This window comes from Lathamus discolor, chromosome 10 (genome assembly GCF_037157495.1).
Source record: "Lathamus discolor isolate bLatDis1 chromosome 10, bLatDis1.hap1, whole genome shotgun sequence".
Classification (NCBI taxonomy): Eukaryota; Metazoa; Chordata; class Aves; order Psittaciformes; family Psittacidae; genus Lathamus; species Lathamus discolor.
Window position 1 is genome coordinate 15,124,997 of NC_088893.1, and position 251,796 is coordinate 15,376,792.

Sequence of the window (251,796 nt, forward strand, 5' to 3'; positions counted from 1 at the left end):
CTTCTTTCTTTCCTCCTGGCACAGCTCCTCCAATCCTCTTTGCTTGCAACCATGGGTAATTCTGCAACTCATCTCTTCCTGCAGAAGCAGGAGTTGCCCCTTGGGATAAACATGGCACTTTTCTTCCCAACCCAGCCTGACTTCAAGTTGAGTAGAGAGTCGAGAAGGCAGAGCCAGACGGTTCTCACCAGTCCCAGGCTCTCACCCGCCACTGACAGAGAATTAACAGCTAGACCTCAGGAATTCTGTGCTTCTTTCCCTTCCTGAATCACTGGGCTAGTAATTGATCCCACAAAGGGCCCAAAGAGACTTGGATTCCAGTCTAACACTGCTCTAAGAGCACGTTTGCCTTTGTGTGGAAGGCAAGAGTCCATCTTAGTGTCCTAGCCAACTGTAATCTGAGGATTTTGGGGTCTTTGCTGCATAGCAAGAGGGCCACTCACCCTGATGCTCTGGTTTAATTAGGAAAGGCAACATTTCTTATTAAACCATCTGTACCTTTGGAAAAACAGACAGGATTTTGGACAATCGAGTTGTCTTTCACTTATGTCCCCCAAAAGCCTGTATTTTTTTTCCAGCTACACCTGTTTGGCTAACATGATGTTTCTCTGCTCCATAGCCAGGGTACAGAGTCTTCTCTGAGAGCTGAATCTAAGTTCCCTGCAGCTGACAAGACTGGTAGCATGCTCTGCCACTGCATGGAAAGGAAAATGTGGTGCCACCAACCTGCTGGCAACAAGGTGGAGCTGTCAGTGGCTTTTGCATGGGCATTTGTACGTGTTTTGTAAGGGGACCCCTAAATTGTGCCCAGCCTTTCTGGAAGGGTCTGCCTGATAAATGGCTCTTCCATAAGCAGCAGCTTCCTCAAACAGCATTTCATCAACAAAGTGACTGGAAGAGAGCCTCTGTGCCCACCTGGCAGGGCGATGAGACAGGGCAAAAGGGAGAGCTGTCTTGCGGGTGGCGTGCCAGTCTCCTGCCTTGCTGAAGGTCAGCGATGCCAGTCTTGCTAGCGGAGAGTTCACACCTTGCTGCAATACATAGGACCAGATGAGACAAAGTCCCCAAGTCCAATGTCTCCAGGGTTACCCATCACTCCAGATGGAGACGAAGGGAGAAAGGCACCTGGCCAGCTGTGGAACACAGGGAAATGCTGGTGCTTGTAGCAATCAGCTGATGCCCTGCAGCCAGAGTTTGCTCACTTGTACCTGGGTATGTCTAAGCATAATACAAGTATTGTTCCAAGCCCTGCCTCAGCCCCATTGAAATCCAGCCACCAACACCTGATTTTCTCACCTTTCACTGGGAGATGCAGCTGCATGAAGGAACTTTTCCTTTCATTCCTCCCAAATGCACCTCCCATTGCCATTTCTGACTGATCACCTGGCCTCTTCTCATGAGACATCTTAAAGAGGAGGTGATTTGCAATTTCAAGGTACTATTACCTCTCCTACCGCTTTCGTATTCCTCAGGACTTCACAGCCAGTTCCTCTACAAGTCATCTGACCAAACCAGCTGGAGAAATGGGCAAGCTGCATACGTAAATCCAACTGGATTTATGTTCTCTTCTCATTCAGTTCAAACTATTTCTGAAAGGCCATGATGAGCTTGAAATCAAAGTCCTTTAAGATGATTGCTAAGATGCTGTGAGGAGAGCACCCAGCATGAACATCTGCAGCACAAAAGCCAGCAGATCAATTCCCAACTCAGCACTGTCCCGGGGTGACCCCAGGAAGATCATTCAGTCTCACCTTGCTGTGCAAAATTCCTCTCCCATTCTTGGTACAAACCATGCACTAGATTTAATCTAAAATGCTGAACAGTTTTGATTCAATCAAAACTGTATTTTTTTTGTAAATTTACCAGATTGCTCTCACCTCCGAATTGGCCAATACACCATGGATCGACCTTGGATGTGCACCATGAAATCATATGGATTTTCCCATGGACTGGTGTCCTGCGATTTAATTTGGCAGTGTCTAGTTTGGGACAAGTTCCATTCGAAGCTGTCTGTGTGGCTGAAGGATGCACAGCCTGCTGTCCTGGGGGCTTTGCTGGTGACTACTAAGGTGCAAGTTTGCACCAACCACTCCTTCTCAAAAGGGATGCTAATGGATGTGCTCACTTCCATCATTGTCCCTTGTACAAAAGGAGCAGTTAGACACCTATTCAGACTGTTTAAAGTTATAACTGTCCTATTTCCATATTCTTTACTTGGACCTGTTTTCCCTAAAACTGTACAGAAAGCTTTCTGGCAATTTCCTCCTCCAAAACACACCAGAAGGGTGAAAAACTTCACCTAACCCTGAGCATTCATTTCCCATATTGAGACCTCCCCCTGTATCTGCCCAAATCCCACCACGATCTAAAGGGGTTACATTAGTATTTACTGAGGGTTGGGGGGAAAAAAAAGGAGGGGAGAGGGAAGGTGATTGGGACAAAGAGGACTGAAGGTACCCACAGACTGCCCATGCTCTAGCCGATGTGACAAGGAACACCCACAGAAGGGTCCATGTCCTTCCCCTCTGTCCATCCCTGACCAACACCTGCAGCGCCGGGATGCTCTTACTTTACCAGGAAGAATCCCCCAAAGCCCAGTACAACCTCTGGTCTCTATATGCTGCCATCTCTCCCTGCTGCCTCCCTCTCTTTTCTCTGCCTCCTGCCTTTTCAGGACAGGGACCACTTTTTCATCCTCTGTTCAGCGCCGAGCACCCCGGGGGCTTGTTGGCAGGAGCTGGGGTTTCTGGGGGCTCCCCAATACAAACAACAACAACCTTCAAAGTGCCTCTCCGCATGCAGCTGCTCCGAGGGCAGATTCAGGTTTCCCCCACCCCCTTCTCCCCATCCCTCCTTGCAACACCCACCTGGCAGCTAGTTAAAAACAACCTTTGGGTTCTTCAGGTGTGTTGGAGGGATTTACCTGACATATTCTGCCCTACCTCTCCCCCCCACACACACAGTTGAGTTGGATTCGATGGCAATACGAGTTAATCTAACAGTAAAACGCTCTGCAATTATTTGGCTCTAAGGCTTGGGTCCTTGCCCAGCTCTGACATACACACGCACACAAGTTCACTTCTCCAGCGAGGGAGCGGGCGATGCCTCTCCTCTTCCTCCTCCTCCAGTCCGTCACGGAAGGGCTGGCTCTTCAGCGAGGGAGTTCCACCTCCTGCAACTTTCTCCCTGGCTGCTCTCAACCTGCGCTGCCGGAGTTCCAGCCAGCAAAACCCCTTCCTGCAGGGATTTCTCCGAGCCCGCTCCTCTGATTTACAAGCACCATGGACCCCCGGCAGCCGGCAAGGTGCTGCTGCGGGAGAGGATTTTCAGCCGTGAGAGCGGAGAGGCAGTAAACTTCAGGAGAGGTCTCCCTCCTGTTGCAACAGGTAAGGCACGCTGCTGGCTGGTGTGGGAAGTTGAAATGACTCAGGGAGCAGTCTGTACAGCATGGATGGAGGAAGGCATGGAGGATGCGGAGATCTAGTCATGAAACTGCTTTTGCATGTGAGTAACTTTTGCTGGAAACAGAGTTATCCTGAAGATACGGGTTTGGGGTGCAAAGGGAGAGCCTTTCATCTCTTTCTCCCTTCTGGGAGGTTGTAGAAAGAAACAGGGAAAGCTTCATCTGTATTTGCATCTGGTTTTAGCTGGGAAACTTTATCATGCTGCAGCCAGTTTGCACCACCTGGAGTGGGTGGGCTCCAGGTAGCAAAGGCAAAATCCACACTGTTGAGCAAGGCAGGTGAGGAGGGACTGAATGGAGACACACTCCAGGTGTCTAAATGGGGCCAGGTTTCTGCAGTGATCATGCTTCTGCTGGAATCAATGGATGTGCTGCTGCAGGAGCAGTGATGGCGTCCGGCTGTAGGCTCGATTGTTGGTACAACTGCGCTAACTGGGGTGAGGCGGTGCCGCTCCAAGCTCTGTCTCCATGTTCCCTATTAATCCAGTTGGGGATCCCTGAGTACAGCCAGGGTGTCGGTATTTACCTAGCCCTGCATCCCTGCATTCCCAGGCAAGAGCTCCTTGTCTGCCCTGGTCCCGCTCCACAACACGCAGGAGAGCCAGGGAACTGAAGTGAGAGCCACCATCCTTGCTCTACACAGGAGCATGTATGTAAAGGTGTGTGTACTTGCATCAGTGCAGCTTTGTTCACTCTCTGGTGCCTGATGGCAAAATAAGATGAGATCCCAGAGCAAATCCCATCCCAGTTCAGGGCATGCAGGAATCATCACCAGCATGCATGTGTGGCGATGAAAGACATGAAAATACAGGAGGGAGGGAGGCCTGGGCACTTGGAGCAAGTGGGGCCCTTCCAAACAGCAGTTACCAGCTAATCAGCCTCACGGGGGAATTAGAGGCAGCCCTGGTGGAGTGCAGCACTCCAGAGGGGCAAAGATCAGCTCCCACAGAACAGGGGCTGCCTCGGACTTAACTCTTAGAAGGAGCTGGTGCTCACCTGGGTTTGCTGCTGCGAAGGGCTGAGATTTACCAGGACTCATGGAAGCTCAGGCTGTGCGGTGGCCAGAGCTGGGCAGGCTTTGCTGTGGCAGGCAGGGCTGCGCCAATGGGTTCCTCTTTGCCCAGGGTGCCCCGGATCAGGGCAGGAGGGCATGTAGCCTACTGTGTCCACTGCTCCAGCACTCAGAATGGCAAAGAGTGGGCATGGGATGCATACAGAGCTGCCGCAGCTCTCCAGGCTGTCAGCTAGAGAGATCTGGGAGGTTATCAGAGCCTCGGGACGGAAAGCAAACAGTCTGTATCTGGCTCCTGAGGAAGGCTGGGCTGTCTCGGTATTCGGGGAGGTAAAAATCACTGTGCTCGGTATTGTGCACCCTTATCATCGCCTAATGCTCAGCGCACCTCGCCTTATCGGAACAGTTCAGGGACATCCGCCTGTCTGATAAGAGGTTGGGGTTCCTGAGGGTCTGAGCATGCAAGAGGTTTCTAACCCAGCCATGGGCTTCAGTCTCTCCTTCTCCCCACGTTCTTGTTGTACCCTAATGTGCTCTGTAACGTAGCAAAAGTGAGCTGAACCGCCCTGCCTGCGAAGGGATCTGCTCCTCTCCTGAGCCTTCCCCATAGCTACAGCTTGCAGCACGAATGCATTTCGAATCCTAACTCTCAGAAACCAGTGCGTCTCCCAGCCCTGCAAACAAACAAGCACCATTCATGTACGAAGGGAGAGTTCAAAGGAGGCGTAACACCTGGAATCAAACATCTGTTAGAAACTAATGCATTTTGCATCCTACGCTCCTGCCAACTGCTCCAAGGCAAGTCCTAGAGGATCGTTCCAGCTACCTCCGTGCTACAGAAACGGCATTCCCTGCTCCGCGCGCCTCGCTTTGTGTTTTTGCCACGTGTGGAGTACGCGAGTGCAGCTGCACCTCGAGCAGCAGTGGGCTTTCTTCTCTATCATGCACAAGCATAAGAGAATTAAACACCCTCAGCCTTTTTTTTTCCCTTTTAAACTGGGTTGGCAACACCGATGCTCCATTGTCTATTAGCAAGCTGATGTGCTGAGCAAGCCATTTTTCCTCTCAACCACACTTTTTCCTTGGCAATGGGGCAGGTACTGGTTTATTAGCAAAGAAACTTTCCTAATTCTTGGAAGCAGGAGCTCCAGGGAGGGGCAGGCTGTGCGGGCTGTTAGGAAGGTTTGTAGCTCAGAAATGAGCAAGCAGCAGGTTTGAAACAAACCAAAGGAAGTTTGGTTTTTTCTCCTTTTCCACACAGAGGGCATAATTAAATTCTGGAACACATTGCCACAGGATATTGCAGAGGCCAAAAGTGTACTTGGCTTCAAACAAGGTTTCGATCCACTTGGGATGGATAGCTCCAGCGGAGGTGTTAAACGCAACAGCCCAAGCAAGAACCACCATCTACTTCCAGTGATGCTGGAGAGTGTGAGAAGGAGCGCATTACATGTGCCTTGTTTCTTATGTTCCTCCTAAGCAATCAGAACTGGCCATTTGAGATGGCCAAGTGTAGCTATTTTGATGTATGCTGTGGGACTATTTTGGACTGAGCAGGTTGTACCTTGGATAGATGCTGTGACTCAGGCAGCCTGCGATATGCTGGTAATGCCATGAATAGATGCTCCATATGCTCAGGTTGACAGGGACATTGTGTGCCCTGCCTGGTATCTGGTTGTCTCAGGGGCTGCAAGCAGCACCCATGCACCCCTGCCTGCTCCACAGAGGTGTTGCAGTGGTGAGAGCTTTCAGAAGTGTGTTTTGAGCAGACAGTCCTGAGCGGGAGGTAGCACCTTGTGCTGGGGGTATAATGAGAGCTGACAAGGACACGCTGTGGCAGTGAGGCCAGCCTGGGCAAACATGCCTGTCTCGGGAGTTAATCTTTTCTCTGGTGAAACCTTGAGCTCCCCAGGCCGCGGGCTGGCTTTGCATCAGCGGTGGGTACAGCAGAAGGTGGGCTGCTGTAGGCAGGTTTCCAAAGGGCAGGCAGGTTTGGGAGCTGAAGGTTTTCTATCAGCTTGCAGGTATCCCTTTGATACAGGGGATTTCTGTGTCACAGCTACTAGCATCGCAACCAGCCATCCTTTCACAAGGGAGGATCATGCCCTGAGCACCTCATTCATTCTCTGTCCTCTGTGTCCTTACACTGCCTTTGAACACAGGAGAGGGATGGGAAGGAGCAGCACAAGGCAGACAGATGGCAACAGAGTGAAGGAGGCTGTAGGCAGAGCGGAAACCTGTTCTCCGTGCTCACCTTCAGGCACCAGAAGGGAAAGACCAGCAGGGTACTGGGCATGGGGATGAGAAGATCTTCATATCAGTGCAGGGACGGGTTTGTGGGTGAATGAGAATTGCCTGGTAGGAGAGGAAAAGGTGAGGGAGGAGGCACGGTGGCCAGGGCTGTGCTGCAGGGCAGAGAAGTCAAGAGGTCCACATCCCACTGGGTGCCAGGGCTCCCCACCTGCATCCAGCAGGGCACATGGGCCCTCACCCAGCCCTTCGTGCCAAGATGCTCTTGGACTCCCTCCCAACAAGTCTGACTGATCATAGGATAACATGTATTCTACATGGAAGAGCAGAGGGGAGAGACTGAGTAGCTGTGCGGTACTTAGTTGCTGGCTGGGGTTTAAACCACAACATCCCCACAGGGAAGCACAGAAAGGGCATCGAAGGACTACCAGCACTCAGGTGATGTAGCCGGTGTCCTCATTGTAAACATCCAGGTTGAGTTAAGGTGTGGGTGAGAACTCACAGGGTCAAAGAGCTCAGGCTTAGAGCCCCTTCAAGCACTGGGCAGAGCTGGTCCCCTCGGGTGGGGGCTGAGCCCGGTCTCGGTTCACAGCTCTGGTGGGTCGGGTGGGAGTTTTCTGGGACCCCAGAAAAGATCTTGCAGGCTCTGTAGCACCTAAATAAACAGCTGTTTTGTGAGCAGCAGAACTCATGAAGCTTGGTTGCCTGGGGCACTCTCTCTTGTGTGGATTCTCTGATGTCTAATAATCGGGTTGGGCTCACATTAGAGCCTTTTCTTCCAGCTGGGAGTCCTAATTTGGATTTCTCTCCTCTCTCCTGATGCTTTTCACAAGCTTGTGCAAACCTAACTCCTTTCAAGTCTTCACCTATCTGGTTAAATTTGGCTAAAACTGGCCAGTGAATCCTAAAGGCAGCAGGGAGGACTGATAATGTGATCCCACACACCAGCTTCCCTCAGCAGTCTACAGACAGGGCAATGATTATCAATGCAAGATAATTTGCATCCCAAGCATGAGGAAAATGAGAAAGGCTCAGTATGAGTTTTGGCAGGAGAAGGCAACCAAGAAAGAGCCCAGGATCCCTTGTGGGCTCTCACAGGCTGTGCTGATGGTCACGGCATACCTGCTGGGCCAGCTAGTTTGCAGTGAACAAGGTATGTGGCCTTTGGCACTAACAGCTTCCACGGAAGCTGAATCCCAGGCAGAGAGGTGCACAGTCCCGGCAGCAGCAGAGGTTGGACATGCTCACATGGGTAGTTTGCATGCTGCAGCAGGTTCTTGTGCCAACATGTTTGGGGTCCTAAACTGTGGTACCCAGCCGCTGGATCCCTCACATCCTGCAATGTGAGCAGCTCCCACCGAGACTCCTTACCACCAAGCACTTCCCATCTCCAGCCCCAAGGGCTGTTTCTTCTCACAGGAAGCAGGTACCCCGTTCCCATTAGAGCCATCAGTGGGATATGCTGTTTCCTCCCTGTCTCCTGGTTGCCCTACCTGCTGTGCTTGGCCAACGAGATAACCACCACCCTCCAACACCTCCCTGGTTATCTGTGCAATGGCAGCTTCTGGACCACAGGCAGGGTTTACCCCCTTGCTGCTGATAACTGGGGAGGGTAGGGAGGGAAAAGCAGCTGATCTTTTAGGGGGACAGCAGAGGAAAGAGATTAAGAATAATGCATGAGGATGCTTCCCCCTGCTCTTGGCACAAGGAAGTCAACCTCCCTGACACACTTTTCTCTGTGACAAGAGCCAGCAGCAAGGCAGTGGGGACTGCACTCACCCCCCAGGCCTCCTCCCATAACCCCAGACCCCTACTGAGGGCTCTAAGTTCTGGAGCTGAATGATTAACTCTTGCTCTAGAATGATGTTGCAATGCTAAGGAGATAAAGATCACTGACCCTTATAACTCTATGGGGAATTCAAGCCTGTTCAAGTCCTCCTGTGCCTAACAGACGAGCTCCAGAAGGCTTACAACAGTGACAGAGAAATCTCAGCTATGTGACATACCTGAGCCAGGCTTAGGTGTTGGCAGCAGTACAAAATCAGGCTCACCCTGGGTTTGTCAGATCATTGGACAGAAACGCACATCACGGGTGGAAAGCTGACAAGAGAAAGTCTTTGGCTTCACACACATGAAGCCTTGCTCATGGACAGAGGGTGGCTCAGAGGTACTGATACATAGCGCCTGCTTGCTCCAGTGGAGGAGCAAACCAGGGCAGCAGGTAGAGCAGCTGGAGGAGGCCACCGTAAGATGTCCTGGAGGAAGGTGGATTTAGAGCCTGTCTGGATCTGAGCGTCCAACTTGTGAACAACTGGCACAGTGACAAAGGTGGCTTTCCCCAGCTGTATGGGGAAAGGATGAGTTGGACATCAGAGTAACTAAACTCTTCCCAGTGCCCTTCCCATGGGGAAGATCATCCCACTCTCTCCTCTCGCACTCAACTAAATCACATCTGGCACATCTGCCTTCAACTCTACAGGGACAGTGTCCCACCGTGCTCCTGCTATCATCCCTGAACAGTGGTTCCAGCAGGACCCCTCATAGGTCCACTGGCTGTGGCAGAATAGACCCAGGGAAAGCATTTTTTACCAACGCCTGTAGCAGCACAGCCTGGCTAGAGAAAAAGGGTGTCCCAGCACCATACCAGGTCCAGATTGCCCTACACAAATCAATGACCCACAGGCTTCTCCCAAGCTCCTTCAAGAGAGTCTCTGTTCCTCCAGCACATCTTAGATGCTGCTAGCCCAAGTTCCCCAGGGTTAAAGCTGCCTAGCTGGCATATGATAAGAGAAGCATCTCAGTGGTTCTCACAGGACTGTATCCATTCTGCTCAGAGCCATATATGTGATTCCCCTGCCACACTGAGCAGCCCAAGTAAGAGTCACTGCCCCACTCACCACCATGACACTCATTAACCCCATGGAAATTCACGGGATTAATGGAAATTACTCCCATGAGCAGCTTCTCTGTGGCTGAGAAGCCCCTGGTACAGCCCCCCCCCCGTCACCATGCAGGCACTTTACAACCAGGAATGGAGCCGAACCATGGAATCATTTCACTGCAGGGTCTATGTGCTGCCCACGGGCCACTCGCTGCGTGACAGCAGCAGCGTTTCCCGGGTCACTCGGAGCAAGGGCAGACCTCGGCTGTAAAAGGCACGCGCTCCAGGTTTTACATGATCAGCCACCTTGCTCCAGGCTGTCCAGCAATTTGGAAACAACTTCCAAAGGTCTGTCCAAGCCATTCGGAGATGGGAAAGTGGAGATGGGGAAGGAACAGCCCAACTGCGCCCTGGTGGAATCTGCAAGTCCAGCAAAAAGCTGTACCCGCATTAACACAGCCCCCAAGCAGGCTGGTGCAAAACACAGTTCTGTAACACCAGCCCTAAGAAAACCATCCACAGACACTGGGAAACCCTGAGACGTTGAGAAAGGAAACGTCATCACTTCAGGGGCTCTTTTCATTAGTTTTCTGGCTTTCTGAAGTACCTCCAGGATGTGTTTCTTGTTTTGCTGCAAAACCAATCAGAAACTGCACAACCGAATGCAGGAGGAAGATCTCCAAGGAAAATGCTAGCTGCTAGCCTGGATTCAGTGCCTCATTCAAAGAAACACTGACGAGGTGATGGGAACAGCTTGGTGCCATTGCTTAGGAAGGGATGGCAGAGAGGAGGACAAATATCAGCCAAGCAGCCCAGCCTCCATGCAGGGTGTACATGGGTTATTTCAGTGCTGGGAATCAAAACATCTCACAGACATGGCTCAACACCTGTACAAGGAGTGTACTTTTTAATCTGTGACTTCCTAACATTAGAAACGCGGGCAATGTTTCCTGACTCATCCTATTTGGCAGGCAACTGTAAGGATACTGCCCCAGCTACAGCTGAACCCCTTCTGCTCAACTACCACCTAAGCTAGGAGAAGACAGAGCCCCAACTCCTGTTCACCTTCCCAAAGCTTTGTACTCACCATCTTACATGATTTACTTCCTTTGCTCTCTGTCTATTCCCCAGCGACCATTGAAATTCAGACCTACCATTAAACTTCCCTATCATTGATAATTCAACTAACCAAGTGCATCTCCATTCTCCTCCCCAGCTCTTACTGCAACAAAGACATTGATGAGTTTGGGGGTGGTTTTGATCAGTACCTGTCCTGGGGAGAAACTGTTTCCTGTAGTGAAGGAAAAAAGGAAGAAAAGGGAGGGAGGAGCAAGAGAGAAAGAAAGAGGAAGAAAGAGAGTTTGGGATGTGTGCTGATGAAAGAGCAATAAGGGAAGAGCTGTTCTTATTTTCCCATGAAAATGACTATTTTTATCTCATCTTCTGATCTCAGATCTTTAGGCTAAACCCCTACCACAGCTAGCGAGGGGAATGCTGCTCTTGGTGCACTCAGCTCACTTTGTTTTGTGTTTTGTGTTTTTACTGCTTTTAAATGCTCCTCTTGAAGGGAATCAAAAGGTGGGGCTGGGGCCACACCTGCTTCCTGGCAGGCTGCAGCTCTTTTCTGCCATATTCGTGACAAGCAGAGCAGCAGGCACATCACAGGAGACCCAGAAGAGGACCCTCCAGACGACCCTTCCCCATAGCCATGCCCCAGCTGCACATCCCAGGCGGATGGAGTAGGTACCCTGCACCGATCCCCTCAAATCCCCCATCCTCACCACCTCCCCACGCACACACTTTGAACCTCAATGCTATGTTTGTTCCTTCATTTCAAACCAACAGATTTGGGCATGTCTTTGACAGAGGATCACAATTTGGATGTTAAATTTAGACATGCGCTTGGGCTCCGATTGGAGATAGACAGTGTTTACCCTTTTTGCGGCGAGTTTGCATCTACAGGGCTGAAAGCGAAGCCCCTCAAGGCTTTCTGATCCTCGTCTGGTGATTAGAAGGGGAGGCTGAGTCACCACATAATGATGCTCTGGTATTTCCCTCAGTACCTTCCCCACTCCATGCCACCAATGGCCTTTCTCTAACACATCTGGCAGCCCCGACCTGAAGGGTACGTCCCTTGCCATGGGTCCCATGGATCACGCACTCTTTACTCTCAGCACAAGGACATGGGGTAGCACAGCTCAGAAAAACAGGCAAAATATTTCTCTTAATCTACACAAATAATCCATCACAGATGCAGTTGATTTCACCCAGTTTCAACATGGAGATCCTTGAATTCCATTGCAAGGACCCTTGAGCTTGGCAGCGTTTCCCCTCCTTGGCAGCCATGTTCATCCGGGATTTTAAGCGCTAGTAAATTGATTTTATGCTGATTTCATGTTATACACAGCTTGACGAGTCATAGAAACCCACTCCGTCTCTACTAGTTCGTTGCTGTCACTTTCTGGGGCGGTTCTAATGGGGCTTTCCCTGGAGCTAAGCCAAGGCAGTAGTTGAGCAGATTTCCCCCCTGTTCAGAGCACTGTGCCAAATTTTCCTGTTGAGGTTCACTACAGCCTTTGGAAATGTCCCAGTCCTGCTTCTGGATGGTTTTGCATTGTGAATGCAGTGTGAATGATCCCAGAAGCAGGAGACAGAGTAGAGGCAGTGGAGTTATCTCCTGGGAGATCTATTACTTTTACCTTTACATTAAAGCCATGCTGGAGAAAGAGAAACAAGACATCCAGTGTGTCATAGTCTCCCAGTGTAATCTACTGAAGAGGAAACTCCAGGCTACAAGCAATAGGTGATGGTTTCTAGTCCTGGAGAGAGAATTTGCAGGCTCTCCTCAGGACACTCAACTATCACCAGGAAAACTCTTGAAGGACACTAGTGTCAACAACCCTCTCCATTTCATTCTTTTACCAAAGGATAAAACAAGCGAGCACAGACATGGGCTTGTGTGGAACTGCTCAAACAGCAGTAGGATTTCACAGCAATATTGATATAGAAACTGTCCAAGCAGACGCACATGCAGTAATGAAGTTGATTAAATAACATCTCACAGCACAGGCAGTCTATGTCAGTGGACACAACAAGCTCTCATTGCTAGTGTTAGGGCTTTGGGCATGGGTCCCGCCACAGAGAGAAGCTATTAGACTGTAAAAGCTGACAACGATGCCTTCTAGAAAACTCTCCCTAAGTTTTGACTGTGCCTCTCAAAGTTTCAGACCATTTCCAGAGGAAATGAGGCTTCTGCCCCATGTGCATAGTTACCCTCCATCCCTCATAATAACTGCTGAAGCCATTGATTGCTTTCAGCCCAGCTTGTAATTGAGAGCAAAGCTCTCAGAAATATGAAGTCATGACAGGTTTTGCAAAGTAATTAGCTAGACAGAGGAGTAAAACTCTGCTAATGCCCCCACAGAGGAAAAAACAGCAATGTAAGTAAAGCCTTTCTTAGATGTCAGGAAATCTATAGGCAGGAGTGAGGTTAAGGACATTCCAGGAGAGATTCAGAAGAAAGTTTGCATCTTGTTAAATGCCAGAAAACCTACTCCTTGCTCAAGGTTATCCTCCCATATTGAATTGCTGGTGCCCGAGAAGGTATGTGCTCTAGCTTCAGCTTTTCTTGTGGTTATGAAGTTCATAACGTCTCTGCCTTGTGGGTTTTCTGATGTCTTATAAGAGATGAGTTCACATTGCCATTTCAGTACAATTCAATTAAAAAGTCAATTAGCCCAGATACAAAGCGATCGGCTTCATTAATTCTGCTGTTATGGAACAACACTGGGTTTTGTTGCTGTTTTATTCTGCTGTCTTATTCTGCTCTAAATTGTATGTGACTTTTCCTGCTCCACAGTCTAGTAGACACACGCGCACGCAGCACGCATACATCTTCTTTCCAGGTTCAGCAGTTGAAAATGTTGGAAGGGAGCAGCTCTAGGCAAGTCCCTACATGCTGCAAAGCTCCTAAGCGCTGTTAAGTAACAAGCAGAGCTTTTAAGAACATGGTTTTCAACTTCTCAGAAGGAACCACATGCCTTTCTGGATCACCTAGCCCTGTCCTCCAAGATTTTCTTTCATTTGCTGTGCATTTGAGGTTATGTTGCATTTCCTAGAAGTGAAATTCTGTCATAGAAAAGAACAAGCCTGAATTTTGTCAAGTCCAAATTGAGTTGACTTCTCTGTAAATTCTGGTAGTTTCACTTCAGCTTCTAACCATTTGTTTCCAAAAGTAATGACCACAACAGAGAGATCACAGGATGGTCGGTATCTATGTACCAAGAGAAAAAGGATTTGCAGGAAGAATGAAACGTATTTATTGCTAATTAGATATCTCAGTGAGAGAACATGACACATATTGCTAGATAGACTCCAACAATTTGTCCCTAACATTCAACTTGAGTTATAAATTGAACTAGTTCTGGCTTTTAAAAAGATGAGTCTTGAAAAAGTGTCTGGAAAAACAAGTCTTCCCTGTTTCAATTAGGAATGCGCCAAGTGACTGGCAGGTACTTGATATGTAATTTAAATTCAAAAGAGGAAGAAACAGTTCTAGATAAAAATCTCCTGGGATATCTAGGGGAAATATATGCACCTATATTTAGCTTATCCCTGGTTTCAACCCCTAAATGCACACACAGCAGCACACACTTAGATTTTTAAAAGGACAGGCCTTGATCCTTTAACAAGCTCTGCAGAGCTCACTAATAAAGTTACATCCTTGTTAATCACGTATGTGCTCCCCAGTTCCTTCTTTGATACACCTCGTTCAGAGAGATAAATCATGGAGCCGCAGATGTTCAGGAGTCATCAGAGAAGGAAGCTGATGGCAGGTGGTCACGGATGGCAGATCCTTTGCAGGAATCCTGACCCTGGGGCTTTGCCATGAGAAGGGAGGAACCAAAGAGATTACTCCATGGCTGAGGGTGACATGGTCAAAGTGTCTTTAAGCACAGAGGAGGCAGCTGGGGTCAGATCTGTGAATTAGAAGAACTTTACAGTAACTGGGATATAACTTGACTAGGACCTGAGCTAAAGCTGTCAAAAAGGCCACGCTGTAGAGCTGGCCATTCAGAAGGAATTTGTACAACATAGCACCTCTGCTGGGGAAGAACAGATTGTTGTAGCAGGGGGAGAGGCAAGGGAAAGAAGCCATGGGGAGAGACAACAAATCACAGTTTGTATACTGACTCTTGAAAATACTTTGCAAGAACTTGTGTGGAGAGAGATGTTAAGATGGAGAAGGGAGGATGGAGAAACAAAACAGACATGAGGTTTGGATTGCGGGTGGAGAGTTCAAATATGCTCTTTGACTGGGGAAAAGGCAGAATGAAAGGAGGGAGAGACCGTTTGTCAGCCTGATAGGAGCATTGTGCATGGTTCTTCACATCTTGCTCTCTACAAGGGTAAAAACTGGAGGAGAAAAAGTGAATGGATCTGAGCAAGCATGGAGATGTGAAGGGGTAGATCTCTCACTGGGACAGAGGGAAGAAGAGCTGAGCTAACAACTGTATCAGCAAAGGTCAGGGTAGAGGGAGCAGGGAGGTGATGCTCAGCTCATGGGGCCTTTCTGTCTAACACACCGCCCTTAATAAAAATTACCAATGCTCTTTGATATCTGCAGGACCCAAGGAGACACCACACCATGGAAGTCACTACCAGGAGGTACTTCCTGAGTTTTGCTGTTTTCCTGATGCACTGTGTGGTCCACAAGGCGAGCTGTGAGAAAGGCAAGACTTCCCCTCTGCACTTCACCCACTTCTTCTACAATGCCACCATCTATGAGAATTCAGCCCCCAAGACCTATGTGGAGAGCTACGTCAAAATGGGTATTTACAAGACAGACCCTGAATGGGACATCAGATACAGAATAGCCTCTGGAGATAGCACTGGTCTCTTTAAAACAGAGGAGCACGTGATTGGGGATTTCTGCTTCTTGAGAATAAGAACCAGGAGCAGCAACACAGCACTTTTAAACCGGGAGGTCAAAGACAGTTATATGTTAATAATCAAGGCCACAGAGAGCACCTTTGCGTATGAAGCCTGGGCCAAAGTCTTGATCCACATTCTGGACAGAAATGACTTGAAACCTCTCTTTTCTCCCCCCTCCTACAAAGTGTCCATTAGAGAAGACACTCCTCTGAAAACAGTGATCAGCACGCTCAGTGCCACTGATGCTGATGCTGGCCAGAACGCTGAGTTCTACTATGCCCTCAACACCAAGTCTGACCTATTCACCATCCACCCTACCACAGGAGCAGTTATGACCACAGGTAGGCTGAACAGCACCCATCGTGGCAGGCACCACCTGCAGGTTTTGGCTGTGGACAGAATGAGAAAGATCACAGAGGGGAATGGCTTTGGGAACTTGGCTAGTCTCATGATCCAAGTGGAACCATCTGCCAGGAAACCCCCCTCTATCTCTGCAGTGAAGGTGATACAACCTGACTCAGCTGAAGACTTTGTCTATGCCACTTTGTCTGTAGAAAGTGGTGACTCAGAAGCAGGGATAGATTCAGTTGATTTTGTGGATGGAGATCCGGGAAGACATTTCAAAGCCATCAAATCCTACTTTGGAAGCACTGAATTCATGATTGTGTCAACCAAAGAGATCAACTGGCTGCTTTACCCATTTGGTTTCAACCTCAGTCTGCAAGCCAAGGACAAGAGCAAGCCACCATTGTTCTCTTCTATTAGAATTATCCATATACCTCCCTCCAAGTATGTCTCTGCCAGGTTTGAGAAAGAAGTGTACCGGGTCCAGCTCAGTGAATTTTCCCCAGCTGGAAGCCAAGTTGTTATGGTAAAGATAACACCAGTCTTCCCAAATCTTAAATATATTTTAAGACCTACTGCTGACAGCACAAGCTTTAAAATCAATCCTCACACTGGACTGATAACTACAGTCAGGGCAATGGACTTCCGTGAGCAGTCTCATTTTAAACTTGAAGTTACAACTGTTAATAGTCATGCATCCACAACTGTTCTCATTGACATCACTGACTGCAACAATCATGCTCCAAGTTTTAGTCAGTCTTCGTACCAGGGGGCCTTTGATGAAAATGTTCCTCCTGGTACTAGTGTATTAACAGTAAGGGCTACAGATGAAGATGAAGGAGATAATGGCTTTGTCACCTACACCATAGCCAATCAGAAATCGGTTCCCTTTGTCATTGACCCCTATTCTGGCATCATTTCCACCTCCAAGTCAATGGACTATGAGTTGATGCAGAGATGGTATCATCTGCGAGTGTGGGCATCAGATTGGGGCTCACCCTTCCGCCATGAAACAGAGGTGTATGTATCCCTCATGCTGAGCAATGTCAATGACAATGCTCCAGTGTTTGAGAAGGCAAGCTGCAGTGGCACCATCCCACGGGACTTTCCTATTGGGAACCCCGTGGCCACGGTCTCTGCAATTGACAGTGACGAGCTGCGACATATCAAATATGAAATCAAGTCAGGTAATGAGTTACAGCATTTTGAGCTGAATCCCGTCTCTGGAGTAATATCCCTTAGAATATCTCTGCAAGATCTTCCTTCTGAACAGCCACTTTTCTACTCTTTGAAAATTACTGCAACAGATGGAGAGAACTACGCTTTGCCAACATCTGTAAATATCACTGTGGTCAACCAAGGTCTCCCTGTCAAAATGCAGTGTGAAGAAACAGGAGTCTTGAAACAGCTGACAGAAACTATCATACACTCCATTGAGTCTCAATCTCAAGGCCATGGGCAGGATGATGAAACGTCTCTGAACTTGCACCTTATAAACCATAACGCTCCAAAGTTTGATGATAGCTTTCCAAGATCTATTGATATCATAGAGACTGTTCCCATCAACTCAACCATTGCTGACCTTTCAGCTGCTGATCCTGATACTGGTTTTAATGGTAAACTGGTCTATGTAATCTCAGATGGAAATGATGACAGTTGCTTTACCATTGACCTGGAACTCGGTCTCCTTCAAATCCTTTCTCCTCTAGATCATGAACGAACCAGCTTCTACATTCTTAACATTACTGTATACGACCTTGGCACACCACAAAAATCATCTTGGAAACTTTTGGCTGTGAATGTGTTGGATACCAATGATAACACTCCTAAATTCCCACAAGGTGCCTACTGGGTGGCAATACCAGAACATGTAGCAACAGGGACAACAATAGCTCAACTGAAAGCAGAAGATGCTGATACAGATGACAATGGGAGAGTAAAATATTCTCTCCTAACCCCCACTGATAAGTTTGCCATCAACAGTGTCACTGGGGAAGTGACAGTTACAGGTGCCCTGGACAGAGAATTGTGGCCTTGCTATGTGCTGAAAATAGAAGCTAGGGACCAGCCCAAGACAGGCTACCAGCTGTTCTCTGTTACGGATCTCACTGTGACTCTGGAGGACGTAAATGACAACACCCCACAATGCCTCCCAGCCCTCAACAGTGTGAAAGTCCCAGAGGACCTGCCCGTGGGAACCATTCTCCTGTTTCTGGAGGCTTTTGACCCAGATGCTGGTTCTGGGGGCGAGGTGCGGTACAGCCTCATTAATGATGAGGAGATGATGTTTCATGTGGATAAGCTGACCGGGGCACTCCGGTTGGAGAAGGAGCTGGACTATGAGAAGAAGGACTCTTACAATCTAACCGTGCAGGTCAGTGATGGTGGAAAGCCCTTCTCTCGCTCTTCCCTCTGCCATCTGGAAGTGAACATCATTGATGTCAACGAGAACTTGCACCCACCACGCTTTGCCTCCTTTGTCTTCAAAGGCTGGGTGCAGGAGAACAGCCCTGAGGGCACATCAGTGATGATGGTCACAGCAAAAGATATCGACAAGGGGAAAGATGGAGAAGTTCAATATTTCCTCCGAGAGGGCACTGGCCTGTCTGTCTTCCGCATTGAAAAGGACACAGGTAATGACAACTTCGTTTAATGATGTACCTTAAAGGCTTAAACTACATGTTGTGTTTGGCTTTTTGACCCAACAGGACAAAGTTCTATGCATTCAGATCCTTCTTGCTTGTGCAGGGATGTACAATGTGCATCCCTGTATCTGGGGAGAAGCAAGGAGGGTTTATCTCCCAAAAATAGTGGAAAATCAGTGTCTATCTTCCCACAAAATACCAAGGTCTTCCCTTTCACTTGTTTACCAAATGACCCTCAACACAAGCAAACCCCCTCTCTTTCACAGTCTCACAGCCATACAAGGTTGGTGCCAGAGCTTATATCCGCAACAAAGATGGGGAAACAGACTGGTCTGGCATTAAGGACAAAGTGGTCTGAGTTCCTGAAATCCCTCACGAGCACTTTCTGTCATTTTTCTAGGCACCATCCGGACCATAGGACCACTTGACCGAGAAGGAACATCTCACTACTGGTTGACGGTGCTAGCTCTTGACCTGGGAACAGTTCCTCTGAGTTCTGTGACTGAAATCTATATTGAAATCACTGACACCAATGACAACCCACCTCAGATGTCTAGACCTGTCTTCTATGCGTCTGTAATGGAGAATTCCCCACCAAACACGTCTGTCCTTCAGCTTGATGCCTTAGATCCGGACTCTAGCTCAGAGGGAAAACTGACTTTTCACATTCTAACTGGAAATCCTCAAGGACTCTTCACCATTAACCTCATTACAGGTAAGACTGACACAACTCAGCATCTGTTTTTGAGGTTTCCAAGTGCCCAGAGGATGTTACATATTCAATATGAACAGCCCACACAGCTGCCTTTGTCACACCTTCCTTCAACAGCAAAAGTCCCAGTGTCCAAATACGCTGTCTGGGGAGGCTAAGGATTGAAACCCTCAACCTTAGGGATGCTATTTGCCTCCAGATGGCTTTTAGAATGACATAAATGTGCTCCTTTCAAAGCCCTAAGCAGAACCAAGCAGTCACTTTTAATCTTCTCCTTTATAAACAACTGCCCTATTGCCGAGCCTGAGCCAGGAAACACCCTTCTGGAGGTGACTATCTGTTCCAGAGACAGACCAAGCCAGGATTAATAAAAACGAATCCCACTGCATTTAAAGGCTCCACCCGTTCTCCAGCACTATTAATGTAGTAAGCGTAGTAAGCCTCTTGTGCCATCTTCCTAGACTGTATCTTTCATCTGAGGATTAATTAGCAGATCTTTCAGAGCCATCAAAAACTGGCTGATGTTTTGTGTAAACAGCTTCCTCAAACTATCCCAGCAGAGCTGACATTGGGCCAGTCTGGCAAGGAAAGCTATGCCAAACCCTTCGCACCATCAGCTCCTTGGAGAAGGAAGGGAGGGCACAGAGCCTGAGTATGGGAGAGGATTAATTGCATGACTTTGATCTCCTGTAGATGATAAAAGCAGTTCACCTACTGCAGCGGGATAGAAGCCTGCTCTCAGATGAGAAAGGAGCTGGATGTATTGAAAAAGGCTAGTGCATTCTCAATTATGTGTTACTTGTGGTATAGTGACCCTGGTAGTCTTCTACAGCTGGCTAGGAGGGGGATGTTTAGAAAGACATTATTACTCTGAAACACTGGCATCCTTTTGGTTGCAAGAGATTCATAGGGTGTCTCTACATGGTACCGTATAGATAAATCTGGAGATCTCATCTGTGACCACTGCTACCCCCAGCTGTAGTGATCTACACTATCAGATGCTTTTTAGCCAGGTCAGGGCATTGCTTTGCATACAACATTCCCACATAGTCCAAACAACTACGCACAACTCAGCCCCATGGACAGCTTGCACAAATGTAAGGTCCCATGGAGAGGTGCCTTCAGAGGCCCCATTTTAGAAGATCAATGGGATGAGAATGTCAATGGGATGTGGAGCAGGAAGAGCTATGAGGACACCAGCTAGCTGCTCTCATCTGCTGGGCTCCAGCTTGCACTCATGCACCCTGCAGGAAATTCAGCCCTCTCTATGCTGCAGGCAGCAGGCAAACCTTTCACCCCAATGTGAGTGCAGCCCTACAAAGCCATGCTCCAAAGCTGTCCTTTTTTACTGTAAGAAAAATAATACTGGCAAAATCTGAATGTTTGCTAATGAGACACCTCACCTCTAAGCCAAACCTTTCATTCCCATTTTAGACAAAAAACAGCTCTCTCATGAGTTATCTCCTATCCATCTCTCTTTACAGCAAGCAATTTGCATGTGAAGAGTGATAAGTTTGTCAGTCCCATGAGCTGATCTTATCTCTTGGACAGTTGCTGAAGGTCTCTTTAAACCCTCCGCTTGGAGGTTGTTTAAGGACCTGCTTCCAAGCCTGATGAGGAGTCAGTTATCCGTTGTTTTACTTGCATGTCACCCAAAAGAACGAATAATTACCTGCAAACATTGGCATAAACTGAGCAGTTTATACCCTCATGCTCACAGTATCTTAAGAGAAGTCATCTGCTACTACTGCCAGAAAGAATATCACAGTTTATCTGGATTTCAGGGCTGTAGGCAGCTTGTTGGAAAGCCTGTGATATTTTCAATCTGCAGACAAGGGCATGATAGCTGCTCCATCAAGTAGAACAAAAATATAATCTTTGGTGTCGGCCTGGTACTGCAGCATTGGAAGATGAACTGCGGGACTTTCAGTTCACAGTCATTCACATCAGTGCAGTCTTGTACTCGAAACAGGACTATCGCAGTGCAGTGCAAATCGAATGACTTATATTTGAACAGGAGAAGAGAGAAAACACTGCAAGTATTTGAGCACTGCAGTGCTACTAAATCACTGATCTTTTACTGTATTTTTAGCTGGGATATGACCTTCTTTTTTTGAACACAATAAATGTGTCTCTTCTTTCACTACCTAGAGGAAATGATCACAAAAAGACCCAGAAACATTTCAGTTCTTAAAATGCCAGAGATCTGTATGATCCAGATTGCCAGTACTCCTCCTGTGGTCAATCCCAAATCCTATGACAGCAAAAAGGTTGTGAGTAGGCAGAGCTGCTTATCTGTGATGAAGCTGAATCTCTGTCCCATTATTCAGTGATAAAACTTGAGGTTTCAAGAGGAAACCGCAGAGCAGAGGCTGCTGTCCTTGGTCACACAATGCGAGCAAAGGACAGGATACTCTGCATATGTCAGGAGTTCCTTCAGCACCCAGATCAGAAGGAAGACTCCTAAAGGCAGAAAAGGCTGTGATCAAGACCTCTCCTCTTCTTCTATACCACACCACGATCAAAGGACAAATAAGTCACACTGGCACTCAGATAAGCCAGAGCACAGGAGAGCCAGAGGTCAGTCCAAGTCTTTCCTAGGCAGGGTACTCCTGGCAGAGGGAGAGGAGGAGGAAGCTTGTTCTCATCCTGTGTGCTAATAGGAATTAAGGTCCTGATTTACTGTTACAACAGGCATGTCTACACCCAGAATAACCCCGCAGAATAGCCCTGGATAATTATTCAGGGCACAGTGCCACACTATTGCAAGTAACGTATTTCTGGTCCTGGAGCCAGCTTGTTCTGTGTTTAAGCCAGTATCTCACAACACAGGGGTGAATTGGCCAGTGGAGACATAGCCAGCAAGGCCCCTTGACTTCTCCTCCTGAGACCTTGCAGGGTAGACACGGATGGATGTGATAACTGTCCTTCAGCAGGGCTTGGCTCCTTTGGCATCCCTGAACTACCACAGAAGGGCTCCAAGCTCTTCCAGCTCTCAGTTCCTTAAAGAGGGTGGAGAAAAAGAGGGAAAATAAATGAAAGGATAATAAGAAGAGGGAATAAAACTGCGCAGTGAGATGAAAGCCTTCTGCCATCGGCAATGGAATCTCTCCAGCCCTGCCTGGCAGCTGGTGCAGAGCAGTGTTTGTGGGAGACAGAGAGATAGGTAGATACATGGAGAGATGGGCAGATAGCAGAGTTTAGGGTATTCTTTTGCTTGAAAGGTTTTGAGCTTGTTTTGCACAGGGTTTGCAGTCCCTGATGTGAAGGGGGATTCAAATGGAGACAGGACAGATAGGAATTGTGAGGCTGTGGCAGGAAGAGCCAGGATGAAGCCATTCATCCCTCTGAAAGGCTGCTTGGAGCATCCTTTTACCTTGGACTATTCATCTCCAGCCCTTATCTAGTGCTTGTTCTTCTGCTGCTTCTCTGCTGTGTCAGTGTCCTTGGGGCTCCCCAGGATGCCTGGGGTTCCCCAGGATTCCTGTGGTTCCCTGCATTTCTCTGCATGGAAGGACATCCAGGCACAGCCTGCCCTATAAGTCTGAGGAGTGGTTTCACTGCCAACATACCACAGGCTGTAGCTGATCATGAAGTCGTGCAAAGCAGGCTCAGAACAAGAGGGGAGGTAGTAAGAGAAGAAAAGAGAAGGTGAAATGGAAGCAACAGCGAGACAGCAGACGGAGGCTTTCAGGAGAACAACCTCTTCCCTTCTCAGGCTCCTGTGAGAGCCCCAGTGCCTGCAAACCTGATTCTGGCTATTTTAACTATCTTAGATTTTCCTCCCTGCAGCGAGGGCTGGGGGCCAGCAACCTCCACCCCAGCCCCGCTCTTGCCAGCAGAAGTTATGATTATTTTTTTGTTCCCTGACAACAATGCACTGTTAATTTTGCTGCTCCTGTTCCAACACGACCAGCTTTCCTCTCTCCCCTTTCCAGGCAGCAAGCAGGAGGACTGCAGACAATCCTTTCCCATTGCTGTGTGTAGATAGGCTGCCAGAGCACAGTTTGTGCCTGTCTGTACACAAGCAACAGGTTTCTGGACCTTCAGGTGAATGCAGAGCTTGGCTGATTGGCCAAGTACAATTAGGACCTTTGATGGTTTTGTTCAGTCTCTATAGGATTCAGCAGAAACCTTCAAGGCCATATACAAGAACACAAGTAAAGGACATGCACTTGATCACAGGTCCCATGGGATGGGCTGGCTGGTGTTTTCCAGAGGGGCAGAGGCTGTACTGATCACTCACACACATGTATGTGCAAAACACTAGTTAAAAGCTAATTTTGCTCTTCCCAGGTCCTTGTAAGGGGCACCAGAAAGAACCAAGGAACTGTTTCCCTAGGCCATGAAAGCTGACAGCAGTTGTCCTTTAATAACAGTTTCCCATTCTAGCCCTCTGGCTTCACAGGGTGTATATCCAAGCAGCAACAAACAGAAATGTGCATTAATTCCAGCTGGCTTCTCTCGAGCACCACGTCCGATCCCCGTCTCCCCATCTCGGGGTGCTCGGCTGCCATGTGAACACTGCTGGCAGTTTGTGCATCTTGGCAGCCGCGCAGCACCACGGCTCCGTGCGGGAATTACAGCGATTAACCGTTAACCACAAGAGCTTTCTGGTCTCAAGGCAGAGCGGTAACTGGCTCTGGAGAGGGGAACTGGGAGCCACGATTGGACACAGGGGAAGGGACAGAGGGGGTTTGCCAGGGGTCAGGAGGAGAAGCCAACCCTTTGACTTGTGGCTCAACAGATATGAAGCTAAACCCAGAAATGCCATCTGGAAAGGCTCTTAACTGGGATATGGGATCTATGATAGGGAGTAGAGTCAGCTCATACTCCTCAGGAGATCTGAGCATCTTCAGTGGCACAAACACTGAAGCCAGCCATTAGTGTCCATTCACCTCTTTCACCACAGTCATTCTTCTCCAGCTCTAGAGAGCTCAGCTACCATCCTGTTTTCTTTCATTTTTTATCATTAGGTCATGAAAGAATTTCAAGGTGTGGCCAGGCAAATCCAAATAATCGCTTTAGAGTGGTTTAAGTTACTTTCCATCAGCTGGCAAGCAGAAACCAGGTGCAAACAAGGTCTTAGTCTGTTGCAACTGAATTTTGCAATCCAATAAGACCAGAAATATTCCCCGTGTGCACACAGGTATTGAGTGGCTCTGTTGGGAATACCTAGCTATGTGTCCTATGGGCTTGGTAGGCCAAAATTATGACCCCCCAGAAGGTAGCTGGAATTTTAGGCTTTGCTCCCCTGTCCTGCTCAAGCTATCAGCGATGTGGGCAGGAGCATCAGAGATCTCAGTGAACCACTGCTGCAATTCCTTCTTTGAGAGCATTTCCATGAATATCAAGATGTTTGGTGCTATGGGAGCCCTACAGCCTCCTGTGAGCCCAGGAGAGGTATAAAAGCTCCCCAGCTAGTGTGCTCTCAGGCCATGGCCAAGTCCTCTCCACCTGCCGAGATGTCAGAAGGAAGATAAGGGAGAAGAAAAAAACCCTATGACATACATGCAAACAGAGTCTTTCAAATTATCTTGTCATAACACATTAAAGAGTGTTGATTTATGATTGTAAAGGCATCAAATAAGTGTTTAGTGCAGTGACCAGTGCCAAATATGAATAATCCCAGAGAACAAGTGGAAACGGTTAACAATAGTCTTGTTCCAAGCAGCTGCTCCTTGCTCCCTCCTTTAGCTGCCCAATGTTTCCTGCAGCCCTTTCAAGTTTTCCCCTGCCTGTCATGCTCAGACAGCAGTACGCCAAAGTATGGTACAACTGAAGCAATACTATTAATTTAAACTTTATGGCTTTGGACCAGAAATGAGACTTGAGATGGGTTCATGCTACTCTGATTTACAAGTCCCAGGGTGCATGAGTGCGCATGCTAACAGCACTGCCCCCATGCAAAGGTTTTCCTAGAGCCGCGTAAGCCCCTGTCACTGCTGGTGGTGGTCAGTAAAATTCACGCTGCCTCTTGTTTGTGTGAGGAAGCAGGACTTCCCTTTGTGAGGAATAAACACCATGATAACAGCAACCACTGGGAGCCGGAGATGCAGAGAGCAGATAGAAACACTCGCAGGTGTCGGACTTGACTGTCAGAAAATCATGCATTATATGTAAGATTTCCATCATTTGTAAAGCAGTTGTGAAAATGGTCCAGAGCTGCTTTTCCCCAGAGGGGAAGAGTCAAAGCACTAGATAAGGACTATTATCAAACCAGACATGGAGACAAGCCTCAGCTCCATCCTTTCCACACTTCCATTTACTCAGCTTAGACATTGACAGGCCAAAAAGAGGCAATTACAGTTATTTTGCCTAAACTCTAGCTTATTATAGCCACAGTTCCTGCCTCCTGCATCCAACCTATTCCCCGTGGTTAAACTAATGTGTATTTTTCAGAAATCCCTCACAATCTTGCAGCTGTTAGAGGATTCATCCTGTCTCTCAGCAAGGCTTAGATAATATACCAGCATTATTACTGACTGTGTGCCTTATTTTTAGCCTGAATGCATTTGTTTTAGCAGTAGAATAGAGGGTATTTCCCTAGACAGAAAACAAGCTTTTGTCAAAACACCTTAAACTACAAAGAGCAAGGTTCAGCACAGGGAAAACAGGAGTTGAGACTTGTTAAGAGGCCAAAGTTGTGCCAGTGCCTGCAGAATGTTTCTTACTTAGAGCCATAAGAAAAGGTTTGCTTTCACACTCCTGCAGCCTTTCTCACCAAACGCCTTGACAAGCCTCAACTGATGCAGGCACCTTGTAGGTGTCCGCTGTCCTCTGTGGTGTCTGTAATCAAAGGAGGGCCTCCACATGGGGATTCATGCTTGAAGTGGACAAGCTGCCCTCTGGGGGTATCTGCCTTTCTCCTCTGATCACAAAGTGAGCCTGGAACAGGAAAGGCGGGCAGGCTGATGTGGGGCATGCAGGGATTTGATCAGCCCTGGCTTTCCTCGGACGCTGACTCTTGGAGCTCAAAGGGTTTCTTTGTTGGCAGGTCTGATTTCTACAACTTCACGGCAGCTGGATCGAGAATACAAGGCTGAACATATCCTAGAGGTGGGTAATGATGATTGTAATTAGCTTTATTTACCTACAAGTGTATTAAGTCCTCAAAGAGCTTTCCTTGCAAGTTGGAGCACAGAGAAAGAATCTCATCCCATCAGCTCCCAACTGCTGGGAAACTTAATTAAATGGTGTGTGTTGCCCTAAGAGACAGCTGCAGCAGTACTGCGGGGTTTGTTATTTCCTAACTAAAGACTGGAGCAAAAGGCCTGTTCTGGAAGCTGTGGGAATGCAGGAAGAGGATTGGAATTGTCCTCTAGCAGGACAGATAATAACTTAATGGGGAAAGAGCAAGCCAGAGAAATCCACCCTCATTTATCTCATTGTATCAGATAATGCTGTGCAGCTTTGTGTTACCAACCTCCATCTTTCACTACTTCAAGCTATGCACGTTTACATTAGAGGCATCTTGAGGTGTTTCAGTCTATCAGGGTGATTGAGGATAACACATTTCTCTGTGCAATGCAACAGGCACAGTGAATTAAGGATGGGTGATAACTTGCCAAGCTTTCAGTTATGTGACCCTTAGTGACCAATCTGACCCACTGCCCAGAGCAACTGCAAGCAGGACCCCTGCATTCACATCTCCCTGTGTATGCACAAGACTGGCTACCAGCCACAGCCGTTGGATTTTACCCTATAGAGAGGAGCAATGGCTCTGAAAATGTTGCGGTACAAATGCAGATCCACACAAAACCCCTTAGTTTAGTCATTGCCCATCAAGGTGAAGGCTGCTCTTGTCCTAGGTAACGACAAAGAGCTCTGCCACTTCATTCCTTTCCTTGCTGGCAGGTTGCTGTCTCTGACAATGGAGAGCCAGCCCTGAAGTCCACCAGCAGAGTTGTGATACAAGTCCTGGATGCCAATGACAGCCCTCCCAGTTTCCCCCACAAGCTCTTCATGGTGCAGCTCCCCGAGAGAGATGCCTCAGAGACACCACTGCCAGTGTACAGGCTGATTGCTTCAGACCGCGACCAGGGCCAGAACAGCCAGATCACCTACACCATCGAGGAGGAGGAGGAAGGGATATTCACCATCAACCCCACAACCGGCATGGTGTCCTCCAGGAAAGCTTTCCCTGCCTCTGAATACAACATACTCACGGTGAGAGGAGAGGGAAACACAGAGACACTGAGAAGAGATGGGTGGAGAGGGAAAGAGAGGAAAGGCTGGAGAAACAGAGAATATAAAAGGAAAGAGATGGAGAAAATGCAGCAGTGGGAGGAGAGCTTAGAGACTTGGGTTACAGGGAGAGAAACTAGGAGGGAATTGTGTGAAATATAGAAGGTAAGAAGCTATTAGGAATGGAAGATAAGCTTAAAATTAACTGTCCAGCCTACTCAGAGATGAGCACAATGATCCATGATCCCGTATGAATGTTGACCTAGACCTGAACTGTCTTTGGGTTTCAGTGCTGCCTCCATTTGGCAGCCTGATCAGGCCATGGGGCTTGGATACAGGTTTAAAGCCCTCCCACACTCTGTGGGTCCTTGTAGCAAGACTTGTGATCCAGGTCTGTGCTGTGGATTGAGCTTGGCAGCTCTACTTGATAATCAAGAGGAATTTGGGTTGCATGGCTCTACCTTGGAATCAGCCAGAGCGTGGCCCGCTGGGTCAAGATGTGTTTTGTGGGATGTTGGCCACGCTCAGACCTGAAACTCCTGGTGGGTGGGAGAAGCAGCTTCCTATGGGCTAAATCCTGACTGCATGTGCATTTCCCGGCAGGTCAAGGCAACAGACGGCGGCAGCCCACCACTATCCTCCCATGTGCGGCTTCACATCAGCTGGGTTGCCCGGCCCGGCCCTTCCTCGGAGCCCCTAGCTTTCGATGAACCCCATTTTAACTTTGCCGTGATGGAAACAGATCCTGTAAACCATATGGTGGGAGTGATCAGCATTGAAATGGGCCCCAGCCAAGTGTGGTTTAATATCACAGGTGAGACACAGAAATGAAACAAGGGCAGCGGTGCCTGGCAGGCTTTGCCCCAGCTCCCTTTGGCTTTCAGCACTCACATGCCCGAGCTAATGAAGCTGTTTGCTTTAGGTGCAGGTGAGCTACAGGGAAAGATTTCTCACAGACACTAAAAGGCTTCAACAGCCATAGATAAAGCTGCTCGTGCCAAGGGCGGTTATTTAACACACTCTTTAAATGACATTGTGGGACTTGCCAGTGTTTGAGGTGTTCTCCAGTGTCACACGAAAGGCAAGGCATGCCAGTGCCAGCTCCTCCTGGGAATCAAGTAACACTACTGCTTGTGGTAAAACAGCCTGCGAGGAGCCAGGTGTCTAGCTATTGCAGATATGCCCCATCCCATAGTCTGAGTAGGGAGCCAAAAGGGAAGGACTCCTCAACAATGGTGGGGCTCTCGCTTTCACTTCACAGCATCCCAAGGGATGACTTAGACATGAAACATGAAGCAGCTCTAGGGCCTCCTCTAATACACAGGATGCTGGGGCAGAGGGGACGTGGGCTGTCACCCCAGAGGACTCATCAGGCAGCACATGTGCAGAACTGGTCCTGCGAACGAGGGCCAATTGTGCTCATGTAATTTGGTGTTTTGAAGTGGTGCCCCAATCTGCCTCGCGCAGCCTTTCCCTTACACTGCCTGCAGGGCTTGCCCTGTCAGACAAGGCTGTAATTGGGTGAGTGAACAGTTTTTCCTGTTACTGTGCTGGGGAAGGATAATGGTGTATAAGTACAATTAAGCAAGAGATACAGTGCTACAAGGAGCAGACAACATCAGTGCAAGGCTTATCTGGCATTAGTAGTGTCTGCTTGGGTTTGCGGAGCTAACGGTATATTCCTGTGAACGTTATCCCATCGTTTCCCTGCTGAATGCTTCCCTGTGTGCTCAAACTCATCTTTGCCAATTCCTAGTGCACCAAGCGCTACTCATGGCTGACTTTGTTACTGTACTGGTGGAAGAGAACAGGATTTCATTTTCCCTGACAGAGAAGTGAAGCATCACCAAGAAGGTGATGCAGAGATCCAGCAGCCTTCACACCTCTTTCAAAAGCTCACCTTTCCCAGAGCACAAAGGCTCTGTCACTGAGGTTGATGGTGCATCATCAGCATCTTAATCTCTCTCCTTTGGTACTATGAAAAGGGACCATCTCTCTTTTTTCTCAGGGAAGGGCATCCATGGGTCTTTCTTTTCCTGCTTCTTTCTATCTCCTTCCAAGCAGGCAGATGGTGGTCCAGAAGGCTGGAAACCACTCCAGTATGTGATTTAACAACCATCCAAGATTTTCCCGGCTGGTAAGAGAATAAAACAGAATCCAGAACATCCAATAGCTGGGAAGGGAGAAGTTGAGACCAGAGATAAATACAGAAAACTGCTTCTACTTCTCCATATCTCAGAACACATTTCACATGCAATAGAGAATAACAGGCCATGAGCAAGCGAGGCATGAGAAAGGAGCTTTCATGCCAGAGCTGAACAGCAGTAGTGTGAGGGACAGCCTTCTGCTGCTGAGCTGCTCAGGCCTGTGGTTCCCTGCACTATGCAGCCATCTGGGTTGGAGGCAACAGGCTCTGCTCACCCTGGAAGCACCTTCTGCCTGCCCAACTGTTCCAGTACCGGGCTCCTTCAGGTAGCTCCCAGGCACCCAACTGTGCCAACGAAGACCACCACTGGTATGCCCACAGTGTGACCTTGAATTAGAAGCCAGCAAGAGCCTTGTTCAGCACTGCAGGTCCCTGATCCATGTGATGCTGCATAGCTGGAGACCTTGTGCAAATAAATCAATGATCAAACATGCCTGTTGTAAATCTAGCCAGGACATCATATGCATATGTGCATCCCTGCCCTTCTCCTCCTCATTGTCCCTAATTCACTCACCTTCCCTTTTGTACTCCTTTGTCAACATCTGTGACTGCCCCTTTGTTCAGCTTCTCCATGTCCTCCCTGTCTCCTGTGTTCATCTATCACATTTCATATTGAGTTTCCAGATTTGGGAAAACTTCTATGGCACTGTTCCCGACCTAGCTGTGGCCAAAGAGGTACAGCTAGAGTGAATGCCTACACATCCCCATTCAGAGTGTATTGCCTGGCATGCCACGCATCCGTGTCTGGGCTTGAGCTCCTTGTGTGGTTTGTGTATGGTGTCTGGAGGGGAAATCCTCATCCTTCAGATCTCCAGGCAGCTCCTAGAATCCCTTCCACCTGCAGCTTGCTCCAGACAGAAATGTAACTGTAATTGCCCCCGTTTCCTTTTCTCATTTCTCCCTTATCGCAGGTGGTGACGATGACATGGATTTTGACATTGAAAAGAGTACAGGCAGCATGGTCATTGCAAGACCCCTTGATGCAAGGAAGAAGTCAAGTTATAACCTGACAGTAGAAGTCACCGATGGGTCCACTACCATCAAAACGCAGGTAAAGCTTTTTCTTTAGTAGAGACCCCATTTAGAGTAAGTACATGCCAAAGGGAATCTTTCTTCTGACTCTGCTGAGCTCTGGATCAGATGCCAGGCACAAGGATCTCCTTACACTCTGATCTTATATTACACAGTGACCCAATCTTTCCTTAGTACCAAGCTAAGATTTTGTTTTTATGGTGCTGGAAACACAAATGATCTAGGAAAGCCTGCACCTTTCTTGCTGATCAGAGCCAGCACACAAGGGCACATCCACACCACCAGCCAAGCTGGGGTGGCAATTAACACTCCTAGACCTCAGCTTGCTCTCACTAGCTCAGGTTGATCCATAACATGGTTGGGATAACATGCTGAGATGTAAGGAAAATTCATATGCAGTTAGATCAGGCTTGGGTCCATGGTACCATGTCAAGGGTGTTCCTGAGACTTGCCCACATGTATAAAGCCAGCACAAACACATCTGCAAGAGGTGAGGTCAGGCCCTGCCCTGTGCTGCTCCAAGTGCGTGGAACATTGATAACATATCAGCACCAAGGTCCAGGGGTCAAGTGGTGCTACTGAAGAGATGCTGTTGTGTCCTCTGAGTTGCCATATGAAAAGCAAGCACTGGTGGAAGGCAGCACTTTGCTGCCAGGCATGTCTCTAAGCCCCAGCTAAAATGGCTGCTGAGATGTGCCCATCTTTACCTACCCTCAGGAGGGTTATTCAGGGCTTGATCTTTCACCAACCATCTTCTCCACACACAAGCAGCAGCCAAAGCTCCAGCCCTCACTGCACAGGAAGACACAGAACGTGAATCACCCGTCAGTGACGCTTACCGTGGGAGTTCACTGCGGAGGTTTGCAGGGGATGATGAGTGAGGAACGCTACCATTCCTGTGAAACCCAGTGCTAACGGATGGCTATCTATCTATCTCCACTATCTCCAAGTATTGTTCCAAATAAACAAACAAGGCCCCACCTTGCCCAGTGTGCATTCCCTGCCACCTTGCATTTCATCCCTACATTTATTTTGGCACTCAAGCCTGCTAGCAGATGTCAGAAAACCTGCTTGTACAAAACACCCATGGCATGTTCAGGTTTGCCAAAGGAAGCAAATTATTACAGTTGGTTGGGACTTCCTAAGATGCAGCGAACACACCAACAGGGGGGTCAGGACAGTCAGGGTAGGAGACCAGACAGAAGAAACTAGGTGACTTTGCAGGCAGCATTCAGTCTGGCCATTCACAGGGGTTTGCTGTTAAACACAAAGGGGAAGATTTAGCTATCTAAAAATTATAGACTACAAACTTTGCTTCTGCGTAACTTCTCCATGTGCTGCTCTTAAGACAGGCCAGCCTTTCCTGCCTTTACCAAACACCCCCCCCTCTCTGCCAGCTTTCTGGTGCGTAGTTAATGAAGGCTGGTGTGGAGGCACCAGCCAGCAAAGCTGGCACCACCACTGAGCAACTGCTACTTTTCATGGCAGGCTGTGATGCCAAGTGCAGGCACGTTCAGTCTGAATGGCTTGCCAGACTGGAGAGATTAAAAAATGAGAGGAAGCAAACTGAAACTCACTAAGGGAAGGCACAGCAGGCATTCCATGGGGAGAAGGACAAAAAGGTTCCCAGTCACCATGCATGGCAAAGCCCCAAGAGTTAGAAAGCTGTGATGGTTACAAGAGCACAGCTACACCCAAGAGCAATTGGTAGCTGAGATTTTACGTGGCTGCATAAGTCAGGTTGCTCCTGTGTCTCTGCTGCTCTCATCACACTGTCTCCCCCACAGGCATTTATCCATGTGATCGACATCAACCAGCACCGTCCCCAGTTCCTGGAGAGCCATTACGAAGTAAGGATTCCCGAGGGTACCCCCTCAGGGAGGGAAATCCTTCAAGTCAGTGCAACAGACAAGGATAAAGGCAAGGGGCTCATCTACACCATCCATGGCAGCGTGGACCCCAAAAGCGCAAGACTTTTCCAGTTGGATCCAAGTAGCGGGGTCCTCACAACAGCGGAAGGCTTCAGTTCCCATCCTGTGTCTCAGCACACCCTAACAGTGATGGTGAGTCCTAGGCACACCCTGCTGAGTCCATCAGCTTGGCCGGGATATATGGGTCGCTGGAGAAGTTAGAACTGGTTGTAGTCTTTGAGGGAGGATTTGTCTAGAGCAACGGGGAAGAGGATAGCAGGGTGTTAACCTTTACTACAGAACCATCCTGGATAAATCCATGTAACACCCTGCTTCCTTCTAACTAAGTGCTGAGCTCTTCACCTGCTGATTTCCTCGGAGAGCCACAGCATTCTTCTACAGGAAAGTACAGTGAATAATTGTTAACGTTTGGTTTCAAGTTGAGTGTTTGTGCTGAAACTTACAGGCTCTTTCCCTTCCAAGGGAAAACACCACTCTTTGTAAGAGTCCTGATGAGCGACCTGGAAGCCTGTTCAGGCAAGGCTACTGCTCTGAGTGTGACCGTACCTGCCTTCCTCTGTCCTTCAGGTACGAGACCAGGAGGTCCCCATCAAAAGGAACTTCGTTCGAGTCACCATCCGTGTGGAGAACAGCAACCTCCACCCTCCGCAGTTCAGCAGCGTCCATTACGAAGCAGAAGTCCTGGACTCAGCAGTGGTGGGCACAGAGGTCATACAAGTCAGAGCCCTGGATCAGGACCAAGGAGCCAATGCTGAAATCCACTACTCCCTTCAGGCAGGTGAGAGCCATGCAACAAGACTGTTTAAGCTATGAACATGCCTATGTTTCCATGCCCTACCAGGTGGCCAGAGAGTTGACCAGGTTTCTCTAGCTGTTGCAATGAACAGTAAATGGCTGCACAGTTCTTAATGTGATTTTCTTGCTATCCTAGAGAAAATATAGAGCGAGCATGTAATTTTCATATTATGGAATATTACTAGCATCTTTGTTTGAGAATACAGTTCCATGTTGAGTCACTATTCTAAGAAAAAAAGTGACGAGTTAGAACAACTTAAAATCCTCTCTTCTCATCCATGGGAACTGAGGGAGGGATCCCTATTCAGTTGTTAGACAAAAGCACTCCAATTCCCACAAGAGTCATCATCACTTCCACCATTTCTACCAAGAAATACATTCTTGAGGCATGGTAAGCACCCTCTCGGCATTGGTTGATGGTGGTTTTGGGTCATACAAGCTCAGTGGGCAAGTATTTTATCATTCATTCTAAAGGTTAAGAAAATGTTTATGGCTGTGCCACACTGCCTGTTCAGCAAGCAAATTCTTTACAGGAGACAAACCATCCTTTGCTGCATCTTTCTCACTGCAATTTAGATCAAGGACTGAGGAATTTAATTGCTCCTGAAGTATTGGTAATTATAAGCATGACAGGGCTTGAAAGAACTAGTACAGTCTGTGCTACCATGTTCTGCACACGAGGTAAAAGCTTCAATACATGCTCTGCCACCACTAAATATGCTCAAATTAGAAGGGTATTTATCTCTAATTTACATTTTGATTGAATTGAAAGTTATCGCATAGATCTCAATGGGTTCATTGTTCTTAGAATTAAAATTATTTAGAAATTAATGAAGATCGCTGTCTCCCAGTGAAAGTAGCAGATGTTAATTAGGTCTGAAGGCAGGAGCATTTGTGGAAAAGAAGCACAGAAAAAACAAAGCCAATAGGGTGTCTACATACTTCACTTTATAATTTCTCTTCTTGCAGGTAATGGGGAAGGTTTCTTTAGCATCGACCCATATTCTGGAATTATTACAGTTGCCCAGAAACTGGACCCATCCAGGCAGGAGCGATTTACTCTTATTGCAAAGGCAGAAGATCAGGGGTTCCCCCAGCTTAAAGATTCTGCTACGGTACATGTCCGCATCCGACCCTCTGATCGGACCCCTCCAAAATTTCCAGAGGCCGAATACATCACAGAGATCAGTGAATCTACTGCTGTTGGCTCTCCTCTTATCCAGGTTTCAGCCACAAGCTTGTCACCAGTCAGCTATGAAATAAAAGATGGAAACGGAGATGGAGTGTTCTCCATGAACTATCAGTCTGGCCTTATTTCCACTCAGAAGAGCTTAGATTTTGAGCAGGTATCCTTTTACCAGTTGAAAGTCCGTGGCACCAACATGGCTGGAGCATTTATGGACACAGTGGTACTTATTTATGTCATAGATGAGAATGACAATGTGCCCATCTTCGTTAAACCTTCCTTCATTGGCTGGATCATGGAGAATGCTCCATCACAAAGCATGGTTCTGGATGAAAGCAATGCTCCCCTCGTGACCCATGCAACAGATGCTGATCAAGACTCCAATGCTTTGCTGGTCTATGAAATTTTGGAACCGGAAGCACTGAAATACTTCACAGTAGATCCCAGCACAGGGACACTGACCAGTCGTGCTGACATAGACTATGAGCTCACCCCAGTTTTCCACTTCAGTGTACATGCCCATGACAGTGGAAGTCCCAGCTTATTTGCATCCAAGCCAGCCAAGGTCACAATCCATGTTAAAGATGTGAACGATTCACCTCCAGTCTTTCTCAGAGACACTTACGAGCTTTCTGTCTTGCTACCTGCCCACTCAGGGATGGAACTTTTGTCAGTGCGGGCAACAGATGCGGATTCAGAGGTGACCTACAGCATCGTGGAAGGGAACCTTGATAATGCTTTCTATATTAGCCCACTGACAGGTCTCATCTCCATTCTTAATGCTACTGGCCTGGGAAGCTACCGAGAACTTACAGTCAGAGCTGGTGATGGCTTATATAAAAGTACTGCTCTTGTTAAGCTGAATTTAACTCAAGCACAAGGTACAGGCTTAAAATTTGATCACGAGGTATATACAGCGACTGTGATGGAGAACTCTACCGATGAGAAGACTCTCACCATTCTTGGGGTCAAGGGATATCAGCTAAATGAACCACTTTTCTACTCACTTTTGAATGGGAAGGAAAGATTCAAAATGATCCAGGCATCTGGAGTACTCCAGACCAAGGGTGTCAAGTTTGACCGTGAAACACAAGACATGCATGAGGTGGCTGTGGAAGTGAAGGACAACAGGAAACCACCAAGAGTGTCCCAAGCCACAGTCAAGGTTTATGTAGAGGATGTCAATGACAATCCACCACAGTTTGAGAACGTGCCGTATTACACCTCGGTGCAGGACGGCACAGAGCCAGGTGATGTACTTTTTCAGGTGTCAGCCACAGACAAAGACATAGGGGATAACGGAGCCATTACGTACTCACTTGCAGAGGACTACAAATACTTTTGGATTGACCCCTACCTAGGAGACATCTCACTTAAGAAGCCTCTTGATTATCAAGCTTTAAATAAATACAACCTCAGAGTCATTGCTAAGGACAAAGGCGAGCCTCCCCTTCATGCTGAAGAAGAGGTTGTGATCAGTGTGAGGAACAAATCCAACCCTCTGTTCCAAAGCCTGTATTACCGAGTGAAGGTGCCCGAAAACATCCCCCTGTACACATCCATCCTCCACATGCAGGCTCGCAGCCCTGAGGGCTTGCGCCTCATCTACAACATTGTGGAAGAAGACTCCCTGAAACTGTTTAGCACTGACTTCAAGACTGGTGTCCTCACTGTCACAGGTCAGCTGGACTATGAGCTAGAGAAAAAGCACACATTCACAGTTAGAGCCACAGACACAGCACTAGGATCCTATTCAGAAGCCAGAGTAGAGGTGGAGGTAGAGGACATTAATGACAACCCCCCCATATTTTCGCAGGTCATCTACACAGCGTCTGTCTCAGAGAGCTTGCCAGCACAAACCCCTGTTATCCAGCTCTTTGCTTCTGATAAGGATTCAGGCAGAAACAAAGTGGTTTCCTATCAGATCTTGGATGATGGTTCAGATGCTACCAAGTTCTTCAATATTGATGCCAGCACAGGACAAATAACAACAGCTCAACCACTTGATTATGAAACAAATCAGCAGTTTCGCATGAAAGTAAGAGCTGCAGATCATGGGAATCCTCCACTTAGCAGCGATGCCCTGGTGATCATAGATGTGACAGACATCAATGACAACCCCCCTGAGTTCAGCCAGCTTCAGTATGAAGCCAAGATAAGCGAAATGGCTACATGTGGGCACATTGTGATAAAAGTCCAGGCTCTCGACCCCGACAGTGGAGACACCAACCGACTGGAGTATGTGATACTTTCAGGCAATGACAATAGGCATTTCACTATCAACAGCACTTCGGGAATAATATCCATGTTCAACCGCTGCAAAAAGGACTTGGAATCAGCTTACAACCTCAGAGTTTCTGCTTCAGATGGAGTTTTCAAGAGCACTGTGCCTGTGTACATCAACACCACCAATGCCAACAAATACAGCCCTTCTTTTCGGCAGAACGTGTACGAGGCAGAGCTGGCAGAAAATGCTGAGATAGGTACCAAAGTGATAGAGCTGCTGGCTATTGACCCAGACGGTGGCCCGTATGGCACCATAGACTATACCATCATAAATAAACTTGCCCATGAGAAGTTCTCCATAGACAATAAAGGCTGTATTTCCACCCTGCAAAAACTGGACAGGGAAAATTCAACAGAGAGAGTTATTGCCATTAAAGTCATGGCTAAGGATGGAGGTGGGAAGGTGGCGTTCTGCACAGTCAAAATAATCCTTACAGATGAGAATGACAACCCACCTCGGTTCAAAGCCTCTGAATACACACTGTCCATCCAGTCCAACGTAAGTAAAGGCTCCCCTGTCATCCAGGTACTGGCTTATGATGCTGATGAAGGTGCAAATGCAGATGTCATTTACTCTGTTGACTCTGTGGAGGATGTGGCAGAAGACCTTGTGGAGATCAATGCTGCCACTGGGGTTGTTAAGGTCAAGGAGAGCCTTGTTGGGTTAGAAAACAGAGCTTTTAACTTCAAGGTGAAAGCTGAAGATGGCAGACCCCCTCACTGGAACTCCCTTGTCCCAGTGAATCTTCAGATTGTCCCCAGGGAGGTGACATTGCCGAGGTTTTCTGAGCCCCTTTATACATTCTCTGCATCTGAGGATCTTCCAGAGGGATCAGAAATTGGGTCAGTCAAAGCTTTTGCGGAGGATCCCATCATATACAGCTTGGTGAAGGGAACCACTACAGAAAGCAACAAGGATGAGGTATTCACACTGGATGAACAAACAGGGGCTTTGAAAGTCAAAAAGGCCATGGATCATGAGACCACCAAATGGTACCAGATTGATGTTATGGCTCACTGCTCGCATCAGGAGACGGAGCTGGTCTCTCTGGTCTCTGTGAACATCCAAGTGCAAGACGTCAATGACAACAGACCTGTTTTTGAGGCAGACCCCTACAAAGCCTTTGTCATGGAGAACATGCCATCAGGAACCACAGTGATTCAGGTGACAGCTATCGACCAGGACATGGGAAGTGACGGACAAGTGACCTACAGTCTGGAAGCAGAATCTGGCAACCTCCGAGGACTCTTCACCATTGATGGTGAGAGTGGGTGGATCACCACACTGAAAGAGCTGGACTGCGAAGATCAGGACATCTATCGGTTCTATGTGGTGGCCACTGACCATGGCAGGAAAGTCCAGCTCTCTTCCCAAACCCTGGTGGAGGTCACTGTCTCTGATGACAACGATAATGCTCCACAGTTCACCTCAGACTTCTATAAAGGATCGGTAATCGAGAACGCAGAGCCAGGGCAAGTGGTTGTCACACTGAGTACCATTGATGCAGACATCTCCGAGCACAACCGCAGGGTCACATGCTACATAACTGGTGAGTCTTACCTGGCTTTAAATAGTCAGTGACAAAGAACAGAGTATCAGCTCAGAGCAAGGATTTGATGCCTTGTCTGACGGAAATAGCGTTATACTGACAGTCCTATCAGAAGCAGGAGATGAAGCCCGAGCTCTGTCATGAGTTCATGATAGTTAAATGAGTCCGGGGTATCCAAAACTCTATAGTAATTAACTGCAGTGGGTGGAATTATCATTATAGTAAGTATCTCACCACTGAATCGTCCTATTTAGTTGGAAATAAATGAATATGTGTAAGTAATTACACAGTACTGTAAATACATTTATTTACACTTTCTTAACAGAGGAATAATTAAGATGGTGTAATTGTAATACCTGTTGGAAAGACAGAAGCGGTGGTACAGTAGAAAGTTTTTCTCACATAGATACTGTGATCTGTATTTAAGTTCTTTGACCCAGCTTTTTCTCCTGCAGAAGGTGCAGTCAGTTCACACATCACATATGTACAGCCTGCATTTATTTCTTAATAACTATATATATATATATGTATATGCACATAGGATGCTTATAACTTTCTGGTATTAAATGTCTTTCCTGTGAAGCCACTTTGACACTGACTTAATGAACAAGCAGACCTCAGAAGGCTGAAGTTAACCACTCTGCATACTCATGGATATTTGAAACTGTCATGTCAATCTTAAGAGATGGTTTTGGCTAATGAGAAATACTAAAAGATGACTCTTGCACCCCTGAAACATCAGTCGCGTCAGCTAAAACTAACCACTGCTTCAAAACAACAACAAAGTTACACTGGAATGTTTGTTGTGCATCTGCACAAGTAGAAGCTTGATTTTATGGTACTTTTTGACCCCAAAGGGTCTTTCTCAGACCTGAAACAGATATTTCAAATTAAAATGTTCTTTCAGACTCAAATATGGACCCTTCAGGGTCAACGCATTTAGCCAGATCATGCTGCAACCTGTTATCTATTACTGTAACCATCCAAAACAGAGGAAGAATGCTGGTACTTTCAGTTGGTTTATGGCATGCCTAGCTATTTACAGGCCTTTGGGGGGAAATATTCAATCCATTTATGTATTTGCATTTCTGCCATCTTACAAGTAGTAGTAACTTCCAATTACTTTAAACCTGAGAGAATGCACGCTTATGTTAGTGGTGAATACCATGTGCTCCCTCTACTAGGTACTTACAAGCACAGGTCAGACTCTACCCATAAGCATATAAATACAACTGCAGTATAGCACAGCAGCAAAAGAAAGGACATGGTGAACAAAGAGCCTAGCTCCCTGTTGTTCATATGCATTGATTTCAAATACACAGAAACTAAATCTGAGCATAGGCTGGAGTGTCCCAGCATCAGAAGAAGAGCTAGCAGAGGTCTCATTGTGCCTCCAGTTTCACCACCTCATCACCACAGTGTAAATGAAAGCAGAAAGAGGGTGAATTTAATTTACCCTGATGTACAAGGCCCTCCAGAGTCTAACACAAACAAGCCCTGCAGCCAACTCCCTTTGTTGCCTCCCATCACCTAATGTGCTCCCTCCTTCTGTGCAATGGCATGAGTTCAGCAGAGGACACCAGAGCCTTGCCAGAAGAGAAGGATTCTCCAGAACCAACATCTACCCATTTAAAATCATTTCTGTGTCACATAAGTAGGAGCAGCTTGAATCTGGTGGACCAGAGAGCCTGCCTAAGTCTGGATTTCCCTGTCTCTCATCATTTGGCTGTTACAGAATGAAAAAGTAGCCCCAGAAAGCATAGCTATATATTAAATACATCTGTAGGTTAAAAGGAAGTACAACTATACACAGTACTATAACAGTAAGATTCAACCAAAGTCTGCAGGGTATTTGCAACTCCCAGATCCCTTTAGGAGCATGCACCAAGAAAGACTGACACTCTTTAGGAAGGTGAGACAATGTGGTTTTGAAGCAATGAATATGCAGGTGTGCAGAGCATTACAGAGACATTTTTACATCAGGAGTTGTTTCCTCCTTCCAGTGTAATATGCAGATAGTGAATAACAGAAACAGGCAGGGTATTTCTCAGCTGTGCCACGAGGAAGACCAAATGTTCCTCACCAGCCTGATACAACACCAGTGCCCATGCTGTGTCGCCACTGCAAGCCCTCAGCATCTCCTAAGGGACCGGTAGTGGACACATCTATATCCCCTTTCCTTACCGCTTCTGATTTTCAGCACTTCAAACACCTCTCTTCCTTCCCTCTTGTCTCCTTCTAGACGGAGATGTACTGGGGCAGTTCACAGTTAACCAAATTGAGGGAGAATGGACAATTTCTTCCAAAAAGCCTCTGGACAGAGAAGACACAGAGAAATACCTCCTCAAGGTTATGGCCTCTGATGGGAAATTTCAGGCTACCACTGAAGTAGAAATTTTTGTTCTGGATATCAATGACAACAGCCCTGAGTGTGGCCAGGTAAGACATGTCCTGGGACACTGGGGGCACAGGGGGAGGGTCTGGGAAGGAGAGAACACAGTAGCAAGGAAGAAAGAACAATAAGAGCATGTTAAGAGGGTTTGGCTTGTCATAATTCTTCTCACACGATCCTGTTGCTTTGATTATACTTAGCAATTTTAATTAAGCTGCATGTCAAGTGAGAACATTAAATCTAGCCTCCAAGCATGTTTGCCAGCAGTAAGTGAGCACCCAAGCATTATGAAGGGTAATTTTTTGGAGATAAACAATGCCAGGAAGCCTCCTGGGTAGGGGCATGTAAATTACTGAGTTTTATATCCTGCTTAGCTGAGAGATTCCCATCAGGAGTTTTGTTACTGTAGAGAGCTGATCGCTGGTATGGATGTTACCCATGGTGAGAAAGAACAGATGTGGTTACTTCCCAAAGGAGATTCAAAGGCTTGTGTGAAATGAGCTCACTGGTCCAGGTCCACACCCCAGCAGCCAGCAGTGAGGCACATTGTGTTCCCCTATGAACCACATGGTTCATCCTTCTCTGCAAAGCTGCTGCTAGTCTGTTCCCCCCTATATGGGATGAAGGTGTTTTGGAGATGGCTCAGAAGCCAATGACAGCTTTGTCCTTACCAGATATTCTACACTGGGAAAGTCTCTGAAGATGCTGTGCCGGGTCTTTTCATTTTGAAGATATCAGCAACTGACCCCGACGTCGGCAGCAATGCCCAGATAACGTACAGCCTCCATGGCCCTGGTGCAGAGGAGTTCCGGCTGGGCCCACATACAGGTGAGAGCAGGGCAAAGGGTGCTTTTATCCTCTTCCTCACCCACTCCCAAGACTGGCTCAACACTTACCTCCTCTTGAGCAGACAAAAGGACTGTTCGTTCCAGGTCTCCCAAGCTAGGATGGAATGGCAAACAGGCAGGTTTCTTGCAATATGGTATAGAGGAGAGGGAGCTCTGCATCTTCCTGCTGGCTTTCTTACAAATATTGGCACTGTTAAAATGAAGGGCCGACACTATTGCTAACAGCCAGGTCTCAAGGAGGAGAGATCAGCAAGTATTTGGCTTGAGCCAAAGGCACAAGTTCTGAACTCTAAGAAACATTTTATCAGTTCTTGGACAGTATATTTGCCCAAAGAGACATGATGATCATTCTAGAGATCACTTGGGGTTCATTTCATTGCAGAAAGCTTAGTGCAGTGGGGTTTATAAAGGCATTTAGAAGTACAATTTATATAGGAGCACTTTTATCCCAAGATGACATCTCTCGCATGAAGCTCAGCCCAACTTTCAGGACTCCTCATGCCAAGCTCTGCCAGGGCAGTGGCTGGCAGTGATCCGAGAACAGCCCCAAGCAACGTGGTGTGGACACATCACTGCTATTAGCTGGATTGCAAACGGTGTTCAAACACTGCCTGTTGTCTCCCACGGTTCAGCCAGGGAGGCAGCGTGCTTGAACCTCTCTGAGCTCTCCTAGGCTGCGGCTGCAGTTGCAGGAGACAAGACCATCTCCTATTCTTTCCAACAGGGGAGCTGACCACATCTGCACCTCTCGATCGTGAACAGAAACCTGTGTACCATCTTGTTGCCAAAGCAACTGATGGTGGAGGCCGTTCCTGCCAGGCAGATATAACACTGATTGTAGAGGACACGAACGACAATGCACCAAAATTCTTCCCTAGTCATTGTGCTGTGGCTGTTTTTGACAACACCACAACAAAGACACCCATCGCCGTGGTTGCTGCCAGAGACCTTGATGAAGGTGAGTCAGAATGGGATTTACTTTTTAGGAGAGTTCATCTTTCATCCTGAATAGAAACTTTTGAAACCTAGGGAAGGGCTACAGCGATGGGCATAGATGACTGAATCTTGGCGAAGATGTGCCTGGATCTCACTGCTGACGTGTTCTTGAATAGCAGGCTGGCATCAGCATTTCTGTGACCCTGTAGGTAGTACAGTATCTGTAGAAACATGCAAAGACAGACTGAGCACATACTCAGTGACTGTAACTGATCCACATTGCAAACTGTCACACACAATTTGTCTGGAACCCAAAATGGACAGAAGCTTTAGTAATGATGGAGATTGAGAATGAGCATCATAAGGAAAAAGGAGCTTTAAATCTGAATAATGTAAATGATATGGATGGAGAGGTCCTCGTGAAGATAAAAGGATTCTCAGAATCATAGGTAAGGCTCCTAAAAAAGAAACTTTCAGTAAACCTCTCCAGCAGAGACTGACTTCACAGTGACAGAGAAGCAAGATCCTATTTATCTGCTTTGGAAGCAGATATGAAGGGAAATTATGTTAAAAATCAAGGAAATTATGTTTAAAATCAAGGGAATTAAAAATGGGAAGCACCATGAAATGCAGATGGACGATACTGATGGGTTATGGTCAGGGTGGCTAGATGTCTGAACCTACAAGCGGACAGGGACAAACGTGATGTTCATACAGCCTCCGTTTTCCCTAGGAATTTAAGGCCATTAAGTGCACATAGTCCTAATAGATTAAAAACAAATATATAAACCCATCAGCATTCCTACCCATGCATTAATGCAGCCTGTCCCCTATGCTTCCAGGTCTCAATGCTGAGGTGGTCTATTCTCTGTCTGATTCTGCCAATGGGCACTTTTCAATTGAGGAAACCACGGGGGTGATCCGTCTGGAAAAGCCGCTGAAGGATTCGCAGCACTCAGCGTTTGAGCTGACAGTCTGTGCTACCGACCGGGGCACCCCGGAGCCCCTCTCTGCTCTTGGCACTGTCACTGTCTCCGTTGTGGATCTAAATGAGTATCTGCCTGTTTTCCTGGCCCCTGAATACGTGGCCATGGTAAAAGAAGACGTGGCTGTGGGTACAGAGGTGCTCAATTTGTCAGCCTTGACAAGGGACAATGCAGAAAACACAGAGATCAAGTATGAAATTGTGAATGGCAATGATCATGGGAAGTTCCAGCTCAACTCAAACACAGGTAAGACAATCTCATGCCTAAGCAGGTCCAGGTTGACCCAACATCAAAGGCTGTCTTTGTATGTGTCTTCTCTGGCTCCTCTCCATTTGACTTGCAAGTCTGCTCTTCTCTGCCTCTGCCCACCACAAGGGTAGGGAATACAGTCTTCTACTCTAAATTTTGTCAGCTAAGTCACTTAAGGAGTGATCCAAATCTTACTGAAATTAATGGAAAGAGTCTTGTTATATGTCTGGAACACGAAACAGGTGCGTGGGAATGAGGAATACGTGGAGAACCAGACAGGGAAAATTTTCCACTTCAAAATGTAGGAGAAGGTGATTTCATTTTAAAGCCTCTCCATCTTGGTCCCACAAGGAACCTGTAGCCCGGGTTAACAGGCAGCATTATGAGGTAGTGCTCAATGAATGTGGATAATCCCAACCTGTTAATCACAGGCAGGTGCTGAGCCAGGTTTACTAGCCAAATAAAGCACTGCTCTGTTTGCACAGCAGTCTGACAAGAACTGTTATCTATAGGCCCATGTTAGCTCCCTGAAACAAGTCCTTGGCTGCATCATCAATGGCCCTCTGCCCTTGGCTGCAACATCCTCTTCCATGGCACCTTCCTCAGCTTTTTTGCCCCCAAGGTTCTTGCTAATATTTCCACACCAATCTTCTTATTAGTTTGTACATCTTACAAGACACAGAACAGTATCTTTTCCAGAGAATAGTTTTGTGACAGTTTCAGTGCTGAACCCAGGAAAGCATCAAAACGCACACTAACATTCTGTCACCTGCTTCTTTTTTATCACTTCTGCTTTACATCTTCAGTACATGTTCTTCTTCATTTCAACCTTCTTTCAATGCTGCATCTCTAGCCTCACAAATCACAGCATCTCATTCCACGCCTTTTTCTCCTGTACAACTCTGCATCTACATCGCACAACTTTTCATCCTACCTATGACACAGTAGAGTGATTGTCTACTACTGCCTTGGTCACAGCTTTCAGTAGCACTGTTGGACTGTCTCCCTATCTTGTCCCAGATCTCTTCCAATCCAGATTTTTGTAGACATTCCAGAATTAAAGTTTCTTTCACTTGATACCAGAGTGAGGCAGGTTATGACAGAATCAGTTCAATTAGGGTTTGTATTGTGGGATGCCATGACCGTCAGTATTCTGACTTAACCAGAAGAGGTCAAAGTTAGGCATCACCTTCTCAGCTGGCAGTTTGACATTCATCTCAATATATCTCCAGTATTCCAATTCAATTCCAATTCCAGCTCCTCATTCAAAGTATCTTCTGTCCTTTTCTTTCCATCTGCCCACACAGGTGCCTTATACATAAATGGGAGCTTGGACTTTGAAGCAAGTCATGAGTATTACTTATCCATTGAGGGCACAAGGAAGGGCTCAGCTTCTCTCAGCGATGTGACCATGGTGGTGATCAACATAACCGACATCAATGACCATGCACCAGAGTTCATTCAAGACCCTTACTTTGCTGATATCCGGGAGGACGTTGCAGTTGGAGAAATCATCCTCACAGTATGATCACGAAGCTTTACCTGTTGTTTTACTTGTGCTATGCATTATTTACTCTTCTTTTGCACTTTACTTTTCCTTGTTGTAGCTGAGTTTATTCTTGAAAAAAAACCTAATGAATAACACTTACGTAAACCACCTTCCTTCTTCCTCTTCAATTGAGACAAACTCAAACCAACATCCTTAAATGACAAGGGGGGTCCTACTCCCATCCCTCTGTGGCAAGGACTTATTTGGCCAAGGATCCTAGCTTTTTTTCTCTTAACAGGTGTCAGCTGATGACCTGGATGGAGCAATGAACAATCAGATCACATACTCAATTGTGGAAGGGAACCCCCTGGGACACTTTTCCATTCAACCCAAAAGCGGGCAAATCAGCATCGCCAAGCATCTGGACAGAGAGGAGGTGAGTTCAACAGAATGGGAAGAGGAAGGCTAAAACAGATGTGCCCCAACAGACTGAGGGAGCAAAGTGTATTCAGTTACCTCCTGTTTTCTGAATGATCTATTCGTAATACTGTAAGCAGAAGGCAAGCATTTCATTCGTTCATTTTCTAGACTCATAGATACTGCTGTAGGAAGGCTGGGCTTTGGGGAAGGCAATACAGCCTTCAGTGGTCACAACTCTGGGCTTTGGTTTGCTCCACTGGTACTTCAAGCTGGTTGGGTGAGAGTCAGCCCCAAACTGGAAACCAACATGGTTGGTTTCTACTTCTCTGCATCAGCGCATTACAGAAAACAGGTATGGGTAAGAGATGGAAAGGCCATCTGGACAATCTCTCATTCATAAAACAGTAGCAGTTCAAACCACTATTGACAGATGTTTACCCAGCTTGGTCTCATCCATCTTTGGCAAGTTGTTTCACTTCTCTGCAAAACTACGGTGAGGCTGATTTTCTTTTCCAAAGTGCTTTGAGATTTATGGATACAGAGCCTTAGCCAAGGGCAAAGCTATTGTCATGGTGCAATGCATGGCCTCAAGCATTTCACAAGCTGCAGCAGAGTAAATCAGCATAAAAAAACACCATTCCTCCATTTCTCCAAGTAATCATGCACTACAAATCCTCCAGATCCCCAGTTATTCCCTGACCGTTCGAGCCATGGATAACGGCCACCCTGCCCAGTTCAGCGATGCTGCTGTGCGTGTCCATGTGTCTGATGTCAACGACAACCCTCCCCGGTTCTTCCAGCTCAACTACAGTGTGGTGGTGCAGGTAAGCCAGGAGGTGGTTTGTTTTCCCAGTCCACCTCAGGGCAGTAAGGCACTCCTGCGTGGGCTGCAGAGGGGTGAGACAGTGATAAAGCATGCTGTTGTGTTGTGCTTATTGCCACAAAGAAGTGGTAGCATCTGCAGGGGCAGGTATTCTGCCAACAGATGCCGTTTTCTCTTTCCAGTAGTTTCAGACACTTCCTGTCCTTTCAGTGCAGAGGTTTTCATGCTTTCCAAGCCTGATCTGCAGCCCCTTTCTCCCTTGCAATTGACCATGTCTACACCACAACATAAAGAGCAGGCCCAAGCACATGGTCAAGCACCATCATGTCTGCTAGATGCAGCCCAGTTGTCACTTTAACTCAAAGTAACTATATGTACTCAGAAAGGAAGACAAAACATGCTTTCATCTGTACTTGTGCTGGCATGACTCAAGGGGAAAGAAAGGGCATCAGTTCAACTGTCTATGCTTAGCTGCCACATAGGTAATGCTATGAGAGGCAGTTCCTTGCCAACATCATGTCTCTGCCATTGCTGGCAAGAGTCTCAAGTCTGTGTGTAAGACAGAAATGCACATGGGGCGTAGGATTTGTTTCCATGTGGGTTCTTTTTTCTTTGCTTGCTTTCTTCCACTAGCATCTTTCTCCGTTTCAGGAGAATGCTCCAGTGGGTACCAGCGTCCTGGAGCTGATTATGAGTGACAGAGACTCCCCAGAAAATGGACCACCATACTCCTTCCAGATCACCCAGGGCAATGACGGGAAGGCTTTTGATGTCACCCAAAATGGTCTGCTGGTAACGTCATCTGTCCTGAACAGAAGAATAAAGGAACAGTACCTACTACAAGTCCAGGTAGAGCCTGCTTTGCTGTCCTGGTATCTGGATCCCCTAGCTAGATTAAGTAGTAACAAAATTAGGATCACACAGCTGGATGGAAACATTACTGGCTTTGGAGAAATCCAATCCAGGCACAAATCATGCAGCTTGGAACCAGCCTCAGAGCTCATTTCTCTGCACAGTTTACCCACAAGAAGCAGGGGGCAGCTTCTGCATTGATAAAATCAGATAATGTGATAATGAGAAATACGTTGTCAGTTTTCTTAGATGCTTTTCCCAGCATCATTCTAGCATCTTCCAGTTTAAAGTGAGACCTGGATCTGGTCCTACAAACTTTCTCCAATTATCCCTGTCATTTAAGAAGCTGTTTAAATTCCTCTTCAAAGAGGATTTCTACTGTTGCAGAGGGAATTATTTTTCAGTGTTATCAGTAAGAATAGTAGCAAAACAAAAGGATAACAACATGTAAAATACGTACTTCTTCAGTAATAGTAGTTGTTCTAAAAGGTAGGTACTACTGTGTTATAAATCTCAACCACCAACTGCCTAAGATTAGGGAGAAACTTATTCTATAATCTGATTATTCACATTTTCTATTTTGAGGCTCCTTGACTCATGCTAGACAGACACTGTCACAGGTGGGAGATGGGCTTAAATAGTCCAGAAGGTGACCAAATGTGTTGATGTGCGTAACTGCTTTGTAGCTTTGTACACTCAGTTACGGATGGATCCCCAAAGGTTGGCAATGTCTCTAAAGATGATTAATCCTCAGGAAACCAGAACTGCTCAGGTGTGCCTGAGCTAACGATGAGCACACACGGAAATGTGTGTGACCCCACCACTAACAGGAGGTCTCAATCAGTCTTCATGCTGGAAGGAATTTCCCTGGGGCCATCTCAAGGCAGAGGTCCAAGAATGCTGCCAATATTTCCCATTCCTTCTCCATTCCCAGCCCTCTGCCTGACAGCTTCCACCCACTGCTACCTGCAAGGCACTCTTCCTTCACAAGACCTTATCAGCCCGTTCAGTCAGGTGAGGTGACAGTAAGTCAGCATGTGGCTATAACAGATCCTTCTGTTCTCCTTGACAGGTCTCCGACAGTGGTATCCCTCCCCTGTCCTCATCTGCGTTTATAAACATCCAAGTGACTGAGCAGAGTCAGTATGCCCCCTCAGCCCTTCCCCTGGAAATATTCATCACCACCAACGAGGAAGCTTTCCGAGGTGGTGTTCTGGGCAAGATCCATGCCACGGACCGAGACCCCCATGACACGCTCGTGTACACTTTGGTGGCAGAAGTGCCCCAGAAGGGACTCTTCTCTGTTGGGGCTGCAGATGGGAAGATCATTGCTGGGGACAAGCTTCCCCATGGCCACTATCTTCTGAACGTGACAGTCAGTGATGGTACGTTCACAGCCACCACCAGCGTCAATGTCCACGTGTGGTGCTTCACGCAGGAGGCCTTGGACAAGGCGGTGGTGCTACACTTCCGACATCTCTCCCCTGAGGAGTTTGTGGGCGACCATTGGCGCAACTTGCAGAGATTTCTGGGGAACATCCTTGTCACCCGGCGCCAGAACATCCACATGGCCAGCTTACAGCCTGCAGCTACCTCTGATGGAGTGGACCTGCTCTTGGCTGTTGGAGAGCCACACGGCTCCTTGTATGAGCCTCGGGTCCTCGCTAATAAGATCACTGTGTCAGCTGGGGAGATGGACCAACTTGTTGGTCTTCGGATGAAGAAAGCAATTCATGTGCCGTGCCATGGGTCAGACTGCGCCCACCGTGTCTGCAAGGAAACCATTCAGCTGGATCCAGGCATGATGTCTACTTACAGCACTGCCCGACTCAGCGTTCTCACCCCACGGCACAGCTTGGAGCAAATCTGCTCTTGCAATGGTGAGCAATCCTTCCTGCTGCTGTCCTGCCCTATAAACCTGGGCATATTGTGTTTTCCTTCAGTACACTGTAGAGCACATGGACTTTCCAAGTTGTCCAATGACTAATAACTCTGCCTGCAATTTCAAAGACAAACCTAGACTCTTAGAGCTTGAGAGTTTCATATAGATTTTTGTTTTAAGTTAATCTCCTGTAGCATTTGATAGCAGCAGCATCTATCTCATTGGGAAAAGTCACTCAGACCTAGCAGGTAATGAAGCTCAGTGATCTCTGGGCTCCTGTGTTGTTGTAGGCTCAACAAAGCATGGACTAACAGATTCAAGGAAAGCCAGACAAAGCATATTTGTTATACTCACTCTAGTATAGTTCAAAAAATAAAAGGAGGGAGCAGAAACAGAGGTTAGCATTAGTTAGGCAGGAATGGTAGGGAATACCATAGAATAATGTAAAGACCTATTAAGGATAAGGAAATTCAAGGGTGTTGTAGAACACACTGAGAGTACCTTGAAGGTGCTATAGGACAGAAATAGCCAGGCTGCTATTGCAGGATTGTTTTACAGTTGAGTACATAGATTAAATACAGGGAGCTCCAAATAGGAGCTGTGGAAGATGCAGTGCAGCAGTACATGGGTTGCTGTGGATGGGGCTGTTCGTGGACAGTTACTATGTCATGCTGGGGAAAGAGGCAAGGCTTGATAGAGTGCATAGCATCAAAGCATGACAAAGATGAGACCTTTCACTCATTCTCCTTACAGGAACAGCTGTGAGGTTTGGGGGCCACAGTTACATTTGGTACCAGCACTCGCACATTGGCTCCTGGCACATACATTTTCGCCTGAAGACCCACCAGCTGCACGCTGTCGTGTTCTACGCTAACGGGACTGACCATGCCACTTTGGAGGTATGTACTGCAATGTGCAGTGTAGGAAACCTTACTCTTTCAGAGAAGGGAATCGCAGAACGATGATGCAATAACATGTACCCTTACTAATTCATGTAGCTAAAATATGAGATTTGGGAAGACCAAGTGAGAACCAAGCACAGTTTGGCAATTGCTGCAACTACAACTAGTGAATCTTTTTTACGTCTGTGAATGCGTGTGCTAGTCTCTGGTGTGAAGGCAGCATACACCGATATCATAAATCTACATCATCGTCTTTCCTTACAGTTTGCTTCTCCATCCTTCTTTCTTATCACACCTCTAAGGGCAAAGAATTTACCAGGTGGAATTTTTCCCAGACCAGTCTGCTTTCACTATAGCAAAAGGCAAACTTCCTTCCCAAACCTTAGGAATGGAGTCAAACCCCCACTGAACACACAAACTGTCTGCAAGCCCACAGTATGGTTCAATCCGACACAGAGGAGGCAGCCACATTGGGCTAGAGGCTTAGGGTAACAGGGTAGAGATCAGGAGGGCACAGGTGAATTCTGAGATTGGGAATATCATTACCAGCCTTTACCTGCATCAGAGCATATGCCAGTCAGGTCATGCATCTAATCAAATGGACCTCAAATTAAAGGTCTTTTACAATAATGGACAGAGCAGACAAAACAGGAGCCTGAAATGTCATTTCTCAACGCCCCACTCTTTTCAACCACTTGCTTCAGGTGGTTTTACTGTTTAAGACACCTGCAGAGCCAGGAACATTTCAGTCTGCTCTCCTCCCTCCAGCTGCACACTGAGTCTATCCAGCTTTCAAAGGTCATCTCCCTCTTCCACTTTGGCAGCAGGAGGAAAGAAGCAGATGACTGAAGAATAGGGGTTTTGTATATTCCTCATCAATTAAATTCAGACTAACTGGAGACCACAGTCATAGGACATACTTACCAGCTTACAGGGATTTGTCTCTGAGACTAATCACATTGAGTTATACACACTGTACCCTACCTGGAATTGTTCATACTGGCCCCGAATTCCCTCATCCCTTCTCACAGAAGAATGAAATACTTTTCTTTCTGCTGTTATAAAGGACTCACACAGACAGGGAGCTGCACAGCAGCTGAACCCAGGGACCTGCTCGCAGTACATATTGCAAGCTCCTGCAGACACAGCCATCACTCCTTAAGAGCAAGAGCAGAGAAACATCACCCCTATATCCTGTACCATCCAAGCATGACTTTAAGCTGTATTGTAAAGGGCTGATGAGAAAAACTTCTCAAGAAGGGTCTTTAGCTTCCTATCCCATCTCTGGGAAGGAGAGTCACCAAGCAGTTCAGCAAGAGTCCTGAACTCCACATGGTGCTCAGAAAGGCTGAGATGGGAGCAAGCTCTACTGAGCCAGACCTAGCACAGAGTCAAGGGAGAAAAGACTCATTACTGGTGGAGTTCAGTGTGTCCGTGATCTGTACCCAGATGTCTCCACAAGCTTTTCAATTTGAAAAGTCTCACCAGAAAGTTGCCTGTGAAGTATTTCTTCCCTGTCTTACTTTATTTACAATATATCAGAGTTCAAACCTTTTCTAGACCATCAGGCCTGAAAGATCCTGAAGGAATCCCTCAAGACTTTGTAGGCTGCAGTACTCCAGGCAGGAGCCAAAGCTTTGACAGAATCAGAACGGATGTTTTGTAGATTTGGTGAAGAGGACGAGTTCTGCCAAGGGCATGCATACCATCACCCTCCCCATCACTAAGCTCTCCTGATGTGCAGAAATAAGATTGCAGCAAGAGGATGGCAAACCAGGCAAGCTGGGAAAGACTTGGCAACCTGTCAGTTCTTGCTCCAGGGAATCGAGTTCTCAGCTGTCTCCCAGCCCCAGAAATTGATAAGCCCAATCTACAGACCCATCTGAAGTGAAATCATGTTCCTCCAGATAAAGAGAAGTGACAAAGCTCTCCGGTGTGCTTGCCAATTGTGCAAAGAGATTTACACACATGTTGCCCTGGGGCTCTTCCATGGCATGTGCCAGCTGCACATAATTCTTCCTTCCTTCAATGGTTGCTCTCTTCTCCAAGTGAGATTTATTTATATCATGGTCTTCTTTAAGAGCTAACTGTTGTCCTGCTCTGCTTCTGACTCCTCCAGAGCAGCCCCATCATATCATATGTAGGTTCCCCTAGAGTTCAGTGTAGCACATAACCGCTCCTCCTCTTCTAGCCGCTACCAAGCATCACCACTCCCCGCTGACTCTAATACCCCCAAGGAGAACTTTTGCCTGGGATTAATTGCTTGATGTTACGTAGCAAGCTCTGCAGGTTTTCCATGAATGTTTTATTCCGTCTCTTTTCTCCTTCTCCAAACTCTCTTGGCTTCTATAAGAGAGAGGTTTTATCAACAAAGTAGTGGGGAGAAAAAAGCGAAAGAGAGACTTACCCCTGACTTCACCCTGAAACAAAACCTTTCATAACCTCTCCTTTTTTCTTCCTCCATACGGGTTTTAAAGATTAATCTTGGGCAGCTTATAAGAATTTCTGATGCCCCAGTTTAAGGCAGAAGACAGTGGTGTGGTTCACTTTCAGCAGCTCAACATCTTGTCTCCCTCCTATCTACTGGGGATCAAGGATAAGATTGCAATACCTATCAGCGGCTTTGGCTTGGCTTTCCAGCATGCTGGTCAGGAGCAGGGTACAACAGTAATTCCTTTCTCTGCCTCTCAACTCTTCCTTGCTTCCTCCAGCAACAGCTGCCAGTGCTCCTCCTCAACGATGTCCTTTCAGCACCCTCATCCATGCCAAAGGGGCAACTGCTCCAGGACCTTCCTCACTACTAACAAGGCAGTGAGAACAGAATAAAAACCATGTGGCCCAGAACAAGAGTCCACCTGTGACTGGCGATGAACAGTCTCAATACTGGGGCTCTGATTAGGCTCAGGAAGGGAGGAGAAGGGGTAAGCAGGACTATGATCACGTGGCTTTGCGCCTTGTTACCTGGAAAGATCAGCTTCCCTCCTTGCACACAGGCCAAAGGTTGCATGGAAGGACCATGGGTGAAATTGTGCTGGAGAGATGAAGGTGTTTTGCAATGTAAAGGAGGTTGCAGTCACTTAAACAGGCTTTAATTGACCCACACATAGCTCAATATGAGTGAAGGGGGCTGATTTGGGCAGCTGGTTATTCTTGGAGTCTGAAAGTTGGGATTCATCTTGACTCTCGATGCTTAGGCAGGGAGAGAGGGGAACACAGAAGTGTTGAAAGCCTCTACGAAGACAGGTACTTGTATCACAGCTAACTGTAGCTTTTGGGATGTGTTTTGCAGATGGTTAATGGAGTGCCTCAGCTTGGGTACAGCTGCCAGGGAAACTACACCGGGAACCTCTCCTCCTCACGTTTTGTGAGCGATGGCGAGTGGCACTCGGTGTTCCTGGAGGTGAAGAACACGTCCGTCCGCCTGCTCATTGATGGCCTTGGAAACGCCTCTCTCCAGCTGCCAGCGACCTGCAGTGTGTCCCGGGGCAGACGAGACCTGCTTTTTGGGGGCCTCCGGCACTCGCCCCAGTCCCAGAGAATCATGTGGGGGTTCAGGGGCTGCCTGGACGTGGTTGCAATCAATGGCAGAGAAGTGGTTCTCTTGCCTGGGAAAGGGCAATCGAAGGAAGTCGTGGAGGAGGTGGGGATAAAGCAGTGTTGCTCCCCCACCGGTGCCTGCAGCAGCAACCCGTGCCTCAACAATGGGATGTGCTCCGAAACTCATGGAGGAGGTATGTGAACATCCCACACAGCAGTGGGAGGGCTATAAGTAGTGAGGGTAGGGGAAGATGTAAGCTGTTCATTACAAGGAGAATCAGAGGTGCAGGGGGACCTCAATTGATAGCTGACTCAGAGCAGCAGCAGTTGGGGGATACAGGATCACCATCCTGGCTCTCACCAATGGGACCATGGCCCCGAGGGCAGGAAGGTGTTTCTAAGGCGTGTGCATGACCTAAGAGAGCAGAGCTCTGCCAAAAACTCAGATGCAAATAGAAATTCCACCCACCCCTCTGCATCCTCTTTGCTTAAGGAGCCTTTAGCAAAGCTGGAATCAGGCAAGATGGGATCATGCAGTGATGGTATCTGGGCAGAAGTAAGACAAGATCTTGGTCTATTCCCACTGCAGTCAGTGACTCCCCAGGGCTATGGGAAGGGATATGGGAAAACCATAAGCTCAAATCCAAGAGTCTCAGGCTGACACAGGGTGCATGTGCTCAACAGAGGTTTGATACCAGGCTCTGCCCAAGACAGCCACATCACTGCCCCATTCCTCCCATTAGGGGGGCTCCCTGCAGCCAGCTGCATCAGAGGGTCTATCAGGATGGATACTGTGTGCACCTTGGCCCTTCCTTGGGGCAGAGGGGTGTTTTCCAGGCTGTTGCATGGGGCAAAAGCTCCTCCTGGAGCTCTGTGCTCTTTGGGTCCATTGCCAAATCCCACACCCTGCCTGGCGAGCAAGCGAGGACAGAGGAGGGAGCACACCTCCTCCTGCTCTGCCCGCAGCCTCTGGGAACAAGATTCCCAGCCCTGTCGACTCAGCAGCTGCCTGGTTCAGGTGAACTTGTTTGACATGAGGTACATCTGTACTGAGCAGTTAGCCTGGCTGGCATCACACCTCACCTTAGCCTGCAGACCCTCCTCACTGAAAACCCCTCTGGCTGGGATGGAAGGGGCTCAAAGCCTATGAGGTGAAAACTTTGCTCTAAGTCAAAGCATTGCTTGCTTTGTAGAGAGTGTACAATGGGAGCGAAGAGGAGGAAATCAGTCCCTCAACATTAATCCGATAACCATCCAGTGCTCTTTACATAGTTTCCTTCCAAGTTGATCAACTTCTGCAGATGGCCCAACTGCCCAGGAAAGAGCCCATGGGGCATGGCCCCAGGCAGAAACACGCAGGGCACTGCTGCAGGGAAGGGGATGCTCAAGGGACATTTAGTCTGTGAGGTGCTTGCCTGCCCTGAGCACTGCAGGCTCACTCCTGTGGACCACGGGCGCACAGCACAAGGTTATGCAAAGCTCCGCGCAGGGATCTCAGGCGTGGGATTATCTGCGCAGGCAAAGACACGTCCGTGCAGGAGAGCCCGGGTGCGCCACGTGGCCGCATGAGAACGCATCCGTGCGGGAGGGGTCAAAGCCAGACCAGCACCACATCAACCACAGCGCTCGGGACCACAGGGGCCAACACGTGTGAACCCCTGCACACGGACACACGTGTTTGGGCACAGCAGCCGCAGAGGCGAAGTCCAGCACATCCCTGTTGTACAACCGCTAACGCACGTGGGGGAACAGGTCTGTGTTCACCCTGTTCTCTAAAGCAGGGATGTTTAACCTGTAGATGAATAGGACTTTTCAAGCATGCTGTAAGGTGGAAACCCTGAACTTCCCATGTGGCACCACCAGCAGAGCAATTAGCAGGAGCTCAGCACAGCCAGGGACATTCCCATGCTTAGGGCTACATTAAACAGCAAACAGCAGCAGCCCCCTCTGAGTCCCCGGCTATGCAGGGTTTCTCTCTGGCTGTGAGCAGACACCTCCTGTAGGCAAGAGAAACCTGACATGTTGAGACAGGCTCTTCATACCACGCGAGCTCACAGGACTAAACGTTTCAGAGAACAATAAGGTACAGAGGATTGCATTTAGCAGAGTCAGAAACCATGAATCAGCCAGCCAGACTCCCCTTCCTTTGAGCTGAATCTGTCCCCTAGCTTCTCTATGCATTAAAGCTGTGTCCTGAATGCACCCCTGGTAGGAAAGGGTCTGTCAGGAGAGGACAGGGTTGACTTGTTGCTTAAATAGCTCTCTAGTGCCACTGCATTGCCTCAAAGTGGTAACGCAGCCTCCAGCAACCACTTCAGGTCCTACAAAGTACCCACGACGCTGCCATATGGATGGCTCGGATGCCCCATAGCACCTTCTGCAGCAGCAAGTACCTATGCTTAGGTAGCTGGATTGAGCCCCCTGTGTGTGCCATCAGCACCAGGCACTGCTCCTCCTGTTCCTGCTAGTTTTTCCATCAGGATACAGTCTCTACATGGCACTTTCTCACCCTCTCCAGGTTACACCTGCATCTGCCCTGGGCTCTTTTCCGGTGAGCGCTGTGAGCTCGGGGACAGTCCCTGCGAGTCCAAGCCCTGCCTGCATGGGGGAACCTGCACCCTCTCTGCCACGGGGTACTCCTGCCACTGCCCTGACTGGTACCTGGGCGAAAGGTAAGGTCCAGGAAGGCTCTGGGATGGGTGATCTCCCATGGTGGGTGAAAACATGACCTCTACCAACAACCACTGCACATTTCTGGAGCTCACCGGGTCCAGACGCTGGGATGCAAATTGCATGTACCTGAGCACTGGAGCAGGGAAGTGTCTATAAAGGCAGAGCTGAGCAGAGCGAGACATAAACAGCTCTGCCATCAAGCGGTCACTGCCCGTCTGTGCCCATCTCCTCTGATCAGGACGGGGAAAAAGACGACTTTCCTCACAGAGGCTTTGAGCGCTCCTCCAAGCGCCCTGTCCTGCCTCCAGCCCAGCATGATGAGGGATGCCCAGTACAGGCTCAAACAGCATCACATCCAGCTCATCCCTCTGCCTCATTTACCCACGATGAACACTGGTCCTTTGAATCAGTGCAGAGGCACAAATTATTCGCGCAGCTCTTGAACTAAAAGCGTGTGGTCCCCCAAAACCTGGGCATTAGGTGGCAGTGTGATACCTGGAATCACCGGGTGTTCAGCCTCAGCCTGCGGGGTTGCACCGCAGCTCACACAACCCAAAAACACTTAGAAAGAGGAACCCAAACCTCACAGTTTGTTCAGTAACAAGATAAAAAGGAAGGCAAGCCAACAGAGCATTCATATTTCCCCTAGCAGGGGGAGATCATCGCTGTTGGAAGGAAAGCTTCCCTGTACAATTGAGGAACTTTTAGGTTGTGTGGGGTGCAGCAGGACAGAGTCAGAAATTCAGTCCCAGTTCTGCAGCTCCTTCAGATGCCAAAACCTCTCCAACAAGGGTGCCCATCAGCACTTCTCAGGATAGATTTTCCCCAGCTGTTTGCTGCAACCTGCAAACATTCACTGATCATCCTGAGACCCCAAAGCCTGAAGGACATGAGACATCAGAAGAGGTTAGCACACCTCAGAGTGACCCTGTGCTCCCTAATTTGAAAGGGTAAGAGCATCTCTCTGTGCCATGTTATCCCTAGAATGTCCAAATACGCCTCTGAGGCAGGATACCCCCATTTTAATTTGTTGCATATGACTGAAAAATTGAACCATCTGTCAAACATATTCTCCTGAAAAGCATCATTTTATACTCCAGCATCACAGTCCTCTGCCAGGAGAGGCAGGTAGCACAAACCTAGGGAGGGAGAGCAGACAAGGATGGAGCATCCTTAGCTGGTATAAGTCAGACTCCTGAATAAGATACCACCATTCTACCTGCATCTCCAGGCTGACATTGGTTGTCTCCATCTTCTCCTCCCTACAGGTGCGAGAAGCTGGCTGAGGAATGCCAAGACAACCCATGCCGAAACTCCGGGCGCTGCGTGAGCACCCAGGGCTCGGTGCACTGCATCTGCCCATCGGATTACCAGGGGGACTACTGCACACAGCCCATCATCACCCCGGCCATCGTGCCCACACAATGGGCAGTGGGCCCTGAGGAGATAGCAGAGATTGTGGCCGGTGTGCTGGGGGTGGCCATCCTGGCCGTGGCCTTCGTGCTCATCCGCAAGCGCTATCGCCACCGGGCCAAGGCACACAAGCCCGTGGCAAGGGAGGACCCCGACCTGCTCTCCAAGAGCGAGTTCTCCAAGAGCGTAGGTGTGGGCACCCAAGCAGTGCCACCCATCGAGCTCAACATCCTCAGCGATGCAGCGCACAACAACCTGGACCGGGGCACACCAGAGCAACGCAAACCCACCAGCACCCCTGAATTTGTCACCTTCAACTCGGCCAATGCCCCGAAGCACCGCGGTACCATCGTGTGCAGTGTGGCACCCAACCTGCCCCCCGCTGCACCCCCCTCCAACTCCGACAACGAGTCCTTCATCAAGTGCACTTGGGCCAGGGAGGAGATGGGTCAGTAGCACTCATTCTTGTTGCTCTTACACATCCCTCTTCCCCTTGTGAAGTGGATCTAAGGTTGGCAAGGATGAGGGACCAACAGTGGTGGTTAAAGCCAGGCAAAAGCACAGGCAAACGGTGCCCAAGCCCTGCTGTAGGATCCTCTATTGGCTCCTCCCTCCTGGCTCACCAGTACATCCCAGTTTTCAGCTTTAATCTCCTCAGTCTTATATGCAATAAGAAGGGAAAACATTAATGCATAGCCTGGATTCCCACACATCCTGGGTCAAAAGACCTCATAAAAGAGAACTGTTAAGAAGAAAAAATATAAGATCCTAAAAGTCAGTGTGAGTTTTTGTGGAGGCATTTTTGTTAGTTCCTAGGCAGAGGAATCACACCCTCAAGGAAACACCTTGTGTGGCTCTGGACAGCAAGGTTACTGCTTTCTCTCCATGCTGGAACTCATCACCAATGTACACTGTTAGAAGAGGGGTCACAAGAGTAACTACAGGGAGAGATCCAATGGATCACTTCCTCTGCCCCATCCCTTCATCATGCAAGCTTCTTGCATGCGAATGGCACAATAAGTGTGTCTTTTGGATGCTAGAGTAGTGGGGGCTGAAGGTGGGAACACTGCTTCAGCACAGCAGCCCCCTTGATTCCCAAAGCAGCAATCACAACTCCCCTGTCCCCACATCTCTCTTCCCTGGTTGCCACATCTCCTGCAGGCTCAGTCTACAGGAGTAGCAGGAGGGCAGGAGAGGGAAAACAACAGCTTGAGCTGCAGCTAACACAACTCTCTTTTATTCCAGTCTACCCAGCAGAAACAACCTACTGGCCCCCCCGGTACCTGTCTTCAGACGTGCAGGAGTACTCCCACTACGAGATCATTCAAGGCCCCCCAGCATCCTCCTCCCACCCTCCTCTTCCCCCACCTCCTCCTCCACCAGCAGACACGGAACCGGTCGCTCTTTATGGAGGCTTCCCCTTCCCGCTGGACCAGAGCAACAAGCGGGCTCCCATCCCGCCCCGCTACAGCAACCAGAACCTGGAGGACTTCCTGCCGCTCGGCCCCGTGGACATGGGAGCCTCTCAGTGCCAGAACGAATACACGGCCATCAGCTACTACCCAGCGCAACTGGTGCAGGGCGAGGGTGTCCCGTACCAGCCCGACCCCGGGTACAAGCGGGTGAGCATGCGCCTGAGCGTGGCCCAGCCCTCCTATGCAGACTGCGAGGTGGGCCACCAGCCCAGCATCCGAGCACAGCCCCTTCCACCCCCCAACTACGAGGGCTCTGACATGGTGGAGAGCGACTACGGGAGCTGTGAGGAGGTGATGTTTTAACAGGGGGCTCATGCTCGGGATGAGAAGCGCATCTCCGTGCAGAACAGTGTGCAGGGGGCTGGTCCATGCTGCTCAAAGGGGTTTAATGTGGTCCCACACACACACTTTGCAGCATCTCCCCATGCATGGCTGGGGTGTAATTTGGCTGGATCTTTCCCCACACTGTGCTCCTGCTGCAAATAGAGGGGAAATGCTCCAGCCACTGCCTGGACACAGAGGATGCTCCTGGGATGCCAGTGACTAACCTGCCGCCTTGCCAAGGGAACTTCCTCGGATACCATGCAGGACCACAGCATGCCACCTCCTTCCACCTCAGGCTCCCTGGCCGCAGGGATGATGATGAGGAGGAGGGCAAGCACTGCAGGTATGGCAGCAGTCATGGTGGAGAAGGTGCAAAAGGACTAGTGATGCACAGCCTGGGAATGCCCCACGTGGGGTAGCAGAGCTACCCTGCTCTGGCTCTGAGGGCTTGCATCAAGCCAACAGTTTGTCCAGTGGAACGGATCAGCTGGTGCAAGCCCCTTCCATGTCTGCTCCCTGATGCAGGGAGAGAGATGAGGGAATGCAGCTGGTCCCGTCAGCACGTCCCTCACTCGGCCAATAGAAGTCCAAGAAAAAAGAGAAAGATAAAAAAAAAAAAAGACCATTTCTGTACTAAAAACAAACAAGAAGCTTCAGCACACCAGGGACCACTCACAGACTCAACCCAGTGCGCAGGCGGGCTGTGCTCATGGGTATAAGGGAGACCCTGCCTAGAGGATGCAAGCACAGACATGTCCCATGGCTGTCGTGGTCCCGTGCTGAACACAGCAGAACATGGTCCTGCCGCCCAGCTGCGGCTCCCTGGTGTATCCCAGAAAGACTGAGCAGCACCACATGGCTGAGACAGGGCACCGGGGCTGCTGAGCGCGGGTTTGCCCGTGTGTCCTTGTGCTTGGAAATGCATCGTTGCTTCGTGAGAGGTTTCCTTTGGTCGGTTGTTTGATGTAACTTTTTTTGTCGTTGATTTTTGGAAAGTATTAAAAGAGTTTGGATTTTTTTACTACTGATCTTACCCGATAACTTGGGGATTTCCTTGTGAATAGGACATCCCTGCCCAGCTCCAGGCAAGGGCTGTCCAGGGAATAACAGCTTCTTTTGGACACCAGCAGCCCCTTCAAAGTACCAAGACTTCAAGACAGGGCTCGCTGTCAGCTGGAGAGCATTATCCATCTGTTTCCAAGACTAGTGCCAAACCACCCCATAGGTGACTGGTGAGGGGGGACTGTCCCAGCCCTGGGGACCCCTCAGGGCCAGCCCCATGCCAGGGCAGAAGGGCACGCAGCTATTAAGTGTATCATCCAGGCAGTACAACTAGGAACACCTCAGAGCACTAACACACACAGAGCAGGAGGGGAGATTGCACAATTCCATGCTCATGAGGACCAGAGCATCATCTGGGAGCCCCAAACCACTATTCGGGTGCAGTAGGTGGGTGCACAGAGACCTCTTCTGAGCCAAGAGGAAAACCATGTTCTTGCCCCATGGCAGCCAAGCCAAGAGGATGGGACAGCCTCCATGGTAAACTCATGCAGGCCCAGTTCTCCTGTCCTTCATTAGTTGCTCCCATGAGCAAAACCGTGCAAAACCTCCTCTTTGCTCATTCTTTCCAGACCAGAATAAATCAGAAACCATTCCTTCTTGCATTCCTGCTGAAGCAGCACTAGGACTCACCCCACTCCCTTAAATACCCCAAGGATACCACAACATCCTACCTGCTGGCTTGAAGGGGGGTCATCACACAGAGAGGGTGAGAAGAAAAATGGCAGGACAGCCCCTCTCCTGCCTGAACTACTGCTGCAGGACGAGCATCACCTGCAATGGGCAAACCTCCCACTCCCAGCTCTGTTACCTGACCACAGCTGGGGTTAATCCCACATTAGGACCAGGGCAAGGAGCAATTGGCTGCACTTGCGCAGGTCCCCGCCTCAGCTTCGCTCTGCAGGATGGGCTTGTGAGCTCATGGCTATTTTTTCATGCACTTGACTTGAAGTCCCTCTCCAGGCCCCCATTCCCCATTACCCTGCATGCTTTAAGGAGACTTCTCTGCCACAGCTTCAAGACACTGCCCTTTTTAGCACTGATTTCCCAAACAGCCCCACTAAGGACACACCACAGTGGCATGACTTACTCAGCAGCATGAGGATGAACCACACTTATCTAGAATCACAGAACTGTTAGGGTTGTAAAGGACCTTAAGATCTTCCAGCCCCCGACACTGGATGCTACCACGGCATGCTCCACTCCTGGCCCAGGCTCTGCCAGGTAGTTTTGCACCTGGAAGAGAAGCGCCCACCTCACACCCCAGCATGTTTCCACATAAAAAATAAATCATATTTATTGATTAAAGTAAGATACACGATTCAGGTGCAGCACCAGCTCTTCCACTGGGCAGCTACACACAACTGTACGCTGACAATATCCATAGGCACGAGACATGTACATTGATCATTTCTATATCTACAAGTTCCGTGGTTACAGAGCAGCCTACGATATGCAAGTGTCAAGTTTTCGTGTCCATTGGGTCCTGTGCCAGGTCCTGCTGGCTCAGCAGAGCCCTTCACACCATGTGCCCCACCAGCACATCTGGCCCCATCTCCAAACACCCCCTGAACACCCTCATAAAGTGAAGGATTGCAAAACCCATTTAATGCTGCAGTGATATCCCAGTCTCCTTGGCAGTGAGGCCTTCACCGCTGAGTGCAAAGTGAGTTTGGATGCCAGGATGCCAGCAAACCCACTGATGCCCAGTGCGAGATTGAGAACATGCCCTTGGGCCACAGTCATCCCCCAAGATGCGTCCAGCTTTCTTGAAGGGTCCCAACAGAGCAGGGGGCAAGCATCAAACGTCCCCTGCTTTGCCAAGGGTGACATTTCTGCACCCAAACCCAACCCCAAGGGCCACACCGGGGTCAGGACGCAGTGATGGATGTGAATATTGCACTTCTGTCCGTGGCATGCCTGGAGCCCCCTCCCAGACCTGAGTGTTTGCTCCAGAGGGAGGGTTTGACTTAAAGCTTTGCTCTGCTCATGACCAAGTGATGCCAGAGCATGCTGAAACCTTCACCAACGCAGACCTTGAGGGGACAAAGTGAGCCCTGAGAGATGCAGTGAGCAGGTGAGGGGCTGGAAAAGGAGCAGCAGCATGGCACAGACCTACCCTGACACAGGGCACCCAAAGCAGGACCAGCAAAGGGGACAGTGCAAGACACTGAAACACCACACATTGTGGAGGCAGGCTGCAGGGATGCTGCTCAGCACAGCCTTCTCCTCCCAGAAGTGGGTCAGACACCAAAAATAACCCCGAGCCTCACTCATCCTCCACCAAAGACGAGAATGCAGCCTGGCAGTGCTATATTCACACTCCCAGAAAGACATGGCTGTGGCAGGATGAAGGGATAAAGGCTTTCCAAAGGAAGCCACCACGCTGCCAGTGTTTGAGGATGCTGCGTTGGAAGGGAGGAGTTTGGCCAAGACAAAGGGCTACAGAGGGGTAGCTCAGCCAAAACCTTTTTGCACTGCTAGAAGACATCCCATGGAGGATGCATTTGCTCTCTTGTCTTAGAAACAAAGAAATCCAACAGAAAGGCAATGAAACTCCCTAGGGAGGAAGCTGGGCTCACCGAGGAAGGAAAGCAGCAGCATAATGGGGACCATCCCCCAGGCATGCACCAGCCACAATGCAAGAAGCAACAGGAGCACAGGGAGAAGCACTGGAGAGCTGCATCCTACTGGAAGACAGGAGCTGGGGCAGAGGCAGAGGATGTAGAGCAAGTAACAGTAAAACTAATACGGGGTTTTGAGTGTGATTTGACATTCAGTATCAGCCCGCAGCCACAGCTGATCTGTGCACTGTGAACAAGGCAATGTGTTTTAGTGGTGTGCAGGCAGTTAAGTGGTGACTCCTGAGGACACCCCATCCCACACAGGGAAAGGACTCCCAGCTGAAGGCAGCCAGCTTGGACCTTCCTTATGGCAAAGCCCATTTGCTCCCCACATGTCTTGGCTCTCTAATGCTTCCAAAAGCCTTGCACTTGTGCGTTACGTGAGGAAAAAGAAGTGTTTCTACTGAAAGCATGGGATAGATTCAGCAAACCCTCCCATGCCATGGATGTGCTCAGTGCCCAGCTCCAGGCCCTGAGGCAGCTGGAAACAGAGCAGGAGCCAATGCCCATGTCTGGGGATCCCAGCACAGGAGAGCTGGGGTCCCCAGGATGCTCCACACCTCGGGCTCTGCCCACACTCCCCACAAGGTGAGGAGGCAGCTCCACGCTCTCCAACCTGAGCTGAGGTTTCTCTGTTGCTGTAAAAATAAAGTGCTCAGGGAAAGAAACAAAACAACAATAAACAAACTGGCACAAAACAGAGCGGTCCCCGTTCCGACCCTGACTGAAGGGATGGGGGATATACAGAAAGGGTGGGATTTAAGAATAGAATATATAATCAAAATCCACATCCCCAGGATTGCTCCCCTCTGAAAGCGACTATTTACAGGGGATGAGGGGGCTGTTCTGCTCTGTCACCTGCCCCAGGGAAGGCACTGCCCCAGGCCAGATCCCACCTCCACCGCCACAGCCCAGCCCAGGACCCTCCTGCCGGGGGGTGCAGCCCTGTCCTCTTGCAGACCAACCCCACCGCGAGGAGAGGGGAGACCGTTCCCAGGAGACCAGCATCTCCCGGAGCCCCTGCGCCCCCAGAGTGGTACCCGGGCAGGCAGGGGACCCTCACTGCACCATGGCACTGGTGGCGTTCACCACAGTGGCCGCAGGCGCTGCCAGCTCCACCAGCGCCTCATACGTCCCCACCACGAAGCCCACGAAGCCGAAGAGGCTGATGATGATGTCCTTGGCAATGACAATGGGGTGCATGCCTTCGGAGTAGTAGGTGGCGATCTCCAGCAGTGGGGGGAAGATGAGAGCCAGGGCGCTGCTGCTGATGGAGCCCACCAGCGAGATGACGATGTCCAGGCGCGGGATGAGGATGGCCAGGACGCCTGGAGAAGGAGCAGACGTAGCGTTAGCATTGATGACTCCCAGATGGCCAAGACCCTCCTTCTCTGAGTGAAAGTAAGCAAAACCCTGCAGCAGGGATCTGCTTGAATCCTCCCTCTGCCCTTCTCCCTGACACAAGAGCTTTGAAGACGGGGTTGCATATATTTTCTCCTCCCCAACAAGCAATTAAGCCATTGCATTGAGCTAATGAAGCACAGCATGGAGACCAAACCCTTCCTGTCACCCAGGCACCAGTGAGCTCCAGGGCTGAGCAGGATGGGTGCCCCAGCAAACATACTGCCAGCAGAAGAGCAGCCACAGCATCCTCAGCCCCCTGTTAAAGCCAGGACTCCTGCCCCCCACACCCGGGGAGCTGTAAAGCCTCAAAAACCCCATAAAAGCAGGAGAAGGGAAGAAAAAGCACTCTCCCCCCCACCCTGAATACAGAACACATCGGTGTGGTTTGCATGTGTTTAGAGCTGCTCCAGCAGCAGAGCGCCCACGGCACAGCTCCAGGGAGAACATTTGTTAGGTAAAACCTGCAGCCAAGGAAAATCCCCCGGGAGACTTCTGACAGCTCGGCACTTAGCGGGGCAAACTCTGCTCCCTCTGCTCCTGCTCGGGGCCAGGGGAGGACAGAGGGATGGTGCCTTCTCCTTCCAACCAGCCCATGACCACCACCACAGTACCCCTTAGCACCACACACTGAGAAAGCGCCTCATCCGAGGCACTCTCAGCACTCGAGAGCATCACCGCTGCTTTTGAGTCAAACAAAGCCTGAGGAAAAGACAACCAGAGCTTTGCAGGGCATCCTCTGCAAGCAAAGCAGACTTCAGTATTTAATCAAATACTGGTTTATAGCTTTGAAAGCTCTGCTTATAAATAACAGGCAGCTACTGCCTCGGTAGAGAAGGGACATCTCAGGGCTCCTTACTAGAGGGGTTTGGTTTCACCCTGGCAATCAGCTACAGGATGTTGGAGCCTCCCTGAGCTGAAGATCACCCCCCTGAGCTGAAGATCACCCATAGCACCACAGGAGATGGAAAGCTTGGGAGACTGACAGCAGGCATAGACACAAACAGGAGATGCTCCTGCACAACACCACACTCGAGTCCTGCTGTCATCTGGATAAGCCTAGAGACAAACCTCCCCTCCACTTTGGGGGACAGCAGCAAAGGTCCCCACTAAGCTGACCTAGAGGAAGTTTACCCCAGTGTTCAGCCCTGCACAGGGCCAAAGGAGGGCTCTGCCAGGTCTCTGCAGCATCCCTGCTCCAGCAGCCTGCAGGGAGAGCAGAGCAGCCGGCACCAGCAGCATCCTCAGCCCACCCCACTTTGGACTGGAAGCAAACAAAACTATTAACCCCCCTCTAAATGAGGCATTGCTGAAGCACCAGCTGCAGCCCGCAGCCTCCGGGGCAACGGTCGTGCTTTCCACAGGTATTAATTCAAAGGGGGTTTAAGTGTGCTGGTTTTGAAGTCTAAGCTTGAAAGACACCAAATTGCATCCTCTCTTTGGAAGCCAAAGCCACGATACAGGCTTCTTCTACAGCCACGCATTCAGCTGATGAATATTCATGCAACCCCCCTAATTGCTTTTATCTTCAGCAACAGCCACAGTCATCTCTTACAGGGAAGGGTAAGGGGAGGAGGTACTAAGGAACCTGCATCCCTCCACCGACACCAAGACAGGAGGGTACAGCCACTGAGGGTGCCTGAAGCCATCCCACTGTTCCAAGCCTTCGCTTCCCTGGCCACATAAAACTCCATCACCCTCCAAGAGAGGCTCCAAGCTCAACCACAGCACTAGGGTGGCCAGAGCACATGGTCCAGCACAGCAGGATTTCATCCCTGCACTCTCCCTCCAGCTGCAGGCATTGGGACAGAAGGTGCTTCAGGAACTCAGCACAGAGGAGATGGGGCTTTACCCACCTCTGTCAACACAGAACTTCTGGCCTATCATTAGTGAATGCCCAGAAACCAGCAGCACGCTGCTCTCAGCCAGCTCCAGTGCTCTTTAGTTAGCATCACACTCCTCTCAAACCCAAACCAAAGCCAGCTAAGATGCAGGGAAAGTCCCTGATGCTCAACTTTGGTGCACCAGCAGCATCAAGCCACTGAGAAAAGCTCTTTTTCAGCAGATGACGCCAGGGAGCTCAGTCAAGCATCTCAGCTGTGCTGACAACAGCAAGGATTTAGATTTCAGGAATCAAAGCCAGCTAAAATCAAATACTTCTGCACCTGATTTGCTCTGTGCCTTTTCCAAAGGTCCACCGGGCTCAAGCCCAGCAGCTTGCTCCACCAGAGCCTCACTGCAGGCACCAAATGCTGTGGAAAGCTTAATCCTCCATTGAGAAGACCGGTCCCATATAGAGCAGCAGAGGACCACTGCTGCAACAGCTTGGAGGCCACCCTGGCGCACTGGCTTGCATTAGCAAGGTCCAGGAGACTCCCTGCTGTGAGGGCTTTAGCAGCAAGGCTAGAAGCAGCAAGACAAGGGGTGAAAGCTCTTGGCACCACCAACCCACAGCAGGAAGGAGGTCCCACATCCTCATAGGGGAACTCAGACAAGCGGCTTTGTACTCACAGGTCACGCCAACCAGGGCCACCCTGAGGAGCAGGTTGACCAGCCAGCCCCAGCGCTCCGACACCCGGGCGACGAGGGGGGGAATGATGATCTCGGCAGGCACATAGAACTGCACAGCATAGGTGATGAAAATCCCAAAGGAGAAGAGCAGCTTGACAGCTTGGTACAGCCTGCAAACGAGAAGGAGGAGACCCAGTGAGACACGCTCTGCTCCAGCCCCCGTGGCATCAACAGCAGAAAGCAGAGGGCCAATGCTCATCCAACAAGGACTTTTGTGAGACAATGGTTTTCCCCTCCTGGACAGTCTCCTGGAAAATCTAGGGTGATTCATTCAAGTCCATAGACCCCTTTTGGGGCAAGAGATTTCGAGGAGACGGCACAACCTCCAAGCCACAGCAACACAAGCCCCTATACCTAATCAGAGGCTTTTAGTCTTGGTGTAAGGAATCATCAGGCCAGGAGCTGGGCCTGCAGCCTCTCAAGTGCTGCTTCCCCTTGGGAAAACTCATGGACACAGATATTGAGAGTTCTTTGAAACATAAAGCAAATAAACAACCAACCACGACAAACCACTGTCCTGCTCCTGACTCATTCCAAGGCACAGGGAAAGATGAGGTCTCCTTGGCCAAGGGACCAGGAGCCAAACTTGATCCTCAACAAGTTAAGGCACCAACCTACATTTCTAGATGCTCATACTGCCACGCTGCCCTTGGCTGCACAAAATAAGACCTCCAGGTACCTTGCTCCCTGTGTAGCTGTGCACCATCCTCTCCACTCGAGCAGGCTGCACTCTGCAAGATCTGCAGTGGCACAGGGTGGCCTTCTTCATGATTGCTCCCCACAGACAACACCTAAATACCCACTAGCACTGGTACTGGCAAGAGCCTGCAATCCTGATTTTTGGCCAGTGACCCAGAATGAAGTTGCAGCTATTCCCAGAGGTTCCTCACCTTGACCTCCATCCAGCCTCTGAGCTGAAAGAAGAAAAAAGCTTCCTTTTCTCCTATTTGTAACCAGCTGGATTCTGGTTATAACCGGAATTCTGTTATAACAGGAGATGAAGAATATCTTCAAAGAGGCTTAGCTGCAGCCATGAATATTTCACAGATTTCGATTACTGCTTGGCTTCTGAGGAGGAGGAAGAGGACAGAACCACTGGGATAAGTCTGGGCTTACAGAGCAAATGGGATACAAACGTCACCACCACCACCTGCAACTGAACCTCCTCCATAAAACAGGAAGAGCAGCTATTTCAGGCATGCTGCATGATACATGTCTGGGGGGAAGACAGCTAAAAGAGCAGTCTGGACTGAGCAGAAGGAAGGCAGAGCACAAACAAGCTGCAAACAAGCACCTTAGGCTCACCCTGAGTCTGATCTCACCATGTCCCACATCCTACAGCGATGCAGCAGTGGACAAAGCCTGTCGCAGGTGGCCAAAAAGCCACCTCCCAGCCCAGTCTCCTCCCTCAGCTCCCCAGCAGCTGAAAAAGCCTCTCCAAAAGGAGTGATATCCAGTTACCTCATACATGGCCCTACCCGTTCCCCAACGCAAGACATGCTGACCAAGCAGGAAACACGGGTCCTGCCCATACCACTTGGGTAAATATGAAGTGCATCCAAGCTGAGGAACGCATCTGGCTCCCTTTAACTTCTTTGGGCCCAAGCCAGTGCCCCTCTGTATGTTGGTTCTCAGCATCCAGCTGCTACAACAGCAGCCTCAAAACAGAGAAGTATTCACATGCAAGACAACTCTGAACATTAGTGGCAGAGTCCGGTGCAGTCAAACATTTCCCACAATCACAGTGGATGGAGGTAGGGATCACCTAAGTGAATGGGACCAAATCAGATGTATTCAAGATTGTGCCCAGCATCAGCCTGAAGTCATTTTATCATCTATAAAAGAGCATGGTAATCAGAGAGAGGTCCTGTTACCTGGGAAGAAGAATCATATCCACCTTCAAGACAAATGAGGGAAGCTACAGGCTGATCAGCCTCACCTTGACCTCCAGAAAAGTACGGGCTAAGTCCTTCTAACATCCATTTCCAGGCACATATTGTACAGGGTGAACAGCCACTGGCGATTTGACAAGGGGCAATCATGGATATACCTTCATCAGTGCACCTGGATGAGCTCTCAGCAACCCAGAGTACGCTGTCAGCAAGCTCTTAACAAGACTGAATTGGAGGGAACGACTGACGCACCTTGGAGCAGGACCTAAACATGGGCAAAGTTCAAAAGCAAGCACAAAATCCCACACATAGGAAAGGCAGGGGCCCAGCTTCCCATCTGGCCAGAATAGGACCTGAAGGTCCTGGTGGGCAGCAAACTGACCATGAGCCAGCAGCAGGACCTTGCAGTGATTAAGGTCAATCACATACCAGGCTATGGTAGCAGAAGCATAGCCAGCAGGTTAAGGATTACTCTCATTAGGAGCTTGTGAAGCCGCATCTTGAGTATCATGTCCAGTCTTGAGATTCCTAACGCAGAAAACTGAATGGAGGCTACTAAGATAGCTGTGCCTGGAGCACATGATACACAAGGAGATGCTGCAAGACCTGGGCTCATTCAGCATGAAGAGAATATCACAGGGGATGTTATTGCTGTCTTCAGCTACCTATAAGGAAGGCATGGAGAAGACAGAGACAGGCTCTTTTCAAAGTTGTACAGCAGAAGAACCAGCGGCACAGGACAGAGCTGCATCCCAAAAGGGTACTTAAGCACCAGAACAAGGGCGTGGAGAAGTGGGGAACCTCACTCCTCACTCCTATTGATATCCAATATTTGACTTGGCCCTGCTTTGAGCAGGAGGGTGGACTCATTATCTCTGGTGGACAGTGCCCTCCCTAAGCTAACCCTGTGGTTCCATAGCAAACTAAAGATAAAGCTACCTTGAGAGTCCAGAGTGCGCCCAGACAGCCACGTGACTTGAGTGCACAGCAGCCTTGAGCCACCTCTACCCCACACCTGTGTATCTTCAAGCTGTATTTTCACCAAAGTGATGCTGTAAAACCATAAAGTGTTCCAGGACAATCTACGATTAAGAGGTGTTATTAAAAAAGTTACAGAGGAAGGTTGGCTACCGAACCTACCCATCAGGAACCATGACAAGCTCAAAGGGCATTCTAAATACCAAGAGGAGAAAGAGCTCAAGCCCTAGCTTGAGCTCCATGCAAGGCCCTAGAGAGGCATTGCTCTGCCAACCACAACAACTACTTGCTTAACCCAGATGGCCACACCAAGCCATTCCAACAAGCTGCAAGAAATGGCATACACTCCTTGGACCACAAGCTCTTGTCACTACCTACCTTCAACTGGTTATATGCAACCAAACATCTTCCCCCTCACTAGAGCATTTCTTCACTCTTCAGAAGATGCAGTGAAGCAACGCTTCTGAGGATGCAAGGAGGGCTTTCTGCATAGCAGTGCAGTGTAGTGGAGGCTGTGGTTAGAGCTGGGTACTGGGAACCGACATGCTCCTTATTTGAGGAAGCTGCGGTTATGGAGAAATGAGGCTGGAAAAGCCCTTGGTCACTCGTAACCCAACGATTCCTGACACGCTCTTCAAATCTGCTCTAGAGACCTCCGGGCAATGGTTACAGCCAAGGAAGGATGCAGCATCTGTGCCATGGTCCTCATTTTGTTTCCAACACTGCAGGCAAACCCCAGGACTTCTCAGCCCTTACAACCAGCTTCTGCAGCCCAACACCATTACTGCCAGGAAAAAAACCCACAGGGAAAGCTGATGGGCAAAACACTCCTTCCAAGAGCAAAGTCTTCACCCATCACCTACAGGTGGGTTTTGTTTTGTTTTCCAGAAAAGTCCTTTGACAGAAAGCATGGATGCTCCTAGAAAAATGCATTTGAACTAGGAGCTTCCTGCAGCCTGGCAAGTCACAGAAATCCCATTACCCTCTTTCTAAGGGAACATCATCCTTTAGAGCAAACAAAGCTGAGATTTCTCACAGAAGCCCCCATGCAGCATTACAGGTCAGCAGATGTTAGTCTGTGGCACAGCCTGGTTCCCTGCAGAGCCCAAGGCCTGGGTCTGACCTGCTTTCCACCTTCAGGAGAAGCAGCAGCACTTCATCCCCTTCACACTTCCCTTCAGCTTGCTGAAGGGATGCGATTCACCCCTACTGTGCTGGAACAGTGGGACCCAGATCTCCCTACAACACAGGCAAGTTTTCCCACCAGCCCCATCCCTCCCCACTGACAGGAGGGACCTGGCAGAGCTCCAGCCCCTACAGGGGACAATGCAAGGCTCTTGGCAAGAGCAGGACCTTCAGCCACACCAACACGCAGCAGTGCAGTCACTACACAGACCCAGCATGAATGAGAGTCTGTGCATTCAAATTGAAAGAAACCCTTCTAGCAATAATTAAAGCAAAAACAGGCTCTATTCTTTCAAATGCTTGCTTTCTCCAGAGCTCCAGCTGCACTGCTCTACAAGGTCAGCACATGGAAGCCCAGCAGTGACTCACAATGACAGTCCAGCCCAAATCTATTTCAATAATGGGGAAGAGGCAGCGAGTCACAGTACAAGGTGATGGGCAGATGCCAACAGCAGAGAGGAAAGGCTGGGGAGGGGGACAGGCACCCCCAGCTCCAAATCTCACTCTGGTTTCTTGCAGGATTTCAAGCCAGCAGAGACATCAAAGACAAACTGTTGAACTTCAGATGCTCCCAGGCAAACCCAGCGAAACCCTGTTGCTGCAGGATGGCTTTCCAAGAAACCTCGTGGCATCAAAGCCAACCCGCAGCCCCAGCTCCGCACCACGTGCAGGAGGTGCTGCCATGCAAGAGGAACCTCTGCAGAGCTTCTCTCCAGCTCCTCCTTGCCTGTCAGCACCACATCCTGCCCCACAGACACCCCAAAGCAGGGTGTTGTAAGAAGCAACAGAGATGGGTTTTTCAGGATTTCTTCATACAATCCCAGGAGGAGCAAGCTGGAAAAGGCATTTATTCTCAATACTTGCATGTCCACACTTCTTGACCCAAAGGCAAGAAAACCTGCTTGCATTTCTCCTCTGGGATGAATACGGAGCTGTGACACTGAACAACCACTCAGACCCAGGGACAGACCAGCACTAAGCCCAGCCAGTTGATGCAAGAGCCCCCAGCCCCAGCAAGAGAGGAGAGAACCCCTCCAGGTTATGGCAGGTATAGGTTCAAGCCATGTGTATTTCCAGCATCTCAAGAGGCCTCGCCAGACCCCAGAGAATCACAGACAGGTTTGGGGAGCTGCAGGGCTCGGCACCCACAGGAAGGAAGGGGTATCCTCATGGCACCAGCGCTCATAGGCAAAGTGTTGGCTCCAGATGAGCCGCATCCAGTCACTACGTGGAGCCCAGGAGTGGGAGTTTGAGCCCCAGGGCTGCAAACACAGATCCCAGCCCACACGTGGAGACAACACATCTCGCCCCCTCTGGGAGCTCCCAGCTTTGGGGTAGTTTTCCAAGTTCTCCACTTGGGGAAGAGAAGTGGGTTTCGCACAGATCAACCACCTATTGATACGGCTGCACAGGGGCTGTGTTCAACATCTCCCAGACAGAGCACTGCTTAGCCCCCGAGAAGATGCCACAAGGCTCCAATAAAAAGGCAGGAGCTGCATCTACCCAGACAGGGACCACCAAGGACCAGGGAAGCAGCCTGAGCTGCAGGGCCAAGACCAAGCTCAGATGCCACAGCAATGAGCCTCTCTTCACCCTATACATCAGGACAGCCCTCGTCAAGCTCCTTTGGACAGTTTGAATACAGCACGGTTGATCCTTTCCGAAGCTCATTCAGATCATTTCTCCTAAGGAACGATGTCCCCTGCTGCTCCCTCACCTCCCTCTCTCCTTACCCCTGGCCCCTGCACACCCCATGGGGACTCACCAGCAGTTGGGCAGGTTGAGTGTTATGCTGGCCTGAATGTCCGCCCCGAAACGCAGGTACCCCAGGACGCTCAGGCTGATGTACAGGATGGTGACAATGGTCATCCCCACGTAGAGGATGACTGGGAACTGACGGGGGTTCTTCATCTTGTTTTCCAGAGGCAGCACCTGGGAGAGGAGAAGGAGGAGGAGGATGACAACAAAGCAGCATAGTGCCCCAGGTCCTCTATAGCGCTCAGCCCCGGAAAGCAGGAGGGGCAGCCCCATGGCCAAGCACAGCTCCCCATGCCAGGGGATGGGATGGTCACACATGGAACCCAGCTGAAAAAGCCCATGTAGTGCAGATCTGATTTCTGTGCTCCCATTTGAGACCTTCACACTTGGCATGGCAAGTCTTCAGTGGGATCACTCATGCCCTTGCCTTAAGGAAGGGACCTCCTCCCTCCCTTGTGCCCATTAGTACCTGGCATCTTGGGGCGACACCATCCACCCCATACCTTGCCTGCATTCCACTCTGCACTCCAAAACAGCCCAGCCATGCCCACAGGGACAGGCCCATCATGTTACATTGTCTTACTTTACTCATGGACCTGGAAAGACCAAGACACTTTCTCCTCTTCTATCAAGTCTGGATACATTTCAACCAAACAGGACAATAAAAAAGGAAGGACAGAAGCAAGTCCCTCACCTCTCTACTACTGACACTTGCTTTCAAATATAAGACTTCAGCAAACATTTTTATAGTTGTCCTTGGGTGGCAGGACTTCAAGGACAGACACAGCAGCAGAGCTGGTGAGGAGGCAGGACCAGAAAAGCTTTTATTTGCTTCTCCTCCTCCAAATCACACGAGGAAGAGAGCATTTGTGCCTCACCACCAGCAAGGGCCCTCTGCCCCGGGCACAGCATTCAGTAAACACTCCCCCTGTAACGGATTGGGCCCTCTCCAGCTCTGCATTTACAGTCAGCTTATATTGAGAGATGAAAACATTTTTCCCCCTTTGAAGGGAGCTCCCGGAAACAGCCCACAACAGCTCCGGGAGCCATTAAGCTCCCCGCCCACCCAGCCAGCTTTTTTCCACAGACACAGCAGTCTATTTACAGCATCTTGTATGTATTATGCAAATCCAGCCCCACAGCAGGCTGGGGCCACACGGCTGCTGAAGGATGATCTTGAAGCCTCCACAGCAGGGTGGGAAGGAACCGATCACACTTCTTTGTGTTACGCTTTTTGGCCTCCCACTTAGGGGGCTTTAGGATCCAGCCTGGTAACAGGGCTCAGGATGATCCCTTGTCTGCAGGTCAGCCAGCAGAGCCCAAGGCAGCTGCTGGTGCGATTCCCAGCAAAGCCCTATCTACTGCCAGATACAGCCACCTTCAAAGCAGCAACCAACCTCCTGAGGTTTGGAGCATGTGCTCCTCCAGCAATAGGGTTTGACCCAGGAGACAGCCTGGAGGCTAAAGCTAACAGCATCATCCAGATTTTGGGCTACTGTCAGAGAAGTTCATCTGCAAATACAGCTGCAACGCAGGGGCTGTGGCAAGCCCAAGCATGGGCTGAGCCTCCTGTGCAGGCAGCCCCGTTGCCACACGCCAAGACTTACCACCCCGATGCCTTCGAATGCAAAGATCGCAGTGCCAAAAAACAGAGGGTAAGTCTTCCAGGCTGCTGCTAGAGGCAGGCCACTGGGATCAGGAATGTCCTGGAAAAGAGCCCATGCAGAGTTCAGATACCGGGAGGATGGGGAGGACCTGGCTTGCTCCCATCGCTCCCCAACACAGCCCCATGCCACAGGGAAAACCCTGTGGAGCAGAGGGTAACCACTTTGCCCACGGGAACGAGCATCATCCCACAGTGTGCAAACACCCGCTTGTTGAGTTCCCTTCACCTGCCAAAACACAGGACAGCACAGAAATGACAGAGGGAGCCGAACACACTTACCCTGACAATGTACTGGTAGATCACAACGAGGCTGCCGAGCATGGCCACATTGGCCAGCATGGAGAAGATGGACAGGACCTTGAGATTCTGGATGAACGTGAGCAGCACCACAAAAGGCAGGAGGGACAGCATGTACAGCCGGGAGTCCATGGTGGGGGTCATGGCCACTGTCCTGTTCAAGCTGCAGTCATTGGTGGTCCCATTTGCTGCAGATATGACCTGGGGAAGCACAGGAAGGCCTGATGAAACCCATTGTGCAGGTGTGAAAGGATCTTGGCAGCCCGTCCCAGCGGGTCAGAATGCTACCCCATCAGCTCACTTTCAAGCACAGCTAGTTGATTAAAACCAGAGCAGTGCAGGTTGAAGTAGTTCTGAAGCAAATGCCTGTTACCTCACTAGGATCAGAGGTGGGATTAGCCACAGCATCTGAGCTGAAACAGCAAAACCTGCCTGAGCCCAGGCTCAGTGAGCACGTGAACCTGGCAGCTGAGTGCACCGAGGGCAGAGGTTGGTTTGTGCTGCCCACAAGAGCAGTTGAGAAGAGAGGAAGGAGACATTAAGTGCTGTTTCCTCAAAGATCCTTTTCCTCTTGCTTCACCACGTTGCAAAAACCCCTTCAGTCACTCAGTTCCCCATTCCCACTCAAAGCTATCTGGAAGCTACTGCTGGCCCCAACTTTGCTTTCTTCATAGGAAATCATCCATTCCTTGGGTCTGTCATTCCATAGGCACTCCATGCTATGTGCTCACCTCTAGAAAGAGTTCTGCCCCAGGAACCAGGTGGCTGAGCCATCCCTCCCAAGACCATGGGCACACTGTGGATGACCAATACAACCACAACCAAGCTGGTTTGGGTACAAGGTGCTGGCTGGCCACTGCAGCAAAGGGCTACCTGCAAACTAAGAGGAGAAGCTAAAGAGCTCCTGCACATATCAGCATTCTCCATGGGAGAGGGCAGCACAGAGCCCCAGCCTGCCCTGCCTCTCCACGGCTTGCTCCAAAGCCTTTTTCCAAACCAAAGCTCTGCCCAGCACAGCAGCAATGCTCTCGCCTGAGGTACCACCTGCACCATCGCTCCCATCTCACACACCAGCCCCCACCACAAAAAGAAACAAGCAACACTCCCCACCCAAAAAATTCCAACACTGAAGCCAAGGGGTTTCCCAGCCATGGGAGCAGCAGTGTGGCAGCAACCAGACCCCTGCTGCAGCAGAGCCAGAGCACAAAGAGGAACAACGCTGAGCAGCACTTGCGAGGCACTGAGATGCTGGAGGCTGGGAACAGGGATTCCTCATTCCCAGTTTCTGACAGCACAGGAGCCAAGTGGTTCAGAGTTTCTATTTATCTCCTCTGGCAGAAGGAAACTCTTTCCCTACAGATGTAATTAAGTTCCAGAGCCACGGGATAAGGAAAGAAACTGGAATGCAAACGGGTGCAGGAAAGGGAGAAGAGGGGTTGACAGCAGGTCCTGGTATTCATACGTCACCCACCCACACAGAGTATCAATACAGCAATTAACTGAGGTGGGAAGGACATCACAGGCAGAGTCCCCTGTGTCACCTCTCTCCTGTCTTCCCTCATCAGGAACAGCCCCTTCCCCTCGGGACACGGATGTTTCCAGTGCTTCTGCACACGGAACAAAACCACAGGGCTTCCCAGAAAAACCTGCCCTGTTTGAACAGCAAAACCTCTGATCCTTCAAAACACCCGGGCAATACCTTCCTGAGCAGCATCAGCTATGGCAACCAGACCTTTGGTGGAGAACAGAGCTGTGACACAGGAGCTAAGAATAACCCAAACACCTCCACACACCCTCTCGCCTTCCCCTTGCTCCCAAAGGAAGGAGTAAACCTAACCTGCTTCAGATTGTCAGCCAGAAAGACAAAGTACACGCAGCAGAAGCCCAGCTGAGTGATGATCAGGAAAAGTCCCACCAAGCGCCTAGAAGAGAAAAAAAGACCATTTGTTAACCAGGCCATGCAGAAATGAGAGCACACTTGGGCTGCTTGGGGCTGACGTGAACACTGCAGCAAAGCTGCTCTCTCCAGAGGTTCAGGTGTGCAGGTAATGGCATCAGCTCTCCTCTCTTCGACAATCTGGACTGATCACCATCTAACCTCACAGACCTCAGGCTCTCTGGTCTCCCCCTCCCATCCCCTCCAAAGAGTCAGGATCAGTCTCAAGAAAAAAGTCTCCTCCTTAGGTTTAGCATCTCCAGTCTGCTGCTGAATTGGCATAGCTGGGGACAATGCCCCTCAAACACAGGAAGAGCTGAATGTGTCCAGCATCTGATGTGCCTGTATGATGTGATGTGGGAAACCACAGGGCTGGTGGCAGCCCTAGCAGCAGCTATTGGCCACCCTCAGTGCCAGCAATGCAATACATGTTATTTATTCCTTTATTATGCAGCACTTCTCCCCCTCTTTTAGTATAAGCCACATATGGCTGGGGACAGGACCAGGTCAAAGACCTCAGTGTTACCCCTTGAGGGACACCGAGCATCCAGGGAAGGTGTGACATGAAATGTTATGTGGCTCTTGCGCTCATCTGCCGACACAGCTCAGAGACCAGCGGCTCTTCTGTCCCAGCTGCACTTAAAGACAAGTCCCATGCCTGCAGCAGGGGAGCAGGTACCTTCCCCAGATGGCATGTGTCCGCAGCCACGCGCTGGGAGTCGATTCCAGCCCGTACATCATGGCACCTCCATAGTCCACAAACTGCTTCTGGAACCTGCCCGAAGAACGAGAGATCTCACATCAGCCCTGTCTGCTGGTTCCCAGGGCAAATGATAACATGAATGGGGAAACAGCTCCTGTGAAAAGCCCAGCAGCAATTCCCAACGGAGGTTTCAACACAGGGAACTTGCTGCTGGGAGGCACCACAGGACTTCTTGGGAAGGAAAGAACTGTGGGAGCAGTGGTGCCGAGGAGGGGAGTTGCTCCTTACCTGTAGCAGAAGTGATGGGCGCACTTCACCAGGATGCCCATGCAGTGCACAGCCACGACTCCCATCACCAGCAGGCTCAGAGGACCCAGCTGCAGGGAAAAAGAGGGGCAAGGCTGCACTCTGACGGCCAAAGGCAGAGCTGCACAACACGTTTGACTTCCAGACAAAACTCCACAGGCTCAGTAAGCCAAAACGTCGCTGGAGGCTGAACCATTGCTCAGGTGCTGCTCCCAGGAACCAGGCCCCCAGGACCCAACAGAGAGCCACGAGCTTGGCAGGAATGATGCAAAAGCAGCAAGTTGGGGCAGTCTGCGTGCAGCAAAGTGCTTCCAGGGTTGTTTTTCAAACTATCTTGCACATCCCATTACACAGGTGACAGAGGTCACGGTCCAGACAGAGGAAGGAAGTTTTCCCTTTTAATTACTTGATTTTTCAATCTGAGCAATGGGAATGCTGCACTGCAGGGCAAGGAAACCCGGAGCGGAGCAGAGCAGTGAGGTGCCCCCCGCCTCTCACATGGGGGGCATTTGCTGGGGCATAACACAGACACAGAGGAACCGAGCGCTGGGATGGAAGCCGGAGGGAGATGTGACAGCGGCCAGGGGCTGCTGTTTGACCTCCCAGTGCAACCTGAGCCCACAAGCAGCAAAGCCACATCAGATCCACTGATCTCAACACGGCTCTGAGGCTGGGCCAGCACACATGAAACCCCACAGAAGGAAGCACGGTGCCATCTCCCATCACCAGCCTTAACCACTGAGCGATAGGGCTCCTCACGTGCACGCTGTGCTTGTAGAAGCCTCAGGAGGCACACTGCATGCTCAGCACACACTGACTGAGACAAACCAAGGCTGAGGCTGTGCTGAACCTGCCATGAGCAGGGTGAGGAGATGCCACCCGAGCAGTGTCTGCAGCAAACAAGGCAAACCACAGAGCCCAGGGTGCAAAAGCTCACAAGAAACCGAGCACCAAGAGGCATCTCAGTGAGAGTCAAGTCCTAACAACAGCCATGCAAGCTGCCCAGCGCCCTGAGATCACTGCCCCATGAGCACCCACACAGCAGAGCTGAGTGCTGCCTTACCAGGATGCCGGCATTCTTCACTGCCAGAGGCAGCCCCAGCAGCCCCGTGCCAACATTCCCCTTCAGGAGATGGATCAGGGTTTGGTACCACCTGAGGGAGAGAAGATGCAGAGATGACCATTGGCAGATGCCCACACCCAGACCTCGCACAGACTCAGCCCCCAGTTCGTCCTGCTCAAGGTCCAGCAGCTCTGAGCTGCTGCAGGAAACACACAGAGATCCAGATCCCGTCCCCTGAGCCCAGTGGGACTGAGGAAGGACTGGAGACAAAGACTCAAACAGACAGATTTCGGGTGGGCAGTTGCAAAACCAGCTCCAAGGCAAAACCCATGAGCTTAGCACAAGAGCCTCTGAGTTGAAGGGGTCAGAGACAGTATCCTCTGCCCACCTGGGTGAATAAGGCACAAGAAAGCCCCCAGGGCATGGCTGCAACATGCCCACTTGTCCTCTGAAGCTGGATATGACATTTGCTCAACACAGCTCCCCACTGAACCAACATAGAGCAGGGGAACACTGGGAAAAGCATTGAACTCTGCCCACTGCTGCCAAGCCCAGCTTTACTGGAGGGCAGAGTGACACTGGGGCAGCTGCTCCCTTGGTGCCAGCACTCCATGGAGTCAGGACCACAACTCTGCCCTCGCTATCCCCAGGAGGACTCCCCATAATGCCATCACCCTCCAGCAAAGCCAACAAGGAGCCACCATCACCTCCTCCACCCTCTCCGTGTGCTGGGCAGGAGGGAAGCATCACTCACGTGGTCCCATTGGTCTCCCCGAAGCGCTGGTAGGACTCAGGATGAGCAAACCCATTGATGCCACCAGGGGGGCTCCCCTCCGGTGTCACATCCGTGGAGCTGTAGTCATTGTAGTCCTCGCTGCGGAGGCGCCGGGTGGACATGGTCCCTGTGGAGGGAGCAGCATTAGGGGTGCCCAGCTCAACACCCCCCTTCGCAGGCTCCTTGGGGTCAGCCATGGTGCAGAGACCAGCTCGTGCTGCCGGAGCAAGGTCTCCTCCAGGGCTTTTATAGAGCAGCGCGCTCCCGCCCAGGCAGTCACGGAGCTGGCATGTCCTAAGGTCAAGGGTGCATGGCACATTCCCACCGGCTCTTCCTGCAGGCCTGTGCCCCTGTTCTGGGCACACCCAGGAAAGACAAGCTCAGGATCCTGCAGGAAGGGCATGGATGCAACCTGCTTCATGTCAGGTAAGTGTCCCGGTGTCCCCCTGCTCTAAGGGTGGTGAGTGTGACAACACAGCCACAGGCGGGGGGGACATGCTGGCAGCCCTGAGACTTGGGACTGGAGCTGTCAAGAGGATGGACAGGAAAGAGCCAGGGAAGGGAAAGTTTCCCAACTTTTCTTTTTCTTTGAATTAGAGACTTTTTATTAAAAAGAATAAAAAGATAGATTGTGCTCCATCAGGCAGGAGCGCAGCCCGTGTGCAAACCACCCACTCCCAAGGTTTCACAACCACAGAGGTGCACCATGGGCTTCCCGGGATGAGGCACCTGCGTAACTGTCATGGTTTAAGCTCTTGCTCCAGGGAACACCCCAGCAGAGTCCTGCAAGCCAGGAGCACCCATACCAGCTCCACCAAGGACACTCCAAGGAAGCCTCCTGCCCTCAGCTGGTTTAATTCCCCCACGTGCCCTGAAGAGCTCCTGCTGCTTCTGCACAGCCTCCCATAAGGAGCTTCTGCTTCCTCCAGCCCCCAGCAGCACTCAGCACCCTGAGTGCCAACCAGGAAGGAGCACCAGAGGCAGGGAAATCATCTATCAGGCTCCTACCCCACAGCCCGGTGACTCAGTCCCTGCCCCAGGGCTCCTATGGGGTGTCAAGCCCGAGGCATCACCCCCTGCCCCAGCAGTCCCAGTCCCCCTGTGCTGATGGGGAGCCAGGCTGGGGCCAAGCAGAAGCAGCAGGGAAATATTACCACAAACGGGCTCATTTCCTGCCAGAGGCTCCTCCAGCACCCGCCAGGTCACGCGAGCACCCACAGGACGCTGCTTTGTTTCCTGCAGCAGCAGGCACATGGAGCAGGCAGCAGGGCTGCTCCATCCTGCACAGCACCAGGCTCCCCACAGCGCTGAGCCTGCTCGCGGCTGAGGGCAGCACAGGCAGCACAGGCAGCACTCCTGCCTGCCTCCTCCCTCGCAGCCAGGATGTGCAATCATGTCCTGAACCGGCTCTGCCGCGGGCAGGGTGAGACAGGGACTGGGAAGAGCAGCGGTGTTAGTTTATACAAGGAAAGCGTTAGATGCTATTTGTCATCGGTGACGAGCCAGAGGAGCAGGGGAGAGACTTGGGAGGCTTTGCCAAGCATCAAGGAATGGCAGCAGGCAGAGGGGTGCCAGGGTTGGGTCAGGCATGGATATACCTCCCTGGAGATGGTCTGTGCATTATCTGAAGTACTCAACAGCGATGCTCTCAGATAAAACCCAGTCACATCAATCTGCCTGATTGCTCCTCATGGTTTGTTTTTCTTTTCCCACAAGCTTTTTGCTTTGAAGAGCCAGGGAAACGCATTCATCATGACTTGCCTTGTGTCTGGATTAAAGGTTGCATAGCAGCAGGGCGCGAGCGCTCGGCTCCCCCGCAGTCAAGCTGCAAAACTTGTCTCATCCACACAACAAACGTTTCAAACTGAAGCAAAACCCCACAACATTTTCTCATCATTACCAAGAGCAAAGACAGGAGCAGCCACATTCAGTTTCCACTTGAAACCCAACTCCTTGGCCACTTCCATGTGCATTTTCACTCCCTATGAACATGAGCTGCTTCATTATGGTGAGTGAAGCACCCAGGAAGGCTGGGGCAGGGAGGTGACAGCAACTTGTCCTTCACAGTGACAACCCCACGCCACAAGCCATAAGCAAGATGCAACTTACTGCTGACCCCGACAGCTCTGCCCCGCTGAGCAAGGGCTGCGACACAAAGTCCTCCAGAAGTGAGCTGCAAGACAGAACTCCCTGCTGCTCCCCATCACACGTGCTGAACCCCCAGAGCACTGCTTGTAACCCATCTCGCTGTGACACAAGGGAGCCTGCTTGGCACAAACCTCCTGGTCTCACAGCTCCAGCCCTGCACCCCCATAAAGCAGCATGTCTGCACCCTGCAGAGCGCAGGGCTCCCTGCACCTCACCCTGTCCACAGTGCCACACAGCACCTCACACCCATGCAGGATCTAGGCAGACCCATACACTCACATCAGCTCTGGGCACCCGGAAGCACCCCTGCACGCTGCCAGCAGCCCCTACATCCGCACAGGCTCTGAGCATACACACACACAGTCACATACACGGACTACCAGCACCCATGCAGGCTGCAGCGCACTTCTACACACCTGAGCACCCACACCTGATGCCAGCACCCCAGCGACCCCAGCACACCCATGCACGGTGCCAGCACCCATGCAGGCTCCAAGCACCCCCTTACACACCCCGCGGTGTATAAGGCGACCCCCTGAGCGCTATCAGCGCACCCAACCTGCCCACCTCACTGCTGCACCCCAGAGCACCCCCTCGGGCTGCCCGCACCCCCGGGACCCGGCGCACACGTGCGGGACGCCGGTTCCCCTCCCTGCATCCCTGTGCACGCCGCGGGCTGCCGGCCCCCCTCCGAGCATCCCTGAGCACCCGCACGCTGACAGCGCCCTCCCGCGGGCCGGCAGCCTCCGGTACCGGTACCGGCCCCATGGTCCCGGTCCCGGTCCCGGTCCCGGTCCCGGTCCCGATCCCGATCCCGATCCCGGTCCCGCACCTCGCCTCCGCCCCGCACCGTGCGGCCCCCGCCGGGCCGCTCCGTCGTCACGTGACAAGCGGATCAGCTGACCGCAGCGCCCGCTCCTGCGCACGGAGAGCGGTGAAGGCGAGGGGAGGAGCGAGGGGCACTGCGGCGCCGCCTGGTGGGCGCGTTAGGCGCGCAGCAGCGCCTCCTGGTGGGCGCTGCGGGGATTGCGGGTGCGCGGCTACGAATGGGGGAGCGCTGAATCCCTGCGCTAGTGGGCAACGAAGAGCATCCCGCAGCTTCCAACCCAAACGATGCCGTGAACACACGGTCCTATGGCATGGCAGAGTGCCGCTCACTGCCGGATTTCCATATGCAGCTGCACAGGGTGCTAAATAACCTCACCTAGGATCCCTTTCCCCCCAGAAAGGCCGGACTGAATGCTCTTTCGAGGTCCAATCCATTCTGATTCTAAACCCCACAGAGCAAGGCAGGCTGGGGAGAGGGTCACTGAGGCAAGTAACACCCCAGAGACACCCAGGGGGACAGGGATTGAGTCCTTGTGTCCAAAAGCATCGCCTGCAGATCCCATGTGTCCCTCACACAGGAGCCAGCCTCAGGGCTGCTCACACTCGGTTCTTCAGGCTGCAGCATCCTCTACTGCTGCCGCCACCCCTGACCCAACACTGCTTTTGTTTCCCCCACACGCTCAAAACCACATCCCCACTATTTCAAGGCAAACAAATGTCACCCCCAGGTCACCCCCAGCACTAAAAGGCACCAGTGCCACTTCCTGATAAAAAGATTTATTAAGAACCTCCCCATAAGGAGGATGCGGCCCTGGCACAGGCACTGCATGACAGTGGGGAACGGGGCGAGAGGGTTAGTGCTTCTCCAGGCAAAACAACCCCATTGGACCCAGCAGCAGGATGAAGCAAAGCGAGTTGCGGGCACAGACAGGTGATGGGAGAACATCTGCGTGGCAGAGGACCTCCCGCCGGAGCAGCCCGGCAGTAGTTAAGGCATATAAAGTGCTTGGAGGAAGACCAGCCCTATGGAGAGGCTAAATAATGCGAGCAGGCAGGAACAGCGAGGGATGAGGGCAGCTGGTGAGTCACCTGCGCCTCTGCCCCATGGGACCTGGCGTGGGCAGGCAGGAGCTGCAGGCAAGAAGGATGCTGCCTGCCCATACCTCAGCACCCAGCCACAGCCAGGAGATGAGCTGCAGGGCCCCCAGATAGGAACCAGGCTGCTGGTCTTCATGGTCATCTCAGTCCATCCCATGTGCAGGATCCTGCTCTGTGCTGTGGCGCACTGGAAGGATGGTCCCAGGGCAGTGTCATGCTTCGGCTCAGTCCCAGTGGCAAAATGAGATGAGGGGGACTTGTCCTTCGTCCCCATTCTAGGGACACTTCTGCAGAGCAGCCCTGTTGTGCAGGGACCAAAACAACCCTGGCCAGAGGTGGTGGGGGCAAGCAGGGACACGCTCCACAGCTAATCCTGCATCCCTCCAGCTCTCGCAAACACTCCCTCCTCCCCATGGACTGCTCCAAGAAATATTGCTTTTCCCTGGAATGTTTCTGTCTAAAATAACCCTAAAGGGATTAAGGAAAAGAGAAACCAGGTATAAGACAAGTACCCCCAGGTCATGCTGAAAGGCTGGGGTTAGGCTCCAAGGCCACCCTGTGCGGGGCAGGGGACACCCTGGTGATGGGGCTGGGGACAGCAGGACAGCCAGAGGAGCACCGAGCAGGGGTTAGGAGCTGCCTCCTCCCGGCAGCAGGAAGGATGCACCTCACAGGGCCGGGCTGGGGTGCAACGGGATGGGATGGAAGGGGACAAGATGGTGGGGAGCAGAAGGAGATCCCCTGCCCCTCACTGGGACTGCAGGGAGAAGGCCAGCTTGACACAGCCGAGCTCCTCCCCACCATTGCTGACAACCGCCCGGACGCGGTAGTTGCCGTTGGTCATCCAGGAAGGCAGCTCCATGTCGGGCAGGACGAAGTCACTGGCTGGCAGCGAGTAAGAGCCCTATGGAGAGAGGGGACATGTAGGGAAGACATCAGTTGAGACCCCAGCCCCACACCAAAGGGCACGGTGGTACCCAGCATCACACCAATGGGGGTTCCCGACATACCGCTTTGAAGGGGCAGTGGCAGGGGATGCCATAGGTGAGCAGGGGCTCTGGGCACGTTGTGCCGGGTGGGATGAGCTCGTCCAGGATGGTGCAGACATCGTTGTAGGTGCAGCTGCCCAGCTGGTCAATGCAGGGTAGCTGGATCCAGAGGTCTCCCAGCGCCTTCTCCACCACCAGCACAGCCTGGAGGGAAGGTGTTCAGCACTGGTACAGGCAGCACAGGCACCCATGGCTCCCCCAGCCTGTCCCCTCCCTAGCCATCTCCTTCAGCTGCTGCTCGTGCAGCTCTTTGGGGTGTCCATGGGGCCACCACAAGCCCTCCTGTCTCCCCTCCTGTTTTCAGTTCCTCTCTCCCTGCAGGTTTCTCTTCCTTCAACCTCACCTTGCCCTCTTGAGCAAACACCTCTCAGCACCTCACAGCCCTGCTCCTCCCCACCTCCTCCATGCCCTACCCCAAAACCACAGCACGCTCCCCGCAGCCCCAGCCCCAAATATGCACCGTGGCATTGCTCAAGACAGCTCATGCACCTTGGGCAGAGACATGTCCCGTCTCATTCCAAAAGGTCCCCTAAGAGCACTGCAGGGCACCCAGGGCTCCTACAGCGGGGCCGTGGCATGCCCATGGAGGGAGCAGCTGAGCCTGGCCACCCAAAACCTCGTGCTTCAGTGACCACTGGGAGCACCCAGGGTGTCATTTCCCTCCCTGTGTCATTACTCCCAGGGCATGACACAGCTCAAGTGGTTTCTCCCACTGGGATAAGGTTGGGAGCTTCCCACCGGGCTGTCTGCTCCCACTGCGGGTCTCCATTTGCCCATTGCCCCATTCTGGCTTACAGAGCCTGCTGTGCTCAGCCCCGCACCGTTCCATGCCTCATTCCTTCAAGGGCTGCTCATTCCCATACCCACTGCTGGGCATTCCCAGCTGCCAGTGGTTTTGGGAAGCTCATCCTGCGGCAGCATCTCCATCACGTACCTTCAGAGGGGAGGCCATGGTCTTGCCGCTGTTGACGGCCGCGCTGACACGCAGGCTCCCCGGGATGCTGATGGGGTCGGGAGCCACGGAGAGGCTCTGCAGCACCACAGGGTCCCTCCTGTCACCGCAGTTCTCCCAGGCAAAGCCACCAACCTGCAGCACCGAGGGACAGGGGGAGTTAGAGCCAAGGTGTGGCCTGACCTGGGTTTGCAGGTGTCCCCAGTGCTGGAGTCTTGACCCCCTGAAACATCTACTCACAAACACAGCCAGAAAATGACCTTCAGCCACCCTTCGAATGCCAAATGAGCATTTCCATCTTCATTTCTCACACTCTCACCTCTCTGAGCCTGAGGGCATCGCAGAAACTCTCAGTCCAGCCCTATTGCATGTATTTCACACCTAAATGGGGTTCCCAGGCTGCAATCTCCAAACGTGCCTCAGCTCAGCCTCCAAACACTTTGTACATGAACAAGGCGAGAAGCCAATGGCACGGAGCAAGGTGTGTGAGAGCAAAGGCAACAGAGCAAGGGGGAACAAGAGCGGGGTGGCCAACCAGGGGGATGCTGTGCCTTGGGGTGGCCATGGGGCTGGCACAGCCTCCCAGCTCAGCCCGGTTGTTGCAAGCCCTCATCCACCAGCTCCAGCCACCTAGCTCTATGCAGGAGCAGGAATCACGCTCACATGTTGTGTTTTAAACTTGGCTTAATGTTTCCATCTCCACTCATGCTCAGGGGACAGATGAGCCAGGTTTGTCCCTCCTTGAATGAACCTGATCCTGTGCTGCTTCAGTCTAAATGAGCCAGGGAAGCAGCATTGTCCTGTGGGATAATGAAAACCCACACGCAGGGGATGTAACCCAGAGAGGGAGGACACCACTTGTGTGTTCTGGGTGGAATGGGAGCCATGCTGGGAGATCTCCCCTGTTTCCTCTGAGTCCCGCCTGCCTCTTCAGCCATCACTGACAACATCATCGAAGCCCTCTGCTCCCACAACCCACGCTCCAACGCAGGGGGATGCCAGCACCTCCTGCAACATCCACCCCTGAACCTGCTGCAAGAGACCAGCTCCAACTCCCTCCCGGAGCAGGCTCCAGCCTAATGGCAGCTGCTTTCCTGGCAGGGATGGAGGAGGCATCCCGAGCAGGTTTGGCCGGGGCAGCCCGTGTCCCCATGCCATGGGGCTTTCCCTGCCTGCTCAGCAGCCGCAGAACCGGTGGAGGCTGAATTACCTGGTGCCAGGCGGCAGCCCCAGCGGGCACTGCAGGCAGGAGCTCATCCTGCGTCCTGCTCACCAGCCCCGGGCAGGACGGGGCTGAGGGCAAGCCAGGACAAGGGGCAGGCTGCGCCCTGGCGTTTAGCAAGAGTGGGAGACCCTCACCCACAGATCTACGGGTAAAGAGACTCCATAGGAGCTAATGCAGATTGCTGCGACACAGAGCCCCTCCAGCCTCCCTAACCGGCCCCCTCTGCCCCGGGGCAGCATCAGCTTTCCTGGAAAATAAGTAAAAGAGGTTCCCCTTCGCACCGTGTGAGAGTCATGCGTTTTAATCAGCTGCATCTTAATCTGCGCCCGTTGATGAGCCCGGCCCAGCGCAGCGTGGGAACGAGGAGGCAGCAGCCCGAGCTGGTGAGCCGGAAAATCCTCACGGCGAGGAGGAATGAAACCCGAGGTATCGGGAAGCTCAGCCAAAGGCAGAGGCCGCTGGGCCCGAAACCGTTCTTGTTCCAAACAGCCCTGAAATCCCCTCTGGGGCTCACCCCAAACCTGCAGCCACGGTCCCCCCCACACGGTCAGGTCCATGGGATCCCACCACCCCCAGCCCAGCCGCGCACCCCAAATCGACCTTGCAGAAGGACGACACTCGTCAAAGCGCTGTTGATCCCTTGTAAAACGCACCAGGATGGAGCGCAACAGCATTCCCGCACCGCTGGGGCTGCTCCCCGCATCCCCCCCCCCCCCCCCCCCCCCCAAGGAGCAGGGTCGGGGTCGGGGGTCTCTCACCTTGCCCAGCCTGCGGGACCCGCTCCGCTCCACCAGCAGCTGCGGGTGCGAGCCGCCGAGCGCGGCAGCGCAAAGCTGCACCGCGCACAGCAGCAGCAGCAGCAGCGGTAGCGCCGACATCCGCATCCCGACAACGCAGAGCTGGCCCGGCGGGCGGGGAAGCAAACCGGGGCGGGATGCAGGAGAGAGGCGAGAGCAGAGGCCGGCGGGGGCAGCCGCGGAAGCGGAGCGGTGGGACTGCTCCACCTCCCGTTCCGCGCCCTCCCCCTGTGCACGCTCAGATTTTCCCTTCCTCTTTTCCCTTTTTTTTTCCCCTTCCCTTCCCTGGTTCTGTTCCCAAGCGCAGGACTGGATTCGCCGGGATGCTGGGACGGGAAGCTGCGCTTTCCCAGGCAACCAGGGACATCCAGCGCCAGCCTCGGTGGATGCAAAGGGTCGGTACCACCTCCCACCGCCTCATATTCCCCCAACTCTCGGCACAGATATCGGAGGCCCCAGACCCGATGGTGTGTGCTGCAAGGGCTGGGAGCACCCTGGGATCGAGTGGCCCTTGGCTGGGCAGTTTGCCACAGCACCCACCTCCCATCTATCCAAAATCTCAGATTTAATACTCTTCTCTTCCACCCTCCCCCTTCAGTGCTCATTTTCAAGCCAGAGCTGCCCAAACCCCCCCATCATGCCGGAATGGCCCTGCGGGTACCCCGCCATTACAGACAGCACAGGAGGGTGGCTTTTACCACTTATTCTGGTGAGCAGATGCGGTTTTTTCCCTGTGGAAAGCTGGAATGGACACTGACAATACAGGACATGAGTGTGGAAGGTCTTAGACCTCCCACCACCTCCACCACAGCACGGTTAGAACCCATTTGTGGGACTCTTCCCCACAAGCAGCTCTGCTCCCCCTCGCACACTGACACTGGCTGGCCTCCCCATACCATTCCCAGCCTTGGGAAGGGTTGCCTGGCTTGTCCAAGCCAGCGCTATTTTTAGCCTTTCATCCTTATTTAGCAGCGAGGCCAGCTGGGAGCGTGCAGGCAGGGCAGGGAGCAGCAAGGACCGTGACGGATGCTGCTGCCCACCCTGCACCAGCAGCAACAACTGTGCCGCTGATCCACTGCGGAGGCTTAAGGGTGAGGAATAAATAGCCTGGATCCTCCCACTCGAGAGCAGGGCCAAAAGTTATTCCTTGGGATTAGTTTTCACTTTGAGGCCCCAGAGCAGCCAGGGGACAGGGACAGGGATAAGGGAGAGGCATGAGCATTGCCGGAGCATCATGTTTGGAGCCAGAAGGGGAGAAGAGCCCCTTTCCTCCAGCCCCCAGCATCACATGCTTTCCTTCTTCTCACAACCAGTGTGGGTGAAGGTTTCACTCCCACATTCCCATCCTTCCCTCCTCCATTTTGCTGTGGGGGAAAAAAAGAGAATAAAGAACTGTAAAGACAGGTTAACCCACACCTTAGTGCTTGGAAAAACACAGGCAGGCGCAGGAATGACTTGAAATGGCTGGTCTACCTCAAGGCAGAAGCATGAGTGACCTAGATCCCCACCAGAAGAGTCTGCGATGTCTCTTTTTCCAACACATGCAAGATCCTCTGCAGTTCAAACAGTTCTCTGAGCTCTCTTGCATGCAAAGCCCCAGTCATGAGGTCTCAGCAGATCTGGCTCAACATCTTCAATTTGCATTGAAGGGAAGCAGCAAGCACAGATGGGTTGATGACTTTGTGAGTTCTATTTGACAAAAGCAAACAGATTGCGAGCAATGGGCGGGGTGAAGGATGCAACCACAGACCACCTTCTCTCCACTGCCATGGCTCTGCATCACCACCAGCCAGAGCATCACCCGAAAACCTCCCAGCAAAATCTTCTCCCCCTTTTTTTTTTCCCCAGTTTGGGTTAAATAATAAAAGAAATGAAATTTATAATGAATGGTCCCATTGCACCCATGGGACCACAGAGACCAAGCAGGGTCCCAGTTGGATATCCCATGTGCTGCCTCCCGCACTGCACTTGTACCCACCCTATCCCACCCAGTCCTTACCAGCTGGAACTGGAGAGAGAAAGGAGACACTTTAACAGCTTGCGTAAATACTTCTCTTATCCATAAGCTTTGGCAAACACTTTAAATGACCATTGGTACAAATTAACTCGACGCTTGGCCAGCTGTTATCCCATTTACGGCAATTTGGCTGAGCGTGAGATAAACGCTCCTAAGCTCCCTGCTCCAGACAAAGCCCTTGAGATGTCTCCAGCCGCTGTCTCTCCTTGGAGAGATGGTGATAACACCAACAAAGACATCAGGGCAAACTTCAGAACAAGTCAAAGCTGCCGCAGGTGGGGCTGCCACACGCTGCTTCTGCTTCCTTGTCTTCGAATGGGGAGAAATCCCTCGCTGTCACGGTCCCATCACCTCCAGCCCTCTGCAAGCCTCCTCAGCCCCAGGTGCTCCCCAGGTCCCCGGGCTCTTCTGGTTAGGGAGAAGGGGATGAGTTGTTGCAGCCATGAATCCCACCCCTACAATGCCCTGGAAAGCCCCTGCTCTGCTCCAGAGCAGCTGGACACTAAAGTTTCTGGCTGTTTAAGTGCTGCTCTGATGCAAATTATCAGTGTATTGGGGCAGAAGAAGATGAAGCAGGGCTGAGATGGGAGATCTCAGCAGCAGGGACGCATCCCATGCAGCCTGCATAGAAAATATGGGAGAAACTGTGGAATTGACAAAACCAAGCTAAAATAAGGGAGTTTGGGGGCAGCACAGGCATGGCCTCAGGCAGGCAGCCACATAGATGCTCCTGTGGGCTGAAGGAAGCATTGGTGCGGCCTCTTCTCCAAAAGTTAGTGATTTATATGAATGTAGGGTCGGAGCTGCCATGGTGAGCACAGCAAAACAGAGCCTGCAGGAGCAGCACAGGATACAGCGCACTTAGGGATGAGGGTGTGCTCACTGCACATCCCCAAGCTCCATCTCTGCCTTGCTGCCTTTATGCCTCAGCCTAACGTGACCAGACTCTCTGCTGTTTCTCCACCATCAGCAAGAGAAACCCTACCCAGAGCCCTGCTTTGCGCATTCCAATGCACCCCATTGGTGCCCCGCAGTTTGAACCAGAAATGACCACGCGCACAAGTGCAAGCTGCTGCGCCTTGGTGCACCAGCAGGATGTGATGGCAGCTGGGCAGGCTCCTCAGCTGCCCACACAGTTGCTTCTGTTCGCAGCCATGGCCCCAGCGATGCAGATTCAGCCTGGAATACGCATGTGCTTTGTGCCTGCCCCTGCACGCCTTCAGCTCCCAAGTCTGGACCAGGATTTTTCATCACCCCTGAAGAGGTGGAGACCAGCACCTTGCTGAGCTTTTTATCCCACAAACCGTCTACTCAGCCCAAACAAGTACTCTCAGGCAGGGAAGGAGACTTGCCCCATGTATGAAGTGCTGGGAGAGATAAGAACAGAGACGCTTGTGGTAGTTTTTAGGGGTGGGAGCCGATGCCAGGAAGCTGCTGTGACTCACCAAACTTCACCCAGGTTAAGCAGCACCTACCCAAGAGCATGAAGCCAACTGGTCCCACCAGTCCCCAGGAGGCTTGGGGCCTGCCCCTCGCCTTCCCCACCCTCCTATCCTAAGGGTGAGACATCCCAAGTGATGTTTCACAACTTACCCACTCCAGCCCCAGGGTTACCAGGGCAGAAAGAACACCTCCACATCGCACGTGATGGGGCAGCCACACACCTCGGCTCCCTTGCTGTGTGGGCAGGAGGAGCAGTGGTGAAGCACCAGCCATGCTGGCAGCCCCTGGGCCCGCAGGCTGCTTGGACTAATCCCAGGGGATATGTGGAAAATGTCAGAATAGAAACTTGTTGACAAAAACCAGCAGTGTTTCCATATGGGCACAGCCTCGTGACCGGGGTGAAACACTCCTGTTTCAGCAGTGCTGGGTGGCAGCAGTCTTTATTTCAGGTCAGGATGTGTGCTCATTTAGAAGTGTCTGTTCTTTCACGGTGTTTAACGAATATCATCAGAACCAAAGCATCTGGAGGAGCCTGCCTTTTCTCCTGTTAAGTTCTAGACAGGACACTTGCAAATCCATGTGTTTTCCTGCCTCTCCAGGATCCATTTCCAAAGTGCAAGGTTTCCTCCTGGAAAAGGGCACCCTGGCTCCAGGCGCAGTATGTGGGGTGTTTGGGATGCTCAAGAGGGGGTTAGGCAGGATGCAGCCCTCAAGCAGTATGGACCACAGTGAAAGCCCCCTCCAGCCAGCACAGCTAGCCCCATAGCAAAGCTGCTCCCAGAATAAAGCACCCCAAAGCTACCACTTTTACACAACCACGCCAGGACAAGCTGAAACCTTACGAGGTGATGGCAAAACCCAGGATGGATCCCGACTTTGCTCTTCTCCCAGGTGGCTGGTGTGGGCTCACCAAGAAGCACCATGAGGCTGCCCTGCTCCAGCTGATCCCCAACCCCAGTGCAAGGTCCTGCTCCCCTTTTCCCTTACCCCAGACGGAGCATCCTCAGTGCAGGGGACCTCATGGTACAGACCACCCGCAGGACGGGGGATCCTTCCACCTTGGAACGAAGCACCCCGAGGATTGGAGGGCTCGGAGAGCCGGAGCACCCCGCCGGATGCCCATGGCCAGCCCCGGGGGCGGGCGGGCTGCCTCCGGGGGCCCTGCCCTTGGCTCGGGGGTGCAGAGCACCCTCTCCCGGCGCTGCCTGCGAGCAGCTGCGGAGACTTTTTTATTATTATTAATTATTTATTTATTCTGTATTTTTTTCCTGCCTGCCAGCTGGGGCGGCTCGTCCCGTCCCGTCCCGTCCCGTCCCGTCCGTCCCGTCCGGTCCCGCCGGGCAGCGGAATCCGCCTTCCGGGGATGCTGCGCTCCGAGCCCCGCGGCTGAGCCCCATGGGCTGCACCGGCAGCGCCCTGCGCTGCTGCCCCGCCGGCGGCCAGGTAGCGGCTGCGGGGCTGGGCTTGGGTTGGGCTTTGCCTGGGGTCGGGGCTTGCGAGGGGTCGGGGCTTTGCGTGGAGCTGGGGCTCGCGTGGGGATGGGGGGTGCGTGGAGCCCCGCTTGCACTGCTGCGGGTGGGAGGTGTGCGGGGGGGTGGGGGGGTGGATGGTGCGGTTATAACGGGCTGCGGGTACCCCACCGGGTACAGAGGGAGTCACAGCCACCTGTGCTGCACCCCTCTGGGCTGTCCCCCGCAACATCGCCCATGCTAAACGGCAGTGACAGTGCCTGTTGGAAATGCTGGTCCCATATAGGACAGGGATGGGGTCCCCCATCCTCTGCCACTCTCCCACAGCATCCTCTCTTGCCCCGAAAGTTGTCCCCCTTCTCCTGCTGGGTCCCCCTTTGTGCTGAAGGCAACACTGCTGCAGGGGGACGCTGAGTCCCCAGCAGATACCAGTGCATTGCTCTGCACTGAAGACCTCTTGTGATTTAAGGTCTAGAAATTATCCGCTGCTTATTATTACTCTTTTTTTGTGTGTTCTCACTTTGCCATAAGCGTCGGGAGGCGTTTGTGAAGTTGTGCTGTGTGTAACTGGTGTCAGTGGTGGCTGGAGGGTGGCAGGGGCAGGAGGAAAGCTGGAAAGGCCCCATAGTGCTGGTGTTCCCCCCTACATGGACAGCCCTTTGCAAAGGCAGCTGCAAGAGCTCGGCTGCCCGGGACCATGTGTCTAAAGCACAGCCCACTGCTGGGATGTGTGGGGGAGCAGGAGTGGAGCTTGCACAGCCCCGCAGCCAGCAAGTGCCTTTATTTACAGCACTTGCAGCCTTGGCTGCTTCTCCATAGCATAGAAGTTAAAAACAAACCCCAAACACTGTTCTCTCTGTCATGGGATCAGACACTTGTGGGCTGGTTTGTGACTGTGAGAAGGGGCACGGTGCAGGCAGAAAACAGCAGCCCCGAGGCTGCAGGTGCTGAGAACCGAAAGGAGGAAATTGAAGTCAGTCACTTGCCCGCAGACACCTCCCTTCCTGCGCTCGCCGGCTCCCCAGCTCCTGCGCTGAGCCTTGAGGCGCTGCTCACTGCAGTTTGTGCCCCATAAACCAGCCCTGATGCTGTGGCTGAGTCACAAGTTAATCCCGAAGGCAGCACTGAAAATCCCCTTTATGGCAACAAGGGGTGAGGGCAGGCATCGAGCTGCTCCTGAACACGTCCTCACATCCTGGGTACCAAAAGGCAGGTGGGAGACTTTCACCCTCCCACTGCTGACGGGTGGACTCGCAGAGGTGGTTCCATGGGGTTGTCTGGGGATGGGGGAGCTGTCAAACCCAGGCAGACCCGGGTGGGCACAGAATCATAGAATGATTTGGGCTGGAAGGGACCTTAAGGTCATCCAGTTCCAACCCCCTGCCATGGGCAGCCCAGTTTGCACCATGGATAATGAGCACAACTAGGAAAGGACATCATGGGGCCGGGGGCTGCAGAGGCTTTGGGGCCGGTCCCAGGTTGGAGGTGACCTTGGGGAGCCCATACGGAGCTGGGTCTGGTGGTGGATTTCATACCAGGCACTGCTGTGTGCCCTGGGGGAGGCGGCTTGGCAGCCTCATCCTTCCCATCACTGGTCTGCAGGGCGATAAGGAGGCACAGGAGAAGATGCCATGGACAAAGCCTGGCCCCAGTCTGCAGGCACTGTCCCTGCAGGTCCCCTCCCCTCCATCTCCATCCACACTTGGCCACCCATCACCACCACTTGCCCTTCAGTCATGCTCCCAGCGTGAGAGAGGCCAAGACTCCTTCCCAAAAGATCAGGGCTGAGCTTTGGCCGCCTTCCAGTGCTGGGGTGAATTATTTTGGAGATATAGGAACTATATGTAGCAGCAGGAGCCAGGGAAAGGTCAGGATGCAAAACTCAGGGCTGTCGATGGCATGAAGGCTTTGTATACGGTCTGCGGCACAGATCTGACTGTATGAGAGGTGATGGTTATCTCGTAACACAACCTCAATAGAGGAAAACCAGCAGCAGAGTCAAAGGCAGGGCCCACAGACCTGAGCCAGTGTTGCTGTGACAGCACTGAGCATCTGCTGCAGGTCCTGGGGAGGTTCTATAGGATCACAGGCCAAATCCTGGCCCTCTTCTCCAGGGCCACAAAGCAGAACCTGGAGCCCAGAAGCAGGGATTTAAATGCTCATTTCCTGCCTCTGTGTGATTTCGTTTGTTGTTGCAGGGTTTCATTGCTTAACGCACTTGTAAAACAGGAAAGGAGGAAGAAAAATACAGCGCAAAACCCCACCTCATGCTGAAAGCTGAAGCAGAGGCTGCAGCTGCCTCTGTGTGGGTCCTCCCCACCACTGGCATCTTTTGGGATGCTCCAGGTGCTGCTGGAAATCCCAGTTAATCCAGCCATAAACAGCTCTGCTCCACACCATTAGAAATGTTTCGTTTTAAGAATGTGGGTACTTCTTTTTTATAGCTGGAAGTGATTTCTTGGCATGAGCCTCCCCAAGCCAAAGCCAGAGGTTTCCATGCTGAGACTTTACAGGATAAGCAGTGCTGCCGATGCTCTGCACCTGAGGGATGTCCTGGACTGCTTCTTCCCTGGGCCAAAGCCATTCCAGATGGAGCAACTCCTAACCTGCTCCTTTCATAGTGGATACTGGGACTGGCTTCCAGCTCTCCAAAATGCATCAGTGACACCAGAGATGCGGGTGCCATGTGCTGCTCTGGAGGTGGCAGTGGAAGGGGCTGCTGCATTTCAGTTTACAGCCATATTTTGCTTTTCACCTGGCTTTGGAGCTCTCATCCCAAAGGACAATTGAGTGCTTAGGCGTGAAATTAGCTCAGGACACTACTGCAGTAGCTCCTAGAGGTAGGCAGGGTATCTCCATGTCCATCCCATGGGCAGTCCCCTCGCACAGCCTGTGCTTTCTATCAGTAAAACCTGTGAGGTGTTTGAGGTTGCTGTGATGCTCCCAGGCTTGCAGAGCCACAATTGCCCCATCCACACTCTTCAGACCCCAAAACCCAGCATGGGACATGGGGTACACTAAATAGCATGGGGGTGGCACATTATCATGAGATGGGTGAGGGAGGAGGATGGAGACCCTGGGGCTCAGCAGCACCCTGGGGTGACCCATGTTTGCAGGGCAAGTTGTGTCGGGAGTGAGAACAAGCCCTGTGAATCCCGACCATCTGGTGCCTCCTTATCCCGCTGCCTGGGCTGTGTTCAACACCGCAGCGCTCACGCCATAGAAGGGAAGATAAAGCTGTGGCTTCCCAGAGGCTCGGAGGCTTCCTGAGCCTCTCTGGCAACTGCGCTTCCCTCCGGCTTCAGGAGGGGAGCTGCAGGGGAGGCAGAGGCAGGGACCTGTTTGCTTTCCCCCACTCTTTTCCCAAACCAGGCTCCCAATCTGGTCTGTATTGATCCAAGCTCCCGAAGGGTGCAGGGCTGGTTTTGTTAGGGACCAGTGTTCTTAGAGGCGGCTTTGTTGGGTGCTGGAGAGCAGCATCGTCTCAGCAGGTGAATTCCCTTGTCCACAATGCATCCGCACCCCTACCTAGAAGTACGACACAATGATGGGCATCAGGGGCAAGATCTACCCTGCGCTGGGGAGGCTGAGCTGCAAGAGCAGGCGAGATTTGCTTCTATCTTCCAGTAACACATAAAAATACATCCACGTCTCTTTTCTTCTTCTCCTCCTCCCCTCCAAGTGACTAAATTAAGCCCGTGCAGGGCTGGAAGGCATCCCACAGAGCTGCGCCGCTGAAGGCAGCTCCCGGCTCTGGGTTCTATCAGCCCCCGGCACCAGTGGGAGCGTGCGGGAGCGAGCGGGGCTGAGCAGCACATTCCTGTGCTCCTGAGGTCATCGTCTGTGCCGCTGCCAGGCCTGCACAGGGCCCGCAGTGCCTCTGGTTTATGGTGTTTTCATGTCTCACTCCTGGGCCAAAGCCCGGCTGTGTAAAGCATCGGCTTGTTTGGGATGCCAGGGACCAGGCTGACCCTGAGCATCCCAAGGCAGCAGGGTCAGGGCAGGAGGAAGGTGGCAAGGAAGCACCGTAGCCACAGCCAGGCCGAGTGCTGCCTGCTCTTCCCCACCAAATGTTTTGCTGCTGGACCCTATTTTGCACCAGCACGATGTCAGGGGGGTTGTGAGCATCCTTTGGGTTTTCCAGCCAGTGGCTGGCTATGCCGGGTTGGGAAGCATCCGGGATGAAGGGAAACAGCTCAGGGCTGCCTGCCAGGCACCCATGAATGCTGGGGGCTGTCAGAGGGCAGGGAGGGACCACTGCTGCTTGAGCACCCGTGTTTTAGGAGAGCTGAAGCATACCCAGCACAAGGTGCCTGCTGCAGGGTGTCCTGTGCCCTGCTTTGTCCCCCTTGCTCCAGCCCCTTCTCTCTCTTAGAGACAGCTAAAAGCCCAGCAGCAGAGGGGACCAGCATCCCAGGAGCTCACGGCCTTGACGACAGAGCACGGTGAGATGTGTGTCTTCTTCCCCCTGCTGTGCTTTCCTATTGTGATATTAACAAAGCATTAGGATGGACCACAGGGTGGCCAGCCTGCACTGGGGAGGATGGGGATGGTGGCTGCAGCCTCCACATGGCACTGGTGCAAGTGAGCAGAGATGATGGCATCCCAGAGATGATGGCATCCAGAGATGATGGCATCCTAGAGATTATGGTATCCAGATAGGATGGCATCCCAGAGATGAGGCATCCCAGAGATGAGGCATCCCATCCTCTCAAGCAGCCAGGTTGTCCCCTAATGAGCTGTGTCCCCTCTGAACCTGTCAACAGCATCCCAATTAGTGGCAGTTTTCACCAGTGAGATGGGGGCAGGTATTTGTGTAGTGGGAAGAGGACAAGGGCTGAACCCAGGCCAGGACATCCAAGCACCCCAGTTAGCAGGATGCAGCCAGCACTGTTCCAGCCACATTTGCATTGCAGCCAATGCCACCCTCTTGCCTGAGGATGGGAAGGAGAAGGCAGCACTGCCAGAGGAGCGGGCAGAGAGTACAAGACTCCTCCAAGGTCAGGAGGAGGATGAGGAGGAGCGGCTGCAGGATGCCAGATGGGAAGGCACAAAGGAAATCACCCAGGATGGTGACATCCAGGTCAGTCAAACACGTGGGTGCTGCTGCGGGTGGCGGCTGGGCAGGGAGTGTGTGGCCAGCCAGGACTTTCCAGGCATCAGTCATGGACCAGGATCAGTCATCAGGAATGTGTTGGGCTGAGCTCTCCCATTCTGGGGAGAAGGAAGGGGATAGGAAGGGGTTGGGAGGCCTGGAATGGTGCTGGTCTAGCATTGAGGCACAGGCGGCTGGGAGGACCACAGCATCCCTCACACCAGGTCATACAGGTGGGGTTTGTCATCTCCCTGCTTCCCAGGTGGAAAAGGGAAAAGACCCGGAGCTGAAGGATCAGTTTGATGCCTTGAGGAGAGAGCACATGGAGACCCTGCAAGGTGCGTGCTGGGACAGCAAGGCCCACCCCAGTACTGTGGTCCCCCCCCAGCTCCATGGCTCCTTGGGGCTCCTTGCCCTGGTGTCCCCACACCAGTGACACTTGGTTCGTGCTCGCCCTGCAGAGCTCCAGAGAGCACATGAGCAGGAGAAGCTGCTGCTGGCAGAATCCCACCACAGGTCCCAGGCAGCCTTACAGGTACCTGCGGGGAAGTCCCTGGGCAGGGGGTGTTTGCGGAGGGCTTGGGGACCCTCTGCTGGCTCTGCCATGGTGCCCCAAGCTCCTTAGTGGTCACCTTGGTCCTGGGGACCATGCAGACTGCTCCAGCCCTGGGGCTATGGGGGTGCCACAGCCCAGCTCTGCTTAGGAAGGAATCACAGGTATCTCTCACCCTGCTTCTTCCCTGGCTGCCCTAGGAGACGATCCAGGCACTGAATTCCCAGCTGAAGTCCTTCCAGGACCGGATGAAGCGGGTGGAGGAGTCCCTTATGAGCACAGACTACAAGAAACACATTGAGGTGCAGAGAGGGGTGGCACGGAGGGGACCTGCCTCTGGGGTGCTCGTCCAAAGCCTCTCGGATGGACCCTGAGATGCTGGGGGGGCACAGGGCAGCTGAAGTGGGGAGCAAAGCCCCATCCCTGGGAGGCGCGTGGGCTGTTGGGGTCTCTTGAACACAAGTGATGGGTGAAACGTGGAGTTGTGTGTGGGATGAACCACGGCAGATACCCCAGTGCCCACCCTACAGCTGCCCATGCCCTGCGTCCTGTAGGAACACGGGAGCCCCAGCCCCTTCTGGGAGCAGGAGCTGGAGAGCCTGCACTTTGTCATCGAGATGAAGAATGAGCACATCCATGGGCTGGACAAGAAGCTGCTGAACCTGGAGACCGTGGTGGGTTGAAAGGAAGGCGGGGGTGGGGGGGTCACAAGTGGGCTTTGTTCTTTCCATCTTCTCTCCCCACCTGAATCCCATCCAGAAGGTGCAGCCAAAGAGGAGGTGGATGGAGCCTGGTTCCTGTCTTTGAGCAGGGAGGGGATGTGGGTGCAATGCCATCACTTTCTGCCTCCCTCCTCATCCTCATGCCCACTTCCAGGCAGAGAAGAACCTTCTGCTGGAGGAGAAGGTGAAGACTCTGCAGCAGGAGAATGAGGACCTGCAAGTTCGCACCCAGAATCACTTGGTCATGGCGAGGTAAGCGCTGGTTCCATGCACCCCGGTGGCACTGGGGACAGGGAATACATCGGGAATACATCGGAGCCCATGGTGCCATTCACAGAAGCTGTTTCCCCACAGGCAGCTCTCAGAGGAGCTCCTGGCTGCTCGTGGAGCCCTGGAGAAGGAGGCGCAGCTACGGGAGCAGGCGCACCGCGAGAAGGAGGAGCTGCTGTACCGCGTGCTCAACGGAGGGGACGGCTCCCCGTTCCCCATCGCTGCCGGCGAGGTGCCCCTCATCGCCACGTAGCACAGTGCCGGGGGTGTCAGGGCTTCCCTCTGGCTGCCAGAGCCCAGGGCCGCTCTCACAAGTGCCCCATTGCCGGGGCAGGCCCCCGGGCTGGCCCCATCCAACCAAGGGCAATGGAGCATTTCACAGGACACTTGCGCCTGCCTTTCCCCAGCCCGTGTGGGGCACCCTGGCAACCCCACTGCGCCGTCCCTGCACCCCTTCCTCTGGTGGGAGGCTTTCTAGGGGTAAAAGGGGTCAGCCAGAACACACAGATTGGGCTGGATCCAACCCAGCGCTTGCCTCTGAGCACGACCAGCATCAGTGCTGCTTGGGGGCATGAGGAGGAAGATGAGGCGGTCACTGGGATGGGGATGAGCATGGGGAAGCTGAGGGGAGCACTGGGGATATGGTGGTGGTAAGGTACCTCACTCCTGGGGAAGGAGGTGGCCAAGCCCAGGTCTGAGCAACAGAAGGGGCGCAGCTGGGTATATCTGCCACCTCCAGCACTGCCCCTGCTATAGACCATGCCAACCTGGCCCTCCCACCCATAGCCTCCTCCCCTCCCCATCACCTCCTCCATCTCCAGCAAACAGCTCCCAGGCATCACTCCTGCATCCCAGGCCTTCCCCCACTCATCCCCACACAGACACCAAGCCCTCCTGTCCCCACTACCCATCAGCAGCACCACCAGTGCCATCCTTTCCCCCAAAGCTGGGCAGAGGCTGCATGCCCAGAGGTGCACATCTGGGGAGCAGAGCATCCTCCCAAGGAGGAGCAGGCTTCAGCAGGTCACATCCCTCCCTGCTCCAAGCCAGCACATCCCCATTGGGAAGATGCTGCCAGCAGGGCTGGATGCACACAAGCACTTTTTACTGGGTGCATGAGCACAGTGGGGTGGTCACTGCTCCGGGGGCTGTCACTGGCCTGTCCCCTCCCCAGGGCTGCTGAGCCCTGGTGTGTTTGTGTGTGTGGACATGCACCAGGCCAATGTGCCACTGGCTGTAACAATTACAAGTCTGTAAGAAGCAGCAGCCTCAGAATCCCATGTTGGTGGGTTTGGGGATGGTGCAGGAGCATCTCACAGCAGGGCTAAGGGGAACATGGGGAGGGGTGGGAGCAGGCACCACAAAACCACAACAAGGAAGCCCCTGCTGTTGGTCCCCCTTTCCCTGCTCCTTCCCTCATTTCATTCATTTCAATGGGCTCCTGCACAGAGCAGACCCCAACCCTCCCATTCCTGCCAAGCTGACAGGGCCACAGCAACTGCTGCTTCCGTCCTTTGTGCTGATCCATATCAGGAAAACAGCAGCTGAATGAGGCAGCCAGGAAGGCACCAGGGATTGTGGGGTCTGGCTCTTACCCTAACCATCAACAGGAAGAAATAGGGGTGCATGCTGTGTCAGAGTCATGTACCCCCAGGGCACCCACTGCCCCGGGCACCCTCATGGCTCTGGGAATGGATGGATCTATCTTTGCACAGCATCCTCAGGGATGTGCGGGGATGCAGCAGGTGCGGTAGCATCAATGCAGAGGAAATGGAGCAGCAAACCCTGCCCAGCTGTGATTGAACGGGGCAGGGTCTCTTGGCAAAGGGAGACGAGGCTGGTGGGGTCTGGCACCCTGCTCTGGGCACCTGGTACCATGTCCCAGTGCCCCCAAGGCAGATGCTGCGTGGGACCTGGAGGAATGTGCCTGGCTCTGGGAAAGGGAGCGCTGGGAACTGAGGAGGAGGAATAAATGAGCCCAGAAAGGGACTTGCCCATCATAAGGAGGGAAAAAGCTGACCCAGGCAGTGCCTTAGCATTCATGGAGAGACAGGCGCATCAGGGCAGCACTTAGAAGCCTCTCGCTCTGCTGTGAGCAGCTGAGGGGCCAGAGTGTGCAAGGGGCAGAGGACAATTGGGAGGCTGCAGGGAGAGGTTCCAAAGGCACAAGAAGTCAACCCACAACACAGTAACAGCAGCAAAGGCTTGTTTGCTTTATCCTCTGCAAACCTCCTTTGGCAGGGGGCTCGCCATGAGGATTCAGGTTGCTCAGGGATGTTCATCAGGCGCTGCAGGATGTAACCTTGAGCCCAAAGGATCTCTCTTTCCCCCGGGCACAGGGTGGTGGGAGCCGGGCACTCTGGGACCAGCTCTCCCCTCTTATTGCCCCGGAGCAGACGGGCATTGCACAGTCCCGCAGGGCTCCAAGGCCACATCCCTGGCCGTGCTTCCCATTGCCTCCCAGGGAGCTGCCCCTTCAGGCTGGTGGCTCTCAGCGCTGTGCCAGATCCCGTAGCCAAAGTAAATAAGGAAGCCTGGGAATGGGCAGAACAGGGTGGGGAGCCTCTCTCTTCCCTCCCCTCCCAACCACAGGGTAATCACCCCTTCCCTTTGGGCCCCATATCAGAGGACAGAGTGTTCCCACCACCCTTTGATATCAAAGTTCAGCATCTCCTCCATCTGCCCTCCACCGCTCTGCAGACAGCATTAGTGGCACTGGCTCTCAAACCAAGGCTTCCCCAAAAGAGGTTGCGACCAGCTCTGGGATGTGGAGGGCATCCAGGCTTACCAACGGCCATCCAGAGCAGGTACCGCAGCCAGGCACCCACACTGAGCTGGGCCATCAGGATGCTGTTGATGGTGATGCTGAGAAGCGGCAGGAAGGGTAGGCAGGGAACCTGCAGGGACCAAGCACAAGGGGTTTGGGTCATGACTTCACCCAGAGGTACCAGACAGAGGTTTCACAGTCAAGTTCAGCTCTTTGCTGCTTTAGGTAGTTGCCAAGAGGTGAGAGAAAGCTGTGAGGCTCAGAGATCTGAGCTGGGACCACAGCCTGTGCTGGAGAGGGATGCTCTGGAGGGTTTGGTTGATGGGAGAGGAGGTACTGCAGGGTTTGAGGAGGGAGGCAGTAAAACACTGGCAAAACCAACCCAGGGTGTCAAGACCAGGTATGCTTTTACTGGGGAGCAGCTCTGATTTGTGCAACAAGCAGTGGGCTCAGCTGGGGCTTCAGGAGGTGCCCCTTTGGCCTGTGACATGGAGGGGAAGAACCAGGCACGGTCCCTGTGCAAAACCCCAAGCCCAATACAGCACATTGTGGATGCAGTGAGGGTCTGCCTAACCTAAAGCAGAGAGAACACACACCCCACATGCAATGTAACCCTTTCCCCAGGGGGCTGTGGCACTTCCCTGCTCTCCATCCCCAGGTCTTTCTGCCTGAGCACAGTCCCCGAGGCCAGGCTGTGCGCTCACCATGAAGGATGCTCTCTCCCGGCTCTGAGGCTGCCTCCAGATGAGCAGCGCTGCCACCAGGATCCCCAGGAGAGGCAGAGCCAGGGCAGTGATGCACCAGGCACCCCGGGCACAGAGGCACTGCAGCCCCGCGGTGCTCACCCAGCTCACGGCACACACCAGGGTGGCTGCAGAGGGACCACAGCCGTGTGAGGACAAAGCTTCCCCATGCTGATCCCCATCCCTCGCCCATGCTGCCGTGGCGGGAGGGACAAAGGACAACCAGGGGATGGGGATGGGGGGTTTGCCATGGTGGGTTTAGCTTTTCCCTCCAGGAGGGAGCAGGTTTCCAAAGGTCCCATTGGGGCAGCAGTTGTGCTGCAGTCAGGAGAGGGCAGGAGGGAGCCAGGCACATCCTGCGGCGGGATGGTTTACAGCGAGCAGGACCCTGCCAGCCTGTGCTACAGCGCAATGCCCTGAGGTTATCCCATGCTGGCTCCCCATAAACCCCATCCGTCGCTCCTGGGCGTACCTATGGCTGTCAGAGTCCAGGCCACTGCAGAGGAGGAACATGGGGTGGGATGTGAGCGTGGATGGACAAGATGGTCCCACCAGAGCTGCACAGCCGGGACCTTCCCTGTAGGAGTGTCCTTAGTGCTGGATCCAGGCCGATACCTGAGGAGCAATGTTGGATGTCCCAGGTATAGCAAACATCAGGGGCTGGGTGAGCCCTGTCCCCAGCACTCACCTGAGCAGCAGCACACAGCCAGCCACCAGCGAGTAAGCCAGCAGTGTGCCAATGGACATCATGTCAACCAGGGCTTTCAGGTCAAAGAGGAGGGCCAGGAGAGCTGAGGGGATGAGAGGCCCTTTTCAGCCCCTGAGCAGAGCTGTCAGCACTGCTGCTGTGCCCATCTCAGCTGTGCCCTCTGCCCTCCCATGTCCCCCAACACCCACTGCAACTCAAGCACCTCGATGAGCTGGTGATGCTTTGATCACCGGTGCAAAGCACCCTGCCACCTCCTGCATGGTAGCTCAGAGAGGGTGAACACTCACAGCGAGGACCTCTCTCTGTGTATAGAGATATTTCTCCAACAGCTACCAGCAAGCTGGGGGGGTGGGGGGGCGTCTGTGTTGTCCTGCTGGAAGAGAACATCCACCAAGCCCTGCTCATGGGTAAGGGGTAACGCAATCACTCACCTGCCACTGTTCCAGACACCAGCGTTGCCACCACTGGGCACTGACGGTGACTCACTTTGGCCAGAGGTTTGAAGAGGAGCCCGTCTCGAGCCATTGCATACAGGATCCGTGGCATGGGGAACATGGAGCCCAGGAGGCTGCAGAGGAGGGAGGAGAAAAGAGCAGGAATCCAGTAGATGCCATCCTGCCTTTTGCTCCTTCTTGTGTGGAAAGGGAGCTCCAGTTCATCTGTGTGGCCATGACCTTCTCAAGAACACACTGACAAATCCATCACCTGCCTCCCCATCAGATGAGGAACAGTATCACAGAAGTGATGTCCGCAGGTCATGGGGAGTCCTGTGCACACCAAGACACCCCAGCCTGCTCCTGTAGCCACGGTGCCACCAAACACCTAACCACTTCCTTTGGGGCTAAAAGCAGCAAGGCAAGGGGTATATTGCTGGTGAGGAGGGACCAGGATGGGAGCAACGGGGCTTGTGAGGAAGGGCTGAGGGATTTTGGCCAAGCAGGGCAGTGGGAAAGGACTGGGAATAGCTTCTGGATATGTTACAGCTCCAGTGAACCTTGCCCTGAGGTACAGAGCTGCCATCAGAGGACTCCCCTCACCTGGTTGTCAGGGCACACAGTGACCCCACAGCCACAGCGTGCTTTGCACTGCTCCAACCAATGTACTCAAAAGCCACTGGAAGCGGGCTCATGGTGTCCAGGAGGTAGTAGGGCATCATCAGAGTGAGGGCAGCAGACACCCCGAAGTACGCCAGGAAGCACATGAGGAGGGAGAGGATGATGCCCATGGGGATGGATCTCTGCGGGTTCCTCACTTCTTCCCCTGGGGGAGGATAAGCTCAGCTGTAAAAACAGATGCTCATTCAATGTGCATGGCATGCAAAGAGCCAGCTCGGGCTGGAGAGCATATCCCGTATCCCCTCAGGAGAGAAGGGACACAGAGGCCTTCTCTCAAGGACACAGAGCTCCTGGGCTCCAGGATTATGGGGACATGCTTTGGGATTAGCCCAGTCATGCCACATGGACTCTTACAGATCCTCCTGTAAGCACAGAGGACAGGAAAGAGCAACAGAGCCAGGAATGTGCCCATTCTCAGCCCTACACTAGCTTCTGCAGGGAGAATTACTGCCATGGACCCCAGCCTGCAGGGCAGGGTCACACCAGCACCTCTCCCCACCTCACTTACCCGTGGTAGCAATGCAGTCAAACCCAACAAAGGCATAGAAACAAGTAGAGGCTCCAGCCAGGGTCCCACTGAAACCATAGGGCATGAAGCCTCCCACCCCAAAGGCACTGGTCGTGTTGTCAGCCACAGACTGGTTCCTGGGAGGAGGAGGAGGAAGAGGCAGGCAGCGCAGAGCGGTCAGTGCAATGGGGGGACCAGGCAGAACAAGCCCATCCAACCCGCTCACTCCCCCAGCATCAACCCAGCAGGATGTTGGTTCTTTGACTCATTGCCAACAGGGCAATGAAAAATGGGAGAGCAGTGGGATTTCCCGGGATAAAGTGTTAGGGGGATGACCCATCCATCCCCACCACCCTCTGCAGGCAGCACAGGGAGATAGATCTCATACTCAGCTGCCCATGGCAGGTCATCCTCCCTGAGCTTCCAGTTGCTCAGGTCACCTTTAATGAAGCCACTCAGTGTGACAAAGAGCAGGACAAGCACATTGAGAGCTGTGAAGACTTTGCTGACTGTGGTGGACTCCTTCACTCCGAAGGAAAGAAGCCCTGGGGACAAGAAGAGCAAAACTGGCTGAGCATCCTGGATGACACCAAGCCCAGGGCAGACACTACTGGAGAGGGTGGAAAGAGGGGGACAGTGACAGAGTCCGAAGGAGCTGCAGATTTCCTGACCCCCTTTGTATTCCCCATTCTTTGCTCGGGGAAATAGCAAAGCCTCAGAGGGATCAGCACCATCCTGAAGGTGGGGTGAGGAGCTCATCCTGCACAATGGAGGATGGCACAGGGGGCTGCACCCTACCTGCCAGCAGCACCACCAAGCCAGCAGCAAAGGCATCCGGGTGCTCTGCCAGCCCCACAGAGCTCATGGCTGCGTGAGCACCCAAAAACCTCCCCATCTTCTTGCCAAGGAGCTGGTCAAAGGTAGCACTCCAGGCCCGGGCAACACTGGCGGTACCTGGGGAAAGGTGATGGCTCCATGGGGTCTGGGAATGACACCCAGCAAAGGTAGGGGGATCAAAGGGGCCTCATACCAATGACATAGGACAGCAGCAGGTTCCACCCAGCGATGAATGCCCACAGCTCACCCACTGTCACGTAGCTGTACAGATAGGCAGAGCCAGCCAGGGGCACACGGGCCCCGAGCTCAGCGTAGCACAGCCCTGCCAGAGCGGACACCACGGCTGCGATCAGGAAAGAGAGGACGATGCTGGGGCCAGAGCTGGTTTTAGCCACCTCCCCTGCCAGGATGTAGACACCAGCCCCCAGCGTGCTGCCTACTCCCAAGGCAACAAGGTCCACGGTGGAGAGGCAGCGGCGAAGGCTGGAGCGCTCTGAGGCAGCCGGGATCTGCTTCCTGCGGGAAAGCATCCTCAGAACAGAGAGCAGCCAACCCCAGCACGGCACCTGCGGGACAGGAGAGCAGCAGGCGTGAGGAGGATGCTGCCCCAGGTACAAGATTCAAGCCATGAACATTTTCCTTGCAGCTCCCACCATTCACATGGTGATTTCCACGCTCCCTGGATGCTGCCTGTTTTCTGTCTCTGCCAGGAAATGAGCCCATTTTGGAGCACGGCTGGGCTAAAGTGGCTGTGTTACTCTCTTATCCCAGTAGAAGTGGATAAATGCACGATTAGGGTTTGCTGGGCTCCGATTTGCACCATGGTGCAAAGGGACAAGGACACCTCCCTGTTCCCTGCCAGCTCAACAAGTCCTATTGCTCCAGCAGCATCCCTAAGCAGGGACACAGCCAGCATTGTCTCAGCTTTGACACTGACACTATTTGAAATGCAGAAACAGGGCCAGAGAAAGAGGGGTGGAACATGAGCTGCTCTTGGAGCAGCTGTTGGCCTTGATGTGCACCAGGAAAGACCCATCTGCTCAGCTGAAGATGTCCCCACAGCACCAATAACTGTGTCAATGGCAGAGCTCAGACAGGGACTGGTCTCCCTGGGCCATCAGCCTGTACAGCAATGCTGGGGCTTACTCATCACTGATGGAGATGTCAGCCCAGCAGAAACCCAACTGTGCAGTATTAACGCATGACAAGTGATGTGTTGGTATCTGTGTGCCTCCCCCCATCCTTCCCCAGGAGCTCCCAGCACTGCAGAAAGGGGGCTGCATGTCTCTGCATCCACACAGTGCTGCCGGGACCTCCAGTTACCCTGCAGCAAAGCAAAGTCCATGCTGCAAATCCCATAAGCTGCTACCTACAGGCCAGGGACCCCCCAGAAACCAGCACAGCCCAGCAGCACTGGAGATCACAGGGCTGCGCAGTCTGTGCTGTGAGCCTGGGGAGGAACATGGACTACCCTGGGGCAGTGCCCAGCACCCTGACCCATTGGGTGGGATGCTGTAAGCCCTTATAGCATAGGGAACCCAAGCCTCCAGGACAACTGCTGTGTCTCCAGGGGCTGAAGAGCTGCTGCACAAGGACAGGCCAAATGAGGCTGCCTGCCCACCCCCATAGCACCCACTCCCCACCACCAGTCCTGCCCAGGGCATCTCACCCTGATGATTTCCCCTTATTCTGCAAGGAAACTACTTACTCCAGCCATCCTTATGGCAAACAGCTCCTGCTGCGAGGTGATGGTGAGCACCAGGCAGCCCCTGGTGCTTAAATCCCTTAAGGGAGAGCCCTGGCCCTCCCCTCGCTGACCACCACTCTGGGCTGCACAATGGGGAATCTGTGCAGAAATATGTTTCTCACAACGCCTTCCAAGCCATCCACACGAGCCTGCAATGCTAATGGGCTCAGGGCATCACTGAGGGGTTTAACTGATACAGCAAAGCTGCCTCTGCAGGTGGAAGGGGGAACCACCTCTCTCTGCCCCCATTCCCTCATCTCAATCTGCGAAGCAGGTTTTAGACACAATGCAGGCAGAGAGGAGCAGAAGCATAGCCAGGATGCAGGGGTGCGTGTACCTGCAGCTGTACCCAGGCATAGAGGGAACATTGAGATGAGCAGTTCCATGAACTGACTGCAGCAAGGCACAGGAGCACAGACCCTGCACCTCCCCACTATTTGGACGCTAACACCCCAGATTCTGCCCACCCCCGTCACAGCCCCATTGCAGCATTAGATAAAGAAGCCCGCAATCACCCAAATGGAGCTCACAGAAAAGCAGGCAGCACCGCTCATCCATCACTGACCCACCCAGCCTTGTCCTAGGAACAGGACTGCAACTCTTAGCCCAAGCATCTGCTCTATCTAAGCATCCAAACTCCACAGCTCCTGTCTTAGGAACAGAATTGCAATGGAAGCAGCAAAACCTGGATGCTCCTTCATAGATACCAGAAACATTCCTAACGCAGGACCTCCTCCCTAAGGTGCAGCACACAGAGACTGAGCAGTGAAATCCAGACAGAGACTGAGGTGGACCTAGGGCTGGGCTTAAATAGAGGCCCAGAGCTGATTGGGTAGGGGCTTCAGGTGAGGCTGATCAGGGCCAATAAGGCATATAAGAGCCCTCAGACCCCAGCACAGCCCTTCTATAGGGTTGCTCCTAGCAGTGAGAGGCTATATGGGATGTGATGGTGTGGTCTGGCTGGTCTTAAGTACCTTAGAAGAAGAGAACTAAGCCTGGGTTCTAAGGAGAGGCTGGAAGCTGGTGTTTTGGGGTAGGATCAGTCTTAGATTTTATTGTATATAGCACTGAGGCTGAGCATCTGGGGACAAAATGCTCTTATGTTGTGATGTAGTTCAGCACATCCTCTAGCCCTCAGCTTGCAATGAACAGGGGCAGAGGAAGAGGACATCAGCTGTGCAGGATCAGAGCAAAGGCGGCTCCAGAGTACCTAAAACATAGTGGGTGCTTTAACTATGAGGTTGCCCTATCTTGGCTGTATGGGGCAGCCCCATATCCCCTGTGAGCTCCTGTGTTAGCACCTCCAGGGTAGGGTGCTCAGCACACTATGACACAGCAGGGGCACCAGGAGGAGAGCAGGGCTGTTGCCCTGCATTGCAGTGCAGGGTGAACAAAGCTGTGCTTGTCACCCACGCTGTCTCATGTGAGAGAGGTCTCCAGACACCAATGCCAGCCCAAGGGAACAACAGGGCACGGAGGAGCAGTGGTGCAAGCTGGCATTGAGCATGTCACATCCAGCCTGGGGTCCCTGCTGCCCAGAACAGGCAGGGCTGAGCAGCTCAGCTGCCGTGCAGCCCCAGAGAGATGCTCTAGTCAGAGGGTATCAGCACGGTTTGGATGCCTGAAATATGTCAGCAACCTTCAAATTCCCAAGGGCGTCCTTAGTTTTATCTGCTCCTGCTGGCACCAGCCAGGACACAGACACCGCTGCCCGTGGCTTCAGGGTCAGCCCCACTATCTCTTCCAGCCCTGCTGCAGCTTCTGTGCTGGCTGGGGTAAAGGATGGTGATAAAGAAGGAGCCGGCTTAACCCGGGTGAGGCAGGGATGGAAATGGCCTGAGGGCATGGCAAGCAGTGGTACAGCCTGCCAGGAGCATCTGAGAGACTCGCCCCGCATCCCCACCCGTGCCTGTGCTGCAAGCTCTTCTCATCCCTGTGTCTGCAGCACAGAGGGAAGGTTGGGGGGAATGGACGACAGCAACTGCCCCTCTTCAACTCAGCTTCTGCCCCATAGGGAGCCCTGGTCAGCACAGGTCCTTGGGGGGCAACATCCTTCCCTTTGGCTTTTGCAGAGGGAGTCAGGGATGGACTTTCCCCAACCATAGCCAGGGAAAGGGGTGATCTGGTGCGAGTGGAGGTGTCTGCAGACAGGAGCACCCCATGAGTACCCTGCACCCCCAGAAACCAGGCTGAGGGGGACGGAAGGGGGTGACACCTCCGCAGCGGAAGCGCCACAGCCGCTACCCCCTTGCACTGCGCCCCCACCACGGGCACACAGCCCCTGCCCGCACCAGGGGGGCTCTTGTGCCCAGTGACCCCCTCGGCTCGCAGAAGGTGACCCCGGTGCGGAGCCGGGGGCGGTGAGCGCGGCCCTCACCGCGGTGCCGCGGCGGGCGGGGACTGGAGGGCTCGTGAGCAGTGACGCGCGGTCCGGGGGAAGCCGCCGCTCGCCAAGGACAGCGCGCAGGGAGCGCGGACCGGAGGCGCGGTCCCGCAGGAGCACCCGGACAGGCCCCGGTGCCGCTTGTGAGTGTGCGGGGGGGGGGGGGAGATGCGGGCGCTGCGGAGGGAGAGCGGTCCCGGGCTGAGCTCCGCGGTGGCGGCCGAGCTGGCCCCGGGCGTGGAGCCGCGCAGGGGGAGGCTTCCCCCCGAGGGGTGGCTGCGGGGCGGGTCTTTGTTTTCTCTGTACGAAAATCCGCTGTTTTTAACCAAATCTCGGGGCTGCGGTGCCGCAGGGTGGGTTCTGGGTGGGCGCTGGTGCTGGTGTTGGTGCGGGGACATGGGTGTGTCCTGGCCGAGATGTGGCTTTGTCTGTGCCCCGGTGCGGCAGAAACACCCGTCCTTCCGCGCCCGGGTCGGGGCTGGGCTCGGGGGAGAGGATGCCCCTGGTTTGGCACCCACCGGGATGCCCCTGGTTTGGTACCCACTGAGTTTTGCATTGGCAAATGGCACCCCAGGGGCACGGAGTTCTTGGTACTTCTTGGCAGGGAGGTGGGGCAGGAGACTTGGGGATCTCCCCTGCCTCACAGGGAGGATGGATGCTGCTTTTTTAACCCAGGGAAGTTCCCATTCCGCCCCATGGGCAGTACAACGGGGCACTGGGTGTGTCGTGGCCTCCACCACAAGCAGTTACACTGGGAGAGCCCTGCCAGGGCTGCAGAAATAGCTGCTGGGCTCCTGGGCTGAAACTCTGAACCCAAAGCCATAGTGGGGCTATGGAGAGGCTGTTGGGGTGCACACTGCTGGGGGACAGAGGCTTTTTGGTAAGGGTGGGTTGTTCTGCAAAGGGGATGGGCTGTGTACATCATTTAGGGCTTCCCGTGGCACTCTCATACTCTAAACCTCTCCATCATTTGGGTATGGGGGCAGGTATCCCCCATGCTGGGGCTCTGCAGCCTCCAGGCATCCCCATGGATGTGTCTGGGCATCCCCCTCGGATCAGGTGCTGGCAAAGCAAGATGGGGGCTGCTCCCCACCCGCTGCAGTGGGGACAGGGACAGGCTGGGTCTGGGTGTGGCAGATGATCCTCCACCATTGCTGAGATGAGTTGTGCGGTCTCAGCCCCACTGCCGCATGCATGGAGGGCTGCGGGCTGTGCCATGCGGGGATCTCTCTGCTCCGTGGAAGGTACCCAGGCACCTGAGTGGCATTAAAGCCTATACGGGCCAGGGGCTGGGATCTCTGCCCGGCCGCAGTGCAGCCCCGCTGCGCGGGGGCATGCAGGGGGCTCTCCTCAACCAGGGGGATGAGCCAAGACTCATAGCCTGAAAAGGGAAAGGGGGTGAAGGCAGCTCTGGTTCTCTGCAACACTTCCTCCCCTCAGAAGGATGCTTGCGGGTGTCAAAAGACTTCCTGCACCCGAGCGGGGTGACCCGGCCGCAGTGACGGCTGCAGGGCTGGGTCTCCCCCACCATGGGTGCTCTCACAGGGATGGAGAGCCAAGCCATGGAAGTTCAGATCACTTCCCCTACTTGCCGCATGAAATGGAGCTCTCCTGGGGGCAGAAATGGGCAGAAATCCCCCCAGCGCAGCCCTGCTGTGCCTTGAGCTTCCCTGCAACGTGTCTCAGAGCAGAGCACTAGCAAGGAGGGGCCGTGCCTCATGGCTGGAGCTCAGCTGACGCTCACTGGTTCATTCATGGCCGGGCTCCATTTTCCAGCTGCTTCTCTCCCTCCATCAGCTTTCTCAGAGCAACTGCACTGTCTGGGGACCTTGGGAGGGTGGGGAGAGCCCAGGCCACGGGAGGCTTGCAGCTATAAATGGTGCTGGTGTTTGTTAGAAAACAACCTGTGAGTTACTCTGGAAACGCGGCTGTTTCCTGAGCTGTGCCGGGTGCGTGGGGTTTGATGGTGGCCTTGATTCAGTGCACAGGAACTCAGATTAAAACTGGGGGCAACTTGCAGGGGCTGCCCAGCACTGAGCATCCTGAGCACTGAGGAAGCTGGGCTGGTCCCAGGGCCTGGGGGGGGGACTGCAGAGGGAGCATTACGGGGTGCAGTGAGGAGGGTCAGCCCTGCAGAGGATGCTCTGCCCATTTCCACCTATTCAGCACTTTCTTCCCCTCCTGGTTTCTCTCCGCACTGGCAGGAAGCAGCACGGAGCCCATCTCTGCTGCTCCTGGTCCGTGGTGTCCCCAGCTCAGTGCCAGGTACCAAAGGACCTGGTGACAGCATCCCTTCTCCCCGAGCCTCCCCAGCAGCACCCATCCATCACATTCCCCATGGGTAGCACACCTGCAGTGATGGATGGCAGCAGCACCCACGGAAGGGAGCAAAGCCTCCCTTAACTAACACAGCCCATGGAGAGGGGGCTTTGGCTCATGTTGGTTTCTCTGTTCCATCCTGCAGCTCCTCCTTGCCCTTGCTCCAGTGATTTCCAGCTTGGGAAGCCATGGCGCCTAAAGGAAAGGTAAGGGTGATGCACACATGGTGGGGATGGGTGATTGGGTGTCACAAGGCAGACCCCAGAGCTGGGGCAGCATCTCCACCATGCAGCAAAGCTGGTGGAGACGTGTTTGGAGCACAGTGCTGCTCAGAGCCTGTTTACATTCCTGCCTTTCCAACCAGTGCTGTCTGGACGCGATGCAGATGGGGAAGTGCTGGCGGGGAGAGCAGGGGCAGTGAGGAGCAAAAATCCTTTTGGGACCACAGTGGGATGGGGGAGAGAAGCAGGACTGTGGGAAGTGGAGGACAGACACTGCACTGGGGATTCGGGATTTCACTGGAGAGAAATCTCAGCCGAGCCTGCTGCAAGGCATGCGACCTTGCCTTGGCCTCTCCTGCTCGGTCTGGATTTCTCCCCCTCAACAAGCCTGATGCAGCATGGCAGCTGGGTGAGCAGGTGATCCCTCCAGCCAGGAAAACATCTTGGATTGAGTGGAAAACCCTGCCTCGGTGGGCAGCTGCGGCTGATGGGGTGCAGCCTGCCTGCGGGTAGTGTGCTAGGCAGGGGAGGAGCCCATGTGCACAGCCTGCTTTCACTGCTGGAGCCAGGCTCTGGTTTCCATTCCCTCGGGAAATCAAGGAATCATTGCCTTGAGCCCAGTTACCCGCAGCTTCCTGCCCAGCTGAAGGGTTGGCTGGCTCTGGATGGGGAAACTGAGGCACGGTGTGGGTGAGCATCGCCCCTGTGGGGGTCCAGGACCCTCAGCAGCCATGCTGTGGGACAGCACGCAGCCATGCTGGGAATTCTGCTTCCACCCTCCCGGCCCCAGCCTGGCTTATTTTTAGCTGGGAGGTCCCGGGCAGGCTGGGATGACTCAGAGGCTGGAGGAGGGGAAGCGGGGCCCCGGCAGCTGGAGCGGGATTTGGGAAGGGGGTTGGAATGTGAGGAGGGCGCAGCAGGCGGGATGCGCTTTCCCTGCCCAGGGGTGTTTCTGCACTTCCATGGGGTTCATTCCCCCATGAGTTCAAGGAGCATTGGGCAATGCACAGCAATGAGCTCCTGCCTCAGTTTCCCCACCAGGACAGCACTGCAAGACAGGCAGCTCATTTGATAGCTCAGGAGGCAGGAACACAGCCCTGTTCCTGTTACCACCTAACCAACATCTTGCCTCCCCATCACCACCCCAGCACCCTCCAGCCACCCTTGTCCCCTCCTGCTGCCTCCAGGCACCTCCTTTGCCCTGCAGCTTCTTATTTCCATTCCTGCGAGATGCATGTGGGCAGCAGCTCGCACTGAGCCAGGAGGGTCTGGGAGCTGCCGGGAAGCGCGGCTAAATCCAGCGCTCCCGATGAATCACCTGCAATACGATCTGTCCTGTGCCACGAAGGGCAGCGTCTCCTCTTGCCTGATGTGGTTCCTACCATATGGGATATGGGTGCCAGCAGCTCCTCCTGAGAGAGGAGCTCCATCCTGTGGGATGTGCCCAGCCTGGACTGGTTTCTCTCTGGAAAAGGGGGGTACAACGGCTGGGCTCTTTCTGAAGGTGTTGGATGAGATGTGCAGTGATGCTGTTGTGCTGTGGCACTGGGAGGGGACCCAGGGGACTGATGGATATAGAGCTGCCCGTGTCCATCCCATTGGGTTCATTCTTGGAGGTCCTGGGTCAAGGATGCTGGTGCTGCCTGCCTGATGCCCATCTTCTCTGGGGACACATTAGCTTCACATGCCCATGCTGGCAACAGCCCTGGGCCTTTGTACAGTTCCTGGGGATGTCAAGCCCTGCAGCATACCCCAAGCGAGTGATCCCATGGAGGTGTAGGTATCTGGTTGGAGCATGGTCAGCGTTCCTGGGGTGCTGACAAAGCTGCGAGCCCCGGCTCAGCCTGGTTTCACATCAGCTTCCACCACAGAAGTGGATCATGGCAATCCCTGGGATTTCTCAGGCTCCTGGAAGTCTTTCCCTGTACCGAGGATCACTGCTCTGAGCCCTCAGACCAGCCTGCGCCCTGCAGAGTGATGGGACAGGACAGGCTGTTGGCAACTCTGGTGCTTCTCAGTGCTTTCTGCTTAGCAGCCCACAGTGATTTTGTGCCTGTGTCTCCTCGCCTTGAGGCCATGCAGGGCTTGGGCATCCTCAGCATCCAGAGGGTTTCCCTGCTCACAACAGGCGGTGCAAAATGACTTCCTTCATTGTTGGAAATCCAGCCCTGATGACTCCCTTCAGCACCGCTGCGCTGCAGGGGGATTATCCCGGTCCTTGGGTGCCTTCCCCTGCATGCAGGTGTCCAACCCTACCATGGGGTCTCCCCTTTTGCTGCCACCACCCCCAAAATGGTGCTGGGAACTGAAAGAGCTGAAGGAACCTGCCTTCAAACGCGCTGGCTCTTGCTGGTGCAGGGGGAGGATTGTATCCAGCTTAAACACAGAGTGCAAACAGCAATGCCAGGAGCCAGGGGAGGGAAGGCTGTGTACGTACTCCATGACCTGACACAAACAATTCAGAGGACAGGGAGAGCAAACAGGAAAGCAAACAAATGAGAACAAGTGTTTATGTTCAGGCAATGAGAGCAGGAATGGATCTGACCTCATTCCTGTTCAGCTTAAACTTCTCCTTCTCCTTCCCCACCCCACCAGAGGCTTCTCCTTCCCCTTTCACCTTCTCTCCTCCTTTGCCTTAGGTCTACAGGGGGTCAGTGAAGGAATTCCCAGGCTTTGACGCCAGCCAAGATGCAGAGGCCTTGTACAATGCAATGAAGGGATTTGGTATGGATGCTCCCCCAGACTTCTACCCTATATATCCCCTGGTCATTCAGCTGACTTGGTATCCTGTGTTGCCTCTCCTCTCAGCTGCCTGCTTTAGCAGTATGCCAGGACCTCTCCTGGTTCCCCTTTCCTCCCTGGAGCCAGCTCAGTTCTGCTTCTCCTCCCAGCCCCTAGTCAGAAGCAGCTTGGGGCTTCTTTGGGGCAGGATGGCTACGATGAGCCCAGCCATGGTGGGTCAGACCCAGCTATGGGGCTAGATGTGACTGCTGGCTGTCCCCACAGGCAGTGACAAGGAGGCCATCCTCGACCTCATCACATCCAGAAACAACAAGCAGCGAGTGGAGATCTGCCAAGCCTACAAGTCCCAGTATGGGAAGGTAATAGCAGAAGTACTCCCTGGTCCTTGCACCCACTGCAGGTGGCCGTGGCTGCTACCAACCACCCCACACAGAGACCCACAGCTCCCTAGACCCATTCAGAGATGCTGTGGAGCAAAGTGTGCCCCATCCCCTTTATCCCCCTCCACCAGGACCTCATTGCAGACCTCAAGTACGAGCTGACGGGGAAGTTTGAGCGGCTGATCGTGAGCCTGATGCGGCCCCCGCCTTACAGTGATGCCAAAGAGATCAAAGATGCCATCGCGGTAAGGGGTGGGCAGCCCCCCCGGGGCCCCTGCAAGGACACCCCGGCTGTCCCCACTGCTCATGGGGCTGTGTCTGCGCCCACAGGGTGTTGGCACGGATGAGAAGTGCCTCATTGAGATCCTCGCCTCCCGCACCAACCAGGAGATCCATGACCTGGTGGCTGCCTACAAAGATGGTGAGGGCTGGGGAGGGGCAGGGGCTGCCCTGTGTCCCCTTGGGCCAGGACAAGGGGCAGAGATGAGGGGATCCAGCTCTCCAAACCTGACTTCTCCCTCTTCCACCAGCCTATGAGAGAGACCTGGAGGCTGACATTGTTGGAGACACCTCAGGCCACTTCAAGAAGATGCTCGTCGTTCTGCTCCAGGTATGTCTGTAGGTGATGGTGCATCTGTAGGTGATGGTGCCTGCACCCAGCAGGGCTGAGCCCATTCCTGTCCCACAGGGTGCCAGGGAGGAGGATGATGTGGTGAGCGAGGACCTGGTGGAGCAGGATGCCAAGGTGAGGTTGGGAGGTTGCTGGGATGGGCAGGCAGGGATGGGGCTGGTGGCATGTCCAGACAGCAAAAGGCGGATGGGCATCAAGGACACCCCTGCTTGGGCAGAGCCCCATGAAGGCAGCACCCTGACTCGGGCTCTGCTGCCTTCCCCATCCCACAAGGACCTGCTGGAAGCTGGCGAGCTGAAATGGGGCACGGATGAGGCCCAATTCATCTACATCCTTGGCCGGCGAAGCAAGCAGCACCTCCGCCTGGGTGAGCATCTCCTGCAAGCTTGGGGTTGAGCTTGAAGGGATTTGGGCAGCATCTGCAGGCATCATCCTGTTCTCATCCCACAGTCTTTGATGAGTACCTGAAGATTTCTGGGAAGCCAATCGAGAGGAGCATCCGGGGAGAGCTCTCTGGTGACTTTGAGAAGCTGATGCTGGCTGTGGGTAAGTCAGCACTGGTATGGGGAGCGCTGTGAAAACACACCAGTGACCTTGCTGGGGTGGGAGGGCTCAGGGCAAGAGCCAGTGGGGTTGTGGTGGTGGCCGTATCCGGCTTCATGGAGCTCAGGAAGGCTTCTTTGGGGCAAGTGGGGATGCTGAATGTGGTACCCATTCTGCAGCCCCACTGATGGGTTGAAGCTGGGTGCTGAATGTGGTACCTATTCAGCATCCCTCACCGTGCCTCAATTTCCCCACAGTGAAGTGCGTCAGAAGCACTGCAGAGTATTTTGCTGAAAGGCTCTACAAGGCCATGAAGGTGAGTGGATCAGTGGATCATCCTTCTGCAGGGGGTCCCCTTGCCACAGGGTGCTGCTGGAGGACATGGTGATGCAGGACCATGAAGATAGGACCTGTGACCTGGGTTTCTGCTCTTCCCTTCAAAGGAGCTATTCCTTCAGACTCAGAGCTGGGTTCAAATCTGATGAAGGGTCCCAAATGTGATGGGCTGAGCAGGGTTGCTTGGTCACACCAAGCTTGATGCGGGGACTCCTCCATTGCAGGGGCTGGGCACAAGAGACAACACGCTGATCCGCATCATGGTGTCCCGCAGTGAGATCGACATGCTGGACATCCGGGAGGTGTTCAGGACCAAGTATGAGAAATCTCTCTACAACATGATAAAGGTAAGTGCTGGGGGTCCCCACTCACCCTCCAAGCAACTGCCAGCTCCCTTGTGTTGCCAGCACCCATGGGAGGGCTGAAAGCCGTCCCCAGCATCCTGTGCTGGGTGTCCATCTCCAAGGACAAGGCTCAGGGAGACCCTTCTCCAACGCACCCATCCCATGGCATTGCCTTGACCCTCCCTGATGCGTGGTTCTCCATCTCCTTCTCTTTTTCCAGGAGGACACCTCCGGGGAGTACAAGAAGGCGCTGCTGAAGCTGTGTGGAGGGGACGATGAGTAAGATCACCCACCACCCTCTTTGTCCATCTTCATCCCCTCGGTGCTGGGCACAGAGCTGTGGGTCAGAGCACCTGGATAGCAGCACCCACAGTGACAGCAGATTGGTACAGGGGCCCTATGGCCCCTCTTTATGGCCAACCACGATGCCCTGGTCCCTTCTTGGCACATGGCAGCCCGGCAAGGCAGAGACCTGTAGAGAGGATGCTCCAGTGGGGACGGTTGGGATTTACCACCCATTCTTCCCCCCATTCCCACCCAGCCCCACAGCAAGCACCCAGGCGGTACCAAACACCCCTCCTGGAGGGGCTGAGCGGGGGGTGGCTGCTGGTGGGACACGGGCCCCCCCGGCTCACTGTGCCCTGTCCTTGCCCTCCCGTTGCAGTGCCGCAGGTGAGTTCTTCCCCGAGGCGGCGCAGGTGGCCTATCGGATGTGGGAGCTTAGTGCGGTGGCCAAAGTAGAGGTCAGCACCCCCCAGACCCCCACTCTGCTCCCCGCCAGCTTGGGGCTGCTCCTCTCTGCCGTGGGGCACGGCCAGCCCCACACCTCCGCTCTGCCTCTTGCTCTGTGGCTTCTATCAACACTGTTTGGTTTGGGGCATGAGGTTGGTGGGATGTAACCCGGCAGGGCTGGCTGTCCCCCACCGGCTCCACTAACCCCCTCTTCTCTCTGAAGCCCCCTTTCCTTGCATGTCTGTGCAATGCAGCACGTTCAGCCCTGCTCCGGTGCCCACCGGAGATCTCCTGCTCCCCAGGACTGGCTGGGACACAGCCGTGCCATGGGGAGCTGGCACCCTGCATGTGGCTGGAGGCACCCACAGAAGGGTGATTTAGGATGCACAGAAAGGACACCCTGAGCCCTAGTGCACAGGGGGAGATGTAAGGATGCAGGAGGGTACAATTGCAGGGCAGGAGCAGGCACTCTTTCAGTGACTCCTCTTCTGGCTCTTAGCTGATGGGGCCAGCCTTAGCTGATGTGTCCCAGTGCTAGGGGAGGTGGGTATAATATTGAGCAGGACACCAAGACTCAGGGTCTGTCTGCTGCTGTCTTCTCTCTGCTGGCCTGGCTATGGTTTGCCCCTGGATGGAAGGGGTGACAGTGGTGGGACATCCTCACTGAGCCCCAGGTGCTTGCACTAACACACGACCTGCTTTGGCCTCCGCTTGCCTGGTGGCACCTTCCCTCCCTCTCTCCACCCCTGTCCCCGTCTCAGCTCAGGGATGAACCCAAACCCCTCTGTGCATCCACAGCTGCGAGGAACCGTGCAGCCAACGGGAAGCTTCAATGATGATGGGGATGCTCAGGTGCTGAGGAAGGCGATGAAGGGCCTGGGTAAGTGGGGACCATGCTCCCAGCCCCTTCCTGCTGCTCCTCAACAGCTCCTGGGGCTGAAAACCACCCTGTGTGAAAGCCCCAGGGCAATCAAGACGGCTTTGGAGCTGTGGGAGCTCTCCCTTCCCCACAGCCCCATTTTGCTGGCACAGGGATGGTGATGTGCCCATGGTCAGGGGTGACACGAGGTGGCTCTGGCCCCTCTGCTCTCCCCAGCATCACTGCTGTCATTGCAGGCACCGACGAAGGGGCCATCATCGAGGTGTTGACACAAAGGAGCAATGCCCAGAGGCAGCAGATCCTAAAGGCTTACAAGGCTCACTATGGCAGGGTAGTGCTGGATTCCCCTCCCACCCTTCTCCTTCCCTCTGCCTGCATCTTGCCCCGTCCCGCACTGAGGTCTGCCCCTACTGAAATAAGTCCTTCCTTGGCATCACTTCCTCAAGGAAGACCGAGTTGTCAAAGCAGCTCCTGCTCTGGGTGCACCACCAGCCCCAGGGGAGGGTGTCCATTCCCCTTCGCTTCATTGCCACGCAGGGTACTCCAGAGCCAGGATGTCCCGAGAGCCACCCCAAAATGTGACCTTAAACCACCCCATGGGTATTCCCAGATGTCTCCCACCTCCACACTGCCCTCCCCTGTTTCCTCCCTGGTGTCGCCCCTGCTCCTCCATCCCTGTGGAAGGAGCCGGGGCTGAACCCTCAAATGCTTTCACAGGACCTGATGGCGGACCTGAAGTCTGAGCTCTCGGGCAGCTTGGCCAAGCTGATCCTGGGGCTCATGCTCACACCAGCGCAGTACGATGCCAAGCAGCTGAGGAAGGCCGTGGAGGTAACTGCCGCTGGCATTGGCTTCAGTACGGGAGGATGGAGTGGCTTTTGCTGTGGCTGTACCTGCTCTGTCAGTGGCCCAGGGCTGTGAGTGTACCCCAGCTTCGTGGGTCCCCAGGCTCTCATCTCCTATGCAGGAAAAGAGCAGAAAGCACCAGGATATAGACCTGGTTAGCACTCCAGACCCACTAGGAGCCCAGTTTGGCCTCTTTGCAGCCCAGTATGTTCTACCCAGCTCATAGATAAAGCCTCTTGTGGAGGCTGCCTTACGGAGCATCCCTGCTTTGTGGTGGAAGCAGTGCCCTGTCAGGCACAGGCAGCTACAGGAAAGCCCAGGGTAGGGGCAAACCAGTGTGCACCACTGTGCATCAGTCACACCAGTTGGTATCACACTTGGATGCTTCATTGCTGGTTCCTACCAGCCACTGGAGCTATTTGCTGGACATGGGGTTTTGGCAAGTGGCAGCCCTGGGGTCAGAGCAGCCCCTCCTTGCCTGGCACGGTGGGGTGATGCTGCTGTGTCCTTGTCCAATGCTGGCACCCACAGCATCCCACCACGCTGCTCTCTTCCAGGGCGCTGGCACAGATGAGAGCGTCCTCATCGAAATCATGGCCACGCGGAACAACCAGGAGATCAAGGCTATCAATGAGGCGTATCAGGAAGGTACGGCACAGGAGGGACATGGGGAGCACCCAGGCCTTGGGCACAGCCCATGTTTAACACTGTACACAGCCCTTCCAGAGCCTGGGGTACAATTCTTGTCTCTGGGTGCATGGCTTGGTGCTGTGAAGGTCTTTTAGTGCCTCCAGGCAAGAGCAGCTCTTCCCAGGTCCAACACCTTATGAAAGAGAAGTGGAAACCTGGGATGGTGCCAACAAGAGCCCTCAAATCCATCCTGTGATTTCTCATGCTCCCATACTGTGCACTTCTCTTTCCTTTCCACCCATGACCCCTTCTGCCTAGGGAAACATGAGCTGCGAGCTGGGTTAAATCCCCAGCCTCTTCTCCCCCCACAGAGCCCATGGTTTTGAACAGGCTCTATGGGCATTCACCCCCAGCAGAGCACTGGTCCTGGCCTCTCTCCATGTCACAGTGACATATCCCAGCTCTGCCACTGATGTCTCCTCCCTGAGAACTCTCTCATTGATCCCTTCCCCTTGGGAGCACCTGGAGCAAGAGGCTGTGCACATGCCCAGGGCATTAGAGCTGCTGGGTTTATCCCTTCCTCCCCAGCCCTGGTGATACCAGATGGAGGCATCTGCCTCATCCATACAAAGGCTGGATGGTGGCCACTGCCATCCGCAAGCCGCATGGGGATCAGCCAGGCACTGGTGGGGGGGAAGCAGAGCTGCAGGCAGGGAACAGGACTCAGACATCCCCCTTCTCCACAGCCTACAACAAGCAACTGGAAGATGACCTGAGCTCTGACACATCAGGGCACTTCAAGAGGATTCTTGTCTCCCTGGCTCTGGTAAGGGCGGCTCTTCATGGGGACCGTCCCCTCCCAGCCACGGATGGTGGCTATGGAAGAGACAGAGCATCGCTGCCTGCCTTCGCAGTGCTGCTGCCATCCCCTTGCCTGGGGCTCTCCCAGGAGATGTCTTTTTCCCTGCTCCATGATTTTTTGTGTTGAACACAGGGCAACCGCGATGAAGGACCAGAGAACCTCACCCAGGCACATGAAGATGCTAAGGTAAGACCTGTGCTGGCAATGCTGTGCCAGGCTCTGCATAGAATAAATAAGGATGTTGCATCCCCTGGTCTGGAAATGGCATCCTCAGGGAAGCAAATGCTGCTGGGGCAGGGTGTCTGCAAGCTGCAGGGGGAGATGGCAGGGGATGTGACACCTTTCCAAGGTAAAGCTCCCAGGCCTGGTTGCTGATGCCCTAGGCTCTGCTGCACTATGCATGGGGGGCTGCAGACCATGAGAGCAGCACTGGGAGCTCCCAGCTGGGGACTGCACCATTCTTTGTGCAGAGCTGCCACTTTGGGGTCCAGTAACACACACTGATGCTGTGATTTGGCACTTGAGCTTTGAAGGCAGCTTTGGGCTGGGCTGCAGGAGCCACGCACCTCTTTGTTGCTCATGGGGCAGCACTGAAGTCTAAGCTACTTTTCACCCTGCCAGCCCCTAAACCACTGCCTCATCTTTACTGGTCTGTGCTCAGCCAGGGCTGGAAGGGGAAGGCTGAGCAGCCAGAAATGATGCAGGGGGGAGCTGAGGCCCCATTGCCTGGCGCAGCTCCCGCTCCCAGGAGATCTGTGACCTTGGGGCTCTGCACTTGACCTCCTGCCCCTTTGGCATGAGTCTCTTCCAAAAGGGGAAGCTTGGTGCAGAGCCAAACCTGAGCTCTCGCTTGGCTGTCGTGTGCCAGCGCTGCTTGCTCCAAGGCACACTCCCAGCTCTCCCACCAGGGATGCTGCCGGCAGAGGGAGCGGATGCTGCGCTGCCTGCATCCTGCTGCATGCGCTGCTGCTCACCTCGACCTGCTGCAGAGAAAGAGAGAGCCAGGGATGACACACACAGGGACAAGGCAGCCGGGAAACTTCCCTTTCCTTCCTCCTGCCTCCTGTGCAGAGGCTGGTGTGAGTCAGGGGCCAGGGAAGGATGCCCCTGGAGGAGGTACAGGCTGGTACCCAACCCCAGATGTGTGAGACTCACTTTGTCTGGCCAAAGACCACCCCAATTAGTGGTGTAGAGGCCAAACTGGAGGAAAACAAAGGTCCTAAAATCAGGTCCACTCCCAGGGAAGCAGGGGAGCTGAGGACAGGTCATTTTAGAGGATTCTGCTAGATTTCCCTTGCTTTGTCAGGGAAGGATAAAGGTTGAGCAGCATCTTCTGACCCTGTTGTCTTCCTGTCTCTCTCTTTCTCTCCACCAGGTCGTTGCTGAGACCCTGGTGAGTGCCTGCCCTTTCACTCCTCAGCCTTCTGCATGTTTGAGGGGATGCTGCAGCCCTCGGGTGCAGGGCTGGAGCTGGGAATAGCAGCCCCATATACTGGCTCCTCTGACTACATTTGTGTTTGCTTGCCTGAGGCTCCAGGGTCCTTGCATCAGGATGGGTGACAAGGGGACAGATGGGACCCGCATGAGGGCACTTCCCTGTACACTGGGCAGGAGAGACATTGGGAGGGCTGGGGACATGCATCATGCACGCAGGACCCATGTTCCTGGCACTGTGTGGCTCTGGGTTAGCTTCCCTGGCTCACCACAAGTGGGAACTGGGGAATTCTACTGCAGTGGCCTGATGGATGTGGTGTACAGCCTCTCTGCTGAGCCCTGCAGCAGCCGTCTCACCCATGGGCAGCACTGCTGCTGTCCAGGCCGGAGCGTGGCTCCTGTGTGTGGCAGCTCTGAATTCCCTGTGTAATACTGGTCACCCTCAAAACATCCTCCCCAAAAGAAGGATGAAAACCTGAACCACGAGCATTGCAAAGGGCTTTTGGGGGATTTTTTGTTTGTTTGTTTGTTTCTTGTTTTTTTCATAATAACCCCCCCACTATCTCCCTGCTCATAAGAGGCCGCCCCCTTTGCAATAGGGTGTTCAGGACTGGTGGTCCCAGCAAGAGCTGTTTCATGTCTTTGTCGCTCTCTGCTATGCCCATTCCCCTGCCTCCCTCTTCACTCTCGGTTGCTCTCTCAGAAACTTGCTGACGTGTCCAGCAACGACTCCAGTGACTCCCTGGAGACTCGCTTCCTCAGCATCCTCTGCACCCGCAGCTACCCCCATCTCCGCAGAGGTAGGACCATGTTCCTTCACTGATGCTGGACCTTCCACTGCAACACAAGTGCTTTCCTTTGGGCTGGATGGGACTCCTGGGCAGCAGGAGACTGGGATCTCCTCAGGGCTGAGGTTGAGCAGTGGGAGGAGATGGCATGGCGTTGCATTTGGGGATCCATGGTTGAGGCTCAAGTCTTCCGGGTGCGCAGGGCAGGGATGGAGCCGCTCAGCAGTGACCTTTTCCTCTGCCCACCTCCAGTGTTCCAGGAGTTCATCAAACTGACCAACCACGACGTGGAGCACGCCATCAGGAAGCGGATGTCTGGAGACGTGAGGGACGCCTTCCTGGCCATCGGTCAGTGCCCAGAGGGTGCTCCATCAGGGCAGGGCTCCCCCGAGGGCTGCAGTCCCTTCACCTGCCTCTGCCAAGGCAGCGTGACAGCAGACGCCTGCTGCCTTTGGGCCATGGATGCTCACAGCATGGCACGGGATGAGGGTGTCCTACGGGGCCAAGCCTGCACCCTTGTACCAAGGAAGGCTTGCAGCTGACCCAGTGGATGGCACAGCTCTGTGCTGTGATGTGTCCCCTTGGTGTCACAAGCCAGGAGCTCAGCTTCTCTCCCCTCTGTGTGTTGCAGTGCGGAGTGTGAAGAACAAGCAGGCCTTCTTCGCTGACAAGCTCTACAAGTCCATGAAGGTGCAGATGGGCTCTCCTGGGGCTGAGCTGTGGGAGGGGGCTGTGCAGGGCAGGCACCATTTGGGAATCTGATTTAACCCCATGGCAGTGATGGGGTTTGTCCATCCCTGAGGGAGCAGGGGAGGACTGAGCTCAAACCAATACCCCATCAGCCTTCTGGGCTTGTGTCTTGTCAGCAGCAAGTTCAGCATGTGTCTGAGGAGACATCAGAGAATCACAGAATGGTTTGGGTTGGAAGGGACCTTTAAAGCTCATCCAGTTCCAACCCCCTTGCCATGAGCAGGGACGCCTTCCACTAGACCAGGGTGCTCAGAGTCCCATCCAACCTGGCCTTGAATGTTTCCAGGGATGGGGCATCTACTGCCTCTCTGGGCAGCCTGTGCCAGTGTTGAACCACCCTCATTGTAAAACTTTCTTCCTTATATTTGGTCTAAATCTCCTCTCTTTTAGTTTAAAACTAAAACACCCCTTTTTCTATCGATACAGGCCCTGCTAAAAAGTCTGTCCCTACCTTGTAAGTTCCCTTTAAGTACTGAAAGGCTGCAATAATGTTTCCCCAGACCCTTCTTTTCTCCAGGCTAAATAACCCAGCTCGCAGCCTTTCCCTATAGGCGAGGTGCTCCAGCCCTCTGATGACTTTTGTGGCTCTCCTCTGGACCCAATCTCCACTATGGGCTGTGCTGGAGATGCTCGGAGGGTCTCCGAGCCCCAGTCCCTCTGGGGTTACTTGCTGAAGCTCCCCTTTGCAGGGTGCTGGCACGGATGAGAGGACCCTCACCCGCATCATGATTTCCCGGAGCGAGATTGACCTGCTCAACATCCGGGGCGAGTTCATGGACCTGTTCGACAAATCTCTGCACCGCATGATTGAGGTGAGGGCACACGGGCATCCCTCCCTGCTTTGTCACGTTGTCTGGTTGGGTCCTGGTGCTATAGGATCCATAGCCATGAGTGGCACAGGGGCCGAGCATCACCTGCGGGGGGAGAAGTACCCCAGCCAGTGCCAGGGTTGGCATTTCTGGCTGTAGATGCGCTGACATCTTCCCCTGCTGCACAGATGCCTGTGGCATGGAAATATTCCTTCCCCATGCCTTGACCTGGGCTTTCCCAGTTCCCTGACATGGGTCTCCCTCTTGCAGAAGGACACCTCTGGTGACTACCGCACGGCTCTGCTGGCCCTGTGCGGAGGGGAGGACTAGGTGGCTGCAGGAGCCCCTTCTTCGTGTCTGAGCCAGCACGCACGCACCCACTGCCTTGATGTCACTGCAGCTTCGGGGGTTTCGGGGACACTGGGCTCCCTGCAGAGGATGAAAGCGGCACCACACTGCAAGCAGGGTCTTGGGGAGGGGAGCAGAGGGCTCTGGGTAGGGAGATGTGCACAGTAATTCATACCCAACATGCCACTAACCCAGGAATTTACCCAGATGGAAAAGACAATTTTAGATCTCATAAATAAAACCTTACTGTTGCTGACCATGGGGTGAGAGCAGTTGATTTATTGGGGTAGGTCTGGGTGAGACTGAGCCCGTGCTGAGGAGTCTCAGTGTCTCCTTGCTGCTGCAGGGACCCCGAATGCCCTTTGAACGACACTGCAGCATTCCCTGCTGTGAGGAGGGGGCTGTAAATTCATATGGGGCTGGCAGCAGCACAGGGATTTCACTGAGAGCTTCACTTCATGCCTCTGAAAACCCCTGGCAGGGTTCGTGCCGTTGTGTGGATGATGCTTTCATAAACCAGAGATACAAATCAGGCTCGATGGCATCTATCCGTCCTTGCACGCGGTTTCCTGTGCTTTCAAGCTGCTGAAGCGAGAGTCAAAACACACATGCCATAGGGGCTACACCCCCAGTTGATGTCTGCACTTCCCCCAGCACCCAGGAGAAAAGACCTGGAATTTCCAAAAGTGGGAAATTCCAGCACTTTCAATTGTTTCCAAGTCAGAACAAAAAGTCCTGAATGCCCGAGTGTTCCTCAGAACAGCTGGGTGAGGAAAGCTTCACCTTCAAGATATCAAAGCAGCGGTCGGAATAATAACACAATATTATCATAACGCTTCAAAACCAGCTGAGGTCAAGAAGCACCAACATGTAGAGGCAAAACAGGGAAGCTGGAAAAACTCAGCTGGGTGTTATCCCACTGAAAATTCCCTTGATGCCTCCCTGTAAAACATCCCCTTGTACCAAAATCACCTTTCTCAGGGGGAAAACAGCCTGTCTGATGCTTTTTCACCCTCTCCCATAGAGATTTGGGTTCCTCTGCCTTGCTGTTGTAAGTAGGAACAGATAGCATCGGGGGGGGGGCTGAACCATGTCTGCAGCAGCCTATGAGTCTCCTGCGTGGCCAGGAACCTGCTGCAGATGTTTTGAAGGCAGGATATAACCCCTGATCTTCATCTGCCACCTCTTCCTGCAGCTCAGCACTGCAGCTCTCAGTGTCACAGCAGGGGTGTGAGGCTGTGCTGCATGGCATAGCAACCAGAGGGAGCAGTCCCTGCAGATGGGAATGGTGCTTTCAGGGGCTCAGCTCCAACATCCAAGGATGCTTTGGGACTCAGGAACCATCAGGGAAAGGCAGATTTAGGGCAGTGGAGTTCTGCTCCTCCAGAGCAAGGGGAGGGAAATCTGCTCAGCATTAGCACAGGGCTACAAAACATAAGTCATCATCCTGCCTCCTTCCCATTGCCAAAAGCACCGTTCCTGAGCTATGCATGAGTATTCCCTGGGCACAGGCACAAACACTCCAGTGAGGTTTATGGCTGTACCATGACTGCTATAAGCCTGTGACTGGCACAGGAATACAGTGAGACCAGGCAGCCCCTCAGGGCGATGCTGCCACCAGGAAGCCCAGCTGATCCTAGCACACCAATCCCAAGGCCAGGAATTTCCCTGGCACCCATTGCCAGCTGTTCCTACAATAAGAACAAGATACCAGAGTCACACTGTTTGGTGTCATGCATCATAGTAAATGCATCTCCTACTGCCAACTGAACTAAACTCCTGCTGCCTTCCCATGCTGGAGAGCCTGAAGATTCCATGCCAGGCCCAGAGAAATGAGATGCTCTGGATAGAAGCAGCCATGAGGAAGAAAGAGGCACTGGGTAGGGGTTTCTTTAGGACTGCAAAAGAACCAGGAGGGAAAATGGGCCTGGCAGCACCAAGGCAGGCTGTGGGACATGGAGAAGCACAGAGGAGTGGAAGAACCCCAGTGTGAAGCACAGAGGAGTGGCAGCCAGGAGGTTACACATGACCTGTCACCTTAGAAAGGATCTGGGACAGTCAGTGTAACCCGCTGCAGGCAGGGCGAGCTGGCCACCCTTCATTCAGCCTTCAGGCAGTGATGCTGCTGCCAGGGTCTGGGACCCACACACCAGGTACCAGCTGTGTGCACATTGACCGGCAGTGCTGGGGGCAAGGACTCGCTTCCAGGCAAAGCCAGCACCAGACTTCACAGGTTGCGACATCCCAAAAACCCCATGAGCCCATCTTTGGTGTGCACAGGGTCAGGCCTCTCCCTCTGAGTCAGCTCCAGGGGCCACTGCGGATCCTTTTCACTACCAGACCCTGGGAGGAGCCACATCTGGTGAAGAGATACATGGGATGTTGGTGCAAACGCTAAAACATCAATGAGCCGCTTCCATCCCACCCAGAGTGCAGAATCCCAGCCTTGAGCCTTGGGAGCCGGCACAGATTTCTTCTTCAGCTCTTCCTCTTCCCAAGCCAAAGGAGGAAGCAGCAGCCTCGTCCCTCACATCCCCTGGGCATCCTGTCCCCACGGTGAGCTGAGGCTGGAGAAACGGCTGATGTCCCCACACTGTCATCCCAGGAGCCGGCTTTCCAGGATATGATGACTGCTGGCCAGCCCTTTCCTCAGGCATCCCAACTGAATGAGACATGACCAGGGGAGAGAGGAAGAAGGGGAAATCCCCTCTGAGGCTGTTCCTGATATTACAAATTGGGACTCCAAATAATTCACAGCTTAAGGCATGTCAGGAAATCCTCTGAGCACCCCTGGATCCAGCTCCCACAGCTCCTGCCTTACCAATTGTGGGGCTGCACCAGGTCCCGCCATACCCCATCCTCTGCTGACTATGGAGAGGCTGCTGAAGGCAGGAGGTGGGGATCATCCTCCTGAGGTGCAGATGACACTGAGCCCTTGCTCTCTTGCCAGAGGCAGAAGGGAGCTCTGGCTCAGTGGAATGCTAAACCCAGCAAAGCCAAAGCAGCCCAGCATCCCTGGAAGGCCACGGTGCGACTCCAACCCCTGTGAAGGCAGGGGAGATCACTCCTTTTCTCCATCCCTCCACTGACCCCTCGCCTATCCCGCTCCCTGCCCCGCTCCCTTCCCTCTGCCAGGCTTCCTCCTCTGCCCTCCATCCCAGAGCCCTCCCATCCTGCCAGGTTAACGTGAGTTCCTGATTTGCATAGGCAGCAGATCACAATGTTCTGGAAATCCCCTCCTGCGGCCGGAGCTTCCTCCCTGCTCTCACAGCGTCACTGTTGCCCTTCTGCTTCCCTCCACTGCGGAGCACCAGGACGCATCCGACCGGCGCGGCACAAGTAGCAGGCCCCAGTGAAACCCACTGCTGATGCCAAGAGGCACCCCAAAGAGCTGAGCCCATGAGCCAGCTCCTCCCACCTTGCTCCAGGGCCAGCTCCCTGGCACAGCTACCTATGACAGCCAGGCCCTACCTGGCCCCAGCATCCCATCATGCTTCCAATGTGCTCTGTTCACCCCACAGCACTGAGGGCAGGTGGATTTATTGGGGCTGCTGGAACACTTCCACTAGGGATCTGCAACACTGGGAATGCACAAGGCTCATCCTGCTCATCCCTAAGTGGGGTCAACCTGAAGGATGCTAGACCTGATCTGAAACACGCAGGAGCAGAGGGCAGGAGAGCTCCATCACCTCCCTTCACAGCTTGTGCTCCTTCTCACCCCATTTCCCACAGCACAGCCACAAATACAGAAGCAATCAGGGTGCCTCCATGTGAATGAGCCTCTGCCGAACCCACTCTCCGTGCCAAAAACTCCCTCTAGTATGTAAAGGTATGTAAAAGTGTCAGCTTTGAACACATCTTCACAGCCAAGCAGGCGTGCCTGTGAATCAGAGCTGCTGTCAGGTGAGTTTTCGTCCCAGAGAGCAAAGTGGGACTGAAGGAATGAGGAAGGACCAATGGTTCCTTTGGGTTTCACAGTGAGATTTGTCCTGGCCTTTGGACCAGCCCAAGTGGGTGAACTCAGGTATAAGCACAAAGAGCAGCTGGCTGGAGAGGAGGAGAGGCCCTGGGTCAGAGCACAGCACTCACGGAGCCCCTCTATAGGTACCAAGATCCCAGACCCCTCCTGCCAAGCACCCCTGTGCTCCTGCCACCCAAACCAGCTGCACTAACACAGTGTGTTCTTCAGGCCTCGCAATTCGCACCCAGCAAGCATAGACCAAACCTCATAGACCAAACAACTCCTGCTGATGAGGAGCTGGAATCAGCCTCTGTAAAACAGAAACACTTAAATCCTTGGTGTTTATCCCAGCACCAGCCTTGGTTCTGACCATCCGCTGTCTTAATGGCTGGTTTCCAAGGACTACCTGCAACCCTGGCATTCCATCGCCTCTCCGGCTCCACCAGCAGAGCCAGTTCTTCCCAACTCCCCTGGGAAGACACGTCCTGTTCTAATTCCAGAGATAAGAGGAGAATGGGAAGGAAACATGCAAGGGACAATAACAACGCCTGTCTAAAGTCGCTGGGGAGAAGCACAGTGTGTTTGCTAACCCAGAGAAGCCACTCACAAACAAAGTGAGGGGCATGATGTAACCAGGCTCTCCCATTGTCCAAAAGTGAATCACAGCCTCCATGACAGAACCCCCCGCTCCCTCCTTTTGCTGACTAAACCCGAAGGGCTCGGCAGCCCCTGGAAGGAACAGCACAGGAGAGCCCTTTAAGCGGCGCCTGGCTCCCTATCAAAACCACACTGAGGCTGTCTGGGACCTCCATCCTGGGGAATTCCCCTTCTCCATGCCTAAAAGTAAGCTCAGCTGGGCCGGCCTTCCTGTGCGTTTGGGGATCGCAGCCGGAGAGCGCCTTGCCCAAAGGGCTCCCATGCCCCAAGCCCCTCCGTGACCCGGCCGGGTGAGTACCACGATGCTTTTATCAGTGTGAGCATGGCCAAGGTGGAGCGAGGGGCAGGCAGCTTTTGAGTGCTGTAAAGCTGAATCGCGCCACTCTGCCTTCTCTCCTCACAGAGACAACGGGGTTTGGCTACTGTATTGCAAGCTGAGGCATTATCTCATGAACAAGATGCTTTCTGGTTCTGTGGGACTCAGTTTAGCTCTGAAGCCAGGTTTTATGAGGGTTTACAGAAGAGCACTGGGCTGCTGGGGTAAAACAAGCTCTTTGGGGAGCAAAAGGGAAGATGTCACCTGTGTGGGGTCCTGTTGTTTTGTCCCCGGTTGAGACATCAGACATAAGCAGGCCCAAAGAGCGTGTTGGGATCTCGGCACCCTCTGAGCTGTCTCACAACCCAGCCAGGCTGCCAGGGTGATGTCTTGGTTGAAGAGCAGACAGGGAAAGGGGTTTGGGTTATTTTGGTTTTCATTTTTACAACCCAAAACATCGAATCACCCAGAAGCAGTGGAACCATGTGAACAGAGCTGAGCAGGAATACCAGGACTGGGAGAGCTGGAAACAGCACGATCATCAATGAAGGGCACTTCCGTGATCCCAGTAGCAGTCACCTAAGGAGGACAGGCAGAGACACGTAAGCGCATCTGCTTACAGCAAAGTTCCTTTGCTACTGGTTTGGTCCTTTTTGGTTATATATATATATATATATATATACACACATATATATACACACACACACATATATATATACACACATATGTATGTATCTATATGACTATGTAACACCTTCCTTTTGGCAAAACCAACACAAGCATCAGCTAGCTATAGAGCAGAGCCCCAAAGACCGACATAAGCCCAAGGTGATCCCTGTGGTTCTTGCTCTATTGCTCACGAACGCACAACACCCAAAGCCGCAGCACGGAGAAGGATCCCTGGCAACAACCGCTCCGGCTGGGGCTGTTTCCTCGTGTACCATTAACGCGCACGGCGGGGAGAAGGGAAGGCCTCCCTAGGGAAGCCCACCGGTGCCGAGGGAGCGCCGGGCCCCGCTCACCCCAGCCCGGCTGCACCCCGCCGGCAGGGAGGCGCCGGGCCCGGCCCTGCCCTGTCCTCTCCTCAGCCCCGCCATTTTGTCTCTCGGTAAGAAGCCGCGCTCGGGCCTGCCGCTGCCCACCGGGCGGAAACCCCGCCCGAAGGGGAGCCAGGCGGGCTCCCCCCACCGCGCTGTGCCGGGCGCGTCCGCGGGACTCCAGCGGAGCCCCTCAGCGCCGGACCACACGGCGAGCACGCACCCCACCATGACAGCGCATCTTCCAGCGGCCGCGCTCCCCTTTATATCGCCTCTGCGCCTCGCTGATTGGCTGCCGCGCCTGTCCGTCAGGACGGGGATTTCCCGGGGGCGTTCCCCCCGCACCCCCGCTGTCCCCGGTTCCTCCGTGCGGGCAGCGGCGCGGCCCCGTTGTGGGGTGCACAGGCAGGTGAGCGCGGAGCCCTGCATGGGGCAGTGGGGGCTCACTGGGCACCAGGGAGGGCTGCGCCGGCTCCAGCGAACGGTACCGGTGGGGGGGATCGGGGCGGCGTGGTGGTTGTATCCGGGTGGTTCCGGGGCTCGCTCTTGGTCGCGCCGGAGCGGTCTGGGGCTGCGCTGTCCCCCGGGGATCGGCTCCGGGGCAGGCCCGGGGGTCGCGATGCTCGTTATCGTGCCTCAGTTTCCCCCTCGCAGGGCAGGGGCTGCCGGCTCCTGTCGCCGCTCCCCGGGGGGCGGGCTGGGGGTGTGGGAGCCGGGGGTCAGCGCGGTGGGGAGGTGCTGGGGAGCGATATCCCCCCCTGTCCCCTCCCGGTCCGGACGGCACCGGCCCCCTCGTACCCCGGGGCCGAAGCCCCGGGTGGGCTCTGCCCTCGTTCAGCCTTACACAACCCCGGCCTTCCCCCGGGCCCACGCATCTGCCTTCGGACCGCTTCTGGGCAGGGACAAGGAGCTCCTGTTTTCCTTCCGCTTTGAGTGTTTCTTCCCCATCCCGCCGCTGCTCCAGCGGTGTGTATTCGGATGGGATGCGGATCCAAAGGCTGGCACAGCCACAGAGGGAACGGCGGCATCCTAACCCCCCCTCCCTTCCTCCTTTGGTGCACAGCTTGCTCTCCATCTCCCCTCCCTCAATTCCAGGCTAAGGTTTGTACTGAGGGCAGAGGGGAAGAAAGGATGCTGATTGTCAGCCCTGCTTTTAGGTGAAGATAGCTCCCCATGGGACATGGTGGGGATCTGCAGCCTTTTGGAGGTCTGGCTGTCCCGTTCCTCTTTGCCCCTGGGCACGGGTTGTGCCCTGTATCAAAGAGGCAAATACAACCTTTCCCCTTCAGCTTGTTATTTCCAGCTGCTTGGGTGAGTAAGAGCTGTTCTGCTGCCACAAGCTCTTTTGGAGGCACATTTCATTGAGAGTGCTGGCAAAGGAGCCGAGGGACTGGACTTTGGGCACTGGGATGAGTTCTGGAGGCAGAAAGGCTCCAGCCTGGCGTGTCCTTTTGTGCTCTATGGCGAGATGAAGTAAACAAGAAGAGGAGAGGCTCTTTGCAGCCTTTGGCGTCATTCCTGGCTCTGCAAGAAATCCCACGATGCCCTTTCGACCTGACCTACGCCAAACAGACCTATTTAGCACGGGGCCGTGGGTCGTGGCTTTCCAGCAGCTGGTACAAAACACTTGTGGGTGGAGGAAGCTGAACCATCTCCTCTGGTGGCATCGCAGTTTTGTTTTAAAGCAACAGTGAGAGTCTGGTTTTGGGTGACAGAGGTGGCTTTGCTGGTGGAGTTTTGTGGTGCTACCGTCTGCTGCTGCTTGGCCGATGCGCCCTAGGTTGGGTTGTGCTGGAGCTGCAAGGAAAGGGGTGGCTATTGCCTTGTTCTGCTTCTGAGTGCTGTGAAGAGCAGCCATGGTGCAGGGGGAGGAAGCAGAGCAGGCAGCATGAAGCAAGATGTCTTTGAAGCAGAAGACAGGGTCTTGTGTAAAGCACCACTCTGCTGCCCAGGGCAGCACCACCACCAAGTCTGTCTGCTTGTCCTGCCCACCCTGGCGTTTGGAACCCTGGTGAGGAGTCCTGCAGCTCTGTGTGGTTACCTGTGTTTGTAAACCTGGCTCCGAACAGGGAAATGCTTTATTTCCCTTGTGAGCAGCCTCCGGAAGCAGGTTGTTTTGTGGAGCCTCTGCAGGAGCTGTTTTTTCAGGCAAGGGTGGGATTTGTGGCTGGAGGACATCTGAAACATCTGCTGCATTTCAGATGGGGCTCTGCCTTCCCACCCTCTCTGCAGCTAGCTAGGCTGGGAAGGAGAATGCTTCAAGCACAGGTTCAGACCTTTCCCTTTGAGACCTGAGCCTTGCAGTGCCTGCTTTCCTCCTCTTTTATTACTCCCAGCCTAGCAGATTGCAGTGCCCAGAAGGTCTCCTTATTGCTTCCTCCTAAAAGCAGCTCTGCTTTTGCTTCCCTGAAAATGAGACCAGACCAGCAGCTCAGGAGTGGTTGTTCCTGGTCTGGGGAGTTGCTGGAGCTATCAAGAGGAAAAGAAACCAGGCTGAGCGCTGTGGCATTCTGCCACATTCCAGCAAAATGGTCGGTCAAGAAACACCCCTCCATGGAGTCTGAGCGGCTCTTGCTTTTCCTCTGAGGAAGAGGGATGTGGGGGCCCAGCAGCCCCAGTCATGGGGAAACGGTGCTGGCAGCTTGCCAGGATTTGCTTTCACTTTGTGCAGTCCTGGCTGGGACTGACTTCCTGGGAATGTTGCACGCTGGGGTAAGGAAAACCCCATTGTTTGGGCTGGGCTGAGCCCCCACCATGGGTCATAGGATGGGCTGCCAAGCCTGTGGCTTCAGAGGGTGGTCCGCACCCTGGGGCTCATCACTGTAAGCAAGCCCCCAGCGGTGCCAACCCATTCGCTGTGCAGGATTCACATCCTCTGCCTTTGTATCTTTGTTGGTCATTTTAAAGCAGGAATCATTTCCTTCTGCTGGTTCTATGTGGTTGGTGTGATGGTTGTGATGCTGGTGGCCATGGTGGTGATGCACATCCTCCTGGGTGACAGTGCCTGGCCGTGGCAGCATGGTTCCAACTCGCTCTCAAGCCACAGCACAGTGATTTAAATACCCCCCTGCTTTCATCCTCGCCTGGCAGTCTCCCCTGCCCACTTGCTCTCTCATTCTCTCCTTTTGCTGAGTTGTCATAAGAATTTACTACCTCCAAGTCTCAGTGCCCTGCATGCAACCGTGGTGTCTGGCAGCTTCTGCCAGTGGCTGGGCATGGAGCCTGTGAGCTGTAGCCATGGTGCATGGCTGGCCCTCAACCCCCAGGGCTGTGCAATTATAGAATCATAGAATCACAGAATAGTTAGGGTTGGAAAGGACCTTGAGATCATCCAGTTCCAACCCCCCTGCCATGGGCAGGGACACCTCTCACTAAACCATCCCACCCAAGGCTTCATCCAACCTGGCCTTGAACACCACCAGGGATGGAGCATTCACAGCTTCCCTGGGCAACCCATTCCAGTGCCTCACCACCCTAACAGGAAAGAATTTCCTCCTTATATCCCATCTAAACTTCCCCTGTTTAAGTTTTAACCCATTACCCCTTCTCCTGTCACTAGTCCTGTCAGATTAGCTGAGAAACTGATGATAGATAAAAAGAGAAGTTTTTTTTCTGGTGGTTCAGTGAGTTCTTGTGGGGTTTGTGGTAGCTGTGTTTGCTCTGTGTTTCTAACCACCATCAGGAGCAGGTCTCTAGGCCTCTCCCTCCTCCCCTGGTGTCTTACTGAAACATGAGATTTTTCACTGCAAATTTCATCTTTCAGAGCTCTAAAGGAAAGACCAGACCAGGACTGGGAGCAGGGACCTAGGCCAGGGTCCTGTCCCCAAGGTGACAGCTCAATCCCAGTAGCTCCTTCTGGAAATGAGGCTGTTCCTTGACCATGGACCTCCTTAACTCCAGCAGTGATGCTGTACAAACCCTTCCCTCTTGCTGGGTCTTGTTTGATGATGAATTGTGGCTGGTCTGTGCGTCTGAAGGCTGGAGATCGTGCAGTTCCACTCCCTGGCTGATGCTGAAAGCAGCTCCCTGTTGGGTGCAGACCCTAAGTAAGAAAATCCTTGTTAAAACCTTGGAAACTGGGAATAGAGGAGGCTTTTGGTGGCTCCGTCCGGCTGGAAGGAGAGAGCTCTGCTGGTCAGCAAGGTGGTTGGTGCAGGTGGCTCACGTTTGAGTGTTTCCTGCAGGAGCAGGGCACCTTCCATGTGTGCTGTGGGCAAGGCAGAAAACCTCCTGGTTTGGGATCTGGAGTGCAAGAAAACAGGAGTTTGGTATTTCAGGATACCACAGGAGAGGGCAGCTTGTCCCCACCTTCCCTGACCTGCACCTGGGTTCATCCCAGTGGAAGACATGGATGTCACACAGGATGCTCACTGCAGGATTGCTTTGCTATCCCGCTCCTCCCAGAGCCCCAGGTTTGGGATCTGGAGCAGCACATGGTGTCCAGACTCCATTGAGAAGCAGGCTCAGGTCCCCAGCCTGCCCGTGACACTGTCCCCATCTAGGGGCCAGGCAGGTACTGTGGCCAGGTTGGACAGGGCTGGGAGCAACCTGCTCTAGTGGGAGGTGTCCCTGCCCGTGGCAGGGGGTTGGAACTGGATGAGCTTTAAGGTCCCTTCCAACCTATTCTATGACTTCTCTGGAGTGGAGATGCCATCATGTCCCTGGACCATGTGTGTGCCACCATGCTGGGCTCCATCCTGCCAACTGATAGGTCCCCATCCCATGGTGGGAGGCTGGGGGGGATTTCATACCGGCTGTGATGATGCTGCCCACACCAGGACCCCCAGCATAGGAGCTGCTTCTGCAGCTTCCTGTCAGCTGCTATGGGCTCCAGAAATAGCCCCTGCCCAGCCTGGGCTGCAGCTGGATGGGGCTGGAGCTCCCCATGTAGACCACAGACAGTGAGGGGCTTGGCAGCACCCACAGAGCAGGAGGATGGTGAGACCCCCACAGCAGACGCATGTCCCCAAAACATGCTGTGAGGCCACCTGTAATTATGTGCTGCCGAGGCGGGTGTTGTCGCTCCAGATGGGGATGCTGCCAGGTAACAGCTGTCATCTGGAAAGTCCCTGCTGCTCCTTGGCAGGTCACCTAAACCAGTGCTCAGCCTGGATCACTCCTGGCATGAGCATTAGTGTGATGGTGAGACAGGTCAGCGTATGGGCTAGCCCCCCTTCCCCTTTCAGAATGCCCCTCCTTGACCCTCTCCTACTATGAGCACCTTGGCTGGTGGAAGAGCGCTTGGGGGTGCCCGTGGGTGCTCCAGGCAGCACCCTAGCTCCATGTGGCAGCGCCCCTGGGGCTGTCTCAGCTGCTGCACTGCTCCACTTTATAACAGGCTGTCATCACGGGAGATGATTCACAGCTTATCAGCCCCAGGAGATGGGTGAGACCTGGTTCTGCCCACACCTCGGTGATGGGGAGGCCTTAGGCCACTCCCGAGCACAAGGAATTAAAAGGGCAGATAGCACGCTGCGCGCAGGTGTTTGCCCTCCTTGTACTTTGCTCCCAGTGTGGCTGTTCCCATGCTGGAATCGGGAAGCTGTGCCATTGGCAGCTGATTTTCCTGGCTGATCCAGGGGACAGAGCATGTCCCTGCCTGGCTGCTGGGGCTCATCCCCCTTGGTGCTGCCCAAACCACCCACCAGCTGCATTTAAGGCTTTTGGAGCTGCAAACACTGTCCCTCCCCAGCCAGCCCCCAAAAATACCCTGTGATGAGCAGGATGCCCTGCTGGCAGTGCCCAGGTCCACGCTGGTGCGGATGGATGCTCCAGGGCTGGGTCTCCATCCCTCCTGGGATGCAGCAGCCCATGCTGTGTCCTCCTCTGGGACTCCCAGACCCCATAGGGGTGAGAGCCAGCCCTGAGCGTGGCTGCTGGTGATGCCTCCTCGCATGATGCTTCTCATGGCTGTGAGTCACCCCAGCACGTTCACCCTGAGCAGGGCTGGAGGGGAACTGCCTTCACCTGGGACACTTCTCTGCCGGTGAGTGGCAAGGCACTTCCATAGCACCCAAAGCCCCACAGGGTTGGGACCAGGGGACCACGGTACTGTCTGGAGCCAGGGGAAGGTGACGCTGTGCCCCATTGCCTTGCAGGAATGCCCGGCTCGGAGGTAGGTGACTGAATGGCGGGCATGGAAGGGAGAGGACCCTACCGCATCTACGACCCTGGTGGGGGCTCGGAGGAAAATGGAGCCACAGCCTTTGAGCGGCTGGTGGAGGAGAACACCCGGCTGAAGGAGAAGATGCAGGGGATCAAGTCAATCGGTAACTGCTGCATGGATGGGGATGGGGTTTGCCTTTGGAGCAGCTCAGCCTGTGCCCACCGAGCCTGGGGGTTTCTTGCTCCATGTAGGAAGCTAGAAGAAGCTGAGGGTCTTGGCACTGGGGTGCAGTAAAGCTGTCCCCATCCTTGGGGATCCAGCAGGATGTCTGGGCTTTTTCACACATGCAAAGGGAGCAAGGCTTTTGCTGAACTGCTGGGATGCTTTATGATGGGATAAATGGCTTGGCAGGGGAAAAAAAGGCGAGTGATGGAGCAAGGTCAGCTCCTTGGAGCCCTGCAGTGGCAGGTCACAGATGCTGGGATCTGTTCTGCTTCTGATGGAAGCTCCACCTTCTGCAACCCCTGATGGGTCAGGGTTTTTTCCCTGATGAAAGACCCCAGCGTTGGGTGCTTAGTGCAGGGACTTGGTGCTGGCATTGAAACACTGCAGCTGAATCATGCCTCCCCCTTTCTCCTCCTTTGCTGCCTTCCCCCACTCGCCCCTGGTTTTGCTTTTGGTCTCGTGACCCAGCTTCTGCTTTTGAGTCCCACTTCTGCAGCTGAATTTCCACCTGCCTCGTGATTCCCATCATGTCACCATGGCCTTACCTGGGACTGGGACACACTGGTGTGGAGAGGATAGCATTGCTGGCGCTTGATCCCAGTGCGGCCAGGCTGGACCTCTAGGTCCGCAACCTAGGCTTAAATGTGTCTTTTATGGGAGGCAGAGGAGACCTCTGGGGGATGCAATGCTGCCCTTCTGCCTCCTGTAACAAGTGCTCTGTGTGTCAGCATGGGGGACTGCAGCCAGTGAGCCACTGATAACAGCTTTGCCTTTGGATTTAGCCAACATAAATTGTTTCTTCACCGTTGGCACTTCACCAGAGCAGGGGGGTTCTTGGTGTTGGTGGGTGCTGCATGGTGGGTACTTAGGGAAGGTGGGTGAGCATCCTTCTGTTGCCCACAACAGGAGAGCTGCTGGAGGAGTCCCAGATGGAGGCATCCAAGCTGAGGCAGAAGGCAGAGGATCTTGTGAAGGACAACAAAATGCTGATAGCATCTTCCTTGGAGGACCTGGTGGAAACTGGAGGTAGGAGACAAAAGGCTCACAGAGGAGGAGTAACCTGCTGGCTGAGGGTCCTGGGTGCAGGGGAAGGGAGAGAGTGTGAAGAAGGCTTTCATGACTGGGGTAGAAACCATCCATGGGGTGTCTGCTGTCTGCATCCCTATAGAGAGGTGGGGAGAGGCACTGCTCTCCAAAAGGCTCATGGCTACATCCTCTCCCCTCTCTGCAGCCATTGGCCCTGATCCCAGCTCCACGCAGGCTGTCCCAGGCAGTGCCCAGCCGGACGTGGAAGCACGGAAATCTTCCCCAAATGTGAGTGTGGTGAATGTGAGAGCTGGCATGGCCAGAGGGAAAGGCTCCATCTAGTTAAAGCAAAAGGAGGCAGCTTTTAGCCTCTAGAAAGGAGGAGTCAGCTTCCTTGCTATGTTCCCCCTTGTCCCCGTGTGGTGGGCATCCTGGGCTGCCATTCCCCAAGGAGACCTGACCTGGCTGCCTTCCATTGTAGGGATCCTCTTCAGACTTCAAGGCCATTCCTGTGGAAGTGCAGGGGTTTCCCCAGGAGAGTGGGAGAGCGGTGAGTGGTGCCTGTGGGATTTGGAGGAATAAACGTACCACTCACCTGGCCAAGGCAGGGAATGGGGGCAATGCGCAGGCTGCCCTCCAAGGGCAAGGGCTGCTGGGTACCTAGGCCAGGCTGCCTGGGCATGGAGACACCCATCTCCAGATGCCCCATGACAGTTAGAGGAAGGGTTGTGATGACCCAAAGAGCTGTCAGCAGTGCTCTGACACCCATCTCCTGGCGCCTGCACCGGGTGGGAGGACCAGGTCACCCAGCCCCGTCATTGCTGACATGGTCTGCCCAGCCAAGGCATGTGCATGTGCTCCATTTGGAGCCATCTGAATGTTCCCCTGGCTGGCACTGACCTGCGCTGTCCTGCTCTGGCTTTTTGTGCATGCTGAAAGGGAGGGGAGGGGGGATGAGGAGCCCAAGGGGGACAAACATCGGCTTGTACTGCACAGTGCCTGTAAGGGGACATGCTTTTGTTGCACATCCCTGTTTGCATTGGCCAGAGGGGCTCCAGGAAGGGTTGAGTCCTGCATACCAAAGGCTTTTGCAGTGTCTTGGTGCTGGCCCCTGCCATTGCCATGGGTAGGAGTCGAGGCTGATCTGCCCATGAGGGGACATTGCGATGCTCCTTAAACTGATCTTGGATGTTAGGAAAAGTTTATTCACAGAGAAGGTAGTTGGGTATTATAACAGGCTTCCCAGGAAAGTGATGGAATCACTGTCCCCGGAAGTATTCACAAACCAAGTAGATGAGGCCATCAGTGATACGTTTTAGTGATGGTCTTGGCAGTGCTGAGGTAGTGGTTGGACCTGATGATCTTAAAGGTCTCTTCCAACCTCATTGATTCTGTGATCTTATGGTGCTTCATCCCATCCCCAGGACTTGGAGCAGCCACCAAATGAGGATGCCAACCTGCTGCCCCAGCTGCAGCAGCTGGAGAGCACGCTGAGTGGCTGTGCCAAGGAGGCCAGCAAGGACCAGGTCTTCATGCGCATGGGCTACATGGCCTCCGAGCTCAAGCGCCTGGCCTCCAAGGTGCACAAGAACGAGCAGAGAACATCGTTCCTGCAGGTGGGTGAGAGCTGGATGGGCTCTTCATGGGGGTTTTCCCCTTTGGGGGTTGTTTAAATCCCACCAAGCCCCCTCCTGTCCACCTGGAGGTGGACACCCAGCTCCATGCCAGAGCATGGTATGTGACCAGGAGGGTTCCTGGGGCTGGCCAAAGTCCTCATGCTGCTGATATTCACCCTCCAGACACTGTGTGAGACACTGCACAGTGAGAACAAGGAACTGCGAACCAAGCTGGAGCGGGACCTGGAGCAGAGAAACCAGGCGCTGGAGAAGCTGAGGTGAGGGTGGGAGGTGAGGAAGAGGACAGGGCTGCTTTGAGTGCTTCTTCCCACTGACCCATCCCTGCCTGCCCGCAGGTGTGAGAACCAGGAGCTCCGGAGGATGGTGACACTGGGCGGCCAGGATGGTGGGAAGAGGGAAGCTGCGGAGCAGCAGCAGGTGAGGAGAGAGCATTGCCCTCAGGGAGGGCAGGGAAGGAGGCAGGGAGCCCGCTGACACATCAGCAAAGGTGGCCTCATTCTGATCGAGCTCCCAGTCTGTCCCAGTGTGACCAGTAGGACTCTCGGGGTCTCAAGGGGATGGGAAGGTGGTGGGAGGGAACTGGCTCAAGTTTAGCTGGCCTCGGGCACAGCCTCCACAAAAGCCCTGAGGGTCCCCCCCGTGCGCGTCCAGCAGAGCGGGGCCACGGTGGAGAAGGCGCCGGGCAGAGGAGAGATGGAGGCCAAGGAGAAGAAGGTGAAGATCCTGGAGCACCAGCGCAGGGAGGTGAGGACCAGGGAGCGGGCAATGCTGGGGCAGCACCCGGGGCAGGGCTGTGGAGCTGCAGGGAAGCGCTGCTGGAGATGGGATCTCCATCCAGCACCTCCACAAGGTGCTTTTGCAATGGGAGCCTGCTGGGGACTGCCATGGCTGGCTGGAGGCAGGGGTTGGGCTCCTGTTCAGCCATTCCTCTCTCCCTGCAGCTGCTGGAGGTGAATAAGCAATGGGATCAGCACTTCCGAGCCATGAAGCAGAAGTACGAGCAGAAGGTAGGGCTTGGGTGCTGGGGGCACACCTCTGCTGAGTGCAGGGACATGGAGGAGATTGGATGCAGGGGAAGGTTTGGGGCTTTCTGTGCCTCCTTCCGCCCCAGTGTGGCTCCTCCAGGCAGGCCAACATCCCGGCTCCCTCCCGGCAGGTCACAGACCTGCACCAGGAGCTGGCCGAGGCGCGCCGGGCACTGACTGAGCTGGAGTCAGAGCGGGAGCAGAAGCAAAGGGATTTTGACCGCAAGCTGCTGCTGGCCAAGTCCCGGATCGAAACAGAGGAGGTGAGTCCCATGGGAAGGGTGGCAGGGAGCTGCTGGCCCTATGGCCCTGGCTGATCTCCCCCCTGGGTCCTGCAGGCAGAGAAGGAGAGGCTGTCCATGGAGGTGAGGGACCTGCAGCAGAGGATGCGGTTCCTGCAGGAACAGTTGGCTCCGGTCACCAGGCAGCGGGAATACCAGGAAAAGGAGATCCAGAGGCTGAACAAGGTGGGGGCCAGGCCACAACCCTTTGCTGAAAGTAATGTGTTTCATGTGCTCCAGCCTCTTCAATCTTAAATCCCAAACTGGCCCTGATCAACCCCCTCCTATCCAGCTCCTTGCCCAGGCAGGGGCTCATGTCAGACAATGCCCATCACATCACTCCATGCTCCCAGAAAAGGGGGTTTGGGGAGGTCTGTAGTCCTCTTGCTCAGTTCTACCCACTTCCCGTGTGCTCGTGGCCCTCCAGAGATGTCATGGGCTCAGTGCTTTACTCTGACCGCCCCCCTTCCCTGCTTCTCTTCTTCTCTAGGCACTAGAGGAGGCCCTGAACGTCCAGGCCTCTCCACCACCCATCTTTGCCAATGCCATGGAGACAGCAGGGAAGGTGCCATCACAGGAGCTGCTGACCCAGAACGAGCTGCTCAAGCAGCAGGTAGGGCAGGGCACGGAGTCACTGGAGGCAGGGAGGGAGCTATATGTCCTGGACCGCGTTGGCAAAGAGCCTGGTATGGCCAGGAGCAGCCTGGTGTGTGTCAGTGCTGCAGTGGTGGGAAGCAGCGGACCAAGCTCGGCATCCTCCAGGCATTCAGCTGGGAGAGGAGCATAGCTGTTGGCCATTGTGCCAGCCCATTGTCGGGGGCTTGGTGTAGCTGATGGGGTCAGGGATGGTACCACAGTGATGGGGGTGCTTGTGGAGATGTCTGCCCTCAGCAGATGCACCCACATTGCTCCCTCCTGCCAGGTGAAAATCTTCGAGGAGGACTTCCAGCGGGAGCGGAGTGACAGGGAGAGGATGAATGAGGAGAAGGAAGAGCTGAAGCAGCAGCTGGAAAAGCTGCAGAAGCAGTTGGTCATCTCCAACAACCAGGTGAGCAGTGCTGGGTGCCACTGGGAGCCGGGTGTCCCACTTGGATGTGTCCCCAGTATCACAGCCCCTGTACTAATATCGGAGCAGCGTCTGAGGGCTGATTTTGCTGCTGCTTGCCCCTGTCAGAGCACCTCACTTGTCTCTTCCTTCTCCCCCTCTCCTGGACATCTGGGGGCACACACACCTTTCTGCAGGGCGTTGCAGCAACCCTTGTCCTACAGACACTGGGGTTGGCAGGGTGGGCTCTGCACTAACCCCCCTTGCTCTCAGCTGCGAGCTTCCAAGGATGACTGCCAGAGGGAAAAGGAAGAGAAGGAGAAGCTGAAGAAGCTGCTGAAACAGCACAAACAGGTGGGGATGGGGCAAAAACCCTTCTTAGGTGAGGGGCTGGGGGCTTCAGGCCTGCCCCAGCCTCTTACCTATGCTAGAGGTGCAGCTCCAAGCTGGGTGATGGTGGTGGGCTGCCCTTGGAGATCTCCTCACCATCTCTCCTGGCTCCTCACAGGCATCTGGAGAGAGGCTGCATCCCGAGCCGCTGCAGGGGCCGCTGGGCCCTTCCTGCCCTGTGTACCCATATCAGTACAGCTCCCCCGTGGCTCACCCCATGTACCATGGCTTCGACGAGTGGCAGCAGATCCGGTACCCTCCGGCAATGCCAGGAGAGCACACACCAGGACAGAACTTCCAACACTTCTCCCCGGTGAGTGTCTGCCTGTGCCAGCACAGGGGGAGCAGCGGGTCCTGTGTGAGGGGGTCTGGGGCTCACTGCTGAGCAACCGAGTCACTGAGCACACGTGTGCTGTCGGCATGTGAAGGCCCAGCTGCCTTCCTCCTCCTCATGTCCCAGCAATTGGACAGTGCAGCTTCATGCTCCACATCCCTGGTAACTGACTGCTCCTCTTCATCTCCTCCTGCAGCCCGAGTACCCCTGGCACCCACCCTGTGCCATGGCTCGCAGCCAGAACGCCCAAGCAGTGGCTGGGGTGAAACAGGTCCCCAAGGACTTGGGTAAGGCTCAGAACCTGTCCTTCACCCTTGGGACATGGGTGGTTGGCTTAATGCTTGGGAGAGGGATGGGGGAGACAGCTTTCCAGGCAGTGTTCACTTCCACACCTCTGATCAGCTGAGGGGCTGATTGTGCTTTGGGGTTGGTCCCTGCTGCATCTCCTGAACCAGCCCTGCAGCATCTGAATCACAGAATGGTTGGGTTGGAAAGGACCTTAAGATCATCCAGTTCCAACCCCTTTGTCATGGGCAGGGACGCCTCACACCGAATCCTTCCTGAGGCTCTCTCCAACCTGGCCTTGAACATGGGCAGGGCTGGAACATTTGCCACTGAAGATAGGCATGAGCCTGAGCCCTGGTAGCCCATGGGGTTGTGGCAGTCAATACCTGGGATAACGGCTATTCCATGACTGGCATCCCTCCTATGGGCTTACCTGGGCATTCAGAGCTGTGCTCACCCCATACCACCCCTCTTGTCTTTCAGAACAGGCAGGTCCCAGACTGCCCTAAGGCCAAGCCCCGGCTGCGCTGCGCTACCAGCAGAAGAGGAGTAGGGGGTGTGTGTGTGCCTGTGTGTATGTATCTAGGAGCTTCCTCCGGCTGCCTCTCCCTGTGCATGGACACGTGGTGGACAGGCACAGCTCCACAGCTCATCCCTGCAGGAGAGCGTTAAGGAGGGACCGGAGGTGCCAGCACAGTGGGGTCAGTGCCCTGCGCCCATCCCTTTCCCCAAGAGGCGTCAGGCCTGGCAGTGCTGTAGCCCCAAGCCAGGTCTTTAGGGAAGAGGAGCTGGCATTGCCCAGGAGCTGCTGTGTGGTCCAGGGGCTTTGGTCCAGCCCCTGGAGGAATGGGTGCTGGCAGGGATACTCCCAGTGGTGGGAGAGCCCATGCTCACGGGCAGGTGCCTGCCACAGCCATGGCCCGGCCTGAGGGTGGTTGGTGTCTTTGTATTTATTTAAGGACTGAAGTGGAGCTGAGTCTCTCTGGTTTTATCCCAAAAGCTGCTTCCCCTGGGGCAGCCACGGTGTGGGCACCAGGAGCGATGCCAGGACTCGGGTGTAGCCATGGGGCCAGAGCAAGGGGACCCCAACCCTTGCATAGGCACCCCAGTATCTATTGCCCCAAGTGCATGTTCCCCATCTCCCTCGGGGTGCTGGGCTCAGCCTCTTGCCTTCCCCTCTCTTGACCCCCTGCCTTTGTCAGGGCAGGGAACTTCCCACTCCTGTACTTCCCCTTCTGCCTTCCCCTGCAGCAATGGCCTTAGGATGAGCATTTTCAGTTGCACAGAGCAAACTCTGCTCCAGGAAGACAAGGCTGGAAGCGGAGAGGGAAAAAATAACCAGCCCTATTTGTGTGAGCGTGGCTGTCACGTGCATGACAGCAGGAGCCAGGCACCCTGGCATGCTCCTTGCCGAGGGCTGGTCCCTTGCTGCGTCTCCCAGCCCCTTTTGTTCTGTACCAGCACACATCCTGTCCCCAAGTGCTATCCTGTGATGATAAACCCCTGTTTAGGAGTTCATCCACCTGGGAGCCAGCCCTCCCTATTGCTACCCCCAGCCTGGCCATAGTGCCCCCTACTCTCCCCCCAATCCCTGGTCAAGAAGTGGGGTTGCACATTTGCAGAGCCTTTATTTGGCGTTTCTGTGCTGGGGACGAGGGGCCAGGTTCCCCTGACCGGGAGAGGAGCGCGTCTCTGCACCGGCACCACGGGCGGCTTGAATGCACTGAAGAGCTGCTCCGTGCTCGGTGGGATCAGGCCTGGCCCGCCCTGTGCCGGGGGCTTTCGGGCCGAGCCTTCATGGAGACGTGGTCCTCCGCTCCAGGGGCAGCGGCCCCTGCATCCTCCTGCTGTCCGGCAATGCGGGGTGGTGGAGCAGCGGGAAAGCTGGGGGCCAGGAGGAGATGCCACTGCTGGGGTGGGATGTGGGTTATTGGGAATGTCCCCATCACCGAGGTCTCTGCCACTGGGAGTGCCAGAGATAACAGTGATGGAAGAGACAGCATTTGGCTCCTGCTGCTGGGATGTATGATGGGATGGGATGGGGAGCCAGCCCCAAAGCAGCCAAGGGGATGCCAGCAGAGGGGAGAAGCACCCCTCAAGCCAGCAGCCCCAGCCTCTACTGGCCCTGCTCCTGCAGCTGCCTCATGTAGGCGATGATGTCGTTCTTCACAATGGCGATGTTGGCACGGTGGTACCAGCGCATCACAGGCACGCCATTGGGGCCCACCAGGAACTTCTCAAAGTTCCACTTGATGTCGTGGTTCCGCAGGGGCTCCCAGAAGAGGTTCTTGGGGTTCCCAAACTCCTCTGCCACCGGGGGACAGGCATTCTGCAATGGGAGCCAGAGCATCAGTGTCTTGTCCCCCTCAAACCCCGACCTGGATGCAGCCCCTGTTGTCTCCTTGCCATGCACCCACCTTCAGGAAGGTGAAGACCTTCTGCTCCTTGGCCCCATTCACGTCCCCTTTCTGGAAGAGCTGGAAATTGGGGACGAAGCCACCACCTGGCCGGACATACCTGCGAGGGGAGGGTGAGCATCCTGCAACAGGCAGCTTGGTGCTGCACAGCGGTGGGGGGGAGCCCCAAGCCCGGTGCTTCGGGGGCCACAGCCCCTACCCCAGTACTCACTTCAGCGCAGGGAGGATCTCCGAGTTCTGGCCGGGTTCCTGCTTCCCGAATTGGTTGGAGGGGAAACCCAGGACTACGAGCCCGTAGGGCCCCAGCTCATTTTGTAGTGCATTCAGTTCTGCAGGCAAACACAGCCAGGGCTGGGTTAGGAGGGGAGCAGGACAGACCATGGGGACCTGCCAAGGGCTACATGCTTGGCTGCTGCTGCCTGCCTTGTCCCTTGGTGTTCCCATATCCCACAGGACCCTTACCAAGATACTGAAGGGTGAGGCCTCAGTACGTGGCCACATTGACGAAGAGCACCATCTTTCCTGCGTAATTCCTAAACGGAATATACTCGTCCCCATCGATGGTCAGGGCGCCGTAGTCGTAGATGGTGCCCTGCACCGAGCCGTAGCATTTCACCTGCGGGCAAGGAGCATCCCAGGGATGGAGCAGGGGGCTCCAGCCCCACGGCCACCCATGCCCACTGGAGCAGCGGGTCCAGCCCTGGTGCTGGCTGAGTTGGCAGCTGCCAGCGTTGCCTCTCCTGCCCCAAATACCACTGGCAGCAACCAGGCTCCAGCGAGCCAAGGTCACGGTGATGGACAGGCTGGCTTGAGCATGTGCGGCCAGTGGGGCTGGCTGCAGCTGGAGGGATGTTTATCTGGCCACGGCCAGCAGGAAGGCGAGAGGCTGGAAAACAGCTCAAGCTGGCTTGGGGACAAAGCAACCCCAGCCCCCCTGGGGCCATGGGTGAGCAGCCCCCCAACACCCCTGCATGCACCCTTTAGGGTGCCCTGGAGCATCACCCACTGCTGTGCTGTGGCCAAGCCGTGCTCAGGCAAGGGAGGGATAAGGGATGGATCAGACCCAAGCAGGGAAGGGTGTGGAGCAGCCTCTGCTTGTGGCGCAGCAGGGGTTAACCCAGGGATCCCATGTCCTGTTCCCATCAGGGAACCCAGGCTCACCCAAGTGGCACCAAGGGGCTATTTTGGGACCTGGCAGCAGATGAAGTCACGGGGGCTCTGCCCTGGCAGTTCGGCTTCCATGGGGTTGAATGGATCTGGTGGTGGGGTTCTGCTTCTCCCACCCGTGGCAGGGAGGTTGTGGGGACCAGAGGGGGACAGCCACCACTGCTCCCTGCCCACTGCAGTGTGGACGCAGCAGTGCCTGCACCCCCAAACATGGGTGCACCCCCCTGGACACTGCATGGATCAACAGCCCTGTGCTCTGCCCCTATGGGGCTCACTGGGGAGGGGACCAGGCTCTGTCCCCTCTGCCCCCAACCCTAGGGCAGCAATTCCCAAGAGACAGCTTGGAAAAAAAAACCCGTGATCCAAGCGCAGGGATTGGGGGGGCGTCACAGAACCACCGAGTCCCCTGGGACCTCTGCAGGAAGCCCTGGGGACAGGGGGATCCCCAGGGTACCACATCCCGCCCCCATCCCCAAAACCTCCATAGGGGTCCCCCCCCTCCTCTTACCTTCTCCTTCTCCTGCCCCTGTCCCGGCTGGACGAGCCCAGCCAAGAACAGGGGCAAAATCCAGGCGCTGCGGAGCCAGACCCCCATGTCTGGGGCGGGTGTGGGGTGCGGGCCCCCTGCTCACAGCGCCGGGGGGGACACGGACACACAAACACACCCAAACCCCCCCTCTCCCTGCCGCCTTCTGCCACCTCCGAGCCCGAGAGCCGAGAAATAGCTGCTGGGCTGAGCGGGGGGAGCCAATCGCCGGCAGGAAGGACGGGCCGGGGCTGCGTTAACCGTGTGCGGCCGGGGACGGGCACGGCGCCGGGGCGGGGGGGGCACGGGGGTGCTGTAACCGTGAGTGTCTGGTACCAGCACACGGGGCAGTGATATAGCTAGCTAGATAGATAGATAGATATATGGATACATACATGCATACATATATAGCTGTATAGATACATAGGTAGATTAGATAGATAGATGATAGGTAGGTAGGTAGATAGCTAGATGATAGATAGATAGATAGATAGATAGATAGATAGATAGATAGATAGATAGATAGATGATAGATGGATGGATGGATGGATGGATAGATAGATAGATAGATAGATAGATAGATAGATGTCAGAGTATGTGCAATGTATTATAGGAGCCCATGAGCTGGGGATTGAAACCCTTATGGGGTGGGAGAGGTGCCAGGCGTTGTCTTTATCCTGCACAGGGCACACAGAGAGGGGAGCTGGCACCCGGGGAGATGCGGGACCCCAGCAGCATCTTTGGGGAGTCAGGGATGGGGTCCAGGATCCTTCCCCTCCCGTGGCTGGACCCTTTATATCCCAGCAAAATTAGGGTGCTCAAGAAGCAGCCCTGGAGCGGGGTCCCCCCCCACAAGGGTTGGAGGGTCATAGCCCCACAGCGACCCCGCTATGGCCACCACTGTCCCTTAGCCCCTGGTGTCCCCGTAGGGCAGGAGTTTCCAGGGCTTTGTTTTTATACCCCAGGGAATACAACCATTTACCCTGGGCTGGCTCCAAGGGAAATAACCATGGGGGAGGTGTAAATTCCCCAGAATCCCACAATAAAGTTGTTTATTGGGACAATTAATTGGCCGGAGGGGAGCTGGAGCTGCGGTTTGGGATGGAATCAGGCCTGCGATGGAGGCAGGACAGGGTGGCCCCAGGGGGACAGGGATGCCACGCAAGGTTTGGCTTTACTAGAAAGCAGGGTCAGCCCTGTCAGGGAGCTGTCACGGAGCTGGGGGAGATGCCAGCAGGGAAGTGGAGCCAAGCCATGGGCTTGGGGGAGGCTGGGAACTATCTCCCATTCTTTCCAAGGAACACCATGTCCTGGGAAAGGCTGATGTTATCAGGCTGCAAGTGCAGCCTTGGCTGGGGTGGGAGGGCTTCGGGTCAGGTGCATCACACACACACACAGGGAACCCATGGAGCTGCACGTCCTTCCATCAAGGGCAGCGTTTCCCAGTGCTTTAAACCTGCACTGCTATGGTGAGGCAGCTCAGCCCTGCCCCAGCATCGGTCCCCACGTGGGGCGTGTTCACCCAGGTCCAGGCAAAGCCCTGAGATGCTCAGCTGCTGCTTGGGGACTGACCAGAGCCCAGCACAATGCATCAACAGTCATCCTGGCTGCAGGGATGCTCCGATCCCCCCTCATGGATGTGGCCATGGGTGGTGACATGCGGCTCCTTGCCAAAACCGAGGGCTCGACCCTCCCCATCCATCCCCTTCCCAGCTCTCTGGGGCCTTGGGTCCACGGGGCTGCAGCTCTCGGCCAACACACGGCTTGCACCTCACTGCATCCTGCCCCCAACAGGGGCTGGTGTGAGCCTGGCTCTGTGCTGTGCTCCCACCCAGCTCACACTGCTGGCCCTGGGACAGCGCTGGGACAGAGCTGGGGGCTGCTGGGGGCTGCACTCCCTGCCCCACTCGTTCCCACCATGGGAACAGCAACACACTGCTAATTGTATCCCCTAATTGCCTGTGTGGGGCTTTGCTGGCTTTGCTGTGGTTAACAGGGACCTGGGGGCTGGAGGGAGCAGTGGTGGCACAGTGTGGCTGTGTCCCTTCCATGTGGCCCTGATCCCTGCAACATGCAGGGAAAGGCTGAGCCACTCCTGCCCTGTGTGATTCTGAAACCAACAGCATAAGAAACCCATTTCTCCAAGTCCCCTCTCCTTGAGTCCTGGTGCCAAAGGAGCCTCAATGGAGGTGGCGAATGGGGCAGGATTTAACGAGACACATTTGACGAGCCCCATCTCTGCCACTGAGCTTCAGCGAGACCCTTGGCACATCAGCATGGGAGAGCTGAGGGAGCGGGGGGCTGCAGCAAACCCATCTCAGCGCAGGACACTGTTCCAGCGTGCAGGATGCGGTCCCCCATCCCTCCCAGCAGGCCGCTGTGCGGGCTGACCTAGCTTGAACCTCCCTCCCTGGTTGTTTTTCCACCAGAGCCCGACTGGAGCCGGCCCCCGCCTGCTGCAGATGTTTGGCAGGAGCCCGGGGCAGGAGGCCAGCCCCTGGTCACTGTGCTGCCGCTGCCACCGGCCTCCCCGCTGCCCCCGAGCCACGGGATAGGGGTGCAGAGACCTTGTGCCAGGCTGCAGGGCTGCAGGGCCATGGTGGTGAGTACAGGGAATGCGAGGACCACAGACGGCTGCTGGGTTGCCCCAGAGCTGAGAGGAGCTTCTGCCTGCGGAGTGATGGAGATGGTGCCAGGGACGGCACTGAGGTGCTTGGGCAGCATCACCCGGCTGACAGCAGCGCTGCTTTGCAGCCCAGCATCAGGCCCAGGGCAACCTCCGAACTTTTGCTCTAGGTGTGCAGAAGCAGGCGAAAGCAAAACAAGCTTTGCTGGGCGAGAGGCCCAGCTCTCCCAGCACCAGGCTTCCTGCATGGAACCGGCTCCGCAGCTCATCCAGCCCTGGTCACCCTGCCCCAGTCCCTGTGCACCGCAGGCACTGCACGGTGCCCATCGCCCTTTGGAGTACGGCTTGGAGCGAGCTGCTCTAGTGGAAGGTGTCCCTGCTTGTGGCAGGGGATTGGAACTGGCTGAGCTTTAAGGTCCCTTCCAACTCCAGAAGCACAGTGAGAGCATCCTCTATCACCTCCTCCCGCTGGGGCCACCAGCATTCGCCTCCCACAGCGTCCCAGTGGATGCTGAATCACCCACACCGTGTAGTGCCTGCCTGCTGCAGCATCACCACTGCAGGACCTGCTTTTTCTGGGGGGAATAAGGCAGTTTTCCTCAGCAAACACTGCCTCCATGCTCCAGCACTGTTCAGGCACTGGATCCAGGGCCGCAGGGGGATTTGCTTATGTTGCTCAGTCTGGGAGGAAGAATTCCCAGTAGTACCTATCAGTCTAAATCCATAGCCCTATTCTGATCCTTTAAAAATGTCCTGGCTTCTCCCTCTCTCATTTTGCTCTGTGCAGTTGTTGTCATGGACAAACCCATCTTTCCAAGGCTTTGCAATGCCTTTCCTGGAAATGTTTGCCAAGAGCTTGATACTTCCCAGAAAACTCCTGCCAGGAAACCTCTCATCCCCCCGGCTGCTAACGACAAAAGGGCACAGAGAGGTGGCAAGAGCCACCGGGTATGGCTGCAGGGACAGAAGGGAGGTGCGTGCTTTTCCCTGGATGATTTGCTCCAAACCAGGCTTCCTCCTCAAACCACTCCAGTCTTTGTGGTTCCTTCCCTACTCCTTTCATAGCCAAGGAGCTCAGCTCCGGCTCCCGGTGCCAGACGCCGCTGGCTGTCCCCACTCCCGATGTGTCCCCAGGGAAGGGGCTCCAGGGTGGAACGTGGTGGGGAGGCAGAGCTGGGGCTTCTCCCTCCCAGCACAGCCATAATCTCCTGCAGCTGCCGCCGCGGCATCGAGCCAGCACGGGAGGGAGAGGGGGAACAACAGGAAAATAACTCCGGTTATTTGCCTTCAACTCTGCAACTTGAGAAGGGGAAGAGAGACAGAAACGTGTTTGTGGGACAGGCAAGGAATACGTGTCCGAGCCCTCCCTGCACAACCGCAGCCCGTGGCTCCTGTGTAGGCGCTTATGATCCCTGGGGGCTGCATCCCCATCCTGGGCTTCTTCCCCAGCTCCTGCTTCTCTGGGAATCGCCTGCCCCTCCAGCCCCAACACCTAAAGCAAAGCTGCTCAGATGAAGCCACACAGGGATGGAATGCAGAGTTTCTAACACCGCCGGATGGTTGCTTTTTCCAGCAGAGAAAATGGGATTTAACCAGTTCCCACCAGCATCACTGCAGCGTCTCCCCACAGCCCAGCCTGATTCACCTCATTATGAGTGACCTTTCTCGCCGTGAGTCACTGCGACGCCGTCTCAGCCCAAGGATGCAGGACTGCAGCCACGCGCCAGCGCCCGGGATGTGATGCTGGTCACCGAGCGGGACACGAGCAGCCCGACGCTGCCATCAGGCAATCCCTGGGGATCCTTCCCACTCTCTCTCTGATGGTTGCTGCCACTACCACAGCCAGGTTCAAGTTTGCATCCCCAGAGCATGGGGCTGCAAGCCACTGGGGTCAAAGGCTGGGCAAGAACCCCAGGGACCTTGGAGGCAATGCAGCGCAGGAGGTAGGCATGGGGACAGGTTCTGGAGAGGCTGTAAAGCACCTCAACTCCTGTGCACTGACACCATTGTCATGTGGCTAGCACTGCACAAGACCACCACATGTAGAATAAAGTCCATTTATTTCACAGCAAGGGGCAATGTAAGAGCTTACACGGTCCTTGCCACTGCCTGGCACAAACCCGTCTGCTTTGCCCTCCCAGACAGGAGCACAGACTCCCCCAGTGGGGTCAGCCACGCTGCGCGGAGCCCCTCACCATCAGCAGGGGCACAAAGCGCAGCCATTGTGTGGGCAGGATCTGCCCATGCTCCTCTGCCCCATGAGACCCAGGGGAACCGAGCACCCCACAGGGTTTTCCTACAGTTCCAGCAGGTATCTGATAGAGGAGAAGCTGGTGCCAGCTGCACGTCCGCTGCACAGCCAGGCTGGGCTCTGTCACCGATGCTTTTAGCTGAGTCTCCTAATGCACAGTCAGAAGCCAAATCCATCTTGCTGTGACCCTTCTTTCCCAACCACCCTGATGGCTGGGACTCCAAAGGAGAAATGGCTTTGCTTGGGCATTTCCACACCTTGCCTGGGAGGAAATGGGTCACCAGGGAAGGTGAGACCAGCCTTGCTGCCTCATGGGAGCGAGTCATTTCTAGCTGGACAGGTTCACAAACTCACACATCTCCTGGCTGGTGCCCAGGCCACCATCTCCTTGACAGTCCCCATGAGCTTGGTAGGTAAATAGAAGGCAGTGGAAGAGCCACGTACAGGGGCAGGCATTCGGATGCTGGCCGACCCTGGCTCCTGCCCATCTCTCCCCAGCTCTTGGCATGCCCCATTGGGCTCTGTGAGGTCTCCAGCACAGGATCCCATGGCTGTGGGCTGTCCCTCATCACCTCCACCTCACACGATGCCATTGCGCGTGGGGTGAGTCCGTACCCGGTAGATGATGACGGCGGTAGCCGGGCAGAGCACCAGGGCTGTCATGACAAGGATGGTAGCCAGGATGATCAGGACGATGACCCAGATGTCCAGGATGTGCTTGGGGAGGGCAGCAGGACCTGCAGGGTCAGGGAGGTCCATCCTGCAAGCGAGAGGTAGAGGGGTGATGGGGAAGCACCCTCCATCCCTCCCATAGGCAGAAACACCCCACCATTGCTCTGAGCACCCACTGCTCTCTGGGGAGACCCTTACAGCCACATCCAGCCTTGGCCCTGGGCTCCTTCAAGAGCAAAAGGCACCTTGGAGAAGGATTTACAGCGTGCTCCCAGGATTTGCAGCGTGCTCTGGTGCAGCTGGATAAAAGCCCAGGGAAAACTTCCCTGTTAATTGTTACCGTTGTTAAAGGAGCCGATAAAGCAAAGCCACAAACCAGGCATCCCGCTGGTCACTCGCGGATGGGGAAGCGGCCGGAGCAACGTGGCCGGAGCCCCCCCCCCCCTTCGGGGGACCCCCCCCCCCACATCCCCTCGTGCTGAGTCACGGAGTTAGTGGCTTCATTAGCAGCGGGGCTCGGGGATGAGGGGCCGGGGGTCACGACCGCGCTGAGCCCCCCGTCCAGCCCGCATCCCCCCCAGGCTCCGGCACAGTGGGGGGGAAGAGGAGAAGGAGGCAGCATCAGCACCGCCCGTCCTGCCCGTGCTCCCCTACCTGCGGCGCTGCCCTGGTCCGGGTCCGGGTCCGGGTCCGGGTCCGGGTCCGGGTCCGGGTCCGGGTCCGGCTGCGGCGAGAGGCGGCGGCAGCGGCAGGATCCCCGCCGGGAGAAGAAGCCTCCCCTTGGCCCCGCCCGACCCGGCCCGGCCAGCGAGGGGCGGCAGGGGAAGGGGGCCGGCGGGAGAGGAGAGGAGGGGAAGGGGAAGGAAGGGAGGGCGGATCTTCTGCCTGTGCCAGGATAAAGCCGGAGCACGCCCCAGCTCAGCATCCCCCAGCACGGGGTCCCAGCAGGAGGGGCCCTCCGGAGACAAACTCGAGGGTCTCGGGTGCCAGGGAAGCACCGTGGGGACATCTCGCAGCGTTACAAAGTGCTTTTCCCGTGCCCCGTCTTCCTGCCTCACCAACAGTGGGGCTCACATGCACCCGTCTGCCTTAGCCAGAGGGAATGGCCAAACCATAGGGAGAGCCTCCATAAACCCCCACAGAGAGGTGTGGGCAGTGCTCCCCAGGGCTTTGGGGCAGGGCTGATTTAGACACAGGCATAGAGGGCAGAGAGCATCTCTGGGAGACAACAGACCTCATCCCACTGGATGGGAATGGCGTTTCTGCTGCCCAGTGGAATATCACTGCTCCGCAAGTGATGCCAAAGGGCAGAACCAGCAGCAGCTATTCCCGGCTGGCCCCAGGATGCTCTGATTTTCCTGCTGGGATACAATCCCGGTGTCACCCACAGTGGGACCCACACACTGCACCCTTCACCCTGCCTTTCCCGGGGAAACCTGATGGATTCCTGGTGTCAGAAACCATTACCCTGTGCCCTCAGACACCCCTGGCCTCTGGGCATACAGCAACCACGAACCCTGGGAGCAGCCTCTTCCCAACAGCACACCCCCCTCCAGCTGCTGCTGTCGGATAAAAAGCGTGCAGGGCTTTATCATGAAGCGGCAGCGGATCCTCATGGGCAGGGGTTTCCTCTGGAGGTCATGGGCTGACACCGGGCACTGTGGAGGGTCAGGGTGGGGATGAGGAAGTGAAGCCGAAGTCCAGGCCATGCTGGATGCTTGGCAGCATGCTGAGGAGCAGAGCGGAGGCGGTCTGCAGCTGCAGGCTCTGCCCTGCGAACACAAAGCACAGCATCCATACTCCTCACACCTACCTGCTGGTCCCACTACACCGGGGTGTTCGGCTTTGTCGGGACCACAAAACTCAAGAGAAACCACCTCCGGAGTATGAGCAAGTCTGGTGCCTTGTGTGTTCAGAGGGTGCCTTGTGGGCAGTCAAAGAAGCAGGGGATCGGGTAGCACACACGAGAGCGTGCTACCACCTTAGAATCACAGAACCGACCGGGCTGGAAAAGACCTTTAAGATCAAGTCCAGTTCCACTGCCGAGGCCACCACTAACCCGTGGCACTGAGGGGCCCATCCACACGGTGTGTGAACACCGCCGGGTCGGGTGAATCATTCGGTGCCGGCAGCCCCGGCCCCGCTCCTCCAGCACTGACCGCGCTCGGCGGACCCCCTTTAGGACCCGGCGCACCCTCGCCCGCGGTGGCCGACAGGGCGCGCCGGGGTCGCGTGGGCGGGGTAGCGTGGTGACGTCAGGCGGTGACGTACGCGCAGCGGCGGCGGCCGCTCCGGTGCGAAGATGGCGTCGCTGCTGCAGTCGGAGCGGGTGCTGTACCTGGTGCGCGGCGAGAAGGAGCTGCGCGCCCCGCTGTCGCAGCTGTACTTCTGCCGGTACTGCCGCCAGCTCCGCTCCCTCGAGTGCGTCTCGCACGAGGTAACGGCGGACCGGCCGCGCCGCGCCGCACCGGGAGGCATGGGGCGGGACGAGGGAGGAACGTTGAGCTCTCTGCGCGCACCGGTTGGGTGCCTTTCCTGCTGCTCACTCGCGGTCTGCTTTGCTATTGGTTGGTAACGCGGGTGAGGGTGCCTGCATGCAGCGGGGGTGATTGGCCGTGGAGGAGTGAAGGGGCGGTGCCTTGTTTGGGATTGGCTCCACTCATCTGTCCGTCGACGGAGTACGGGCTGTGATTGGCTGAGAGGAGACTTCCCTCGCAAGACATGTGCCCCCCGCCGGTGTAGGGCCCGGCTGGGTGGGAGCGGCCCCTTCATGAGGCCCGGCCGGGGCAGCGGGGCCCCCCGTACCCCTCTGTGGGTCTCAACCAGGGCAGCGGGGCCCCCCGTACCCCTCTGTGGGTCTCAACCGGGGCAGCGGGGCCCCCCGTACCCCTCTGTGGGTCTCAGCGGGACCCCTTCCCACACAGACGGCCCCATCGCCCCCCAGCCCCGCGTAGGGCAGGGGCACCCACTGCCTCACACCCCGCCGTGGGGCCCGGCCTGAGGCGACCACCGGGCAGGGTCGGGAGCTTCCACCACGGAGCCCCGCTCCCGGGTTCGGGCCGCACGGAGGGAGCTGCTCTCGGCCGGGCCCCCGGGGCTTGCTGGATGTGGCTGCGTTCGCAGCGCTCCAACAAAGCCCATGCTCATGACAAAGCAGCGTGCTCGTTACCACAATGGTGCCAGGCTTAAGAGTGGTGCGAGTTTATCAACATCAGGACAAGCTTGTGCCCCGCAGCAGGGTTTCTGCTGTGAAGGGTTAGTTTTTGGCCAGGAATGGCTGGAGCCTGTAGGTGAGCATCAGGCTGGAGCAATGGTCTGGTGCATGGAGCATTGCTTTTGTGCAAGCCTTGAACCTAGGGCTGCTCCTGTGACTTCTCCCATTGCCATAATCAAATCAGTACAACTCGCTCTGCGGAAGCCTGTGTGAATTAAGAAATTACAGTAGATTTGAAAAGAGTGACTCTGCAACCCGGATCTCCGAGGAGATCTCTCTTTGGAAGTGATAAAGCCTCCAGGGAGTAGAAAAGAGATTTGTCACCAGGCTGCATCCGTCATGATTTTGCTATAGCGTGACCAATGTAGTCACTGTGCATTGCCATGTTCAATGAGTGGTTCATTTTCCTCATCAAGAAGGGGGCACCCTTCTTGTTAGTGTTGTTTTAACTGACAAAATTAGTTTGTGACAGCAGATACGAAGTGGGTTTTGGAATATGTGTGTATCTGACCAGTCGAACTACAAAGGTAGAATAAATGTAGATATAAATGGAAAAAAAATCACATTAAAACCTGTTGTTTCCTGTATGGAATTCTGGGCACTGCAGAAGGTCAACACCCAGTTGTCCTTTTCCCATTTACTAAATGGAATAGTTTATTCCATCCTGACTTAAGGAACATGACTTGCATTATTAAAGATTAAAATCTGGCTGAGATGGGTTACGATTTCAGATATCAAAAAGCGTCTCAAGTCCTTCCTGGCTTCCCCTGTCTGCTGGCAGTCACAAAGCTCTATTCAGTTATGTGGCAGAGTTTCAGGCTGCTGCCAGAATGCTGCTGCCTAGACAAATGTGTACCAGGAAGTGTGATGTGGCCCTCTCCTTTATCAGGTGGACTCTCACTACTGCCCCAGCTGCCTGGAAAACATGCCTTCAGCTGAAGCCAAGCTGAAAAAGAACAGGTAAGCTTGCTTTAGCTTTATTTTCATCAAGGTTTACTGTTTTAAACAGTTCCTTCTCCTGTTCTCATAACACATTTTAGTATCACCCAGTATTTTATGGAATCATAGAATGGTTTGGGTTGGAAGGGACCTTAAAGATCATCTGCTCTGAACCATTCCTGTTCCTTTTGATGGCTCTGTTGCCCTAATGCTGTTGCATAAGATGAGAAGTCTGTTGGTTTAATCTTGATTTGCTTGCTCAGATCATTTTCCTGACCCTTGCCAGAGCACTGTCTAATTGACCTTCCTCCTTACAGGTGTGCTAACTGCTTTGACTGCCCCTGCTGCATGCACACCCTTTCCACCCGGGCCACCAGCATTCCTGCTCCACTCCCTGATGACCCGGCCAAGACTACCATGAAGAAAGCCTATTACTTGGCCTGTGGATTTTGCCGCTGGACTTCCCGGGATGTTGGCATGGCTGATAAGTCTGTCGGTAAGTGACAGTGAAAGACGTGTGTTACATGATACATGCAGTATCTGTTTAGGTTTTGAGTCACAGTTGGAAATTCACAGGAAAACAGTTTGTTGCTGAAGTCTCCTCTGAAGAGCTGAGTTAATGGAACACACGACCCATTTCCACCCTTATGTTACCTGACTAGTGAGAAAGCTGTCAAAAAGGGGGCTTTTTAGTTGGTGCACTCTCCTCACAGCTGAGGTCTTGTTTATATACCTGCAGAGTCTTTGAAGCAACTCAGTCTGACAGCATAAACATCTAATTTATTTTCCATCACTTTTGTTCTCTTAAGCTTATTCCAGAGTTGCCAGTCAGTGTTTGTAGTTGGTTTTTCTTTCATGGCAGCACTGGAACAAGCTTTCATCTATTTCTTGGTGCATAAGATGTGCAGAAAATATCTGTCAGGCTCTAGAAACAGGGCTAGACCAAGTAGACCATGCAGATCCTCTGACTTCCAGTGTTGATGTGACTGAAGACTGGGAGCTGAAGATACAGAGACATGGGCAGCCAGTAATAAGAGACCATTCTTGTTAACTCATGTTCCTGCTGCTAAAGTGACTCCTAGGTGCTGCTCTCCCGAGTATCTCTCAAACAGCAGTTGTTTAAAAACACAGTATAAAAGCTGTGGAAGCTCCTTCAGCCCAAACATGCCTGTGAAAAGCTTTCAGAGGTGTATATTTGTGCAGTTGTGAACTTACAGAATTACAGTGGTAATTGTAACAGAATGGGGAATGTAATTTCATGAATAAAACTGAGGTAGTTGGGTATTAGATGTGATTTCTGTGTGGAGTCTGGGAATCTCCTGAGGACCTTGTTTTCTCTCTTTCTCTTGCAGCTAGTGGTGGCTGGCAGGAGCCAGAGAATCCTCACACACAGAGGGTGAGTGAGGGGAAGGCTAAGATGCATCAACTAGAAAGAGCTGTTAGAGGTGCCAGGCCACCTCAGTCACTTCTTCTGCATGTATATGATCCTTTAGATACCAGTTCCTAATCTGAATTCAGTAGAGGGAAGGCCTCTTAGAGGCTCTCTTGTGGATATTGCAGTATAAAATATGCTTTGCAGAAGACATAATTTCTAACAGTTGAAAACATCAGATCTAATAGTGCTGTTGAAACAACACCAATGAATGTGCTGCATATGTATGTGAAAAAAGCTCTTTTCCAATCAAGAGTGTGTCTAGGATCTGGAAAACAGGACTGCACCTTTGCTACCTTTCCCTGTCACCAGTTAGGGCTCTGCACTAAGAGTTATCAGCCTCAGATCACTCAGTTTTGCCCATATGACATTGCTCCATCCAGTCATGGCAAATGTGTGAGCAAAGTCTCAGTTGCTTGACTGCACAGTGGGAATTGGACACTGCTCTCTGACAGATGCCACTTCCAAAGAAGGGTCTGTTTGTCACCCACAGCATGGGTTAAGATACATTAGGACACACAGGCTTGTTTAATGTCTATCTTTCAAAATAGAGGACTAGGAACAGAGCAAAACAAGTAGCAGGAACCCCAGCCCAGCTTTTTCACAAGCAAATACTGCAGGTCATCTGGCATTTGTTCCCCTTTCACTGGGTTTCTTTTCTCTTTCATCCCTCCAGATTAACAAACTGGTTGAGTACTACCAGCAGTTGGCTCAGAAAGAGAAGATCGAGCGGGACCGGAAGAAGCTGGTGCGACGCCGAAACTACATGCCCCTGGCCTTCTCGGTGAGCTGGGAGCACTGTGCTCACGGAGCAGGACGAGTGATGCACAGCAGCCTCAGCATGGACAATTACATAGTTGGTAGAACAATAGGGCTGCTCAGTTCTTTGTAATTGAGAACAACGTAGAGAAAATGAGCTAGGGCACATGGGTATCTTTAAGGACAAGTAGGTTTACACCCATTATTTATTGTGTATTACACTGCCTCTCTCTAAAATAGTCTTCTCTGATAATGCAGAAGGGCTTACGCTTGCCATGTGAAGGAGTATGTTATCCAGCAGTGAAATGCAGTGCAACCATTGACAAATCCCAGTGGTAGCCCTTTCTCAGGACAGTTGCATACCGTAGCTGAGTAACCATTAGCTCAGGATTGTGTGGCACTTCTCTGCATGAAGTCTCAACTGAAGTTAACCTTAAGACTTGATTGTGGCTTGAATGACTTGTTTATTGTAACTTGCAGGTAACTGCTTACTTTGTTTAGCTGGGTGACTGCATATGCTTGCTACTTCTTAATTAACTGTGCTTGCTCTGTGCCCTTGCTTCTGTCTTATGGCTGCATTTTTTGTCTCCGTTGCTACCTGCTGCTATTTTGGGGGCTCTCCACAGCAACACACTATACACGTAGTGGTAAGTCTTTTCACGGTTTCTGCCGGTGTTAAAGCTCTCCTGGTACCTAGTGAAGGGGAGTGACAGATCTCACTCTTCACGCTGCCTCAGGGCCCCAGACTTGGATGTGCCTAGAGCATATGTACATGAAGGCTGACTCATTAGAGGGTCACATTGGTTACAAACCCAAATATCTATTGTTAGTTTACAAACAGGGAGTTCGGGTAAGTAATGTCCAGTTGAAGAGCAGTCCATCACAAAGCTTGGCTGGGACATAGCTGTCTGCCTGCTTGAGGCAAATGGTACTAACATTAATCTTCTGCTCTTTGAAAAAGCATGAGGGTAGGCTGATGCTCACACTTCTCATTTGGTGAGAATTCAGGTTTTCAGTCTTGCCCAAAAGGAAGATTTCTGCCTCCAAGCATTCTGCGTACAGTTCAGCTGTAGAAAACTGTGGAGTAGCTCAACAATTCCTGCCAATTGGCAGTGCTTGCTGAGAGGCACCTGTAGATAACATGGCTTGTAGGAGGCTGAACCTTCCAGCTGCTTCTAGTAGTGCTACAGAGCATTTCAGATGGATTCGTACCCATGTTGACCTTGTTCTTTTGGCACTTGAGCTCTTATTCTGGACTACTTGACATTCAGTACTTCAGAGACATCTGATGCATACTTCAGAGACATCTAACCTCTGAAGACTAGATCAAGGGAAAATGTGTCAGTGGTGCAGGCTGGTGATTTAAGGAAAGAGTAAAAGCTCTGTAAGAGGTGGCCACACGCATCTGTCTCTCCCCATCTGCAGTGCAGTGATAATTGTTTTCTCCTTACTAGCAGTTTGAACAGGAAAAAAAAGTATCTTGGGAAGCATTGAATACCTTTCCCTTTTTGCTTTCCTTTGCTTGTCTCCCTATGCTTGTCATGCAGGATGAGTTTGCAATAGGTCTTTCTGTGCTGGCAGGAAGCAGACCAGAAGCTGATAGTTCTTTTTTCCCTTGTAGGACAAATACGGCCTTGGAACCAGGCTGCAACGCCAGAGGCCTGGCGCACCCATCAGTGCCCTCGCTGGACTCTCGTGAGTCTCAGGGTTGGGGCTAGGTAGGAGGCATAGGGAGGGAGCAATAAAGCAAGTTCAGAAAGATGCTAACACATCAGCAGACAGCCATGAAAGGAGCGCTCTTTGGAGCAGTAGAGCTATGTCAAATCCTCTGTCCAGCAGCTCCAGATGATTTGCTTTCTCCTCAGAGAAACAAGTGACTGCTCACATCCTTGTGCAGTTACTGTTGTCTCACAGTCTCAGCTCTCGCTGCCTTCTGTGTTACAATGCAGTTGGTGGCTGTCAGAGCACACATGCTGTATTTTATGACCAAGTTGTCCCTCACTTTATTTCAGCCTGAAAGAAGGAGAGGACCAGAAGGAGATCAAGATTGAGCCAGCTGATGCAGTGGAAGAAGTGGAACCTCTTCCTGAGGATTACTACACAAGACCAATCAATCTGACAGAAGGTAACACCTTATAATTCTGTCACCTTAGTATTCTGCCATGTTGCATTGTATAACATGGGCAGTGCTTGGGAACTTGCCTGTAGGGTTCCTAATGGCTTGAGATTGTAGGAGTTTTTATGCTGGGATAGAAATGGTCGGAAATTTATGCCTTTTTAAATGGTAATTTTGAATGCAGCCTCAGCTTCATGCAGTATGTGGCAATCTGGGAGCCAAATACGTCAGGCCTTTTAACAGTTGTTTCCTTTACTTGCTGACCTTAATTTCTCTGCATGTGAAGTGTCAACTTTTGGATGGAGAAAAGAGCTGACATCCTTTTGCATATAATAGCAGGAAATAAGGAGTAGCTGAGCTGCTGGGGAGCTGGAACCAAACCTGACCTGTTACGTAACAATTGCGTATTGCTTTGACACAGCTAGGACCAGCTTGTGTACACTTGCCAGTTATTTAGCTCATGGTTACGCTCAGTTATTGGCTCATGATTTAATCAGCCAATACTGTAAATTGACCAGTGACACTTGGGAGTGAATGGGATGAAACAGCAGGTACAGGAAGCAAAGTGGACTTCCTGCTGAGGTGACTCTAAGTAGGACAGATGTTCTTGGTTGTCCTGCAGGCCTACAGAGTCCACCAGTATTAATTCATGAAAGGTTTATGGGAAGTGGTAGATCATCTTGGTCTCCTTTTCTCATGAGACCATCAGCATTGTGAGAGGATGATGATGGTAAAGAAGACAACTTTCATGATTCCCTACAGAGAGGAAAAGGCTGCCAGGTGGCTCACTGCCTCTTAGACACTGGGAACAGTGAGCAGTCTGTTTTGGGGGAGAAATCCATGGGAAATGTTGGCTGCTGGGAGTTCTTTGCCTTGGGAACTATGTAGTCACTAATTCTATGCCTGAGTCTGAGTTATGCAAACTCTTTGCTGAGGAGCTGTGTATTGTATTCATGCAGCACCCAGCCGTGAGGGTAACAAAGCAACAAAAACTCATTTGCCCTTGGCAGGGAAAGAACTTATTTTCCAGATGATTTCCAAATTCTGTTTCCATTCCAGCTGGGCTTTGAATAGAGATGAGGGTCCCTCATTTCTCCTGGGCTGACACTGGTCCTGTGTTAATGTACCCAGTCAGGGCAGTCCTTTATACAGCTCTTACCTTCCATCCGTTCACTGCTGGAAACAGTGATCCTTTCCAATGGCTTCCGGATTATTTGATGCAGGTGAAATTGAGTTTCTTAGAGATTGTAGCATGTCCACACAGTGTGTGTCACACTTGCTCTTAGGCCAGCACGTAGGTTCTAGCTCAGGTTTCAGTGACTGAGACATTGATTTGCCTGGCTTTGTTGTGCACTCAGTGACGACCCTGCGCCAACGCCTGCTGCAGCCTGACTTCCAGCCCATCTGCGCCTCCCAGCTCTACCCTCGTCACAAGCATCTCCTCATCAAACGCTCGCTGCGCTGTCGGGTGGGTAATTGAACACAAAGAAATGCCTTTTTTCCTGGCTCACGCAACTCGGCTTGTGGGAAATGTGTATTTCTTTTCAAAAGGAACTGCTCAGATGCTTCTGGTTGTTGAAAGTTCTCAACCAAATTCATGGTAACAGGACTGGGAGATGAGGGAGGTCGTCACGTCTCTGACGTGATGAAGATTGTGAAAGGAGGACAACATTGTGCAAAGATGCATAAAGACACAAAGTAGGTTTACACAAAGGTCTGTGTGCTCTGCCAGGGAATCGTAGAGGGCTGCCAGTACACTCAGGATTAAAATATTTCTGCTATTATTGAAGACAAAAGTCAGCAAACAACATATTAGTGAGAGAGAGTGCAGAGTACTGCAGATGTCCTTAGGGTGAAAGCAGAAAGGGGATATTTCAGAGAATAAAAGCAGAAAGCTGGGAAGTGAAGACAGACAAGAATTAAATTCAAGTTCTGCTGTTGGCTTTCTACTTGGTCTTTAAAGAGCTGCTTGCGTTCTCAGTGGTTTCACTGGATTTATCTGGTTCCCAGAGTATTAGAGCAATCTTCTTGTAAGTATTTAAGATGCAGAATGCTTTGCAAATGCAGAATATTTTCTCAGAAGTGAGTCATGTCAGGCTGAGCCTATATTTCAGTGAGTACCTTAGCAGGAAATCAGTCTTTGAGTTCTAACTCTTTGATTTTTTTTTTTTAATGGATTCTGGAGCATGTGTCAAAGGGCTTACAAGTACTTGTGCATTCCTCCTGCAGTCAGTGAGCATCCAAGTGTTCTTAAGCCAAATCCCATGTTTCTGACATTGCACAGATAGTGCTGGGTGTGACATTTTTGGAGCGTCTATAACTTGGCACAGCAATGGCTATATGTGTCCCAAGGTAGTTTTCATGTGTGTTGTGTTAGAGGCTGGTAATGTCCTGGCTAGTGGCAGTGTGTTTGCAGCTCTCATTCTTCAGTGCATGACTGCACACTGTCTTCTGGTGCTGACTAAAATCTCTTTGTCTCTGTAGAGTTGTGAACATAACCTGAGCAAACCAGAATTCAATCCAACATCTATCAAATTCAAGATCCAGCTGGTTGCTGTGTAAGTAAGATATGGGGACTAGGGAGAACAACTGCCTATCTGTGCTCAGTTAATGCCTTCTAGTTTCATTTTTGTTTCATTTACTCTTGAATTGACTTCTCATGGTTGTATCATCTCTTAGGGTGGTATCATCACCTCTTAAAATACATTTAGATTATCTGCTTCCCGATCTGCTAAAGAAAAGACATTGCATGCTGTGCCAGCGCCAGACAGCAGCAGGAATTTGTAGGATTTGGCTTATATGGCAAAAGGGCACTTCATTTTAGTTCTTAATATCAGCTAGGCTCTAACAGCATTGAATGAGTGAGATGGATGCATGTGAATACATCCCTCTACTTTGAGAAGCAAGTTATAGACAGCAACAGAGACCATCATGGTCATTTGCTTTGTTCTGTTTGTAGTAACTATATCCCTGAAGTGAGAATCATGTCCATTCCCAACCTGCGCTACATGAAGGTCAGTAGTTTTTCCATAAATGTTTTCGCTGGGAGGTGGGGATGTGGGATCTGTTTGGAAGATGACACGGTGTGACGGCTGTTCCCTGAGGGCTTCATTCACTCCATTTAGACAGTGAGCAGGGTTGAAGGGACTGGTCAGAATAATGCTGCTTATACTTATCACTGCAGTAGATCACTGCACAGTGTGACGTCTGGCATCACAGGCACACATCAATATCTGAAGAATAGAAAGTGTAGAGTTGAAACCTTGGCTACATTTCAAAGATGTGTATTTCTTACATTAAGAAAGAGTGCTGTGTGGCATTGGCACCTTTCTTACAGACGGGAGGTGTTTGCTATCCGTGCCTTGAGTGTATGTGATTTTTGAAGGTGTTGATCAGTCACAGAAGATGGGCGTGCTGACAGTGACTATGAACTTTAGAATATTTGCTTCTTGAACTGTGATTTCTGAATCTCCCCAGGAGAGCCAAGTCCTCTTGACTCTGACTAATCCAGTGGAGAACGTCACACATGTCACGCTGCTGGAGTGCGAGGAGGGGGACCCTGACAACATCAACAGCACTGCCAAGGTATTGTGCCCTCCTGCTGTGGGAGCCCAAGGCTTACCACTCCCATTTATTCTTCCCTGGATCACACTTTTCATAGGGCCTTCAGTCCCTTCTGGGCTGTGTTGCATTTTCCTCCTTGGAGCTTGAATGACTGTCACCAATCATTAGCTCATGAAAGTAGTTTGAAACTGCCTGCTCATTTTGATCCAGAACCTGAGGGAGAAATGCATGATTTTACTGGTAGAGTGGTAACCTCTGGAGCAGAGGAGAGCCGAGGAGGAATCGGTTTTCTGTTAACCCGTGGTAAAGAAGCCCGTGGAAGGGGAGGGCTCTCTCCTGCTCACACTGTAGGTGGTGCTCAGAGCTGAAAAGCTTCTCTTCATGTTCTGTATCAGGTGGCAGTTCCTCCCAAGGAGCTTATTCTGGCTGGCAAAGATGCTGCAGCAGAATATGATGAGCTGGCAGAGCCTCAAGACTTCCAGGATGACCCTGAGTGAGTGTTGTTTGTCCTGTGGGAATCCTGTTCCATAAAACTTGGTACTTAAACCAAGTAACTCACTCTCCTCTGAGAGATGTTTTGTTTGGGTTTTTTTCCAGGTTTCTGGGGGGGTTCAGAGATGTGGTGTGGACTATTTAGGAGACATTTGTTCCCTTTGAGGCAAAGTGTGCTGTTAGAGCACTTGTTATTGGTGGTGGCACTAATTCTCTCCTGGAATACTGTGTCTTATCCTCTTCCTTGCAAGCAGGGGGTTCACCATAGTAGTGAGAACTATGCGGTAGGGTGTGAGACAGTTGCCTTCAGCCTCCAAAATAGAATGTGTTCTGCAGCTTCTTACAGAGCAACTCGAGCTGTATGCTATGGCTCTTTCCTGGGGCAGAGCCACACACAGACCTCCCAGAGCCAAAGCAGGGTGTTCTGTTTGACACGTGTCAACAGAAAGGCAGATACTAATATTTGTGGGGCAGGAGGAGCCTGTGAAGTTAAGAAGCTAGAACCCAGGGCAGCTGTGCTAACAGGGCATATTTAGCCATAAACTAAGCATCTCTCTTGTATGTTGTCAGAATAAATCTCCCAGAACAATTGTGTGAGACCTTGGCTGAGCCAGCCTTCCATTGTGTTCTGCCTTGCAGCGTCATTGCCTTCAGAAAAGCCAACAAGGTCGGAGTTTTCATCAAGGTCACCCCACAGAAAGAAGAGGGTGAAGTGATCGTGAGTTTCAAGATGAAGCACGAGTTTAAAAACCTCGCTGCTCCCATCCGGCCCAGCGAGGAAGGTGATCACAGCTCTGAGGTCATCTGGCTCACCCACCACGTGGAGCTCAGCCTCGGACCGGTGCTCCCATAGGCGCTGCCACCCCCGCTGGCCGCAGGACGGGATCTCGCGTCACGGTGAAGAGAGCACCTGGTGGAATGTCCTGCGAGAGCTCCCTTGTGATGTGTGGTGTGTGCCACGGGCCCCACCAGGCTGCGAGGAGGTGGCTGAGGGTGCCGTGGTTTGGGATGGTTTGTTCTCTCTCTTCTTGTCCTAGTGCCCACTAACTACTGCTGTGCTTCCCCACGCCGCCACAGGCTAGTTTAACTTGCAGCACGTGTTTCAGCACAGAGAAGGATCTTGCTTTCTCCAGATTTGCACTACACCTGGCTGAATTTGGGTTTATTGATAGAAAAGAACCCATATTTCTGGTTTTTCTTCATGTCAGCCCACAAGCCCAATGTTCAATAGTGAACAACTTCCTTTTCACACAGTTAGGCCCTTCCCAAACAAACGTTTTAAGAGGTGGCTGTGTCTGCTGCATTACTGGCAAGTTACTGGCAGCAGCACGATGCTTTTGGTTTTCTCCTTCCTCATAGGATACCTCAGCTGTGGAGGACTGGGACATACCACCCAGCCTCTGGTGTATGTAGCTTGCTTAACCAAGGCAATAGATGCCTTTTCACAAAGGAAATAATCAGTTTGCCTTTAAACCCCAAATAGTGTGTACTGTAGAGTCTGTGGATCTGACTGGTAACTGAGCCTGCTGTTAGCTCGCCATGCTGCAAGTGGATGTGGCAGCATGATGTGCTGCGAGCTGGGAATTTGTTTTCTGCAGCTCCAGGCTGAGACTAGGATGCTCCAGAGAAAACAAGTGTTAACAGGGGTAGCAATCACAGTGCGAAACCTGGAGTGTTAAGGTTAGATCTGATGTACAGGGAACTACAGGGGCTGTTGGCTTATTTTCCAGTTAGGGTGTGTGGGAGGGAGGTGTAACAGACAGTTCCACATTAACCAGCAGACACTGTACCATCAGGTAATTTATCCAGGCTGCCATTTGGCTGTGGTCCCAGCTCAAATCAGCAATTAAGAGCAGCGTATCCAGGACACAAAATTACAGTAGCTGCATAGCTTGGTGCAAGTGGGTGCGATCGCTCTTCCTGCAGAGCATTCCCAGTTCCAACACACACCCTCTTAGACCTTCCTGATGGGTTTTGATGTACTGGGGGAGGCTTGAATGCTGCTGGCCTAGAGCTGCAGATCCTCTGCACGGCATGGCAGGGTGAAGCTTCCGGCTTTAGGTTTGGGGTGGTGCTGCACCCCAAAAACATCTCCCTTTGCACCAGAAGCCTGCCGCGGCACGCCGGGGCCTCACGTTTACAACCTCGCGTAGGATACGCACAGATGTACAGCATGAGTTTAACACTTGTAGTAGGTAGTTAATGTCTAGTGCTAGCGCCTGCTGTGGCTTTACCCACCCAGATACAGCACTTCTCCTTTGGCCACCACTTCTCTGCAATAGCCACTATGTTCGGGACATGATGCGGGGCTGTGCTGGTGCTTGCAGGCAGAGAACACTAACACGAGGAGCAATGTCTGTGCTGTTCCGTGAGCTCCGTGAGTTGTTCTCTCCCTTCCCTTAGGACTTCATAGGTGTCGGCGTGTCCCTGCTCCCCGGAGTATTCACCCCTTCCCCATAGGCGCCTATTGCCTTACTGCTTGACGTCGTGTAGTGACCTTCAATAAAGCAACGTGGCTCTCGGATCCTTTGCGCTGGTTTCTACATTGATTTAATACTAAAAAGTAGTTATTAAATAAATAACGGTTATTGAGGCTAAGCGCGCCCCCCACCCCAAATCGTCTCGTCCCGTCCCCCCCCGCCCTCTGATCTCGATGGTTTCGCCCACCGCGCCCGTTTCGCTCCGCTCTCTGGTTGGCAGCTCTCTGGCGGAAGTGGCGTCAGTTCCGTCCGGCGCCGGTGGAGGCGGAGCGCGGGCCCGCTGAGGCAGGGCCGCCGCCATGTCCACATCGCTGGGCTCCAACACCTACAACCGGCAGAACTGGGAGGACGCGGTGAGCCGCGGGGCCCTCCGCTGCTGGGCCGGGGGGGCTGGCGCCGCTGTCAGGCCCTCCCGTGGCTGAAAGAGCGGACGTGCTGCCCACACCGCTGCCTGGCGGGGTTTGGGGTGTCCGGTGTCTGGGGAGGGCCGGGCTGGGCCCGTCGTGGCCCTGTGGGGCGTTCTATAAAGATGGGGCCTTTCCTGGGTGGGCCCAGTGCAAACAATGGGCACGGGGGTAACGGGGTGGTGACATCTGCTGCGGGCAGGGCTGGGGAGTTGAGATCGCTGGGATCTGCTCTTTCGGCCTTTGTTTTCAGTTTTACTTCGAACCAGAATAGCCCATGGGTCACGGTTCTATCATAATATGGGCCTTGGGTCGTGGCTTGTGGCTCTTCAGTGGTCTCATCAGTTTTAACTCACAGCATTGTTTGCCAAGTGTGTTTTGAATGCTGTTGTGATTATAGACTTTGTTGCAAAACCCTGATTTTCCTTCTTTTTTGCTCAATTTAGGACTTCCCTATTCTGTGCCAGACATGTCTTGGAGAAAACCCATATATTCGAATGGTATGTGCCTGTTTGACCTCCTTTTCTGTGTTACGGCCCAGGAACTTTTGGGGTCTGGGGACTAAAATAAGCCTGGCTACAGGAGGAGATGCTGAGGTTGATGTGCATTCCTCGTTAGTTGGTTTTGCCTCAACAGGGTTGGGTTCCAGCAATGTTGGTGTGCAGTTTAAGAGTAAATCAGTCAAAAAGGAGAGCAAGATGATACAGTCCAATGTCTGGAGTGCAGGAAATACTATAACACAAGGCTTTGGTAAACGGTGTGTTGTAGAGAACCATGAGCTGCTGACATAATAAATAGCTGAGCACAGCTTCTAAAACATGAAGAATATGCACCTGTAAAAATAAAGTAAAACTCTTTTATGCAGGCTTCCAGCAGTGATTTAAATCCCTGTTTGTTTTCCTTGGTTTCCCCCATGCAGAATGAGTCAGTCCATTTGTGTTGCTTTTCTCTGTGCTCAGTTTGGTTGCGTTTGACCTGTGTTCGTATGATCTTTCCCGATTGTTTGCTGAGAGAAATGGTGATGTTTTTGGGAGGCACAACCCCACTGCTGGTATAGGTGATACGGCAAAGCCTGCTCTTTCCATGGCCTTATTTCCTGTAACATCATCTTTGCTTAAAAGTAGCTGCTAAAGTTCTGTTTCATTCTCGTCTTTCAGTAATGGGTGAGGTGAGACTTACAGTGCTGTGCTTTTCATAGAATCATAGAATAGTTAGGGTTGGAAAAGACCTTAAGATTATCTGATTCCACCCCCCTGCCATGGGCAAGGACACTTCGCACTAAACCATGCCACCGAAGGCTCTGTCCAGCCTGGCCTTGCACACTGCTAGGGATGGAGCATTCACAACTTCCTTGGGCAGCCCATTCCAGTGTCTCACCACCCTCATTGTAAAGAACTTTGTTATATCAGATCTAAACTTCCCCTGTTTATGTTTTAACCCATTACCCCTTGTCCTGTCACTAGAGTCCCTAATGAAGAGTCCCTTCCCAGCATCCTTATAGGCCCCTTTCAGACACTAGAAGCTGCTATGAGGTCTCCACACAGCCTTCTCTTCTCCAGGCTGAACAGCCCCAACTTTCTCAGCCTGTCTTCATACAGGAGGTGCTCCAGTCCCCTGATCATCCTCGTGGCCTCCCCTGGACTTGTTCCAACAGTTCCGTGTTCTTTTTATGTTGAGGACACCAGAACTGCACACAATACTCCAAGTGAGGTCTCACGAGAGCAGAGTAGAGAGGCAGGATCACCTCCTTTGACCTGATGGCCATGCTGCTTTTGATGCAGCCCAGGATATGGTTGGCTTTCCGATTTTACATTTAATGAATTAATGAATGAATGAATCTAAATAAAAAATTGATTGAGAGGTTTTTACCTCTCTATTTTTTGGTCCTGTTTTCCTGCCAAGGTGAAAGCCCAAAACATGGGGGTGGGTGAGTCAAAATGCAGCATGAGGGAAGAAAACCCATGCTGTAACCTCAGCTATGTGTTTCATGGTTTATGTCAAATTGATGATATTTCATTTTTTTCTCTTTTTGATTGTATTTCAGACCAAAGAAAAATACGGAAAAGAATGCAAGGTATGTTTGTTGTCTTTTGAAGAAGGGATGTCAGTACTGGCACATATCTTGGAATAATATATTTTGATGTTAAGAAAACCACTGGCTTATCTGGGTTAACAACTTAGGGTGTTTATGTAACTACATAAATCTTGAGGTCGGTCTGTGGGTGCTTTGTTAGACAGCCTTAAAATAGCAAAATTGTGAAAGAGTGCTCAGACTTAGGATTGATTCATGTTAATCAGAATTAGGTATTACAAATATAGTTATACTAGATTTGAAGGTATTTCAGTGGTTTAGATCTCATGTTTTCTGCTTAAGTTTGATTTTACTCATGAGTGGTGCATTAATAACTGGAGTTTAGGTTTTGCTGTGCATGTGTTGTTCATGGCTATGTGGTGATTGTGTTAGCTATCCGAGACCTAAGCCATGAGTATTTCTGAGAGAGCAAGAAACATTTGGTGTTATTTTGACTGAGAGAAATTAAAGGAATGGTTTGCTCCTTCTGTCAGCTGTCATCAGAGGCAGGGAGAAGGTATGTGCTGGAATCCTGCTTTTCTTCCAAAACCTATACATGCAGTGGAAGCAAATGCATCATTCCACCAGATAAGAATGGAATTATTATTCTGGACCAGAAGCCTCATAACCTCTTATTGGGCTTGCTGCTGAGCTGGTGTTGGGTTTATCTCTAATAGGTAACTCGTGATCTATTTCTAATAGCTCGATACTGACCTCACCTGGAATGGAGGTGAATTTCTTTCTCCTTTTGAGTCAACCTGCTTTTAGGTTATTGTAATGAATCAAAAAACATCAAGACAGAAAACCTTCCTAAGACTTTCTCTTGTCCAAGTAAGGCACCAAATAGAAACAAATATTTAAGGTCTGAATCTGTGATAGTGATGCAAGTGTTGATTTTCTGTTGTTAGATTTGTGCCAGGCCTTTCACAGTGTTCCGCTGGTGCCCTGGTGTTCGCATGCGCTTCAAGAAGACAGAAGTGTGCCAAACATGCAGCAAGCTGAAGAACGTCTGTCAAACCTGTCTGCTTGACCTGGAATATGGTGTGTACCAAAAATGTGAACTAAGAGAAGGAGCTGCTTTGTCCTCTTGCCTCTGAACAAAGAGAAGGAGCTGCTTGCCTCTGAAATGAATGCTGGTGCAATGTCTCACTGTGTGCATGTCTCTGGACAGTCTTTGAGAAGAGCAAGTCTTGATGATTACGTCTCTGCTGAGGCTCAGGGGCAGCATGGTCTGCTTGAGCTGTTGCATGAATTATCTCTGGCCTATGCATGTTGCAGCAACCATTTCTGCTCTTTCAGCTTGTGCTTCATAAGGATTTATTTTTGTTTGGTTTGTTTCATTCCAGGTTTGCCTATTCAAGTGCGGGATGCAGGACTCTCCCTTAAAGATGAAATGCCTAAATCTGATGTCAATAAAGAATACTACACCCAGAACATGGAACGAGAGGTAAGAGAGTGGAGTTATAGTCATGCTTTTTCTATGTTGGTGTATATAAGAGAGGAATGACCTAGCTTATCGTAAAATCATTTGCTTGCTCTTATTCTGTGCATGAGTTTTCAATGGTGTTTTATGTATAATTATTTGTGTTTGAACTACTGTTTAGATATCCAATTCTGATGGCACTAGGCCAGTTGGTGCGCTGGGAAAAGCTACGTCTACCAGTGACATGTTGCTGAAGCTGGCTCGGACCACTCCTTACTACAAACGTAACCGTCCTCACATCTGTTCCTTCTGGGTAAAAGGAGAGTGCAAGAGAGGAGAAGAGTGTCCCTACAGGTACAGAGACATCTTAAACACTTAATCTGTTAACCACTGTCAGATACAGCTCCCCTTGGGTAGAAGAGCAGGGAGTGCCTCAGTGGACAGTAGATACAACACTCTGACTGGGGTCAGTGTAAAACTTGGGTTCAGTTGGGCCGTAGCACCAGTGGATGAATCTTTGTTGTGGCATGTTGATTTGCGAGGAATCAGCTGTGTGATCTTGCAGTGCTTTGCTGAAGCAGCAACCGCAGCTCTGCTCTTGCATAGTTCATTTTTTCCCTTTGTGGCGTCAGTCCCCTCAATCAGAGATCTTTGTCTCTGAACAAGAGGCCTTTTGAAATCCAGCTGTTACATTGTGTAGTGTTGAGCACTGAGCTGTCAGAAGTGCCATTCATTCACAACTTGAGGCAGTCCTGGCTCAGTTTAAGCTCTTGTGGCTTTTTGTTCGTTTTGGCATGTTTGTGTGAACAGGGTTTACCTGTAAGTGTCCAGAGGGAAGAGGGCAGTTACAGTAATTTTAATGTGATGCGACTGTGAGTGATGTTTGTTTGCTGAACCTTAGACATGAGAAACCTACAGATCCAGACGATCCTCTGGCTGATCAGAACATCAAAGATCGTTACTATGGAATTAATGATCCCGTGGCTGATAAACTCCTGAAGCGAGCATCCACCATGCCTCGTCTGGACCCCCCTGATGACAAGACTATCACTACACTGTATGTTGGAGGGCTTGGAGATACCATCACTGAATCAGATCTCAGGTGCGTTGGTGAATTTGTATTGCCCTTGACTTGGTATTTGAAGCTTTGATTACTGCTCATCTCCAAGTGAGAAAATCTCTTGGAAGGGGAAAAAGTCAATCTGGTTTTCAGTTTTCCTTAATGGGGAACTGGTTGGTGGGGAAGTGCAGAGGAGTGCCAGCTTAGTGGGGAACAGTAAACAGGCACATTTCAAATGCTTTGATTAAAATTTCTCTCTATAAAGATGAGTCATCCTGAGCTGTTGGGGATACTGTGCTACAACTGGTACAAGAAAGTCCCATAGCCTCTCTAGCTCCTGAGAAAAGCTGCTGCAGAGTTTTTATTGCTCCATAATTTTATAGAGGGATAAGAGACTTGATTTGTAATGGTTATTCTGAGCTAGTGATGGAGAAAAGAAAGGATTTGAGCATAACTGTTTTGGCCGTGATGAGATATACAGTGCTATGTGCCCTGTGGCTGGATGGAGTGAGGTTTCATGGCACTCATTTCTCCCCACACAGAAATCACTTCTACCAGTTTGGGGAGATCCGAACGATCACGGTGGTGCAGAGGCAGCAATGTGCCTTCATCCAGTTCGCCACCCGCCAAGCGGCAGAAGTGGCTGCTGAGAAATCCTTCAACAAGCTCATCGTGAACGGCCGCAGGCTCAATGTCAAATGGGGAAGGTGAGTGAGGGCGAGGAAACCTTGAGGATTCTACCACAAGGTTCTTCACTCAGTTATGCAGCCTTGAAGAGCAGGGTTAGGTGTTACCCTGGAGCAAGTACTGATCTGTAAATAATCAGGGTACTTCTTACAGTTTGATTTTCTTCTAACAGTGGGATCTGGGTTGGAGATGACACAAATTGTATAAGGGATTTCCTGGTAGAAAGTTATGGATGAGTTTCTGTAGTTTTGTTTCTCATTGTCTCCTTTAAGCACTGTTTGCACACTCTGTACCAGGTGTCTCTGATGGGCTGTGAATTTTTCATCTTTGGCCTAAAGCAATGGATCTGGATTAGATAATATGAAACTACTGTGGTGTATCTGCTTATCTTGCTTTTTCTCATCCTTGTTCTCAAACGTTTGTCTGGTTTTTAGGTCCCAGGCAGCAAGAGGAAAAGATAAGGACAAGGAAGGTACTACAGAATCCGGGATAAAGCTGGAGCCAGTTCCAGGACTCCCTGGAGGTAAAGGAGTGTTTACATCTCTGAAACACTTATGCTGACCTGAGAGAGGCTGGAGCTAAACCTCAGAGAGCAGTAGCAGAGTTCACGGCAGTAGAGGCGCTGGTGAGCCCAGAGCAGTTACCTACAGTAGATTTGCAGCAGATCCAGCTGCAAGCAGATCCAGAGGCAAGCTTTATCTAGAAGCGCATCCTTGATGAAAAGAGTTCCTTATGTGATGAGTGAAAAGGTAAAGCTGAATTCAAGTTACTTAGGTCTGAGGTACTGGCAACCCACGCAAGGTTAATGTCTTCCTTATCCACTGAGTGTCATATGATGGAAAAAGCAAAGCTGGTTTTGGGTGAAGGAAAATGGTGACTGTTTGGAGTTTCAGTGCAGTCCTTATTGCTCTGGTTCATACATGCAATAGTAGTATCACTTTGTGGAAGAGCTGCTTGCACCTCTCTCTCTCTGAAGGCAGACGCCTCTGCGTATCTTGATTGAGAGTTTTTCCATAACCACCATGTACTTTTTGTGCAGCTCTCCCCCCTCCTCCAGCTGCAGAAGAGGAGGCTTCTGCAAATTACTTCAACCTACCTCCAAGTGGCCCTCCAGCCGTGGTTAACATTGCCTTGCCTCCTCCTCCTGGCATTGCTCCACCACCACCTCCAGGTACTTGTGCTTCCCCTTCAAGTGGGGGTTAGATGATCAAGTCCTCCTTGTTCTGCTGTTCTCTTGCACTGATGCATGCCCTGAGTTGAGTTTCCTCATCCCTGATCATGCAGTGTAAACTGATGACCTAAAACAAGCTGTCAGCACAGTTTAATTAAACTGAGCTGCCTGTCATGATATGTATTCACTTGCAAATTCTCAGGCATGTCAGAGATCCCTGTCTCTGGTACTGAGATCTCCTCAGTGCTTTTGCTGGCTGTGTAAATGCCACATTAACTTGAACTTCAAAGGGTAATTTCGCAACTGGTTGAATGCCAGCCTGTGTTTGGCTGTGTGTATGTATCTATCTGGAGACCCTTTTGTTTTGTGGGACATCAGACTCCTGTGGATGTATTTGGTTTACTCCATGCTTCAGTAGAAAGCATTCGATTGGCATTACAGACATCTGTCCAGTCCTCCCACCAGCTTTTATGTGTGAGGAAGGATGTGTGTTGGGTGAGGATTGCCCCCAGTTGTACTGGATAGAAGGGAAGGAGTTTGGGGATTTGAGGAGTCACAGGAGAAATGCACATTTCTAAGGCACAGCTGTAAGCCAGCTGTTCTCTGGTGGTACTTTTCAAGCAGTGGTACATGTGTTGCTTGTTCTGTTTGTCTGAAGCTGCCAACTTTGTTTCCGCAGGTTTTGGACCACACATGTTCCACACCATGGGGCCACCACCTCCCTTCATGCGAGCCCCAGGCCCCATTCACTACCCATCTCAAGATCCCCAGAGGATGGGTGCCCATGCAGGGAAGCACAGCAACCCCTAGCACCTCCTGCCACCCTCATCCTTGAAGTAAATGTTATTTTCTAGTTACCATGATAGCACCATATGTCAAGCTGTGGGTGAGCTAGAGCAGCCTTATTTCCCTGCTTGCAGATGCTGGGCAGACTGAGCTCCGTGTCTCTGCTAGCTAATCAGATTGTGGATACATCCCAGATCTTTCATGTAGTGTTGAGGGGTGGGGGGGTTTAGGGGGAGAAGAGGCAGACAGAAGGGCTGTCAGGGGTCTGTGGATCAGGTGTCCCAGAATGACTGTGCTCTCGTGTATCCCGTTTGCACACTTTTAAATAAACTTCTGGAAGAAACAAAACCGAACCCTTTTGAAGCCCATCTGATGTCCTCAGTCTGAACACCATGGACTGTGTAAAGGTAACCAGAGACTCTTCTCTGTCAGGTAACTAATGACTTATTATTCTAATAAGGTATTAAAGACCGAATAAGAGCCAGAAAACAAGAGTATTGGATGTGCCAAACCCATGGGCTTTGCTTTACTATTGCCACAGAATTTTCCCCCTTGTTTTTTTTGACTTCTGGCTTAAAAAAAAAACCCAAACCGACCCCTTTTTCATGCTTCACTTCTAATCCTGCACATCTTGAGGAAGATAAGATTAGGTGATGTGAGCAGCCTCTGGGTGGTGCATCTGTATGTCAGCTGTGTTCATGCAGTGGATCTGTGGACATCTTTCTGTACAGCAACACATGATGGGACCTGTTCTGAAGCTTCATTTGCTCGGTTTTTAAAAAAATACATTAAAATGCTTGAATTTTTCAACCTTTTGCTTAGACCCTGCTTGGTGGAGACAGTGTCTGAGGACTTGGGAGTTTTATTTGGCTCCTGCCAAAGCCAGGGTGGAGAGTGGGCAATGACAGTAGATGTTACCTGCTGCCCCGAGTGATGCCGCTGGTGCTGCCAGGCTCTGGGAGGTGGTACCAGCGCCGTGGTTGGCTTCCTCTGGAGAAAAAGCTGGGCTCTAGGCACAGGTTACTGGTTTAGCTTCTGTAAGAGCCCTTCCAGGGCAGTGTTGGAGGCCAGGCAGAAGCCTGCTGGTGCATGAGGAAGGGCTGCAGCCTTTGTCACTGCTCTGGCCCCAATTTGCCCTCAGAGCTGTGAGCGCTGAGCAGGCAGATCTGGAATGCAAACAGGCTTTATGTTGTCACCATTTATTACTTCCAGCCGGGTCCCCAGGGGTACACAGGTTCTACAGCCAGTGGACAAATTGGAGAGAGAGGGCTTTGTAGCAGCCCTTGATCATCACAAAATTTGAATGTTTAAGGAAAGGACCTTTTTGCTTTCCAGTTGCATTTTCCATTTCTCTTCAATTAAAGTTTCCTGCCTGAATGGTGTGTTGTGGCAGCAGCCTCCCTGTGTGGAATCTGCACAGCACCACACGTACACCTGAAGCAGCTGTTAACTGCTTTTTTACCAGCAAATTTACTTGCCCAATTCAGCCATAGTGTTGGAAGAAAAGATGTTTATGCTGATGCTCCTGCTTTTGGAAGATAAAATAAAGGTAACAGTAAGAACCTGACAGAAGCATTTGAAGTTAGAGATTCTTGTTAGCAATGAGCAGGGCTTTCCAGATGTTCCGATGACTGTCCTGTAGCCTGTTGGTAGCTGTGTGTCCCACTGTGTGTCACTGCTGATGCTCACATTCAGAGGGCAGCCTGGGCTTGCTCTGGAGTCATGGCTGTGCTCATTTTCCCTCCTGCTGATGCAGAAGTTACCGGAATACCCTGGCAGTGTCTTCAGACTGGTGTAGTTCTGCAATGCAGTGATTCCAGGCAGGGCCTGATCCTTACTGACTGGCTATAGGAAGCAAATCTGGCATAAGTCAATCAACGTATTTAGATGTTTAAGCAAGGCATGCAGATAGCAGCGGGAAGGGGAAAATATCAGCTGCCAAGTGCCAGCCAGAAGCTTATGGAAAAGGGGGTACAAGTTTCCAGCATGTTCCTCTCCCATATACCCTGGTTGTGCTATGCTGGTGAACAGGCAGATTTCCAGTTCCTCATTTGTTTTTGTTGTCCAGCCAAGCCCTGGGTAACAGCTTTTAACATGCCAATGCCTCCGGTGACTTGTTTTGCTGCTGCTCTTCAATTATCACCTCCTCTTTGCTGTCCTGACCGGAATGACAGATGTAGAGTTGTCCTGAAGATGGAATTTCTCCATCTGTTGGAGCAGGTCTTGTGTGTCAGTGCAGCCGCAGTGGGACACCTTGGTGTGCTGCAGCGAGTGCTCCTGCCATTTTCCATGAGGACAGGCTGTACAGGATGTTTTGTATGGAATTGTGTTAATGGCGAGAGCTTGGCTGTCCTTGTGTCAGTGGCAGGTACAAGGGGGGTTCAGAATGGTCCTGACCTTGAACTTGTTCAAATCCTGCTCAAGAAGGCAACAACCAGAGACCACCAGCTTGGCTTTCATGGAGAACACTCACTCCTCTCTCCCCTACAGTGCAAAGTGTGCTTGAGTCTAGCAAGAGAAGCATCCGTGGTGATGGGGAAAGGAGCACATGTGCTACAGCTCATCGCTCTCCGGTAGAATCCGCACCCAGCCTTGCGGCACCCTGTTGAAGTTACGCCTGTGGTCAATCACCTCCAGAGCACTCAGGTTGTCCAGCTCTGTGGCAGGCACAAAGAACAGGTCACTGAGCTGTGTTCTGTCAAATGGGGCGGGAGTCCTGCAGCGGAGAAGGAGCAGATTTAGCATGTCACAAGGAGGGATTGTGAGTAGTAAAGGTGAGAGAAAAAGCAGGTCTGGATGTAGTAACTGAGCCCAGCAGTAATCTATCAAGGCCTGTAGAAAGTGATAACCCTTCTCTTTGTCCCCAGGATGCTGTCAGAGCCTCTGCCAGCACAGGGAGGTGCTTCTCTTGTACAGAACCAACCTCAGCTCAAACTTTAGCAAGCCAGAGTGGGGTTTGGTGCCTGAGTGGCTGTGGAATGGGAAGGAGGAAGCATGTTGTTACCTTCACTGTAGTCTCTTTTGATGGGCTCCACCACTAGCAGTAGAGATGAGCTGTGTGTGAAAGGGGTTAGATTAAGAGAGCAAGTGATGGTAACAAACCCTCTGGTCTTTCGGAAGTGATTTGTCCACAGCTAATGTGTTCTGCAGAGGGCTGAGGCCGATAGTGCTGCCTCCTGATGGCTCTAGCACGTGTGCAGGCAACTGCCTCTCTCTTGGCCTTGGCTCTAGGTTGCCTTTTGGGACAGCTTCTCTTCAACAGTGACTAACAGGAAGATCAGTGTGGGGGCAAGAGCTGTCATCCCTTTGTGGAGAAATGTGGAAAGGGATTTGGGAAGAGAGTGACAGCCTCTGAGAAGCCAAGAATGTTGGTTTTGGAGCAGCACATGGAGGCTGAGCTATCAATGAGGCAGAGCTGGGAGTATTTGCTTTGGGAAGCGCTGCTTGAACATGAGTAACGTGGCACTGTTTTGCAACAGAAGAGAAATAAAGGGGGGAAAGGTAAAAGAGTTTTGTTCCAGGAACTTTCTCTCTTCTGGGAAATGACAGTCATTTCCAAAGCTTGGGTTTACTCTCTCTTAAGGCAGTGCAATTTAGCTAAGTGTCCTCACATCACAGCCTGAATAAATCACAACTTCAACCACACTTGAAGTCTGCTTTAACACAGTTGCTGTTGAGATGGTGAATGTGCCCTGTGACCTGGGTGAGCTGAGCTGGGATTCACCTCGCTTTGGGCAACACCACTGGCTTCTCTCTTAGCGGATTTGTTCCCAAAAGGTTGTTTTTCTGCAGTTTGGTATTTGATGAAGTGAGAAGTGATTTAAAAGCCAACAGCTTGGAAGATCATGAAAAGCCCAGTTAAAAGCAGATTGGCTCTCTGAAACTTCATGCCTCAGTGAAGAATTAGAGGAGGTGGCGAGAGGCTTGGTGTTAAATTAGCATCCATCTGTATTAAATAACAGTTCAAGACTTTAAATAGAAAGGCAGCATGTGAGAATGGAGAAACAGAACAGGGGAAAGCATTATTCAGAAACATGCCCTTGCTTCAGTCCCCATCCATAAATAAATCCTGAGGCAGGAACATGGGTAAATGTTGAATAAAAGAGCTCAGTGTGTGCAGCAGCTCCTTGTTCTCCCCCTACCGCACCTCCTTGGATGTTACTGCTCCAGGGAAGCTTCTGGGAAGGAAAACCTGAGGGAACAGCTCTTGTAGCCCATTTGCTTTTCCCTTCTGTTATCCCTCTTCCCTCTCTTCCTCAGCCCCACTCCAGTGCAGACCGGTGCACTGAAGCACTCACTGGTGTGGAAGGGGAAATGCAGAGGGGCTGAGCGTTCAGCAGCCTTGTGCTGTGCCCCTCGCCACACCACACAGCAAAGCCCCAGGGCTGAGGGAGAGAAGAGCAGCAGAGGGATGGTGGCAGCACCATGTCAGCTCCACCAGCCGAGATCTCTGCCCTTTGGGACACCATTTCCATGCAGAGGGGCTGTAGTTCCCAACAGCTCCTTCTGCCAGGCGCTCAAAGCCCAACACTTGGGTCCCCCTCAACTCGGATACAGCTTGACTGTGGGCTCAGGAAGGCTGCTGCCGGCAGAGGCCCAGCACCATGGCAGATGATGGGGTACAGGGAGTAGTGCTGTGCTGTGGAAGAAGGCTACAGTAGGAACTTGTCTATTGGAAAGTGACTTTCGCCAGGCCAGCAAGGACAACGTACTGTCATCCTCATGGAAGAAGCTTGTGGGAAGGAGAGCCAGGACCTCAGTTTGCAGACTCCCTGGGATGATGTTCAGCTTAAAAAACTCAGCTGTCTTTATCCTACCTTGGGCTGCTGATGCTTTGCTACCACCAGATCTCCATCTCCTGGATCCCCACCAAGCACCTTTCCAGAAAGGAGATTATCCAGGGTCCCAAACTCTACCCCAGTGTGATTTGGCGGTACAAGGAGGTAGCAGCCTTCCATACTCCATTGAAAGCATGGATCTTGCCAGGCTGAGCCAGCAGGACCTCCCTGGCCTGAAGACTTCAATCCCAAGCAGGTGTTTGGAAGGAATCTGGTGACCTCTTAGCACTTTGTGGGAAGATTAACCTTATCCCCCCACCGCTTCCAGCAGCTGCTTGGATACCTTAGTGACATTATGAGAGAGACTTGGCACTATCTGTGCCATTCCTGCACCCGGCCCAGAGCTGAGCCTGGCTGGAACAGCAGCGATTCCTTCTGCAGGACCATGTACATGGGAATTAGTCCTTCCAGATTTCATCCCTGAGGTTACCCAGTGAGATCAAGCTGCACAAACACAGTGGTGGAGCTAAGAGGAGATGTGGGGAGCTGGTGGAGGCAGGGACCTTAGCAGAGGAGCCACAGAGTGCTGTATAAAGATGGGATAGAACATTGCATTTCCCTGGCAGGATGCAAGGTGCTCCCTGAGGTAGGGACAGACAGGATGCTGGTGCCTGCTCCTTGGCCAGTGTTACCTGTTGAAGCTCCTGAAGTCCCACTGAAAGGGTCTCATGGGTGGCTGGTACTCGCCGAGCACAGCATTGTCCTTGTCACCGAGGAGGTCGTGCCATGGGGATCGGTAGCCCTTGGGGATGGCGGTGACATTGAACTTCTCCGGGGGGACTTCTTTGAGGGGACCTGAGTACCCTGTGCAGGCAGAGGGATGACATGGGCTGATGTGGGGACAGGAGTATGAACATATAACAGATATACCTGTCATGTATTTATATGTGCAAGGGTTTTAGTGCTCTCTGCCTGCAGCCCCTCATTGTGAGCTGACAGCGATGTCACCTCTGGGATGCAGGTGCCATTTACCTGGGGCCAGAGCGTCGGGGTTGAGGATTTTACTCATCTGCAGGACTTTCTCTGTCTTCTTGGGCACTTCGGGGGGGCCACCGTGGGGCGATGCTGCCACGTGGAGCTCGGAGTGGTAACTCTGCTGGCCCCCAGCATCCTCCCCTGCCTGCAGAGGGGAGTCAGTGGGTACAGGGAGCTCCCCCTGCCCTGGTTGGGACTCAAGAGGCTTCTGAAAGCATCTTGGAGCCTCCTTCACCAACTCACCATCCACTCATTTGCTGCTCCCTCTCTGTCCCCTCTCTCTGTGCGGTGTGAGCCACCCGGCCCTGGGAGCTGCAGGAGGTAAGGAGAGGGGTTAATGATGCACAGAGAGACTGGTGCCATCCCCTTGCTCTTTGGTGGATGCTGAACCTTGCCCACCTCCGTACCCATCCCACCAAGCCACCCCTCCTCTCCCTTCATCTCCATGTAACTGCAGGGCTGAGACACCCCTGACCGCACCGGGAATCCCTTCCCTGCTGGGAAAGGGCTGTCCCGGTTGGAGCTGGGGCTCAGCCGCAGACCCACCTGCCTGTGGCTGCCGAGGTTCTCAAAGGTGAAGCGCTGCATCCGCCGCTGGCGCTGCTGGAAGAGCCGGGACCCGCGGTTGTGGGGCAGGGAGAGCTCCTCTATCATCAGGTCCTGCGTGGTGCTCACCTTCTTGCCCAGGTCCAGCCGAGGCTCTTGGGGGGGCCAGGGGAGAACAGAGCTGCAGATGAGGCTGCCGCAGTGCTGGGGACCCCCGTGCTGGTGCAGGGACAGCGGTGTCCCATCACTGGGGTCCTTGCTGCCCTGCCTGCACCCGGAGCTGGGCCAGGGACCAGTGTGGGGAATTATCCGGGAGTTAGCTCCGCTCCAGAGGCTCTGACAGCTCCTCCCACCCCCATGCACGGACCCCTCCAGCCCTCAAAGTGCAGTGACTGCCCCTTGGGGCTGTAGTGCGAGAGGGGACCAAGGCACAGAGACCCTGCGGGGCCTCAACCAGAGCTGAGCCTGGCCCCTGGGCAGGGAGGGCAGCACGGTCCCAGGACTGGCAGCACCCCCAGCACCCCCTTACCATCCTCAGGGCCCGGTCTCATGATGGCCATTACTTGCTGCTGTGCTCCTGGGGCAGCTCTGTGCGAGGGGGATGGATCCTGCCTGACTGGAAGAGAGAGGCAGCCCTGGGGTGGCACAAAGCATGGGGATGCATCAGCCCCAGCCATTCCATGGGGAGAAGTCAGGCTTGGCTGAGCATCACCCCTGGCCAGCATCAGCCCTGAGCATCCCCCCTGGCCAGCTTCATCCCTGAGCATCCCCCCTGGCCAGCTTCATCCCTGAGCATCCCCCCTGGCCAGCTTCATCCTTGAGCATCCCCCCTGGCCAGCATCAGCCCTGAGCATCTTCCCTGGCCAGCATCATTCCTATTCTGCTCTCCATTCAGTTATTGGGTGCAGGAGAACATTCAAAGCACTCTGCCCTTCAGCCTCTGCCTTTCTGTAGGGCAGAAAGTGTCCTCCTTGCCCACAATGAGCCGGGGTCCTCATGCCCTGAGCCCCCTGGGAGCAGCACCCACAGCCTGCAGCCGAGCAGGGCCCTGGCTGCCACCCCACCACCAGCACCTCTGCTCCAGCAGAGCTATTTTCAGCCGTGGCCCTGAGGGTGTGCGAGCCACAACCCTGACCCTGCTGGAGCTGGGCAGGCAGCCGGGAGCTGTGTACCGGGCACCCCACTCTGGGGGCACCATACCCTGACCCCATGGTGGTGATGTCCCCACCACTAAGACTGGGGTGTCCCCAAGCACCCACCCACCCGCTGACCCCAGTGTGGGTCCTCGCCTCCCCTACCTGGCCAGGGGATGTCCCTGGCGTTGGACACCAAAGATGCTCTCCTGCTGTGCTGGGGATGAGGCTGAAGCCGAGCTGTGGTTACCAGTGCTTGGTGGCCCCGCTGGTCCTCCGGGACACCCCAGGGCTCCTGCTGCTTGCCCCAGCCCGTGCTGGGCTCCAGACCAGATGCCAAGGTCCAACGCGGGACAGCGGCTATTTCTGTCTGAGAAAGGGGGCGGAGCGGGGCTGACCCTTGGGATTGGGATCTGTCACCCTGCATGGAGCAGGGATGGCCCCTGGGGACTGGGATGGTGACCATGTGCCACATGTGTGCAGGCCACCTCGGAACAGATCAGAGCCAGGCCGATGGGATAACGGCAGTTTATTTCCAAGTTGGATATACACGTGTGTGGCGAAGGCAGGTTGTGGCTGGTGAAGCAATGGGAGCAGTGTCCTGAGCAGGACAAGCTGCAGGGATGGGAGCAGGGATGGGCTGTCTCTGACAACATGTCCCAGGGAAAGGGAAGGGGTAACAAAGGGTCCCTGAACAGGGAACGTGCCAGAGCCCCGGCAGCACGAACTCATCCTTTCTTGGTGCCTGTTTCATGAGCACCGAGGCCGTATGCTCTGTGTGGGTACCACTGGTCTCTGCTGTAGCATCCCCTGATACCCCAACCAGCTCCTGCTCACCCTTGGCTTGGGACAAGTGCTTTGGGCACCCATTGCTCTCCCTGGGCACCACTGCTCTGCCCAGGCTCTGCCACGTGTCCACCCTGACACCCTCCTCTCCCCGTCACCCATCTCGAACCTCCCTCTGGCACTGCTGCACTCAGGGGCCTCTGCCTGCCCCCAGCCCCTTGCAGGGCTCCCCATGGGGACACCACGTCCCCAAGACACTCTCAATGTCACCTCCTGCACCCGCACCTCCTCCAAACCCTCTGCAACCTGTACCGCTTCCTTCAGCCCCCATAGACCCACATCCCCTCCCATAACCCCCGCTGCCGCAGTGCCCACAGGTCCCAGTGTGTCCTTCCACCCCACAGGGCTGGGGACAGGGATTGACTGAGGCTGGGGAAGCAAACAGTGACTGGGTACAGGATGGGGCTGAGCCTCTTTGCCTGGGCAGGGTCTCAGGGCACCTTGACGTGGCAATAAATATCTTTGGCTCTCTTTTGGGCCACCAGGGAAGGATTTGGGGGAATTTCTTCGAGGAAGGGTTAAAACTAAAACCAAAAGAAATAAAGAACTGGGGGTGGGGGTGGGGGGGGGGTGGGGGGGTGGTGGTGGTATAAAAACTCAACTTTTCTTGCCCCAAATCTGGTTTCAATTGAAACCAGGCTGGGAGAGGGGGCACAGCCACCCCAGGAAAGCAAAGCTATTGTGACACCCTTGGTGACACCTTTGCACGGGGACAGTGTACCACCGAGCCCATCCCCATCCTGGCTATGGGGCATAGGCTGCAGAGGGCTGTGCTCCCCCTGCCCCTGCTCTGCTGCTGACCACGCAGTCCTGCCCCGAAAGGTTAGGGTGTAAAAATAGAGCGTGGCCATGGGCTGACGGTAGGCAGGAGACACCCGACCCCGCTGGCACGACGAGGGGCCTCGGCAGCCCCACAGGGGAGAGGGGACACCGGGATTTGGGGACCTGAGCCCCGAGGGTTGATGTGTGCCCGGTGGGGCCAGTCCCGGTGCTGATGGGGCTGGGGAGAGGGCGGCCCGGCCGGGGCTGGCTGGTTTAGGAGGTGCAGGGGGCCCCCGAGGGCAGCCCCCCCGCCTTCATCCTTATGCTGCCGGTCCAGCCCCGCGGGCAGAGGTTGAAGCTGTGGATGCCGGGGCTCTTGGTCCCCGAGTCCTCGGAGTCGAGGGAGACGTCCGAGTCCGTCGGGGACCGGGACGTGCAGCGCTTGGCCACGGCCCGTGCGCCCACCACGGGGGACGGCAGCGGGCTCTTGGGGCTGGGGGACAGCCCAGGGACGGGGCACGGCGCCGTGCTGGGTGGCAGCAGGAGCCGGCGACCGTCTGCCCATGCGGCTCGGGGCATCCCGGGGGACACACAGAACTGGGGGCTCTCGGCCCGGGGTGACCGCAGGGGGCTTTTGCGGGTGGTTGAGGGGCTCCCCATCCCGCTGCCAGCAGCCTGCAGAGCCGGGGCTCGGCACCCCTCCATCCGTGCCGGCCGCGGGGACTGGGGCAGGCTGGGGGGGCCGGCGGGGATGGGGGCGAAGGGCCGGGAGCCCTCCGGCCCCACGGCTTTGGGAGAGAAGCTCTTCCTCCGGGCGGCGTTGATGATGTTCCTGGCGAGCCGCGCCTGCATCTGCCGGCTGGCCCGCGGGTCGGCGTCCTGCCGCAGCGGCGACAGCGACCGCTCGCTCCACGGAGGGGACATGGGGGGTCCCTCGTCCAGCTCGGGCACCGAGGCAGGGCTGGCCCAGCCGTCCAGGCTGCCCGTGCGCCGCGCCAGCCGCGGGGTCCATGTGGGTGATGCGGGGAGGGATGTTCGCCTTTCCTGGAGGGACAGAGAGCGGGTTAATGCTCGGGGGATGAAGGGGAAAGAGAAGAGAGACAAGGGCAGGATCGGTGCAGGGCAAGCTTCATGCATTGCACTCCCTGCAAGGGCTCCCCAGAGATGCCTCTTTACCCCTCATCATCCCAGGAGCAGGCTGAGCCTGCAATCAATGATCCTTGACCAAAGTGTGACCCAGGACCTCTCGCTACCTGCAGCATCCTAAAGCCTCCTCCAGGTCCATCACCCAGTAGCTGCTCCCCAGCCGGCAGGAAAGAGAAGAGCCAGGTCTGACAGCGTAGAGTGTATTCAGAAAGAGGGGGAAACAAAGGAAAACACAGGAGAAATGAAAGCACAGTCGAAAGGCAGCTCAGTACCGCAGGGAGCGCAGTGGGAGCGAGGGATGGGCAGAGGCACAGCCGGACCAGGGGCTGAGCATCACCCAGCACCCTGCCTCTGCCCGGCACATCCCTGGCTCCCGGCTGCACAGGGACCCCGCAGCATCCCGGTCCCAACACCATGGGGCTCCGCTGTTCCCCCGGGGATGTGGCTCTTTCTCCGCAGCGTGGAAGCAAACGAGGATAGATCCCGAAGGAGCAGCAATAGAGACAGGAGCAGGCACAGTGAGGCGGAAAGGCGGTGTGTTCCCTCCGGGTTTGCTTTGGTAGGAGGCGATAGGAGCCGGCAGGAGAGAGAGAGGCTGCGGGTGAGCGGGCAGAGCCAGGCTGCGAGAGCTGGAAAGGCAGGAGGCGAGGGGAGGATGGACGCAGCCACAGATGCGATGCTTCATACAGCTTCCAGGCAAGAGAAGAGAGAAAGTGCCGGTGGCCCCATGGGATGGGCAGGCTCCCGATGGCTCTTTGGAATCCTGTGGGCTTTACACCCCGACCTCTGCCACCTTCCCAGGACCCCTCTGCTCCCATTACACCGGGAGCGCCTGTTTCACCGCTGTCCCAGCACTGCAGCCTCCCAGCTACTTCCATGTCTTTTTTCCCCCCCTTTTAGTGGTTGGTTCAGCTTTTGGCACCCCCGTGCGCAGCTGGGGAGGACTCGGCCAGAGGGGAGAAGCCCAAAACTCCCGTATTTTCCTCTCTGCCACCATTACTTGTAATACAAGGAAGGTTTCCACACCTGTGGCTCGATGCCGGCATTCCTGGTGGAGTAGGAGGGTCGGGGTGCCTGGAATCCTGCCTTTGCCCGGGGCGGCAGCAGGCGGCATGGGGAGGCCAGCAGCACCTCGGCCGGGGCTCCGGGGCCAGGGAACGGGCTGGAGGTGGTTTGGCCAGCGCTGGGCATGGCAGAGGGATGCCAAACAGGGGAAGGAGGCAATGGAGAGGTCGGGCAGGAGGCTTGCTGTGAGTAGGGATAGGCATCGGGAAGAGAGGGCCTGGGCGGAGGCATCTCCTGGGGCATGGACCTTGTTGGTGACTTGGATGGGGAGAGGATGAAGAGTGAAGACTGGAGCTGGTAGGGCTGGTGCTTGGATATCTCCAGCTCCTTCTGGGAGACCTCATTCTCCATCAGGTTGCCGCTGTACAGAGATGTTGGGGGGGGTTTGGAGGATCTGGAGGGACTCTTGGGGGGGTGTCTGGAGATCATGGGTGACAGGCAAGCGCTGGCATCGTACTTCCAGGAGGGAGGCAGGGACATGGTGGGTGATGGGGACCGCAGCAGCTCGGGCTGCGAGGGAGCGTTGACGATGAACTTCTCCATCCTGGACTGCCGGCGGGCAAAGAGCTCGGCTCCCTTCCCTCTCGCTTCGGTGAGGTTGTGGCTGGGCTGCGGCTTCGGCTTGGGCTTAATGGTGGGGGACTTGAGGCAGGAGGACCACGCTGGAGCATCATCCGCCGGCAGGAGGTGCTGCCCGCCCCGGGCCGTGCTGTTGGGGACAAAGTTGGCAGCTTCAGCCCCAAGGGCAAAGGGCTCATCCTCAGCACCTGGCTCCCCCTGCTCCTTCTGCTTCTTCCTGCTGTCCGCACTCTGAACCAGGTCCAGCAGAAAGGGGTTGGGACCCAGCTTCGGCTTCTCAACAAAGGTGAACATGGGCTTCTTGCCGGTTCTCCGGGCAGCCGACTGCTCCAGGATCCCTGTTTTAGGCAGGGGGTTCGGCTCGCTCCCCGCGCAGCCCATGGGGGGACCTGGCAGCATCTTCTGCTCCTGCGGGGGATACAGGGCTGAATAGGCAGGGGGTGAGCGGACACGGGTGAGCGGCGGGGGGCTGCTCAGGGTCTCTGCATAGGTGGGTGGTGGGGGCACCTCGGTGGCTGGGGGTCCCTCTGCGGGCTGGCTGCTGGTGGGGGATGCCTGGGTGCCGAAGGGTCTGGCTGTTCGGTTCTTCACCGGATTGGGCTTGGCCAGGGTGAGATGGACCTCATAGTACTGCCGGCCCTGAGCCCCGTTGTGCTGCTGGCCCGCAGGAGATGCTGTCCCTGTGGCTGTCCCTGCTGGTGCATTGGGCACCGCGCCGGGCACCTCGCCGTCCTTCCCCTCCTCGGGGCTCCGCGGCAGGCCAAGAGCCGCCGTGCTCGGCCCCGCAGGGACTGCTGCATCCCCGAGTGCCCCTGCCCTGCTCTCCATGCCGCTGGCTGCCCGCTCCTGCACGCCGTTGGTGGCAGCCGTTGCTATGTTCTCCTTCAAGTAGATGCTAAGCGGGACGTGCTGAGCTTCAGCCGGCTGATCCCTGCATGGGGACGCATTTGCCTGCAGCCCTCCTGATGGGGTGCCCGGCTCCAGCTTCACCCCCTGCCCCTCGCCCTCCTCCATGGCTGCCGGCCGGGGCGGGGGGCTCAGCGGCTGCCCCGCGGCATGCCCGGCCCCAGAGAGCCCGTCGACGCGCTGCTTGCGGCGGTTGAAGAGCAGGACGCCCTTGGAGCTGGGGCCGGGCGCCGTGGTGAGCTGCGCCGCGATCCGCCGGCTCCGAGCCTTCGCCTCCTTCAGCTCCTTCTCGGAGAGGCTGGCGCTGCGGGACAGACCTGGGCAGAGGGGATAAAGGGTTAGGGGGACTAAGAGGGATGCGGGTCTCAGCCCCTCTCAGGCAGGACCCGCAGCCCTTCCTCCAGGTACCCCCCAGCATCCCCAACCCCTTCCCTGACAACAGGGGGATGCTCCGGGGCTGGGGTACACAGGAACATCACAATCCAGGAGTGATAGGAACCCACTGCGGCCCTCGCTGAGATGCTGAGCTGCAGCTCTGCACACTGGGGGAACAGACAGCAAAGCTCAGGGGCACTCAGGACCTTTCCTCTCTTCCCACCCTGCATTTCAGCTGGGCTCCGTGCACCCACCGCAGTGACCCCACGGGAAAGGAATTTCTCCCCGGGCTCCAGCATGTCTCATGTTGCAGCTCACACGGGTTTGGCCCCCGGCTCGAAGAGGCAACAGGCAGGGAAGGGGCCAGTGCGTGTCCCCGTTACCAGCCCCTCGCCCCTAGTCCCGGCACTCTCAGCCCGGAGCGGGCAGGAAAGCAAACCCAGCACCAGTGGGGAGATGCCATCCCACCATCACCTCATGGCAAGGCTGGTGGCCAGCCCCATTTGGGGACGGATTTAAGGAGCAACACGAGATGGCAGCAGCTGACGGAGGCTGTGCAGAACCTGACCTGCCGGACACATGGAAGGAGCCAACCTCATGGCTTGAGAGCCTATGTAAGTGCTAAAAGCGAAGTGTTAGAAGCCCGGTGAAAGCCGCGCAGTGAGCAGCAGGAGTACCGCTGTGCTTCTCGTGCGCTGGCCAAAAGGTCACGGCACCAGCCCTTCCCAAAGGCCAAAAGGATGTGGAGCTGCCGGGAACACATTTTCTCAGGGTGAGCAATTTCCTACGATCTCGCCCGTGGGAAGGGCAGCATTCCCGGCCCTGCGGAGCCCACTGCTTGGGAGCATCAGCATCACCCCAGTGCCCACCAAGGGTGCAGCCGCCTCCCCAAAGGCGCTGCTGGGATGGCTGTGATGGGGTGTCCCCGCTGCAGCCCCGGCAGGGAGGTGGGTGATGAGGGCCCCTTCCCTTCCTAACTCTTCCTTTATTCCCTTCCTTCATGTGTTTCTCATTTTCTTGCCTTCTGTGCCGCTTGGGAGCCTTCCAGGATATTTTCAGCAGTGGCTCAGCCTACCAGCGAGGGAAGGGATGGATGACTAAGCCAAATCCTTCCAGTGAGCCCACGGTAAAGCAGGAGGGCTGTGCAAGCTGGGCATCTCCTCTTCCTCACCCTTCATCCCTCCCACCTCCTTCTGCACCCAGCAAGTCCCTGCCCTGATCCCAGCATCGCTAAGGCGTGCAGGATGGCCCTGCCTCACTGGAGAGGAGGAGGATGAGGGTGGATGAAGCATTCAGGCTGCTGAATAGGAGGGGTTTGGCTGGGCATGGAGGAGGAGAGGCAGAGATGCCAATGGCAACTCTCCCTGGAGAGGCAAGGAGAGGCAGCGAGAGCCGAGGAGCCGTCCCGCAGCAGCAGCATCCCCTTTAGCGCCCGGCATTGTTTAACGCCCCGTTCCTATTTGCTTTGGCGGCGGCACAGAGCGGGGCCGCGGTTTCCTCCGGGCGCGCTGGCTGGAGGGCGGCCAGCGCCGCGGCTCCTGCTCCACGGGGTCACCCTCGCCGCCTTTATCTCCGAAGCGGAGCAGAACCAGGGCCAAGGAGCCGTTGAGAAACCAGCCACAGGCTCCAGCTGTCTGCAGCCTGCGTGCTCCGGGCCCAGCATCCCGCTTCCTCGGAGGCCCGGGCCGCCTAAGAAGGCGAGATCTCAGCGGAGCCATTTCGCAGCCTCTCGCTCTTGCTACTGCCTTTTAACAGCAACCGAGGGGCCCTGGGGGATCTCCTCCGTGCTGGAGGGATGATTCAGCTCTTGGCCAGCCCGTTCCTGCCTGGACAGGCCGCCGGATACAGTCCTGTATAACCAGGACCAGCGCCAGGATTTGTCCCACAGAATTTGCTCCCAGGTACCCCCATCCCTGTTCCCCCATCCCTCTGGGACAGGGTGTGATGCAGAGTGGGATCCCCCACCTGAAATTCCCTGCCTGGCATCCATTCCCAGCATCATCTCACAGTCCCCTATCCTCTATGCAGTTCCAGCAGCTCCTCTGCCCCTGCTCTCCTGGTACCCACCATTCCCGGGATGCTCCACCTGAGCCTGCTGGAACTGAATCCCTCAGGATACTAAACAGGGATAAGAATTGCTCTTCACACCCAACTTTTATCGCACGGATGGAGAGCACCGACTCCTCCGGCGGGCCAGGAAATTACAGAGCACACTCTGCACACCGCCCTGCCTGCTCAGCGGCACAGACAGACGGGCAGACCCTGCAGCCCTGCAACCGGCTCTGCAGGCCCCACTGCAAATGGGGCTCATCATCTATTGACCAGGGGTGACACACCATCCACAGGCAAAGGGCAGGGACCGCCTCCCTCGCCTCTCTGTTCTAGGCTGAGCCATGGGATGAGGTTATTCAACCTGGTATGAGAGCCTTTAGCCATCTCCATCTGTGGCCTGAGGGACCCCATCCCTGGTAGCACCCCTCCTGGCCACAGGGAACATCCCTTCATCCTTCCCCAGCATCCTAAGCCACGCAGGGACTCCCAGACAGGCTCTGGATGGGTGCTTCCCCCAGTCCCAGGCAGAAAGGAGCTGAACACACTAAGAACATGGAGATGCTGAGGAGGAGGAGGGTTGTGGGGCTGAAGGCAGCCTGAAGAGCACAGGGAGGAGGTGAAAGCAGAGTTATGCTCAGCCAAGGGGCTCACAAGGCACTGGAAACTGGCTTCCGCCCATTAACGCGAGTCCAGTCCAAAATCCAAAGGGTGGCTGGCTCTTCTTGCGCTCTTCCACTCTTCCTTCCTTCCTTCCCACGCCTCACACCAGCTCACCACCACGCCACCCTTCGGGAAGGAAACGTCTCCCCTCTCCAAATGTCCCAGCTTCTTCCAAGAACAATGAATCCAGTCCCACCAGCCCTCTCCACTGCTGCATCCCTGCGCTGGGAGTCCTCTGCATCCTGGGATTCCAGGGAAGGAGATGCTCCATGTTTCCCACAAGGTCCCTGGGCTCCCAGCACATGTGAGCTGAGCCAACAGCCCCCGAGCACTTCAGCTCCAGCCAGAGGGGCCTTTAGATCCCTATCTATATATTTATACAGGCACTTGCTCCGTAGGTTTCCTGTTGCTCCAAAGGTGACTTCCAGCAACATCCCCCAAGTGCAGGGCTTAACAGCTTCTTACCGAGCTGTCAGTCATCCTTCCCACAGCACGTTCTGTGCTTTCCCCTCCAGAGTGAGGATGACGAAGGTGATGAAAAGCATTTCTGTTGCTCTCCCCTCCTGGCCAGATGAGGGGGAAAAAATCCCTTCCAGCTCAGCTTTCCATGCAAAGGATGGGTTTCCCTGCACAGTGCCACTGCAAAGCATCTGAAGTCCAGCCAGCAAAGGCTGGAGACACCATCTGACCCCAAAGGATGGTGAACAATGCATTAGGCCCTGCCTGTGGCCCGTTCTGCCCTGCCATGGACTCCAAGAGCTGGAATGGGGTGAGGATTTGGCTCTGAGCTGTAGGGAAAGGAGATGCCCCAGGGCTCTCTGAGCTGCAGATTCAGTGTACATTGCTGGTCTTGATGTGGCCGGGATGTCACAAGAAGAAAAGCAGTGATTTGGAAGCTGTCACCTTGCAGCGGGGGGCTGTGAGCACAGGCCATGCTGGCGAGTCCTTGTATGGAGAAGCCAAGAGGTACCAGAGTCCTGTGGGGCTGGCGGGATGCAACAGGCTGTGAAATCTTGGACTCCAGAACCTTCAGGTTGGGCTCTATCCCTACCCTGCTCCTGGATGGGATGCTCATGGCTGTGTCTATCCCAGTGCTGCAGCCCACCTTGGCCAGCTCACAAGGTGATGCTCAGGACGTGCCACTGGACAACCCACCAGCCCCAGGGCTGCCCATTGCCCTGCAGAGCATGGACCAGAACCCCCAGATCCACCTTCACACAGTGCAGCAGCCGCCTTCCATAACCGGCAGGTGCTTCTCCTGCTTTTCCAGCATTTCTTGGGCTGCTGTGGATGATCCCAAATGGTGCCTTTTGCTGGCAAAACCCCGCTGGCAAACCCAAGAATTAAACAAAGACAAACCCCATCTCCAGAGGGACACAGGCCCCCGTGTCATCTCCCTGCCATGAACTCACGCACACATCTACAGCCAGCAGTGCTGGAGAGGGGGAATCCAGTGTTTTCACCCAAACATTGAGGGCTTTGGACACCGAGGAAATGGAAGCAGGTTTTTTGGCAGAGAAGCCAACTGGCCTTTTGCCCCAGCTACAGCTGTGCGGGGCTTTTGCAAGGCGCACTAATTCACACACATTTAAATCTGCGCTTCCCTCCGGCTCCCAGAGTTATCCCGAATAATCTGCTGCTAGGAAAACAAGGAGGGTAGCACAGGCAGGCAGCTGAGCCAGCTAGGAACAGATCCGATTCAAACATATGGATAAAACCATGACCATTTTCCGCCTCATTCCCAGCTTCCAACCCTCCTGTACTCCAGATCTAAAACCTTCATGAAGTTTCTGTCTGTGCCTGCCTGAAAGTCTCCATCTGAAGCAGTGGGTGCTGTGGTGGGAGCAACCTCTCCTGCCTGGCAGGATGCACGGTGCTGGGGCCTCTCTTCATGGGCGCCTTTGCCAGTGACACAATCTGGCACAGCGAGAAAATCCGATGCGGTTGCAAGTTTTCGCTGCGCTCTGCTCCCGAGGGCTTTGCAGGATTTGGAGCTCTTTGCCTCCCCACGCTCCTGCCGGCTCACAGCCGTGCCCCTGCTTTGCTCAGCACCCAAACCCTGCTAAAAGTAGTCCTGCAGTTCCCATCTCCCGCTCCCACCCAGGGACTGGGGGGAGTTAATGGGGGCTGGCTGCCCCTGCCCCAGCCCCATTGCCCCCCGGGTCATGCCAAGCTCAAGGAGCAGCCCCATCCCTGCTATATCTGTGCTGGGGAAGAAGAGGCTGCTGCTATTGCAAAAGCAGAGGCAGCACCTTCCCCCAGCCAGCCTAAATTAAGCTTTTAGCTTTGCAGAAGGAGGCTGGAGCTGGGCAGATCTCCCCCGGGCTGCCCTGCCATCCATCCGTCCTGAGTGCGGCAGAGCCAGCACATCCCATGGCCGGGTACCACAGGACCCCATCCCTCCTGGCAAGTGAGTTCTCCCCCGTTAGTGCTCGGACCCGCTGTGACACATCCCAGGCTGCAGGGTGACAGCCCCATCGGGCTGGTGCCACAAGCCAGAGGCAGTGGCCTGGCGAGAGAAGGTCATCCGGATCGGCTGGACGGAGCGGGGAGGGAGCGGGATGAAACGGGGCCTTCGCCTGTCCCTTGCACAACCCGTAAGGGATCCATCCCGCTGGCTGTGCCAAGCCGGAGGGACAGACCTCGTGTCTCCAGCACGGGGTGGCACAGCCAAGGGAGATCACGTCCCCCATCACGGGGGACAGGGGACAGTGCAATGGGCGAGCTGTGACCCTGCTGAGCCCCGGGGGAGACCCCTACGTCCCTTCACATCCCCCCGCTGTGCCCCCCACGCCGGATCCCCGGGTGTGGGCAGAGGGAACCGACCCCCGCCAGGCTCATCTGTAGAGAGGAACCCCGCTCTGCCCTCGTCTCCCCGCGGCTCCACTCGCCTGCCCTTCGCCCACCATCAGCACCCAAGGAGGGGTCTGGACGTGCACGCCGGGACCCCCATGCACCCTCCATGCACGTCCCCAATGCACCCCCATGCACTGCCAGCCGCCGGCGCCCCCGGACATTGCCAGATCCCAGCACCCGCCCTGCGCTCCCACCTGCTCCCCGCTTCCTTACGGGCACCCCTCGCCCCCCTCGGTACCTGCCCCCGGCCGCCCCCAGCCCCGCAGCCCCTGCCGGAGGCAGCCGCCGCCGCCGCCCCAGCCCCGGCCCTACCCGCGGTGCCGGTGCCGCCGCCGCCCCTCGCAGCCCGACTGCACCGGGGAGGAGGCGGCGGGCAGGAAAGTTGCGGCAGCTCCGCCCTCGGAGCGGGCCCGGGGGGGGCGGCGGCGGGCGGGGGCAGGGGCCGGGGGTGGCGGGTCCCGCTGGTCCTGCCCCTGCCCGCCCGACCGGACGGGACGGGTCCCCCCTCCCCGGCGGCACCGGCTGCCCCCCGCGGCCCTGCTCCGCCGCTGCCCGTCCCGGGTGGGTCTGCCCCGAGCCGGCTGCCCGGTGAGAGCAGTCGGAGCATCCTCTTACCCAGCCTGGGCAGCCCGACCCCATCAGGGGCACCCTCCTTATCCCACCCTGGGGCACCCCCTTTCCCAGCCCTGTACGTTCCCTTCATCCCGTGCTGGGGCACCCCCCTTATCCCATCCGGGGAAACCCCCTACCCCAGCCTTGTGCATTCATTCCCCTTTCCCAGTCCTCACCCTATTCCCTCCTCCTGGCATTGCTGGGGACCTGCAGCGCCCCACGTTTCAGACACTGACAGGGCAGCAGGGCCTCCCCTTGCTGCCGGTTTACCCACTGCATAAAGGGTTTGGGGCATTTGGAGCAGGGCAAAACCCCAGCCCTGGTGTCACCACCTTGAGGACACCCTGGGACCAAGAACCCTCTACCAGAGGTGCTCTGCTCCCTGTGACAAGGGGACCAGAGCCCTGGGTGCGGGGCCAGCATCACCCCCTGCTTCACCGCCCTGCAGAGCTCCTGGATGCTGCTGCGGATGGGACCAGCCTCACCCCCCTCCCGCGCCTGTCCACACCACAGGATGAGCTCTTGGCTTCATTTTTTGCCTGATTTCCTTTCTTCCTGCCCCTCTTTGCTTTTTTGTGCTTTTCTGGTTTTTGAGGGAGACTGGCGCTGCCCCGGCAGCCCCCGGGGAGCAAACCCTGCCGTGTATTTGCACACCAGACAGAGAAACCAGTCCTGCCTCCTGCGTCTTCCCGTCCCTGCCTCTACCCGGGGCTCCTGCACTCCCCAGCCTGCCCCGAGAGGTGCCAACCAGCCCGGGCCGCTGTGCCGGATATCTGGGAGCAGACAGCCTGGCCTTGGGCTGCTGGATGGGGACCAAAGGGGCACACGGGACCCGCCTGGGTGGGTCTGCACTGCTCGGGGGGCACCCGCTTGGCTCCCAGCTCTCAGGGCCACCCCTGCATGATTCCGGGCGCAGATGGATGCGCCTCTTTCTCTGACATGGAGCGGGGGTTCTTGTTCCTGAGCCATGTAAGGAGAAGAGGAGCAAATCCCTAGCACATTCCATGGGTGCTCCTGCAAGCACCCTGCTGCAGCGGCAGCCCCGACGTTGATGCCGTGAGCTGATGCTGAGTGGGGACCTGCCCTTCCCTCCCTCCTCTGCTGCCATCCCTGCTCTGAACCAAACCTCTGCAACCCTGCAGCGTTTTGGGGAGATCCCATCCCTGCTGCCAGCACTCAGGACCCTCAGTGACATCCTGCCCGGAGGCTCTGGAAAGTCTGACGGGTGCCGCAGGCAGCTGCTGGTGGTGATCTCACTTCGGAGGGGGAGGAAACGGGACAAACTCTTTCCAACAAACCTGTGGAGTTACTTTAAAATTCCAGGCTGGCAGCAAAAGCGCTGGATGGAGGCGAGGGGTAGGAAAACGCTGAGCCTGGACACAGTCAGGCCTGACCTTTCCCCACCGCAGACCTGCCATCCCAGCGCACAGTGAGGAATGGGAAGACTATTTGGGTCCATCTGGTTTGTGTGCTGAGCCCTGAAACACAACACGCGGACGGCAAAGGGAGCTGCTGGGGCAGCAGCGAGCCAAAAAGCTTGGCTGCACTTCACAGCCCTTCTCCCATGCAGGGAGCTGCTGGGTTTTGAGGGCGTCTGACACCCCGGAAAGGCAGGGGATGGATTTTGGACACCAGGTTCATGTCGAGCATCCCCATCCCTCCTTGTGATGGGGGTTGCTTGGGGAAAAGCAGGCTGTGAGCAGGGCAGCCGCATCTGATACAGCATCCCATGGGGACAGTGACACACCGGCCCCGGCGCCACATGGCAGCCGAGATAACAGCTGGGCAGGAGCAAAATAGACAGAAGGGTGGAAGCAGGGTGTGAAAATGGGTCTGATGCCTGTAAGAGGATGGGTCTGCCATGGGGGGGATGGTCCAGGCATGGGAGCAGCCACAGTGACACTGGGTATGCAGCTGTATTTGTGTCACCGTGGCTGAAGGGACAGTCACGGGTGGAGGGGAGCGGCGGTGAAACAGGACTGCGATGGCAGAGAGCATTGTAGGGAGCAACCGGCCCGAAATAAAGTGCTTTGTTTTTAACCCAGGGGCTGAAAGAGAGGTGGCTCCAAGCCATGTAATGAATGCTTGGTCGTTCCCACCCCAGCGGAACAGGGAGAGGAATCCCTGTCCCATGCAGCACCCCAGGAGCTGGCTCTGATCACCCTCTTTCAGCACGGTCCTCCCAAGCCCCATGGCCAGGGTGAGGGTCGGGAATCCCACCCCATCCGTGCCCCACTCTGGGTTCAGTTGAGTTCTTGGAGACAGCAGGAACCCTCCCGCTGCCTTCCCACCCCCCCCCCCCCGAGAAAAGCCACAGATTCCTCCTATTTTTAAGGGCACAGAGATCATCTCAAGCTAAAACAGTCCCAGGGCTCAGCCGGGAGCCTGGGACCTCGAACCCAGCGGAGGTCCTGCCTTGGGAAGAGCTGGGTGTTCCCAGCACTGTGCCGGGAGCATGCAGTGCTCTTTGGGATGGGCGGCATGGCCAAAGGGGGTTTCTCTTACCCACTTTCCTCGGCTCGCTGACGGGCTGGATGAGGACCCGTTGGATCTTCACCACTTTCCACTCCTGGCTGGGGTTGGTTGTGGGGCTGGTTGCTGCAGTGGGCACCTCTGGGGCAGAGCTGGGGCATTCTGGGGGGGCTGCAGGTTCAGCCACCAAGGCCAGGCTGCTGCCATCCAACACGGGACCCATCGCGTTCCCATTGAGCCCCTCAGGCTTCCCTCCCTGTGGTCCCATCCATCCCTCCTGCTCGACCGACTCAGAGGCAGGAGCATCCAGGAGCTGATGGCATCTCTGCACCCCTCTGCTCCCCATCTCCTGCCAGCAGCCGGCATCCCCCTGCGTGTCCCCCTCTGCTGTGCCACAGACACAGGGGTCATGTGCAACCTGGCCGGGCTGGGAGTGCAGGCAGGGCTGCCGGAGCCTCGCCTTCAGCATCGTTGCTGCTTTCTTGCACGGGCACTTTCAAACCTGCTCTGCATGGCCAGGGGGGTGGCTCCTCCCTGGCAGCATCCCTCAAACCATGGGCAGCATCCCAGAGGGAAGATGGACACGTGCTGGGGGCTTCACTCCTCTTGCAGGCAGGAGGACCAGGCACGATGCCACAGGAGCAGGCAGCTTTTGGAGATCCAGATGCAGGGATCTGCCCAGGGGAGAGCCAGCAGCAAGGAGGATTTTGCAGGAACTTCTCTTTTCCAGGCAGGCAGAGGTGCAGTGTCCAAGGGCCTGTGCAATGGGAAGAGGGAGCATTGAGGATGCTTTTGCATGCACTGGTTTCTTCTGGACACAGCCAGTGGGGTGACTTCCAGCATCTCTAGCCTGGGATCCATGAGGAAGAATCCCCTGAGATGCAAAGACTCCTTAAAAGCTCATTTGGCAATGCCCCCCACCCCAGCACCCTCATCCATTCATCGTCATCCCGGGGACAGCACCCAGGGCTGGGCCCCTGTGCCCAGCTCCCTTTGCTTGTGCAGTTTGTGCAGACACCCCAGTTGGGGGCCAGCACTGGGGGCCAGCTGCTGCTTACGAGGTGGGAGCATTCAGGGCTCGCCCGATGGCTCCCACCTCCATCCTGCTGGAAAGCGCAATTCCCAGCATCCAGTTAACAGATCTGTCCCTAACCATGGAGTGACTCAGGCGGCGCCGGGACAAGCGCAGACAGACTCGCTTCCCTTGTGCCGAGCGTAAATCCTGCTGAATGATGGCACACACTGACACAGCCGAGAGGGGAGGTACCAGCTGGGAGACAGGGATGTCGTCGCTCCCAGGACAGGATACGGGTTACAGCACACAGGGGGAATTTCCTGTGCTGTGAGTGCTCCACCGTGTCACCAGCCCTGCTCTCTGCAGGGCTGGGATCCAGGGAGCACCCGCTGGGCATCGCTGATGATGGGTGACCCACAGAGCACACGGACCACGCTGGGATTCCCAACACAGCAGCCAGAGGAGAAGAGGTTTTTGTTCAACCCAAGCTCCTCCCTGCGTTATTGCGAGGTTTCTTGCTGTAATATTGCTATAGTCCTCTTCATCAGGGACTGTAGTGACAGGACAAAAGGGAAATGGGTTTAAACTTAAACAGGGGAGGTTCAGGTTGGATATAGGGAAGAAGTTCTTTACTGTGATGGTGCTGAGGCACTGGAACAGGTTGCCCATTCCTGGCAGTGTTCTAGGCCAGGTTGGATGGAGTCTTGGGCTGTATGGTCTGGTGTGAGGCGTCTCTGCCCATGGCAGGGGGTTGGAACTGGATGATCTCAAGGTCCTTTCCAACCCAACCCGTTCTGTGATTCTATGAACAAGAAAATGCCCCAGGTCCATGCCACAGGTTGAGCTCAGGCAGGAATGCACCCTGCTACAAAACCTTCCCATCCTAAGCAAGGTTATGCTGGAAGCAAAGGCAGTTTGAAAGCAGCTTTGCTGCTGAACAGGCACTCAGGCACTTTCCAAACACAAGGCTGCATTTTTTGGAGAATTCCCAAAGGAAATCTTCTGCCCTTTCAGAAATCCTTCCTCTGCCGCAGTTACTCAGCACGGATTTGCCGGGAGATCCTGGGGGGAACATTTCAGTGTTCCTCTCTGAAAATGTAATCTCACCCTGCTCTTTATGTAATTCCCCAATAGTCGTGGGAAGCCACCCACATCTTTCCTTAGAAACAGGGCAAGTTGTGGAAGCTGGAGGGAGCTGGCTTATCTCAAATGAGGACAAAGAGAAAGCTGCTGCAAATCGCCCCAGCCCAGCCTGGGTCGGCAGAGATGCTCTTGGAGTGGCCCCCACCTCCTTGCCCCATCCTTAGGGACAAGGTTTCTCAGGCAGCACGATTCCCATCCATCCGACATCAGAACTGCATTGTCAGCCTGCTGGGCAAGCCTGTACCACCCCGAAAATCACCTTCCACAGCCACCCCTATCCATTTCGGGAGCACTTCCTGCAGATGGGCATATCCCAGGGGAGGACGCCCAGGATCAGGGCACTCCCTGGGCAAACCCCTCCTTGGTGAGACGGGAGCAGCGGTGTTCCCTGAGGACACACTGCAGGGATGGGGCCTCCCACGCTACCGGAATATGGAATCTCGCGTCTGCTGCCTCCCTGGGGCCAGTCTGAGCCCGGCACTGCAGGGGAAATGAGTAGGGGAATGAGTAGGGGAATGAGTGCCGCCTTCCCCCCAGGACATGGCTCTTGTGCTCCACAAGCAGCACAGGAAGGGAATATTTATGAGTAACAGGCATCTCTCGCAGAAGCTGCAGGGCTGATCCTGTCTACTCTACAACCGGCAGGGTAGGATGGGGTACACATGCCCTGGGTGCCCCATTGCGCCAGCAAAGAGGAGCAGCATCTCCATCCACATCCCCAGACCTCAGCTGAGATAACCACCCACAAATGAGCCTGTAAAGGGGGCTGAGGGTTGTTTTGGGGACCATTTCAGAAGCACAGCACCAAACTAAACAGCAAAGGATGCTGGCATTGGGCATTAGTGAAGGCTCAAAGCCCCAGCAAGCACCTCATCTTCCCCAGCAGCAGCAAGTCCCTACAAGAAGCTACAAAATGGTGCCAAGGAAAAGAATAATAATAACAATAATAATGATGATGATGATGATGATGATGATGATGATGATGATGATGATGATGATGATGATGATGAAAAACCCCTTCAATTCACAAGGTGCTGAAATCCGGCAGCGGGAAGACCTTTTGCTCCATTCCTTTCCCTGCCCACTTGCCGGCGGGTGATGCACAGCCCCCTGCCTGCCTTCCTCACACCCTGCCGCACACACACCCCCCCGCTATGGAGAGAAGGGAAACCGAAGTTGACTTTCCACGTCCCACACAAATATTTTTGGCAGGCGTTGCTGGCATCCAGGCTGCCGAGCCCGGGGGAGACGGGGTCTGCTGGAAGTCTCCATCTCCATCTGCTCCCAGCACCCGCATGGGGGACCCCACAGCGCAGGAGGTGGCAGCAATGTAGAATAATGGGGTGCAGCTCCAGGAAAGCCATAGGGATGCCATAGAATAGGGGGTCAGTTTGGCACAAGCGTCATCCCGAGCCACATCCTCGGTTTGCATCACCATCGAACCCGGCGGGATGGGAGTGGGAAGGGGTGGGAAAGCTGTCCCGGCCCAGCGGGGGCTCTCGGGTTTCCCCCAGGTCAGGCAGCGGGTCGCTGTCACTCAGGCAGGACCCTGCTGACCAGATTTGCAGTCCCCAGCTCGGGTCACAAGATCGGCTCTGTCCCTTTCCAAAATAGCCCGGCAGCAATGTATGTACATCAGGGGATCTTTACACCTTCCCGGTGCCAGCAGCTGAATGTCCCCTCGGGGGAGATGGGCACCTTCCCCTCTCCATGGTGGGGCAAGGAGCCTGGGTCAGCTTCGTCCCCAAAGGGCAACGGCACATACCTGGGGACCCCGTGTTTCTTTAAGGGAGAGTTGCCTCCTGAGCTGATACAAGAGAGGTCTGTGCTGTGTAGCTGTCACCCAGTGGCATTTAGAGCCATGCCTGGGCCACCCCGTGCCCAATCACCCTCCCATCTTCTGCAATCCAATATCCCCCCTACTCCACTTCACCCCAAGCTCCCTGGGTACCTGGCCAGGACCTGCTGCTGAGTGTGTGCTGGGGGAGGCACAGTGAAGCCTGTGGACGCCACAGCTGAACCCCAAAGCCCTGCAGGGCTGGGTCCAGCTTGGTGCCACCCCAGCGTCTTCCATGGCAGAGAGGGACTGCTTCCAGCATGGAAGGGATGGCAATGGGAGGGATGCGGCTGTGCGGTGTGGGATGGCTGAGGGCTCTCCATGTGGATCCAGTGCCAATGGAAGGAGCACAAGGAAGCTGGGATGTGATGTGATTGCTTCCCTTGGCATCACAGGTCCCCAGCCTCACTGAACCAGGATGGACCCTGACCCCAGAGCAAGCCCTGGGAGTGCGGGCAAGGATGGCCGCATCCTGGCTCCGGCAGGCGAGGCAGGGGCTGGCAGGCACAGCAGCCAGCAGCGTGCTGAGGGGAACAAAAGCCTTTTGCAGCACTGATTTACTACCTTGACGGAAACCGGGATGGAAAAAACAACATTCCTGAGTGCCTGTCCCCATGCAACCCCTGCTGTCCCCGGCCTGCCTGCGGGGACATGGGCTGCCAGTCCCCCATGCGGTAGCTGTGCCCCCATCCCCTGTCCACACCGAGATGTGCTCCTATCCCATGCCCATGGCTGGTGGGAAAAGCAGCAGGAGAAACACCCTGGAGAGCATGGGGGCTGCGGGGCACCGCAGGAGTTGCTGTGATTGAGCAATGAGCAGAGAAAGGGAAGAGGAGGACAGTGGCATCCGGACAGCTGGACCATGTCCTCCCTCCCTCCCTCCTCCAGCCCACGCTGGAAGCAAGGATGGGGTTGCAGGAGCTGCTCAGCATCTCTTTGCATTGCTCTGCATCCCTTCGCACCACTGCACGATTGCTCGCGCAGGCACTGGACCACTGCTCAGCCCACTTCATAACCCCAGGCTGGGGGGAAATCCAGCAAACCTGGATGGTCCACAGGGATTTACATCCATTGAACATCAGCCTGTGCACTCCACCCAAGCGACACTGACCCTGCTCAACCCTTCTGGCTGGATTCAGAAGGCAATTACCTCTTCCCATCCTCCCGAAGAGGGCAGGCCCCAGCCTGTCCTGGCCTTTGCTTATCTTGGACCCTGACTTCAGCTTCAGCTGCTGCATTCCCGGGATGAGGACAGCCCCAGCCCTGCTGTCACAGCTGCCTCGAGCCCTTCTCGGTGCAGTTTTCGGTCCTGCTGTGGGATCCCAACCGCAAGGTGCCACCGAGGCGGGCGACCATCCCCAGGGACCCCAGGAAACAGGGCGGTGATCTGGAGCCCTGGCTGCAGATCCACTGCAGGAAGCCAGGGGTGAAACTGCAGCCTGGCCTCTTCAGAGCTCAAATGAAACAAAAACCAGGTCTGAGGGAGAAAACGGCCTTAAAGACCAGCCCCTGGGCTGGTGGCACAGGGATGGAGAAGCCCATCCTCACCATTATAAACCAGTTCAGAGCTGAGTGATGAACTGGGGGCTCCTTCCAGCCCCTGGGACACGCAGAGCTGAGGCTCCCATCCCGGAGGAGGCAGGGCAGGAAGGCTCACACTGTGGTACAGCTCTCCCCATGCCTGACAAGCTGGAGTGAGCCGGCTCAGCGAGATGGGCACTGGCTGCTCCCGCACATCCCTGCTCCGTTATCCATCATGCAGCCGTCGGCACGGTGGGTCCCACACCCAGGTCTCCCTGCAGAGCTGCAGCAGCAGATGCCAGAGGGATCTGGCACCTTCACACCTTTGCCAAGCGATCCCATTGAACATCTGCTGGGGCTGACGATGAACGCTCCCTAATTCAACAAAATCCCACTGCTGGGGGAGAGCACCGTGGGGATGGGGTCACCCCCTGCTCTTGGGGTGCCTGTTGCTGGCTGTGCCTGGGTGGGGAGGGCAGGACGGCCTCCTGCAGCAGGGATGGGGCTTCTCCTGCAGTGGATTTAGGTCTCAGCCTGCCCCAGGGAGCTCAGCCTCGGCAGACGTAAAGCACGACCATTAACATTAACCAAGCAGAAAGCCCCACAGGGGCTCAGCAAGCCAGTTTGAGCAACGCCTGCTCATCTGGGGCCGCCCGAGCTGGGATGATTGGCAATAGGAGCATCGCAGTCCCCCAGGGTCCAGGGGCTGCTGAGGAGCTTCCCCGGCCATCCCATGGGACAGCACAGTGTGATCCTGATTTCACAGCCATCACTGAGTTCCTCAGCTCCCTCCAAGCAGACAAACAAGGGGCCATGACCCCGGGATCACGGCACACGACCTGCCCGTGTGTGGATGCAAAGTCAGTGGCAGAGCTGATGGCTTGGATGAGGTTTGTTGAGCTCCAGCAGCCCCGTGATCCCCCCCCCATGCAGCCCTGAAGGCTGGAGGAGGAAAATGAAGAACAGGACAGCGCTGCTGAGAGAGGGGGAGCAGCTCCCACTGGATCCTGCACCCACATTCCTGCATAGTCCCTTGTCTCCAGCTCTAGTCCCAGAGAGGATAGGACCCAAGAGATGGATGCACACAGCCTGGGGACATTTCAGCAGCACAGATGGGGACTGAATGCAGCCAAGCACAGGGTCTGTCCGCTCCGAGCCCCACGGGTAGGGCTTGGGTTGGTCCATGGGAAACAAAGAGCATCCCAGAGAGGGGGGTGTTTTCTTTCCAGCCCAGGAAAGCAGCCAAACCCCAGCACATGCCCATTCCCAGGCCTTGGCCCCAGCAGCACAGCAGGCTGGTGGCCTTGGGACATGAGGTTTGCTCCCATCCGGCTTGCTCAAGGCTGAGAGCCTGGTTAGGACAGAGCTGGGCTTGGGGGGGCCCCAAGGCTCACTACCCGGAGGGCTCCCCATGCGATGGGCAGGAGGTAGAAGAGGAAGAACGGGAAGCCCTTTGGGACAGAGCTGTGCATGAGGAGCGGCAGCAGTGTGTGTGTGCAGCATGCTCAGCAGCCTGGCTCTCCTTCTGGCAGAAGCGCTTGTGCAGTAGGAATAAACACGCCGAGGACACATCCAAGCCAGCGCAAACAGCCCCTGACCGAGCCGCGCTCCCCCAGCCCTCTGCTTTCTTTCTCTGCTCTTCCTCTCCTCTCTTAACCCCTTCAGGAACCCCGGCGGGACCTGGGAACCAAACCCCATGGATCCCCAGGGGTCCGGGCATGAGGAAAGGCGAGGGGATGGCGATGGGGTGCCTGGGTGTCCCCAGGGCACAGGGCTGCCTCCCTGAGCCACCAAGCCCCCATCCTGGCACTGCTCTCCCTCTTCTTGTCCCCTGTAGCAGTTCATCCTCCCCCCAGCAGCCCCAGGGGGTCCTGGGGAAAAGGGCTGCTCCCCCCACCCAATCCCCATCCCACCCCATCAAGAGCAGGCTGGGTGCTGGCACAGCGGCACCACGTCCCGAGCAGCCAAGACAGCCCCCATTGTGGGTAAAACAAGACAGGGGTCCCATGGAAGCCCACCTCCACCCTCTGCTCTGCTGTGAGGCTCCTCCACCCTGGTTTCCAAAGCTCATGCTGGACACCACCACTCTGCCCCCCATTCCCGTCCAGCATCCCACTGGGGCAGCCACGGATCCCAGTGCAACTCCGGGATGCTCGTGCTCGCCACGCTCACCTCTTTCCACTTCCCTTTTCTCCCATGGGGAAGCACTGCTCGCTGCTCTCCATGTGCTCCGGATGAGCTGGGGGGGGGGGATATCAAGCCTGTGCTCCCCCCTCCATGCCCGGACCCCAGGGTCCCAGCCGGGAGCTGGGGGTCTCGTTGCCTGCTCCTGGTGCAGCCGCGCTGCTCAGGGCAGGGTGAGCAGCGGGGAGAGGGGCGGGGGGAGGAGGGGAGTGGGGAAATGGAACTTTAATAGCACAGAGCCCCTTTTGTTTCCCGGCATATGGGATATTTCATACATGCTGAAGGCATTAACCACCGATGCTCTTCGAGCGCGCGCAGCGGCTGGGAGCACAGCCCCGCGCTCGGCTATGGGGCACGGTGAATGTCCCCAGGGGATGCAGGCAGCAGCAAGCGGCCCCTCTGCCCCAACACCCCTCCCTATGGGGGGGAATCCCTTAATCACAGCCTGGAAACTGCTTGGCTTCACCAGGAGCCATTCAATAGAGCATCCAACCCCCAAACTGGAGGCTAGGAAGGGGTGTCCCTGGTTTTGGGACATGCTGCACGTCCCTGTGGTGAAGTGGGTGGTCCTGGTCCTGCCATCCCTGGGGAGCTGAGACCACAACGGCCCTCCTAGCCTGGGGGCACAGCAGAGCCCCATGGTCCCATGGAGCAATGGTGGCAGAGAGGGGCTGAGGAGGGCTAGTGGTGTGCTCCCTCTCTACTTGTACCCCGAGGACACAAGAGCATCCCTGGGAGCAGAAAGCAGGCAAGGTGCTGGCAGGGGAGGGCTGGAAAACATCCGTGTTGGGTATCCTTGTGCTGTTCACCCATTTCCCCACTGTCTCCCTTCATGGAGCCTGGGGACAGACCATGGTGCCTGCAAACAGGGTGACACCGCTTTTACAGCAGGGAAGGGACACCTCCAGGTCTGTAGCACAGAGGGTGGCTGGCACTGCTCCCTGCAGAGCCCACCAGCCACCTCAGCATGGGACCGGGACATCTGGGTCCCTGGCATTGCATCCCTCCCTTATCCCCATAGGAGAGGTGTTGACTTCGACCTGCTGGGCAGGAGAGGACATCAGCTGGTGGCAAACCTTCAGGCGGGGTTTGAGGCAGAGGGGACCACCGATGTGCTTTGGTTTTGTTAAACTGGGGGGACTGTTCAGCACCGGGGCCTTTCAGGGGAGCCCACCCCCTACCATGGCACCCATGGGAGCTCTCAAAGTGGGTTCCCTTTCCCCAGGCCTTGTGTTTTTGGCTGACCGAGATGGGAAAGGCATCAGCCCAGCTTGTCCAGGGCGAAGGGGCACGTTGTCCATGCTGCAGGGCCTGTCCCTGAGCCCCCATCCCCGCGCCATGCAGGGTGCCCGCTACCTCCTTACTTTACCCAGTGTTTATCCAGTCCCACTCTAATTTGAAATAAAAAGCACATCCCGTAAAAGGCCTTTACAGCTCTTCAGAGCCCATAAAGCTGCAGCGCTGGGGTGGGGGGGAGGGCAGCAAATTGGGGGCTGCAAGGAAAATTTACTGCAGGTTTTGGTTAAGTTAAACATTACAGCTCCGTGAGCCCGCGGCTGGCTTGCTGAGCAGCTCCCAGCGGCAGGGACGGAACAAGGGATGCTTTATAGGGGTAGGGAAAGGGAGGGCTTGCCGGTCTCACCCAGACCCACATTAACATCAACCCAGATTGAGACTGGCTCGCTTTTAAGGTGAGGCAGGCTTTGCACAGCCTGGATCCATCCTTGTGCTAGACATGAGGCCGCATCGCCCCAGGATGCAGGCAGTGCGCGTGAGCATCCCTGGGGCTATGGCGAAGGGGACTGTGCCCGCGCCTCCTCATGCCACAGCCCCTGGCTCAGGGGGTGACCTCGTGTCGAGCTCTGCTGTGGGCAGGAAGAGCTGGGACGGGGAGGCCGAGCCTGTCGTGGGAGTCAGGAGAATTGGGAGAGAATGAGAGGAAGCGGCCAGGGTGGGGAGCGTGCGAGGGGAGGCATTTTTCCTTGCCAGTGTCTTGGCTGCTTCGGTGTGAACTGCTGTAAATCTGCTCCTTATCTCTGAGGCCATTTAATGCTTTCATGAAAAGAAAATAGTCTGCAGGAAAAAAAGAGCCCCGCTGATAAAATATCCCTTTGGCGTTGGGAGGAATGTGAACCGTCTCCAATCAGCGGGGTCTGCGGCTCGGGGCATTCCCGGAGCTGGGAAGTTGTGCAGATGGAGCAATGCTTGGAGCAGGCTGGATGAGCACCATACCAAGGTGGGGGGGGGGGGGGGGTGTTGGTGTCTGCACCCCTGGGTGCCCCTCGCATGGGGATTGCTGCACAGGGGATGTGGTGGCTGGTATGGGATAGCAGTGGCTGTAGCTGGGATGGTTCCAGCCCTTCAGCCCTGCTGGTTCCAACACCTCACCAGGGCCAAGTTAAACCAAATACCACCAGAAAGAATAAAGAATGGGAATGCAAGGGGTAAATTCAGTGGGAATAGGGATATGGGTCCAAATCCTTGTTGGCTGCTGCCCAGGGACAGGCAGGGCAGGCAGGGGCTGCCCCAGGGACTCATGCGTGCCTTAACACCTCCAGCTCCTGCAGCCCTCACCTGTGCCTGTGCTTATGGAGAGGCCAGGCTGGAGTCCCTGAAGTCCTGCATGCCTGGAAGCATCCTTCATTGGGATTGCTGGCCATGGACAAGCTGCTGTTTTGATTTACAATTGCAAAAGCAAATCCTGCAGGAGCTTCCCATTGGACAACCATGTTGTCAGGTCGAGTTGGGTGCGATGGCACGATTCACCCTTGGATCATCCCTATGTGCTAACCATCCTCTTGCTCCCACTGGGGACTGGGATGCAGGGCTGAGGATACCAGCTCATGGTCCCCGAGCATCCCTCACTGTAGGATCAGACATTGGTTGGTTGCACTCCTGTAATATTTGGGTACTGAGCTACATCCATGGGGTTTCTTCATGCCTCCAAACACCAGGGAATGCGACCGCTGTCATCCCACATTGGCACATCCCTGGCCAGGAGCATCCCTGCAGTGTGGCTCCCTAAAGGCCATCCCCACCCAGCAGCAGGGCCATGGCACAGGGACATGTGAGCCCCTGAGGCACAGCTTCGTGCCCAGGCTGCAAAACAAACAAGCAAGCAAAAAATGTGACTGCAGGAGGGGTTTTTTCAGGGTGGGAAGGAACAGCTCGTGCTGATTTTCCTCCTTTTATTTTCCCTTTGGTAACGTTTCATTTTATATTCCAAGCGATCAGAAAAGCCCTTTCAAGAAATCAAACCCTTCTGTTTCAACACACTCCCCAACCCAGCATCCTCACTCACCAGCACACCCACATACCAGCTTGCCTCCCAAACACAGCCCTGGACCACTCGAACCCGTTTCCAAGCAGCGCTCTTCTTCGTCCAGCCCCATACCTGAGCATCCCACCTCCCCTGCCAGCCCTGCTCCCGACCCCATCCCACCACCCGCATCCCCTCTCTGCAGGCAAACGCTCTCTCCCGCACATCCATCACATGGAGTAGGATGTGTGTTTCGGTGCCAGAACACGCACGGCGGCCGTGCCAGCAGCGCCTGTGGGGCTTCACAGAGCTGCCTGTGTTGTGGTGGTCACACAGTTGACTCTTGTGGGAAGGTTTTGGCTGTACCTGGTGCGGTGGGGAGGAGCCAGGAGCTAGCACTTGCCATTGACTCCGACCTGCTGGAACTGGTGTTGTGCCAGGTCTCTCGCTCTTTGCTTTAACCTCCATGTGCCCACTCTCACCTTTCCGTGGGGCACTTTTGTGCCTCTCAGAGCCAAAAAATAGCCTATTTGTCAGAGTTGCTTGGCTCGTGCGATGGACTGACAGCACCGCGAGCATCCTGGTGGCACCATGGGGTGAGGACAGTGTCCCTGTGCATCCAGCATCCTCCTGCCTGCGAAGGCAGCCTGCGGCTGGGGGATGAGGGTCCTGGGGTCCGGCCTCAGCAAAGCTCCCGCCGGCAGCTCCATGCAGCCGCCGCCGCCGCTTTTCCTGCCCTCTGGAAGACCCCCCCGTCCCGCCGCCGTCTGCCTCTGACGCAGGCGGCTTCTCTTCCAGACGGGCCGCGCTCCCCCCAGCCCGAGCCAACAGAAAGCCCCTTTGTTCGGCTCAGCGGAGGGGGCCCGTGCTGCTGGCTGACCCCGCCACCCAAAAACACAGCCCCTGCTGTCCCTTGGATGGGGTGTGCATGGGGATGAGGATGGGGCAGCCCTCGGGGCTGCCTCTTGGGTCAGGGACAGCACCCGGAGATGCCGGTGTGGGTTGTAAAGGGTGCAGAGGGATGGAGGAGTCCTGTCCTGCTGGGAGCATGGACGGGAGGATGGAGGGATGCTCTACAACTGAATCTCTCATCTCATGGCTGTTCGAGGCGGGCAAACCGTCACTGGGAAATACCAGAGCTGCTGAGCTCGCCAGGCTGGGATGGGGGAGCTGAACAAGCTGCTCTAATGAGAAGCAGGCGGAGAGCCCAGCGCTGTCTCCCCCCAGCCCTGTCTCACCTCTCGGGGTCAGCTTGTGTTTTCTTAAGTCCTGATTGCCGAGAAATTGGAGGCTGGTGTGCCAGTGAGGTCTGGTTAGCTGATGGCTGGCCTGGGGCAGAGAGCCCCAGCGCCACGGAGCCGGGTTATGTGCTCCAAAGGGAGCTGGGGTTAAGATCTGGAAAGGATTGGGGTGGGATTCTGGCACTTTACATCCAGAGCGGGGCGCAGGACCCATGGGATGCCGCCTGCCCAGCGCGAGCATCCCAAGTGCATCAGGTTGTGCACGGCAGCAGCCCATCAGACAGGCTCAGATCTGACTTGCCCACGGGAGAAGAGGAGCCCTGAGCTGCGGACCCGGGCAGGAAGCGAGAGCAGAGCAATGCGATAAACAGCTGGAAAGGCCGGCCCCGGCGCTGCGCCGCTCCCGCCGTCGCGGGTCGGCCCCTCAGACTGTTTATGGAAAGCCCGGTTTGCCGAGAAATCCATCTCCCGTTTCCTGTTGATCGCTGGGAGCCAAGGGCCGCGCTCAGCCAAGGGCTGCCGCTGCAGGCACACGGAGGGGAGGGCTGAGCACAGGTCGGGGGATGCGGGGGAGACGCGAGGGGATGGATGGAGCTGTGTGCCCCTATGAGCAGAGCAAAGCCCTCGGGTGATTCAGGGCATCCCCATCCCCGGGGACAAGGAGGGGTTGAGTGGGACCACCGCGGGGATGCCGGTGGGATGCTCAGCGTTCACCAAACACTTCCAAGCCTCCGGTTGGGGACAAGCAATGGGTCCCCCCCTTCATTCCCTCCCTGGCTCAGCCAAGCCCGGTCGGGTGTGGGGGGAGCCTGTCGCTCTGTGTAAGCTCACTCAAGGCCAGCACCATTGTTGCTGAAGCCGTGCCGGGTGGGAGCGGAGCCAAGCGGGGCCGGAGCCGCGGATGCTGCCGCCGTGGACTGAGTCATGGTCCAGAGGAGCGGTGCGAGGGAGAGCCAGGTCTGACCTGAACCGCAGCCCGTATTCTGCTATGAATCGGGGCAGGGAGGAAGGACAAGAGGCTGGGGGAAGCGGGGAGCAATGAGTGGGGTCAGGCTGCTCGAGTCAAACTGATCTGGAAGGAGACGAGGCCAAGGCAGTGGGCACAGTGATGGGGACATGATGGGGATGGTGGCACCAGGGTCTGCAAGGAGAAGGGAGGGCTGAGGGATGCCCATGCCATGCTCTCACTGTGCTCCTCCCAGCTAATGCTTGGGGAAGAGGAAAGAAATGGCAAGAGCTTCCCACACCCCGTGCCACGTCCCTCCCTGTGCTGCGGTCCCCATCCAGGCAGGGATGGGGATGCTCGCCCCGCACGCGCCTCATCCAGCCCCAAGCACATGGCCAGATCTGAGACATCCCACCAGGGACCAGCCCAGCCCAGAAGCCCTGGGGATGGGCAGAGCTACGGGGGGTGAGGGTGGGGGAGTTTGAGGGCAGATCTGGTTCCTTCCAGCCAAGGAGGGATGGATGCACCCTAAAAATCACCTCTGAACCCACCCCGTAGCCAGCCAGGGCTGTGCCTCCTCTTCCTTTCTCCTTCACCCTCTCCCAAGTACATCAGCAATACAATAGCTGTAAGGGCTCCCAGAGCCTCCCCAAACCCCAGCAGCAATATCCATTGTGGGAAATCCTGTCTCTGCTCCTTCCATGGGGCTTCAGAGACCCCACAGCAACCCCAGCACCCAGGGAGGATGCCCAACCCCTGGTCCCTACCCCGCTGCTGCTCCCCATGAGCAGGGAGGAGCCCATCAGCCCGGCCAGGGGCTGTCACCCCATGTGGTCCCCAGCTGCTTGGAAACCTTCTCCTGGCTCCGGGTCACAAGTACAGATTTTTATAATTATTAGCCTTGGTAATTTACCGTAAAATATTTATTCTGGCTCATTCCGAGGCTTTGGATTTGTGTCGGGTCTGGATGGCTTTGGGGAGGCACACGGCCACGTGGGGCTGGATGCTCCACTCCCATCCTGTATAAATATCCATGTGGATGTGTGTGGCCCAGGGAAGAGACCCCAACAGCAGCTCACTGCGATGCTTCTCTCCCCCTTCCCACTGTAACCCCGTCATGAAGACCTCCAGGCGCCCATGAACAGCACCCACTTTTGCGCCATGGGGCACCTTCCCATCCCACCCTGGCCAATGGGACCGCATGCTGGTACTGGAGTGGTCCCTGAGGACAACCTGCTCACCCATCTGGGGGTGCAGAGCTGGGACCCCTCTGGAGCATCCTTTGCAGCTCTGGCAGCGATACCACTGCACTCTCCATCTCCTCACCAGAGCCAGTAGCTGTGGATCCATGTCAAGGAGGAGCCCAGAACTGCTCTCCCCATGCTGCCAGTACAAGGGGGCAGCCGCTGTCCCCCCAGTGCCAGGCTGAGAATGGACCATAAGCAGGAGCAGGAGGTGCTGGGGTTGTGCAGACTGCAGTAAGGGGTGGCCCCTTATTGCTGGGGGGGCCCTAACACCCCTCTTTGTGCTAGGGCTGAGTGGGAGCTGGAGGGTTTGGGGAGCTCTCTGCAAAGTCAGAGCATCTCCCCAGTGTCCCTGGGGCTGTGTGCTGCGGGGCAGCGTGCGCGCGCGTGGCAATGGCACTGCACGTGGACAGGACCAGCTCATCCGCTCTCTGCTGCAGGACACGGGGTAGGAGAGGATGGAGGCGATGGAAGGGGCTAGGAGAGGGAAAGCATCCCGGGTGCGGGCGGGTGGATGGAGGTGACGTGGAAGGACGAGGAGCCGGAGGGTCCCGGCGGTGTCTGCGTGCTGGGTGGTCGGCTGGGCTTGTGCTGGGCTGCAGGGGAAGGGCTGGGGAGATGGGGGCTGAGCCCCCCCATGCAATGGGGGAAGACGTCCCCGAGCACCCTCCTCCGCCTGCCCCAGTGCTGGGATCCACGTCACAGCCCCCCCAAGCCCCAGCGGCTCCAGCAGCAGCGGCCCCACGATGCGCGGGGAGGGACCAGCGGTGAAACTCAACCCAGATGTGCAGCAGCAGGAAACCTCTGCACCGAGAGCTGGAAAGCCCCTCCAGCAGCCCCGGATCCCGAGTTCCTCCCCTCTCTGCTCCTCCAGCGCCCTGCAAAGGAGCCACAAGCGTTGTCCCAGGGAAGGATGAGGACAATGGCTCCCTAGGGATGCTCCAGCAGCTCTTTGGTCTCTGCTTGGGGTCAGTGGGCAGGGGAGAGGTGAGCAGCAACCTGAAAGCAAGCTTTGCACCAGCAAACAATCAGCGCTGAGTCCCTGCAGGGCTTAAAAAGAGGAGGAAAAGTATTAAAATGGTTGGAAACTATACATTATGTGGGCTGAGTTACACCTCCACAGCAGTGCCAGCCCCTCGGTGGTGGGAATGTGCTGGTACCAGCATGATTCTTGTTGCTGCCTGAGCCCAGAGCAGTTATATCTGCGTTTACACAGTTTGAGGAATGAAAAGCCGCCGATGGAGATAGAACCCCTCGCATCTTGGACACCCTCAGCACCCACAGCCCTGTTTAACGCCTGCCCTTGCTTTTCTTCAGGGCTCAGCATCACCTCACAGCCCTTCCTCATCCCGAAGCAGCCCCGAGCCTCTGACCCGGCCCCGCTCCTCCTGCCTCCCATCTGGCCCCTGCATTATTAAACCAGACCCACCTTATCAGCCCCTATCTTTTTCCACTGCTGCTGCAGCTCTGCCAGCCGGCAGCACTTGCATTAGGAGGCAGAACACGTTGGGACACCCCTTCGGTGCTGACACTGACGGGTTTGGCTTCGAGAAGGCCACTAAGCAATAGGTCCCTAGGGAGTCCTATTCCTTGGGGAGCTGGAGCTGCTTCCCCATTTCATCCCCCTGCAGCCCCTCTGCAGGGAAACCTGCTGCTTCCCTGCCTGGAGACCCCCGGGAAGCGGCTCGGAGCCGCTCCAACACATGGTTTTAATAATAAACAGCGCGGGAAGGGACAAAGGCATCTTGTGGGAGGGCAGCGGGAAGCGGGGGGGCAGGAGGAGGTGATAGGCGGGGAGAGAGGGGGGACATGGGGCTGGGATGAGGGGGATGCTAAAGGGGAGCATCAGCCCAGGAGCTGGAGGAGTCGCTGAGGTTGTAGCCCCGCGCTGCCCATCACCACATCTCTTTAAAGGAATCCCACTCCAGAACTGGGTTAACTGCAGCCACCGGAAAGCCAGGATTAGTGGAAATTGGTTAAAAGACAGTTTTCCCGGATGGAAGAAACATATTGTTGTCATCTGTCCTTTGACATTTCGAGCCTATTTTACATCTCCTGCGATTTCTGGTTTAGGCTGTGACATTTCAATGGGTGATTGGTATTTACAGCGGTAGGCGTCGTAAATATCTTGTATATAAATGTCTCCTAACGTATAGAAAACATTCTATACATTTGTAGCTCCAGAAACAAGAGCTATAAATCTACTGGAAAACACACAACGTCTACAAAAAGATCTCTTTGCCATCTAGGGACAGATGAACACACAATAAAAACACATTGGCGTGTTTCAGACGCCAGAATTCAGCATCGCTTTATCGCCAAGTGTAAACATGTCACTTCCAAATCACAGGAGGCATCAGAAGAAACGCTCTGCATGGCTCTCGTCCAAGGGCTTGGTGACTTGCATCATCCACCGCCCCGCCTGGGCATTGTCCCTGCTCTGCTCACTGGTCCCACCACAAGTATGCAGCAAGTGCCAGGGCTGAGAGCCAAGGTCACGTCCCAGCAGCTCAGGGGCATGCAAAGGGACACGTCCCTTTGGCGGGGCTGGCACGGCCACTGTCCCCTCCCAGTGCACAGCACAGGGTCTCAAGAGGCTTTTGGTGGCCCCACACCTGGCTTTCCATGAGGGTCCCATCAATCCAACAGCCGCCACAGCCCCACCAGCACCCCGTCCATACAGGCCCCTTCGTGCCACACCAGCACGCACCTCCAGGGCAGTATCCTCCGGAGGAGGTCCCCATCCTGGAGGAAAGGGCTGTGGAAGAAGACAAAGCCATTTTGCTTTCACAATCCTGCCGCAGGGTGGAATATTTGCGTCATCTGGTTTTAACCTCCAGCATCTGGCCTGGGGATGCCTTTCTCGGGGAGCTCCGGCATTTATAGGGTGCAAACCCACCCTGGTTTCTCCCTGTGAGGAGTTTCCATGGCCCTTCCTGGCTCCCTCGTTAGCTCTGCAGGGCTGAGGTCCTGGACAGGTTAGCGCTTGCCAGGCTCGGCCCCTTTCATGTCCCTCTTCGGAGGAGCAGATCTGGGAGGTGGTTCCTTGGTGGGCAGGGTCACAGTGAGATTTCCCCAACATAAACCCAGGGTACGGACATCTTCTGTTTCGAACAACTCCCACTTCATGGGATCCCAGCCTGGTTTGGGTTGAAGGGACCTTAAAGCTCATCCAGCTCCAGCCCCTGCCATGGGCAGGGACCCCTTCCACTGGAGCAGCTTGCTCCAAGCCCCTGTGTCCAACCTGGCCTTGAGCACTGCCAGGGATGGGGCAGCCACAGCTTCTCTGGGCACCCTGTGCCAGCGCCTCAGCACCCTTATAGTGAAGAATGTTTTCCTAATGTCTAATCTAAACCTCTCCTCTTTCATCATACAGAGATTCCCCCTTGCCCTGTCCCTCTTTCTACCAGATCTCATTGGAAAGCTTGATTTAAACGTTGTGCTTCAGCAGGCTGTGAACACAGCGCAGAGCACGTGGAGGAGGAGCCCATGGTACCCACAGCTCTCCTCATCCTGCCAGGCACTTTGAGGCCATCACAGGGGCTGAACTGTCCTCCTTGCGCTCTTAATTAACAACCAATTAACTCAGGGCTAATCGGGGCAGCAGCTGGTCCCACCTGGGGCACATCACTGGGGCAGGATGGGGATGGTGGGGAAGGCGTCCTGGGCTTGGGAACTGAGGGTAATGGGCACAGGGCGCACGGCCTGGCTTTGCTGCAGCACCGTGTCCAGGCAGGCAGAGCCCGCGGGCAGGCAGCTCCACAGCTCTCCCCTCGCAGCCCCCCGTCCATCCGGCGGCTCCCGCGGCGCTGCACATCATCTGTCACTCCGACAGGTCCAGACAAACCCGGCTGGGATTAATTAGGCTCCATCTTCGTTTCCTGCAGCCCTGAGCAGGGGCCGGGCCGCGGGAGCCAGCACATGGGCAGGCTCCAGCAGGCAGGGACTGGTGCATGGGGCAGGGGGGAGAAAGCAAGCAGGGGTCCCCTTGGACCCCCCAGATCCCTGCCCCAGTGCTAACACAGCCAGTTAGCAGCACAGCACACCGGCATGCTAACTCGTGCTGGATGCTGACCTGGCTGGATGCGGGCCCCATCCCGGGAATACGAAGCTATGGGCAGCTGTGCAACATGGTCGGATCCAGGACTAGACAGCTGCTGCCACCTCGTGCATGGAGGGCTGCCCATTCCTCCCCAGATATCCCCCCAAAACAGGCCCCAAAGACAGATGGGATCCCTGGGGGGAGGATGTGATCATGCCAGTGAAGAGAAACAGGCAACAACCAGCAAGTAAAACCAGAGCCCCCCCATTTATTAGCAGTTGGTTCAACAGGACCTTCCACCAGCACCTGGGACCTTCTCCCAATACAACCCCACGGAGGACAGAGGGGATGCAGTTCCCCAGTGGCTCCATGTATGGCTGCAGGGGCTCCTGCAGGAATAAGACAGTGGAACCCCCCCCCGCCCGTGGGACCCCTCTCACTGAGGGTGAAACATCATGTTCCTCCTGCTCCGGAGGCAAGGGCAGCATCCTGGGTACCGCATCCACCTCCAGCAGCAATTGCTGCCACCCTGCATCCCTCCATCTGAGGGGGAATTGGGTGCTTATCCCAGTAAACCTGTGATGGCTCAGTCTCGTTTGCCATCCCAGCAGCAAACCCCAGGGGACAGGACACAGGGATGCAGCTCTGTATGGCACCACCAGCATAAAGCCGCATCTCCAGCTGGGAATCCATCCCCTGTATCTGCACTGACCTTCGTCCAACATCACATGTAACAACCAAAGAGACCACATGAACCCCTCAGGGCTTCGGTACAAATTCTGGCACTGAAGAGAAACAACCCCCTGCAAAATGAGAACCAAACGAACCCTCCCCCAGCCCCCCCCCCCCAACATTATTAAAATACTTTTTGTTTTTTAATATTCAAGAGGTTTGAAGTTCTCAGCATCCTTCCGACTGCCGTTATCCCAACGTTCGCCCTGTCCCCAAGATCCGGCTCTCCTCTGTGCCAGGGTACATTGGGCACCGCTTGGCTTTACCACAGGAAACACCACGAGTGAACAAGATTGAGGGTGGGCCACGGGGAACAGGAGCACACCAGGACCTCCAAACTGGGACCTGCACACTGGGACCAGCACACCCGGACCAGCCTCCTGCTCCACCACAGTCCCATCAGGCTGCCCATGGAGGGAGAACAAGAGATTGAGGAGCTTGAAAACAAATAGAGATGATGGAAGAATTCATGCCTGAACTTTTCATAGAAAAAGCCACTTTTCTAAGTAGATGTTGGGGAATCCAGTAAACTCCCCTGTTCTGTGCAGTGGGGCTGGTGGCAGGAGTGGCTCTGGGTCCCTCTGTGCTTTGGGTCTCCACCAGCTCCATTCTTCTGCTCCAGCTCAGCAAAGTCACCTCCAGCATGCCCAGAGTGGCTCCTCCACCCTCAGACCAGGAGGTGAGGGACTGCTCTTTGCTGCCCTCAGGCCCAGGGAGTTGAAGCCCATTTTGGGCTGAGAAAGGGGGAATTTGTGCCACTTCCCCATGTCAGAGTAGGACAGGAAGTGACCTCACCGACACCTCCAGGAATTAAAAGGGGAAAATAAAATGAGATAGAAAGGGGTATGGGGTAGGTGGCAGCACAGGGATTGCAGTCGGGCTGCCTTGGGCAGCCTCCGGTGTAGCCGTCTGCTCCTGGGGTCCCCTCCAAGGCTGGTATTGCTGAGGAAGGTCCCACCGGGTGCAGGGCTCCATCCCGCTCAGGTATCGCTGGGTCATGGTGGGCAGCAGCTACCTGGTGCTCTGCAGCTCCTCCCGCAGCCAGGTGGGCAGTGTCTGCCCCATCTTGTACAGGAGCTTGGAGAGCTCTATGTTATGGTCCCTGTAATAGTCCCGCAGGAAGGCGCGCGACTGCAATGGTAGAACAGAGAGGAGGGTCAGGGGACCAGCCCCAAGCCCATCGCCCCAGCACAGCCCCCTGGCCTCGCTTGGGACCATCCCATGAGGCCTTCGGCATACTCACATCAGAATCCATCTCGGGGTACTTCCTCCCTTTGCTCTTCCCCAAGCATTTCGTTTTCCCTCCATCCAGAAGCTGACACCAGAATCCTTTCTTTGGATCAAACCTGTGAAGCGAGAGCTCTGCCTCACCCCTCTTGCCCAGCACACCTTCCGCAGCATTGCAACAAGCCCCTCTGCTTCCCAAGCATCCACAGGAGCACTTCTCCACCTCCTTTAAACCCACATTCCAGCTAACATCTCATTATTGACCCCCTGGTACAGCAGGTTCCCTGCGCAGCTGCACAGTAAGCAGCCCACCAAGGTTCATTCATCACCACATCACCCTGCTGAGGGAGCACAAGGGTCTACATAGGTTTAGCTATTATTTCCTGTGGCACTTTCAGCCCTGGATGCCCTCAGGAGCCCCACAGCACCTGGGTGCAGACTCAGAGCAGCCACGTGTGCAGACAAGCCCTGCACAGAGGTAGATTATTACTTTTCTAGGAGCTCTGGAGCCTCCTGCTTCCCACAGTGGCTTTAATGTCTGGGAGGCTCAGAGCAAGGTGACACCCACAGAGGTGCCATATTGCCAGCAGCAAGAGCTGCTCCCTGCAGTGTGGGCACGAGGAGCTGGGGTACCAGGGCTCAACACTGTCATACACAGCACAAAAAGCACCCCTGAACTCTGCTCCAAGAGCCCAGACCTGCCCCCAGGCCGCCTGGTGCGACACCACCATCCCTGCTGCAGGGTCTGCATAAGCACAGCAAAGCAGGGTGCTTGTTGGATGTTTTCTGATGACAGCTACCCCGATGTAGGTTGCAGCAACGAGGAGCTGCTGCTCCAGCCTCAGGTGAAACGCTGGTCTCATCAAAACCAGCAGAGCTCTGTGGAGAGCCCCAGGGCTGGAGGCTGCACCAGGGGCAAGGGGAAGCTCGGGGAAGGACTCACGCCAGGGTCTTGTGATAATCGATGAAGTTGGTCACACCGAGGAATTTCTGGACCGTCTCCATCACTCTGGCAGGTTCCGTTCGGAGCAGCTTGCCGTCCAGGACCAGGATCTGCAAGGAGCAAGGCACAGCAGTGAGGTGCTGCTGGCTCCCAGCCCTACTCTCCTGGGGCACAACACCACCTCCACTGCACCTTTTGCCATTTCGAAGCCAAACCCGCCACCAGCCTGTGCAGGGTCCCCTTTTGGATGCTAATGTGCTCTGGTGTTCACTTACACTGGGTGTTGAAAATGAAATGCAAATAAAAGCCAGGGCCAGGATCCATCCAGGACATCAGAGCTTCAGCTCGGGGCTGCCCAACCCGCAGCCAGCCAGGATTGCATTACAGCTATTACGCCAGCAGCAGCCAACTAACAGACTTTATAAGGTTAAGTGACAGTGGAAAAATCATTCAGGGACTGAGCCTGCACGGTGCCAGCAGCGCTGCAGTGAGCGGGTCACAGCAGGGCTGGCATCCAGCGCCCGTTTCCCCTGCAGACAGCTCAACCACGGGCAGCTCTGCTGCTATTTTTGTCCTCTGATGCTGTGGTGACACCAGATAGGGCAGCCCCAGGGGGGTCTGTGGCCAAGAGTGGCGGGTGAATGGGGGGTGCCCCTGCAGAACCACCCACAACTGTTCACCCCAGGGCTCCTTTTCAACCCTGCTTTGGCAGAGGACCAGCACAAGGACATCTTTGGGCATCATTCATCACCAACCTCACACTACAAGGGCTTCCTTGTGCAGTATCTCCCCTCTTCTCCTTCTCTGAGTACTTTTACCCTCCCTCCCTGTGGTTTTTAGTGTATAAGCAACTCCAACAGGAGCACCCTCACAGCTGATTTTGGACCCAAGCTCTTTTCCCCTCACATTCTTGCTTGGTGAGGGCTGCTCCCCAGGGTGCTGCCACTGTAGGAGTGGGTGCTCCCATCCGTACCTGGTTGGCGTGGTAGCTGTTGAGCCAGCGCTCGATGTGTGTGGCGTACCAGCCCGGCACCAGGCAGCGGTTCTGCAGGGTCCGGAGCTTCGGAGCAGCCTCAGGTCCTGCTGTGATCACCTCATGGAAGGTGTATTTCAGGGCAACCGGGTCGTCGTGAGCTCGCTGGTGCTGTCAGGGAGGAGCAAGGCAGGTTTGTTCCTTGGGCAACCCAAATCCTGAGCTGCCCATGAGGCACCGTGTGTCCCAGGCCACCATGCTATGGTGTTCAATCAGAAAATTCAGCACCCAGAGCCATCCCCCCTCCCAAACCAAGCTGAGAGAATCCCCTTGCCCACCACGCCATGGGGCTGCCCACAGTGGAGGAAAGGCAGTGGTGGGCAGCTCACCTGATACCAGGAGTAGGCTCGATCTGCAGGGTTGATGAGGATGGTGATGACTTTGGCCTTGGAGAGCAGGGCGGCAGCTCGCCGGGGAGCCACTTCTGAGTCAAAGTAGTTGGCACTTTTCTCGAAGTAGAAGTCGGAGGTGGTATTGGAGGGGATGGGGAAGAACTCCATGTACCTGGGGAGGCACAGTGTGAGGCAGGCGGACAGGCACCACGAGATGCCCCAGAACCCCCCTTGCAGGTGATATCTCAAACACTCGGTACCAAGCAGAGTCCCCCCAGGTCTGACACATTGCCTGGGGCTCCACAATCCCCTCCAGCTATTCCAGAGGGCCAGGCCTCACCAGATTCCCCAGGCAGACCCCAAAACCAGGAGATAACATATGCACAGAAGCCTGGCTTCTGCCAAGGGCAATTCTGAGTTGTGACAAGCAGCCTTACAGACAACACCTCAGGGACAAACCACATGACGGCCTGAAGGCACAGGGCAGAGCCCGTGTGGGATTCATCCCACCCTGCAGCACCCAGACCTGCCAAAAGCCAAGCGGCTGCAAGGCTGATGGGAAACCCCACAGCACCACTGCTCCTGTTCCCAAAGGAACTGGTGCTCCCAGCTCAGCTCCCACAGCGTGGAGACCTACCAATCGATGCCCTTGTGATAGTTGTGTCCATTGAAGAACTGTATCTCCTCGAAGGTCTCTGAGCTGGGGTAGTTGCTGCTCAGGTCTGGGTGCATCCCCAAGAAGAGATAAAGGGCAGTTGTTCCTTTGGACAGAGAGAAAGCAAGAGCTGACTTGGGACAAACCTCCCTCTGGGCTCTGCTGCATGGCAGAAGGGCTGAGAAGCTCGTTGGGGATGTGGGAGAACGTGGCGATGCCCCTGGCATGCTCATGGCACCAAGGGTGAAGGAAAGTACCTGTTTTTTGAGGCCCAATGATGAGGAGCTTTGGGAATCGGTCACAGGTCTTTTCTTTGGACCAAATGTCTTTGTGCCGTTTGTCTTCACAGGGATCCTGAAACACAGGAGGGAAGATTAGAGACAGGGCAGCCTGGGTGGGACCACACACCGCTGCTCAGCCCCCTCCAGCCCCAACAGACACACAGGGAGGCCACACTGCTCAGCAGGCAGGGAAAAGACCAGGCTTATCTCCAGATCTATGGAGCAAACTCCTTCCTGGCACCACCCCCAGAGCCACAGAGACGTTTAAAAGCACTGCCACCCAGAGGATCAGAGGGAAACCCACGCTGGATGGGACCTGAGGAGGTCATTGACTCCAACCTCCTGCCCCAACCAGGGCCAGATATACCCTATTTCCGTCTCCCAGCACAATAAACGTGGCTGCTCTCCCCATTCCAAGCATGGGGAGTACCTGCCACAGCGGGTCCTTCTCCTCAGAGAAGATCTGGAAGTACTTCTGTGCTAGCTGCACCGGCGGCAACGTCTGCAGCTTCAGGTTGGTCCAGGAGTTGAGGAAGCGGACCAGGTGCTTGAAGGTGTACAAGCCCAGGCGATCGTTGCCGTAATTGGACAGATGGGTCATGAAGATGCTGATCTGAAGCAGAGAGGATGGAGCAGGGGTTAGTGGGACCTCAACCAGCAGCCATCCCATGCACTGGCTCCCACCCTGGATGAGGACACTGGGGACATCTCCCACAGTGGTGCTGGGGACAGCTCTGCAAGAGACATCTCTTTGTCCCTGTGCAGTACTCACGGGGTTAAGGAGCACGGTCAGGAACAGTTCGCCCCCATTGATGATTTTGTCCAGCTCACTGGAGCCACCAGGGTATTCGTTGTAGAAGATGGTGTGTGTGAAGAGGCCGCAGGTTTGCCGGGGCAGTACCTGGGCAGGAGAAAGATAGGGATGGAGTAGGTGGTGAAGTGGTCACACTGCCTCCTCCAGGCAGCCAGGGCTGGGTCCCTTTCTCCTTCTAAACAAAAAGGGGGTCCTTAACCCCTCAGGGGTCAGGACCAGCTCTACTGTCCCTCACCACCCACAACTTAAATCCTGCTACCCACAAGGGATGAAGGTGAACAGATGGAGGAGCCAAGAATTGTCCTCATGTAAGCTTCCCCCATGCAGGATGAGCAGAAGGCACAGCCTCCTCAAATCAAAGCTGCCCAAAAACCACCTACTGAGGTTCTGGGTTTTGGTGGCGGAGGTAAGAAGAGAGAAGATGGAGCCTGGCTACCTACCATGATGCCATTGTGGATGAAGCCACGGCGATAGCGAGCAGGTTTCAGGTGGGGGTACTCCTCCGTGCTCGTCACTTTGATGGACCAAACCTGCTTCCAAGCTTCGTACAACTGCACGTGGACAGGGTACACACCTGAATGGTGGGGGGCCACGGCGTACCCCATGTCAGTGGGGATGCCATGCTCCTGCAGAGAAGACAGCAGGGAGTGGGTGACTGTGGAGACCCCAAAACCACAACGTCCCAAACCAAACTCTCCCCAAGGGACTGCCCATTCCCAACTATTTGTGCCCCTGGGGAGCAACCAGGGCAAGGCTGTGTCCATCCATCCTCTCCTAACCAGGTCTGTCTCCTTGAAAGGCAGCCTAGGAGCAGACATGATGGGTGGACACTTGCTCCTCCGCTTCATGTGGACCATCCTCATCCCTGCCACTTCTGCTGTCAACAACACCACAACAGCAACAAAGCTCTTCTGTAGAGAATGAGATCTATCTATCTACACAGGCCTGTAAATTGGTTTATACCAGTCTGCTTCTATTGTTTATAAAGCAGCCTAGAAACTGAGCTGGAAAACTGCCCATCACAAGTAGGGGTGGTCTGGTCTCCCTCATACTAAGCACCTCTAGTTATCAGGCAATTATTTCAAGTTAGCCTGAAGATCCCTCACTTAGGCCATGAATCCGGCTCTACTCGTTTGGGTTCAAGACAGCTGTGAGCAAACCAGTCGATCACAGCGTGATCTGGTCTCAGTGCTGACTTTATTAGGACCACAAAGGCGATAGTCCAAAAGGACGGACAGCCCCTTACCAAGCTGAAGGTCAAAGCCTGCCTTTATGAACCAAACGTATCTCCAACAGCTCGGCCTGCAGAGGGAGTTTCCATCAGCTTGAGCTTCCTGGCACACAGCCACTGCTCCAGGATCCCACATCATTGCCCAGCATTGAACAGCATGGGGCTGAACACCCAGACCACATCCCACTGGATTGGAGCTCTGCATCCCCCGTGGAGCCAGCCAGGGAGGCATGGTTGCAATGCACAAGGGATGCTTCCCTCTGAACAGACACCAGGGCAGCTCACTGCCACAGCAGCAAGTTGGCTGCTGCAGATAAATCCTTTTGCTCCAGGTACTAGTGCATAAATGGATTTACCCACCCAGCTGTAACATGGGGGACATGACTTAACATCACCAGGTCCCTAAGCAGAAACTGTCCCCCGGGTCACCTCTTCACCCCACTTCTCCATCCTCCCCCCACCATAAGCAACCCCACCAGCAGCATCTTACTCACGACAGCGAATTTCTTGTTTAAGGTCATCTGCTCGGCGAGCACCGACTGGTTGTGGAAGAGGTGAGGCTGCATGTGGCTCCACATGTGGGGGAACCACCAGAACTCCCTCACGTAGGACAGCAGCAGGTCATCGCCTTCATCCTCAGCATCGGTACCTGTGGGCATGACACTCACCATCACCACCAGGTACATAGAGCCCCTCTTGGTGACCAGCTGAGGGGGTGCAGCAGGGCAGGATGCCCAAGGACACCCCTGCAGCCCCAACACCAGCCTCTCTGAGTACCAGTTTGTGCCCCAACACGCAAAGCAAGGCCCTCACCCTCCTTACCCGTGTGGAAGAATTTCCCTGAGTATCCCAGGTTGAAGGTGAAGTTCGGGATGTGGGTGCGCAGCTCGTTCTGTGTGTCAAACAGCGCCTGGGAGAAGGGGAGAGAAAGCAAGATGTCCTCAGGATGTGGCCACTGGGATGGCTGCCATGCCAGGGTGAGGAACCATGTCCCAGAAAGCTTCACAGAAGGAGAAGGGATGCTCTGGGAGCAGGAAAGCTCATCCCTGGAGCATCCTGGAGCAGGCACAAGCACCCATCCCTCCCCTGCCCACCCAGCCCGGACATCACATCCACACCTTGACATCTTCCACCTTCATGCGCGTGCCCTCTTTGCCCACAAAGATATCATCGATGTCCACCAGGATGTAGCGGTCGAGGGGCAGGGAGAGCCTCTTGCCCGTCAGGAAGGAGACAGAGTCCACAAAAACCAGCTTGTGCAGCCAGAAGTTGAGGTTGTTGCCAAAAAGCACCCTCTGGATCCCATCGTGGAGGCCCAGGTCCTGCATCACGGTGGTGTGCAGCGCTGCATCCACGCTCATGTGAGGGATGGACTCAGCCGACTTGGTCTTGGCCAGGAGGACGGGCTCATAGGTGGAGTGGTTGGACTGGAAGACGGTCCAGTCCTCCCCGGGGAGCACACCCTTCTCCACCTCGCTGGGGCGCGTGATGTACAGCAGGGGAGACTTGGGGTTGATGCTGCAGTCCTTCAGCGCCAGGTTGGAGTGGAGGAAGAGGGGGAAGCCCTTCAGCTGGGCGCTCAGCAGGCTGTTCTCATTGGCCTGCATGGGGGAGACGGGAGCTAGAGGAGGTGCATACTGGGGACGAGTGCCCAGACTGGCTGTGCAGGCAAGGGCTCACTGGGGGCATCAACCATGGCAACGGGGGAGGCAGCTGGGAAATGGGATGCTAAAAGCAATGGAATGATCCCAGAGGTGTGTTTTCACCCCCAAAACACTCAGGGGCTGCACAGCCCTTCCACAGGGAGAGGGCTAAGATAGGGCCCTCTACTAGAAGCCTGTGCCCATGCCAGGCTCCACACCATCTCAACCTGCTTGCAGACAGCAAGGGGGGGGCAAAGTCCTTACAGGGACCCCACAGTCCCCCTGGCTTATGCCTATCTTAGCTGCGGGGTCTCAGCTCACCCCATGCACCCGCTTACCTTGAAGAAGCCGATGATGCCCACGCCATACTCCACACAGTACTTGTCCAGCAGCTCCCGGTTCCAGGCATCCAGGTTGACGTACTTGAGGATGTTCTCATAGATGATGAGTGCAAAGCGTCCCCGGTCCTTGTCGGTCAGCGTGGGCATGTCCCCCTTCCCCGGGGCGATCTCTGTCCTGTATTTGAAGCGACTCGACTCCAGAATGGCCACGATCTCCTGACCAAGCTGTGAGTAGAGGCTCTCCACAAAGACCAGCACCAAGGGGTCCGTGCGGGAGGAATCAGCCACCTTGAGGGTCTTCAGCGGCAGCAAGCGGGAAGGGGCCACCTTGGGCTCATCGCAGTCCGGCCCCACCACATCCCCAGAGGGCTCCAAACCCCTTTTCCACCCATATAAATAATAAGCAGAGACGAAAACACTGAGCAGGCAGAAGGCAAAGAGCAGGAGCAACACCACCTGCGGGGAGAGCTGCCAGACACCGCGCCGGGCCCTGGCCAGCACAGTCATCCTTGCATCCGCGGGGTGAGGTGGGGCCCCTCTCCCTGCTCACCCCCTCCCCTTGCGAGTGCCGGGGAGGGGAAGAAGCAACGACCAACGCACTAAAGAACAGGTAAAGTCAAACTGGGTACTCCTAATAAATTAAACCACTAGCGGGCTGCCCGGGCAGGCTCTCTCCCCTCCAGCGTCTGGCGTCCCTCGCTGCCCGATTCATGTCACCATGGCAGATGCACCCAGAGTCCCGTTGCCGAGCCGAAATCCCCGTGGTGGTGGCAGCGGTGGCAGCAGCAGCACCATGGCCGCAGCGGCACTAAGGGGCGGCGGGCGGCCTCGGCGCAGGTCGCGGCAGGCATGGGGACATGGTGGCTCCCTGCGGTGTCCCGGTGTCCTGGCTCCACACAGCGCCCTGCAAGACAGAGGTGGGATGAGCAGGGATGGATGCTGCTGATACCAATGGCAATGCTTTTACTGGAAGATCTCTTGCTGTGTGCCAGGGCTTGCTGAGAGGGTGCTGTGAGCTCCTGCATGAGCATAGCAGCACACATGGGCATGGGACCCCGGCTGTGGTGTGAGCCTGGAGCGCAGCAGCATCACTGGGGTGCTATGGAGAGGAGCCCCCATCACACCAAGCAGGTGGAGAAGCAGCCCCGCTCCTCCTGTTGGCACAGTGTGGTGAGGAGAACAGGGCTGAGAGCGGTCTGAGCCCCATCTCCCTACCCAAGGGCAGGGAGGGACGCAGGCAGAGAGCCAGCATGAGGCCGAGCCAGGAGCCTCCAGCCAAGGTCACTGAGATGGGCACATGGAAGCAGCCACGTGGAGCCAAAGGGACCTTGGGAATACTTCTTCCCTGTGAAAAGCCCTTTTCAAAAAAGAAAAGAAACAAACAAACAAAAAAGGACTGGGCACTACTTGCGGGGGGTGAAGTCACCCAGGGCACACACGCTGATGCAGCCAGTGTGCTGAAGGAAGAACTGAAAGCGTTGATACGGTGGCTCGTCCCCAAACGCATCACCAGCACTGGGGACAAGGGCAGGAGTCCCTGTTCCTCCCCAGGGAGAGCTCTCTGTGCCCCACTGCACCACAGCTGAGCACCCACCCCACAGACACCAGCCGGGTACATAACGGGATTAAACGTGGCGGGCTGAGCGGTGCCGTGGATTACAGGCTGGGGCTTGGCAGGGTAATCCTGTCATCCCTGCCCTTCCTGCATAAACCCTGCTCCAGGATCTGCTTCCCGCTGCCGGCGGGGTGCTGCTTCACCCAGGCCCCATGCACACTGCCAGCCTCCATCACCGGCACCCACCAGCATCCCTCACTGCCGGCTGTGCCGGGCACAGCGGGACATCAGGGTTTATTGACTTGTAATTTATCTTTGTGCACATGGATGATCTCCAGGCAGGACCATGACAGCATGCACCTTCGCCCTCAGCCCCTGCGGTGTGCCCTGCCTCAGCTCACAGCTTCCTTCCCTCCAGTGGGGCTGGACCTTCAGCATCTCAAGAACACCCCACCAGGGCTCTGCAGCAGCATACTTCTCCAGGTCCAAAAGAAGCAGCACACTGGGACTTGATTTTAGGGAGGCTTCCCTGCCCAGGTACCATCCCTAGGGATGTGGAGAGCTGGGACCACATTCTCAAGCACCCTGCCCATGCCATCCCGCTCCCCCTCCGTTTCTTTCATCTGTCAGGAGCAGTGGGTGCTGGCAGACACATTCCCATGGTGATGGGTGGGCAAGTGACAACCAGCAGGTTTGATGCCAAGTGGTGGAGATGGTGGCTGACGGGTATGACTATGTGTCCGTCCTTGCACCAGCCTCCATGAGTCACAGCAGATGGGAATGGGGCCCCACATCTACATCACATGGCATTTCCAAGGAGGCTTCGTTAGTCCATTCTCTTTTAAAAGCTTTTAATTACGGTACTTAATGAGCAGGCTTTTGAGACAGCATCTCAGGCAGATACTGACTGGCTCTCCCTGGGGAGGGAGTCTGCCACGTCAAAGCACAACAGCAACACCTGCATTGGACCCCTGGAGCAGCCACGCGTGAGCTGGGACCAGGGCAGGCAGCATCCCGCCCCACAAACCCGGTGCTGAGGCAGGAAGCAGCAGGAATCCTGCTCTGCCAGTTCAGTGCAGAGAAAACCCTCCATGGGGAGGATGCTCTGGGGTGGGGATGCTCCTGCTCAGGGCTTTTTCCATATGAATCTTACGTCAGCGATCCTCATAGGGAGATTGAGATGAGCTCTTAGGCAGAAGCTCTTCCCTGTGAGGGTGCTGAGGCGCTGGCACAGGGTGCCCAGAGAAGCTGTGGCTGCCCCATCCCTGGCAGTGCTCAAGGCCAGGTTGGACACAGGGGCTTGGAGCAAGCTGCTCCAGTGGAAGGGGTCCCTGCCCGTGGCAGGGGTTGGAGCTGGATGAGCTTTAAGGTCCCTTCAGCCCAAACCAGGCTGGGATTCAGTGAATGGGTGCTGGTTCCACGCTGCCCAGCAAACCCCTGCTCATCCCTGGCAGTGGTGGGAGAGCCAACAGCAGGTCAGGGAGGGTTTGCATTAGCAGGTTTAGTTCCAAGAGCACAAAACAAGCTCTCAAGAGCAACAGCCTTTCTGAAACGAAAAGGGAAACACGATGGTAAAACAGAAGCAAGCCCACAGGAGCTGGCAGGGTGACAGCAGGAGTCAAACTTCCTTTTAACCTGATTTTTAGAGGCTGCTCAGGTGCCTTTTAAAACCACGGTGCTTATTTAAAAGGCACCGGCTGGAAATGTCAGCCAGAGTCCCACACACAGACCTCAGGCCCCCAGAAACATCATGCAGCACCAGCAGGCTCCCATCACACAGGGGGTGCTCAGCCTCACACCAACGACCACAGGAGAAAGAGGCCCAGAAAATGCTCTTTTCTGGTGGGTTTCTGAGCAGAGCCCTGGCCTAGGCTCCACCGAAGAAGAGGTTTGGAGAGGAGGCTTAGCCACAGTGCTCTTAATCCGGCCGCCCTGACAAACACAATCAGCATCCAAGCGGCTTCCCCAGCGCAGCCGGAGCCTGGAGCACCCTGCAGGGCTGGACCAGTGTCCAGGGAAGCCCTTTACTATCAGCATTTCAATCTAAGGCAGCTGTAGGAGGAAGAGGAAATGGTTGAAAAGCTTTGCTAAATCCACTCCCCAGCATGGTTTGGGGGCTGCAGCTTCCCCCTGTCCGGAGCTATTAGCCAGAGACACTCTTCAGGGAACCATTGTACCCCAGAAAGCCAGAGGGGCACTGGAGGGGATGCGAGGGGATGAAACCACCTCTGTCAGCAGCTTGCTGCACTCTTCCTTTAACCTCCGGTGAGATTTCACAGGGATGCAATGGGAGGATTAAATATAAGCAAGGAAGTGCAAGCAGATCCGGAGGAGAGGGAAGGGTCGGCAGTCCCGGCAGACAGCCACAGCAGGGTTTGATTTATCAGGGTGCAGTAGGTCCGGCTGCAGGTGCAAGATGTGAACATCAGGCAGTTCACAAGTCCCGGATGTCAGATAAATCAACTGTCCCAACCCATGCCCGGGATGGGAGGTGAGCTCCAACCCATGGTGCGATGCAGCAAGGAACTGCACGCACATCTCCCTTGCACCACTTTGGAAAGGGCTGTAAGGGAGGGAGCAAGCATCCACCTGCATGGAGAAGAGACCCCAAAGCCTTCCATGTCCAATCCCTGGCTCCAGTAGCTCACAGACCCCCCAACATTCAACCCACAGAGATCAGGCCACATCCTAAACACCGTACCCCTGCTCCTCACCCCTGAGGGAGAGCCCCATCACTGCTGGGTAACCACCTCATCACCCCCACTCCAGCTCCACTTCCCCACGTAAGCCAGCCCTGGGGGTTAAGCCTGGATGGAGGAGGATTTAGACTCAGGATGCTAAATTGCATCGCCCAGCTCAGCGATCTGCAATCTCTTCTGCTCGCTCCAGTGCCTCCCTTCCCATATCTGACCACCACAGTGCACACAGCCAGCTTGGCCTCACCAACACATCTGCTTATCTCCCACTTGGTAGCTCTGGGGCCCTCAATACAAGAGGGACACGGACCTGCTTGAGTGAGTGCAAAGGACGCCACACAGATTAGACATTAGCATGAAGCTCTTCCCTGTGAGGGTGCTGAGGCGCTGGCGCAGGGTGCCCAGAGAAGCTGTGGCTGCCCCATCCCTGGCAGTGCTCAAGGCCAGGTTGGACACAGGGGCTTGGAGCAACCTGTTCTAGTGGAAGGGGTCCCTGCCCGTGGCAGGGGTTGGGACTGGAGGAGCTTTAAGGTCCCCTCAACCCAAACCAGGCTGGGATCTGATGGTAAAAGGCTACTGGAAGGTCTAAATTCAGCCAGGCTGGGACCCATGCCCACCATGCCTGCTGTGCCTCCCACACCTCACACATCCTCACCAGCATCCTCAACAATCACTAACTGGTGCCCTGCAGCCCCAGGAATCACAACTACCTTTAAAAGATGCACAAAAGGCAGCCAAATTATTGTTATTATTAATAGGTTTAAGTTCCCTCTAGAGGGAATCCCCTTCATTCCACTGGTAATATTTAGAAGGCTACAGATCTAAAACCACTGAGCTAAGCACATCTTTAGAGAGGAGATTAATGCCATCATATTATTCAGGAGACAACTATGAGCTGAAGACAGGGGAGCTTGCTTTGAAAATGAAGAACTGGCATGAAAAACCTGCCTTTAAGCACCTACCTCTGCACCGCTGCCTTTATCAGCTCTGAACAGCAGTGATCCCAACCTCGGCTGGAAACAGCAAAGAGCTGGGGGTGCTGGCATGGGAGAAGAGCCATCACAGGCTGCAAAGGACCATTGCCTGTCCCTGTGCCCATCGCCTTCCACCCCAGCCAGGGCTGGATTTACTGGCCAAGAGAAGGCACCATCAGGAGATGAACTCCTCTGCTTCAGTATGCAGCAATGAGAGGATGCACACTGGTACCAAAGCACAGGAGCCGGAAGGTCCCAGCTTCCTGGTGCAGCAGCCCAGGGAGAGGAATCCAGCATGAAAGCTCCAACCAGGAGATTTTCCTGGTGATCCCCATTTACTGACAGCCCGGGAGAGCCTTTAGGATGGCCCCAACAAGACACGGATGGAGGGATGAGCTGTATGGGCATCCAGATCCCTCCCACCAGGCTGCAAACCCAGGGTGTCCAGGCAGGGAGAGGGATGCGGAGCACCTGGAGAGGGGAGAACAAGCAGAAGGGCAGAAACAAGCTGAAACAAGCTCGTCCTGGCCGCCCGCTCTCCCCGAGGCTGCCCGCGCACCACAGGCAGGTTTATAATGCCAGATAAGGAGCGTCTTAGCGGTAGATTACACGGGCTGCTTAAGTGCTTTGCAAACAGTAGTTACAACATGCCAGGGAGAAAAACACCCTGCTGCTGGCCGGGGATAGCCCCAGCGCCGCTCTCCTAAGGACACCCGTGTTTGCCCAGTGCCAAAAAGGTGTAAAACCAAACAAGGACAAAGGCAGGCCCAGCAGTTGCCCTTGGGACAGGCAACTGCTCCCATCCCAAACCCTCCCAGCTCGGCTGGATGAGAGCAAACACAAGGGAATATTGGGAAAATTTATCCTGATTTATTCAAGGTCTGGAGGGTTTGCACCCCAGGAGAACTTCAGGAGGAAAATCCTCCCTTTTTCTCAGCACTTTAAGACATGACTTATAAAGCCTGGTCGGAGCAGCCTCCTGGATTGCTGCTGCTGAACCAAATACCCCCTTGACACCTCGCTCCCTCTGGATATAAACCTCTGGCTCTGGCTGCCCACAACCTGCCTGCTCCTCTGAGAAAGAAACAATGAACCCAACGCAAGCGGTCAAAGATCTTCACATTGAAAAAGTTATTTTTGGCCAAAGCCCCTTGCTCTGGAAGAGCTGTTTTTCAGCCGGAAAGCCCTGTGAGCACTTTGGTTTTACTGAAGAGATTAAAGGAATGTTTTTCTCGTGTTTTCTTCAAAAAAAAAAACAATCCTGAAAATGGCTCTTTCCCTGCAGAAGGATGGAAAAGCAACGTTCAGTGTGTGGTAAATCACTGCCAATATCTGCTGATCTTTTAGGGGAGAAATAACCCCAAAACAATGACAAAACCCACCCCAAATCCCAAAGAACTGGGTGAGGTTCCTGGAAGCCCGTGATTAAAACTTCTCCCCGTGGCAAGCCTGACTGACAGGGCTTTGAAGACTAATTCTAGCAAACCCCATGTCCTAAACCCACTCCCCAGGTCCTACCCCTGCTAATCCCCATTCCCAAGCCCTGAGGTGCTGCAGCCACCAAGGAACCCCCCAGAGACATCACCCCATTTCTGATCCTTGGGCAGTGGTGGCTGCCACCCCTCTTGTCCTCAGCACCCTGATTGTGAAGAGCACCCCTCCACACTCCCCCCATCTCCAAACACCAGCACGAATCAGCCTCCTCCATTAATTAGGCCAGCAATTAGCAGCAGTCATTAGCTTTCCTATGTCCCAGGGCTGCTGGCTGGGCACTGATGCTCCCCAACAGCATCCCTACCAAACATCCCAACACCCTGTAGCCAGACTGTGGTTTGGGCCATGCTGCTGCCTCCCCCCAGAAAAGCAGGAGCTTTCTGGAGGTGACTCCTCCTCATGGGTATTTTTTGCCCTTGAATCTTTGGGAACAGCCTCCCTCCAGAGGAAGGAGCTGGGGGAATTCTCCCAATCCTTAATTGAAAGAGGCACTTAACGAGGAGAGTTTCTTTTGTCCCGTAATTGAAACAGGTTCTTACTGACAAAACTCCCCATGAATTTTAAGTGGGTTCGAAAGGAGGGGGAAATCCACTCAATGAATCGGGTTTCCCTGCTTTGAAATGTGCCATGTGGGTTCCTGCGGCTCTCCAAGTGTCCAAGAGCCTTTCTGGACAAGCAGGGCCTGCATCCCAAGTATTTTAAAAGGAAAAGGGACAAGGGGAAAATAATCTCACATCAATTTTTATACTGTGCTGGATGGCAGCCTGTGCTCCCAATGCAGGTCGCACAAGGACTCCTTCCCAATGAAATCCTGACTGAAAACCTCTCAACACCACCTTTTGCTGCCTGTGGCACTTTGCTTGGCCAGAATTTCCCTGGAGAGATGCTGATCCTGCTGCAAGTGCGAGGGTGATGCTGGATCACAGCGAAGCAGTGATTCCGCCCCTCCACCGCCAAGGCAGCACTGTGTGCCCCATGGGACAAACCAGCTGCTTCGTTTTCTTGACAGCTTCCCATTACAGGGAATTTGAAGTGGGAAGGAGAGCAGATCCATCCTGCCACAGAACTGCCAGCTGCTCTGGGGAGCGCAGCCTGCCCTGCCAAGCACTTAAACCAGCCCCAAAACGGTGCTTTTGCAAAGCAGCATCCCTAAAACTACAGCATGAACCAGCTCATGGAGAGCAACCACCCCCCAATGCCTGTATCCTAACCCTGCAAAGATGGAGCATTGCACAAGCTGACCTCTCCTCCCAGGGTCTCCTGAGGATCCAGACTGTATCCATCCTGCCTGATGCTTTGCTGAGCCACAGCCAAGCTCTGCTTCTCTGCAGTCTGCCAGGAGCCCAAGGCACCCATGGAGCCGCATGCTTGGAGCAGGTATTGAATGAGAAGCCAGGTAACCGCCTGATGTGCTGCAGGGATGGCTATGGGGCTAGCGGGTCCTTTGGGGAAGGGCTGGGAAGCACAGGCGGATGCAGAGGCGGGATGTTCCAGGACCGGCACACTCCAAGGTCATGGCCGGGCCAAGTGGAGGTCAGATCCTTTATTAGATCAATGGACAGAGTTGGAATAAATGACACATTTTGGGTGTGCAGGCATTCCTCAGGCCCAAGAGCACATCTGTGTTCTCCTAAAGGTATCTGTTAGGCTAATAAAAGACATTACCTCTGCACTCAGACTTCACCACCCTTAAAAAGTACCAGAGGCTGCAATGCTCACTGATGGTGAAGCCCATGTGTGACCCCACAAGTGCAGCATCGGGGCTGCTGGCACCTAAGCTGTCTCTGGCCTCCCCTCCTTCCAGATCCCTGTATGAGGCAGTATGTCCATGAGAAGCCTGTTGCTTTAGTTTACCTGCTCCCAGGCAGCCCTGTCCTCTCCTCCTCTGCAGAGGTTGCAAGCAAAGCAAATGCTTGAGGAACCAACCTAGATGCCCCATCTACACCTCCACCCCATGGCTTCATGCACCAGCTTGTGCTTTCGGCCAGTGAAAGCTAATAAACCACCATAACATGTGCTGCTTCACACCTCACAGCCCAGCCGGGCCGGGAGACCACACCACTCCTGGCCTCTCTACCTGGGGATATTCCCACTCGCTCAAGTGGGCTCCCATATCCCCACTCAGCCATCAGGCACAGCATCCCCATCCCAGGTACCACACATAGCCTCCTTCTCTCCCGGCCTTGATCCCACTCTCCATCATAAATCCATGAGGCCAGCACAGCCAAGGGCTGAATCCAGGCTGCTGGAGCACGCATAAAATGGCCTGAGCTCTATGTTTATACTTCACGCATTGACAACATTTTGCAGCCGTATTTCAGGACTGTGCTGTTGACACTTTCTAACACATCCCTTTTTTTCACACTGGTAACATCGCCCCAGGCTCCAAGCCCTGCAGGGCTGTATAAGGCTGTGAAGAAGCAAACAGTGGCCAGGAAGGGGGATATTCAGTGAGATGCTGACAAGTAGCTGAAAAGCATTTGGGTTTCGCTGAGGCCAAGGCATGGGAAGCAGAGCCAAGAGAGCAGCATGCTAGCCAGAGCAGCAGGGACACCCAGGGGCTGCCATCCTTCCAGACCATATGCAGAGCCATTGGACGAGATCCACATCTCCACGTGTGGTGGAAGAAGGACACCCATCGCTGTACATCCAACCCTCAACATGCCCAGAGACAGAAAGAAAACACTTCTTCCTTGCTTTGCATCAGTGATGAGATTTTCCAAGATACTTTGGGTTCCCTGGGAGAAGTGGGACAACAGGGGAGAGAGCCCCTGGGAGAGTCTTGGTCTCTCCAAAACAACCTCCATCTCCATGGCTTTAAACCAAAGCAGCAGCAGGGCTGAACTCCAGGCATTAATACCAGTGCAGCTCCTCCTAGGAGAGCTCACACTGAGGATCTCTTGACCTTCCCAAATCCTTTCAGGAAGGTAGCACCAAGGGCAAGGGCTGCAGCAAGGTCCTGCTGCTTTTGGCAAGGACACGGCACCAAGGTGCTCCCAACCCCAGCCTCCTCGCCACCACTGGCAGTCACGTGTGGGATTTACGGCTCGATATTGATTCGTCTTTGCAGGCTCTGCCATTCCAGTCGGTGGCTTTTGCAGGAAAACAACATGAATCATAAGCTGCAGACAGCCCTCTCCCCACGTCCGTGCTGTGTGACTCACCCAGCCCTTCCAGGGGTCCCGGTTTGAGGGCTGCCTGCTCCACTGCACCCAGCGATGGGCACAGAACAGGGGGGCAGGAGTCACCATCTCCAACAGGCAGCTGGGGATGGAGTCCTGAGGTTTTATGAGGTGGTCTCCAAGCAAGCAGCATCACACTTTCCCTCCATCCAAGCCCTCCTTCCCCTGTCTCAGGCTACAAAGGCACTGGCACACTCGTGATGATGGCACATTGCAAAATGCACAAAGCAATGCCAGCACCTCGGCCAAAAACACACAAGGAAGTCAAGGGCAATCACAGACTCACAGAATGGTTTGGGTTGGAAAGGACCTTCAAAGGTTATCTGGTCCAACCCCTTGCAATGAGCAGGACATCTTCAACTAGACCAGGCTGACCAGAACCACATCCAGCCTGCCCTTAAGTGTCTCCGATCCTGAAGTCCTAAAGCACGTTCTAGAGCAGGGCAGGAAACATCAGTGAGATGATGAACTCCAGTCCTCTGTGGCCATGAAGCAACCACAAGATATAAGAGCTTAATATCTTGCTTCTCTCTCTGTCCTAACCTCATTCTAGCAGGCTCAACCTCAACAACCAAAACTAAAACCCAACTCAGGAAGGTACGTCTAGAAGGTAGAATTCCACAAAAGACCATTTTAAGCAAGGCTCTCCATGATGCTGCCACACAGCACAAACAGCCAAGAGAGCAGCTCCATCTCCACTACCCGAGATGGGACACTTGATGGGACCCTGGCCCTCCACCCTCCAGCACAGACACTCAGAGGTGCCCCCAAAACCAAAGCTGGGTACAAAAGCCTGCAAGTGAAGAGGGGCAGACATCCCCAGTGATACTCTGCAGCAGGGACACACTCGGCTGTGCCATACTTCACCATGACACGCTACTGAAAAAAGTATTAATCATTCCCTCTCCATTCCAGCCTAGTTTTGACTTAGAAAAGGCATCACCTTTTCTTCTGTTTAAATTACCACCAACAGCGTGTTCAGTGTGTCCTGTTCTAGAGTACTGACAGTGCCGTACAGAAACAAAAGGGGGGAAAAAACCCAAAGCAACCCGCAACAAACAGCCTGTTTGGATGGGATGGGTTTTCCATCCCCACCCAAACACAACCACACCAGATCCGCCAGCTTCCCAAAGGCACAGGAAGAGGGAAAGGGTTTGCGTGTGTGAGCTTTCCTGTCAGTATCTGCGCCCTGTGCCGGCAGCTCCAGGGTGGGAAGGAGGGATTTGGGGGCTGCGGCACCATGGCACGCACCAGGGCTGGGTGAGGTGACCCTCCTGGGTGGCTTGGGGACCAGCAGGATGGCAACATGGGAGGTCCTGGCTTCTCCATACCCATGCACAGATGCTCCAGACAAGGCGCAGTGCTGGGAAACACGAGCTTGGCCATCACCTTTGCTGTCCTTACCAAAAAGGAGCGCTGATACGGGTGAAGGGAAGATGCTCGGCCATCCCACCAGCGGGATCTGAGGGTTTTTTCCTACTCTATAAAGCCCCGCACGTTTTCTCTATTGTTTAATTTCCTTCTTCCCCACCCACAGCAAGTTCACTGAGAAGCAAGGAACTTATTTCCTATTGAATCCGTCCTCGTTGTTTTATTTGGAAAAGGACGACTTCCTTGGCCGCGGTCCCCTTGTGCAGCCGGGAGCAGCAGGCACGGGGCTGCTCACCTCCCAGTCTGCACCAGCACAGCACCGGTACAAAACACTCCTGAGACTGGAGCAACAAAGATGCTGCTTGGCTGCAGGAAGAGCTGCTGCTTCGAGGCTGTTGGTGACAAAGGAACATTGCAAGGCACTGGTTTCCCAGCCCTGCGAGCACCGGCATTGGGAAGCACACCAGCCCCGCGGCGTGCTGCGGCAGCGGGAAGGCAGAGCCCCGGTGTTGGGATGTGACCGCGGCGCCGGGAGCGAGCATCAGCCTCCATGGGAAGCAAAGCCCATTATCAGTGATGCCCAAAGGTGGGCACGCTGGTGCGGCTTCCATACCCCCGGGCATCACCGGCTGCCCCATCGCCAGCAAAACCCAGCAGATGTGGGGGCAGTAACAAACACAGCGATGCCCGAGAGGCCCACGGGTGGAAGAGGGGAAGATTCGGCGCCCGGCAGAGCCCGGCCACGCCGCGCTCCATCAGACCTGACCTCCTCCAGCCCTTTATGATTCCCCGCTCCCGCCGCGTTCGCTCCCGGCAGCGGGGCCGCTTTAGGCCTCGCACCCCACGCCCCGGGTGCCCGTGCTGCGGCGTGGCCTCGGCGGCTCCCCGCCGGCTGCGCGACCCCGGCCGGCTCCTCCCGCTGGGCACCGGAGGGGACGGGACGGCCGGGTTCGGGGGTGACGGAGGGCGGTGGGGCCCGGCCCCGCTCCCCGCCCCAGCCCGGCGGCGGTGCAAGGCCCGGCGGGTCCCGGCCCGCGCTGCCGCCCGCCCGGCCGCCCTTTGTCTGCGCTCCCGCCGCGGTCGGCCCGTACCTGCCTGCCCGGCCGGGCCCGCTCCGCTCCGCCAGGCCGCCGCCACCGCCGCCCGCTCCGCTCCGCTCCGCTCGGCTCCGCCGGGCCCGGCCCCGCTGAGCGCGTCCCGCCCGCCGCCCCGGCCAGGCACCGCCCCCTGCCCGGCCCGGCCCGGCCCGGCCCGGCCCGGCCGGCCCCCGGCAGGCCCAGGCCCGGCAGCGCCGCGCTGGGCTCCGTGCCCGGCCGAACGCAGGGCGGGGAGTGCGGGATGCGGCCCCGCACACAGCGGGGGCGGACCCCCGGGGCTGCCCAGCGCCGCTCCCGGCTGCTCGGCCGCGGTGAGAGCCGTGTCCAGCCCCGGTGGTGCCGGGCACACGGGGTGACCGCGGGCTGTGCGATAATCCGCCCACGGGAGGGCTCCTTTGATGCCCCGGGCATGGGGCGTGGACAGTGATGCCCCGCGATGCTCGCAACAGGTCCCTGCTCTCACACTCTTCGCTGGGGCAAGCACCCTGAGCTGTCCTGAAGGGCAAAGACCAGGCAGTGTGTTTGGTGCAACGGGGGCGTTAGGCTGATGCCTCCTACAGAATCCTTTCATCTTTGTCTCAGTGCGCCCTTCGTGTCAGGGTTTGAAGCCTGAGGTTGTCCCCATCCTCCTCCCCACGCACAGAACCCGGGTGTGATTTCAGAGCATCAGTACATCACATCATTTCGCCCATTCCACCTCAAGACAAGCTCAAGGTGCGCACCTGAGTCGTGGCTGGCAGCCCCGCAACCTGCATGAACACACATAGAATTCCCTTCATTCCTCAGAAAGGGGAAAAACGAGCTTAACGTGGCCCAGCTCTCCTGCCCCTGCTCTCTCCGTGGAGGCTGCCAGGGGCTCTGCCGGCATGTGGAGACACGTTCTGGTCCAGGGGGAGGGAGCCCATCACCAGGTCTGCATCACCACCTGCATGAGGAGGGATGCAGTACATGAAGAAGACTCCATCAGGTTTCATGTCCAACCCATGGGGATGAGGTATAGCAGAATGTCTGCTGGGTTTGGTTTTCGCGGCGCGCTCTGGGACAGCTTCCGACTTAACAGGAGTCGAGGAAGCAATTTCAATCAAATGAAACGGGCAGATAAACAAACAAGAAGCAAAGAAGAAAGGAAGTCGTGGGGAAGGAGACACAAAGAGTCGCAGACAATTATGGCTGCGCATTTTCTAACATGCTCTGAAGCATTCATTGAAGTCGAAGACTTCTTATCCTTAAACATTTCACTTCCCGCACAAGCCTTTCCTCTGAAGATCTCAGAATATCTTTGCTTATGCCAAAGTTACTTGCAAGCTCAGAAAACAAAAAGGGACAAACAGGAAGCTTTTCGGCTGCAAACTGCTGTAAAGGGTATTAAAGGGATTTCTTTCTTCTTCAGCCTTGAATGATTTGCAAACTCAGCCTGAAAATGTATCTGTGGTGGGAAGAGCTTTCTGAGGCCATGCTAACCTCTGTCAGAGCTCTAGCACAGGAGGTTCATGCACGAATCATCGAGCAAAAAGCCAGCAATGAGTAATTCAAAGGCACGCACCAGACTCCAAGGACAATCTGCAGAATCCACAATCTCCAGCTGTAAACTTTTCCGCTGAAGAGTTACTTCTGAGAAAAAGGAATTTGATGAATTCTTGGCTTGGCTTTTGCTAATACGCATTTTTTTCTACCAGGAATGAACAGAAGGCTGCTCAGGAAGGCATTGCTATTTATTAATACCAGCTCTGCAGTTTACATGAGTATCAGGTAGCAGGGCTTTTCTCCTTGCCTATCTTCTGTTTGCAAACACAAAGGAAACCAGTTCCCTTCCTGCATGCCTCAGCTTCCAGGCTCTTCTTCAGCACATCTGTCAGAAAGAAGTTTAGCGGCTTTCCTCCGCATTGTCTCCAATTTATTAATCAACACTTTCAGCTCCCTACTGAGTTACAGCCAAATTATGGTCCCCTTGAAGTCCATGGCACCACTTCCACTGGCTTCATTAGGACCAGAAACCAGCTCTTGAAGTCTCTGCCAATTCCTTAAGTGCTTTAACTTCAGCGCCGGAGATTTCTTTTTTAATCTTCTTACGCCTGTTTCTGACACATCATTTTACATGTGTGCATGCACAAACTGCCTTTCGGAACTAAAAACGGCCTTAAAAGCAAATGGAAAAGCTTTCCTTCTTTTTTTTTTTTTTACCTGTGAATGGCTGCATTTGGGGCCCCAATTTCTTTTTGCCAGGGCTACTAGAGGAAAGATGCCATTTCGAGGGGCCCAGAGCTGTTTGAGAGCCAGGACCACAGACCGTGCTCTGTACTAAGTAGACAGCAAGGGTTCAGCCTGTTGGGGAGAGTTTTGACTTCTTCCAGCTCCAGTCTCTGTCCAGTAAGGCCACTGGTCTGGTGGTTCATGGGAACAAGACCCAGGCATGGAAACAGCGCCAAAATTCCTGTTGTGGGAAGCCTGGAGCAGGGACCTTTGCAGGTCAGGCCAGTTGCCTCCCACTGACCCCTCACCAGGACCAGTTCACACCAGGGCCAAAGCCCGGGCAGGAGAAGAGGTCAGGAGCAGCATTCCCATTTGCCTTGCTTCTCCAGCTCCCTTTCTGTTTAGTCACTGGCTGAGTTATGAAATCCGCCTGCAGCGTCACTGTGTCTGTGGGTTTCCCATGGGCTGGAGAGGCTATTACCAAGGAGCAGCTGGAATGTTAATTACCCATTAAGGAACTAAATCTGGGGGATTTCTCAAAGCAAATACACATCATCTCTGGCACTGACCCCACCGTGGCCTGAGCATCCTTCCCATCCAGGACTGAGGATGCGATCCTTGCAGCCCCTGCTGGGTGCCTCCCTTCTCGCTCATCCCAGCCAGAGAAGGTCCTCAATGCTGTCTGCAGCAGCTAGGACAGCCTGGCTGGAGCTGGCACTGGAGCTCTAGGCACACTCTGCAGGCAGACACACAAGGACTGGTGCAAGGCAAAGTAAAAGGAAAGAATTTGTCCTGGATGCTGGAGAAAGCTCCATCCTGCACAGAGCCTGGAGGGACTGGGAGCAGCCTGCCTCGCAGCTGCTCTGGGGCTGTGGACAGCATTGGATTTTGAATGTTGAGCTGTTTCTATTTAGAAGCTTATCTGGTTATTTCAGCCTGTTACCCCATAAGTGGACACTTGCCTGTTTCCTTGCCTCTGGCTCGCATCTGTTCCTGGGGAACATCTGAGGCTGGTGCAAGGCAAAGGATCCTTACAGCCTGCCCTGCACACATGGCTCCTTGGGGAGAGGAGGAGTCCAGGCTGCCTGCACACCCTTCACTGTCCCCAAACTCCTTATCAGATGGGTCACCCACAGCCACACACATGGCCTGATGCAGGGTGACCTCTGCAGCACTCGCTTGCTGCTAACTCCTTCCATCCCCTTCCCTTCAAATCAGGCCACGGGCTGTGTCACTGGAGCCTCTGGCTGGAATTACAGCGCTCCTGACAATGTATATTTTAAAAGCCTCTCCTTCAATATTTAAACAGGAAGATCCCTGTCTGCTAATGAAGAGAGGAGCAGGTGAAGGTGGCCCATGGGGTCAAGCCAGGCGCTACGGCGGGCACAGAGAGCTTTCCTAGGGAAGAAGCGCAGCACATGGGGAGCCGGGAGCTCTTCTCCCTGGTGGCCGCTGAGAGGTTTGCATCCTGCAGAGACCTGCGATGCCCGGCCAGAGAAAGGAAAAGGTACCCCAAAAGACGTCAGCCTCGTTCACACAGGGATGCCCCCCTATAAACACGCAGCACCCCAGAGCGGTGGAGCTGATTGATGGGTGCGAGAAGGGGGTCAGAAGTTTCCCACAGGGCAGCAGCAAATGCTGTCAGTCAAGCAGAGGTGCTGCAGATGTTTGCCGGCTTTTGGGCAGTGCAGCCTTGCTATGGGGCCATTGTAAGGAGCCTCCCTCGTACATCTGCTCCCCTGCGGCCGGCCCAGCTCTGATTGCAGCTCCTGCGTGCAGACGGGAATCTGTCGGCTCTCCCCACCCTTGCAGGCACCCATGGGCGTGCTCCCGGTCTGTCACTCACGACCCAGACCCACGTGGCACCGAGCTCACTGAGCGCAGGGGCGAGGCATCTGAAGCAGGGCAGCACCAGGGCCAGGAAGTGGATGTAAAGTCAAGCGCTGTAAGGTCTGGTTCCTTTTCCCAAAGGTCTTTGATGTTTCCCATCCTTACTCTCCTGAATGCTTTTAAAATCACTTGGAAACAGAAAACATTCTCCTGCTGGATAACCTTAATGTAAAACTTTACAAATTTATATTGTTTGCTGGAGAGGTGGCACAGATCTCCCGCTGGTTGCTCCGGGAGGGCAGTCCCTGCACCACCGCTCGCAGCTGCAGAGCCCACAGGGAATGACCTGGGTTGGAATCTCTCCCATTAGCTTCTTAACAGAAAACACTCCAGACTTCTGTGTATTAAACCCACCACACACAAACCCCAAACACCTCCTCGCTGCCAGGGCTCCTGGCCGAGCTCAGGGCAGGGATAAGCAGCTGCCTGGAACCCTGACATCAGAGGGGGAAGGCTTGTGCCGCAGCCCAGCCCTAGCCGAGCCCGGTCAGCGCGGACTGCGGCCGCCTGCTGGCATTACAGTGGCTTTCATCGTTGTTTTTAAACCGGTTCAGGCCTGCGTTTCCGAAGCGCTCCCGGCATGGCTCCGTCAGCTGCACAAGCACCGCCGCCATCTTTGGGAGGGACGCGGAGGATGGAGGATGCCGCCATCTTGTGAAGGGACGTCGGAAAGTGGCCGCCGCCATCTTGAGAAGGGAACCTTCGGGAGGCGGCCGCACCGACTTGGGGAGGACAACCGGACCGGTTTGCCCTCGGTAGCGCCGGTCACGGTTTCACGGGCCCGGCGGGGCCGGGAGCGGGGCGAAGCCCTGCCCGTGCGATTGGGAAACGCCGTTCCCCAGCGCCATCTTGCCGCTTCCCGCCATCACTTCCGGGTCAGCGGCGGCGACTTCCGCCCCTTGAGAGCAGCACTTCCTTTGCAGCGGCGGCCGCCGGAGCAGACGCGCAGGTGAGAGCGGGGCCGAGCGCATCCGCCGCCATCCGCCCGCCCGCGGCCCGCTGCGGGCTCCGCGCCCCGCTGCCCGCCTCCTGGGGCCCGGGGCTCCGCGGGCTCAGCGCGCACGGCGCTGCGGGAGCGCACCCGAAGGAGCGGGGCGCTAGGCCGCGGGCGAGCCGGGGGCTGGCGGAGCTGCGCGCCCGGGGCTCCGGCGCATGGTGGAGGAGCGGGAGGTCTGGCCCCAGTGCAGGACCGCGGGCGGTGCTCGGTGGAGGCAGCGGGAGGCGGCTGCGGGCCGGCCCTGAGCGGCCGGGGCTGTCCCTGCTGCGGGCCGGGGTGAGCGCTGGAGAGCAGCGGGTTCCTTGCACCGAGGTCGGTGTTGGCTTCACAGGCCCGCGGCTCGGCGCCGGCACGGTTGGGTTGGGCTGGGCTGGGCTGGTTGGGTTGTGTCGCCGGGGCTCATGGCTGGAATGTCCGCGGAGCCTTTTGCTGGCTGAGGGAAGAGGATGCGGCTCTCCGAGTGCCTGTGTGAGCCTTGGTTTAACGGTCGGTGCTCAGTGCAGACCATCGGGCTACGGCCTGCGGGTGAAAGTAGGTCGTGCTTGGGTGAAGTTCCTTACTGAAGTCGTTAGGCTTGTTTCATGTGTAAGGTGCCGGTTGTAGCTGGTGTGTGGCAGGAGAGGGCAACAGGGAACCATCTTCCTGTGCGCTGGACTAATACACGGGCTCCCCAGCCAAGCCCTGCTGAGTGCTGCGTCTTCTATAGCTGGGTTTGGGCTTGAGAGCAAAGATGTACCTGGGTTAGTCCCAAGGATGTGTTCAGCACACCAATAACATAGAAGAACCCGAGGCAGTACTTGAAAGGTCTGCAGAGCCAGAGCTTTGTGACAGTACCCGGGTCTTTAATTGCTTGGTTTGTTGCTTCCTTTCCGTAAAGTCATAAATGAGCAAGGGGGAGCTCTCAGCACTGCTGGTTATCGGAGTGAGGGTCTCCCTCGTGCTCTGGGGACATCAGCTGCATGAAGCACAGCCTGGGTACCTGCAGCCGGAGAGACCTAGCTAACCAGTTGTGGGCGGTGATCTGTCTGGCGGCATACAGCAGAGCTGAGAACCTTGACTTGTATAAGTCCACTTGTGTTGCTACCTGTGTTTTGCCAATAGTAACATCCCTTGCTTGGGAAAGGGTTGCAGTAGCAGGGAATTCAATAAAATCCTGTAGGAGAATGCTGAGAAATGCACCATAGTTCATACATCCCTTCTGTTGTTGCTCAGAAATGGCACCTCGTAAGGGCAAGGAGAAGAAGGAAGAGCAGGTCATCAGCTTGGGACCTCAGGTTGCTGAAGGAGAAAACGTGTTCGGTGTCTGCCATATCTTTGCTTCCTTCAATGACACTTTTGTCCACGTGACTGACCTCTCTGGCAAGTGAGTATTGACTACCCATGGCCTTGCTGCAGACCCTGGGTCCTTCAGTTTTCAACGCAGAAATGAGATTTGGGTCGAGGTTCCACCAGAGCCCTTGAGCTTTCTTCTGTTCTTCACCTTTGCCTTTTGTAGGGAAACCATCTGCCGGGTGACTGGCGGCATGAAGGTGAAGGCAGACAGAGATGAGTCTTCTCCCTACGCGGCTATGCTGGCAGCCCAGGATGTTGCCCAGAGGTGCAAGGAGCTGGGCATCACTGCCCTGCACATCAAGCTGCGTGCTACCGGTGGAAATAGGTGTGTTGGCTGGGCCTGGCTTTCCCAAAGGATGTGGCATGGTCTTGGAACCAGAACCACAGCCTTTCTTCGTGCTGCCTCAGTTGGTAATGTGACTGCAGTGTGTGAGCTTGACTTCAGACTTGACCCAAAGGATGTGTGTTGCTTTGTGTGGCGACACTGATGTCACCCATTCTGAACCCATTCTGAATGGCTTTTCCAGTCGACTGGCGCAGGGGTGTGCTCGTATTTATCTGGTAGTGGATGGGGAGGTGTTTGGAGATGTGTTACCTCGGAATGACACTGCAGTGCCTGTCTAATGGTTGGTTGTGAATGATTTGGGTCTGAGGACCTGGATGTTTTGGGATGGGGAAACTGATTTTAACACCATTAGCTGTTTGTGAACCACATCCAACTTCTGGATCGTTTAAGGGATTATTGGATTATGGGTTCTGATTCTCTCCTCCAGGACCAAGACTCCCGGACCTGGTGCCCAGTCAGCCCTGAGAGCTCTGGCTCGATCTGGAATGAAGATTGGTCGCATTGGTGAGTGATGGAGGAAGCACTACCTAGATGTGTCCATTATGGTGCAGAGCCTTGCTACTTCAAAAAGCAACACCACCCAGTTTTGAGGGATTATTTAGTAAAAGAAGCTTTACGGGCACATGTGCCACTCGGTTTGATGATTTAACTTTGGGATGTTCTTCTTGGCCTCTCTCAGATGGCACTGAAGGTGTGATTTAATTTAAATGGATTCTTAAGGGTATGATTCACCAGGAGGCGGCGTGAGCAGGCTTCAGAAACAAGTTTCTGTCTGCAGGATAAACCCCAGCTGCACAGCAGGGTGCTCACAGTCCTCTGCTGGAGCAGTGCTTGTGCCAGAGCTGTTCAGTCACCTGGAAATACTGCGCTGGTCTCGGTTTAATACTCTGAGTCAGTACTAGTGGAGTTCCAGCTGTTCAGGGAATGTCCCCGTTTGCTTTGGGGAGTTGTGAGAAGCAGTGGTGTTGGCTGCTCCAGAAGTGACATGCAGCACCCTGTGTTTCTTTGGAAGTGCTGTGGCTGCTCAGTTTAAGTGGGGTGGGAGAGGGGGATTTTTGCTTCTGCGGCATTAAAAGCTCTTGGTGAGCTCAGAGATAGCTTTGCGCCTGTGGCGCGTTCATTCTGCTTGTGCATGGCCTCTGCACCCAGAGGGTGTAGCCGTGGGGTGTTGTGGTTTAAGCCTAGATGGTAACTAAGTACCACACAATTGCTCACTTGCTTCCACCCTGGGTGGGATGGGGAGAATCAAAAGGTGCACCCCATGGGTTGAATTAAGAACAGTTCAGTGATTGGTATCAAGTAATATAACCCAGCTGAAACCAGGTCACGGGGTGTGCGGTCGGGTTGGGTGGTCGTGCTGTGCCCAGTTGGTTTCTTGGGGTACCTCTGGAAGGTAACAGTGTGGTTCTTCATTTCTTCTCCCTGCAGAGGATGTCACCCCCATCCCCTCTGACAGCACTCGCAGGAAGGGTGGTCGCCGTGGACGTCGTCTGTGAACAGTGCTGCACCTTTGCTTATTAAAGCTCTCTTTTAAACCTCTTCTCCACTGTCTGTTTCTTATTGAGGCAAGCTCAGAAGTTGAGGGGCTTCAGTTTAATTACATGCATGAATGGCTCATGCTCCTGGGGCTGGGCTGGTTTGGCTGGGGGTGGTTAGTGCTGCTGAGCAGGTGCTCTTGATTATACATGGAAAGCTTCTAGAAGCACCGGAATTACAGCTCCCTTGGCTGCTCTGTTTATGTATTTATACTTCCAGGGGTGTATAAGAAAATGACTTCTTACTTCTTAGGCACTGCTGTTTGCTTCCATGGAAGGTGCTGCCATCACCTGGAATAAGCGCCGAGGTCCACCTTTGCCAATGTTATAGCTCTCTAGGCTTTGAAACCGCTCCTGTTCCTGTCACTTCCTCAGATGTGGCAAAATCTTAGATCAAGCTTCACGGGCATACAATACTTGAGAGCTGCAGATTGACATTGGTGGGTTCTGTGTGCCTGTGGGTAAAATAGCTGTGGCTTCTACAGCTCGAGAGAGAGATGATGCTGTCATTTGCAATAGCGAGGTCAACCCTTGCACAGGGTAGTGGTTGTTTGGTATGAATCCCAGTCTCCTCACAGTGCAGTGTGCTGTAGGTCAGGTTTGTGTCAAGGCAGCTACAGCTCATCCAGCTTTGCCTCAGCTGTGGCTGTGGGCTCTTGGCAATGAGTGAGCTCATGTGGAACTGGAGAAATGTTTGTGCAGGAATACTTGTGGTCAGGTTTAAGTGATGGTTATTTATCAGAATAAATATTGGTTGAAAAACTGAAGGATTCTTAGCAGTTACATGGCAAATAGGAGCAGTTTATACATGATGTGTGACCTGTGAAGTGAAGCCGACAGGCAGTGTTCTGTTGTCCTGGGCTCTTGGACAAAGTATCCCCTCAGATCTTCCCTGTGAGGGTGCTGAGGCGCTGGCACAGGGTGCCCAGAGAAGCTGCGGCTGCCCCATCCCTGGCAGTGCTCAAGGCCAGGTTGGACACAGGGGCTTGGAGCAAGCTGCTCCAGTGGAAGGGGTCCCTGCCCGTGGCAGGGGTTGGAACTGGATGCTTTAAGTTCCCTTCCATCTCAAACTAATCTATGATTCCAAGGCTTGAGGACCTCATCCCTTTCATGTGGGCTTCTTCCCACACCTTTGCATTTCCAGATCCTTTAGAGGGGATTTTTTTGCCTGCCTGCTCCTCACAGGAAGGGTGCTGTGGCTGATGGCGGTGTCGGAGGTGCTCCGCACCCAAAGCAGTCTCTGTTCTGGTGCAGTTACTCAGCCTGGGTTGGATCCAGGCTGTGTTGCTCCTGTCAAGCTTGGTCTTTACTTGCTGAGCCCCAGCTCCGGCACAGTGAAAGGTGAGCTCCACAGCAGAGGAAACCGGGCTGTCTGATCTGAAGCCATGGTGTGCCTCGGTCTTCACAGGGAGAACTACTTGGATGCTCGTGGTTTCGAGGTGAGTCATGGTCTCTTGGAGGTGTCTGCTGTGGAGAAGAAAGCTGGGCTTGTGAGCGAGCAAGCTCACTGCTGCTGGGGGTGCTGTGAACTCTTGCTTAATGCATGACTTCCTTTTTCTGTGGAAAAAAAAAATCTCTGCCTGGACAGATGCTCCTAAGCCAGCATTTCCCTTGGCACAGCCGCAGTGTTTTGTTTGTAGTTTCAGATGTGGCCATGGAAAACTTGAGAGGAAACTTCCCTCACTGTCCTAAAAGTGCACTATTTCCCATTCAAATTGCTCTTTTCCTGTACTTAAAGTGTTCCTTGAGCTCTGTGTGGAGAAGGTGCTGAAAAGACGAAGCCAGCAGTGGCTCAGCCAACAGAGCTGAGGGGGGAACAGGGCAGGGGAGCAGGATGCCGGTTGCTACTAACACCTCTAGGCAGTGGTGTTACGTATCCTCTTACAGTGAAACCTGCTGCTGTCCTGGTGTGTGTTACTTTATCCCTGGTGACATTCACATGGCAGCTTCACAGGGTACCTTAGGGAAAGCTCTACAGGAATATGACCTGTAGAAGAGCCTGGAGAAGAGAAGGCTGCGTGGAGACCTCAGAGCAGCCTTCCAGTACCTGAAGGGGGCCTATAGGGATGCTGGGGAGGGACTCTTCATCAGGGACTGTAGTGACAGGACAAGGGGTAATGGGTTAAAGCTTAAACAGGGGAAGTTTAGATTGGATCTAAGGAGGAAATTCTTTCCTGTGAGGGTGGTGAGGCACTGGAACGGGTTGCCCAGGGAGGTTGTGAGTGCTCCATCCCTGGCAGTGTTCAAGGCCAGGTTGGATGAAGCCTTGTGTGGGATGGTTTAGTGAGAGGTGTCCCTGTCCATGGCAGGGGGGTTGGAACTGGATGATCTTGAGGTCCCTTCCAACCCTAACCATTCTATGATTCTATGGTTCTATAATATGACATCCAGTGCAGGTTGGTACGAGTTGAGCAGACCCTGAGGAGGTTCCTGCTCAGCTCCATCTCCTGCTGCCCGCAAGGCAGAGCGCAGCCACCCCAGGGTTTACCCACGCTGTTTCCAAGGACGGGCATGGAAATAGGAAGGTGTCTGCCCAGTGGGGCAAGAAGCGGCTTTTCACCCGGCTGGTGCGTTCCCACCGCATCACAGGGTCAGGTCACGGCGCTCTGCCTGGCACCCGGGGGTGGTGAGCCTTGCGGTGGCTTTGGCCTTGCTTGGCTCTGGAGAGGAGGTTGTTGAAGAACCAGATGGGACCTTCGGGTCTAACCTGGGGCAGGAGGAACCCAGACCTCCCCCCTTGCTCGGTGCATCCTCCCCTGGGGAGGTTTCTGGGGCTCACACAGGGAGCAGGAGCTTTGCTCAGTACAGGAAGGTGGATTTGCTTTGCTGTCCTTTACCCTTTGGAGGCAGGAGCTCTGCTGGCCCGGCCGAGCTGCTGTAAGCGCAGCCCGTGCCACGTACCCTCACCATGCCGTGGGCAGGGGTTTCCCCAGGCTCGCTTCACAAGTCATGGCAAACCCAGCTTTTACTTCTCAGCCCACCTGACATCAGAAACAGCTCCCTGCATCCATGTGGAACCCCCGGGAGAGCCGGGGAAGGAGGAAGGGAAACCGGAGAGCCCAGCACAGAGCCGGCTGCAGGACGTGTCCCGGCGCTGTCTGGAGGGAAAGGCTCTCCTGGCTGAGCGTGTGGATGGGTTTCATGGCTCGTGTTGGTCCCTGCCCTTTCCCAGCTGGATGTTGTGTGTGACTGGGTGAGGAGCTGCACTGTGGGATGCTCATCCCACTGCAGGCACAGGGCTGTTCGGGATGCAGCACGTCCCAGCCACATAAACCCCTGGAGACCGACCTGTGTTCACTGGCGAGCCCTGTGGCTCAGTCATTCCCCTCGGGTTTGCCCAGGGGCTGATCCTGTGCTGCTGAGCTGTCACCTCATGGGCAGTGGGGAACGTCCTCACCAACCACCAGCCCAGGCAGGATCTATGGGCTGGGGGCTGCAGGATGGAGGCTTGGCTGGTTACAAACAGCTTCATGTGAATGCCCCTGCGGTTGTTTCTGCTTCCCCTCCTGAGATAATCGTCCTGTTCTGGCTCTGGTCGAGGTCCTTAGGGAATGAGCAGGTCTGAGCTGAGCCCTGAGCCTGCTCACTGCTCCAGATGGCTGCTTCTCACCCCAGAACCAGCCGGTTCCCAGCCTCCTCTCGTGGTGCTTGTCAGGTTTTACATGGGGAGCACAGGATGTGCACAGAGACACGAAGCCTCGGAGGTGATGGGTGGTGATGAGTGTGCTGGTGCGGGTGCCAGCCACAGGATATGGAATGGGATAAAGCAGCCTGGAAGCTGCTCTGTAAAAACATCTGTGCTTTCCCAGGAAAATCCTTTTACTGACTTAAAACCCACTTTAAATGCCATGGCCAGTGCGGAAAGGTTGAGGGGAAGTACTGAAGAAGTCAATGGAGATGTCTGTGTGCAGAGCATGGGCTGATTTGGTGCTGGGCTCGGGGCGCTCAGCCTATTGCCTGTGTTTGTGGTTTCAGAGTCAGGCCCCGCTCCGTGAAATCACTGCGGGGTTTCGCTCCCCAGGTTCCTGTTCAGACTTTCCTTGGTTCCCCTTAGGGTTGAGGCGGATCACGGAATGAGCCTGGAGCATGGGCCCGGCATGGGGGGGCTTATGGGGAGCTGGGCTGGGGCTGTGAGAGAAAACCGTGGTCCCCCAAATCCCCCTGTGAGCAGCAGGGGCTGAGAGCGAGGGGAGAGCCAAGAGATTGTGGAGGGGTTTATGTGAGTTTGTTCCCCTGCCCTTTGTTTGTGACACCTGGGGATGGTTTCTGAATGCAGCAGCACTTCACAAGCAGCACATAAGTGATTCCTCCTCACCCTTGGGCAGGGGTCTGTGCACCCCTGGGAGCCCCAGTGCTTTCCTGCTGGGTTGCATGGGGATGGGACCCAGCACCAAAGTCCTTCCGCTGTGTGGAGGCTGTGATTTCCCTCCTGGGAAGCTGGAGCATCATCCACCAGCGCCTGCTTCTCCTCCAGGGCATCTGCTGGGGTACCCCTTGGAACTGCTTTTCATACAGTCCCAGGCTGGTTTGGGTTGGAAGAGACCTTAAAGCTCATCCAGTTCCAGCCCCTGCCGTGTGCACTTGCACTGGAGCAGCTTGCTTTTAGGTTACTCCTTAACCCCCCTCTCCCAGCACACTGCCGGGCTGGCTGTGCCATCCCGATGGACGGATCCAGGACTGATCCAGAGAAGGGATGGAGCTGCGGAAGAAACCCACCCACGTCCTCACCCTGTCCTCAGCCACTTTCCAGCCCTGGGGCCGTGTGGAGGTTTGAGGTAACCAGCGACATCCGGGCCATTGCTTTCGGTTTCACACTCGGTTTCACTTCTGCTGAGCCCTGGCCATGGCTGTGCTGGGTCCTGGTGCTGGGCATGGGGTGCCCGGAAAGGCCGAGCCCTGTGGCTCAGCGCTGGCACTGGGGATGTGTCAGCCCCAGGTCCTGTATAAAATCACCTACAGTCAGCATTATGGGGTGGAATGGCTGCTCTTTCACATACAGCACTGATGGGGCTGTGGGGTGGGCTATGGGCCCACACTGCCCCACTCCCACTGATGCTTTGGGGTCACGCACCTTGAGGGGCTGCTTCTCCTCTCTTGGGTTTGGGGGTTCAACCACTGAAGCCATTGCAGATAGGGCAAGGGGGATGCTGCAAACAGGAGGGGCTTGG

General features: G+C 54.4%; 15 protein-coding genes across 31 annotated transcripts; 7 read left to right on the top strand and 8 right to left on the bottom strand.

Moving 5' to 3' along the window:
- The first annotated feature begins 15,253 nt into the window (after positions 1-15,253).
- Positions 15,254-59,777, top strand: FAT2 (FAT atypical cadherin 2). The gene is made up of 23 exons (XM_065690782.1): positions 15,254-18,518; positions 18,931-19,245; positions 26,240-26,301; positions 27,100-27,411; positions 28,033-28,243; positions 30,547-30,686; positions 32,455-32,730; positions 33,166-33,376; positions 34,363-38,415; positions 40,658-40,854; positions 41,482-41,635; positions 42,380-42,613; positions 43,434-43,823; positions 45,134-45,348; positions 45,614-45,751; positions 46,416-46,559; positions 47,210-47,407; positions 48,483-49,290; positions 50,046-50,191; positions 53,484-53,925; positions 56,250-56,403; positions 57,673-58,265; positions 59,063-59,777. Exons 1-23 carry the CDS (start codon positions 15,254-15,256, stop codon positions 59,593-59,595), a joined length of 13,191 nt encoding a protein of 4,396 aa, XP_065546854.1. The 3' UTR covers positions 59,596-59,777.
- Positions 59,778-61,946: 2,169 nt separating this feature from the next.
- On the bottom strand, positions 61,947-82,891 carry LOC136019973 (proton-coupled amino acid transporter 1-like). Of its 3 annotated transcripts, none has more exons than XM_065690648.1 (11): positions 82,811-82,891; positions 79,810-79,957; positions 79,056-79,146; positions 77,975-78,063; positions 77,663-77,758; positions 76,885-76,969; positions 75,030-75,248; positions 74,692-74,790; positions 73,092-73,258; positions 67,212-67,381; positions 61,947-64,627 (listed from the first exon to the last, which is right to left on the bottom strand). In XM_065690648.1, exons 2-11 carry the CDS (start codon positions 79,950-79,952, stop codon positions 64,359-64,361), a joined length of 1,428 nt encoding a protein of 475 aa, XP_065546720.1. In that variant the 5' UTR covers positions 79,953-79,957; positions 82,811-82,891; the 3' UTR covers positions 61,947-64,358. The 3 variants fall into 3 exon arrangements, with proteins under 3 accessions (XP_065546720.1, XP_065546721.1, XP_065546723.1); XM_065690649.1 differs by lacking the exon at positions 82,811-82,891 and adding an exon at positions 81,940-82,520; XM_065690651.1 differs by lacking the exon at positions 67,212-67,381.
- Positions 82,892-83,567: 676 nt separating this feature from the next.
- Positions 83,568-92,492, bottom strand: GM2A (ganglioside GM2 activator). 2 transcript variants are annotated; one of them, XM_065690215.1, is made up of 4 exons: positions 92,375-92,492; positions 85,888-86,040; positions 84,915-85,097; positions 83,568-84,808 (listed from the first exon to the last, which is right to left on the bottom strand). In XM_065690215.1, the coding sequence occupies exons 2-4, from the start codon at positions 85,903-85,905 to the stop codon at positions 84,653-84,655; spliced, it is 357 nt and encodes a 118-aa protein (XP_065546287.1). In that variant the 5' UTR covers positions 85,906-86,040; positions 92,375-92,492; the 3' UTR covers positions 83,568-84,652. The 2 variants fall into 2 exon arrangements, with proteins under 2 accessions (XP_065546287.1, XP_065546286.1); XM_065690214.1 differs by lacking the exon at positions 92,375-92,492 and adding an exon at positions 87,889-88,165.
- A 33-nt stretch (positions 92,493-92,525) lies between these two features.
- On the top strand, positions 92,526-99,838 carry CCDC69 (coiled-coil domain containing 69). The gene is made up of 9 exons (XM_065690213.1): positions 92,526-92,830; positions 97,232-97,301; positions 97,773-97,939; positions 98,214-98,289; positions 98,413-98,486; positions 98,705-98,806; positions 99,059-99,178; positions 99,381-99,478; positions 99,581-99,838. The coding sequence occupies exons 1-9, from the start codon at positions 92,783-92,785 to the stop codon at positions 99,747-99,749; spliced, it is 924 nt and encodes a 307-aa protein (XP_065546285.1). The 5' UTR covers positions 92,526-92,782; the 3' UTR covers positions 99,750-99,838.
- Positions 99,839-102,206: 2,368 nt separating this feature from the next.
- On the bottom strand, positions 102,207-108,694 carry LOC136019716 (cationic amino acid transporter 2-like). 5 transcript variants are annotated; one of them, XM_065690209.1, is made up of 11 exons: positions 108,630-108,694; positions 107,884-108,021; positions 106,369-106,741; positions 106,137-106,292; positions 105,727-105,883; positions 105,339-105,475; positions 104,753-104,975; positions 104,147-104,283; positions 103,695-103,797; positions 103,479-103,621; positions 102,207-102,393 (listed from the first exon to the last, which is right to left on the bottom strand). In XM_065690209.1, the coding sequence occupies exons 1-11, from the start codon at positions 108,636-108,638 to the stop codon at positions 102,281-102,283; spliced, it is 1,689 nt and encodes a 562-aa protein (XP_065546281.1). In that variant the 5' UTR covers positions 108,639-108,694; the 3' UTR covers positions 102,207-102,280. The 5 variants fall into 5 exon arrangements, with proteins under 5 accessions (XP_065546281.1, XP_065546280.1, XP_065546282.1 ...); XM_065690208.1 differs by having other exon boundaries at positions 108,492-108,688; XM_065690210.1 differs by having other exon boundaries at positions 107,884-107,913; positions 108,630-108,646.
- Positions 108,695-110,324: 1,630 nt separating this feature from the next.
- Positions 110,325-126,156, top strand: ANXA6 (annexin A6). Of its 2 annotated transcripts, XM_065691065.1 has the most exons (26): positions 110,326-110,448; positions 112,770-112,830; positions 115,485-115,569; positions 115,852-115,946; positions 116,099-116,212; positions 116,298-116,388; positions 116,498-116,577; positions 116,656-116,712; positions 116,872-116,965; positions 117,049-117,144; positions 117,399-117,457; positions 117,702-117,824; positions 118,042-118,100; positions 118,486-118,564; positions 119,352-119,433; positions 119,670-119,764; positions 120,151-120,264; positions 120,837-120,927; positions 121,656-121,735; positions 121,904-121,957; positions 123,147-123,164; positions 123,909-124,005; positions 124,246-124,341; positions 124,625-124,683; positions 125,433-125,555; positions 125,823-126,156. In XM_065691065.1, the coding sequence occupies exons 2-26, from the start codon at positions 112,813-112,815 to the stop codon at positions 125,880-125,882; spliced, it is 2,019 nt and encodes a 672-aa protein (XP_065547137.1). In that variant the 5' UTR covers positions 110,326-110,448; positions 112,770-112,812; the 3' UTR covers positions 125,883-126,156. The 2 variants fall into 2 exon arrangements, with proteins under 2 accessions (XP_065547138.1, XP_065547137.1); XM_065691066.1 differs by lacking the exon at positions 123,147-123,164 and having other exon boundaries at positions 110,325-110,448.
- Positions 126,157-130,698: 4,542 nt separating this feature from the next.
- TNIP1 (TNFAIP3 interacting protein 1) lies at positions 130,699-145,196 on the top strand. Of its 4 annotated transcripts, none has more exons than XM_065691067.1 (18): positions 130,699-130,808; positions 137,970-138,140; positions 139,109-139,228; positions 139,434-139,516; positions 139,710-139,778; positions 140,653-140,844; positions 141,028-141,122; positions 141,201-141,282; positions 141,517-141,609; positions 141,807-141,872; positions 142,022-142,153; positions 142,229-142,357; positions 142,662-142,784; positions 143,094-143,219; positions 143,490-143,570; positions 143,725-143,919; positions 144,137-144,227; positions 144,709-145,196. In XM_065691067.1, the coding sequence occupies exons 2-18, from the start codon at positions 137,999-138,001 to the stop codon at positions 144,732-144,734; spliced, it is 1,845 nt and encodes a 614-aa protein (XP_065547139.1). In that variant the 5' UTR covers positions 130,699-130,808; positions 137,970-137,998; the 3' UTR covers positions 144,735-145,196. The 4 variants fall into 4 exon arrangements, with proteins under 4 accessions (XP_065547139.1, XP_065547143.1, XP_065547142.1 ...); XM_065691071.1 differs by having other exon boundaries at positions 141,520-141,609; XM_065691070.1 differs by lacking the exon at positions 130,699-130,808 and adding an exon at positions 131,331-131,436.
- A 637-nt stretch (positions 145,197-145,833) lies between these two features.
- Positions 145,834-148,538, bottom strand: GPX3 (glutathione peroxidase 3). The gene is made up of 5 exons (XM_065691073.1): positions 148,318-148,538; positions 147,105-147,258; positions 146,854-146,971; positions 146,643-146,742; positions 145,834-146,554 (listed from the first exon to the last, which is right to left on the bottom strand). The coding sequence occupies exons 1-5, from the start codon at positions 148,402-148,404 to the stop codon at positions 146,342-146,344; spliced, it is 672 nt and encodes a 223-aa protein (XP_065547145.1). The 5' UTR covers positions 148,405-148,538; the 3' UTR covers positions 145,834-146,341.
- A 4,466-nt stretch (positions 148,539-153,004) lies between these two features.
- SMIM3 (small integral membrane protein 3) lies at positions 153,005-156,134 on the bottom strand. Its single transcript, XM_065691074.1, has 2 exons — positions 154,539-156,134; positions 153,005-153,972 (listed from the first exon to the last, which is right to left on the bottom strand). Exon 2 carries the CDS (start codon positions 153,969-153,971, stop codon positions 153,792-153,794), a length of 180 nt encoding a protein of 59 aa, XP_065547146.1. The 5' UTR covers position 153,972; positions 154,539-156,134; the 3' UTR covers positions 153,005-153,791.
- Positions 156,135-156,163: 29 nt separating this feature from the next.
- DCTN4 (dynactin subunit 4) lies at positions 156,164-167,273 on the top strand. Its single transcript, XM_065691072.1, has 13 exons — positions 156,164-156,321; positions 157,988-158,058; positions 158,355-158,533; positions 159,390-159,433; positions 160,146-160,253; positions 161,850-161,923; positions 162,241-162,353; positions 163,703-163,812; positions 164,829-164,902; positions 165,304-165,358; positions 165,822-165,929; positions 166,304-166,401; positions 167,040-167,273. The coding sequence occupies exons 1-13, from the start codon at positions 156,187-156,189 to the stop codon at positions 167,251-167,253; spliced, it is 1,383 nt and encodes a 460-aa protein (XP_065547144.1). The 5' UTR covers positions 156,164-156,186; the 3' UTR covers positions 167,254-167,273.
- A 1,849-nt stretch (positions 167,274-169,122) lies between these two features.
- Positions 169,123-177,292, top strand: RBM22 (RNA binding motif protein 22). Its single transcript, XM_065690583.1, has 11 exons — positions 169,123-169,233; positions 169,731-169,784; positions 171,329-171,358; positions 172,264-172,396; positions 172,702-172,802; positions 172,960-173,132; positions 173,680-173,880; positions 174,381-174,545; positions 174,960-175,048; positions 175,565-175,696; positions 176,376-177,292. Exons 1-11 carry the CDS (start codon positions 169,180-169,182, stop codon positions 176,504-176,506), a joined length of 1,263 nt encoding a protein of 420 aa, XP_065546655.1. The 5' UTR covers positions 169,123-169,179; the 3' UTR covers positions 176,507-177,292.
- On the bottom strand, positions 176,973-184,317 carry MYOZ3 (myozenin 3). 3 transcript variants are annotated; one of them, XM_065690587.1, is made up of 7 exons: positions 184,140-184,317; positions 183,371-183,453; positions 182,842-182,996; positions 182,539-182,607; positions 182,293-182,440; positions 181,953-182,124; positions 176,973-179,198 (listed from the first exon to the last, which is right to left on the bottom strand). In XM_065690587.1, exons 2-7 carry the CDS (start codon positions 183,399-183,401, stop codon positions 179,036-179,038), a joined length of 738 nt encoding a protein of 245 aa, XP_065546659.1. In that variant the 5' UTR covers positions 183,402-183,453; positions 184,140-184,317; the 3' UTR covers positions 176,973-179,035. The 3 variants fall into 3 exon arrangements, with proteins under 3 accessions (XP_065546659.1, XP_065546657.1, XP_065546656.1); XM_065690585.1 differs by having other exon boundaries at positions 183,371-183,457; XM_065690584.1 differs by having other exon boundaries at positions 183,371-183,476.
- A 171-nt stretch (positions 184,318-184,488) lies between these two features.
- On the bottom strand, positions 184,489-206,159 carry SYNPO (synaptopodin). Its single transcript, XM_065690324.1, has 4 exons — positions 205,994-206,159; positions 198,339-199,062; positions 187,755-189,595; positions 184,489-186,626 (listed from the first exon to the last, which is right to left on the bottom strand). Exons 2-4 carry the CDS (start codon positions 198,772-198,774, stop codon positions 185,856-185,858), a joined length of 3,048 nt encoding a protein of 1,015 aa, XP_065546396.1. The 5' UTR covers positions 198,775-199,062; positions 205,994-206,159; the 3' UTR covers positions 184,489-185,855.
- A 10,826-nt stretch (positions 206,160-216,985) lies between these two features.
- Positions 216,986-238,433, bottom strand: NDST1 (N-deacetylase and N-sulfotransferase 1). 2 transcript variants are annotated; one of them, XM_065690567.1, is made up of 15 exons: positions 238,333-238,433; positions 225,967-226,873; positions 225,104-225,586; positions 224,808-224,895; positions 224,480-224,634; positions 223,195-223,380; positions 222,713-222,841; positions 222,371-222,553; positions 221,917-222,013; positions 221,642-221,765; positions 221,002-221,176; positions 220,613-220,783; positions 219,640-219,749; positions 218,713-218,815; positions 216,986-218,600 (listed from the first exon to the last, which is right to left on the bottom strand). In XM_065690567.1, exons 2-15 carry the CDS (start codon positions 226,474-226,476, stop codon positions 218,481-218,483), a joined length of 2,634 nt encoding a protein of 877 aa, XP_065546639.1. In that variant the 5' UTR covers positions 226,477-226,873; positions 238,333-238,433; the 3' UTR covers positions 216,986-218,480. The 2 variants fall into 2 exon arrangements, with proteins under 2 accessions (XP_065546639.1, XP_065546640.1); XM_065690568.1 differs by having other exon boundaries at positions 238,337-238,421.
- A 4,828-nt stretch (positions 238,434-243,261) lies between these two features.
- RPS14 (ribosomal protein S14) lies at positions 243,262-246,632 on the top strand. Of its 3 annotated transcripts, none has more exons than XM_065690636.1 (5): positions 243,262-243,367; positions 244,628-244,778; positions 244,911-245,072; positions 245,521-245,597; positions 246,522-246,632. In XM_065690636.1, the coding sequence occupies exons 2-5, from the start codon at positions 244,630-244,632 to the stop codon at positions 246,587-246,589; spliced, it is 456 nt and encodes a 151-aa protein (XP_065546708.1). In that variant the 5' UTR covers positions 243,262-243,367; positions 244,628-244,629; the 3' UTR covers positions 246,590-246,632. The 3 variants fall into 3 exon arrangements, with proteins under 3 accessions (XP_065546708.1, XP_065546710.1, XP_065546709.1); XM_065690638.1 differs by lacking the exon at positions 243,262-243,367 and adding an exon at positions 243,667-243,691; XM_065690637.1 differs by lacking the exon at positions 243,262-243,367 and adding an exon at positions 243,705-243,727.
- Positions 246,633-251,796: the final 5,164 nt, after the last annotated feature.

Coding starts and splice junctions, on each gene's coding strand:
- CCDC69 (XM_065690213.1), top strand. CDS start 92,783: ATGGGCTGCACCGGCAGCGCCCTGCGCTGCTGCCCCGCCGGCGGCCAG. Junction 98,807..99,058: donor ACTACAAGAAACACATTGAG/GTGCAGAGAGGG, acceptor TGCGTCCTGTAG/GAACACGGGAGCCCCAGCCC. Junction 99,479..99,580: donor AATCACTTGGTCATGGCGAG/GTAAGCGCTGGT, acceptor GTTTCCCCACAG/GCAGCTCTCAGAGGAGCTCC.
- MYOZ3 (XM_065690587.1), bottom strand. CDS start 183,401: ATGGCCATCATGAGACCGGGCCCTGAGGATG. Junction 182,441..182,538: donor GAGCAGCAAATGAGTGGATG/GTGAGTTGGTGA, acceptor TCCCCTCTGCAG/GCAGGGGAGGATGCTGGGGG. Junction 179,199..181,952: donor GACTTCAGGAGCTTCAACAG/GTAACACTGGCC, acceptor TCTCCGCTGCAG/GACTCCCGCCCCATTTGACA.
- RPS14 (XM_065690636.1), top strand. CDS start 244,630: ATGGCACCTCGTAAGGGCAAGGAGAAGAAGGAAGAGCAGGTCATCAGC. Junction 244,779..244,910: donor GTGACTGACCTCTCTGGCAA/GTGAGTATTGAC, acceptor TGCCTTTTGTAG/GGAAACCATCTGCCGGGTGA. Junction 245,598..246,521: donor AATGAAGATTGGTCGCATTG/GTGAGTGATGGA, acceptor TTCTCCCTGCAG/AGGATGTCACCCCCATCCCC.
- LOC136019716 (XM_065690208.1), bottom strand. CDS start 108,536: ATGCTTGGGCTAAGAGTTGCAGTCCTGTTCCTAGGACAAGGCTGG. Junction 104,976..105,338: donor TGACTGCATTGCTACCACGG/GTAAGTGAGGTG, acceptor ATCCTCCCCCAG/GGGAAGAAGTGAGGAACCCG. Junction 103,622..103,694: donor GGCTGTGTGCTGCTGCTCAG/GTGAGTGCTGGG, acceptor ATTGCTCCTCAG/GTATCGGCCTGGATCCAGCA.
- SYNPO (XM_065690324.1), bottom strand. CDS start 198,774: ATGCTGAAGGCGAGGCTCCGGCAGCCCTGCCTGCACTCCCAGCCCGGC. Junction 189,596..198,338: donor CAGCGAGCCGAGGAAAGTGG/GTAAGAGAAACC, acceptor CCCTCTGCCCAG/GTCTGTCCCGCAGCGCCAGC. Junction 186,627..187,754: donor ATGCCGGCATCGAGCCACAG/GTGTGGAAACCT, acceptor CTGTCCCTCCAG/GAAAGGCGAACATCCCTCCC.
- SMIM3 (XM_065691074.1), bottom strand. CDS start 153,971: ATGGACCTCCCTGACCCTGCAGGTCCTGCTGCCCTCCCCAAGCACATC.
- RBM22 (XM_065690583.1), top strand. CDS start 169,180: ATGTCCACATCGCTGGGCTCCAACACCTACAACCGGCAGAACTGGGAG. Junction 171,359..172,263: donor AATACGGAAAAGAATGCAAG/GTATGTTTGTTG, acceptor TTCTGTTGTTAG/ATTTGTGCCAGGCCTTTCAC. Junction 173,881..174,380: donor ATCACTGAATCAGATCTCAG/GTGCGTTGGTGA, acceptor CTCCCCACACAG/AAATCACTTCTACCAGTTTG.
- NDST1 (XM_065690567.1), bottom strand. CDS start 226,476: ATGACTGTGCTGGCCAGGGCCCGGCGCGGTGTCTGGCAGCTCTCCCCG. Junction 222,842..223,194: donor TCATCCACAATGGCATCATG/GTAGGTAGCCAG, acceptor TCTCCTGCCCAG/GTACTGCCCCGGCAAACCTG. Junction 222,014..222,370: donor AGAAGGACCCGCTGTGGCAG/GTACTCCCCATG, acceptor CCTGTGTTTCAG/GATCCCTGTGAAGACAAACG.
- TNIP1 (XM_065691067.1), top strand. CDS start 137,999: ATGGCGGGCATGGAAGGGAGAGGACCCTACCGCATCTACGACCCTGGT. Junction 139,517..139,709: donor CACGGAAATCTTCCCCAAAT/GTGAGTGTGGTG, acceptor CTTCCATTGTAG/GGATCCTCTTCAGACTTCAA. Junction 143,220..143,489: donor TGGTCATCTCCAACAACCAG/GTGAGCAGTGCT, acceptor CCTTGCTCTCAG/CTGCGAGCTTCCAAGGATGA.
- FAT2 (XM_065690782.1), top strand. CDS start 15,254: ATGGAAGTCACTACCAGGAGGTACTTCCTGAGTTTTGCTGTTTTCCTG. Junction 33,377..34,362: donor CCACTACTCCCTTCAGGCAG/GTGAGAGCCATG, acceptor CTCTTCTTGCAG/GTAATGGGGAAGGTTTCTTT. Junction 38,416..40,657: donor GGTCACATGCTACATAACTG/GTGAGTCTTACC, acceptor GTCTCCTTCTAG/ACGGAGATGTACTGGGGCAG.
- LOC136019973 (XM_065690648.1), bottom strand. CDS start 79,952: ATGTCCACCCGGCGCCTCCGCAGCGAGGACTACAATGACTACAGCTCC. Junction 75,249..76,884: donor TGGCTGACAATCTGAAGCAG/GTTAGGTTTACT, acceptor GTGCTTCCCCAG/GTCATATCTGCAGCAAATGG. Junction 64,628..67,211: donor GGCCCTGGTTGGCGTGACCT/GTGAGTACAAAG, acceptor CTCCTTCTCCAG/GCGTCCTGGCCATCCTCATC.
- GM2A (XM_065690214.1), bottom strand. CDS start 88,014: ATGCGGATGTCGGCGCTACCGCTGCTGCTGCTGCTGCTGTGCGCGGTG. Junction 85,098..85,887: donor CCATGGCCTCCCCTCTGAAG/GTACGTGATGGA, acceptor CCTTCCCTCCAG/GCTGTGCTGGTGGTGGAGAA. Junction 84,809..84,914: donor GCCACTGCCCCTTCAAAGCG/GTATGTCGGGAA, acceptor CTCTCTCCATAG/GGCTCTTACTCGCTGCCAGC.
- ANXA6 (XM_065691065.1), top strand. Junction 116,389..116,497: donor GGTGGCTGCCTACAAAGATG/GTGAGGGCTGGG, acceptor CTCTTCCACCAG/CCTATGAGAGAGACCTGGAG. Junction 120,265..120,836: donor AGCTGAGGAAGGCCGTGGAG/GTAACTGCCGCT, acceptor GCTCTCTTCCAG/GGCGCTGGCACAGATGAGAG.
- DCTN4 (XM_065691072.1), top strand. CDS start 156,187: ATGGCGTCGCTGCTGCAGTCGGAGCGGGTGCTGTACCTGGTGCGCGGC. Junction 159,434..160,145: donor AGAATCCTCACACACAGAGG/GTGAGTGAGGGG, acceptor TCATCCCTCCAG/ATTAACAAACTGGTTGAGTA. Junction 165,359..165,821: donor CCAACCTGCGCTACATGAAG/GTCAGTAGTTTT, acceptor GAATCTCCCCAG/GAGAGCCAAGTCCTCTTGAC.